This window comes from Dromiciops gliroides, chromosome 2 (assembly GCF_019393635.1).
Source record: "Dromiciops gliroides isolate mDroGli1 chromosome 2, mDroGli1.pri, whole genome shotgun sequence".
Lineage (NCBI taxonomy): Eukaryota > Metazoa > Chordata > Mammalia > Microbiotheria > Microbiotheriidae > Dromiciops > Dromiciops gliroides.
In genome coordinates this window covers 649,411,719-649,685,697 of record NC_057862.1, presented here as the reverse complement: position 1 = coordinate 649,685,697, position 273,979 = coordinate 649,411,719, and the positions used below count along the sequence as shown (strand labels likewise).

Below are 273,979 nucleotides of genomic sequence, written 5' to 3'. Positions count from 1 at the left end.
TTTAGTTTCTCAAGGAGAAGATTCCTTGATGCACCCTAGAGAACTTCTGGGGTACTCTGGGCCCCATGACAGTATAAAGAAAGCTGTGCTGTACTGATATACTTTGGGATGTAATGGCTTAGGAACAGAAGGAAAAATGTGGAATGCTTAGAGTGGATGGTTCTTGGGTGAATTGGTACTAGAATGAAATTGTCAGTTGAGTTCTATGGGATGTCCAGGGGTAGTTGAAATGTATTATTGCAATGCTTTATATATGTAGAAGAGAGCTGCCCAGTCTGGGAAAGACTGCTTGATGAATGGAGAGCATGGATCTGGGTGAACAGGTAGAATGGGGAGACCTGAAGAAGTTGGACCCAAAAGAGGGGGTGGATAGCCAGCGGCTCACAGGGAAGGAGAAGTAAATTTGGAGAGAGGCATGGTGAAATCAAGTGTAGTGCAAAAGCAATTTGTCGGGGGCAGCTAGGTGGCACAGTAGATAAAGCACCAGCCCTGGATTCAGGAGGATCTGACTTCAAATCTGGCCTCAGACACTTGACACTTACTAGCTGTGTGACCCTGGGCAAGTCACTTAACCCTCAATGCCCCACCAAAAAAAAAGCAATTTGTGTCTGGAGACTTAGAGTTAGCCTGAGGTGGATATATAAAGAGGTGAGGTCTGTGAAAATGTCATGACAGAATGGGACCATAGGCTGAGAGTCTTCAAGGAAGGCAGTTGAAGCAAAAAGCAGGAGTGATGGTAGAGAGAGGTGAATTGAGAAATCACCTTTTTTTTTTTTTTTGGTGAGGCAATTGGAGTTGAGTGACTTGCCCAGGGTCACACAGCTAGTAAGTGTTAAGTGTCTGGGGTCATATTTGAACTCAGGTTCTCCTGAATCCAGGGCTGGTGCTCTATCCACTGCCCACCTAGCTGCCCGAGAGAGGTGAATTGAGATGGAAATCAGAGACATAATCCAAACGGGTAGGGAGGTTTACCTCTCCAAAGGGTTAATGAGAAGGTAGAGATGAAGGCATTGAAAAGTTAGCCTGTGCATCAGTCTTGGCTAGTTGACTGGAGAGAGTGTAGATAGGTCTGAGGTAGGGAGAAGTAATTAACTGGAGTCTGCTGAGGAGCAGGAAGAGAAAATCCAGCTGTTTGCCATTTGGCGCTGTCAGTGGAAGAAGAGAGTGGGAGACATGTTGGAGCAGAGTGCCAGGAAAAGAGACAGGGCATGGAGTCAGAGATCTATGAATGGACAGAATGTCACAGTGGGAGAGATGTGGAGAGGCAGAGTACATTTGCTAGAGAGATAGAGATGGAAGATTGGAGAGATGGATGATAGAGAGTGAGACGCAGCTGTGTGGAGGGCAGTCGTCACTGAGGGAGGAAGTGCATGCTGGGGGGTGTGAGGTTCAGAACATCTCCTGAAGGTTGAACTGCCATACAGAAATTACCTGGATGGCTGAAACTGTTCACAACTGCTTGCTTCGTCCAGTTTTTCATGGAACTCTTAGATTTATTCTGTATTAGGGTCCCTGCTGCCCCTTGGTCTGTTTGTAAATAATTTCTATTTTGTGTTGTGGCCCCTGTATTTGTAATCTTATCACTTCATTTGTGACATCTCATATAACTGATATACAACCCCTAGGAAGGCCTTTTACTCAGGCCTCTAGATTTCTCTCCGTTCATGTACTCCTGTGGGCCCCTACTTCACCCCTGTTCAGCAAGAAGCAGATACAGAAGAAATGATCATCATCCCTTTTTCCTGGGGTACATGAAAAGGGGGGAATGATGTAGGAGGTGAAAAAAGGGTTAACAGAAAAACCTTAGCTCTAAGAGGGATTCAGACCCCAGTTAATGGATAACTTACAAGCCAGGATGCTAGGTTCTCTTACCCACAGAAATCAGTGCCCATAATGGGACCATAAAGGGTCAGGACATATAACAATAAGACCTTAAATAAAATGACAGGGTATAGAAATTCTAATGAAAAATGTGAAACTAGCCATGGGAATCAGAGACATGCATAGAAAAGGCCAAATTTGTCCCCAGATTCACCTTATGACATGTAAACCCCCAAAACACAGCTCCACAGAAAAAGGTACCCACCTCGGTGGTTGGTTTAGGACCCCAGGAACTCCAAATTAGGATAAGCCCTCCCCTATACCTCCCCAAGGTGGAGAATATTATAATGAGACTGATAATCAATTTATCCATACTATAAATAGAACTGTCTTTTCTTTCCTTATTTGAGAGTTACCTTTCCAGTTTTCTGGTTCTCTCCCTGTGGTCACTCACAGTATTGCAATAAAACTTGGGAAACTGAGTCACTGAGTCTTGTAATTCTTTTGGAACAACTCACAATCAATTTGACCCCAAATTCCATCCCACATCAGAGGGACCATCCCCGACTGGTGATGGGGGTTGGGTCAGGGGAGGCTCAGAATTGATGGGTGTTGTTTCAAGTTTTAAAAATACCTAATACTTTCTAGATTTCTTATTAGTACTCTGCTTCTAGTGATAAAAAGAGAAAATCAAGAAGAGAGATAAAGTTATGGAAGTTTCATGTGATTTCTTTGTGAAAAAGGGGAGAAGATCTATATGGGCCATTGTGATGAGCATTGTTTTTTTTTTTTTTTTAATCCTGTAAATTCCTCCCCATTGCAAACACATTTGAATGAGAGAGAGATGTGGCAAGGGTAAAGTTAACTTTCCTCAACCTAATCTTGGGGAATTCCAATCTTAAAGGTTCCTGTCTGGCTTTGAGGATTGAATAGGAGAGAAATATTTGTCATTTGAAAGTATCTCCTGAAGGGTTGGTCAATGTTCCTTTTTTTAACATAAGGACAAAATTTAAGGTGTTCCTTAGGGGAAAAGGGGGAAAAAAGCAAAGCAAAGCGTGTGCATATATATGTGTGTGTGTGTGTGTGTGTGTGTATATATATACACATATATATACATACACATATATATGTGTGTGTATGTATGTGTGTATATACACACATATACACATATACATACACATATATGTGTGTATATATACATATATGTGTGTATATGTATGTGTGCATATATACACATACATATACATACACACATATATGTGTGTATATACATATATATGCATACACATATATGTGTGTATGTATGTGTGTGTATATATATATATTTAAAGATATAATGTGTGCATATTAATATTTGTGGGATTTAGGAGGCCCATTTTATTTGAGAGTTAATTTGTTGCAAAGACAATTTGATATTGATAACAATTGTGTTCACGCTACCGTGATTTGTGAGACTTTATTAACTAATGGAAAAAGCTTTTCTGACTATCTGAAATAAGTTTCATTCATAGACCTGGTGTGTCCTTGTAACTCTTATGACAGAAAAGTAGACAAAGTGGAAATTTGTTATTGCAATATTGAATTAAATTAATACTAGAGTATCTAAATTGCTGCGCTAAGCTGAGAAAGGGATCTTGCTGTTTTAATCTGAACTTCTTGGAAATAATAGTCTACCTACTTATAATTCTTATTTGAAATTAGAACATGTGTAGAAACACATGCAGACTAGTTAAGATGTTCCCATTATTTAAAGAAATTATGCTTACATGGTTAATACCTGAGAAATTCTCCCTAGATATGGCTTTCCTGCTAAAATTGATTCAGATAATAGTTGTTATTTTAGTGATACAGTACCTTCTAGAGTCTAAGTAAATTTGGGAATTGCACCAAAATTTCATACTTCTTACCATTCTCAATCTTTTAGACAGGTAGAGTATATGTGTAAGAAAATTACAAAGTTGGTTAGAGTATTATTCCTATCTAATCCTATTGATTTTTCTTACATGACTTTGATTTAGTGATTTGGTATACATGAGAAATTTTTAAGTTCTAGTGCAATTCAACAGTCAAGGTTGTATGGAAAGATTCATGGATTCCTCATTCACACAGTAAACCTGTTCCTTTTACTTCTTAGACTAGTCTCCAATCTTTTTTAATTTGTTTCTCTTTTATTGCATCTGAACTTAATATACTTCTGTTTTAACGTTGGAATTGTTTATGTTTTACTTTACTTATGTCACAAGTTTTCAGAAGAATAAGATTTGCAATTTTTTTATGGGATTCCTTCTATATTTCTGTGTTGCTTGAGAATCTTTCATTGTTACACTTCCTGGAGAAATTGTCCCAATTCCAGATAATAATAATTAGGAATTTCTTTTTTTTTTTTTTAAGTGAGGCAATTGGGGTTAAGTGACTTGCCCAGGGTCACACAGCCAGTAAGTGTTAAGTGTCTGAGGTCAGATTTGAACTCAGGTACTCCTGCCTCCAGGGCCGGTGCTCTATCCACTGCACCATCTAGCTGCCCCATAATTAGGAATTTCTAATATGGTATTCATTGAGTTTGTAGGACTCATCACTTATGTAATAGTGAAAAGAAAGCTTTGGGAACATCAGATTATTGAACAGAAATCAGAAACCTATTGTGATTCCAGAAGATTTCTAAGTGTTATAACTCAGTGATTCTGAAAATATATTTAAAGGTTTATATGATTGTTCTGATGAGAACATATTCAATATATGACACATGAGAGAAAGGTAATAGAATTACTTTCAAGTATTCCTATACTCAAAAGATATTTTGTTGAATATGATGTCTGTTTTAATTGATAAATTGTTGATGAATAGAAATTATGCATTAATTAATATGCTACTAATTATTATTATCTAACATATCGGCTAATTATAATTATTTTTATGGTAATATTTAGAAATTGTTGCACATTATGTTCTGAGTTTACAAACCTAACTCATATATTTTTTTTTTGCTGTCATTATCCTTGGTAGTTAAATCCATATGAGACTCGGATTAGGGGAATTTACCATTTGAGACATTAATTGCCTTTATTCTGAGTTATCAGATCTGAACAGCCAAGATGGCAGACATTCATGAGGGGAATACATACAAGAGCAGGCACTGAACTGTCACAGAAAGGGAGAGATGCACAAAGTCCAGGTACTGCACTGCTTTGGGAAAGGCCAAGAGAGTGGCCATTGGGAAGAATTAAGGTTATATTCTCTTGGTTTAATTTCACACACACACACACACACACACACACACACACACACACACACACACACACACACAGAGCACCAGATGGCTGGGATATGGCAAGTGTCTGAGGCTGGATTTGAACTCAGGTACTCCTGACTCCAGGGCCAGTGCTCTATCCACTGCACCACCTAGCTGCCCCCTCCCCATTATATTTTTTGTTTGTTTGTTTGTTTGTTTTTTGTTTTTGAGAGGCAATTGGGGTTAAGTGAATTGCCCAAGGTCACACAGCTAGTGTCAAATGTCTGAGACTGAATTTGAACTCAGGTACTCCTGACTCCAGGGCCAGTGCTCCATCCACTGCACCATCTAGCTGCCCCCTCCCCATTAGATTTTAAGGTCCTTGAGGACAGAGATTGTTTTTTGCCACTTTTTCTATCCCTAACACTTAACCTGGCACATAGTAGGCCTTTAACAGATGTTTATTGATTGATTTATTGACCTCATTTGCTTACTATTTTACATGCAAGATTTTATATCAAATTTCCTTATTTTACAAATTTTATTGAATTATAACTTTTTTAGTGAAATAAGTTACAATTTGGAATGTTTTTAACATAATAATGATCATATATAGACAATTTCAATGTTGGAATTTTTTATTTGAACAAAGAATTATGTTCTTTATCTCACTTTTTTATTGTAACAAAGGATTATATTCTTTATCTCAATAGCAGACACTCTTAAATCTTCTTCCTCATCAATTTTGTCTCTGTATTTTGATTTAAAACATAAATAAAATGAGAATGCTTGCTTGCACAAATATGAAGTGCAATAAGTGGAATATGATAGGAGAATTTTATAAGTTCTCTCAGGGAGAGATATAAAAAAAATTTTTTTTTAATATAGCTACCTAACCAATTGATAAAAATGAACAGCTCATTAAAATATAAAATATTCACTTTTCTATTTGTAACAATTAGAGCAATGCCACCTGCTGGAGAGTTACTGTAGGAAAGGTCCGCCATGAGGAGAAGGCGTCTGAGGGCAAGCCATGTGACTTAGGTCAGTTCCTTGGTGTCAGGAAGTGACATTTGCTCGTGGGTACTGTCTATCAAATCTACCAGCCAATCAGCTTAGAGCTGGGGTGGGGTGGGGTGGGGAGACTGGCTGTTTCAGTTTTGACAAGAGGCTCCCGGGAGGAAGAAGGAAGCATTGGGGCCTTTTTGTTCCTGACCTTGCCATGGTAGGTCAGATGATGGGATCTCTTAGAAGAAGTTAGATTTTTACCTTTCTTAGGTAATCATTAGATCCTAATGCTCTTTAATAAATACTTAAAAGTCTGAACTCTTGGGCAGCTAGGTGGCGCAGTGGATAGAGCACCAGCCCTGGAGTCAGGAGTACCTGAGTTCAAATCCGGCCTCAGACACTTAACACTTACTAGCTGTGTGACCCTGGGCAAGTCACTTAACCCCAATTGCCTCACAAAAAAACCAATAAACAAAAACAAAAGTCTGAACTCTTGCTAAAGCTTCTAATTTATTGGTGACCACTCATTAGAATTTTGGACAGTATAGCTAGATAGCAACTTTACATACTGGCAAATGATGACTACCTAATTAAGTGATAAATATACTTAAAGTATAATTACATATATTACTTTGTTTTAAATAATATTTATCTATAAGTCAGACTTTGGAGGAAAAGAATATCTTTAGTTGTGATTTTCTTTGCTTATACTACTGGCACGCCAGCTACATTCAAACAGAAACTTCTGAATGACTGACCAACATTGCCAACCAGTTAATTTGAAAATCCTTCAGAGAGAAAAATAATAACATAAGCAGAGACTGTATTAATAAGAAAATAGCCTAAATACCATAGCACAAAGAGTGGCAATATAAGGTTTGTTTCTATAGAATATTTGCAATGGTTTGTGATGTTTTCACGATGGGGTGTAATGTACATGTCCGGCCATCTTGGTTTTCAAATAGCCTGATGTTTGTGCTGTAAGGGTGCCAATTTTGTAACATTTTTGTCACATGATTACAGCTGATGAGCTATGATTACAAGGACAGAGGGGGTGAACACAGGAGCTGATCTGGTGAGTATATGGAACACAAAAGAGGGTATGTGTTTGCATCTGACCATCTGTTGGGAATTGGTTTGCACTTGAATGTCAGCCTTTTATAGCTGTTTGCAATAATTCCATGACAGATTAAGAAATTGCAAGGACATGTTGCTTTTAGAAGCAGTTAGAGTTTGATGTAATCTCTGCCCAAACACCAAAATCACTGTGCACATTGTTATAGCAGTTTTATCACACACATGCTTGTTGACACAGAAGAAAAATATGTTTGTAACACAATCAGGCAATTCTTTATTGCTTAAGGTGCCATTAAGGAATTTTTCTTTAGCACAAACTCCTTGGATTATCATTGCAATTGTGAACCACTAAATGAGAACCATTGAATTAGAATAATAGAATAAATAATACTAGAATAGTATTGATTATATAATAATTATATAAAATTAGAATATTTGAATAAATAATAATAATAGAATAGAATAAATAGAATAAAGAAGTATCTTGCTTCAGTAAATGGAAGCATTTCTTCAGTTCACCTCATCAATCCTGAGCAGCCCACTCCTCAAAATGTAGAGAAGTCCAAGCTGAGTTGAAAGCAACAAAGTTTTATTAGGAAGAAAATCAGACACTTGTGCCAAGTGACCCCAGTACAAAGGAGCCCACAGCTCAGGAGAGATGGGAAAGATTTATGCTTGAAAACCACAAAGAAAATGTTGGGAGAAGGGTTAGGGTAAAGAATGCACAAAATTCCAGGAAGTGATGGGACACAGAAGCAGGATGTTTTGCAGGAACAGTTTATCTCAAGACCGATTTGGGCCAATTTGTGGGGGGACATAACTCAGCAAGGTCAGCCAGCAAACACCAGCAAAGGAATCTGGGAATGAGTGAGACTTTGGCTCACTGCAGGCTCCTGATTGGCTGCTTTTGGCAAACAGGCTTACTCTGTGTCTGGCGTACTTGCCTGGCAAGATTACTGATGGAAAACAGACATATTAATCTTGTGTGAGAAATGATTATTAATAATTGATATATTGGGGAGATCTAGAGCTCCCTCCTTCTTCCAAAGCCTTGACTCTTAGATGTCCATTTTCTCTTTGATAAAAAGATTACATTGAATCTTTTCATCTCGGTCAGACAGCATCCCAACCTTGCAAGGAATTTAAGGTGGGGGAAGCTCATTGTGTTCTACTTGAGCTTGGGTGGCGACAGATCCTTTTATCTAGATAGCTGAAGGCTTCTCCAGGGATGGAGGTGTCACTGGGCCCCACCCATCCACCCACTGAAGAGTAGGACATTTTTTCAATTGATAGCCCAAGGCTGGAGATAATCTCTCTGTGCAGGGATCAATTCTTGGCCCCATTGACCACCTACTCTTTATAAGCTCTGTGCCCCACCATCATGATTGTCTTTGGTCTGAGAGATGGCTGATTTTTGTTTGTTTGTTTGATTGTTTTATTTATTTTTTTTTTTGCAGGGCAATGAGGGTTAAGTGACTTGCCCAGGGTAACACAGCTAGTGTCAACTGTCTGAGGCTGCATTTGAACTCAGGTCCTCCTGAATCCAGGGCTGGTGCTTTATCCACTGTGCCACCTAGCTACCCCAAGATGGCTGTTTTTATTAATAACCTACTGGCCTTATTAATAAAATGATTAAATTACCCAGAAACTATGTCTCTCAAATGTTTACTCATCACCTTTGGGGTTACTCGATGACCTTTGATCATCTAGAGACGGGAATTCTTTTTTTTTCTTTTTTTTTTCTGATAAAAGTATTTTGTTTTTTTCCAGTTACATGTAAAGATAGTTCTCCACTTTTGTTTATACAAGCTTTCCAATTTCAGATTTTTCACCCTCCCTCCCCTCCTTCCCCCCTCCCCTAGACAGCAGGCAATCCAATATAGGTTATGTGTGTGTGTGTGTGTGTGTGTGTGTGTGTGTGTGTATAATAACATTAAACATATTTCTGCATTAGTCATGTTATAAGAGAAAAATCAGAGCAATGATGAAAAACCTCAAAATAGAAAAACAACAGCACCAAAAACAAAAGAAATAGTATGGTTCAATCAGCATCTATACTCCACAGTTCTTTCTTTCTTTTTTTTTTTTTCCTGGATTTGGAGATCCTCTTCCATCATGAGTCCCTTGGAACTCTTCTGTACCATTGCATTGGTGAGAAGAATCTAGTCCATCACAGTAGATCAACACACAATGTTGATGATACTGTGTACAATGTTCTTCAACCCATGCAAGACCCTCCAGGTTTCTCTGAACTCCTCCTGCTCATCGTTTCTTATAGCACAATAGTATTCCATTACATTTATATACCAGAACTTGTCCTGCCATTCCCCAATTGATGGGCATCCCCTCAACTTCCAATTCCTTGCCACCACATAAAGAGCAGCTATAAATATTTTTGTATATGTGGGTCCTTTTCCCTTTTCCATGATCTCTTTGGGAAAAAGACCCAAAAGTGCTATTGCTGGGTCAAAGGGTATGCACAGCTTTATAGCCTTTTGGGCATAATTCCAAATTGCTCTCCAGAATGGTTGGATCAGTTCACAGCTCCACCAACAATGCATTAGTGTTCCAATTTTTCCACAGCTTCTCCAAAATTTATTATTTTCCTTTTTTGTCATTTTAGCCAATCTGATAGGTGTCAGGTGGTACCTCAGAGTTTTTTTAATTTGCATCTCTCTAATCATTAGTGATTTAGAGCATTTTTTCATATGGGAATAGATAGCTTTGATTTCTTCATCAGAAAACTGCCTGTTCATATCCTTTGACTATTTCTCAATTGGGGAATGACTTGGATTCTTATAAATTTGATTCTGTTCCCCATATATTTTAGAAATGAGGCCTTTATCAGAAGTACTGGCCATAAAAATTGTTTCCCAGCTTTCTGCCTCCCGAGAAGGGAATTCTTAAAGTTTGGGTATATAACCTTTTTTGGGTCATGGACCCCTCTGGCAGACCCCTTCTCAGAAGTCTTTTTTTTTTTTTGACAGGGCAATGTGGGTTAAGTGACTTGCCCAGGGTCACACAGCTAGTAAGTGTCAAGTGTCTGAGGCCAGAGTTGAACTCAGGTCCTCCTGAATCCAGGGCTGGTTCTCTATCCACTGCGCCACCTATTTGCCCCCTCAGAAGTCTTTTTATTTTTTTTTAAGTGAGGCAATTGGAGTTGAGTGACTTGCCCAGGGTCACACAGCTAGTAAGTGTCAAGTGTCTGAGGCCGGATTTGAACTCAGGTACTCCTGACTCCAGGGCCAGTGCTCTATCCACTGCGCCATCTAGCTGCCCCAGAAGTCTTTTTAAATGCATAAAATAAAATACATAGGATTACAAAGGAAACTAATTAGGCCAAAATTTTTAGTGGGAGTGGTCAAAGAAGGCTTAAATGATTCTACAAGGGTACACCAAAAGTTAAGTGATCATTGTCCTTGAGAGAATCAAATGTGCTCTCCACATTGTTCAAGTCCCAGGGGCTTCTTCTCCTTCCCCCACCATTCCCTTCCTTTTCCTACTGAGTTAATAGTTAACCAGTAGAGGATGCTTCTCTCAGATAAGAACAGACTACAGTATTCAAGTTCCAGGGGCTTATTTCCTTCCCCAAATTTCCCTTCCTTTTGCCACTGAGTTAGCAGTAGTTTTCTAAAGTTAGATAACAAAAGAATTGTAAAATCTTGGTCCGGTTTTGGGAAGTGGGGGGGTGGGGGGGAAGAATACATGTTAAGAATGTTCATCTGGAGTAGCCAGATAGACAAAATGGGAGAGGGGATCTTTGCATTCAGGGAACCTATATAAACTCACTGAAAGAAGAATGCTTTGCACAACTTCTTTGAGGTGTGTGCCCTTTCTTGCAAAATTGTAATAAAGGCCTTCCTGCTTTGCACCAGATGAGAGGTCCTGCCTCAGTTTACCTGTTTCTTACAGTCTTGTTGATGAAACAAAATATTAACTGAATTTTACCCTGACCACTATAACTATGCTTTCATCTCATTATGGAATTGTGTGCGTTGTCTAGGAATTCTATCATTGTGACTCCTAAATGACTGGCGTTAGAGAGAGATCTTCAGAGTTATGGACTGGCTGTCTCTGGTTCTGCTCTCTAAAATTAGATAATCTAAATTAATGAAATAGATTAGATAATCTAAATCAGTTCAGGTTAGATTAGATTAGATTGGCTAAATTAATAATGGATTAGATAATACAAGTTAATAATAATAACTAACACTTATATAGTGCTTACTTGCTGAGAGGTTAAGTGGCTTGCCCAGGGTCACACATCTAGTAAGTCTTTAAGCCCAAATTTGAACTCAGGTCTCTAACTTCAAGCCCATCACTCTATCCAGTGAGCCACCTAGCTGTGCCTAGGTACCAATCAGTTAACTTTAACAAAAGGGTTATTTCCTGAAAAGCTATTGCAAGAAAAGCAGACTGATGAGCAGGTGAATGAAAAGTGGACAGAGATGCTACAATGATGACCCTCAGAGAGACACAGCACTAGCCCACCAAGATGCATGCTTTGGGTTTAGGGAGAAACATTTGGTGCTCCTTCTAGATGGTGGGACCCTTATAAGCTATTTGTGAAGCATTGATCAATTTGCTAATTTGGTGTTACACCAGACTGTGGAACGAATTCATTTGGGCAAAAAATATGGCGACATTCCTCCAGGGAGTCTTGTTGACCAAGGAGAAAATGTGGTCCTCCTTGGAGAAATAGACCTGGAGAAGGAAAGTGACACTCCCCTCCAGCAAGTATCTGTTAAGGAAATCCTGGAAGAAATGCCTCAAGTCCACCTATCCCACACACTTACAAGTGAAGAAGTTCCCCTATAAAGCCTAGTGGAAGTAATCGGTTGGCTCCACAGCCATGATGTCCCTTAGTGTCAGTTCAGATTCTGAGGATGGGGTCCGGAAAGTACCCAGCCTCCAGTCCCTGTTATTGTTAGATTATTCTGTTCATGTTTTATCACATTGCTAATAACAGAAATCATGTATTTTGCTTTGCTGACCCTGGTACCACCCCTCCCTGCCTACATTAAAAAAAAAACCTGATCAATGTATACATTTTTTTAAGTGAGGCAATTGGGGTCAAGTGACTTGCCCAGGGTCACACAGCTAGTAAGTGTTAAGTGTCTGCGGCCGAATTTGAACTCAGGTACTTCTGACTCCAGGGCCGGTGCTCTATCCACTGTGCCACCTAGCTGCCCCAAAAGTATACATTTTTAAAAAGCAACAACATATTTTTGCAGTTTTGATATTTGGGAGACAAAGACAGTTCTCTAGATTGAATTTAAACATAAACTACACACTTTAGCTAAACCTGAATGTGAGAAACCCCATTTAAAAATTTCTGGGACTCAGTGCTGGAGAAGTATCAAAGGTCTTTATTTATACATTCGTCCTTGAATGGGCCAGTTCCCTAATAGAAATGGCGGTGAGGTGAGCGCGGAACTTGGGAGCCCTGTTATCTCAACTGGGCTGGCCCCTCCCTTCTTCCTCAGTTACAATCCCCAAGACAGTGGTGCCAAATGCTAGCCAATTGGAATGCAGTATAGTCAAAGGGGCAGCCCTCTAAACTCCTCCTCCTTATGACCAGCCTTGGGTCTCTCTCATCATGTGATCCTGATTTCTGGGGAGGGGGGAGGAAAGGTGCCATTAGTAAGCACCCTTCTCCCAGCTGAAATTCACCTCTCAGACATTAATTATTCCCCGACAACTTCAATCAGCTTTTGAGGAGGTTCCATATTTTCCCACACTGAATTACTTTTTTTTTTTTTAGTGAGGCAATTGGGGTTAAGTGACTTGCCCAGGGTCACACAGCTAGTAAGTGTTAAGTGTCTGAGGTCGGATTTGAACTCAGGTACTCCTGACTCCAGGGCCGGTGCTCTATCCACTGCGCCACCTAGCTGCCCCACACTGAATTACTTTTGAGCAAGCCGACCCCACTTGAGATAATGAGCTTGTTCCTAAAATTTAGTCCTAGGCTAAAGCCTCTTAGAAAGTCTCACCAGGGGCAGCTAGATGGCGCAGTGGTTAAAGCACCAGCCCTGGATTCAGAAGTACCTGAGTTCAAATGCGGCCTCAAACACTTGACATTTACTAGCTATGTGAACCTGAGCAAGTCACTTAACCCCCATTGCCTGCAAAAAAAAAAAAAAAAAAAAAAGAAAGTCTCACCAGTGGATAGAGAAAGAAGAAGAATACTCTCATGGTCTAAAGTTCAGGACCCTATTAATTTTAGGGGCTCCCTCATGAACTCCTACAGGAAACTCTGGATCCTACTTGATCAATGAATCTGGAGTGACACAGAACTGCTCCACAAAGACCCAGAGATCTTAGGTACCTCTTCAAAATCAATTTTGTGCACGATGCTCTCTCCTCCCCTGAATTGAGTGGGGCTTCTCAGATTGTTATAATATATGGTTTTTTGGTTTGGTTTGGTTTGGTTTTGTGGGGCAATGGGGGTTAAGTGACTTGCCCAGGGTCACACAGCTAGTAAGTGTTAAGTGTTTGAGGGCGGATTTGAATTCAGGTCCTCCTGACTCCAGGGCCGGTGCTTTATCCACTGAGCCATCTAGCTGCCCCCTCAGATTGTTGAGAGTGAAATTCACCAAACACTTATAAACAGACATAAGAACATGTATTAAAACCCCACAGAACTAGACAAATGCCAAAAATAGGAACAGACATACAGACACATAACTGCTTACCCAGATAAAATTTACATCCTGGTAAGAAATAAAAGCAAACAAACAAGACAACAGAGAGTCAGATCATATCCAGAGTCCTAACAGGAAGTTCCACTGGTGGACCCAATTAAAGGGAGCTTCCTGTTAAGAATCTGGAATAAAAAGTCTCTGGTCCTTTCCCAGTCAGCCATAACTGTGATGATTTAAAATGAGACATAGTTTCTGGGTAATTTAATTGTTTTATTAATATGCCAGCAGGATATTAATAAATGGAGGTCCTTTGGCCATCTCTCTCAGACCAAAGACTCTTCCTGGTGATCAATCTCCATTCACATACCCCTCCAACTGTAAGAGGTCCATCACACAGTAATCAAATCTAATTGGTTAACATCATTCAAATCTAGGGGGTGGCTAGGTGGCTCAGTGGATAAAGCACCGGCCCTGGATTCAGGAGTTCCTGAGTTCAAATCCAGCCTCAGACACTTGACACTTACTGGCTGTGTGACCCTGGGCAAATCACTTAACCCCCATTGCCCCACACAAAAAAAAAATCATTCAAATCTAATTGTTTGACATGACTAGAGGTGGGATATATTAAAATAAAGTCCAAGGATGACATCAGAGAAAGAATGTAAGACACCCCTCCACACACAAACCTCAAGCTAGTTTCCACCTAGGTGTGGTTTAATCTCATCAGTCCTTCACCTATCTAGACAAAAGGGTCTGTCTCCACGAAAGATTCTTTTGTAAACTTTCTTGGGTTTGGCCCAGATTAAATTTGATGGAATTTCTCAAGGAGAACTTGCCTTTGAATGGGGGGGGAGGGGGGAGGGGGGAGAGAGAAAGGACTAGGAAAGAAAGGGAGATCACTGGGGCCCCTAAGATACTGAGTATTAATCATTATTTCTCAATGGACTTCATCACCACCAGGGCAAAGAGAAACCTCACTATGGCTCAACAACCAGAAACAATCAGAGAACAAATGAACGGGTTATTTCCATTCTGTGTCATCACACTGATCCAGAAGCAGGCTCCCCAAACCTAATCACTTATTTCGGTGTCAGGCAAAGGAAAAAAAAATGCTCCGAGGACTGGACTCCTCTTGTCTGATCCCTTTTATACATCCAGCCTCATCTAACACTTACAAATCCTACCCTTCAAGTATTTTCTTTTTAACTTTTCTCTTTTCTCCAACTTGAGACTTGAAGCTTATTCATTCTGTATGAGATGATTATGGATTTGAGTCAGATTAAACTCTGAGAATGGGGTCTAGAAGATACCCAGCCCTGCCCCAGTATAGTTAGTTTAAAAGTTTATTGCTTGTCAAATTCTCACTGTCTCCTTTGTTTTATTGCCAATTAACAGTATTTTTACTTCTGCTCAGTCTCCCCACTTGTCAGCTACACCTTAGTTTTATCTGGAATCCATCATGTGTCAGAACCCCAGTCCCTGTTGAGTGGGTCAAGGAGTTTGCCCACCAATTCAATACTCAGGACTCAAGAAGAAAGGACAGGGCTCGGCACAGGATGCAGCAATTAAGTTGAGACCAGATGTTAAGTGACATGTCTCTTTTTCTCAGAGCAGAATCCCCTTGGCCCTGGGGTCCCAACAATGGATTATTCTTTTCTTCCCAACATAGCCGAAGATAAATTTTAACCCTGTCGTCCTTCAAGAATTAACAGGACTACAGAAAATGCTGAAGCACCTGAGTGACTCTTCCTGTTATTCAGGTTGAATATCTTTAGAGACAGGGGCCGGGAGAGGGGAGTCAGTGGGAACTGTGAGATCTGAAACATCTGACTGTCACTCCCCTGTTTCCTCTTCCTTTGGTTTGACCTTGTTCCCCCTCCCCTTTTCCCCCTTGTTCCTGGAACACGTATGCATGTCTCCATACATTGATCACGAGCTAAACACGCACCCTAGGTGAGACAGGATTAGATGTTAGATTGTGAGCTCGCCCTAGTGTGCATGGGGACTTCCCCCCTAACATTCCTATAAAAGGTCAAGGCATGTATTAGCTAGCATGGCTCAGGCATTGAGTTTGCCCATTCCCATGGGAATGTAATAAATCTGTCTCTGCTTGACTTGGTGGTCTCCTCAAGTTATTTGAGTAAACTGAAGCAGTTTGCCCCATACAATTCTTTCTTTCTTTCTTTCTTTCTTTTTTTCTCTCTTTCTTTCCTTCTTTCTCTCTCTCTCTCTCTCTCTCTCTTTTTCTTTCTTTCTTTCGTTTATTTAAAGAAAAGAGTTAACTCCAAGGGAGAAGAAAGACAAGTAAAATATTTTTGAGAAAAAGTGAACTATCTCATTTTATAAGGAGAACTTAGTTGACCTGACCACAGTGGGCCTCTCTGAATAATTTGGCAGAGTTTAATTGCTAAACAAATTAGAAGCAAAGTCATCCAAAAGGAATTAAAATAGACTCCATACTTGCAAGTTCTTAAATTAGAAACCAAATGAGAAATGATTTACACAGCCAAAAGACAAAAGGCCAGGTAAAGCTGGAAGATTCACCTCTGACCACTTGGTAGCAAAGTTAGGCCACAGATGGGAGATGCAGAAAAAAAAAATGGTGCTAATTTACGAATGAGAGAGTTTCAATGGAAACCAGGGAACTAGATCTGAAAACACACTTTGAAACATGATTTGGAAGCAGATTAAGAAATTAACAGCATTAGAAGGAAATTGAAATGTTGAGTCAATATCAAAAAGAAATACAACTGTGCTTTGCAAGAATCATTCTGAGTTAATCAGAATCTGTAGCTGGAAAAAAAGAGAGAGAGAATCAATGAAGACTTGAAGCTCAATAGATAACAAGAAATGTAAAAAAAAATGCCCTGAAAAGTACATTTTTTAAATGCAGCCCTGCATTAACTCGGCAGGCAGGTAACACTGAGGAGACAGTATTGTACTTGGAATCAGGTCGGCCTGAACTAAAAACCCAAAATCAAATTTGTATTAACTGTCTGACCCTGGGCAAGTCATTTGATCTCAGTTTCCCCATCTCTAAAATAGGAATAATAACAGCACCCATCTCTCAGGGTTGTTGTGAGGCTCAAATGAGATGATATCCATAAAGCATTTGCAAACTTTGAAACACAAATGCTTTAAAGACAAATGCTAGCTATTCTTTTCCTTATTATTGTAGCACAGAGCCATCATTTAGATTACTGACTTTCCAACAACAGGTAAAATAGAATGAGCGATTTTCACTTAAATAGAGATCAGAGAAAGTCCTCATTTTTGTCAACTATCAGAATCTCAAAAAGAGATCAACTAAAGTATATATAAATTTTATATATACATTTATGGTATATATAATACATATATGTGTATATGTGTGTATATGTGTGTGTGTTAGAGGCAACTAGGTGACACAGTACAAACAGAATAGGACATAGAGTCTGGAATATTTGAGTTTGAATTCCTCCTCAGATACTTACTAGTTGTATGATCCCAGACAAGTCTCTTAACTTTTCTATGTCTCAGTTTCCTGATCTGTAAAATGGAGATATTTATAGCACCTATTTTCCAAGTGTGAAAATGGATACTTTGATTTGCTTGAGTCCCCCAATTATCCAGGGAATCAGAACAACCGTATGAGGGCTAGCTGCACTGGCTAACAGGCCAACAATCCTTTGCATGACCAAGAGTAAATCCAGATGGATATGCAGGGAATCAGTAACTCAGAAGCCAATCAAAGACTTATCTGACTGCAGGAAATGTGACTATGGACATTCCCCGTTTTTGATCTTTTTGGAGACAACCCTTAACTTTGGAATATTCTTTTTTTTTTGAGAGATCTTATCAAGACATCTAATAAGGCCTTGAACTGAAGCAAGGATGCCTCCCTATTTGTGTATCAAAGACCATATCCTGACCCCTGGAATTCCTTATTCCTCCTCCCCTTGGTAATGGGACCCACTGACTCATTCCTTTCCAAATCCACCTTTCTCTCCAAATTCCTTACCTGCCTTTGTTTAAACTGTATATGGGGGGCAGCTAGGTGGCACAGTGGATAGAGCACTGGCCCTGGAGTCAGGAGTACCTGAGTTCAAATCCGGCCTCAGAACATTGACACTTACTAGCTGTGTGACCCTGGGCAAGTCACTTAACCCCAATTGCCTCACCAAAAAAATAAAAAATAAATAAACTGTGTATGGGGGGGGGGACAGCTAGGTGGTGCAGTGGATAAAGCACTGGCCTTGGATTCAGGAGTACCTGAGTTCAAATCCAGCCTCAGACACTTGACACTTGACACTTGACACTTAACTAGCTGTGTGACCCTGGGCAAGTCACTTAACCCTCATTGCCCTGCAAAAATTAAAAAAAAAACAAAACAAACAAAAAAACTGTATATAGGGGACAGCTAGGTAGCATAGTGGATAAAGCACCAGTCCTGGATTCAGGAGTACCTGAGTTCAAATCTGACCTCAGACATTTGACACTTAACTAGCTGTGTGACCCTGAGCAAGTCACTTAACCTTCATTGATTTGCAAAAATAAATAAATAAAAATAAACTGTATATAAACCCCTTCAATCTGTTACCTAGTGTCCTTTTCAGCTTAGGCTGGATATGGCATGTTAAATTTTTCTTTTCTTCCCTGATTAATAAAACCTTTCTCCATTTTCTTTTTCTTTCTTTTCTTTTTTTTGCAGGGCAATGAGGGTTAAGTGACTGACCCAGGGTCACACAGCTAGTAAGTGTCAAGTATCTGAGGCCTGATTTGAACTCAGGTCCTCCTGAATCCAGGGCCAGTGCTTTATCCACTGCACCATCCACCTGCCCTTCCTTTCTCTATTTTCACAGGCATTGTTTTCCTCTGGTTTCCTTCCCTTTTAGGAAAAGGGGGATTTAAATCTCAAGAACTGACCTTTGTGTTTTCTGGTCCACCCCTTTAGGGAAAGAGATCTAAATTCCCTCAAGAGAGTATTTGCCTCAGTTTACACAAGGTTGTTGTGAGAATCAAATGAATTAGCACATATAAAGCGTTTTGTAAATCTTAAAGCATTATATAAATGCTATTATTTTTCTTTTTCTTTTTTTTTTGCAGGGCAATAAGGGTTAAGTGCCTTCCCAGGGTCACACAGCTAGTAAGTGTCAAGTGTCTGAGGTCGGATTTGAACTCAGGTCCTCCTGAATCCAGGGCTGGTGCTTTATCCACTGTGCCACCTAGCTGCCCAATGCTATTATTTTTCAAGGCAGAAAGAAAAATTCAGGATTATATAAAGCCTCAAATCAAGTTTATTTTAGATAGCACTGAGATAAGAGAGAGACAGAGAGAGGGGAAAGGAGTGAGAGACACACAGACTGACAGAGAAGAAGGGAAGGGGAGAGACAGACAGACAGACAGACAGACAGAAACAGAAATAAAGACAGAGAGAAATTATTGTTTTCCTCTCAAGGAATTAGAACCATTTAAAAAAAATTTTTTTTAACAATTTCTCAACTTAATTACACAGATGTTAGCATTATTGTGAATTTGGAAGAGGATTTTAATCCTGGAAGATCTTTTCAGCCCTGGAACTCACACTCAGAAGCACCTTCTGCCCCTAGAGATCTTCCATCTAATTGAAGAGTGAAGGACTCCTCTCAGAACCTCCATGTAAGGAGGGAGCCCAGGCCAGCCATCTCTTCATCCCCACCAGGCTATATTCCTCAGGACTTTTCCAATTTGTTTTGGCCAGAAACCCTGAGGGCCTTCCTATCCCAGACTTCCTTCCTTCTTCCTCCCTCCCTCCCTTCTTTCTTTCCTTTCTTCCTTCCTCCCTCTTCCCTTTCTTGCTCCCATACTCCCTCCCTTCTTCCTCCCTCCCTCCCTTCCCTCCTTTTGTAAAGGGGGAAAATGGGGTATGGCCAGTTGTAGAGCCAAGATGGAACTAGCTACTCAGAGAACCCTACAAAGTTCATAGGTGGCTTTAAGTGACACTGGAGTTTGACCTTTCCTGGACCGATTTGCAAATTATTCTTGCCAGTTGTTGTTGATGAGAAAAAACAGATTTGGGACCTGGTGGTACAAGTTGGGGATGAACACTCGCAGGTTGGAAATTGGGTTGGGGTCCCTAGATTTACAGCTGTCCAGGTCGTAGAAGTGAGATGGAACTATGATAACAGGGAAGACAGGGCTCATAGAAATCACATGGTCACCTGCCTAGTTGAAGGAATGAGAAGGGGGGTCAAGAAACAAGTCAATTATGGAAAGGTGAGGGAGATAACACAGGGGTCTGATGAAAATCCTGCTGTCTTTATGGGCCACTTAGTCGCTCTCTGAAGAAATATACCAACCTAGACCCCCAAAGAGATGTAGGAATAACTGTCCTCAATATTCATTTTATCAGCCAGTCTGCTCCTGACATTAGGAGAGGACTCCAGAATTTAGACTGGGGTCCCCAGATCCTGTCCTTACAACTCCTTGACATTGCTTTAAGATTTTTAATAACAGGGACTTTGCAGTAGCCAAAGAGAGAAAAGATGGCTCATGCCCACTCCATAGACCAAGGTTCTATAATAGCAGCAGCCATCACTACATCTGCTACCAGCAGAACTCCGGCTGACCGAGATTCTGGCAGCTGCAGTAAACCAGGACACAGAAGTGGGGGACACCGCACAAAGGTGAGGCCAGCTCTCCTACCACTTTGTCTCCAGGGCAGCACCCAAGAGATTGGTTTAGCGAAAATCCAACGCTCTGCAGCTTGTTCTCCTGACCAGTACCTTGTCAGGCCCATGGCCAAGCTGGACATAGGAGGCAAGCCTAGGAATGGTTTTGAGGCAACCTCTGCCTTACTCTCTGGTTCAGGTCCTAACATGCAGTGAAGGCACAAAGTGGGGATGGGATAAAAGGACCCTAAATATAGACAGACATTGCCCCTCACAGGCTTTGATCTGATTACTTAACTCCTGATCTGATAAAGTCCCTTTTCGTTTTTGCTCTGGTCAGTTTTAATTTTTTGTTTAAGTCTGTTCCATCTAGGCTCAAGGATTTATGGCAGATACCCATTGTGCCTATGTGTCACCTCCCACCCTCTGGATTCTCTGGGCCCCTCACAGCTCCGCACATTCCAGGCCTTCTCCACTTCTCTCCCCTCCCCCTCCCTTGCGCCGTGATTTCTTCGACCCCGGGTCAGCATGAAGCAGTTTCAGAAGAATCTTCCTCCCCTTTCCTTATATATAGAGAAGTGGGGAAATGTCATGGGGTTCAGGCTTCCACCTTATGGATAAGATTGTTACAGTTGAATCAGCTTGTATTTGTGATAAGGCCTAGCCTAACCCTAGTCAATTAATTTCCCTCAATGAACAGAAGATTTACCTATAAGAATAAAGTGCTAAATCAGACACTGAGACCATGAACAATCTTTGGCATCTTTGTTTTGTAAACTACATGAAGCTCCCATAAAAGGATTTTTCCAAAAGTATAATTACAACGTATGGTGCTTTGCTTAGCCATTGTACCCTTTCTTATGCTAACTAGTCAATGGAAGCATTCATTAGATGTAGACTTTTCACTGCATGCAATCAAATGTTGAAAATCACAATTTGAAAACCAACCCCTCCTCTAAGAACAAACCATTAACCTTAGTCTTAGAAGTGCAGATATACTGCTTATGACCAGGGAAGGGGAAAAGCATTTATGTAGCACCTACTATGCGCCAGGCATTGTGCTAAGTGCTTTTGACAAGTTTTATCTCATATGATAACAATCCAGAGATGTAGACGCTTTATTACCCTCATTGTATAGTTGAAACTATAGCGAGTAAAACTATATGTGGTGGCCCTATTACTGTCCCAAGTGTAGGGAAAATTAGCTGGGGTTTCTAATATATTTGTTGCTTAGAAATTAGAGGCTAGTGCACCAGTTTGGGGGCATTAAGCAATTATTAAAGTATATTAAGTATTAGTAAAGAGAGCATGCATGGCTCTGAAAGATAGGAAAGCCTAATTAGGAAATAGAAGAGAGAGAAGAGAGAAAATGGGGAACCCTAGAGGGCTACCTCTGCTCTCACCCAGTTCCTGAGCCATAAAGAACAAGGAATCCTGCAAGCTTGCTGAGGGCAGGAGCAGAGCCCACCCATAAACATTGTTCAAAGCTAATTGGTTAGCATCACTCAGATCTATTGGTTCACTGGATGTGCTGTCATGCTGAGGTCAGAGAACAGATCCTCTGGCAGGAACAAGCCTTTCAGGTAGGTGTGGTTTTGAGTGAGTTAACTTCCTGACTTTGGGCTGACCTTAAGAAAGGTCAGGCCCGGCTCTCCCTAGGGAGTCCCAAAATCCCATTATTTTCTCACAAAGTAAACAGAGGTTAAGTAACTCTGGGTGAGTAAGCACTCACCCTGGATTCAGGAGGATCTGAGTTCAAATCTGGCTTTAGACACTTGACACTAGCTGTGTGACCCTGGGCAAGTCATTTAACCCTCATTGTCCTGCAAAAAAAAAAAAAAGAATAGGCACATTGTTTGCTACATCATACCACACAAGGATTTATCTATTATTGAGAAAACAACTTATCAAAACACAACTTACTTGGGGCAGCTAGGTGGTGCAGTGGATAGAGCACCAGTCCTGGATTCAGGAGGACCTAAGTTCAAATCCAACCTCAGACACTTGACACTTACTAGCTCTGTGACCTTGGGCAAGTCACTTAACTCCAATTGCCTCACCAAAAAAAAAAAAGGTGAATGAAAAAACAACTTACTCAAATTAATTCAATTACAAAACGGATACATAACAAAATAGTTATGCTAAGTTAACAAACTTATTCCTGTTATCTTATTAAGGTAATAAAGTTTATTCTCAGCATATTCAGGCAAATTAGAAATAGAAGAATATCTCTGCAGAGTCTGTAGCTTTTTTTTTGCCCCATCAGACAAAATAATCACCCACTTCTTTATCTTATTTCTTCCTCAGTTTCTATTGTTGTTCAGTCATGTCCAACTCTTCATGACCCCATTTGGAGTTTTCTTGGCAAAGATGCTGGAGAGGTTTGCCATTTCCTTCTCTGACTCATTTTACAGATGAAACTGAAGCAAATAGGGTTGAGTGGCTTGCCCAGACTAGTAAGTATATGAGTGTGTCTGAGACAAATTTGAATTCAGATCCTTTTGACTACAGACCCTGTACTCAATTCACTGTACCACCTGGCTGGCTGTCCTCAGTTTAACCTGAGTAGAAGACTTGTCTTCTACAAGGTTATTTTTGGGTGAAATTTATTGTTATTGTTATTGTTATTAATATTAATTCTGTGGTTGGTATAACACAGGTGAGTAAAGAGAGGAATTGGGGGTGTTGTTGCACTCCCCTTCTCCTCTGTGTGGGACAATTATGGATTTGAGTCAGATTAAACTCTGAGGATGGAGTCTGAAAGATACCTAGCCGTCCCCAGAATAGCTAGCCTCTCGCTTTGCCTAAAAGTTAATTGCTTGTCAAATTCTCACTGTCTCCTTTAAGTTTTATTGTTGAGATAATGGACTTGGGACAGTTTTGTAAACTTTGGGGATGGGGTCTGGGAGATATCCAGTCCCCCACTAAGTTTTATTACTTGTCACAGTTCTACCAGTTAGCACTATTTACTTTACTTCTGTTTAGTTACCACATGCGAGCTACACCTTAGTTTATGGCTTGTAATAAACCAGTCAGCTTACTCCTCTCTCACATGTCAAAACCCCAGTCCCTGTCATGGATTAATTGCAGTCAGCTCATCCACCCTAGGTATAATTGGGGACAGTCCTTTTCAAGATTACTATAAAAACCTAGAGGATTGGGCCTATCTTTGCAAGACTTCGATGTGTAATTGGGTTTTGCCCGTCCTCATGAGGATGTAATAAACCTGTCTCTGCTTGACTTGGTGGTCTCCTCGAGTTATTTGGGTAAACTGAGGCAGTTTGTCCCAAACACCCTCCAAAAAAATTGTTGGTAAACTCAACCTCTTTCTTTAATAGCTCAGCAACATCACTATCCCTGTCTGATTTGCCAGGCATACAACTGTAGAAAACCAAACCAAGCTACCTATAATATATGACTTTTCTTTTTGTTATTATAAAAGTTGATTTTACTCAAACAGCTAAATGAAGTAATGATGACTGTGTTTTCATTATAATAAATGTGGTTTTGTTTGTTTGTTTGTTTTTTTAGTGAGGCAATCGGGGTGATTTGCCCAGGGTCACACAGCTAGTAAGTGTTAAGTGTCTGAGGCCAGATTTGAACTCAGGTCCTCCTGATTCCAGGGCCGGTGCTCTATCCACTGCGCCACCTAGCTGCCCTATCCACTGTGCCACCTAGCTGCCCCAATAAATGTGTTTTTAAGTTGAACTGGCAATTACCCAACAGTTAAAACAGACTCCGAAGTAGTTACAAAGGAAACTGTTGAAAACCTTTTTGTAACCAATTACTGTTTTCTTCTTCTTTTTTTTTTTTTTTTGTGGGGCAATGAGGGTTAAGTGACTTGCTCAGGGTCACACAGCTAGTACGTGGCATGTGTCTGAGGCCGGATTTGAATTTAGGTCCTCCTGAATCCAGGGCCAGTGCTTTATCCACTGCGCCACCTAGCTGCCCCCACCAATTACTGTTAATCACCAAAAGTGTAGCCAAAAAGCCAAGTTCTCCAGAGCTGAGTCCATTATGTAGACCAGCTTTGGTCCCTATGAAACTTAAGGCAAAAGGATGGGATATCTGTGCTAGAAACCTCCCCACTATCCAAAAAGGAAGACTGGCCCCTCCCTAGAGCAAAGAGACTGCCTTGGGGTAGCAAGCCTGTGTCTCCAGAATGAATGACTAGGAATTTCTACTGAGTGAATTTCTATTAGCTGAGCATGTGAAATATCAACTAAACTTTAAAACAACCAGCTACATGTACTGTTATGTTCCCTTGTCTGATGCTTCCTGCCTCCGTAGGAAAACTGCAATGAGCAATGTGTTCCTGCATTATAAAAAAGGGGGAAATGTAGGGGATAAATTAACAAAATAGAGCATGATTATTGTACCTAAGCAATGACCTCGGGGTCACCAGCTGGAAGACCGTGAGTGACTCCAAGGCTGTAGCCAGGATACTTATTAATGAACATATAAATCAAATAGAATGCACTGAACAATGTGTTTCAGTTAAAACCAGCCATTCCCCTCAAAGAATATTTTATTTCTGTATTCATCATCCTGAAAGTTCTAATGTTACATTTGTGAAAATCAGGGTGCCACCCCTCTGCTGAGAAAGACATTGTGAAAACCAGGACAACGCCCCCCTGAGGAGAAAGCATGTGACTAGTATCTGGAAGTTACATCTATTCATAGAACCGCCTGTAAGTCATGTCAATCAATGCTACCAGCCAATTAGCTTGGAGCTCTGTGTGGGGCCCACCCCCTCTTGTGATCCCACAGGGAGCTTCTGCTCAAGGAGAACAGGGATCCTTCTTTTGGTTGGAGGTCGGGGTAGCAGCAGCAGGCCCGGGGTAGCTAGGCTGCTGCTGCTTCTTCTTCTTCTTCTTCTTTTAAAATTTGTTGTTGTTGTTTGTTTTTTTGCAGGGCAATGAGAGTTAAGTGACTTCCCCAGGGTCACACAGCTAGTAATTGTCAAGTGTCTGAGGCTGGATTTGAATTCGGATCCTTCTGAATCCAGAGCCGATGCCTTATCCACTGTGCCACCTAGCTTCCCCCAGCTAGGCTTCTTTCTGAACTCCACGTGTTCTTTCTCTCTCTTTTGCTAACTTCTAAGTACTTTAATAAATGCTTAATGCACAAAGACTGGTGCTATAAGCTTCTAATTTAAGGCAACCACACATTAGATTTTTAGACATCACAGTTAGATTTTAAATATCACACATTGTTTAAGTTGGTTCTACTGAATAGATACACTGACCATCTGGATGAATCTGAGAGTCTATATAAATTCAGGATCCTGCGATTAAAGTTTGTCTCTTGTGCATGACTTGAGACCCTTGCTCTTCTCATTTGCAACTCCAGCAAATGTATTATTTAAGAGCCTACTCCCTGCTTTTCTTTTTTTTTTTTTTTTTGGTGAGGCAATTGGGGTTAAGTGACTTGCCTAGGGTCACACAGCTAATAATTGTTAAGTCTGAGGCCAGATTTGAACTCAGTCCCTCCTGAATCCAGGGCCAGTGCTCTATCCACTGTGCCACCTAGCTGCCCCTACTCCCTGCTTTTCGATCCGACTACCAACCACCCTGGAATATTCACTGCTTTTCATACCTCTCTCCCTCTGGCCTTTTGTTAGGCAGAACCAACCTAAGGAGACAATGTATGGTGCCAGCTACCTGCCCAACAATTCTACTGCTCTGACATATATAAATGGATATGACAGTGCCTAAGAAGTTTTGACCTGTTTTAGCAACAATTAATTAATTGAGCCTCATGAGTGACTAATAACCCAGAAAGCAGAGCCATTGATTTCAAGGCACGAAGATACCTCCTTCAACTTTTGATGGTTTAGATCAAGACTTCTTACCTTAGTGTCCATGAATTTATTTTTGGTTTTTGTTTTTTTTTTGCGGGGCAATGGGGGTTAAGTGACTTGCCCAGGGTCACACAGCTAGTAAATGTCAAGTGTCTGAGGCTGGATTTGAACTCAGGTACTCCTGAATCCAGGGCCTGTGCTTTATCCACTGTGCCACCTAGCCGCCCCCATGAATTTATTTTTAAAAATAATTTAATGACTGTATTTCAATAGTACTGGTTTTCCTTGTGATCCTGTATATTTTATTTCATACATTTAAAAGCATGATTCTGAGGAGAGGCTCATAAGTTTCATCAGATTGCCAAAAAAGACTGAGCCCCCGATGAGTTGAAAAAGCTATTTTTATGTCAGTCAATATACATTTCTTAAGCACCTACTATGTGCCAAGCACATAGTACTAGTCAAGTACTAGATGCAGACACAGTGTGCTAGGGAGTCTTCCAGGTCTCTGATCATATTTTTGTTTCGGTTTTTTTGTGGGACAGTGAGGGTTAAGTGACTTGCCCAGGGTCACAAAGCTAGTAAGTGTCAAGTGTTTGAGGCCGGATTTGAACTCAGGTCCTCCTGAATCCAGAGCCTGTGCTTTATCCACTGTGCCACCTAGCTGCCCTTCTGATCATATTTTATAAATATTCTATATGTCTCTTATTCAATCACACGATAACAAGCTTCCATTTTCTTTGCGGGAAATTGTTAATGTTATTGTAAGTGTATTTTTCTATGAAAAACTAGGAATGGGATCACATGTTAAAGGGATAAAAGATATCAGTAGCCACCTAGTTCAACCCTCTCATTTCACTGATGAGGAAACTCAAGGGCAGAGTAGTTAAATGATTTGCCCAAGGTCACACAAGGGTAAGAGTAGGACTCCAAACCCACCATTGTTTTCATTGCCCTACCTGACCCCTCCCATCACAGACCTGGGGAAAGGAAAATTTCCCCTCCTGCCTGGGGAGTGGCCCTGCTAGAGAGTCAAGAAAAAAGCAGCCTTGGGGAAGAAGATAGATTGGCTCTTTCCCAAAGGTTCAGACTTCAAACATGTCAGCCATATCTGTTTTTCAGATCAGAAACCATAAGAGGTGAAAACAGGCCAACCTTAATAAGGTCCCTGGAGTGTGGAAAGTTTCCCCACCTATTTTTTCAGCTTTGTTATACGTCTTGTATTGTATAACTTAAACAAATTGATCTTCTTGCTCTTCTAAATAGTCTTGTATCTCCATAACACCCATCTCTAGTTACTGCATGCATATGTGTTGTCTTCTCCTATTAAAATATAAGCTCCTGAGGACAAGGACTGTCTTGCTTGTATCCACAGGGCTTAGTGCAATGCCAGGCATATAGTCAAGGTTTAATCATTGCTTTCTAATTAATAAATTATTTCATTCCTTGTCTTTGTCTCGACTATTCCCAGTGCCTAAAATGTGCTTCTTTCTCTTTTCTGACTCCGAATCTCTTACTTCCTCAAGACATGAAACCTTCCCTGATTCCTATTCCAATTGCTAGTGTCCTTCCCCAAACTTTTGTTGTTGTTATTGTTGTTGTTTAGTCTTCTTTGTGACACCTTTGGGGTTTTCTTGGCAAAGATACTGGAGGGGTTTGCCATCTCATTCCCCAGTTCATTTTACAGATGAAGAAACTGAGGCAAACAGGATTAAGTAACTCATCCAGGGTCGAATAGCTGGTAAGCTTCTCAATCCAGATTTTAACTCAGATCTTCCTGACTCCAGACGACTCTTAACCACTGTACCACCTAGCACAACTACCTTGTATTTATCCTTGTACCGACCAACCTCCTTCTAGCGTCCCCCCTGAAAAGTCCCTTTGCGTTCCCTTAGTCCTCACCTCCTGTCTAACTTCCCCAGTCTATAAAAGGCCTCTCTTTCTCACCTGAAACTCAGGCTGACCACCAACACGCCAAGCTAATTCATTGGCCATGCTAGTGCTGAAGGGGGGACTTGAGTGAGCTGTGTGTACCACACCCAGGGCTCGAGGGGCCCATGCCCCCTGCTGCACGCCCAGGACCTCCTCTCGGGCCAAACCAGGGGCCAACAGGGCAAGCCTGGAATCTCAGGGGCAGATCCCCTCAGGGCGGTGGGAGCTGGGCTTTTCCCCAGGGCTGGCTGCCCCCCAAGGCCCACAGGGTTGGGCCGATGATGTGGAGGGGGAGGGGTTCCAGCTCAGAGAAAAAAACCTGAGAGCCTGGGGCTAATTTTTTTTGCCACCCACATCCAGTATATATTTATGTAAGAGGAGGGGGATGTTGTTTGAATCAACCAATCATCTCAGCTCTCTTAAAGTATCTAACAAGATGCTCAGTACCTCTGATGCCTTTATCCAGTGAGAACTCCTCTTGACTCAGTCAAGCATTAAACTCCTTGCAAAAAGACCCTTATCAATTCAACCTCAGGCTTTTGAACATGCTCAGTTTGCCTCCTATGGAGCCTGCTCTGTCCCCTACCAAGTAGGTGGGGGCAGCCTATTTAACTGGCTGTCCCTGTCTTTAAAACTGGTGAAACTGAACTGATCCCTTGTTTTTTTCTGCCATCTTTTTTGGCTGCCTCTTGTGACTCCTACATGCTCTGCCCAACTGGAGAGAGAAGAGAGACTTGCCTACCCCTGCCCTACCCCCTCTTATCTTGGCCCTGACGAATGGACCATGGGGTATTTGTTGCTGTTTTGAGGTTTTTGCCCTCAGTTTCAGGTGCCAGAGGTGATCCTCCCTGACTGGTAGTTTGAACTGTAGTGGGATGTTTTGGTCATCCAAGTTGGCATGGAAGCCCTGAGAGACCTGGGACTAGGGCATGAAGATGGTTTTGGACCTGTACCTGAGACTGCCCTGTATGGGAACCAAGCTTAATTAGAAACCTAATCCCCTTCCCCTCTGCAGAGACTGAAGTGGTACTAGGGGAGGGGAGGAGGATTATGCTTCCCATGTATTTGTTATTTGTGATTATACCTCCTGATGCATATATTCCTTTTAAACACTCCATACTGTTATAGTGAATTGGAAGTAGAAAAATGCTACCAGACAGTAGATGAAATGAGATGACATAATAAAAGAAGCATATTATTGATTACTTGAAAAGTTGCTCGTGCCCCTATGGGGCTTGGGATAAAAACAGCAAACTAGGTCAGAACAGGACATTCCAGTTATAGGTCAGTCCAGGACCAGTTAAATCCTGGAGGATTATTTGGTGGGAAGGAAAGAACCTCTGTCTACTCCTCCTCCCCAAATAAGCAGAGGAAGACCTTGTAAACTTCACAAGGTTAGAAGATTTGGGACTTCTCATCGGTAATATTGTCACAATGTACCTCAAGGACAGAAGTGGCTGATTGTAGTATCTGCACTAGTTAATTAGACTTTCTGCAAGGAGCCAAGTGGCAGCAGTTAGGTGTCAATGTAGATAGAGCACTGGCCCTGAAATTGGAAGGATCTGAGTTCAAATCTCACCTCAGACACTTACTAGCTGTGTGACCCTGGGCAAGTCACTTAGCCCCAATTAAATGCCTGGGGGCGTCTCTAGTCATCCTGATATACATCTTTTTTTTTTTTTTATAGTGAGGCAATTGGGGTTAAGTGACTTGCCCAGGGTCACACAGCTAGTAAGTGTTAAGTGTCTGAGGCCAAATTTGAACTCAGGTACTCCTGACTCCACGGCTGGTGCTCTATCCACTGCGCCACCTAGCTGCCCCCCACCCCCATATACATCTTACCACTAAACCCAGATGGCTCTGGAAGAGAGAGTGAGGTTGGTGACTTTGCACAGCCCTCCCTCACTTAAATCCAATTCACTGAAAGTTATAACATCACTTCCCCTATGTCATGGTCCTCTTCAAGAATGAGAACAAACAACAAAGAGCTGAGCAGAAATCTATACCATGCCTGTGGGGAAATTCACATGAACTCCATGAAGGAGAAAAAAGCACATCCAGAAACCAGGGGTGGTAAGTTGTCCCTTTTCCACATGTGCATGTGGGAGAATGCACTCCTATTCTGGGTAGATGTTTTATACCACTTGTTTTTTACACTTCTCTCTTAGAAACTACTTATTTTACAATGCTTCTTAGGTCTGGCTAGCTAACTGCTACCAACTGGTCATCACTGGGAAGTACCACCAGTGGGGACCTCTGAGTGATTAGACTAGTAAACTACCCCCAACACCTGAAACTTACTCCTAGAAGCCTGAGGGTCGAAGTAACCACATGCTCTCTGGGGATCCAACTTGCCAATATTAGGATATGGGGATTGGGAAATGGAGCCCAGAGGCCTGTGCTATACTTATATTTGTACATGGTACCTCCCCTGAGAGAACATAGCTCCTCAATTGTGTCTTCGTAGCATCTCCTCTAGCAGCTATTCCTAACGATTTGCACTCATAGACTACAGGCTGGGTTCTCCAAGGTGGTTCTGAGGCTATTCTGTGGGTCTGTACTTCTTTTTTTTATTTGTTTGTTTTTGGAGCCTGGGTCTCTCTATCTCATTGGGGGCCCAATCCTGCTCTTTATGAATAGGGTAGCTTTGATCTTCTGCATTTGTGATCTAAGCCAGTTCACCCTTCCTTAGGCAGCTTAAGCTAGCAATGGGGCAAACCCCACTGGTGGTGGACTCAACACAGAGACCCACTAGCTTTAGCCCTACTGCAGTTCAGCATTCCTGAGTTCAAGGCATCTGCCAGCCCCCACCCCTCAGAAGCAGAGATTATAGACGTGAGCCTGATGGGCCTTTACTTCTAAAATCATCACTCACAAGTCAATACTAGTGTGTTCATAACTTTAATAGTCAGCCACTAGATATAGGTAGCTAAAAACAAAGGCAGTTACCAAGATGGCAAAGTAAAAACAATAGCTACAAAACATCACTCTGTCCAAACCTGGGACCCATTGTCCCACAGGTATACACAGCATCAGTGGGTAGGGTGGGCACAAACCTTGAGTACACTCGTGGTAAAGGGGCTACATAGGGAACAAAGATGACCAAGGCAATTCATGGAACTCACCATAGGGCCCTAAAGGCCTTTCTCATCTTGTGGTGTCCTTACACTACTCTATTCTTGCTCTCGGTGTCTCTGCTAGGAAGTTTGCTCCCTGGATATGTTCTTCTTTGCAGCTCAGGTCCCACCTGCAAGGAACAATTCTCTTTTTAATCCCTTAACCCAAGGTTGGCTCTCTTCTATACTTCCAGGGGCTGCTGCTCTGCTGCTTTCCCAGAATCAATCTCTCTCTCTCTCTCTCTCTCTCTCTCTCTTTCTCTGTCCCTCTCCCTTCCTCCCTCCCCTTCCTCTGTCTGTCTCCCTCCCTCTCTTTCCATCTCTGTCTCTCTGTTTCTCTGTATATCTCTTTGTCCAAGCCTCCAGAGCTGGATGCTGTTTCTCATACTTGGCAAGTAATTTCTTTCTTTCTTTTCTTTTTCTTTTTGGTTGAGACAATTGGGGTTAAGCAACTTGCCCAGGGTCACACAGCTAGTAAGTGTCAAGTGTCTGAGGCCAGATTTGAACTCAGGTCCCCCTGAATCCAGGGCCAGTGCTTTATCCACTGCACCACCTAGCTGCCCCATTGGCAAGTAGTTTCAATGCAAGACACCATCAAGAATGGGGAAGGTGAGTCATGGAGAAGAAAAAAATCCTTTCTTCACTTTGTTGCTCTCTGGAAAAGGTTCGAAGGTCATTTACACAGCCTGGTTCCAGACTTGACCATCCACAAGCCTGGAAGGCTGAGTTTCTAATGACCCCCAGGGGTGTGGTGGTCAGTCTTCTGATAAGCAATAATAGCCTGCTCATCCCATTCCATCAGGCAAACATTTTCACACTTTGAAAAGGAGTATCAGAGTGTAGACATGTATTTTGGGGCAGCTAGGTGGCTCAGTGGATACAGCACCCACCCTGGAGTGAAGAATTAGAGAGTTCAAATTTGGCCTCAGGTGCTTACTAGCTGTGTGACTTTTTGCCTCAGTTTCCTCATCTGTAAAAGTAACTGGAACAGGAAATGGCAAACCACTCCAGTATCTTTGCCAAGAAAACCCCAGATGGGTTCACGAAGAGTCAGACAGAACTGAACAAGCTACGTCTCCTGTGATCTCATCCACTGGGCTAGGGGTGGAGTGGAAATTAATTGATGGAAAACCAATGATCCCCTTTGGGATTACTAGCATAGGACCTGACTCATGATGGCACTCAATAAATATTGTTGATTAATTGTGAACTCATTCATGACCATTTTATTCTCATTGTTGTAAAAAGAGCCCTGGATTTGAGAGAACTTTAGTTTCAAACTCAATTTTCCTACCTGTTTTACTTTAGGCAAATTACATTACTTCTCTGCACATCAGTTTATTCACTTATAAAAAAAGGGACTGGGAATTACAGTAAGGTTCCTAGAACACAGACAAATGAGTCCTTATAAGCTCTGGGGATTCTTAGCCTTACAGACAAGTTAGATGGTACAGTAGAGAGAGTGGCTGGGTCTGGAGTCAGCATAGACCTGAGTTCAAATCCAAATCCATACAAAATTCTGCTTCTAATTGGACTATATTTGAGAGTGCAATTCTTTTTTTTTTGTTTGTTTGTTTTGCAGGGCAATGGAGGTTAAGTGACTTGCCCGGGGTCACACAGCTAGTAAGGGTCAAGTGTCTGAGGCTGGATTTGAACTCAGGTCCTCATGAATCCAGGGCCAGCGCTTTATCCACTGTGCCACCTAGCTGCCCCCTCAGAGTGCAATTCTTTATTGAGGAATACCTAAGAACTACCACTGCTCCCCCACAACAATACTTATTAATTGTGTGACCCTGGACAAGTCACTTAACCTCTGTTTGCCTGAGTAGAATGGGGCTAATAATAGCACCTCTCTCCCAGGGTTGTTGTGAAGATCAAATGAGATAATAATTGTAAAGTGCCTGGCATGTAGTAAGAAATATATAAGTGTTAACTATTATTATTATGATCATCACAACTCCCACTCAAACTGATGAGTCAGGTCCCATAGAAGACTGGCTACATCTCTCCCTCAGCATCGTTATATTTTTCTAATGCTCCCAGCTTGGACCCCCTTTTCAGTATGTTATCCCCAATATATAATTGCCAGGTATAGTTCATATCTCCCTTATGCCATTGGCCCTAAATCATTTAAGCAATAAACATCAATTGAGCTTTTACGAAGGGCTACTTGCTGAGAAGTTACAGCAAGAGTATAAGTACAGATACATTTCCCTCAATATCAGGAGCCCATTTCCCAACTTTATCATTTCAGCCCTTGAGGGGAATGAGCTCAAACTTAAAGCAGTTGCTATAAGCACCATCCACACATACACACACACACACACAAAGTTCACTGCCAAATTTGGCAATGAATTGTCGCTGCCTTCCATCCACTGCTACTCCAGGTAAGGCAGGTTGCTCCCTAAAATCCATCATGGACCACTGCACTCAGACCTTGGGTGGTTCATTCTTCCCATCATTTGAAGCTCACAAGGTAACAGCCTAGACCTATACTCCTTTTCAGAACAGGAAAGAATGTGTATGTGTGTGGGGGGGAACAGAGACCCCTATTTAGGGACCACCTGTTGGCTCAAGTGGGGAGAGTAAGACCTGAGGCATCTCCCTACCCAGAGACTTAAGGCTTATCTTCTTCACCCAAAACAGCCAGGAAGGAAAGAGGTTCAAATCAGTTGCTAAGTGCTTTTTTACTTCTTTTTTGTTTGTTTGTTTTTTGTTTTTTCAGGGCAATGAGGGTCAAGTGACTTGCCCAGGGTCACACAGCTAGTAAGTGTCAAGTGTCTGAGGCTGAATTTGAACTCAGGTCCTCCTGAATCCAAGGCCAGTGCTTTATCCACTGTGTCACCTAGCTGCCCCTGCTAAGTGCTTTTTGTAAGCATTCTCTGTTCTGGGCCAGAAGTCAACCAAAAGGCTTCTCTGAGTATGCTCTGAAGTCAAGATGGGGAACAAGACTAGACTAGGTATCCTCTAAGGTCCCTCCCAGTTCTAAATCTATGGCCCCTTGAGTTTCCCACAGCCAGTCAAGAAGCATTTATTAAGCATTTTTTATGTGCCAGGCACTGGGCTAAGGGCAGTGAATACAAATATAAGCAAAAAGAAAGTCAGTCCTTGCCCCGAAGGAGTTTATATTCTAACAGGGAAAGATTATGCATGAAAGATGTTGAAGGTTTGGAGGAAAAGAGATGAAAATGGGGGGTGGAGAATGATGGCAGCAAAGTCCAGAGTGCAGCCTGGCAGGAAATGAAGACCATCCTGTGCTTGCTCCTAAGGACTTGGCTAGTCCCCATTCTTCCTCTAAAGAAGTATTCAGGGTGACTATGTCTTCAGAATGTTGCCTACTTTGTCAAATATGGTCCCTCTATAAGTCGTTTACAAGGAAGGGTTCAGTTGTGGGAGGTCGAGGGGGTGGGGTGGTACAGATTTTGGAGTGGAAATATAGATCCAGAAATGATAGAGATCAATAAAACTTATTTTTTGTTTTTTTTTGTTTTTGTTTTTGTTTTTTTTGGTGAGGCAATTGGGGTTAAGTGACTTGCCCAGGGTCACACAGCTAGTAAGTGTCAATTATCTGAGACCAGATTTGAACTCAGGTACTCCTGAATCCAGGGCCGGTCCCCTGATCCACTGAGCCACCTAGCTGCCCCAAAACTTATTTTTAAAAGATAAAATAAGGGGATTAGATCAAATGATCTCTAAGACAGCTTGAAAAAGCTATGACCCCTTTGTTTGGAAAAACCCATCTTGTTTCAGTCAAACCCAGGAGCAAAGAGAGATTTTTTTTCTGTACCTGGTCAAGGTGATTTAGGGCAGAGGCTCTTTACTCAGGGGTCCAGGGATAGATTTGGGGCTGGGGGGGTGGGGAGAGGAGGTGTCCTTGAACTTGGATGGGGGGAAAATCACTAAGTTCTAAATGAAATTTAACTCTCTTCAGTTATTGATTTAAAAAACAAAACATTGTTCTGAGAAGGAACCCTAGGATTCACTAGGCTGCAAAAGAATCTAAGCACACACAAAAATAGGTTGAGACCTCTGGCTTAGGAAAACCAGCGCACCCCCTTGAGGCTACACAGGGTTATAGCAGGGGCTGCTGCATTACCCAGACATGGCACAGAAATGAGGTAGAGTTGTCAGGTTATCAATGGGTTTTCAGTCATGTTCAACTCTTCGTGACCCCATTTGGGGTTTTCTTGGCAGAGATATTGGAGTGGTTTGTCATTTCCTTCTCCAACTCATTTTACAGGTGAGGAAACTGAGACAAACAGGGTGAAGTGACTTGCCCAGGGTCACACAGCTAGGAAGTGACAGAGGGAGGATTTGAACTCAAGAAGAGGAGTCTCTATGACTCCAGGTCCAGAGCTTTATGCACCACGGTGCCACCTAGCACCCATAGCTATCAGGACATAGCTATAATTGGTCATTTCTTCCCAGCAGGCATTTCTCCTTACATTGGTAGGACCTTTGAAGAGATGGTCTTTGTGAGCCCCTTAACCTGCTGGGTGAGGAAGGCAGGGTGGCTATCCTAGCCAGTTGTACTGGAAAGACAGATGAAGTCACAGCTGAGAAATGGGTCCAAGTGCTAGGTCTTCTACTTGCTACCTGTTTGACCCTGGGAAACTCAAGGGGCCAGAGATTTAGAGCTGGAAGGGACCTTAGAGGATACCTAGTCTAGTCTTGTTCCTCACTTTACAGATGAGCAAGCTGAGGGAGGCTCAGAGATGTTGTTGGCAACAAATCCAAGCTTTAACCCCATCCTCCATTTCCAGAGCCACCATTCTTTCCAATGCATCTGTCCACTCCGTTTCTTCATCTGTAAAATGGAGGTATTGGCTTAGATGGGGATCTCAAAGATTCTTTCCTGCTCTAAGCCTACTGATGTGGTTTTCTTTTCTTTTTCTTTTCTTTTCTTTTTTTTTTTTTTTGCAGGGCAATGAGGGTTAAGTGACTTGCCCAAGGTCACACAGCTAGTAAGTGTCTGAAGTCAAATTTGAACTCACGTCCTCCTGACTCCAGGGCCACTGCACCCTGACATGTGGTTTTCAAAGATGGCAGGCACATGGTGGGAAGAGCAAGGACTCTGGAGGCAAAGGACCTTAGGCAGCCTAAGCTAGCAATGGGGCAAACCCCACTGGTGGTAGACTCAACACAGAGACCCACTTACTACCTATGTGATCTTTGTAGTTGTTTAGTCGTTTTAGTCACATCTGATTTTTTGTGACCCCATTTGGGGTCTTCTTGGCAGAGATACTGGAGTGGTTTGCCATTTCCTTCTCCAACTCATTTTACAGGTGAAGAAACTGAGGCAAACAGGGTAAAGAAACTTAGCCAGGGTCACACAGCTAGTAAGTGTCTGAGGCTGGATTTGAACTCAGGACTTCCTGATTCTCGGCCAGAGCACTATCCACTGCACTGTCTAGCTGTCCTTAGGCCAATCGTTTAATCTCCCTCAGTCTCAGTTTCCTCTTCTATGACATGAGGGAGTTGGGACTAGATGCCCTCTCCAGCTCTAAATTGAGCCCTCTTTACAGGTTAGTTGCCTTCCTCCCCCTTGGCCTTGGACTAATGACCCCAGGGTCCCACCAATAGCACCACACAGGCCAGGAAGCCCACTACCCTCCAAACCTTGGCCCAGCTCCCAAGGGAAGCTGGGGAGGCAGCGGGGGCCAGGAAGCTCTGCCCAAAGAGTCCTTGTTATTGCCAAGATCAGCAGACTCCTGAACATGATTGAGTGAGTGAGTAATGTGGGGGTGGCGGGGAGGGAGGGGGAAGAGGAGCGAGCTGGTGAAAGGAGCACATCAGTCTGTGCCAATTTAGCTGGGATCTGTTGAGTGTAGTCCAGGCAGCAATTATGATCGGCTAAGAGTTCCCCGGGCTGTCTCCTTTCTTCTCTAGATACTGTGACAAAGCGAGATTAGAGCCATTATTTCGCTATCCATTTCAGAAACAGCTGCTCCCCTTAAAGACTTTCTTCAAAGTCCAGCCCTCAAAGAGAGCAGCATTGTTCACTGCTCAAAAGAAGGCTTAGGATGTACCTCTGGAAGGCATGTCTGCACAATTGGCCACTGGGTGCTGACGGCTCCTGGGGCGCCCCCCCCTCCCCCGATTCCGTCTGGGGTGCTTCGCTTTCCTGTCTTCTTGGGCTCTCGGAATGTCCTTGGGATGAATAAGGACAGATGCCCAAGTGGCCAGGCCCAGAGAGGAGGTGACAATCCTAGGTCAAGTTTAGAGCTGAAGAGTTGGAAGCCAGCATCCATAACCAGAGGAGGTCTGCGCTTTCCTAGCCCCTCTGTACCCAAGGAGCTCTGAGGGCATAGGAAGAAAAAAATCATTGGTCCCCAATTAGAGACACACACACCCCAAATGAGAGAGAAGGACAGGCAGGGGTGGTCAGGGATGTCACTAGGGTGGGGCAACTTGGGCTTTGCCCTCAAGGAGTTGATTTTGGAGGGTGCTGACAGTCTTTTGTCAGGCTGGGATGAACTCCTCCCCCATTATGCCTTACCCATCAGCTACTTCATGCCTATATCCTGGATCTCTGTCTCTGCCGACAGGGTGCTATCCTGTCCTACCCACACCTACTCCTCACTAACATGTGCACCATCTCAACTAAAGATGCCTTTCATGCTGTTTTCCCTGGACATGCTTTGTGGGGCTTGCCCCAGGAGCACAAATTCCAAGTTATAACTGAGGCTGGATAATGCTCACAAAACACCTTTCTAAGAGGTGGTGGTCATGGGGTTCCCCACTTCTAGAATTCTTTATTACAATAATAACAACTCACATTTTTACAGTGCTTTAAGGTGTACAAACTTGCTTTGTAAACATTCTCTTTTTTGAGTTTCACAAACACCCTGAGAGGTAAGTGGTATCATCATTATTCCAATAGAAGGTAAGCTCCTTTGGGACAGGGCCTGGTTTTACCTGCCTGCCTTTCTTCTTCCCTTCCTTTCTTTCTTTGCTTCTTCCTTCCCTCCTTCCCTCCCTCCCTCCTTCCTTCCCTCCCTCCCTCCTTCCTTCCTTCCTTCCTTCCTTCCTTCCTTCCTTCCTTCCTTCCTTCCTTCCTTCCTTCCTTCCTTCCTTCCTTCCTTCCTTCCTTCCTTCCTTCCTTCCTTCCCTCCCCCCTCCCTCCCTCCTTCCCTCCTTCCTCCCTCCCTCCTTTCCTCCTTCCTTCCTTCCTTTCTTCCTTCCTTCCTTCCTTCCTTCCTTCCTTCCTTCCTTCCTTCACTCCCTCCTCCCTCCCTCCCCCCTCCCTCCCCCCTCCCTCCCTCCTTCCCTCCTTCCTCCCTCCCTCCTTTCCTCCTTCCTTCCTTCCTTCCTTCCTTCCTTCCTTCCTTCCTTCCTTCCTCCCTCCCTCCTTCCCTCCTTCCTCCCTCCCTCCTTTCCTCCTTCCTTCCTTCCTTCCTTCCTTCCTTCCTTCCTTCCTTCCTTCCTTCCTTCCTTCCCTCCTTCCTCCCTCCCTCCTTTCCTCCTCCTTCCTTCCTTCCTTCCTTCCTTCCTTCCTTCCTCCCTCCCTCCTTTCCTCCTTCCTTCCTTCCTTCCTTCCTTCCTTCCTTCCTTCCTTCCTTCCTTCCTTCCTTCCTTCCTTCCTTCCTTCCTTCCTTCCTTCCTTCCCTCCTTCCTCCCTCCCTCCTTTCCTCCTTCCTTCCTTCCTTCCTTCCTTCCTTCCTTCCTTCCTTCCTTCCTTCCTTCCTTCCTTCCTTCCTCCCTCCCTCCTTTCCTCCTTCCTTCCTTCCTTCCTTTTCCCTCCACTTAGCACAGTGCCTACCAGATAGTATGCCCTTAATGAATACATTTTGAGTGGTTGATCTTCATTTTCAGGTAAGGAACCCGAAGCCCAGAGAGGTGAGGTGATCTTGCCCTTGCTCATCCAGCCAGGAAGCATCAGAGGTGGTATTTGAACCCAAGTCTTCCTATGTCCTGAACTCTAACCCTCTGCCCCAGGCCATTTCTTAAGCAGGAAAGAGCTGGACATGTGGCTGAATGGATTCTTGTTCAGGGTGGGCTAGATGGCTTCTGAGGCCCCTCACACGTCTGATATTCTGAGAACTCCAGCCAGAGTGGAGAAGGTAAATTACCTCCTAGCTGAGGCTCCCTATGGGACCAACTCCTGTCTCTGGCTGGAAGGAGAGACTTTCCAGAGGCCACAGCCAGAGGGAAGGACATCTGTGGCAAGAACAACAGTGGATACATAAGCCCAAATTGCATGGCCCAGACGCAGCTGATTTTATACCGCCCACCTTCTCTACCTGTCAGTCACCATCCTTGGCCTTCTCTCATCCAGTCACCCAGGCTCATGATCTCAGTGTCATCCTCAACTTCCCATTCACAGCCACCCCACATATCCCATCTGCTATCAAACCTTGTAGTTTCTACCTTTAGAGAATCTCTCTTCTATATCCCCCCTGTCCACATACACAGACACTACCTCCATTTGGGTTCCCATCCTCTCTCACCTGGACTATCACAATAGCCTCTTAGCAGGAATCCCCACCTCAAGTCTATTCAATCAATCAATAAACATTTAATAAGCACCTACTATGTGCCAGGCACTGTGCTAAGTGCCGGGGATACAAACAGAAGCAAAAGACAGTTCCTTCCCTCAAGGAGCTTACAATCTAACATGCAACTTGCAAACAAATTATGTAAAGCAAGCTAGATACAGGATAAATGGGAAATAACAAAGAGGGGGGCACTGGAATTAAGAGGGGGTGGGGAAGGCTTCCTGGAGGAGGTGGGATTTTAACTGGGACTTAAAGGAAGCCGGGGAGGTCAGGAGTTAGAGTGGAGGAGGGAAAGTGTTCCAGGCATGGAGGACAGCCAGAGAGAATTCCCAGAGCCAAGAGATGGAGCATCTGGTTTCTAGAACAGTCAGGAGGCCAGTGTTACTGAATGGAAGGCACATGTTGGGGAGTAAGATGTAAGAAGACTAGAAAGGCAGGAGGGGTTCTGAATGCCAAACAAAGCATTTTGGATTTGCTCCTAGAGGCAGTGAGGAGCCACTGGAGTTTGTTGGGTAGTTGGGTGACATGATGGAACCTGGGCTTTAGGAAAATCCCTTGTGGTAGCTGAATGGAGGATGGATTGGAGCAGGGAGAGCCTTGAGGCAAGCAGACCCCGCCCCCCCCCCCAACAACAGCTTTTGCAATAGTCTAGCTGTGAGGTGATGAGGGCCCGCACCCGCATGATGGCAATGTCAGAGAGAAGGGAGCACATTTGAGATGCTGCAGAAATGAAACCCAGCCTCTTCTCAGATGCCGAAGTGATTTCCCTAAACCCCAAGTCTAACTATGCTCTTAAACTTTGCTCAATAAACTCTCATTATCCCTTTTACCTCCAGAATCAAATGTGAAGTCCTTTGTTGTTCTTCTGAACCATTTATAACTTGTCCCTTCCTCTAATTTCTATCTTTACTCACTTCTCCCCTCTAGTCATTCTTCAATCCCACTACACTTGCCTTTCTCTTCCTCAGACATGACACTCCATTTCCCAATCCTAGGCCTTTTCCCTGGCGTTCCCCCATGCCTAGAATTCCCTTTCTCTGTTTCCTAGCTTACTTGACTTCCTTCAAGACTCAGCTCAGTTCTCACTTTCTACACCAGCTCTTTCCTGGTCCCTCCCTCTCCTCTTAGTGGCCTTCCTCTGAAATTATGTTCTTTACAGATGAGTGGTAAATTCTCCCCTCATTCCTTCCCTGGTTTCAAAAAGTCCTAGAGCCTCTTCAGGACTGCCCATGGTGGGAGGGGCCCCCAAAACCAGGAGGTGCTCTCCCCTTTTGCTTTTCACTCCAGCCCAGTTACTTGACCACTCATAGGGTTTAGATGCCATGGGAGTCAACAGCTCTATTTCTTCCAATGTCATTGGAAGACTACCAGGCCTTACCTTCCACTCCACCACTGTCTCTTTGGGTGGGTGGGGGGGCAATGAGGGATAAGTGACTTGCCCAGGGTCACACAGCTAGTAAGTGTCAAGTGTCTGAGGCTGGATTTGAACTCAGGTCCTCCTGAATCCAGGGCCGGTGCTCTATCCACTGTGCCACCTAGCTGCCCCTGTCCTGCCACTGTCTCTTAAATTATTCCGGATTTTATCATTTGACCTGCCTCTGTGTGCTGCAGTGACATGGCACCGTCTTCTCACCTAGTCATGTAATTTAAGGACCTCCAAGCATTTTCATCTACACCCACAATGCACCCTTCCAACTTGCAAGACTTTTCATCATCTTTGCAGCTCAACTTTCTTTAACATGTTGTCTCCCCTACTTAGAGCTCCTTAACATCAGGGATAATCCCACACTTTCCCTATTTGTACCCCAGCACTTGGTACATTGCTTAATAAGTGTTTTTTAATCATTCATTTTCTTTTTTTAATCATAAAAGTATTTTATTACTTTCCAGTTACATGTAAAGATAGTTTTCAACATTTGTTTTCATAAGATTTTTAGTTCCAAATTTTTCTCCCTCCCTCCCTTGCCTCCCCCCTCCCCAAAACAGAAAGCGATATGCTATAGGTTATATATGTACAATCACATTAAACATATTTCTGCATTAGTCATATTGTCATTCGTTTTCACTATACAGATTTCTGGGGCAGAACCAAGATGGTGGAGAAAAAGAAGTAAGCTCTCGGAACTCACGACACGACTGCTCCCAAAAAACTCCAAATAATGCCACAGGACAATTCCTAGAGCAGCAGAACCCACAAAAGAACAGGCTGAGATAATTTTCCAGCCAAAGATGGCTTAGAAGGTCAGCAGGAGGGGGCTGCTGTGCCAGGGTGGAAGTGAAACCCAACCCCACAGTCACACTAACACAGATCCAGTCCCAGGCAGTCCAAGCCAAAGAAAGAGACCCCCCCCCCCCAGAGCCTCTGAATCAGTGACATTGCCAGTGTTGTCTGGAACTAAGCTCATGGTCTGGTGAGAGGGCTGAGCAGTTGGCCAGGGGGAGATTACAGGGATCTCTACTGGCATTGAGGCAAAACTTGGGTGTTTCACTCCTGCTGGGAACCAGGAAGTAGGCTTGAGTAGAGGTGGCCTGGGTGGGAGGGAAAGGAGGGGGACCAGGCTCATTGGAGCTAACAACCATAGCACACAAAGTTTTGCTATCTGGTTAATTCACAAGTTGGCCTGGGGTTATCTACGGAGCAGAGAACAAGCCAGGTGAGTGAAGAACCTGCCCCTCCTTAAATCATACCACCTTAGACCCCCTGAATCTTGGGACAGTACATCCTAGAAGCAATGCCCCACTTTAAGGAGTTGAAAGTCAAGCAATAGACAGACACAATGAGCAGACAGAGAAAGATGCGGACCATAGAAAATTTCTTTAGTGACAAGGAAGATTGAGGTGCACCCTCAGAAGATGATAGCAACATCAGGGCTCCTATATCCAAAGCTTCCAAGAAAAATATGAATTGGTCTCAGGCCATAAAAGTGCTCAAAAAGGACTTTGAAGATTAAACTAAACTAAGAGAGGTAGAGGGAAAAGTAAGAGAGGTAGAGGAAAAAATGGAAAGAGAAATGAAAGTGATGAAGGAGGGTCATGAAAAAAAAGTCAACAGCTTGAAAATCCAAATTGGCCAAATGGAAAAGGATGTACAAAAGCTCTCTAAAGAAAATCATTTTCACTGTACCTCATTATTTGCATCTTGTCCTCTCCATTAGAATGTGAGCTCCTTGAGGCATCACATTTTTGCCTTTCTTCATATTCCTAGGACATTAACAGAATGCCTGCCACTTAATAAGCACTTAATAAATGATTAATAACTGACTGACTGACCTCCCCACTCTGGCATCCCTCTCCTTCAAGATAGGGTTGGCAGAGGCTCCAGTTCTGTTTATTCTCATCTTCAGCTGTAGAGTTGTGTTTCCCAATGGCCCTTTGGGTACAGAGACAGGTACGGGACAGCAGTTAAGAGATTCTTCTTAGGCATAGAGTCTAGTGGGCTTAATCCTAAAGTCAGTAAGACAGCACCAATCCTGTCTTTTAGATGGCAGCAGAAAGCCATGAGAAGTGTAAGGGGCTAAAATTCTAGCTAGTCTGTCTAAAATATCTAATGAGTGGTCGCCAATAAATTACAAGCTTTAGCAAGAGTTAGACTTTTAATCATTTATTAAGAAGAATAAGAATTTGGTGAAGAGAGAAAAAGAGGCCTAGATGCCTACATCTATCTATCTCAGGGAGCACTCTCCACGAGAGTCCTAACGAAAGAGCATGAGCCACACCTCCTTCATCCCACAAGCTTCCTGTGAAACTGGGAACATCCCATCCACTCCCACACACAGCTCCAAGCTAATTGACTGGTAGCCTTTACTGACAGTACCCACGAGCAAACGTCACTTCTTGACACCAAGGAAAGCCGTATGGCTTGCTCTCCGACGCCTTCTCCTCATGGAGAAGCTTTCGTACAGTAACTCTCCAGCAGGTGGTGTCATTCCAATCATTACAGAAGCATGTGTGCAAAAAAGAAAAAAAATGCATCAGTACTTTTTGTAATAGCAAAAGAATGGAAGCAAAACTGGCACTTACCAATTGGGGAATGGCTGAAAAAATTTTGGAATATGATGGTAATGGATTATTATTGGACCTTAAGAAATGATGACTCTAAAGAATTCAGAGAAACTTGGGAAGACTTTTATGAACTTATGCAGAAGGAACCAAGCAACAATCTGGTACTGGCAAAGAAATAGAATGGTGGATTAGTGGAATAGATTACCTAATACGATACATAGTAGTAAATTAACATAGTAATTTAGTGTTTCATAAGCCCAAAGATCCAACCTTTTTTTTTTTTTTGATGGGGCAATGAGGGTTAAATGACCTGCCCAGCATCACACAGCTAATAAGTGTCAAGTGCCTGAGGTCAAATTTGAACTCAGGTCCTCCTGAATCCAGGGCCACCTAGCTGCCCCCAGATCCAAACTTTTTTTTTTAATTAATAAAGTATTTTATTTTTTTCTGTTACATGTAAAGATAGTTCTCATCTTTTGTTTATACAAGCTTTACAATTTCAGATTTTTCTCCCTCCCTCCCCTCCCTTCCCCCTCCCCTAGACAGCAGGTAATCTGATATAGGTTTTATATATATATATATGTGTGTGTGTGTGTGTGTGTGTGTGTGTGTGTATACATATATACACATAATAACATTAATCCTATTTCTGCATTAGTCATGTTATAAGAGAAAAAATCAGAGCACTGATGAAAAACCTCAAAATAGAAAAAAAAACAACAGCACCAAAAACAAAAGAAATAGTATGGTTCATTCAGCATCTATACTCCGCAGTTCTTTTTTTTTTTTCTTGGATTTGGAGATCCTCTTCCATCATGAGTACCATTGCATTGGTGAGAAGAATATAGTCCATCACAGTAGATCAACACACAATGTTGATGATACTGTGTACAATGTTCTTCTGGTTCTGCTCATCTCACTCATCATCAGCTCACACAAGACCCTCCAGGTTTCTCTGAACTCCTCCTGCTCATCATTTCTTACAGCACAATAATATTCCATTGTATTCATATACCACAACTTGTCCAGCCATTCCCCAATTGATGGGCACCCCCTCAACTTCCAATTCCTTGCCATCACGTAAAGAGCAGCTATAAATATTTTTGTACATGTGGGTCCCTTTCCCCCTTCCATGCAGATCCAAACTTTTGAGACAAGAACTCACTATTTGACAAAAATTACTGAGAAAACTGGAAAATGATATGGTAAAAACTAGGCATAGACCAACATCTCACACTATATGCCAAGATAAAGTCAAAATAAGTACATGATTTAGACATAAAGGGTGATACCATAAGCAAATTAGGGGAGCATGGAATAGTTTATCTATCAGATCTATTGATAAGGGAAGAATTTATGACAAAACAAGAGATAGTGAGCATTGCAAGAAGTAAAATGGATCATTTTGATTATATTACAATAAAAAGTTTTTGCACAAACAAAACCAAAGCAGCCAAAATTAGAAGGAAAGAAGAAAGCTGTGGGAAATTTTTTACAGCAAGTATCTCTGATAAAGCCCTCATTTCTCAAATCTATAGAAAACTGAGTCAAATTTATAAAAAAATAAGACCTGTTCTCCAACTGATATACAAACAGGCAGTTTTCAGACAAAGAAATCAAAGCTAACTGTAGTCATATGAAAAAAATGCTCTAAATCACTATTGATTAGAAAAATGCAAATTAAAACAACTCTGAAGTACCACATTACATCAGATTGACTACTATGACAGAAAAGGAAAATTATAAATGTTGAAGAAGATGTGGGAAAATTGGGACACTAATGTATTGTTGGTGGAGTTGTGAATTGACTCAAGCATTCTGGAAAATAATTTGGAACTATGGCCAAAGGGAATTTTTATATTCCCTTTGTTTATACTGTTTATACCCTTGGACTCAGCAATACCACTATTAGGTCTGTATTCCAAAGAGATATTTTCAATGAGGGGAAAGGACCTGTTTGTACAAAAAGATTTATAGCAGCTCTATTTGTGGTGGCAAAGAGTTGGAAATTGAGGGGATGCCCATCATCTGGGGAATGACTGAACAAGTTGTGGTATATGATTGTTATGGGATACTATTGTGCTATGAGAAATTATGAGTAGGATGATTTCAGAAAAATCTAGAAAGACTTACATGAACTGATGCAAAGTAAAGTGAGCAGAATCAGGAAAGCATTATACACAGTAACATCAATATTGTAAGGATGATCAGCTGTGAATGAGTTAGCTTTTCTCAGCATTACAATCCCAAAGGACTCATGATGAAAAATGCTATCTGCCTCTAGAAGAAAAAAAACAGTTGGATTCTGAATGCAGATTGAAGCATTCTATTTTTCACTTTCTTTCATTTTGGGGGTTTTGGTTTTCTTCAACAAAATGATTAATATGGAAAAACGTTTTGCATAATTGCCCATGTATAACCTATGTCAGAGGGCTTACTGTTGTGATGAAATAATGGGATTTAGTAGATATTCAAAGACCCACCTGAAGATTAATCTATACTGATTGAATCAAGTGAGAGTGATTGACTGCTGATTAAGCTTACTTCAAGTTAATTGGATTGTAATCACACCTGGCTATCCCTTAAGCAAGTATTGTTTAGGGGCGGCTAGGTGGCGCAGTGGATAAAGCACCAGCCCTGGATTCAGGAGGACCTGAGTTCAAATCTGGCCTCAGACACTTAACACTAGCTGTGTGACCCTGGGCAAGTCACTTAACCCCGATTGCCTCACTAAAAAAAAAAAAAAAAAAAAGAAAGTATTGTTCTCAGAAGCTAGACTGTGAACTCAACTTGAGAACACCTTCAAAACCAATGGATTCAGACGACACCAACCAATCAGCTTGAATCAGTGTGTAAGGACTGCCTCTGTTCCACACCTATAAAAAGCTTCCACAATCAGCTTGCTGGGGAGTTCCTGATTAAAGCAGGCTCATGGAGGAGGACTTCAGGAAGAACCCAACCAGGCTGGAACTCTAGGCTAGGTAGGACTTCTTTTTCTTAACTTTCTGAACTTGTAAATACCTATATGCTTTAATAAATGTTTAATGCCCAAGGAATGGTGCTAAAGCTTCTAATTTAAGGCGACCACAATTTAGATTTTAAACATCACACTGTCTCAGGGAGGTGGGAGAGAAGGAAGAGAGGGATAGAATTTAGAACTCAAAATTTTAAAAAAGAATGTTAAAATTGCTTTTACATGTAATTGTGGGAAAAATAAAATATTATGTTTTTAAAAGAAGAAAGCAAGTACACCTACAAAAATTTATACAATGTACAAAATAATGTCGAGGAAAACAACAACTAAAGTCATCAGAGCTCAAGTCAATGAAATGATGAGTTCTGACTCCAAGAACTGATGGTGAAATATACTTTCTTCTGTGCAGAAGCTGTAGATCACAGGCATAGAATAAGGCATATGTTTGCAGGCATGACCAGTGTGCTGGTTTGTTTTGTTTAAATATACATCTTTTTTTTAGAAGGGAAGAATCTGCAGGTGGTTGGATTGGAGTTATTGGGATATAATGATGCAAAAACAACAACAACAATAAAACACTTTTTTTTTTTTGCAACAAACATTTATTTTATTTTTTCCAGTTACATGTAAGGGTAGTTTTCAACATTCATTTTCATAAGATTTAGAGTTCCAAATTTTTCTACCACCCACCACAAGACAGCAACAAATCTGGTATAGGTTATATATGTTCAATCCACAAGTGCTCTTTTTATCAGTTCTTTCTATGGTAGTGCGAGATTTAAAATTGGATATAAGAGCATTAAACTCCCCTTTAACCTTTCCCTTATATATCTCCCAGACCAGCAAGAGAAAGAAGCCTCTGAGCTTTAATTAGAGATGGATTACTTAGCTTTTATTGTTTGGGAATTAATTAGCCAACAAACAAGGTGATGCTGATTAGAGAAACAGGAAATAGGAAAGTAGAAATACAAATACAAATAAATAGTCTTAGATCTAAGCTTAGTCTATATTCCTTATAAAACTCACCAAATCTGACCATAAGCCCTTTCCTGTTTCTTTCATGTGGGATTTCACCCCATGCTACCTCTGCCCTTCTCCCTCCCCCAGTACATTCCCCTCACCCCTCAATTTAACCCTAAAGATGTCATCATGGGGCAGCTAGGTGACACAGTAGACAAAGCATCCACCCTGGAACCCCAGCCAAAACCTGCCCTCAGACACAAGACAATCACCCACTGCCCAGGTATGTCCCCCAACTCCAATTTTTTATGGTTCTCTAGGGTCTTGTATTTGAAAGCCAAATTTCCCATTCAGTTCAGGTCTTTTCATCACGAATACCTGAAAGTCCTCTTTTTTATTAAAGTCCCATTTTTTCCTCTGAAAGATTATAATCAGTTTTGCTGGATACATGATTCTTGGTTGTAGTCCCAATTCCTTTGCCCTCTGGAATATCATATTCCATGCCCTCTAGTCCTTTAATGTAGAAGCTGTTAGATCTTGTGCTATCCTGACTGGGGCTCCACAGTACTTGAATTCTTTATTTTGGGCAGCTTGCAATATTTTCTCCTTGACCTGGGAGCTCTGGAATTTGGCTATAATATTCCTAGGAGTTTTCCTTTTGTTATCTCTTTCAGGAGGTGATCAGTGGATTTTTTCAATTTCTATTTTACCCTCTGCTTCTAGAACATCAGGGCAGTTTTCCCTGACAATTTCTTGGAAGATGATGTCTAATCTCTTTTCTTTTTTTTTTTTTTTTTGGTGAGGCGATTGGGGTTAAATGACTTGCCCAGGGTCACATAGCTAGTAAGTGTCAAGCATCTGAGATCGGATTTGAACTCAGGTACTCCTGATTCCAGGGGCAGTACTCTATCCACTTCACCACCTAGCTGCCCCCTAAGCTCTTTTCTTGATCATGGTTTTCAGGTAGACCAATAATTTTCAAATTATCTCTCCTAGACCTATTTTCCAGGTCGGCAGTTTTTCCAAGAAGATATTTCACATTGCCCTCTATTTTTTTATTCATTTGGATTTGCTTTATTGTGTCTTGGTTTCTCATAAAGTCACTGACTTCCATTTGTTCAATCCTAATTCTTAAGCAATTATTTTCATCAGAGAGCTTTTCCATTTGGCTTTTCAAGCTGTTGACTTTCTTCTCATGTCTTTCCTGCATCACCCTTATTTCTCTTTCCATTTTTTCCTCTACCTCTCTAACTTTATCTTCAAAGTCCTTTTTGAGTGCCTCTATGGCCTGAGACCAATTCATATTTTTCTTGGAAGCTTTAGATATAGGGGCCCTGATGTTGACATCTTCCTCTGAGGGTGCCCCTTGGTCTTCCTTGTCACTAAAGAAACTTTCTATGGTCCTCACCTTTCTCTGTCTGCTCATCTTGCCTTTCTTTTACTTGACTTTTAGCTCCTTAAAGTGGGGCACTGTTTCCAGGCTTCACTATCCCAAGCTTCAGGAGGTCCCAGGTGTTATGATTTAAGGAGGAGAAGGTTCTTTACTCTCCTGGACTGTTTCCTGGTCTGTAGATGACCCCAAACCAACTTGTTAATTAACCAGCTTTGTGTGTTGTGGTTGTCAGCTCTGACAAGCCTGTGCCCCTCCCCCACCTGGGCCACTGCTACTCAAGCCTACCTCCTGGTTCCCAGCAGGAGTGAAAAACCCAAGTCCTGCCTCAGCACCAGCAGAGACCCCTATAATCTCCCTGCCAAGGGTTCAGCCCTCTCACCAGATTGTGAGCTTAATTCCAGCTGACACTGGCACTGCAACTGATTTAGAGGCTGGGGGGGGGGGTCTCTTCCTCTGGTGAAGCCTTCCTGGCACTGGATCTGTGTCAGGGTGACTGTGGGGTTGGGATCCACTTCTGTCTCAGCACAGCAGCTCCCTCCTTCTAACCTTCCAAGCTGTCCTTAGTTGGAAAATGATCTCTGCACATTCTTCTGTGGATTTTGCAGCTCCAGGAATTGTCCTATGGAATTATTTGGATGTTTTTTGGAGAAATTGTGTAGTGAGTTCAAGAGCTCACTGCCTTTCCTCCACCATCTTGTCTCTGCCCTGAAAGTCTCAATAAAACACTTTTAAAAAAAAGATAATAGGAAGGAAGTTGTTGTATATATGAAAAACTCACAGAAGGTGCAGGGGATGGGAATGGAAGGAATGTTCCAAAAGCTGAATTCTGGGTAGATACCAAAGAACCTCAAACCCTGGCAGAATTGCAGAGAAGCCTGCCATTTGGGAAGTAAATAAACAGTTGTTAGTATTGTTTGGGAGTTAAACTGCAAAGGAGAAAGTTTAACCTGTAACTGCAGGCTGTGGTCCCCGTGGCATATAGAGGGGCTGCAGGGTCTGTGGGGAGGAAGTCCTTGGGCAAAATGGCTCCCTGCTTCTAGGAAGGCTTGACACAGCTACCAGAATGCCATACAGCCAAAGGTCACTGTTACAGAAGTTGTCTTTGAGACCACTGTCATGGGGCGCAGAGCACCCCAGAATTTCTCTGGGGCACACCGAGGAATCTTCTCCTTGAGAAACTAAACCAGAGGACAGATAACGCCTAGAGGAACCAAATCGGACTGAGCTAGCTTGGGATTCCTACCCTTCATTCCGGTCTCCCTTACTCTGGAGAGATAAGTTTGGGTGTGGCTTCGGCCTTTGTGTTCTGAAGAGGGATCCGTAGCCACCCCTCACCCAATTCCCCCAGCTACCACCAGTGGGGGATGGGTCCTTTCTCACTAAAGGAACTTTTCACGGGCAGATGGTCCACCCCCATCAGTCATCTATAAAAGTACCTTCCGGTCTCCTGTTCGAGGAGATTTGGTACCTCTGAGCCATGTGCTTTATGCCAAATCTCCCCATGAAAAGTCTAAGGATTTCTTTCATGGTTTCCCTCCCCCCACCCTTCCCTTCCCTTGCTCCTAAATAAACTATCACCTTGTTCTAACTAAGTTTTGTGTGCAAGAGGGTGTAATTCTTTAAAGAGGAATTCCCAAGAACCCCAACCCCAACCCGTACCCCATTTTCCCACCATATCACCACCGATTCTTTTTAGTCTCCTTTTGGGGAAATAATACCAGAAGCCTCTTCTCCTCCTCCACTTGGAGTCTCTAAGCTTCAGTTAAGCTCCAGTCAAATGTCACCTTACCCACAGGCTTCTCCTGATGCCCCCCACAATTGTTAGTGCCTTTGACCTTGCCACATATATTGTTTCCCCACAACAGAACATAAACTCAAAAACATTAGTCTTTGTCTTTGTACTCCCATGCCCTGGTACAACACCTGGCATGTAAAAGATGTGCCCATAAGCACATGCTTATTGAATGAATAGATGAATGAATGAGATCTTCCTTGGCCTCCAAAAATATGAATTCTTTCAATCATTCCAGTGATGCTTAGGGCAAAAGGAAAAGGCTGGTCTTGGGAAAACTAGTACCAAAGGTAAAGCTTATTTGGGTGCTCTGCTACTGCCATTTATCCCCTTTCTTATCAGCCAGATTCCCAGGGTTCTGGTTTATACACCCATCATCCCAGGCCTTTGCCCTTTGTTAGTGCCTTCTCTGTGAGATTGCCAGTTACCTTCCACTTATTATATGTGTGTGTATACACACACACACACACACACACACACGCATATATGTACACATTTATATATGCACATATACATACAGATGGAGGGGGGAGGGAAAGGAAGGAGGGAGAGATATATGAATAGGCACAAGAGCTAGTATATCCACTTGTATAAGGAACTTCCAGATGAGGAAATTTCTTCTACAAATGCTGGTCCACACCTCTGCAGCTTATAGTCTCAAACTACCTAGAGTATTGAGAAATTAAGTCAGTTGATCAGTTTATCACAAGCACTTTTTTTTTGGTGGGGCAATGAAGGTTAAGTGACTTGCCCATGGTCACACAGCTAGTAAGTGTCAAGTGTCTGAGGCTGGATTTAAACTCAGGTCCTCTTGAATCCAGAGCCAGTGCTCTATCCACTGCGCCACCCAGCTGCCCCCTATTACAAGCACTTATTAAGCACCTAGTATGTGCCATCAGGGAGCTCACAATATACTGAGGGAGACAACAGATATGTTTAAAAACAAAGTTTATAGGGTGTGAGAAATGGGTAGTTGTCTCCTCTCAATGTGGCTATAACAGTCAGTCATACTCCCCCTGACCTGTTTGTAGGACAAAGGCCTCACATCCCCTCCTCCCCCTCAGGTTAGCAAGGTCACATGGTTCAAGGAGCCCTGGTCTCAATAAGTTCTGCTCCAGAGTTGTGTCCATATAAGGAAGTATAAGGTCCACTCCTGAGTCATGCCCATACAAGGAAGAGGGGTGGGAATACTGCATCGTGGAGGAGCAAAAAGGATTTGGTATATGGGCATCTGAAGGAGGAACTGATCCCGTAGGAAGAATAGGAATATCCTTTGAAAATCCCATGGATCTTACATCCCCATATCCTTTTTTGTTTTTTTGGTTTTTGGGGGGGGTGGTGAGGCAATTGGCGTTAAGTGACTTGCCCAGGGTCACATAGCTAGTAAGTGTCAAGTGTCTGAGGCTGGATTTGAACTCAGGTCCTCCTGAATCCAGGGCCAGTGCTCTATCCACTGTGCCACCTAGCTGCCCCCCATATCCTTTTAAGACTCCAGAAATAACCTCTCCAATTCCAGAAGGGAAATTAGGAAACCCTGAAACTCCTGAGTTACAGGCCAGTGAAGTTAAGGATGTGAGACAGACAGCGGAGACAGAGACTGGGTTTGGAGATTCAGATGCTCAGGTGGAATGGGTCAGTGCTTTGGGAAGACCAGCTGCCCATACTCTTAAGTCCACATTTTAACCTGGAGGGGTTCCAGTGTCTCCTTCAATTATACTAGAAAGGGCTGGCAAAGGGTGAGAGTTGAAGGGATTTGGAGCTACTCTTCCCTGTAATAAAAAGGACAGCAGAAAAGATCATACCCACTTTTGTTGGAGTCCCAGGCAACCATCCCACCTGTCTCTCCAGATGGGTGAGAGGCTTTCTGGTCTTGGGTAATATGAGTTGTGTCCAAACATGGGAAGTAACCGAGAAGAACTCAGTAGATTTTTCATCCCTGATCCTCCCCCCGAGCTGACCTTTGGTGGTATTGTGGTGGAAGATCAACCTTACCCCCTAACTGGGCTGGGACTTATGGGCTGGTTTGGCTGGCCACCCCCTTTACCATGGCATTTCTCCAATTCTGAGTCTAAATCAAGAAACAAAGCCCAGAGGAAAAAAGGGGTCATCTGATGCTCTAATCTGCCTAGATAGCATAGGATTCACAGATTTAGACCAAAAGACAGAGGAGATATTCAATAAATGGAATGAGAGGAGCCAAATAGTCAAAAATAAAGAGGAGGAATTGTGAGAAATGGGTAGTTGTCTCCTCTTCAATGTGGATATAACAGTCAGTCATACTCCCCCTGACCTGTTTGTAGGACAAAGGTCTCAGATCCCCTCCTCCCCCTCTGGCTAACAAAATCACATGGTTCAAGGAACCCTGGTCTCAATAAGTTCTGCTCCTGAGTTGTGCCCATATAAGGAAGAGGGATGGGAATACTGCATTCCGATTAGCTAGTTTTTGTGCGTAGATTATAACCCTTGAGTAATAGGACCAATGATGAAAAAGGGGAGGGTCCATTTGCATTAGGGACTAGGGTATAAAACAGGGCCTTCGAGCCCCCTTTCTGGGCACCCACTAGCTGCACACTAGGGTGCCTCCTTCCCATGAGAAGAAAATAAAACCTTTGTCACTTCGCTGCTGAGTTCCTGAGAATTATTGAGAAGAGGATGGATTTTTCCCTCACATAGGGGATAAATAGGAAATAATTAACAGAGGGAAGGCACTGGGGTCATACAGCCAATGTATGCCCAAGGCAGGGTGAATACAGGTCTTCCTGACTGAAAGGTTAGATCTCCATTCATTATTCCACACACATTTGGGCTTACCTCTCTTCTCAAATCATTCAGTATGGTTAAGGCCCTACTTCATCCACCCCTAGAAGATAATGACAAACTCCCCAACCCCATAGATACATCGGGACCAACGCATGCCACCACCAGCAACCCAAAGGTGAGCTGCTCATTTCCTCTCAGCTCCTCCTTGGCTCTGTTCTCCAGCCTTTTCCATCCTGTAATCACAAGTCATCAGACAGCATTCATGTGCAAAGCTGAATTCAGGGATGACTCATCTCCGGGGAGGTGTGGTTGCTGCATGGATGTGGGGGGAAGGTCTGTGGGTGACTCCGGACTCATGCCTGGGAACTAGAAGACCTGTTGCAAAAAGACCAGCCAGCCTGGCTTTCCCAGCCTTAGGAATGCTCCCAGCCCCTACCCCCCCACCCCCACCCCCGGGCCCTAATAAGCAGATTTTCCCCCTGACTCAGACCGAAAAGGAGAGGTTGTTCCCCTGGGGAGAGGAGTGATGAGGGAGTTGAGGGAGGTCAGAGACTCATCTCTCTTTGGTATCCCTCCTCTCAGCACCAAGGACAGGGTCATGCAGCCAGGAGATTCTCAGTAGGGGATTATAATTGATTGGCTGCAGTTAGGTTTCCCAAAGGTTTAAAATACATTGGCTGGCATCCATAAAACTCTCTCAAGCCCCTCATCTCTTCCCCTACTCTGGTATGCCCCACATCAGCTCCAAGTCCCCTTTGCCTGTTTTTCAAAGCCTGCCTGTGTTCTGTTAAATCACTTTCCCTTTCTGGGCCTCAGGGCTTTTAGCCTCCCACAGGGATAAAGCTGGATCCAGTGCCACCAGGTAAGTGAGGAAGATACTGAATGAGCATGGGGAAAGATGGGGGGGGGGGCAGCCAAAGACTGTAGCAAGAGAGCCTTCTGAGGTCAGAACCTTGGATGAAGGCTTCCGGTACCTCTGGAGCTCCTTGCCAGGGAGAAGGGGAAGTAAGCATTGAGAGGAGCAGAGCAATTTGTCCCACCACAGAAGGATAGTCAAGGCTGATGTCCCAAGAGGATGGCAACTTCCATCCCTCTTCCTGAGGTTCAGGAGCACAGCCTGAAGCCATTTCTTCATGGCACTAGATACCATTCTCCATCATGGAGGGCAAATGGAGGTCTCTGGTGCCCCCAAGACTTTCCCCCTGATCTTCTCCACCTCCTTGGCAAGGGATGGGATAGACTCTGGTACTTGAAGGGATTCTTGGGTATGGCCTGTTTCTAGGTATCAAAGCAAATGTAGCTCCACAGGACCAACTGTTATTTCTTTTTTTAATGTGACTTTCCCAGAGTCACACAGCTAGTAAGTGTCTGAGGCTGGATTTGAACTCAGGTCCTCCTGACTCTAGAGCCCATGTTCTATCTACTACACCACCTAGCTGACACATGGCCTGTTATGAGGATGAGCAGAAGTTTGGTGACCAGACAAAACTGGGTGAGGGGAACAGGAGAGGAGACAAAAGAGCAAGAAAAGCATAAACTATACATTCCCATAATCCCTTTCTGGAAGAAAGATTTTTGAACTGGAAGGGACCTTAGAAATTGTCTAGTTCAGTGGTATCGAACTCAGAAACATTTCCTTGGGAAAACCACAAATTAACATTATTTATGTGGTATTGTAATTTTATTTATTTTGAAACAGATCCCCAAGAAAACTAAAGATTAACATTATCTGTGTTGTATCTTTTATTTATTTTGTTAAACATTTCCCAGTTACATTGGGGGTGGGGCGGGGCAATGAGGGTTAAGTGACTTGCCCAGGGTCACACAGCTAGTAAGTGTCAAGTGTCTGAGGCCAGATTTGAACTAAGGTACTCCTGAATCCAGGGCTGGTGCTTTATCCACTGCACCACCTAGCTGCACCCCGCCACCACCACATTACATTTTAATCTGATTATCCTTGGAAGTATTGCCATTAGCCTGTGGCCAGCCCCTAAATCCAATACTCTTTCCTGTGCCAATTCATGGCTAAAAGTGAAGAATCTCCCCTCCATGGTCACCTGCCTAACAAGATTATTTTACCTTTCTAAGGGGAGTAGGCATTGACTCTTACTCTGCTGAGGAGATGCCTATTCAGAGACCATCTTTTCTCCCCAAATTTCTACTCATGTCTCTGTGAGATAGCAGCCTCCAACAACCTCCTTCCACTGCCAACTACCCCAGGGACTTCCACAGTTCCAACCTCCTTCTCTTTCTCCAAGGGCTCTTGTCCAAAGCCCCTGAATCCCACACATTTCCTTAACTTTGGAGGAACCCCAGATAAAATAATAGCCATAGCTGGAATTTATATAGTTCTGTAAAGTTTACAAAGCACTTTATGAATATTATCTCAAATCTACTTTGCTGAAGGCTATGGACCCAGGACTTTGTATTGTGGTCTAACAGAAAAGGCACTCAATTTGGAGCCTAGGGACCTGGGTTCAAATCTTGACCCCACCATTTGCTGTGCAACCTCTAGAAATTCACTTCTCTTTGAGGTTTGGTTTCCTCCTAGCTAGCCTCTAAGATCCCTTCACAGTCTAAATCCCATGAGTTCAGAATGGGGTCGGTAGGAGAGAGGGTTGCTTACTAAGTGACTAAGGTCTCTCAAGCCTGCCAGGCATGTGGATGTGAGCTCCCTCATATCTGTGGGGGACATGTGAATTTACTTTCATTTTTCATTGGCACATTCACATCCTGTTTATTTCCTATCCTCCCCTTCCTTCTTCCAGCTCTCCCACCTCTGCCAAAAGCACCGTCAGCTTCTTGGTAAATATGATGTAGATGGAAGGGCTGAGTGTCTTTGCCACCTGCTGCAGAGATGCAGCCCCCACTGAGAGCGGTTTTCAGGGATTCAGTTACAGCTTTTTTAACAGGACCAACCGCCTCCTAGTAAGTACCCCTTGTAAGAGGCATAACTAGGGTAAGGCAATTAGGGTTTTACCCCCAGGTGCTGGAATTTAGAGGGCACTGACAATGTTTGTACAGGTAGAAATAACTGAACTTAAGTACTTAGCAGGAATAGTCAAAATAGGAAGCTACCAGATGGTGTGCTTCCTTATCATAATTATCAAACCTCAGTTATACTGCTTCCCTCACTCCCTCTCTACCCCATGTCCCCCTCAGCAATTTCACCAAATCTTCTGCTTCTCTACCACAGGGAGGTGGCTTAAGGTCTCTCTCTCTTTTATACTACTTGCCTGGGGCAGGTATTTCAGTGCTCACCCTGAAAGCTGGAATTGCTAGTTATTTTTCTGACACATGAGAATATTGGTTATAACCATAGGCTCCAACTAAGATAGGGAAACTGAGGCTCTGCCTGCCTCAAGTCTCTCAATAAACTCCAGTGGCTCCCTGTGACCTCCAGAATTAAATATGAGATGCTCTGCTTAGCATTCAAAACCCTTCATAATCTAGCTCCCTGGGGAAGCCAGGTGGCCCAATGGATAGAGTACTGGCCCTGAAGTCAAGAGAACCTGAGTTCAAATCTCACCTCAGACATTTACTAGCTGTGTGACCCTGGGCAAGTCATTTAACATCAATTGCCTTAAATACCAGGGTCCATCTCCAGTCATCCTGATATATATCTTGCCAATAGACCAGATGGCTCTTGAGGAGAGAGTGAGGTTGATGACCTTGCACAGCCCTCTCTCACTTAAATCCAATTCACTACAAGTCATGACACCGCCCCAATGTCATGGTCCTCTTCTGGAATGAAGGAAAAACAACAGAAACAATAATCTAGCCCCCTCCTACCTTTCCATTTTTCTTACACCTCACTCCCCTCTGCATACTCTTTCATCCAGTGACACCAGCTTCATGGCTGTGGCACAAACCAGACATTCTATCTCTCAGCTCCAGGAATTTTCTCTGGCTGACCCCTATGTCTGGAATGTTCTCACTCCTCCTCCATTCCTTCCTGACCTTGCCTTCCTTTAAGCCCTAACTAAAATTCCACTTTCTTTCTTTTAAAAAGATTTTTTTGTTTGTTTTTTTGGGGGTTTTTTGCGGGGCAATGGGGGTTAAGTGACTTGCCCAGGGTCACACAGCTAGTAAGTGTCAAGTGTCTGAGGCCGGATTTGAACTCAGGTACTCCTGAATCCAGGGCTGGTGCTTTATCCACTGTGCTATCTAGCCGCCCCCTTAAAAAGATTTTTTTAAATGTGTTTTGTTAGATATATCCCAATTACATGTAAAAAAATTATTAACATTCTTTTTTTTTTGAGGCAATCAGGGTTAAGTGACTTGCCCAGGGTCACACAGCTAGCAATTGTCTGAGACTAAATTGGAACTCAGGTTCTCCTGACTCTAGGGCTGATGCTCTATCTACTATGCCACCTAGTTGCCCCTATTTTTAAAAATTTTGAGTTCCAAATTCTCTCTCCCTCCACCCCCTTCCCCTCTCCTTTTCCCTTGAGAAGGCTAACAATATGATATCATAAAATCCTATTTCCTACAGGAAGCCTTTCTCATCCCCTTTTAATTCTAGAGCCTTCTTTCTCTTAATCATTTCTTGTTTATCCTGTATATAGCTTATCCATGTATGTGTGTGTGTCTGTGTGTGTGTCTGTGTATTTCTTTGCTTGTTGTCTCTCTCATTATATTGTAAGCTCCTTGAAGACAGGGACTATCTTTTGCCTCTTTTTGTATCCTCAGAGTTTAGCACACAGTAGGTGCTTAATAAAGGTTTGTTGATTGACTGATTGATTGACTTTTAGCACTGTGCATTTAGGATCCACTGAGGGATAGTCTCAGGTCATTCCTCTGGCCCATGAGGAGACAAACAACAAAGGATAAGGCAGGGCTTTTGGCTGAACCCTGGGGTACATCATATATGTGTATATGGGAGAGAGGAAGAAATTTACTATTGTTCCTTTCTTTTTATTTAAAGCAGAAATTCTTAATCCAGGGCTCATGAACATTTTTTGTTTTGTTTTGTTTTTTGTTTTTTGCAAGGCAATGAGGGTTAAGTGACTTGCCCAGGGTCACATAGCTAGTAAGTGTCAACTGTCTGAGGCCGGATTTGAACTCAGGTCCTCCTGAATCCAGGGCCAGTGCTTTATCCACTGCTCCACCTAGCTGCCCATAAACTTTTTTTTAATTAATAACTTGATAATTGTATTTCAATATAATTGATTTTCTTTATAATCCAATGTATTTTATTTTATGCATTTAACATGCTGAGAAGGGGAACGTGGGCTTCACCAGACCGCCCAAGGGCTCCAATGCACACAAAATGGTCTTGAATTCCCCCTCTAACAGGATCCAGAAATGGGGGAAGGTCTGGGATCCCAGAGGGACTATGTTCCAGAGCAGCCCCTCCCTCTTGCCTGCTTCCAGCTCCTTCTGGGAGAAGGCAGGGCAGAGAAAGAACATGAAATTGGCTCTAAGGAGGCTTAGTCCCCAGCCTGACAACATCACGTTGTCTCGAGGCCCTGGCGTTGTTCTATAGTGGTTGAAATAGCACCAACTTGTGGTTTTGTGTAGCCTGTAAAAGAATGCTGCCTCTGGAGTCAGAAGACTTGGGTTCAAGTTGCCCTTTTGCTACATATAGCTAGGTCTCAATTGGTGCCTGCAACCAGTTACCATATTTTACATAATCCTAATTTCTAATTGTGCAAATGTGACTACATGTAACCCCTTCAAAGGGATTCATCTTTTCTAGGAATCACTTTCTCAGGTACAAATAAGTCCTTTTCCTTTTCCTTTGATCTATTTCAGATACAGATCTAGTAGTGGTATTGCCGGGTCAAAGGATATGCACAGTTTTGTTGGCCTTTGGGCATGGTTTTAAATTGTTCTCCAGAATGCTTGGATCAGTTTACAGATCCACCAACAATGTATTAGGGTCCCAATTTTTCACATCCCCTCTAATACTTGTCATTTTCCTTTTCTGTCATAGTAGCCAATTTGATAGGTGTAATGTGGTAACTCAGAGCTATTTTAATTTGCATTTCTCTAGTCAATAGTGATTTAGAGCATTTTTTTCATATGATTATAGATAGATTTGGTTTCTTCATAGTTTGACCACTTATCAATTGGGGAACAAGTCTTATTTTTATAAACTTGACTCAGTTCCCTATATATTTGAGAAATGAAGCCTTTATCAGAGAAACTTGCTGTAAAAATTCTTTCCCAGTTTCCTGCTTTCCTTCTAACTTTGGCTACATTGGTTTTGTTTGTGCAAAATCTTTTTAATTTCATATAATGAATATTATCTATTATACTTCCTGTGATCCTCTCTATCTCTTATATGGTCATAAACTCTTTCCTTATCCATAGATCTGACAGGTAAAATTTTTCATACTCTCCTAATTTGCTTATGATTTTCTTTATGTCTAAATCACACACACACACACACGCACACATGTTTTTTACACTATCTTGTTATATACAGTGAGATATTGGTCTATGCTTAGTTTCTGCCAAACTGCTTTCTAGTTTCCCCCGTAATTTTTGTCAGTGAATTCTCACCCCACCAAAGCTCCGATCTTTGGGTCTATCAAACACCAAATTACTATAGTCAATTACTATAGTCATAATACTGTGTATTCTGTACTAAATTTATTCTATTGATCCACCATCTATTTCTTAGCCAGTACCAGATTGTTTTGATGATCACCACTCCTAACATGTATATACTCTTTGATCCAGTGACACTGGCTGTTCCATGAACCAGACAGTTCATCTCCTAGCTCCAGGCATTCTCTCTGCCTGTCCACCCACATCTGAAATGAATGCTCTTCCTTCCTTACTCTGAAAACTGACCTCCCTGGCTTCCAGTGCCACCCCCCCCCCACAGGAAGTCTTCCCCAACCCCTCTTAATTCCAGAACCTTCCCTCTGTTGATTGCTTCATATTAATCCTGTATATAGCTTGCTTTGTATATATTTGTTTGCATGTTGCCTCCCCCATTATATTATAAGGGTAAGGACTGTCTTTTGCCTCTTTTTGTATTCCCAGCACTTAGCACAGTGCCTGACACATAGTAGGTGCTTAATAAATGTTTGTTGAATTGAAAATGTAACCTCTCAGCCCCAGTCTCCTCATCTGTAAAAACAAAACAATAAATAGTAGCACCGATTTGCCTGGGTTTTTGTGAGGATGATTCTTTTTACAGATGAGGAGACTGGGGCTGAGAGAGGTTACATTTTCAATTCAACAAACATTTATTAAGCACCTACTATGTGTACACACACACACACATATGCTTGTGTATACACACATAAATACACATATATACATATACAGATGCATAAAATGTTTTATAAATATTATATTTTAATGGAGATCTGTTTATCTGAATAGGGCAACAAGAGGATGGATTGTAGACTATAGAATTTCTTTTTTTAAACAAAAAGAGGTCTTTGAAATCATCTAATTCACCTATAGGAGAGAAAACTGGAGATGAGTGGAGACCCACCAAGCCTTGCTGCTTCTTACGCCAGAGAAATTTCATCTGAGAAGGACGGCAGAGAAATAGATTAAGGGATGAGGCAAGGACAAAACTGGGCTGGGGGGGGGGGTGAAGGATGGAGGATGGAGGTGAGAGCTCCGAGGGCGTGGGGGTCGAGGCACCGAAAGATGAAGCCAGGGTTGAGAACAACAAACTTCCCCTTCTCTCCGTTTTACCCACCCCCACGTCTGACAGCCCTGCCGCCCCCTCACCAATTACACACACTTAGTCACAATTTTCTCCCTGATTTGCTTCTCTGAAGCGCAAGCAATAAAAGCCTCGGGACTGGCTCCCACAAAGCTCCCTGCTCCGCTCTTCACACCCAGCCCCTCGGAAGAGGCTCCGTGATGGATTCCATGATGGGGTGTGGGCAGAAGGGGAGGGTCCCTTTGGAGGCTGCAGCAGCCACTGATGAGGATCCGAGACAGAATTGAAACGCGGTGCCTGTGCCCTTCAAACACCACCTCCAGCAGCCCATGTTCAAGGCCAAGGGTGTGTTACTGGAGACTTTCTGGGAGAGGCCCTAGCACCACGACGGGCACGCTGGGAGGAGTTTTAATGGGGGAAGGGGGTGTACATGGGCAGGGTGGATCCCAGAAGGGGACAGAGAAGAGGAGAGCTGGCCCAGTTCTGCAAACAACTCTTCAAATGCTAATTTGTTTAGCCAACTCACTTTACAGTAGTTGAAGTTTCTCTCTCCCTCCCTCCCTCCTTCTCTCTCTCCTCCCCTCTCTTGCTCTCTCTCAATCTCTCTCCCCTTCCCTCTCTCTCCTACCCCCTTTTCTCCCCTCTTTCTCCTCCTCCTCCTCCTCTCTCTCTGTCTCTGTCTCTTTCTCCCTCCCCCTCTTCCCTTTCTTTCTTCCCCCCACTCCCCTTTCTTCCTTCCCCTCTCTCATTCCTCCTTTCCCTGCACCCCCTCTTCCTCCCAGTCCCTCAGTTTCCCCCATCCACAGAGAGGCAGGAGAGGACAAACAAAATGAATCCATTCTTGACCCTTGACTCAAAGTGACAGCTGAACCTTCCACCATTTAGGCTACATACACATTGCATGAATGGTTTTTTCCCCCTTGCTAAACTGTGAGCTCCTTGAGAACAAGGGCTGGTTTTTGCCTTTCTTTTCCTCCTCAGCACCGAGCACAGAACTTGGCACATAGTAGGCATTTAACAAATGCTTCTTGACTTGACTTGCCCTCAGTACACTTTCCAAGAACTTTGGGTAAGGAAGACCTGAATTCAAATTCTTCCTCAGATGCTTACCAGCTGTGTGACCCTAGGCAAGTTACTTACCTCAACCATTCAACAAATCTCTTCTAAACACCCGATATATCCTACACTGCGCTAGGCCCTGACAGAGGCATGAGGGGAAAAGAAGCCTTGGTCCCTGCCTTCAGGGAGCTTATCATCTAGTCCGAGTGGCATATAATAAAGCAACAAAATAGAGTATAAAATCAAGCATTAATTTGTGTGTTATCCAACTCCTTTCCATTCCTACTATCAGTCCACCTCAAGACCAAGATTGCTGCCACTGAGGAAACTCAAAAGAATATTACACAAAAACAATTACCAACATAATCTGAGCAATTAGCAGAAACATTCCTGGAATAATGGTATAGCTTCCCAAGGGGACTATTTTTATATCTACCTGGATATGTAATTTGTTGTGCTTATTAAAATCTGTCTTGCTCTGTTACAATCTCATCTCATGACACTGTACAGAGCTTTTTACTCTAGGGAGAGTGAGGCAAAGAGAAGAGAGAAAGAAAAAGGGAGAGAGAAGAGAAAAATAAGAAAGAAATAAAAGAGAAAAATAAAAGGACAGGGGGGAAAAAAGAAAGAGGGAGAGATACACTGAAGAAATAGAAGCAGTCATTTCTTTCTAGGTGTTTCTAGTCTAGTCACTATGTCTGCCCTGCCATGATTGTTCCAAATTCACCTATTAAAGGAAATATCTATCTGTTCAATTCAATTCAATAAATATTTATTAAGCACCTACTATGTGCCAGGCACTGTGCTAAGCACTGGGGATACAAATAAGAAAAAAAAAAAGGCATTCACTGCCATCAAGGAGCTTACAATATAATGGGGTAAAACAATATACAAAAGGAAGCTGGAAAGAGAGCAGAGAGGACCAGACACCAAGGGGTGCCTACGGTGGAGGCATTGTGTTCCAAGGAGCTGAGACCAAACAGAGCATGATGTGTCTGACTCCAAAGCAAAAATCCTTATGACAGCAGGCAAGACTAGGACCACTTTGCTGAGTGTCACACAATACTGCTGGGAGTCATGAGTTCTGTCCCGGAGATCTTCATCACCTGGGAGAAGAGGAATTCAGCAAAGACACTAGTGAACTGTACATGAATGTAAAGTACTATGATTGTGCTTTAAGAAGTGACAAATATTGGGACAATAACAAGTAAAACATACACAGCAGAGAACAAAAGAAAACCAACTTGGAAGCAAAGAAAAGCTGGGCAGATTTGAAAACAATGGGTGGTTTTTATTATATAGGTTTTCTTGAAATGGAAATTTATTGTTTTATATCGAATCCTCTCTTATATTGTGGTGTGTACATGGCAACTTTTTCTTTTCCCATTTTGTAGTTAGGTTCAAAATTTTTAAAACAATTTTTTTAAAGTGAGGCAATTGGGATTAAGTGACTTGCCCAGGGTCACACAGCTAGTAAGTATTAAGTGTCTGAGGCCGGATTTGAACTCAGGTACTCCTGATTCCAGGGCCAGTGCTCAATCCACTGCACCACCTAGCTGCCCCTTAAAACAACTTTAAAAGAAAAAAATAATCATGGGGGGGATATAGAAATAACACATTTTAATTTGCAATATTAGCATTTTCTCATCACTTTCTTAAGTCTAGACAATCAATAAACTCAAGCAAAAAAAAAAAATAACAAATGGGGGCAGCTAGATGGCTCAGTAGATAGAGCACCTGTCCTGGAATCAAAAGTACTCAGTTAAGAAATTAGATCTCAGACACTTACAATGTGACCCTGGGCAAACCACCCTCACCCCCCCCCCCCGAAAAAGAAAAGAAAAAGAAATGATAAGTAGATGGAGATAAATGATTCAAGGAAGTTTGAGAAAACCTATGAACTGACACAAGGTAGAGTGAATAGAACAAGGAAAACAATCTAGGAAATGACAATGTCAATAGAAAGAACAATGGTAAAAATGAAACTGTGGGGGGCAGCTAGGTGGCGCAGTGGATAAAGCACCAGTCCTGGATTCAGGAGTACCTGAGTTCAAATCCGGCCTCAGACACTTGACACTTACTAGCTGTGTGACCCTAGGCAAGTCACTTAACCCCATTGCCCCGTAAAAAAAAAAAAAATGAAACTGTGTCATTGTAATGAGCAATCATGGCCCCAAAGAAAAGAAGAGAAAATGCACCTTCCTTCTTGGCAAAGTGGAGGACTATGGGTGTAGATAGAACACAACATTTAGTGTCAGCTCTATGGTTGATATGTTGGTTAATTTTGGTGAACTGATGTCCCCCCTCTCTTTTCTTCTTTGATAGAAGTGATGATAGGTAGATGATATCGGAAGAGACAATGTTTTGTTTTAGAACTAGTCATTCTCCATGTGCAGAGTAAGTCACAGAATCAGAATCCTAGAGTTGGAAGTGATTTCTGAGGTTATCGAATCCAACCTATACCAAAAGAAGAATCCTCTTTGAGGCACTTTTTTTTTTTTAGAGGGGAGTGAGGAAGGCATTCAGTGTCAAGGGACTTACCCAGGGTCATACAGCTAGTAAGTGTCTGAGGCCGGATCTGAACTCAGGAATGTGTCTTCCTAACTCCAGACCCAGTTCATTGAATGGGGACATGACTTGGTTAGATCTGTGCTCTAGGAAGATCATATTGGGTTGGGGTTGGTGGGGGGAGGGAGGCAAACAGAGTTAAGTGACTTGCCAGGGTCACACAGCTAGTAAGTGTCTGAGGTTGGATTTGAACTCAGGTCCTCCTGACTCCAGGGCCAATGCTCTTTCCACTGCTGCCCTGAAGTCTTGACAGTCACCCAACCCAGTTCTAGCAAGGAACCCACTCCCTCTAGAGCCAATGAATTCTACTTTGAGATGGTCCTAATTGTTAGGAAGTTTTTCTTTCTTTTTTTTTTTTTTTACCTCTTTGCAAGTCCTATTCACTGCTCCCATCCCTCTTCCACATGCAACCCTTCAAATGCTTCAAGATGTAGAGAATGTAAGTTCTACCCCAGAACCCTCCCCTACAGAATGGAAACTCCTTGAGGGCAAAATTTGGGGGCTTGGGGGGCATTGAATCCTTAGCACTTGGCATAGTGTATATAGTAAGAACATAATAAATACTTGTTGAATTTAATGAATTTCCACCCCTCCTTCCCTTTCCCCTGTCCCAGGTCTTCTTCCAGTTCTTCAATCATTTCAGATAGGGAATAATCCTGAGGTCCCTGATCATCTCAGTTGCCTTCGTTCATACACCCACCAGCTTGTCAAGGATGCTGGCCCTTATCTGAGCCTAGTATGACTGTCCACCTCAACTCACCCACTTCTTCCTCCCTTTCCCCTGACAATTCCAGTGCTCCAGAGTATGACCCACAGAGAAAAGACCAAAGAATAGCATGGCCTCCCTACACCCTCAAATGACCCTGCTTCTTGAAGCTGTGTCTTGGAATGATGCGATAGTAGGGCTAGACCCAGAAGGGACATCGGAGGCCAGTTAGTCAACCCTTTCATTTTACAAATGAGGAAACTGAGGCCCAAGGAATTAAAGGGATTGGCCAGGCTCTCATAGCCACTAGGCATCAGAGGAAAGATTTAAATATAGTTTCTCTGATTCTAAAGCTCTTCCCATTTATTTTTGCTTCTGAGAAGGGCCCAGGGATTGTCAGGCACATTTCACAGTTAGAACAAGAGGGGTCAAGTGAACTTCTCTGTGTTCATCTAGCAAATTAGCAATGAGGTCAGGAATTGAATCGAGCTCTCTCCAACTCCTGGCCCCAGAAACTTTGTCCCCTCCAGGCTCTGAGGCTTCCCAGAGGAAGTCCTAACCCCTGAGGGTGACCTTAAGAGAGGGGTTACTCATCCCTGAAGAGAGGGAATACTTCCATCAGGAATTCACCCAGCACCCATGTTGCCATAGTGATGTCTATTATCCCTGCTTAAAGGGAGATGAATAAGGCACTATAAATAATCTCTGAAGTTGATTGATGGAGAAGGTCCGGAGGCTGAGGTGGGGCTATTTATTTTTTCCAGTCAGGCTAATTAGGGGGGATTTCAGTCAGGAAGTCCCCAGCAGCTACCCAGCTTGGGGCTGGCGTACAAACAGCTGTGCTTGAAGATGCTGCTTCGGGTGACATCCAGATGTTAGCTCTTGTTCCCCCTCCCAGCAAAAGGGAGGGGTACCTCTACAAAGAAAGAGAGAGAAAGGGACAAAGCCACAGGCCATAGGGTCAGAGACACAGACCTGGAAGGTGATCCTTAGTGGTTCAACCACATCACTTTATAAATGAGGAAAACAGGGGCTAGAAAGATAAAATTACTTGTCCAAGGTCACACAGGTAGTGAGTGTTATGGTCCTCTGAGTTTATATCCAGTGTAACTCCAGTGTAGCATGCTTCTCAGAGGGAGTGGGGGACACCATGTAGTTATTTATTGAATGCCTATGTACCTGGCTCTGATTTATGATTATCATCTCATTTAATACCATAACCTTCTTTGGTCAATTAGCCATGTTAGACTCTTTGTGACTCCATTTGGGGTTTTCTTGGCAAGGATACTGGATTGGTTTGCCCTTTCCTTCTTCAGCTTATTTGGCAGATTAAAGAAACTAAGGCAAACAAGGTGAAGTGACTTGCCCAGGGTCATACAACTATTTAATGTCTAAAGCCAGAGCCCCCAGCCACCTCAGGCCTGAGCTAGTGGTTCTTTTATGGGTCTTCCCATGGTTCCAGGTCACTCTGACCTACCCTCCATTCCCACCCCTACCCTCTACTGCCAATGGACAGAGGTAAAAAAAAATGGGGGTAGGCAGCTAGTGGCACAGTGGATAAGTGGATAAAGCACCAGCCCTGGATTCAGGAGGACCTGAGTTCAAATCTGTCCTCAGACACTTGACACTTACTAGCTGTGTGACCCTGGGCAAGTCACTTAACCCTTATTGCCCTGCAAAAGAAAAAAATTTTTTAAATGGGGGTATAATCCTGTAACTCCCTGCCATTGAGACTGAGGCTGGTAGATCACTTGAACTCAAGAGCTCTGAGCTACAGTAAGGCTAAAGACCTTCAGGTGTCTGTACTAAATGTGGCACCAATATGGTGAGCCACAGGGATGGGGAGGGGCTACCAAACCACCTAACAAAGTAGGTCAAATCTCTCATGCCAATCAGCAGTGCTGAGGATTCGTCAGTGAGTAGCCACTGCTCTTCCAGCCTTGGCAAGATAGAGAGTTTTTTTAAAAAGTAAAATGTATCCCACCAGACACTTAGCCTGGGAATCCCAATGTCTGGGACTAGCTCTCCCTCATCAATACCATCAGGTTACCAATGTTATGGGCCAAGGGCACCCCAGAAGTTCTCTGGGGCACATCAAAAAACCTTCTCCTTGAGAAACTAATCCAAAGGACAGACACACCTAAAGAGATAAGTGGAACCAGATCAGGACTGAGCTAGCTCCAGGACCTCCACCCTTCACTCTAGTCTCCCTCAACCCTGGGGAGATAAATTTGGGTGTGCCTGCTGCCTTTGGGTCTTGAGGAGAGAGATGGCTTGAGAGATCTGCAGCCACCCCTCACCCAACTCCTCCAGCCACCACCAGGGGGGGATGGTCCTCCTTCACTAAGGGAACTTTCCAGTCAGATAGTCACCCCTATCAGTCCTCTATAAAAGTACCTGCCTGTCTCCTGCTCAAGGAGATTGGTATCTCAGAGCCACTCTTTCTGTGCCATGCCTTTCTCCCCATGAGAAGTCCAAGGACTGCTTTCATGGTTCCCCTTCCCCTCCCTTCCCTTGCCCCTAAATAAACTACCATCTTATTCTAACTGCTTTTGTGTGCAAGAGGGTATAATTCTTTAAAGAGGAATTCCTAAGGACCCCAAACCCTTATCCCCTTCCCAAACCCCTTACCCTATTTTCCCCATGACACCACCACCCCAATTTCCCCTACCCCACACCATCCTCAGCCACATAGGACTTTTTACCATTAGTATCCCCTCTTTAAAACATCCCTGATGGAGTTTCTTACACTGATCAACTCACAGTTGTAGACCCATCCAAAAAAAAAAAAAGTACCACCCTTCTTGTGTTGGAGAGGTGGGGAATTGGGGAATGATGGGTATAGAATTGAGAACATCTAGATGGTTTGTTGTTGTTACGAGGGAAGGTATAAAAAAAGAAAGAAAAAGCAGCAACGAAACTTTAAATGTAAGACATCCCTGACCTGTACCATATTTCTTTTTTTTTGTTTTTTTTGCTTTTTTGTTGTTTTTTTGTGAAGCAAAGTGACTTGCCCAGGGTCACACAGCTGAGGCTGGATTTGAACTCAGGTCCTCCTGAATCCAGGGCCCATGCTTTATCCACTGCGCCTCCTAGCTGCCCCCTGTACTGTATTTCCCAGCGTACAGAACTTAAGGGAGAAAGAAGGAAGGTTTTACCAACTTCATAATCCTGCCCTAGGCCTGTCACCAAGAACCGCAGCCCCCAAATAGAACAGTGTGGCAGAGAAAAGATGCAGAAGTAAAAGAACCAGGCAGCAGCAGGGAAAGAAAACAATTTATTGGGTTATTCTCTCCCTCTACATCTTCCCCCCCACCCCATTCCTCCCTCCTACGGCCCTAGAGAGGACACAGCTGAGAACAGATACAAGCAGATACCACAAGGAGGGGGCAGAGGGGATCTCCTAAGAATACGGAGATTTACTAGACTGAAAAGTAAACAGACAACAAGCCTGAGGGGATTTCGTGGTTTCTAGGAGTTTTTTTCATCATGCATATTGCTGAGAGAGGGATATGGAGCCTCATTTCCTATCTATTGGTCTGACAGCCCAAAGGGTCTAGGGAGTTGGAGGGGGTGGGAAGGGGGTTCTGCATGGATGAGGCCGCATGATGGAGCTGCACCTCTGGGTGAGGCGATAGCTTTGTCCCATTATATTCCACCCCACCTCACCTACAACTGGACAGGCCCTTGGGCCCAAGTTAATAGTGACAAGGGTCCTGATCTTGGTGGCCCCAGCCAAGAGAGAAAGTGGGTGACTGGATGGGGAAGAGCCAGTAGAGTCAGTTGTTGTTGTTGTTGTTGTTGTTTGTCCTTCATTCTCAATGAGGACCATGACATTGAGGAGATGATGTCATAACTTGCAAGTGAAATTGGATTTAAGTGAGGGAGGGCTGTGCAAGGTCACCAGCCTCACTCTCTCCTCTGGAGCCATTTGCGTCCACAGTAGGGAAGTTAATGAGAGAGTAAAGGTAGGCCCTGGAGTGATTTGCCCCCACGTGACCATTTTCACCTTAAGACCCTTGGGGTTTGGAAAGAAGCCACAGCTGGAGAAACAATTACAAGGGCAGAAAGCTTAAGGAAAGGAGAAAGAGCAGAAAACAGAGCCAGAATTAGGGAGTTGAGGCCACTGGGCTTTGCCCCAGGGTAGAAAATTTAGAAGGTGCCAACTGTGCCATTAGAGCGTAAACTTCCTCCCTATCCCCACCCCCATACCACCAGCACTAACCCAGAGTACCCTTCTTGTCCAGACTCCCCACCCCTAGCAGACAGGGGCTTTGCAAAGTGGAGAAGGGGCTGATGGAAAGAGCTGGAGGAAATTCTCCCCTGACTGGTCCATCCCTAGCAATGGTGTCCTCATCCCACGGAGTTCTTCCTCTCCCCAGCAGCCATAACCCAGGTGAGCATCCCCCTATTCCTCTCTGTGCCATCCATCCCAGGTGTAAAAAAAAATGCTAAATACAGATCTGAGAGAGAGAGAGAGAGGGAAGCTACCTGGGCATCCGAGAGTCCTGTCTTCTTGGAATGGAGGGAAGAGAAGATAAATTCCAAAGTCTTTCCCTATGCCCACCCTCCCTGGAAATTCTTTGGGGATAGGTGCAAGAAGGTAACTATCCACCAGGCCTGCAAATTAATTTCTCCCACTCTCCCTCCATTTCTGAGATCACTGAAGAGGGATGGGAAGAGCAAATCAGGTGAGCTAAGCTAAAGGAGACCAAGCAGGTCAGTCTGACCCAGAAGCTGTGAAGAGGGCGCTGGGTAAACACTGGGATTTGGTATCCACTCTCTCACCATGACCACAAAGGAAGTGGATTCAAAATATGAACCTGGGGCTAGGAGGTAGGAAAGGGGTGCTCCCTCAGACTATTCTGAAGGGAAGAGAGGCTCATTCTGACTGCTCTTTAAGGATCCAAAACCCCCTCTCCTCCCCACTCAGTATCTACTCCCACACTCCGTGCTTTTCTAAAGCAGAGGAGAAGGGATGCCAAGCATTTATTGCCTGGACGTTGGCTCTCACTGGGGCTGGATCAGAAGGAGCCAGGATTCTCCCATCCCTTGTTATCCTTTCGTCACACACAGGCCATGGTCCCTGGTCCAGACCTCTCTAGGATGAGTCACCATGGAAACACAAGATGTAGGGTGAGAGGAAGAGAAAGGGGGGAAGTCTACTGTGAGCACTGGGGGAAGGGGAGGACAATCTGAGAGGCCCTGGGAGGTAAAAAAACAGAGACAGAGGAGACAGATACCTTCTCCCTCTCTCACCTCCCTGACCCATTTTGTCCCCCTCCTTATCTCCAGACTCAGCATTGGAAGGGAAAGTGAAGGGTAGTGACTGGCTGGAGGCTGATGGCACCTCTTCACTGTGGAGGGCCAGGGCTGGCATCAGGGGAGTCCATATTGGGGCACCGAGGAGGAAGTTCCTTGTGGCTGTAGTATTCGACCACCTGCTTGGGCACCTCAGCCAGGACACACTTGGCCAGAGCTGTCGCAGAAGCCTGGGGAGGAAAAGGGAAAGAGAAGCATTTGATGCTTATGACAAAAATGCCCTCTTCAAGAACTGATAAATTGTGAACTCATGAGTAGATACCTAATCCAGGAACCAAAATGCTTCTGCATGAAAATGAAAATCTTCTGGATTTGTAAATACTTAACAAAAGAAATCAGGGACTTCTCAGAGCTGGTTCCCTTCATTTCTCTGTGCCTCATTTCTTCATCAGTGAAATGGGGATGATACTACTCGCCCTACTACCTACCTCAGGGCACTGTTGTGAGGATCAAGTGAGTTAATGTATAGGAAAGCACTTTGGAAAGTATATAGTATCGGGGCAGCTAGATGGTGCAGTGGATAGAGCACCAGCCCTGGAGTCAGGAGTACCTGAGTTCAAATCCGGCCTCAGACATTTAACACTTACTAGCTGTGTGACCCTGGGCAAGTCACTTAACCCCAATTGCCTCACTAAAAAAAAAAAAAAGTATATAGTATCATAAAAATGTAAGACATACAATCCCTGGGTACTAGAGATCTCTGAGGTCCATGAAGTCATATTGACTTATAACAGCATCCTCTGTGCACGTTAGTATCTAAATCTTCTTGGGTGGGATTTGAGATAGATCCACGGTAAACCAGCTTTCCTCTATAGATAGAAGTATCATGATATAGCTCCAGCACATTTACTTAGATCCCATGTACCCCACTCCAATGCCACCTGCCAACGTCCCCTCCCTCTCCACCCCCAGTAAGATCCAGTACTCATTATCCTGAAACAAACTGATTCTCCCCCCAAAGCACTCACTCACATTCTTGAATTCTCGGAAGGGGACAAACTGTACAATGTCTCGGAGGACAGGCTCTCCCTTGGGGGAACGCAGGACTCCATCATCCCCATCCAGAATCTGCATGTCTGTGAAGTCAGCATTGCCCACACCTACTATGATGATGGACATGGGCAGGTAGGAGGCACGTACAATGGCCTCCCTTGTGTCTGCCATGTCAGTCACCACACCATCGGTCAGGATCAGGAGAATGTAGTATTGCTGTGTAGAGAGAAAAGAGGCAGGACGCTGGAGAAAAGCCTGCTACCCTCCCGTGCCACCTCGCTTGGGATTAAAGGGAAAGATCCCGTAGGGAAGGGCAAGTCTATATTCTATAGGAAGGAAAAGTCTACAATCCACTGCTTTCCCTTCCTATGACCTCTAGGAAGAATCTCCAAAGCAGAGACCTTTGTCTTCTGTTCCTTCCAAAGCTTTTCCCTCTGTACTTCCCCACTCCCACCGCCCAATTGTGTCCTCATGTACCCTTTTGCCCCAAAGTGAACCAACTCATTGGAGTTGGCTGTTGGACCCCACATGCCCCAAGGTGCTTTTCCCCAAATGGAAACATTGGCCAAACTAAGAATCTCCCTTCACCCATGTATCTCCAGCTTGTCATTCCTTATTCTTCTATCTCAGAAGGATCTAAAAATGGAGAGAACCAATGGTCCTCCTAGCCTGGCATTTTGGTTCTGACAAGGAGACTAAGGGATATGTTATATGGGAAGGCAACAAGGCAGAGACTGTCCTGAGAACTTGGTCTTCAAAGAAAAAGCAAAAACAGTCCCTGTCCTCAAGGTGGGGACAAAAACACATGCTATGTAAAAAGTGTTATTATTGATAGTTCTCCAGGATTGAACCCAACCTATCTCTACTTGATTAACACTTGGCTTATACTTTCATAGTCTATCTTGACTAAAACTTTTTTGAATGTCTATTTTCAGCCTGTATCATCTCTGGAAAAAGGTCCCATAAATGTATTATCTTCTTTATAAAGTAGCATAATGATCCTTTTGTGGGGGAGGGGGAAGCATCTTAAATGCTCATATTTTCTAGCTTTGAAAGGACCCCCTTATCCTAATATGCAGGAGTTTGATGAGCAAGTCTGTTTCCCCATCCAAACCTTTCTGTGAGTTAGGAATTTTGATCCCAGAGTTCATCTACTCTCAGTCCTTCCACCTTCTGTACTAGGCTCAGGTGAAGTCCACAAAAGCCCAAAATATGGGCTCTCCTTTTCCTGTCTCCCCTAGACCCCTTTGAGCATCTCATTATGATCCTAATCATCACCACTCCTACAGGCCTGCTTGGAAAGTGGTATATCCCAGAATTCTCTTTTATTCATTGCCCCTTTATACAGGTGATAAATGGGGCTGGCCCTCATCTGGATGGTGGTATATTATCTTCAACTCGGACAAACCCGATTTCAGAGAAAAGAATCAACATATTCGCCTCAGCCCCATTTTCATTTATATATATAGCTTATGATATTCCATAATCCTCTACCTCTCTAAGAAACACAATTTTTCCCTGGGAGATTTTTTTAGTGCATCTTACTGATACTTTTTTCCATAAATAACAGTTGCTTCAACCCCTCCAAACTGAAATGTGCCTGGTGACGAAGAAAAACAAATAAACAAAAATATTCAACATAGTGACATCTGGCAATCTACACACTATTCTATCCTGGTAGTCCCCTGCCTCTCTGCCGTGATGAAGGAAACATGTTTCCTTGCCTGTTCTCCCTGGGAAATTTGGTTCATAAGCTTTGTGTCACATCCTGAATCCACAGTTTTCCCTGCTCCCTCTTGGATCACTAATTTGGAGAGAGTGGCTAGGACTTCTCTCTTCCCAGGAAAATTTTCAGATTCTAACCTCCACAGACTTGGGAAGTCTGACTATTCTTCCACCATTCTATCATCTTTTAAATAGAAACAGCTGATGAGCTCCAAGTAAGGAGAAGGGGTAGGTCGGGAAGTTAATGCCTATAATAAGCGACATGTCCTTCACTGATAGGGCTTCCTGATTTCAATTACACAGTTTGCTTCCTCTATATGTACACAGCAGTTAGCTAGGGGTAGCTAAGTAGTATAGTGGATAGTGCTGGGCCTAGAGTCAGGAAGACTCATTTTTATGAGTTCAAATCTGGCCTCAGACCCTTATTGACTCAGTTACCCTGGTCAAGTCACTTCACTTTTTTTTTTTTTGGCAAGGCAATGAGGGGTTAAGTGACTTGCCCAGGGTCACACAGCTAGTAAGTGTCAAGTGTCTGAGGACAGATTTGAACTCAGGTACTACTGAATCCACAACCGGTGCTTTATCCACTGCACCACCTAGCTGCCCCCATGTCACTTCACTTCTGTTTGCCTTTTTCCTCATCTACAAAATGCATCTACCTCAAAGGGCTATTGCAAGGGTCAACTTAGATAATAATTATAAAGCACTTAGCACAGTTCCTGGAATATAAGTAAGTGCTTTATAAATGTTGGCTATTTTATTTATTGTTCCCCCCATTAGCTCCTTGTGTACAGGGATGCTGTATCTCCAGCTCTTAGCAAGTTCCTGGCACACAGTAAGTGCTTAATTAATGTGCTTTACTGATTGATTGAGTACTTAACCAAGTCCTCTGTCAACACCCTGGAATCCAGCAGATGGTTGAGAGGAAAGCCTTTTAAATCAAAATACCTAACTATCTCTCTCAATCTCCAAGGAAGGTATTAGTCAGAAAAATGGGAAGCTTTAGGAAAAAAGGTCAGCCTTTGCCACTTTCCATCAGTCTGAGAGCATTGAACAGGAAATAGGGAGGTGGGAGTCAAGGAACCTGGCTGATTTTCCAATATTTCTTACATCAGCTCCTCCCCTTGGAATTTCATTATTTTGCTCCTAACTAAGCCTGAGAACATCAGGTCAGGAGCATTTTCAAGGAAAGGACCAAAATGCAAACCCCGGGGTGAGTTTCAGATTCTCTATTCCAAGACTGGTCACCAATGGTGCAGACCCTCCAGATGAGACCCTCCAAATCTTTCTTGCTAAAGAAGGCTCTACTACTCCTTTCTGGACAAGGGTGTCAATGAGGTTGGCAAGTCAATCCCTGATGCTGCACGTGAATCGCACAGATGCTTGCCAACCCCTGGGTAATTCCTGACCTTTCCTCTCCCCCCCCCCCTCCCCGGCCCCCATCACGTCTCACCAGCTGCTGTCTGTTGACTTGCCAGGAGTGATGTATGAACAGAAGAGGTTCCTAGTGGCAATTAGCAGTTGCTCAAATGTCGCTAAAGGACAGCCTAGAGACTGGGGAGCAGGCAGCAGGAAGCCCTCTGCACAAAGCCAGTGGGGGTGGGGAAGACTCTAAGTGCCTGCCCAAGGCTCTGGCTTACCACCAGCCTAGGTTCTGCCTTGGCCTTGACAGGTAAAGTTGGCCAAAGGGAGGATGCTCAGAGGAGGACAGAAGCATCCCATTGGCCATCCCGCTGTAGGCTAGGAGCAGGTAGGGGAAGACCTTCCCATAGAAGATGCTAATGACTTTCCTTCCCCAGCTTCCCCAGCCTAGGTTCAAACAGTTTGCATTTCCACGAGATAATGAATATAAAGTACTTTGTCACCTGATTCTAATTTCAAAGTATAAAAGCTAAGTGTAAGCCACCACAAAGAAAGCCCTCTTGTCCAGTTACTGCAACAGCCTTCTGACTGGCCTCTGCCTCAAAGTTCTCCCCACTCCAATCCATGCTCCGCTCAGCTGCCAAGGTGATTTCTAAAGCCTTTGCTTGACCATGATGACATCCCCCTACTCAATAAACCAAAGTGGCTCCCTATTATTCCCAGGATCAAACACAAAGCCTGATATTCAAAGTCTTCACAACCTAGCCCCTTCTGACCTTTTCAGTCTTCTTCAATCAATCAATACACATTTATTCTTCTACTTTACTCCCTTCCATACACTTGACACTCCAGAAACACGGACCTAGTTGTTATGCCTTGAAAATGACACGGCTGGGGTCAGCTAGGTGGCACAGTGGATAAAACACCAGTCCTGGATTCAGGAGGACCTGAGTTCAAATCCAGCCTCAGACACTTAACACTTATTAGCTGTGTGACCCTGGGCAAATCACTTAACCCTCATTGCCCCTCCAAAGGAAAAAAAAAGAAAAGAAAAGAAAATGACATGGCCAACTCCCATCTCCTTGCCTTTGTACTATCTGTCCCTGACATGTGAAATTTTCTCCTTTCTCACTTCCGCCTCCTAGTTTCTCAGGCTACCTCCAAGACTCAGCTCAAAATATCTCACCTTACAATATGTTTTGCATGATTGAACATGGATAACCTATAGCAAATTGCTTACTGTCTCAGGGAGGCTGGAGGTGAGGGTGGGAGAGAGAGAATTTGGAACTCAAATTTTTTTTTAAATGAATGTTAAAAATTGTCTTTAGGGGTGGCTAGGTGGCGCAGTGGATAGAGCACCGGCCCTGGAGTCAGGAGTACCTGGGTTCAAATCTGGCTTCAGACACTTAACACTTACTAGCTGTGTGACCCTGGGCAAGTCACTTAACCCCAATTGCCTCACTTAAAAAAAATTGTCTTTACATGTAATTGGGGAAAAATTAAATGTTATTAAATATATATCTCACCTTATGCAGAAGATTTTTCCCCTGTCTCCCAGCTTCTAGTGTCTTCCCTCCAGAGCTTACCTTTCATCTCTTCTGTCTCTATCTTGTACATATCTAGTTATTTACATAGTCTCTCCCATTAGACTGTGAGCCCCTTTAGAATAAGAACCCTGTTTCTGCCTTTCTTTGTATTCCTAGCTCTTAGCACATTATCTAAGGAGTAGGAGCTGTTAATAAGTGCTTGGGTAACTGCTTCTCACAACTAACTTCTGAGGGAGTTAAGACAGTTTGTAACTCCAACTTACAAATGAGAAAACTGAGGCTCAGATAACAACTTAACCAAGTCATACAACCAACAAGCTAGCAAAGAAGCAAAGCTAGCACGTGAATCCCAGCCTTTTGACTGCAAGACCAGTGATTTGTTTATCACACTTCAGATACTCTGATATGGCCTCACAACCCTCAAATATTCTAGGACCAGGACACTTGCTTGGTGTGAGAAAATGGGTAGTCTCCTCTCAATGTGGATATAACAGTCAGTCATACTCCTCCTGACCTGTTTGTAGGACAAAGGTCTCAGATCCCCTCCTCCCCCTCTGGCTAACAAAATCACATGGTTCGAGGAACCCTGGTCTCAATAAATTCTGCTCCTGAGTTGTGCCCATATAAGGAAGAGGGATGGGAATACTGCATTCCGATTAGCTAGTTTTTGTGTGTAGATTATAACCCTTGAGTAATAGGACCAATGATGAAAAAGGGGAGGGTCCATTTGCATTAGGGACTAGGGTATAAAACAGGGCCTGCAAGCCCCCTTTCTTTGCACCCACTAACTACACACTAGGGCACCTCCTTCTCATGAGAAGGAAATAAAAGAGCCTTTGTCACATGGCTGCTGAGTTCCTGAGAATTATTGAGAAGAGGATTGTTTTCCCTCACACTTGGGTTTCTAATAGCAAGTTCAGCAAAACCTATATCCCTTATCTCTCCCTTGGCCCTCAACATTGATGGTTGTTGCTGAAGTTATCCCAGTCAATAACCGTGCTTGCTTTCTGAGGTAGCCAGCCCTTGGAACTTCAGAATCTCAAGAACCCCTTCCACAGCATGATCATTTTTGCCATTATCTTTATATCCCCAATGTCTAGCATAATGGCATGCACATTATAGAGGCTTAATAACTGTTGGTTGAAATGAATTGGTCATCGAACCTTTGACTATAGACGGCCAGCAAAGGAGAACTCACTATCTCTCCAATACTGTCCATTCCACATCAGGACAGCTCTCAGTGTCTGGAATTTTTTCCTTATGTCAAGCCTAAGTGTCTACATGCCACTTCCAACCATCACTCATACTGGGACATCGCTGCCCACTGGAACCAAGCAAAACAAAAATTAGTCCTTCTTCCATGTAGAGCCCTTCGAATACTTGAAGATGGCTGTCGTGTCATTTCTGTGTCTTCTCTGTGGTCAGTATTTCCACTGTCTTTGGCTCTGTAGGGGAATCACACTAATCCCTTATCAAATCCAACTGTACCCTAACTAACTATTATTACATGGGTAGAAAAGGAGCAGGTGACAGAGAATCTGTTCTTTCACAGAAATTCAGAATTAGAGTAATAGCAAACATTTATAAAGTTTGCAAAGCACTTTACAAATCTTATCTCATTTGACCTTCACAAAAACTATTATTATCCCCATTTTTATAGATAAGGAAACTGAGGCAGACAGTGGTTAAGAGACTTTTTCAGAGTCACACAGCTACTAAGTATATGAGGCCCAATTTGAACTCAGGTCTTCCTGACTCCAGATGCAGGGCTCTATGTACTGTACTACCTAGCTGTCTCTAATTAGAAGAGGCATCAGAGGGTTTTTGGTGTGTTGTGGGGGTTTTTTTGTTGTTGGTGGGTTGCTGTTTTTTGGCAGGGCAATGAGAGTTAAGTGACTTGCCCAGGGTCACACAGCTAGTAAGTGTCAAGTGTCTGAGGTCGGATTTGAATTCAGGTCCTCCTGAATCCAGGGCCAGTGCTTTATTCACTGTTCTACTTAGCTGCCCCCCATCAGAGGTTTTTGAGTCTAACCTCTAACTAAAAGAGGCAGCAGGGCAAAGTAGATACCAACACTGGACTTGGAGTGAAAAAGATCCATGTTCAAATTCTGGCTCAGAAACTCACTAGCTGTGTGACCCTGGGTAGATCCCTTAACCTCTCTGTGCTTCTGTGTCAAGGTTGGACTCACTGATCTACTAAGGTTCCTTCCATCTCTAAGTCTATGCCCCTTTAAGCTGGAATTTCTCTCATCCCCATCGCCTGTCTCTGAGCCCCATAGGGGAAACGTCTCCCATCAAATAGGGAAGGTGCTATGGAATGACTTTATAGCTAAAATGACCTGGGTTCCAGTCCCATCTTTGACACATGCTATGTAACCACAGACAGGTCCTTTAACCTCTCTGAGCCTCAGTCTCCTCATTTGTAAAAGGAGAATACCTGTCACATCTATTTCTTTAGGTTATTCTGAGACTGAAGTAAAATAACATACAGAAAGTGTTTCATAAACTTTAAAGGCCAATATAAATGTCAGTTATCATTATTGTGCCTCCAAATAAATCCAGGCAGGAAATTGCCAACAATAGGCAGAAGCTTCACACCCTGCCAGTGCTGTTGGTCCTCCCTCTAGACCAATTTTATTCAGTTGCCTGAAATCACAAGAATTTGCCAAACCCCAAGGGCAGAACTGCTCCTATTCTCCATCCTAAGAGACAGCTTCAGGGCTGCCTTCTATTTCCTTTTCAGTCAACCATATTTTAATAATATATAATAAGAGGATAATATAATTCAGATTCAACTACATGATATTATCATTTTGCTGTTTTAATCACAATTCACATGCGTCTGATACTTTAAGGTTAATAAAGGACTGGCATAGTGAGTAGCCTTCTGGGAAAGCCTTGGCCAGCCAAGGAATTTTGTTTGGAGAACAGTCCAACAAACTATCTTACATGAGTATAATAGAATTGTCACGGTGCAGTAAGAAATGATGAATATGGGAAATGCAGAAAAGCATGGGGAGATTTATATGAATGGATGCAGAATGAAATCAGCAAAACCGAAAAGACAAGATGCATAGTGACTACAATAATTTAAATGAAAACATCAAAGTGTATAATTGAACAATTGATGATAGAGCCAGGGAACATAACGAAACAAGCCTCCCTCCATTAAGCAGAGAAGAGACTTTGAAGTTAGAGGGCTGGATACAGTGTCAGACAAGTAATGGTGTGGGATGTTTTGTTTAATTGTTTTTCTTTGTTACATGAAAGGGTTCAATTTGGAGGGAAAGGGAAGGGAAAGGAAAAAGGGAAGAAGGAAGAAAAGGGCCAATATTTTCAGAAACAACTATGATGTAGAAACCAAAGACATCCATAAAACATTTTTAAAGGAAAAAATGTCCCCGCCCCTCTTGAAATCAGCCAGATACTGCCCTATGGTTTCCCTTCTCTTGTACCACCAGGTACATTCTGGGTACATACAGAGGCCTCCCCAGTTCTCTCCTCAGCTGCTGCCATCCTGGCCACCTTGGCGATGATGGGCGCCACATTGGTGGGGCCATAAAGTTGGATCTTGGGTAGACAGTTCTGGTATGACTCCACCACTCCCTGGATTCCTGTTTGGGGAGGGGATGGGGTAGAGGGGAAAAAGCATCTATGCCTATGTGGCACTGTTCATCCTGCTTCCCACCTCCCATAACCCATACCACAGTAACTTGCTAATGCCACCTTCAGGAAGCATTCCTCCCTAACCTATACTCAAATACCCAAATGCAACAAAAGGCACATAATCTTCATCAGAGCTCAGACCACTGCAATTGCTGGAAAGTAAATATGATTGGTACCCCCAGAAACTAGGAAAGGTAGCTTCTCCTAGGTCCTTGGAAGCAGCTTAGCACAGTGGGATAAAATCTACATTTGGAATCTGAGGACCAGATTCATAGCCAGTATGGCCTGGGGCAAATCACTTAACCTCTCTGGGTCTCAGTTTCCTCACCTATAAAATGAAAGGACTGAACTAAATGACCTCTAAGATTCCTTCTACCTCCAAATTTATGATACAGTGACACTGCAGAGCAGTAGGGGCATTGGGAATAAACAACCTCTGATGGACCCAGCCTCTCTGAGGTGAGAGATGGAGCCCAGGCAGCCCAAGGCAATGTCCTAGTAAAAGCAATGTCTGGTCCTCTCCCCCCCAAGGACCCTGCCTCTTACCTTCACACTCATCATCATCTGGGTTGAAATTAATGGCAAAGTCATGGGAGACCTGAAAGGAAAAGCAAGAATGGGAGTGACTTGCCAATTAAATCTATTTTTCTAATAGGGGATGGGATTAAAGTATGTGCCACTTCATTTCCTTTCATCCCTGCTTCGCCTGCATAGTCATCCCACCCCTCACTACTCTGAGAAAGAATGCCCTTGCTCAGGAGGTTGGAAGACATCTAGTAAAGTCCCCTTAGAATCATGGGTATTTATGGATTTGCCAGAGAGTTGCCCACCTCACCTTGGAATGGTATTGAAACCATACCCTTGGTCTCTTTCTTTCTTTCTTTTTTGTGGGGCAATGAGGGTTAAGTGACTTGCCCAGGGTCACACAGCTAGTAAGTATCAAGTGTCCAGGGCCAGATTTGAACTCAGGTCCTCTGAATGCAGGGCCGGTGCTTTATCCACTGCGCCACCTAGCTGCCCCACCCTTGGTCTCAATAACATGCATGATGCTTGACACGTGGTTTCAGTCATGTCTGACTCTTTGTGACCCCATTTGGGGTCTTCTTAGAAGAGATACCAGAGTGGTTTGCCATTTCCTTCTCCAGCTCATTTTACAGATGAAGAAACTGAGGCAAACAGAGTTAAGTGACTTGCTCAGGATCACACAGCTAATAAATGTATACCACCCAACTACCTATCCTTAATAAATGCTGACTGAATGAATAGAATGAATAGATAAATATGGAATAGATGTTGAATGAATACTATTCTAACCATTAGATCAAGGGTTCTCAACCTACAGTCTGGGAACTTGGTTTGGGGGGATTTGGGCTTTTTAAAAACTGTTTTGATAACTGAATTCCAATAAAATTTTATTTCACACCTTTAAAAATGTTATTCTGAGAAGGGGTCCATAGGCTTCACTAGACTGTCGCAGAATACAAGGGGTTAAGAACCCTTGCATGAGATAAACCCTAGTCTAATGCTCTAAAACCAAGATCAGGGATCACAGCTTTATAGAGATGTGTTCAGAAGCTCTGACCTCATACTTGGGAGGAATCCGGGCACCAAATCCCAAAGCAGAAAATTTCTTGTCACTGGAAAAGAGTAAATGTCAGGTCCAACACTCCCATTCCACTTTTATGACTCCCATGCTCCCATCCTGCCTTGCTGACCCACATGCTCCCTTACCATCTTGCTGATACCCATGCTCCCATATTGCCTTATTGACTCCCCCTCCCACAGAGTCCCCAAGAGATAGGGACAAACAGTGAAGAGCCAGGACAGAGAGAAAGAGAGATGAGATGAACCAAGATGGGGCTAGGGGAAGACTGGTACAAAAGTAATAGTGAGGGTGAACATCTCACCTGTCATAGTCCTGGCAGATTTCTCCCACAGCAATGAGTGCCTTTAGATATTCATTGGGCTGGTAAGGGTTGATATAATGGAGAGAGCAACTGTTGCGGGGGTCTCCATTGGAAGCTGTGAAGTCAATGGCCACCTGGGGAGCAGGGAAGGAACACTGAGTCAGGATATCCCTGAATGATAATAAAAACCACCTGGCAAATCCACCATGAAAGGATTCATCCACTTTTTTTTTTTTTGGCAAGGCAGTGAGGGTTAAGTGACTTGCCCAAGGTCACACAGCTACTAAGTGTCAAGTGTCTAAGGCCAGATTTGAGCTCAGGTCCTCCTGAATCCAGGGCCAGTACTTTATCCACTGTGCCACCTAGCTGCCCGATTCATCCTCTTCTAAGAGCTTTCCTACCCATTATCTCCTCTGGTCCTCACAACAGTCTTGAGGGACAAGTATTATCCTATTATTATAATTTGACAGATAAGGGTGCTAAACTCAGAGCTGTGAAACAAATTGTCTGAGATCACACAATTCACTAATGACACAGCTTCGACGAGATTCTGGGGTCACAGTGAAGCAGGCAAGGGTTGGGTCAGGTTGCTCATGGCAGACGATGTTAGCTCTACAGCTCAATGGGCAGACCTGGGATGGTTGCTTTGCCTCTCCCGATTCACAGCGTGCCAGACTACTTTAGGGATCAGGGAGTTGGATCTGGAGAGTGGCTCAAAGGAACCCCTGGAATGAAGAGAAGAAGGTGGGGACTGCACTCCCTGCCAGATGCAAAATCACTTAAGGATGGGTAGAAGGTTGGGGATGTTCAGACTCAGAGGGAAGACAGAGGTTGTTTTCAAATTATGAGGCGGGGTACAGCTAGGTGGCAGGATTCAAATCCTGCCTCAGACACTTGATACTTACTAGCTTTGTGACCTTGGGCAAATCATGTAACCCTCATTGCCCCACCAAGAAAAAAACAATTCCCTCACATGATCTCAAAGACTCCTTCCCATGCTCAAATAATGAGAGGGTGGCAGGTAGGTGGTACAGTGGGCAAAGGGCTGAGCCTGGAGTCAGGAAGTTGTTGATCAATATTACAATAGAAATACAGATGTATACACATACACATAAACACAGATATACACATTTGCACATATATATTGTTGTATGTGTATATGTATACATGTTGTTCAGTCATTTCAATCATGTCCACCTATCTGTGACCCCGTTTGGGGGTTTTTTGGCAAAGTTGCTAGAGTGGTTTACCATTTCCTTCTCCAGCTCATTTTACAGATGAAGAAACTGAGACAAAAAGGGTTAAGTGACTTGCCCAGGATCACACAGCTAGTAAATATCTGAGTCCAGATTTGAACTTAAGAAGGTAAATCCTCCTGATTCAGGCCTGACACTCTATCCACTGCACCACCTAGCCGTCCCCAGAGTTAGGAAGACCTGAATTCAAATCTAGCCTCAGACACTTCCTAGCTGCATGACCCTAAGCAAGTCATTTAACCTTGGTTTGCCTCAGTTTCCTTAACTATAAAATGGGGATAATAATAGGAATTACCTCATAGAATTGGTATGAAGATCAAATGAATATTTGTAAAGCACTTAGCACCGTGCCTGGCACATAGTGGTTACTTAATAATTATTTATTTCCTTCCTCCAGATGAAAAGGAGATAAGATTCACTTTGCCATTAGAGGATGGAACTAGAAGCAAGAGGAGGAAATTGCAGAGGCAGATTTAAGTTGGAAGTAATTCAAGATTTCCTAAGGATTAAAACTATTGAAAAGGAGAATAGGTCCTTTTTTTTTCTTTTTTTGCCCGATTTGAACTCAGGTCTTCCTGAATCCAGGGCCAGTGCTTTATCCACTGTACCACCTAACTGCCCCTGCAGAATAGGTTCTTTCAGGAGATAGTGGGTTCCTCCTCCTGCACATCTTGGAGCAGAGGCCTGATGACTACCCTTAGGGGAATGTGGTAGATAAAGGGAATGCTCTTTGAACTCGGGTTGTGCTCTATGACCTTTCCAACTGCAGGATTCTTTGATCCATCCTTGAGGCTCAGATACAATCAGCACAGGAATTATTCTTCCCCCACATGCTACTGCCATCAAAGCAACCTGAAGGGGGTGAGAAGGGGGTAGGCTGACAGGCAAGAGGCTGCCATCAGAATGCACACTGGCCCTTGGAGAGTGTTTTTCCCCCTCTAGGATACCTTTAGTACATCTAGGTAGCTTGGTAGATTGAGCATTAGACTTGGAAAGAGGAAAAAGGCCTTGAGTTCAAATCTTGCCTCAGACACTTATTGACTATGTGAGCAGGGCAAGTTATTTCATTCCCATTAGCCTCAGTTTCCTCAGCTGTAAAATGGGGTAATAATCCACACATGGCATAATAATAAGTAAAGAGCTATTGTCAGACGGGATTTGAACTGTGGTCTCCCAAACTTGGAGCCAAGCGTACTATTCACTTTATCATGCTGCCTCAAGAAGGCAATTAACCAATACTAATAGTTGCCTCTATTATTCCAGGTAATGATGTGAAACTAGCTGCGGATAATCCAGTCTATCATTTTTGAACCCCACCCCCCCAGCTCAGTCTATGACTTGCCTTTCACCACACACTGATCTCCACATGATGTTTTGCTTGGGCTAATGTTAAAATCAGTTTACATTCCCTGAGTACCCACCCTCTGGGCAGAGGAGAGAAGAAGCCCGTGAATCTGCTGGGTGATGAAATTATCCTGGCCAGAGGTCATGTTTATTCCCCAAATGCAGAGCCGGGTAATAGTTAATTTAGCCTGGCTCAGAGGTTCTCACTGCCCCTGCTGACCACCAAGGTCCTGCCCAGGAAGTGACTGCCTCCCCCGGCCCAGGCCCGAGATTCCCTTTCAAGCTGTCTCCAGCACAGCATAGTGGGCGGCTCTGTTCTTGGCAGTGTTCCCAGCATCACCGAGGAGGTGACAGAGAAAGTGTTACTTACAGTGAAGTGAATCTGGCATCCACCCATAATGTAATCCAGGAAGGAGTAGACCCTGTGGATCTTCCAAACAAAAAGCATTAATGGGGCTCATTGATGGCTCCACTGGTCACTCCCCTTTGCACTAGCCTCCCAACCACCAGGCCTGGGACTCCACAGACCAGTGAGGGGACCTCCCGAGACACAGGGGTGAGGGGAACTATCCGGAAGGGAAGGGAGAGCATGGGTCAGAAATAAAAAGCAAAATGTTTTAAGCTGGCAAACAACTGGAGAAGGGGGCAAAATGTGTCCTCTTCTATTTGCCCTCACCTACCTATCAAGCAATCTAAACACCTGTCCATCTGCAGCCTCTACTCCCATATTCATTATAAATCTATAATTCTCTCTCCTGCATGATGTTCACCATCACCACTCCATGATCCACAAATAAGCCAGAGAGAAGAGCCAAGAGATTCAATGAGTCTAACACTGGGAAGACTCTCTGACATTCCATCTGCCCTAGCCCATTTCAGCAAAATTCAGGGTGAACCTGAGATCTGAGGATGGAGTAGGACATGCCTTTCTCTTCTCCCTTAAGCCTACCAAGACTCAAGAATAGGGAAAGAGGTAACCTGAGGGTAATTATCAGTTTTTCCACCCTATTCGGTGTTGAGCAGCTGATCCATATAAAAGAGAAGGTCACATATGGGGTGCCTCAGTTCCTGACCTTAAAAAAGCACAATTGTTAAAACAATTCTGAAGCACCCCCTCATACCTATCAGATTGGCTAACATGACAGAAAAGGAAAATTATATGCTGGAGGGGATTTTTGAAAACAGGGATAGTAATGCACTATTGGTGGAGTTGTGAGTTGGCCCAAGAATTCTGGAGAACAATTTGGAACTATGTCGAAAGGGCTATAAAACTGTGCATACCCTTTGACCCAACAATACCACTACCAAATCTGTATCCCAAAGAGATCAAAGGAAAAGGAAAAGGACTTATATATACAAAAATATTTATAGCAGCTTTTTTTTGTGGTGGCAAAGAATTGAAAATTGAGGGGATGCCATCCATTGGGGAATGGGTGAACAAAATATACATGATCATGATAGAATATTATTGTGCTGTAAGAAATGACGAGCAGGATAGTTTTAGAAAACTCTGAGAAGACCTATATGAATTGATACAGAGCAAAGTGAGTAGAATCAGATCATTGCACATAGTAACAGCAACATTGTAATGATCAACTGTGAAAGATTTAGCTACTCTGATCCATACAATGATTCGAGACAAATCCAAAGTATTCCTGATGTGCAATGCTATCCATCTCCAGAAAGAGAACTGATGAACTCTGAGTACAAATTAAAGCGTAATTTTTTCACTTTCTTAATTTTTCCTGCTTTTTTGTGACATGAATATTATAGAAATATGTTTTGCAAAACTTTGCATGTATAATTGATATTATATTGCTTACCTTTTAAGTGGGTGGGGGAGTAAATGGAGGTAGGGAGAGAATTTGGAACTCAATTTTCAAATAAATAAACAAACAAATAATAAATGGATGCATTAAAAAATAAATAAATACCTTTTTTAAAAAGAAAGGCAGAATTATAAACTCCTCCTAGCCTCACCTTCAGGTCTGACAGGATGACCACCCCTGAGTTCTTATAATTCCGTTTCTTAGTTTTGTACTTGGGGTTCACACAGTCCCATTGAACCTAAGGGAAGAGAACACAGGACAAAGACCTGGTGTCTATAAAACAGACCACACAAATATTCACCTGTGTGATAGATCTAGATTACCACAGGACAACACAATCATACACTTTCTGATTCACACATAGCTTGCAGTATTAAGGGTGCAGAATGCTATAGGCATTTTAGGTGAGAAACCAGTTCAGGTGGTTCGTTTTCTATCTTAGAATAGAAGTTCCTTGAGGGCAGAGAAGGTTTCATTTTTGTCTTTGTCTCCCCAGAGCCTGGCACATAGTAGGTGCTTAATAAATGCTTATTGAATGGATGAAAGGGCATAAGGAGGATGAATCTGTTTCTGCAGTATGCAAATATGCATGTGTCTCATTATACACAATATGACCTGAAAAAAGGTTGAAATCAAATTATTATAGGATAAATCACTCACATGTTCAGAAAAGTGAGTGTTATAAAAAACAACTCCCTTGTAAAAATTAAGGGTAATTTTGTAAAGTAAATATAGCCCCCTTATTTTTTTTGTATGTAAACCTGGTTTTTCACTTTCACTGGATTTATATAAAGTGGAAGCAACCTGTATTTAACTACCCCCATGCAGAGAATCTGAGCTTTCACTAACAAATACAGTGTATCCCTTGCACACAGTGTATCTATCCCGTGCATATGGCTTTCCTGGACTCTCTAAGATAAGATACACTTTCCCAGAGGGATAGCGCCCATGCATCTTGGAAGCTTTGCAATGGCCACCCACATATACCCAGAGTCCTAATTCTCATGTAAACCTCCTCCTTTAGATAACAGTACATTGAACTCTAATGTAGTCTGGTACCGAAAAAAACCTCAGCATAGTCTTGGATTTCTTTAGACCCCACCATCACCAATACCTCCCCCTTCCAGGGTCTCTCTTTTAGGTAAAGGATTAGCAAAGATAGAGACATCAAAACACCAGGGAAAAAACCCATGTCTTATAACCCCAACTGAGCTAGATGATGAGCTGGGAATAAGCATCCCACCTATTCTATCCACTATGCTATTATTTTTATAAACTAATTTAGGCTAGGAAAACACCTGGAGATGGGGTGGGGGGGCGGGTTGGAACATTCTACTTTTCCAATTGCCCATATCCTTCTTGTTATTTGTTTTGTTTTTGGTTGTTTTGTTTTGTTTTGTTTTGTTTTTTGTGGGGCAATGAGGGTTAAGTGACTTGCCCAGAGTCACACAGCTAGTAAGCGGCAAGTGTCTGAGGTGGGATTTGAATTCAGGTCCTCCTGGATCCAGGGCCAGTGCTTTATCCACTGTGCCACCCAGCTGCCCCCTGCCCATAGCCTTCTTTTAGTCATTCCTCAGTTATGTCTGATTCTTCATGACCCCTTTTGGGGATCCATCCATTAATCCACCATCAGCCCAAACACACTCCCTGGCTCCCAACCTCATTACAAGCCCGCACTTATAGTCTTCCCTTTTCTCTCAGCCATGGTCACTACTATTCTCACTCCCTGAGTATAAATTGATCAAGAGGAGGAATGAAGGATCCGGGGATATAGCAAAACACTTACTGCTTCACTCTGTCCCCAAGTACTCCAAGTTTGGGGGGAGGGGAGAACATCCTATTCCCCCATTTTCCTGGCATTACATATGTGGAGAAGAGCAAAGGGAAGAGGGGCTGGCCCTATTCCATCTGGTTCATCCCTGCTGCCAGTCGTCCCTCCCTCTGGCTACACTCAGCTCCTAACCACAGACCCCTATGCCCTAGGTCCACACCATCCCATGTACCTTGTCCTCCTCGAGCGCCTTCTGCATTTCCTCAAAAGTGGTGGAGAACTCACCGATGAAGTCATGTTTCCCTCTAGAATCATAGTCCCAAACCAGACACTGCCTCAAAACAAGAGCAAACATTAGCCCAGGCTACCCAAAGGCATTCTGGGAGAACTGGCTCAGCTCCTGGACCATGTAACCTGTCCATCCATTTCCCCACTTCTTCTTCTTGCTTCTCAACATCTATCTCCCCTGGAGTCCAACCTATCCCTTGACCAGAGCCAGAACTATCCTTTCTGTGCTACCTACCTCACAAGGCTTAAAGCCTATATAACTCCTGTTATCATTATTCTCTAGATCTACCTAGTACTAGCCAACATTCCACTGAACTCCACCCCTAACCCCCTCTTGGCTCCTAGATAAAGCTCTTCCCCCTTCTCCACCAATCAGGATTTTTCTTCCATCCTGTCTGTGGCTAAAGGCTAAATTGTGATCCCCTACCCAAGCAGAAGCTGGGGCAAAAGGAGAGATATTTCATGTTCCCAGATCACCTCTCAGGATGGAAGATCCTTAGATCCCAGGCCCCACTACCTTAAGAGGCCTCTTCTCCTCACAGCTACAAAGTGAATTCAGGGAAACTTTGAATGTCTCCCACACAGGATTCAGGTTATTCTTCACAACCTGTGGAAACCAGATGGAACCAATAGTCAGGGTTCATAGGGCCTGGTTCGTGGTACTGACACATTCACCTTCAGGTAAGACTGGTTATTGAATTATTTCCCCTTGAGAACCTTGGCAGGATCCCCACCCACAATGTGTGTCTCCAACTTAACAGAGGATTCTCTACTGGGAGCTACATTTTGGGATTTTCCTTAAGAGCAGAGTCCTAAGGCTTTAAGCCTCATCTTGTCAGAGGATTTTGGAACACTAAGGGACTTCAGAGAATATGTAGTCTAATCCCCTCATTTGGCAGAGGAAGTAATAGAGGCTAAGAGAAGGAAGTGATTTGTCCAAGGCCATATAGCTAGTAAGTGCCTGGCTTGACATAAGGGGGGGGGTTGTCATATTTTATTTATATCTTTTATTTTCACATTCCCTTCATTTCCAAATACATCCCTACCCTACACCCTGTAACAAAGCTTTTTTTAAAGACAGAGGTAAGAAAGCAAGTCGGTAAAAACCAATCAACACATCAAATGGGTACACTTCTGTGAAAAGGGAGAGGCAAATGAATTTTCTCAACAATAATAACAACAACAAAACCCTTTTTGACAATTACAGCTAACCCCAGATGCAATGAGCTACAGCAGGTCCCATATTACTGGAGGTTTTCAATGAGTGCTAGAAGAGAACTTTTCAGGTCTGGATTTCCAATCCAAAGACCTGGGTTAAAAATAGCGGCTCTTACTCCTCTCAATCTCTCTCTCTCTCTCTCTCTCTCTCTCTCTCTCTCTCTCTCTCTCTCTCTCTCTCCTTCCCCAGGGCAATGAGGGTTAAGTGACTTGCCCAAGGTCACACAGCTATTGTCAAGTGTCTGAGGCCGGATTTGAACTCAGGTCCTCCTGAATCCAGGGCGGGTGCTTTATCTACTCCTTACTCTCTTTTGAACACTGAATTCTCAGTACCCTGTACTGAGCCCAGCCCCTTCCACACCCCCCCATCCATACCCTTTCACCTTGACCTTGACCTTGCTCCCAGACCTACCTCTTCCTCCTTCTTCACTAATCAGAACTCTTCTTCCATCCCACCTGTGGCTAAAGCCTAGATTCTGTTTCCCCCACCCAAGCAGAAGCCAGAACAAGAAGGGAGGTGATTTTCTGTGAGTAATACTCTGTGTATTACCCAGGAGAAATCATTTAGCTTCATCTGGCACTAAATATATGATCTTATGAACTTAGCTCTTAGAGTTCAATAAATAGAATCAGGAGAACAATGTAAATACTAGAAATAACATAAACCAAAATAGCATAAAAAGGCAATTGGATCCAGACTAATTATAATCTAAGAGAATAGATGATGAAATATATGTCCCTCCTCTCAAGAGAAGCAAAGAACCACAGATGCAGAATATGGTATACACTGTCAGACACAGTGGCTGTGTTTAATGTTGCTTAAAAGTTTTTTCTTTGTTGCAAAGTTTAGTTCAATAGGGAGAGGGCATGTGAAAGGAAATGATGCTGTAAAGACAAAAGGCATTATGGAAACAAAAAAAAAACTCACACTGGTAAAAAAAATTTTTTTGGCCTCATTTTGCAATCTGGTAGGGTGATTATACCATCATTTCCTTTTGTGTGTGTAATAAATTCATAATAAAAAGTATGCTTATAAACAGATAGCAATTCCATCTTATTAATAATTAATACTGGAACCTCTTCTTGTACTATACTGTACCATCCTATGCCATAATTATTATAATCTGCAGGTTCAAATTGTGTGTATGTGTGTCAAGTCAAGAAGCATTTGTTAAACACCTACTATGTGCCAGGCAGTGTGCTAAATACTGTGTGTAAGCATACATATGTGTACATGTATTTGTTGAATTTTTTCAGTTGTGTTTGACTCTTCGTGACCCCATTTGGGGTCTTCTTGGCAGAGATACTGGAGGTTTGATATTTCCTTCTCCAGCTTATTTTAAAATGAGGAACTGAGGAAAACAGGATTAAGTGATTTGCCCAGGGTCACACAGCTAGTAAGTGTGTGAGGTCAGATTTGAACTCAGGAAGATCATGGGAAGAAGGCATGGCACAGAGCGTGGCTCTGAGATACCAATCTCTGACCACATAGTTTTAATCAGTGTGTATAAAGTATTCCTAGTTTGACTTTTTTTTGACCTTGCATTACTCTACATATATTCATATTCACCATTCTTTCTGATGAAATAGTATCATCTCAACCCCAGTTTCCTCTCATATAACATAAGAGGGTTAGACTGGATGGTCTTTCTGTTGCCTTCCAACCTTATGGTATCACACCACATCTGGGTACCATATTCTTCATTTCCATTCCTCAACTTTCTAGGTTATTTCCTATTTTCTGCTATTACATATAGCACAATTATAAGCATAGGGACTGGACCTGTAATTTCATTGATTCAAGGAATTCCTAGATCAGCAAACAATTTTTGCCAATACAGATCAGCCCTTTCTCATCAATGTATAGTCTTAAGAGATACCAAGAGCACTTAAAGGTTAAGCGACTTTCTAAAGTTACTATATACAATGTGTCAGAAGGAAGACTTGAGGGGCAGCTAGGTGGCGCAGTGGATAGAGCACCAGCCTTGGAGTCAGGAGGACCTGAGTTCAAATCTGGCCTCAGACACTTGACACTTACTAGCTGTGTGACCCTGGGCAAGTCACTTAGCCCCAAGTACCTCACAAAAAAAAAAAAAGAAGGAAGACTTGAACTCAGGTCTTCCTGGTATCATCTACTGCCTCTCCAGTATAATTATAAAGATAAGATTTAACATTGATGAAAGGAAAAACTTCCCAACAATTAGAACTAATGGGCTACCTCATGATTAAATAGTCTCAAAACAGAAGCAAGTTGGTCACTTATAAAGGGATATTTGTTTATGAAAAAATCCCTATGTGGATTGGATGTTGGAATGGATGACCACTGAAACTCCCTTCAACCCTGAGATTCTGGATGACAAATCACCTAGCCTCTCTGTAGCTCCTCTATAGATTAGAGAATAATACTATTAGCACTAAAGGTATCTCAACAAGATTGTGAGAAGGAAGGAATATCTTTGTGAGCCTTTAAGCTCTGTATATGCAATGAGAAATATATCTATGGGCTCTTATTTCTTCTGATAAGCTCAAGCTGTCTTCTTCTCATAAAAGAATGATTTACACTCAGCCCCCTTTACAATCCTCATTTCCCTGGGAGACAATTGGTGACCCAGCACTGGGCCTGGACACTAGCTGTATGACCTTGGGCAAGTCACTTAACCCTGTTTGCCTCAGTTTCCTCAAGTGTCAAATGGGGATAATAATAGTACCTACCTCAAAGGATTATTGTGATTAAACAAGATAATACTTGTTAAAAGGGCTTAGCACAATGCCTGACACATCTTGGGCAAAATATAAATGCTTATGCCTCTCTCCATTTTACAAATATCATTCCAATTTGCCTCCCTTGTCCATGACTTGGCATGTTCATTTCCCAGGGAAATAAAAATTACACCTACCTGTTTTCTATGGCCATTCTCTACCCCAAGTGTTCCCCAAATATTTCATCACCACTGTTCTAGACAATAAGTCCCCACAGCTCACCTCTGTTCTGTATACCAGTTGCTCACTCTGATCATCATTGATCCGGTAGATCTCCAGGAAAGGATCTGATTTGCTAAAAAGATCCTGGTAGTAGCAGAAGAGAAATACAGTTAATTCCCCAGTTGTGGTAGGAGATGTTTGGGCTGGGGGGAGAAAAATCCAGGAGGAAAGTCACTTAATCTTTATGGGTCTCCATTTGTCCTATCTGGAAAATCAGAAAGAATAATAGTAGATTGTCTGCTTTTAAAAGTAGTGTTTTAAAAGAGAATTAAATTAAAAAGTAGCAGTTTAGGGGAAAAATAAGATAAATTAAGAGCAGTAATTTTTGATAGGTACCTATCACTGAACTCCTAGTCCTTCTGGAATGACTCTGGGGCCAATCCCTGAAGGAATTTCTGTTCCTTTCCACTTACCTTGTCGTCCAACTTCTTGGCCCGGAAGGAGAGTTCCACATAACCGTTGTTCCCAGAGATCTCCTCTGCTATCACCTGGGGAGGATGAGAATGTCCTAAGACCATAAGACTCTGTACTAGAAGGAGCCTTCCAGGTCTTCTCATTAATTTCCCTTACATTATGGATGTGTCCCCAGATGACCACGTGGGTAGACATTCCCCAGAGCCCAGCCAAGCCAACTGGCTCCCACAATCATTGAAAGACAAGAAGAAGGTGCAGTCATTGGGAGAGGCCTCCAGACCATGGCTAGGGTCATAGAGAGAATACTCTTCATTGGAACTCAGGAGACCTCACTCCAGCCTTGTCAATAAGTGGCTGTGTGGCTATGGGGAAGCTTCTTCACCTCTCTGGAGTCAAATGAGAACATGTGTTTAAAAGTACATTGTAGATTGTAATTAGCATGCAAATAGGCATTAAGAACAAGTGGAGAGGGGCAGCTAGGTGGCGCAGTGGATAGAGCACTGGCCCTGGATTCAGGAGTACCTGAGTTCAAATCCGACCTCAGACACTTAACACTTACTAGCTGTGTGACCCTGGGCAAGTCACTTAACCCCAACTGCCTCACTAAAAAAAAAAAAAAATTAAAAAAAAAAAAAGAACAAGTGGAGAGAGCCTGGATTTAGAGACTCCCCTCTAACACTTATTAGCTTATGTGACCCTGGGCAAGTCACTCAACTCAGAGCTTCCATTTCCTTGCTGTAAGATGAAAATAACTAGAGTGCAAAGCTCACAGAGTTGTTGTGAAGATCAAATGAGATCGTGTATTTAAAGTGCTTTGTAATCCTTAAAGCTTTATATAAATGTGATTATTGATGTGAGGGATTGTCCTCATGATGGTTATTCATTATTAATAAATCACATTCCAGTGATGTTTAGGTCTTACTCAGATGCCTCATGGTGTAATGAAGATGATCTGCCCTCTCAAAGATCTTACCAAGCTGGATGTCTATTACCAGAGGACCAGTCCGGCTAAGTTCTAAAAGAAGAGCATCATTGCTACACTGGCCACAGGGTCATGAGAATTTGGGGGGGGGGGATGGTGGGGCAATGAGGGTTAAGTGACTTGCCCAGGGTCACACAGCTAGTAAGTGTCAATTGTCTGAGGCCGGGTTTGAACTCAGGTCCTCCTGAATCCAGTGCCAGTGCTCTATTCACTGTGCTATCCAGCTGCCCTGTGAGAATTTTTTGATCACAGAAACTCACACCCAAAGCCCATCAGCAAAGATTCAGAAGTGTCATGAGGGAAGGCATAGCTGTAGACTGAATGATGGCTTTGGAGTCAGGAAGGCAGCTTTATCTCCTGCCTCTGACATGACCTCTGTGGTCATAGGCAAGCCTCTCACTTTCTCTGATCCTCAGTTTCCTCATCTATAAAATTCAATTGAGCTCCTGGGTATAAAACATTTTGAAAAATGTAAAGTGATATATATATATATATATATATGTCGGTTGTTATAATCATAGTGATTGGCAGAGCAATCAACTACCCACCTCAGCACAATCATGGATTCTTGAAGTATTTTGGTGGGGAGTAATGGCAGAGGGAGGAGTCGGGGTCCTGTGATGTCACTGGTTTAGGGAATTTTTAGTTCCACAACTATTATGCAATTTAGATCCTCAGAGAAGTTAGATAATTTGCCCAGAGCCCCACAGCCAGTATGTATTGGAGGCTGGGTCTTCTTCAATCAATTGATAAACATTTATTAAGTACCTACTCTGTGCCAGGCACTGTGCTAAGCTCTAGGAATTCAGAAAAGAAACAAAAGATAGCCCATGCCCTCAGGGAGCTCACAATCCCCAGAGCCCAGCCAAGCCAACTGGCTCCCACAATCATTGAAAGACAAGAATATGGGGGTGGGATGGGGGTATATACACACACACTCTACATACAAGCTAAATAGGGAATAATGAACAGAGGGAAGGCAATGGAACTAAAAGAGGTTGGAAAAGGCTTCCAGTAAAAGATGGGATTTGAGTGGGGACTTTAAAGAAAGCTTGGGGGTGGGGGACAGGTGGTCCTTAGGTAGGGTGGAGAAGCGAAAGCTTTCCAGGCACGGGAGACAGCCAGAGAAAATACCCAGAGCTAAGAGATGGTGTATCTTGTTTGTGGAACAGCCAGGAGGCCAGTGTCACTGGATGGGAGACCACATGGAGAAGAGGAAAGTATAAGAAGGCTGAAAAGGTAAATGAGGGCTAGATGATGAAGGGCTTTGAAAGCCAAGCAGAGATTTTTGTATTTGATCCTGGAGATCATAGGGAGTTTGTTGGGGGAGGGGGCATGACATGGCTGGACCTACTCTTTACGTAGAGGCTGATGGGGGAGGGGTGAGAAATAGTGAGGAATTGAAGATGACATCTCGGTTGTGAGTCCGAGGGGTTGGGAAGATGGTATTGCCTTCTCCAGTAATAGGGAAGGTAGGAATGAGGAGGGAGGGGAAGGTTAAAGGGGAAAGATAATGAGTTTGGTTCTAGACATGTTGAGTTTAAGATGTCTACTGGACACCCAGTTCAAGATGTCTGAAAAGCAGCTGGAGATGTGAGACTGGAGGCCAGCAGAGAGGCTGAGGCAGGAGAGGTAGATTTGAGAATCGTCAGCATGGAGATAACAATTAAAATCCAAGGGACTTTATGAAATTATTAAGGGGAGTAGTATATAGAGAGAAGGGAAGAGAGACCAGGAAAGAGCTCTTTAGGACACCCACCATTAGTGGATATGACCTGGATGAGGATCTAGGAAAGGAAAAGGAGGAGAAGGAGAAGGAATGATCAGATAGTTAGAAGACAAAGAGAGAGTAGTGTCCTGAAAACCTAGAGAAAGGGGTCATTAATAATTAATGTGTTATTATTTATTATTAATAATAATTATTAATATAAAATAATAATTAAGACAGAAAGGATCCATGTTAAAGGCTACAGAGAGGTCAAGAAGAATGAGGACTGAGAAACGGCCATTGGGTTTGGCAACTGAGAGATGATTGGTAACTGGAGAGAATAGTTTCAATGGAATGATAACTTCAGGAACCAGATTATAAGGGGTTAAGAAGAGAGTGAGAAGAGAAAAGGGAGGCACCTATTATAGTTAGCCTTTTCAAGGAGTTTAGCCACAAAGGGCAAAAGAGATATAGAATACTAATTAGTTAGGATGGAAGGATCAAGAGAAGGTTTTTCCATGATAGGGGAGACAGTAGCATATTTGTAGTGGTAAATGAGCCAGGAGGGAGAGAGAGGGGGGGGGAGGGAAGGAGGGAGGGAGATTGAAAGTAAGTGATAGGGGCGGCTAGGTGGCGCAGTGGATAGAGCACCGGCCCTGGAGTCAGGAGTACCTGAGTTCAAATCTGGCCTCAGACACTTAACACTTACTAGCTGTGTGACCCTGGGCAAGTCACTTAACCCCAATTGCCTCACTAAAAAAAAAAAAAAAAAGTAAGAAAGTAAGTGATAGAGTGGGGATGACAGAGGAAGCAATGTGTTGTGTTAGAGAACATGGGATAGAATGAGATCACTTGAACAAGTAGTGGGATTAGCATTGGTAAGGAGTAAGAACACTCCAATATGTGAGACTGGGTTGAAGGAGGAGAGAGTAGCAGAAGTTACCTGAGATACATGAGATGAGGAAGAGGAGAGAAGAGGGAGTATGTAGTGAATGGCTTCAATTCTTTCTGAAAAATACGAGGCAAAGTTCTCAGCTGAGAAGAATGAGGGAGACAGAGCTATGGGAAACTATTATACCATGATGAATCTCTTGAAGTAACATAATTAATAATAATAATAAATAGGGAAAGAGGAGGGGCATGTTTCTATTAGGTACAGTCTCCTAGGCTTCCAGATAAAGGTCCCAGGGAAAGTTGGGTAATGGTTGGTGTTAGCAGCTCCCAGAGGTGACTTTCTTCAAGTTCAGGACCCTTGTGGGAAAGCACATGATGAGGAATGGAGGAAGCAAATGCTGAGAAGGGCAGGAGAGCATTGGGCATCCATACCGTAATGGTGGACTTGCCAGCATGCTTGCCATTTTTAAGGAACAGGGCTCTGGTCATCTTCTTTTGGGCCACGATCTACAAAGAGAAGATAAGGGGTCCCATTGGTGGAGGGAAACCAGTGTGTATCAAAGGTTACCTGCTCTACCCTCTAATTCTCCAAACTATAGTACTTAGAACTTTGTAATATCAGGATTTCACAGAATCTCACAGTTGGATGGAACTTTCTGGGTTATCTCATCCAATCCACACCTGACCCCCCCCCAGAACACCCCCCAAAGAAGCAATCAACCATCTGGCCCCGTCCTAAGAGTCTTACACTGGGGAACCCATCTCAGGCAGCACGGTTTGCTTTTTGGACAGCTCCGTTTGCTTTTTGGACAGCTCCAATTGCTAAGAAGCCAACCAACCCAGCTGAAATCTTCCTCTGCAACTTCCGCCCACCCATTGCTCTCCTCTGGGGCTAAACAGAACATATGAGAGCCCTTTAAATTCTTGGAAACAGCTATCATGTGAATCTAATGTTGTTGTCTCCAATTAGACTGTAAGTGCCTCATGGGTAGAGACCTTGTCTAAGACTGATTTCATCCACCACCCCCAGGAATGATCCATCAGCACTTGTTGCTTTACCCTCAAGGATGGGGGTGGAGAGGTGATAAGCACCTTAATGAGTTATCTCTCCAAAACAGGTATTTTACATTTCCACAGGCCTTACAACCCAAAAGAGGAAATCTCAAGCAGAGATTTCAGATGTTACCAAGGCATCATCCTTGGGGAAATTGCTTTCAAGCCAGGGAGGGGTAAGAAGTCCTTCAAATGTAGCCTACAATATCCTAGGCAGTACAAGATACAACTTTTGCATCTAGGGCAACACTAATGGGTCTTAGATCTTAGATTAGTCTTAAGCTCTCCACTGACTGGCGTATGGTTTATCTGCCCCTTGTCTGAAGAGGGGAATGTTCCCATCAGTCCCTTTTGTGACCTTCAGGGCAGCCCCTTCTCTCCCTCCCTTCAACCCTGCCACGCCCACCCCTAGTCCACCCTCAGTCTGAATCCATAGCCTAGGGACAGGAGGTGGCTACCTGCCCCAGAGTGCACTCTATGCCTCCTAGGAAGTCGTCATCCTGGGAGCCGATGCTGCAATGTCCATGAATGTCGTAGGCCTCAAATCGAAGCTTCTGTACTTCCTCAAAGTAGTAGTCCAGTGTGAAGACCTTGGAGAACACTGGGTGTAGGCTGCTCTTGATGACCTCAGTCCTGTCCACCTAGAAGCAGCAGGGGACATTGGAGCAGGGCCAGCCCCTTCCCTACAGTGCCTGAGACTTCCCTCCCATGGCAGGCAGAACCCCAAGAAACCTCCTGATGGCTAGACAAGTTTTTCTCCCCCTTGACCTTCATTTCTTTCCTGTAGGACCATGAACAGACTCAGAGTTCCATGTTAGGATGCATGGGAAGAGAAGTTATCAACTTAGGATCATAAGAATCGTCAGTTATAGGATTTGGAAAGGGAAGGACTGTTAGAGATTGTCCTACATTTTACAATGGGGAAACCAAGGCCCAAGAAAGGAAGAGACTCATCCAAGGTCTCAGGGGCACAGAACCCACATGAACCCAAGATATCTGACTCTAAATCACGGGCTTTTCCCCTTACAACATTCGCTTCTCACAGACCTAAGGTTCCAGCCCTAACTTTGATACTTAATTTACCAGCTGTTGAACTTTGGAATCTGAAATATCTGAGTTCAGATACTGCCTTAGACACTTTCTAGATGTATAAAACTGGGCAAAGAACTTACCCTCTTTCAGACTCAGGTTTTTTTTTAATCTTTAAAGTGGAAATAATAATACCACCTACCTCCCAGGGCCATGAAAACCAAATGAGATAACACATGTAAAGTGCCTTACAAACCTTAGAGTGTTATAGAAATGTTAGATATTGTTGTGGTTGTTAGTTGAACTTGGGGAACATATTTAAAGGACAAATAGATGCTACCATAGATACAGCAATGGACCAGAAGTCAAGAACACCTGAGTTCAAATCTAGTCTCAGACACTTACTAGATGGATGACCCTGGACAAGTCACTTAAACCTGTTTGCCTCAGTTTCCTCATTTATAAAATGAGCTGGAGGAGGAAATGGCCAACCACTCTAGTATCTGTACCAAGAAAACCCCAAATGGGGTCATTAAGAGTCAGATGCGACTGAACAACAAAAATACATTTAACATCCCTGACTTGTCCCAATATCAAAATGTTTTTGGTCTACTTCACAGCAATGTTAAGAGGATGAAATGAGGTAATTATATCTGAAAATGCTTTCTACAGGTGAGAAGTAAAGCAAAGCTTCACATGCCTCTTTCTTTTTTTTTTCTTTCTTTTTTTTTTTTTTGCGGGGCAATGGGGGCCAAGTGACTTCCCCAGGGTCACACAGCTAGTAAGTGTCAAGTGTCTGAGGCCGGATTTGAACTCAGGTACTCCTGAATCCAGGGCTGGTGCTCTATCCACTGTGCCACCTAGCTGGCCCCACATTCCTCTTTCTTTTGCTTGCTCCCTCCCTCCCCCTCTGAGCTCCCCAAGTCTGCACCTCCCATGCCCTAGCCTCTGGGGCCACTGGAAGACAGAATTAAGCTCTCCACCACACTCCCAGATGCAGCCTCCAACCCCAACCTCTTTCCTTCTCCTGCTCAGTCTGAGGAGATGAAAGACATCCCCAGTCCTGGTTCCTCACAGTTCAGACACTGACACTAGGAACTGAAATACCATATGGTGAACTAGGGACCTCCCACTTCTTCTGTCCCTGCCATGCCCTCCCCAGGCAGTGCCCTAGCACCAAGCTTGGAATAAAAGAGATTGAATGTAAACTACTTGAGGGCAGGAACTGTTTCAGGTTTTTTGTTTATTTGGGGGGTTTTGTTTCTTCTACTTTGTATCTTTAGAGGCTAGCACAATTACTGCCTGTCTCTTGGCCAGGGCTTAAGAAATGACAACTGATGGGGGAAGCTAGGTGGCCCAGTAAATGAAGCACTGACACTGGATTCAGGAGGACCTGAGTTCAAATGTGGCCTCAGACATTTTACCCTTAGTAGCTGTGTGACCCTGGGCAAGTCACTTAACTTTCATTGCCTCAAAAGAGAGAGAGAGAGAGAAAGAGAGAGAGAGAGAGAGAAAGAAATGCCAGCTGAATGATTGAATGAATGAATGAATGAATGCAGAGTAGTAGGCACAAGAAGGACTTAGCAAGGACTCCCACATTAATGTAGCCAATGCTTTTAAGATCCACAACCTGGGCCCAATGAAGCCTCTATAGCCCTGGAGGTGCTAACTTTGACCTTCAAGGCATCTTTCAGCTCCAGGGCCCTACAGCTGCAACTGCCTCGAATGGGTATCAACAGGGGCAGCAACCCCCCACCCACCCCCCAGAAGACACTGACACTGCAGCTCCTAGAGCCTGGCACTGAATATGCTCCCATCCCATCCATTTTCAGATGGCTACTTCAAGAGAACACAAGGTGGGTGGGCGGGGGGGGGGGCAGCTAGGTGGGGCAGTGGATAGAGCACCAGCCCTGGATTCAGGAGGACCTGAGTTCAAATCCGACCTCAGACACTTAACACTTGCTAGCTGTGTGACCCTAGGCAAGTCACTTAACCCCAATTGCCCAGCAAAAAGAGAGAGAGAGAGAGAGAGAGAGAGAGAGAGAGAGAAGAACACAGGGGGGGAAAGGCAGTTTGATGCAAATCTGTCTAAAGCTTCATTTTTTTTTCTTTTCTTTTTTTTTTGGGGGGGGTGAGGCAATTGGGGTTAAGTGACTTGCCCAGAGTCACACAGCTAGTAAGTGTTAAGTGTCTGAGGTCAGATTTGAACTCAGGTCCTCCTGAATCCAGGGTCGGTGCTCTATGCACTGCACCACCTAGCTGCCCCCAGCTTCATATTTTTTCAAGAAGGAGAAGCCACCTGAATTGCCAATAAACCCCAAGCCTGGGATCTCCACCCCTGGGCAGGTCCAAGAAAAGGCCATGGAGGGAGGATCCAATAGGCCTTCTCCTCAATGGAATCCAAGGATGAGAAAGAAAGGAAGGGGAAGAGGAGAATCCACACTGGGTATCCTGGAGAGGAAAAAGGAGAGAATGCCTCTCTCAACTGAATGGATCACTCTTAGGAACCTAAACTGAAGGGGAAGGGGAAGGTTGGGGACTGAGTTAGAGACACCCAACACACTCAAAGGAAAACTGACTTCCCCAGGTACCAACCTGGCTGAGACAGTCAAGACCAGAAAATCTGTCCTGGACTATTGGAATCGCCTCCCCAAAGGCCCCTCTGCCTCCTGTCACTCCCTTCTCCAGTACATCCTATTACAAAGCTGACAAATCCATCTCCTAATATGAAGATCTAATCATTTTGCTCCCTTGCTCAAAAGCCTTTACTAGCTCTCTATTGCCAGGATAGGATAAAACATAAACTCTTTATCCTGGATTTCAAGAGAAAGCTGGTTCAGAAACCTAGCTCCAATCACCTCTCCGGCTTTGTTTGACATTATCCCCTGTCCTGCATATTTTTGGTTCTGCCAAACAGATTGTTGGCTCTTCCCTATCTCTCAAACAGGGAGTCAGTCCCACGTGATGGGATCACACTCTTCTCTCCTCTCTGCCCTTGATTTCCTTCTCTTTCTTCAAGATCCAGCTCAGATCCTAGCTAGGTCTGGAACTGTGATTTCAAGAGTAAAAGACACTCCTAAATTAAGTCTTTCTACCAATGTAAAACGGCATCTTCTCTCTAACATACAGCTCTGAAGAGCTGCCTAGAGAGCATTGAGGAATTTAGTAACTTGACCAGGGTCACAGCCTGGGACTTGAACTCAGGTCTTCATGTCTTTGAGGCAGGGTATCACCACTAAGCTGTTTTGGTTTCTCCTCCTCCCCACCAAAAAGTATTCTTTAGTTTCTCCATCCTTCCTAGAATGTCTTGCCTAGATTTCTCCTTTTCTCCTCTTCATATCTGACCTTAAATCATGCATATTTGTGTGTATATATACCAATCAACTAACTTACCCTGTTATGACCCAAGATTTAATTAACTTGAGGTGAAAGTCTTCAACACCAAAGTAATGTTAAAACCCCCTTGTCAGTTCAATCCTACAAACATTTATTAAACGTTACTCTTAACAGAATGGAATAAACATTTATTAAGTTCCTATTATGTGCTAAACATTTCACAAATTATCTCATCTGATCTATTATCTCATTTGATAGCTCTTTTAGCTAGGCACTGGGAGTTCAAAGATAAGAACCAACAATTCTTGTCCTCAAGGAGTTTACAGTCTAATTGTGTGTGTGTCTGTGTGTGTCTGTGTGTCTGTGTGTGTGTGTGTCTGTGTGTGTGTGTAGGAGGATGGAAGATATGCATACATGTGTGTATATATATTCTCTCTCTCTCTCTCTCTCTATATATATATATATATATATATATATTTTACAAACACATGCACGCGCACACACACACACACACACACACACAGAATAGGATCGAAGACTCATCCTATTGGATCTCCTGGAGTAAATGTTTAGGCCTATTGTGCTACAGCTTGGAAATTAAAGGTGTAAAGGGGGCCATTTGTTACTTCCCCAGAGAGTAGAAATCAGCCTTCCTGTCCCATTTTCTAGCTGAACAGAAATAGAAAAAGAGAGAAGGGTAGGTGACCAGCCTTGTACTAAGGTAGACAGTTCAGAGTTAACGGCCATGGCAGATGTGGACTGCCTAGATACAGGCAGGGACTTCGTGGAACTAAAGCTGAGGCTCGGTTAATATGCAATAGATCCTGGTAGATTTCTTTAGTCCCATTTTTAATTACTGTAATCTCATGTATATTACTTCTGAAATTAAATTTTCCTCCTTGAAGATCATTATCTTTGCTTAAACTCAGGATATGTGGAATTGGGCAAGGGAAAGAGAAGTGGGATTTGCATCTCATGTTAGTGATAGTTTGTGTGTGGGGTTCCTGATCTCTAAAGAGTAAGATTGGGGGTTCAAGTATTAGGGATCAGTCCCAGCAAGAAAGTGAGTCTTGTGACTTTAAGGAGAATTTAGATTCCTCTGACGCTGGTTTGAGGTTAGTTATGTCATAATCACTGCAGTGGACTGAGCACTGGGCTAGGAATCAGGAAGACTCATGTTCATGAATTCAAATCCAGGCTCAGACACTTAGTATCTGTGTCACCCTGGGCAAGTCACTTTACCCTATTTGCCTCAGTTTCCTCATCTGTAAAGTGAACTGGAGAAGGAAGTCTTTGCCAGGAAAACCTCAAATGGGATCACAAAGAGTAGTATGTAACTGAAACGACTAAACTACAACAATGTCTTAATCCTCCCCACCACACAGAGTAGTAGATACAGTAATAGGCATGCTCTCCTCTGAGCAGTTAAAGGCTGGAGTCGGTAGGTAGGGATACCTGGAAAAGGGGTCTTAGATCTTTCTTTCCTCTGTATACCAGGTAGAAGCCGCGTTTTTCTTCAAGCAGAATGATGCTATGGAAAGACTAGTGCCCTAACAGTCAGGATAACCATATGCCTAATTCACCTGGGGTGACCTTGGGTAAATTATAGAATTTAGACCTATTTAGAACCTTAGAGATTATTTAATCCAGGGGTTCTTAATCTTTAATCTTTTTTTAGACTCCTCAAAATAAATGTGTGTGTGTGTGTGTGTGTGTGTGTGTGTGTGTGTAGAATTTTTTAAATAATTGAAGGAAATGATAAACCAGTTCAGGATTAGTGAAAATCAATATGTTGGGTTTTTTAGTCATCTAAATTCATGGATTCTCTGAAATCAATCTCATCCATTCCTCTCATTTCGTAGATGAGGAGACCAAGACTCAAAAAGGAAGAATAGTATGCCCAAACACCTTGCCTCCAAATCAAGTGCTCTTTCCCCCATACCTTCCTGGTTCTGAGCCTCACTTTCCTCATCTGTAAAATGAAGGAGTTGAACTTGATCATTTCTTTTTTTTTCTGGAATGGTTCTATTAATAAAGCCAGTAAGTTATTAATAAAAGGATGGTCATTTGGACATCTCTCTCAGACCAAAGACCCCTAATGGCAATGGAGTCACAACTTATATGTCCATAGAAGAGGAGGTGTACCTGAGGGATGCCTAAACACCTCTGATTGGTTAATCATATGAGGTGGACTATCTTGGGGTACATGACTTAAGTCACTCAAATCTTGGTCAAAGAGACAGAACTTGATCATTTCTTTTTCTTTTTTCTTTCTCTTTCTTTCTTTCTTTCTTTCTTTCTTTCTTTCTTTCTTTCTTTCTTTCTTTCTTTCTTTCTTTCTTTCTTTCTTTCTGTTTTTGGTGAGGCAATTGGGGTTAAGTGACTTGCCCAGGGTCACACAGCTAGTAAGTGTTAAGTGTCTGAGGCCGGATTTGAACTCAGGTCCTCCTGAATCCAGGGCTGGTGCTCTATCCACTGCACCACCTAGCTGCCCCTAGAACTTGATCATTTCTAAGGGCCCTTTCAGCTCTATATCTATGGTCCTAAATAAATCACTTCATTTGAGGATGCTGACTTTCAGTGGAAAAGGACAAAACTAGAACCTGCTGTCAAGGGCATTTGAAGGCACTGGTGCTCTAACTTGGAAAAACCCCATCTCAGGTTCCCTTTACTCAGGTCATGGGCTTTAACTCAACAATAGGCATTCTTTTTTGTATCATGGACCTTCTGACCTTCAGTAAAGTCTATTGAGCAGAAACTAAAATACATAGGATTACAAAGGAAAAATCATATTGAAATAAAGATGCCCTTTTTCCTATCCAAGTTCATAGACCCCCTTGAAAGCTATCCAAATAGATCCATTGGTGTTCTATAGACTCCAGGTTAAGAACCCCTGATCTAGTCTAACCTAGTCATTTTTCAGAGGAGTAAATTAAGGCCTAAAAAGGAAGGGACAGGTTGTACCAAAGATGAGAGTCTAAGATTCAAACCCAGGTCCTCTGATGCCAAATGGACAGAGTGAGTGAGCTTTCTATGCACCACCTCAGCCTATTTCTCCCACAATGGGCTCACAGCCAGGCAGAGAGTGGAGCAGCTGCCAACCCCCCCCCCAAGGTTCATCCTAGTCGGGTCCCTTTGTTCCCATCTCTCCCTTTCAGACCACAGCCGCCCCACTCAGGCTTGAAAGCTTTGCTTTTTCCAGCTCACTCAGAGCCAAGAGATCTGATGAACCCCATCACCCTCAGTTCTTCTAGACAGAAAGTAGCAACCTTTAGAGGAGGTTCACTTTTTTAAAGGGTAGAGTGACATTTAACCCAAAGCAACGAATCATAGAAAACAGAACTAACTGGAAAGAGCCTTCTCTATATCATCTAGTTCAAAGTTCCCATTTTACAGATGAAGAAAATGAGGTCCAGAGATTTGAACTGATTTACTAACCAAGGTCAATTAGTGGTGGAGCTGGGACCAGAAACCGGGTGCAGCACTCAGTAGTGAAAACACTGCACCAGAAATTTTAATGAAGGAAAACAAGGGTGAGTGTATGGGGGAGATATTGGGGCAAAGGGGTGGGAAAAGGCCTCTGGGGGCCAGTCACCCCACTCTGAAGAGGTGGGGCCTCAGGCTAGGCCTAGATTTACCCCCTTGCAAGCTCCTAAAGAGGAAGGAAAGGGAATGTGAATTCCCCAACTCCACAGGAAAGCTCTCCTTTAAATAGAGGTGACAGATCAATTAATGAATGAAGACTGTTTCTTGATGATGAGGCACAAGGGCACCAAAGCAGCTCACAGTCCTTGAGCCAAGAAGTGACTCCAAACATCAGGAGACATCCCTGCCCTACTTTCCCCAAAGGATCAGTGACTTCCCCAGCCTTGCCGCGATCCACTGGAATCTAGTCAGCCTTGGCATTTTCTTATTCCTGAGAGGCACAACCGCCCCCTAGGGCACTCTGGTCCAGCCCCGCCTGGAACTCCGGCTGGGCCTTTAAGAGTGGGGGTCCAGTTACATCTGCGCCCTTTCGGTTCCCATTCCCCAACCCTCCCCTTTGCCTCAAAAAACTGCTGCTGGTTTCTTTTTTTGCTCTTCTCTATGCCTGGACTGCCCCTGTCAAAGCTATACAGAGCAAACAGACCACACACAGTCTTGGGTGCCAAGACAGTGGCCTGGGAGAAATTGAGGCACCTTTCCTCATGACTACTGGGCCCAGGCCACCCCCAACCCTTCCAGGCTCATGCCCACGCCTGGCACCAATGCGGTGGGCTCTCAGTACCGCCCGTCTCTCCCAAGCAGCCTGCCTGCCCGAGCCTCCTTTCTTATGCTTGGAGGCGGGTGCTTCTAATCAGTCTTCTTTTTCTCCTGCTGCTTCTTCCCAACTCCGTCTCAGCCCTCGCAGTCCCGCCCCATCCAGTTAGAGGAGGGGATGAGGAAGGAGGTGGATGGATGGAGGGATGGATGGAGAGGAGCAAATAGACAAACCGCAGCCCATTAGTGTGGCTGAGCCATTAACAGACCTGACTAGGCGGCTCCAGGCTTTTGGCCCAGGTGCCCCAATGCTGGGGTCAGATCCCCAGGGTCCACAAGGGCCGTAGTGCAGCCCACAGCCCTGGGAGGGGCTCAGGAGAGAGAGTGAGATATCCCTGAGGCAATCTTTTTTCTTCTTGGACTGTGGCAGGATCTCCGCTGAACCCAGAGGTCAGGGTAATTGAGTACCAAGGACCTGAACAGACTAGGGAGTTCACGTCATACAACCTGGAGAAGAAAAAGGGCCCCAGCAGGTGGATCGCACCAGACTCTTCCTTGACAAAGAGTGGCTCTGGATTTCTCTCTCCCCATTTGTCCCTTCCTGATCCCACCCTGCCCACCACAACACCCTAGTCCTTAGCATCAGGGAAGCAGGAACTGGGCCTCCTAGACAATGCAGTTTAACAGGGCCAAACCCAGAGAAAACAGAGGAGCCTGGGTAATAATTAGACTTAAAATAAAATGTTAGAGCTGGAAGTTAATTTTAGAGGTCGTCAGGTAGATTTCCCTCCTTTTATTTACAAGGGAAACAGAGCCTAAAGAGGGAAAGCAACTTTGGACTTCCTCAGGATTACACGGAGACAAACAGATGAGAAGCCAGGTCATCTGACTCTCAGTTCAGTGGTCTTTCCACAAGACCACAGTGTCTTAAAACCACACAGCTTCCTGTTCTCCCCAGGAACAGAGAATAACCATAGGGCTGCAGGTTAATTCTCCTGTGGCTCAGTGGTTTGGGGTAATCAAGATATAATTAATTCAGGTAGTTTTGGAAACATCACTTGCCCTAAACTGGCTGGTTGTAAGAGATCTTAGACCCCCTTCACTTTCTCTTGCTTCCTCTCCTTCCAACTGCACCAAATACCCAGTGAAAAAGCCAATCCGATCTCTCCCCATCGTGAAAAAATGAGAATACAGATTCTTGGGCGATGGTCTCCTGAATGGGGAGGGGAGTGTGGAGACGAGGGTCGAAGGAAGAAGGCAAGACCATGTCTCCCGGAGGGTGCTGATTTCCAGACAAACTGGGCAACCCCATCAAGAATCTTCCATGCACAAAGTCAGCCTGCCCAAAACACATTACTCCTTGCCCCAGGCAGGTTTAACTCCCTAGTTTCTTGTTGTAATGGTCCCCAGAGTCTAGATTTCTGGGTGGCGGCTAGGTGGCGCAGTGGATAGAGCACTGGCCCTGGATTCAGAAGTACCTGAGTTCAAATCCGGCCTCAGACACTTGACACTTAACTAGCTGTGTGACCCTGGGCAAGTCACTTAACCCCCATTGCCCCACAAAAAACAAACAAACAGAGTCTAGATTTCTAAAGCAACAAACTGAAATTCCATCAAAAGATGCTCCCACCCACCCGCCCACCCATCGTGGCCCTCCTGGGATGGGATCGTCAAAGGACTAAAGACTCTGGGGTCTAATCTTCAATGCCACCCCTAGCCTCAGGGAGGTCCAGAGATGATCGGCCTGAGGTCAGTGAGGCACAGGGATCTCGATTGCTGGCTTCTGCCAAGGATCAGGTCTGTCCCAGGGATCTGACACTGAACCATCCTGGCAACCCTGGGATTAGCTTCATTGGCCACAAAACCAATTGCTGGCGCCATGGCTGTGGTTACACTCCTTAGAACCTGAGCCTGGAGACTTCTTGGGCCGTGTGGACACCGAGGGTAACCGTGAGGTTGGCCACACCCTGGATGGATCCAAGGGGCTCCCAACGACCAGCCCTGACCCTTGCCCACTGGAGCTGGTGGAAAACCCGGGGACTGGGAAATTAGAGAAGGTTGAGAAGGCTGGGGGGTTAAAGGGGGAAGGTCTCTATAAGCCCCTCTCCCCAATCGGGAAAGACTGACCACCACCACCCCCATCCCGGGGCAGACTCGGCCCCCTCCCACCTCATCCCCAGACCACCAGGCCAGCCTCCCTAAGACACAGAGTCCCGGGCACCTTTCCTCCCCACCACAGTGGCCCTCACCACCCCACATCAATAATCAGTTTAATGGAGCAGACCCAGGCCTCAGGCGGCAGTCTGCCACCTCCCAGCCGTAAACAAGGATGGAGGTGTGTCCCTTCATTCTCCTTCACCCCCAAAACACATACACACACACACACACTCTCCCGGATTTCAGTCCCTCCTCTAGCTTCTAGGGACCCAGCATCATTGGCAGGACGGGGAGGAGGGGAACAGCATTCCCACTAGGGTACCCAGAGGGAACCAAACAGTCCCCTCAAGCAACCTGTTACTGCTCCGGAACGAAGGGGTAGAGAAGCTTCCCGCCCCAAGCTGGGGCTCGCCCTCCCCTTCTGGGACTAGGGTGCACCTGACCCCTCCCGGGAAGGGCTTCTCAGTCGTCCCGCTAAGAGCCCTGACCTCGGCATTCCAGGGGAGCGCTGAGTGCCCCGCAATTACCATCCCCGCCCCTTCCTGTTCCCAGATTCGTCCTGAGCCGGACCACGTTCCCCACTCCCAGCCCTAGCCCACTCTGAGTCCTCCTCCTGGAGCACCGCTCCCTCGCCTTCTCCCACTACATCCCTCCCCGCCGCCGCCACTGCCGCCTCCTACCTCCACCCACTGGCCCTGGGACTGCATTAGCAACACCACGCTGGGGTCCGACTTGTTGAGCGGGTCGCGGTCCAGCAGATGCCGGCAGCTGAGTCGGAGCTCCACCTTGGAGACGCAGGTGGCGGTGACCACCCCGAGGGCGGCCGGGGCTCCCTGCTCGGAGCCCGGGTTCATCTTCGCTCCGGCCGGCACCTGGTTCTCCCCGGCAAGTAGACTGGCTTAAAAGAAACGAGGGGGCACGGAATGGGGGGGAGGGGAGGGGGCTCAAGCAAGGAGCGTTCGGAGAAAGTGGAGATTTCGACGGCTCTGCGGGGTCCTGCGGGTTCAGGCTGGGAATCACTCCCCTCCAAAGGTTTCCACCTCTTTGTTCTTTCCCTAGATGCCCCCGCTTTCCCGGGACCCTTCCTCCACCACGGCTGGGGGCTGGGATGGGGCCCGCTCTCTGAAGCCCCAGGCAGTGAGTGGGATGGTAGGCACTAGATTTCCCCTGGGGGGAAAGCCAGGGTCTAGGGGAGGTGGTTCATTGGGAAATGAGCAAAGCCCTGGGTGGTCCAGAGCCAGCTTCGCTGGCTGCCTCTCCTGTGAGTCGCCTGTCCCCTCCCTAGGGGCGCGGAGCTGCCTCCCGAGCTGCCGGAGGCTCAAGGCAGGGATAGTAGGAGAAGGACCCCCTGAGTGCGGTTCCTCAAAGTGGGAGAGAAAGCTGGCGGAGAAAGCGAGCCGCCTCGCCCGCTTCGGGCCCCGGCCGGGCGCGAAGTTGGCAGCGGGAGCAGCACCACGCAGTGCCCGGGCTGGCTCCGGGCAGGCGGGATGGAGGGCAAGCGGCTAGCCAGCCCGCTGTCGCTGTGCCCGCAGCTCCCCAGGCGTGCCCCTGAGGGAGGTGCCTGCTCCCAACCGCCGGGGCGCAGCTGGACGGAGGGGGTCAGAGGGGGCCCGGGCTGGCAGGAGGCAAGCGAGGCAGGGCGATGGGGTGGGAGGAAGGAGGGAGGGGGAGGGGAGGAAAATTCTCCTAAGGGACCAGGGAGGGAAGAGAGACTCAGAGCCCCTAGTCCAGCTGCTCCCCTTTCTCTCTCTGCCTCTGCGCCGGGGGAAATGGTGGCCAGTCCCTAGGCGCGGCCCCGGCTTCCCATTCATACCCACCCGGGGCGGCGGGCACACGTGGCTCGACGGGCAGCAGCGCCCGGCGCATTGGCTGGCGGGCAGGGCCCCTCCTCTCCCTCTTTCCCTCTCTCCGTCTCTCCCTCTTTCTGTCTCTTCCTTTTCTCCCTCCTCCTCCGCCTGTGCCGACGCTGCCTCCGGGATTGCGGGAAAGAGGTCGCTGCAGCCACCGCCTGGTTGGTCAGCCTTGCTCCGCTCAGGGAGCGGCCTGCGCCCCCCACTCCGAAGGCCATAAAAACAGCCCCACCCCACCTCCTGCCGCCCACAGTTTAGGTGGCTAGCACCCTTTTGGCCCAGGGCACAGACATCATGCCAGGCTGGGTTGCAGCAATATTGACATTCCCACAGGTAGCTGTGTACGCCTTTCTTGGTGCCTCTTGGTGCCTCCCGGGGCCAGGTTATACCTAGAAGCCCCAAAGTACAAATGGTGGGGGCTGGGGGTGGGGAGCGGGGAGGGGAAGGGAGGGATAGAAGAAAAGGCAGCCTCCTTGCCAGATGCGCCTGGTGGGAGCTCCTATTATCTGCACCTCTTCCCTGTAACTGTGCCTGTCTTCTGAACTAGGTCCACCAGGATCTGGTGCCAGCCCAGGGAAGGCCCAGCTTCCCCTCTCTGGGGCAGCTACCGAAGTGAACTGCTGACAGCTCCCTGTTCAGTCCTGCAAGGAAGACAGAGGGGCTAAAAAATTCCAGGACTCCTTTCCCCCACCATTTCTACTTCCGGGAAGAGGCACCTCACTACCTGCCTCTGATACAAGCAAAAAGCAAACCAGCTCTGTGCCTAACTTAGGCGCCTCAAAGCCAAGTGCTTCGGAATGGGCACCCTCGGTCCATCCCTCCACACATATTCCCTGGGCCCCTAGATCCTAGAGAAATGTGTGATGTTTCTAAAGTTCCTACAGGCTGGGGGGGGGAGGGAGTATGTGTGAAGAGGCTGAAGCTCTTTTCTCTGACCCATCTCCCTGCCTCCTCGTGTTCTGAGGACTTTCTGCTTGGCTCCAGGGCTCAGTCTCCCAGAGAGGCACAGGCTGAGAACTCCAGAAGCATTTGAGTTTGAAGACCACGAGCTTCTGACTAAGGTCTAGTTCATCCCCAGGGACTTGAATATTCTCACATCCCCTGGCAGCCAGGAAAGGGCCGGTCCTGATCCTGCAGGAGAGGTGGCAATCTTTCCCTAGGGAAGCTAACTCACCTAGCATTGGGACTCCTTAAAGAGTGGTTTCACACCACCCCCAACAAAGGCATCAAAAGGAGCAAGAAGGAGGAGGCGGGAAATCACCTCCCAGCCCATTCTCCTTGACTATTTCAGCCAAAAATAGGACATAGACCTGGGCAGGAAACAGTCACCTCAGTCAGGAAGGGAGGAAAATAAGGGAAAACCTGAAGCAGGAGGGAAAGGCCAACTAGGTTGAGTTTGAGGGCTGAGACAAGGAGAAGGGAGAAGGGGAAAGGGAAGGGCATCTTAATGGCTTAACAACAGTTTATGGAGCCCCTGGAAGAAGAGTCGGTGGGCAAAGTGGATCTGGGAGCTCAGGATGATTCCTATCCCTGTCTCAGAGAAGCAAAGGAGATAGTAAGCAAAGACTTACAGGGCTTTCCTATCTATTGTCCTGAGAAGGATTATGCCTCCAACAGAGAACACCATCTCTTAATTATCCTACCCTAGCTTTTTTTTAATTTTTTTTGTGAGGCAACTGGGGTTAAGTGACTTGCCTAGGGTCACACAGTTAGTAAGTGTTAAGTGTCTGAGGCCAGATTTGAACTCAGGTACTCCTGACTCCAGGGCCAGTGCTCTATCCACTGCACCACATAGCTGCCCCCTACCCTAGCTTTTGATACTCCCCAAACTTGACCCAAAGTAGGCTAGTCCTAAACCTCAGGGAGGAAGTAAGGGCAAGAGTCCTGGAGTGGTCACATGGTTTCATTACAGGGGCTAAGATGGAATCAGGAAATTCATATATTTTTTTAACTGGATCTGGAGATGGGAGGAAGAGGCAAAAAAGCCAGAACTGGAAGCTAAGAGCCAAATGAAATGAGGAATGGAACTAGGTCTGTATCCCAAAGAGATCATAAAAAAAAGAAAAGAACCCACATGTATAAAAATATAGCAGTTCTTTGTGGTAGCAAAGAATTGGAAATTAAGGTGATTTCCATCAATTGGGAATGGCTAAACAAGTTGTGGTATATGAGGGTACTATAAGAAATGATGAGCAGTAAGATTTCAGAAAAACCTGGAAAGACTTACATGAACTGATGCTGAGTGAAGTGAATAGAACCAGGAGAACATTGGACACAGTATCAACAACATTGTGATGATCAACTGTGATAGACTTAGCTCTTTTCAACAATACAGTGATCCAAGAAAATTCCAAAGGACTCATGATGGAAAATTTTCTCCACATCCATAAAAAAGAATTACTGTGTCTGAAGGTAGACCAAAGCATACTGTTTTTACTGTTTTTGTGAGTTTTTGTGTTTTTTTTTCTTTCTTGTGTTTTTTCTCTTTTGTTCTGATTCTTCTTTCACAACAGGGCAAATGTGGAAATATGTTTAACATGATTGTACGTATATAACCTATATCAAATTGGTTGCTGTCTTGGGGCGGGGGGAGAGAAGGGAGGGAAGGAGAAAAACTTTTAACTCAAAATCTTACAAAAATGAATGTTTATGGATGAAGCACCGGCCCTGCATTCAGGAGGACCTGAGTTCAAATCTAGCCTCAGACACTTGACACTTACTGGGCAAGTCACTTACCCCTCATTGCCCTGCAAAAAAAAAAAAAGTTGAAAACTATCTGTACATGTAATTGGAAAAAATACCATCAAGATTGAAAAATTATAACAGAGTACAGATAAGTGTTCTACAGAATAAAAATGTATAAATTAAAAAAAAAAAGAAATGAGGAGTGGAAATGACCAACAGCCACAGCTGGTCTCAAATTTTTCCCTTCTGTGTTCTCATTTCCTATTCCTGTCTGGATTAGATGCAAAAAAAAAGGGAACATTCTAGCCCAAGGCAGAGCTAGATTCAAATTTCCAGGGCTTGTGGGATCCTCCTTAGCTTCCTATTCTGAATAACTGCCCCCCCTGAACCCAGGCTGTGCTATTCATTTGTTTTACAGTCCCCTTGGCACTTTGGGATCCTGTCCTGGTGCATGGACCCCTGAGAGAGAAAGGCACCTATCTCCCAAAGGTTCTCAAACTTTTGGGTGTCTGGACCCTTTTAACACTATTTTTTTAACACAAAAGAGCTTCTATTTATATGAATTATATTATTAATATCTACCATAGTTGAAATTAAAATTGGGGAAAATTTTATAAATATTCATTTAAAATTGCTTTCGAAATTAGGGTTATTTCTAACTATCACATTTTTGTGAAAAATAACTCTATTTTCCGGAAAAAAAATTGGTGACAAGAGGGGCATTGTTTTACATGTTTCTGCAAATCTCTTCAATGTCTGGTTTAACAGTAGAAAGCTGGATTCTCCTTTCTGCTCAATCTGTTATGATATATTGTTTTGGTTAAAGAAATTCTAGCTTCTCTGTGACCCTGGGCAAGTCACTTAACCCTTATTGCCCCGCAAAAGAGAAATAAATAAATAAATAGATAGTAATTCCAGCCTGACACAGGTATGTAGTTGGATAAGTGAGAATTTTTTTTTTTTTTTGTGGGGCCATGGGGGTTAAGTGACTTGCCCGGGGTCACACAGCTCATAAGTGTCAAGTGTCTGAGGCCAGATTTGAACTCAGGTTCTCCTGAATCCAGGGCTGGTGCTTTATCCACTGAAACACCTAGCTGCCCCCAAGAAATATTTTAATAGGTAAATAACATCTTAGTATTATTATGAAAAGAGTCTTGATTCCTTAGACTCCCTGGACAGTTCTCAGGGTCCCCCCCTCCCCAGGAGTTCTCAGACCACACTAGGAGAACTGCTGCTGTGGACCCTCCTATATTCACCTCTTTCCTAGAGGCCTCAATAGCTCCAGGCCCCTTAAAGTTCCAAAGTCAGTCACGCTGACCCCAGCTCATTAGGCTGCTCTGAAGAAAACCCTTTTTATCCTTAAAGCACCACTATGAGTTTTATTCTGTTTGGATGGCTCCACCTTCCAGAGAAGCCGTAGCTCATTTAACTTCTGTTCTAAGGGGTTGGTGGCATGGCCCAGTAAGGAGAGTACCTGTATTCAACTCTGGGCTACTATGTGAGCCCTTGTACAAGTCACGTCCCACAATCTGGACTTTGGCTTCCTTGTCTGTAAAATGATGGGATTGGGCCCTTAACCTGGGGGCTATGGACTTGTTATATGTGTATGTGTATCTATACAGTTACAAATATATTTAAATATTCATAACTACATTTCACTATAACTGGCTTCCTTTGTGACTTTATATATTTTATTTTATGCACTTAAAAATATTATTCTGAGAAGGGATCTTTTAGACTTCAGCAAACTGTCAAAGGGGATCCTTGATCTCCAACTTTTCCTGTTCAAATATATTTATCTTGTTTGCACATAGTTGTTTGCATGCTGTCCCCGCCATTAGACTCCTTGAGAGCAGAATTGCCTTTTGCCTTTCTTTGTGTGCCCAGAACTTAGCACAGCTACTTAATAAATACTTTTTGATTTGACTTAAGAACCCCTAAACTAGATGATCTCTAAGGTTCTTTCCAGCTCTGACATCCTATGATTCTAAATTCCCACCTAAGACCTAGTCCGATTGGAAGCCATTTAGTTTTTTTGTTGTTTTTTTGGTTTTGGTTTTGGTTTTGTGGTGAGGCAAATGGAGTTAAGTGACTTGCCCAGGGTCACACAGCTACTAAGTCTCAAGTGTCTGAGGTCAGATTTGAACTCAGGTCCTCCTGAATCCAGGGCCAGTGCTCTATCCACTGTGCCACCTAGCTGCCCCAAGCCATTTAGTTTTGATGGTGGGCCCCATCTCTCTGCCCTAAAATTGCATGAGATCAGCTCCTTTCTACAAAAGCATGGGGAAAAAAATACATTCCTTTTTCTCTTTTGCTGAATCATCCTCCATCTTCTGCTCATAGAGTGTGGGCATCCTCTAAGGCTCCATCTTGTGATCTCTCCCTTTCTCTCTCTATATTCTCTCAGCTGGTGACCCCAGCAGCTCCCATGGTTATCATTCCTATGCAGATGATGCCCAGATCCTCATTTCTTACCTTCTGTCCTGAACTGCAGACCTCTTTCTGTACAGTTCCACCTGCATATGCCGTAGACATCTCAAACTCAGTATTTGGGGGGGTTTTTATTTTTTTTATTTTTTTAGTGAGGCAATTGGGGTTAAGTGATTTGCCCAGGGTCACACAGCTAGTAAGTATTAAGTGTCTGAGGTCGGATTTGAACTCAGGTCCTCCTGAATCCAGGGCCGGTGCTCTATCCACTGCACCATCTAGCTGCCCCTCAGTATTTGTTTTAAAGTAATAAACATTTTTATTGATAGTTTCAGGTTCCACTTTCTATCCCTCCTTCCCTCCCTTCCCTCTCTCCTCCCTGAGGTGGCAAGGGATCAGATATAGGCTATACATGTACAATTATGCAAAACATCATCATATTGGTCATTTTGCACAAGAAAACTTGAAAAAAAGAAAAAAATGAAAGAAAGTGAAAAATAGCAGGCTTCAATCTGTGTTCCATCAATATCAGTTCTTTCTTTGGAGGTGGATAATATGTTTCATCAATAGTCCTTTGGGATTGTCTTGGATCATTTGAGAATAGTTAAGTCTTTCACAACTCTTCATTAAACAATATTGCTGTCTCTGTGCACAATGTTCTCTTGGTTCTTCTCACTTCACTATATATCAGTTCATACAAGTCTTTCCAGGCCTTTCTGAAATCATCCTGCTTGTCATTTCTTATAACACATAATATTCCATCACCATCATATACCACAGCTTGTTTAGCCATTCTGCAATTGATGGGCATTCCTTTGATTTCCAATTCTTAGCCACCACAAAAAAAGAGCTGCTATAAACATTTTTGTACAAATAAGTCCTTTTCTCTTTTGGGGGATATTTGGGGGATATAAACGTGGCAGTGGTATTGTTGGATCAGTTCTATAGCTCTTTGGGCATAGTTCCAACTTGCTCTCCAGAACAGTTGGATCTGTTCACAACTCCATCAACGGTGAATTAGCATCCCAGCTTTCCCACATCCCCTTCAACATCCAACATTTTCTGTTTTTGTTATATTTGCCACTCTTATAGGTAGGCACTGATATCTCAGAGTCAAACTCAATATTTTTAAAATGGAATTCTTTGTATTCTTCCTCCATCCTATCTAGACCTCTCCCAAACTTCTTCATTTCTCTTAGTGGCACCACCATTTTAGCAGTCTGCAAATTAATAACTTCAGAGTCATCCTTGACTCTCTCTCCCTCCTACCACCCTCCCCACCCCATCAGTTAAGTCTTGTCTAGTCTGCCTCCACAACATCCTTTGAAAATGTCCTCTCCACTCACATAGCCTATCACACGAACAATTGCAACAGCCTCCTAATTGGTCTCCCTATGACTAGTCTCCTTTCCAATCCATCCTCCATATAACTATCAAATTGATTTTCCTAAAGCCCATATTATGCTATTCTACTCAAGAATCTTCCCTGGTTCCCTATTGTCTCTGGGAGAAGATATGAACTTCTCAGTCTGACTGCTGCCATCTGTCCTCACCTACCTTTCCTGTCTTATTTCCCATTATTTCCCTTCATGCATCCCCTATTTAAGTCAGCTAGTGGTCACTCATACAAGACCAGAATAGTGGATAAAGTGCTGGGCTTGGAGTCTGGAAAATCTGAATTAAAATCCAGCCTCAGACACTTACTAGCTGTGTGACCTTGGGCAAGTCACTTCACCTCTGTTTATCTCAGTTCCCTCACCTGTCAAAATGAAATAAGAGTAATCACCTCCCAGAGCTATTGTGAGGATCAAACGAGATAATATTATAAAGTGCTGGGGCAGCTAGGTGGTGCAGTGAATAGAGCACCAGCCCTGGAGCCAGGATTACCTGAGTTCAAATCTGGCCTCAGACACTTAACACTTACTAGCTGTGTGACCCTGGGCAAGTCACTTAACCTCAATTGCCTCACTAAAAAATAATAATAATAATAAATAATAAAGTGCTTAGCCCAGTGCCTACCACACAGAAAGCACTTAAAAATGTTTGTTTTTTTGTTTCTCTCCCCATCCCACCCCCATCTACTCCCTTCTTGTCTTTGCCTCCTACAATCCCTGACTTCCCTCAAAGTATAATTCAGGTGCCACATCTTACACAAGTTTTCTCCTAAGCTACCCCTCGAATATCACTTTCTCCATCTTGCAATGACTTTGTGTGACTTTGTTACACAGTACTTTTTGTCTGCTTACTTGGGGACATGTTGTATTCTCCCAGTGGATCATAAACTCTTGGAAGGCAGAAACTATTTTTATTTGTCTTTGTTTCTCCAGTCCCTTGCATGTAGCACCACAGGCCCTTAACACATGCTTGTAGAATTGGATCAGGTCACTCACCGAGTTCCTCTTTCCTAGCTAAGGGTATTATTTTAGTTCTCTGATCATTGGCCCAGAAGAGAGACTGATGGTGGGGTGCTGCAATGGATAGATTGCTGGACCTGGAGTCAGGAAGACCTAAGTTCAAATCCAGCCTCAGACACTTATTAGCTATGGAACTTTGGACAAGTCACTTAACCTCTGCCTCAGTTTCCTCATCTGTAAATTGGGCACCTACCTCCCAGAGTTGTTGTGAGGATCAAATGAGTTAATATTTATAAAGCACTTTGCCAACCTTTAAGTGCTATTTAAATCCTAGCTGTTGTTGCTCCTGCTGCTACTGCTTTGTTATTGTTATAGTCTAAGTACAACGATGGTGAGTTCAGCCCAGTTCCACCTGCACTTCCAACCCACTCTCTATTTTTTTTCAACCATTGAGAGGAAGAATGGAATGTTGGAAAGAACACTGGGCAAATGGCCTTGATTTGAGTCTCAGTCTAGCCGGTTACTACCTGTGTGATCTTCAGCAAGTCATTTTACTTCTGTGTGTTTCAGTTTCCTTACCTGTAAAAATGAGGAAATTAAACTACACCAGCATCACTTAATACTTTTTGTGTCCCAGATCCTTCAGGCAGTGCAGGGGAGCCCAGGCATCCCTTCTCAGAATCACATTTTTATAGGTATTAAATAAAATATATAAAATTATAGAGGAAAGTGACTTGCCCAGGGTCACACAGCTTGTAAGTGTCAAGAGTCTGAAGCCATATTTGAACTCAGGTCCTCCCGAAGCCAGGGCCAGTGTTCTATCCACTGTGCCACCTAGCTGTCCCTATCAATTAAAAAAATAATAATAAAAAACCCTTATAGATCCCAGGTTAAGAACCCCTATCTAGACAATCCATCTCTCTGGTCCTTTCCAATTTTCTACCTCTTATCTCATGCTCTTATTTTTTTAAATAATATTTTGTTTTTTCCCAATTACATGTAAAGACAATTTTTAACACTCAGGATTTTTTTTTGAGTTCCAAATTCTCCCTCCTTTGCCTCCCCTGTCCCTGAGACAGTAAGCAATTTGATATAGGTTACACATGCTCAATCATGCAAAACATATTAACATATTAGTCATGTTGTGAAAAAAGACACACACCAAAAAAAAAAAAACACCAAAAAAAATACAGAAAGTGAAAAACAGTATGCTTCGATCTGCATTCAGCCTCCATCAGTTCTTTCTCTGGAGGTGGAGAGCATTTTTCATCAATCTCTTTCCCTGATGAGGGAACACATGGGGGCCTACCAGAGCCTACCTTTCTTTGCAGATTGTAGCATCAGGAGGCAGCATCTGAAGCATGTAGAATTTTTTCTACACTTTATACCATGATTTAAAAAAAAAAAACAAACACATCATTTCCACCAGGGGATCAGGGGAAAGGGATTATTCCCTTCCATTGGGAAGAAAACCTTAAAATGAAGGTGGCTTTCCTTTCTTCCTCAGGTCCTATTTTAGAAGTATATGCTTTTGTTAATCAATCAAACATTTCCTGAGCCCCAACAGTATGCAAGGGCATTTAGGGAGCACACAAAGAAGGGACAGCTGTGGGCTCCTCCCTCAAGGACCTCACAAGGAGGTGCAACAGAGGATCCAGGCAAGGGATGCATATGAAAAGAGATCTAGCATTAACAAGCAGTGTGTGCCGTGCAACCCCAAAAGGGGGACATTCAGATAGTCAGTCCCCCAGCTATTCAGAGGAAACAGAGGTCCCAGTCCTTTACTAACTGGGGTGGCCACAGGAGGCTTTGGGGAGGAGGCAGAACCCAAACTTCACCCAGAGATGCCCTCTGGCATTGGGAGATGGACAGCTTGCTGGGGGTGGAACCAAGTTTTCTTTCTGGAGGCCAGATCGGAATCCTGGCACTCACTGATTGGGGAGATTCAAGGCAGGACTCAAGTGCCAGGGCACTGGTATTGGTAACTGGGGTCAAGAGGCATTTACATTTCCACCTTCAGGAAAGGGTATCATGGCCTAGAACAGGGTTTTGATCAGGCCTTCTGTTTGGAAGGTGGTGGTCAGCAGTTGTCCATCCCCCCCCCCCCAATGATAGAATTAAAACTGTCCCCCAGAGAATTTGAGTCAGATTCAGAAAAGGCTTATCATTTTTTTTTTTTGGCAGGGCAATGAGGGTCAAGTGACTTGCCCAAAGTCACACAGCTAGTGTCAAGTGTCTGAGGCAATATTTGAACTCAGGTCCCTCCTGAATCCAGGGCCGGTGCTTTATCCACTGCGCCACCTAGCTACCCCAGGATTATCATTTTTATATTCATTTTTTTAAATTTCAAATTCCAAATTCTCCCCTTCCCTCCAATTCCTCCCCTACACATTGAGAAGGCAAACAATATAATATCAATTATATGTATGAGGTCATACAAAACACGTGTCCACATTAGCCATATTACACAAAAAAAAAGCAAAAAAAATTTTTAAGAGGAAAAAACGTGCTTCAATCTGTACTCCAAATTCATCAGCAGAATAGGATTATAGATTCAGGACTGGAAGAGATCCCAGACATCCATGTTATCTCACCCCCTCATTTTTTCAAGTGAGGAAACTGAGGTATAGACAGGTTAAGTTCCCTACAATTAGAGATTTTTTTCATTCTTTGTATTTGTATTTCCAGTGCCTAGCACTGGCTTAATAAATACATATTAAGGAGCAGCTAGGTGGCACAGTGGATAGAGCATTGGCCCTGGATTCAGGAGGACCTGAGCTCAAATCTGGCCTTAAACATTTGACACGTTCTAGCTGTGTGACCCTGGGCAAGTAACTTTACCCTCATTGCCCACAATAAATAAAGAAACAAATGAATGAATGAATGAATAAATAAATAAACAAACAAATAGATAGATAAATAAATGAATGAATGAATGAATAAATAAATATTAGTTGTTTGGATTGGGCATTTTCACTGGCTGTTCCCCATACCTGGAACTCTCTTGTTCATCATCTCCTGGCTCCTGGCTTCCCTGGCTTCCTTCAAATCTCAGTCTGAGCCCCACCTTCTGCAAGAAGCCCTTTCTGGTCCTCTTTGATGTTAGTTCCTTCCCTCTGGGATTCTCTCCAATTTATCCTGTCTCTATCTTGCTTGTACTTAGTTGTTTGCTTGTGAGCTCCTCCATTAGATTGTGAGCTTCTTGGGGAAAGGGATTGCCTTTCTTTGTATCCCCAGAACTCAGCTCAGGGCACCTCACATAGTAGGCTCTTCATAACTGCTTCTCAACTTGACTTGCCCATGATCACCCTGGTACTTGACTTGAACCCAGGTACCCGGAATCCTAATGCAGCCCTCTTTCTACTGTACCATGCTGCTCTCCCCTCCCCTTCACATAAAGAAGAGATTCTGAGGTTATCAGATAGTGAGGACTAAGGATTACTGGGAAAGATGTGAAATCTTCATTCGAGATCACAAAATTATATATTTAGAGTTGGTAGGGATCAAATCTTTAAGGTCAGGGCAGCTACTGAATAATGATGCTGACATGGGGGCAGAGGGTTGGATCAGGTGAATCAGTCAATCAATATTGATTTATCTATCTATCTATTTATTTATTTTTAAATCAACATTTATTAAGGACCTACTATGTGCTGGTCACTGTGCTAAAGATGAAAAGAAGGGAGCTCACGATTTAACAGGGAAGACAACACACAAGAAGGACTGTGTACAAATAAAAAATATACAGTATAAATATATGGGTGACCGCAACATCTGCAAATAAGAGGGAATCTAGTCTTCAAGCAACCTTGGGAGGTAACTGCAGTTATCATCTCCACTTCACAGTTGAGGAAATGGAAATAGGTCTTTGCATGACTTCACACTTATAATGGGCATCATATTGCTTGCCTTCTCAATGGGTGAAGGAGGGGATGGAGAAAGGGGGAGATTTTGGAACTCAAAAATTTTTTAAATGATCTTATAAATACATACAGTTCTCAAAAAAAAAAGAAAGAAAGAAAAGAAAAAAAGAAAATATATGGTGCAGCTAGGTGGTGCAGTGGATAAAGCACCAGCCCTGGATTCAGGAGGACCTGAGTTCAAAGCCAGCCTCAGACACTTAACACTTACTAGCTGTGTGACCCTGAGCAAATCACTTAACCCCTATTGCCTCTCAAAAAAAAAAAAAAAAGAAAGAAAGAAAGAAAAAAAAAAAAAAAGAAATACATACAGTTGAGAAAACCTAAGGCAGACAGAGGTTAGACGACTTGCCCAGGGTCACACAGCTACTCACTGTCTGAGTTAAGATTCGAACTCAGGTCTTCCCATCTCTAGGTCCAGCACTCTGCCCATTATGATGTCTCTAAAAAGATGTGATGAATAGTAGTTTCATTCATGCATCACCTGCTAGATAAGTACGTGGTGATAATGGATGATCAGGGCCAGCCTACAGGACAGGAAGAATAGTAATTGACAAATTATAGGGTGCGTTCTGAGGGGCCTAGGAAGCCCCATGCCAGGGAAATAAGTAAGGACTTCTTCCCACAGGGCATTCAGGCCCCTTCAATCAGCTCCACATGGTTTCCTCTGAGGCCTACTAGAGCAAGTATCCTAGGAAGACCCTCCCCACCTTCAGTCAGCTGCTATCTCCCAAGCCAAGCCACCTCCACCATCTTCCACCTCCTAGTTTCCTTCCAGAGCAAAGAAAACACATAAGGCCTAAATGCAACTTATTATCCTCAACTTTACAAACAGTAAGATGTTATGTTATTTTTTTGTTGTTTCGTTTTGTTTTGTTTTTTCTTTGTTTTTGGTGAGGCAATTGGGGTTAAATGACTTGCCCAGGGTCACATAGCCAGTAAGCGTTAAGTGTCTGAGGCTGGATTTGAACTCAGGTCCTCCTGACTCCAGGGCCAGTGCTCTATCCACTGCGCCACCTAGCTGCCCCTATGTTATTTTTTCATGATCATTAATGACCACCCCTTAAATAATGCCAGCACTTCATTCCTTTTCAAAGCACTTTTAAGTCCATGTATCTTCATTATCTCACGTGATCCTCCCAACATGCCTGGGAAATAGGCATGGGCAGGTATTACGTTTCTCACTTGACAAATAAAGAAACTGAGGCACAGAGAGGTGACATGACTTGTGAGGGTCAGACACAGCAGCTAAATGGCTGAGTGGATTTGGCCGCTCTCTGACTTCCCGCTTCCTGAGGGAAATGAGCTAGGGGACATTGTGCCTCTGTACCCAGCTGGCTGTCTCTTCTGTGCCTGAAATGCTCCTTCTCCTCCTCTCTGCCTTGTGGAACTCCATCAGGAGACCTTCCTTGATCCCCCGGTTTTAATTCTTCCCTCAACCCCCACCACAAAATGTATTTGGCGTATATTTTGTATTTCCTTGTCAATGTCCTGGTTGTTTCCTCCCGTGAGAATACAGGCGCTGAAGAGAGGGATTGCTTCATTTCTGATTCTGTATCTCTAGAGTCTGGCAGCGTGCCCTGGCGTAGAGCAAGTGTTTGATATTTGGTGAATTTAATTGAATTGCCCAGGACTGAAGCACAAAATAGGCAATATTCTTCTGCCTTGATGAGAATATCAAAATTATAATGTTAGTAATGCTGGCATTGCTATGGTTCCTTAAGGTTTCCAAGGTGTTTTGCCTCCCTTGATCCTCACAATAATCCTGGGAGGTGAATGCTCTTATTTCCATTTTGCAAATGAGGAAACTGAAGCAAAGGGAAGTGTGCCAAGGTCACACAGAGAGTAAGTTTTTGAGCCTAGATTCGAACTCAAGTTTTCTTGGCTCCAGGTCTAGCTGTTATCCTCTCTTCTGTGCAAGAGAAGGAAAGCCTTGTGGAAGGCCTAGAACCTTCCCGCCAGGAGCTGAAGATCTGACAGAGACAAGCTTGTGACTCTCCTTTCCATTTACTCCATATTTGCCTTCCCAGAACTTGAGGTTTTCAAGGGCAAGACATAAAGAAATTCAGTCTTCACCTTAGCCTTCTAAGGCAAACTCCTTCCCTAGACTAGAAAGCAAGGGCCACATCACAAATGACCCAGTAGTGTTGTGGACAGGGTCGGAGGACCCGGATCCAAATTCCAGCTTTCTATTTGCAGGACTTTGGGTAAATTTCTTCCCAACTCAATTTTGTGGGGGGGACGGGGCAATGAGGATTAAGTGACTTGCCCAGGGTCACACAGCTAGTAAGTGTCAAGGTTGGATTTGAACTCAGGTCCTCCTGAATCCAGGGCTGGTACTTTATCCACTACACCACCTAGCTGCCCCCCCCAACTCAATTCTCTTATTAGTTCTAGCCCTTCACACAGTGCTTGGCATATAGGAAGCATTTAATAAATGCTTTTCTTCCTCCCTTTGTTCCTACTTTGCTTCTTTCACCTCTTTCTTTTTCCTTTCCTTTCTTTCTTCCTTTCCTTCTTCCTTCCTTTCTTCCTTCATAAAATGAAGGGGTTAAACTAGATTCTCTCTAAGGTCTCTTCTATTTGAAAATATCTCCTCCTCCCTCTGCCTCCCGCTCCCCCCTTCACCTAGTAAAGAAAATCATCCAAAGTCAGCAAAAAAGAAAATAGCTGTTTGGAGATGGGGAGGGCTCCCTTGGAGAAGAATAGTTACCAAGAATTCAGTGACAGTGGAGGGATGAGGGTGAGGAGGAGATGTCCAAAGGGGCTTTCTCTACCCAGAGTTCAAACCCTTGATTATGGAAAACAATCTCCTACCATTTTTGCAGTCACCCAGATAGGAAGTTGCACTCAAAGTAACTTCTAAGAACCCCTCCCCTTCCCTCAAACTACTTATTCCCCTGGCCTCTGTTCTCCCACTTGGCACAGAGACAAAACAATCCACTCACCTGGAGACTGCTAGTTGTATGTGGGAGGGGCAGAGAGGGAAGGCAGCTGTGTACCCTGATGATCTTCCTGAGAAGGTCTCTCTTCCCAAGTCACAGAGAGGAGACGTGACTGAAATTCAGACTCTAAACAACTTCCTTCACAGCCTCAAAAGGAAAAGACATTCAATCTGGAAAGGGGTCATAAATTTAGAGCTGGAAGGGACCTTAGAGGCATATAGTCCAATCCTTTCATTTCACAGATGAAGAAACTGAGGTCCAAAGTGATTTAACCAAGATGACACAGGTAATCACGGACAGATCTAGGATTTGACAGTCAAGATTGGAACCTCTGGCTCTTTCGATGTCTTTAATGTATGAGAGTCTTTGAAATTATTCTCTTTTAAATACCAATCCTTGAAGCACTTTCATGTTTTTCCAAAGTGCTTTCATACTTCTTACTCATCTCATTTGACACTCAGCAGCTCTTGGAGGATAGGATGGCAGGTACAATGAGCTCCATATGACCAATAAGGAAACTAAGACCAAGAGAGATTTTGATATTGGGATTAAAATATGGTGGTCACTGTTATTGACAGAGAAGTCAGTATAATAATAGCTAACATTTCTATAGTGCTTTGAGGTTTGCAGAGGACTTTACAAATAGTATCTCAACCCTGATAGGTGAGCATGAGGATCCTGTACAGTGTACCCCTAAACGATGTTTTCCAACATCAATGTTCTCTTCTACACTCACTTTACAATTAAATCACCAAGTTTTAAATTATGCATTGATTGAATTTGAATGACTGTATCTGAATATAGAATTCCCCTATCTTCTCCTCTGCAGCAGATGTTGGCAACTAGCTGCAATTATCTTCCCAGTAGCCTTTTTGCAAGGGTTTATCACAAGTATTACAATATGAGATGACCCCAGGGGCAGCTAGGTGGCACAGAGGATAAAGCATTGGCCCTAGATTCAAGAGGACCTGAGTTCAAATCTAGCCTCAGACACTTGACACTGACTAGCTATGTGACCTTGGGCAAGTCACTTAACCCTCATTGGCCTTCCCCCCCTCCAAAAAAAATATGAGATGACCCAATGTCTTGTGAAATAATGTTCCCATTGGGCAGCTAGGTGTCACAGTGGATAGAACACCAACCCTAGATTCAGGAGGACCTGAGTTCAAATCCGACCTCAGACACTTAACACTTACTATTTGTGTGACCCTGGGCAAGTCACTTAACCCTAATTGCCTCACCAAAAATAATAATAATAATAATAATCTTCCCATTGCCATTGGATGCATGATGTTTGCCTCTCCAAAAAGAACTTGTAAGCTAGGGTTTCTTTGCCTTTTTAGTATCATGGACCTGTTCTGGGGTAGCCTGTAGACCCTTTCTACCAAACGAGGTAATATTTATAAAAAGTACTAAATACAGTGCCTGGCACGTTGTTGTTCAGTCTTTTTTTTCCTGTCATGCCTCACTCTTCATGACCCCATTTGGAATTTTCTTGGCAAAGATACTGGAGTGGTTTGCCACTTCCTTCTTCTACAGATGAGGAAACTGAGGCAAACAGGGTTACATGACTTGCCCAGGGTCACACAGCTAGCAAGTATCTAAGGACAGATTTGAACTCAGAAAGATGAGTCTTCTTAACTCTAGGCCCAGCATTCTATCTACTGCTCCACCTGGTACATAGTAGGAGATTAATAAATATTTATTCCCTTTCCCCTCTTCTCAGAATCATATTTTTGAAGGCATAAAAATAAAATACATAGGATTTCAAAGAAAATTAATTATAGTGAAGTAGTTATCCAAATATTTTTAAAAACATATCTTGCAAGTTATCTTTCCATTAGAAGGTTATTTCCTGGGGGGGGGCAGCTAGGTGGCACAGTGAATAGAGCACCGGCCCTGGAGTCAGGAGGACCTGAGTTAAAATCCAACCTCAGACACTTGACACTTGCTAGCTGTGTGACCCTGGGCAAGTCACTTAACCCTTGTTGCCCCCTCCCCCAAAAAAGAATGTAATTTCTTGTTCTCTTCTGGTTTCATTTATAAGGAGAAATGTTCACATTGGTATGATATGGCTCTGCCAGTGGCATGCCTGCTCATTAGTCACTGGAGAGGGAGCTCACTTTTCGAGTACTAACAACTGATGTTTATAGATAGACTCGAAGCTGAGTGATCCCTAGTATACTCTGCCTCCACTTCTGCCACTTCCCCATCCCTGATTGAGGTAGGGAGGGTTGGGGGAGGGAAGAAGAGCTGTAAAGGACTGAAGCACATTGGATTGGTTTTCTTTGTTTCATGAGCTGTCATGGCCAGAGTTAATGGCCAAGTGGCTGGTGTCCTGACAATGAGTACCCCTCCAGCCTGATCCTAGGATCTCAGGTTCATAGTCCTAGAAGAGTCTGACATCTTTTCATTTTACAGATGAGGAAAGTGAGACACAGGGAAATTAAGTGACTTATCCAAGATCAGTAATAGAGGCAGAATTTCATCACCAGATCATCATAGCTCTATGGAAGGGAGCTCAGAGCCATCTGGCTCAACCCTCTCCTTTTCCAGATGAAGAATATAGAGACCTAGAAAAGATGATTGATTCACCCAAGGTCACACAGGTAATGTGTTAGAGGTATGATTTGAACTCTGGTCCTATGACTCTTGACCTACTATTCTTTCCACTATACCATGGGTTCCTAATATGGGGTCTGTCTTCCTACAGTCACACCAGTGTTGAACTTTGTTGTTTTTACTGGCTTTGTCTGTTTGATGAAGGTCAGAAGCAATCTCAGAGTTGTTTTAATTTATCATGAGTTAATCTATCATTTTATTTTATCCTGTTTCTAAAATGTTCTAATTATTAGGGAATAAGTGTGAAAAGTGAATCCATGATAGAACCAACTATTACCCAGATCAGTCAGCCTCTCAATCAGTCACCAGGTCCAGAAGTTCTTATTAACTGCTTACCATGTGCCAGGCAGAGGGCTCAACCAGGGAAGAGACAAAGAAAAGCAAAAACAATCCCTGCCTTTGAGTAACTTTGCTCCTAATTCATCACTCTATAATACTACACTGCCTTTTAAAAGAAAAAAAGAAAGAAAATGCAGATAATATAAAATATTAAAATAGATATTTTAAGGGGTAGCTAGGTGGTGCAGTGGATAAAGCACTCACCCTGGACTCAGGAGGACCTTAGTTCAAATCTGTCTTCAAACACTTGACACTGGGCAGCTAGGTGGTGCGGTGGATAAAGCATCGGCCCTGGATTAAGGAGGACCTGAGTTCATATCCAGCCTCAGACACTTGACACTTACTAGCTGTGTGACCCTGGGCAAGTCACTTAACCCCCATTGCCCCGCAAACAAAACAAAACAAAACAAAAACAAACACTTGACACTTACTACCTGTGTGACCCTGGGCAAGTCATTTAACCCTCGTTTGCCCTGAAATATATATATATATGGCTAATGTGTGGACTTATTTTGCTCGCACATTCATATTTATTACAAGGATTTTTTTCCCAAGGGGGAGCAAGGAGATGGGAGGAGAGAAAGAAGATTTTTGTTTATTGAAAAAAATTAAGTAAAAAAAAAAAAGATTTAAATGGTGTGCACTGTTGGTGGAGCTGTGAATGGATACCACCATCCTGGAAAGCAATACTGAATTATACACAAAAAAATAACTTAAACAGTTCATGCCCTTGACCCACCTATACCACTGCTATTCCTATTCCCAAAAGTGATCAAAGAAAGAAGAAAAGATCTTTTATGTACAAAAATATTTGTAGCTGCTCTTTTTTATGGTGGTAAAAAAACCTGAAAACTAAAAGGATTTCCAATAGTTGAGAAATGCCTGAATTTCAGGGTATATGAATGGGAGGGAATATTATTGTGCTGTAAGAAATGGATGATTTCAAAAAGACATAGAAAAACTTATTTGAACTGATCCATTCACAGGGGAAAGAGTACTGAACAGGAGTCAGAAGACCTTAGTTCAAGTCCAGCTTGACCTCTAACTAGATTGTGACTTTCAGGCAGCTAGGTCACCCAGTGGATAGAGTACCAGGCCTGGAATCAGGATGACCTGAGTTCAAATCCAACTTCAGATTCTTACAAGCTGCATGACCCTGGGAAAGTCACTTAACCTACATTTGCCTCAATTTCCTTAATTGGAAAGTGAGGAAAATAACAGCACCTTAACTCCCAGGGTTGTCCTGATAATCAAATGGTATAATATTTATAGAGGACTTAGCATAGTGTCTGGCACATAGAAGGTGCTATATAAATATTTATTCCCTTCCCTCACCCCTTGCCCTTGGGCAAATCGCTTAACTTCCCTGAGACTCAGTTTCCTCATTTGTAAAATAGAGAGAATCCTCCCTGCCCAGGCTTCCCTCCTAGGGGTGTTGTGATGATCCAAAGATCCATCATATGAGAAAATGCTACCTAAGCTGTAAAGAGAAGATTATAAACAGAATTTTTAAAATGGGAATAACACCACAAATAAATCTGGCTCGACACTTCTTTTTTTTACCCTGGTTGCAAACCTACACTTCTTTTTTTTCTTACCCCCAAAGAAATATTATTTTATCTGAGAACATCTGCAACCTGTCTGGAACATTTTTTTTTCTCCAGTTCTTGACGTTCAGTTTACTCTAGAAATCAAGCAAGCTCTCCCAGACTCTGTGATAAATCACAGTATTATTAAACAAACACCAGTTATGCCAATGTCTTGAGTTGTGTCAATCTGAAATGGAAATGTGCTCTCTTTGTCACTATCCCTAAGTGACTTCTTCATTAAACCACGGGAAAATACTGTCAATAACAAAGTCCCACCAGCTGTTTTGGGAGTCAAGACACCAAGCACACTCTTTAGTGTCCCTACCATAGTACCAACAGCTCCCTGGCCTATACCTTTCCAGTATCATTTCTCATTATTTTCCACCATTGACTCATCATCCCAGCCTTGCCCCGCCCCCACAATGGATCCATCTCCCTGACAATCCTCTGCACATGATTTACTTAATTTGAATAAGAATAGCTTTGGTTCCTTCTATTCCCCAACCTAAAACTTCCCCCATAATCCACATATCCCTATCCTGGGTTCAAAATCACCCCTACCCAATAAACTTCCTACTAAGCACTTTTGGGGGGCATATTATTTCATTTGATAACCTTGATATCTCCATTGACAGTGGAAGAAACTGAAACAAATAGATTAAATAATTTACCTAAGGTCACACAGTTGTTTGTCCTTTGATTTCAAAGAGGACCAGTGGCATCACAGGGTAATGTCTTGACTTGTAGTGAATTGAATTTGAGGTAGAGTTGCACAAAGTCATCAGCCACACTCTCTCTTCCAGAGTCATCAAAGTGCAAGACAAAAGTCAGGATGACTGGTGATGGCCCAGGATGCAGTGCATGATCTTGGCATCTTTCATGTCTAACCAAGTTCTTTTTTTTTTTTTTTTTATGGGGCAATGGGGTTAAGTGACTTGCCCAGGGTCACACAGCTAGTAAGTGTCAAGTGTCTGAGGCTGGATTTGAACTCAGGAACTCCTGAATCCAGGGCCGGTGCTTTATCCACTGCACCACCTAGCCGCCCCTCTAACCAAGTTCTAAACCCTTCACAGTGCCTGCTTCAGCCGCCTTCATGGTGGTTGGAACAAACTGTTCTCATCCACCCATTCTGCCAGGGGGAGTCTTCACATAAGGAAGAATTTTCAATAACACCCTTCCTTTAGTCAAAATTATTTTTTAGAAATTCTTTGATAAGAATTTCCTCCCTAGTACCTAAGCCCATCTTCCCTTCTAAATTTTTATTTTTTTTCAGTCACCCCAAGCCTGTATTTTGACTATTCAATTGTTCTCTGATCTTGTTAACTAAAGAGAGAGAGAGAGAGAGAGAGAGAGAGAGAGAGAGCATTTATCACCTTAGAATCATCATTAGGGGGCACCTAGGTGGCACAGTGGCACAGTGGATAAAGCACTGGTCTTGGATTCAGGAGGACCTGAGTTCAAATCCAACCTCAGACACTTGACACTTAACTAGCTGTGTGATCCTGAGCAAGTTACTTAACCCTCATTGCCCTGCAAAAAAAGAAAAAGGAAAAAGGAAAAAAAGAATCATCATTGGAATGTTCTTCTCCCTTCCCTCAGTCACCACAAGTAAATGTCCCCTAGTAAAGAAGGAAAAAAAAAAGTTTGTGGGAAACAATGTTTACTACCTTATGCCCTAGTACTTCCCTACCTGTCTACCAAGAGGAAGAAGGTGTGTTTCCTCCTGAATCCAGGGTCAGTGCTCTATCCACTGCACCACCTAGCTGCCCCCTTTATTGCTTTTTAGTCGTGCCAGTAAGTCACAGTGATTGAGGGTCAGGGAAAAAAGCAAATCACTTATGCTGTAGAGCTTAGGCAGGGAGGGGAGCAGCTAAAGCTGGAGGAGAAATAATACTAAAGGAATAGGAAAGAGTTCATCATCTTTTCATTAAAATTGTCACAGGGGGCAGCTATGTGGCACAGTGGATAAAGAACCAGCCCTGGATTCATAAGTACCTGAGTTCAAATCCAGCCTCAGACACTTGACACTAGCTGTGTGACCCTGGGCAAGTCACTTAATCCTCATTGCCCCACACACAAGAAAAAAGAAAGAACAGAATGAGAAAACATTGTTGCAGTCATTGTGTGCATTGTGCCAGTTCTACTTCTTTCCCTCTATCAGTTCATACAAATCTTCCAGATTTCTCTGGATTCCTTGCAATCAAAACTTTATATTATATAGGGAATATTCTATTCAAAATTCACATGCCAGTCTATTCCTTCATTCCCAAATCGATGTTTCAAGTTTGTTTCAAGTTCTTTGTTGCTATTTGGTTGTTTCAGTACTGTCTGACTCTTGCTGAACCTATTTGGGGTTTTCTTGGAAAAGATATTAGAATGATTTTGTATTTTCTTCTCCCACTCATTTTACAGATGAGGAAACTGAGGCAAACAGGGTGAAGTGACTTGCTCAGGTTCCCATAGCTAGTAAGTATCTGAAGCTAGATTTGAACTCAGGAAGATGGGTCTTCCTGACTCCAGAGCCAGTCCTCTATTCATTGTACTAGCTGCCCAGTTACTTCTTATCTCTGGTGAATTTCTCAGAAGTTTTGTAGCAAAGGGGAAATGAGAACTAGATTTGGAATTAGATGACCTAAGGACAAATCCTGACTCTGCCATTTGTTAACTGTGTGACCCCAGGCAAGGTCACTTCATACTACTCTTTGAACCAATTTCCTCCTGTAAATGGGAATAATCATACTGACACTGCCTCTCTCACATGATTGTTGTGAAGGTCCTACAAGAATATGTATAAAAAGCACTTTGTAAGCTAGGAAATGCTTCACATACGGAGGGTGGTCATTATGTGGACTCTTGACTGAAGTAAGAAGCTAATTATGCCACCTCTAAGCTAAAAGACACTTAGGGAAAATACTTGATACATGGGTCACATCAGACAATGTATACAACTTTCTACCCTACTATTCCCCTACCTCTTTTCTAAAAGGAAGAAGGTGTATTAGCACATAGTAGACACTTAATAAATGCCTCTTGAATTGACTTAATCAGTGGTGCAGGTAGGAGAAGGGGGGAAAGGGAATAGCATTTATTTTTAATGGAACATGTTTATTCATTAAATATACATTTTCATTTTCTTTTCCTATGTTTTTGCTTTCTTTTCCCCACAAAGTCAATCGATTACTAAGTACCAGGGAACATGCCTTCTGTGTTAAAAAAAAAAAAATTTCTTCCATCTGTTCCTATTTTTTTAAGGTAATTTATTTTTTGGCTACATTTTAAGTTCTGAAATGTCTCCCTCCCTTCCTCTCTACTTCCCCCAGAGAAGGCCACCATTCAACACAAACATACATACACACATATACATACACACATGTATGTATATGTGTGTATGTATATATAAAACCGTACTATCCATACTTCTATTCATCAGTTCTTTCTCTAGGAGTGGATAACATCTTTCTTCATGGGTCCTTTGTAATTGATTTGAGTATTTAGAATACTCAGAATAACTTGTTCATTCACAGTTGTTCTCCCAACAATACTGCTGTTACTATATACAATATTCTCTTGGTTCTGCTCATTTCACCTTTCATTATTTCATGCGAGTCTTTCTATGTTTTTCTAAAACCAACCAGCTCATCGTTTCTTATATCACGGTAGTATTTTTCCAATTATTTATAATTTTTCCCCAAATTATATGTAAAAACCATTTTTAACATTGATTTTTAAAACTTTGTGCTCCAAATTCTCTTCCTTCCTCCCTCCCTCCCCACCCCCTCTTAAGAATGCAAGCAATTCAATATACATTATACATGTGTAGTCATAGAAAACATTTCCACATTAGTCAGGCTGTATAGCACAGCAGTAGTCCATCATGGAATAAGCATTTATTAAATACCTTACAGTAACCCTGTGATTATCTGCTTTCTGGGGCCTTTATTTTTCTAACTTTTAGTAACTAGAAACTAAAATTTTGGTAAAAGTGGGAGCAGTGTTTCCAACATCCAGATTGTTCTGGCTCTCCTATTATATGTATGGTTCAAGCCTGTCACATTTGGGTTTGTTTGTTTGTTTGTTTTGCAGGGCAATGAGGGTTAAGTGACATGCCCAGGGTCACACAGCTAGTTAAGTGTCGAGTGTCTGAGGCTGGATTTGAACTCAGGTTCTCCTGAGTCCAAGGCCAGTGCTTTATCCACTTCACCACCTAGCTGCCCCCAAGCCTGTCATATTTTGAATGGACCTTTGAGTTCATTCTTGAGACTACCCAGTAGCTACCGGGAAGCTAGAAGGCACAATAGAAAGAACACTGGTCCTAGAATCAGGAAGACCTGAGTTCAAATCTGGTCTCAGACACTTCCTAACCATACAACCCTGGGCAAATCATTTAATCTTTGCCTCAGTTTCCTCAACTTTAAAATGAGGATCATAATAGCACCTACCCCACAGGGTTATTGTAAGGATCAAATGAGATAATATTTAATTGTAAAGCACTTAGCACAGTGCCTGGAACATAGTAGGCATTTCATAAATGTTTGTTCCCTTTCCCCTCTTCCCCTATCAGCACCACTGATCAAGTCAAGTCAATAAACATTTATTAAGCACCTACTATGTGCCAAAATCTGTGATAAAACACTGGTGCGCATTCTTGTCCTCCGTGTTTTCCCTTCAGTTCCCCATAGCTAATGTACCCAACAGGCTGAAGACCATCCCTTGGTGCTTCCAGCTGGTCACATCCATCTGTAATATGTTGCAGTTTATGCCTTCACTTCATGCTAAGCACAAAGTATCAAAAAGGAACCTTGCTTCCCTGGAGTCCATCCAAGAAGAGGATATTCTGTTCCTTCCTTGTGACAAAATGCACATTTCTCATTAAAGGGCAAATCCTTCAATTCAAAAGGTTGAATAAGATGCTATGCTACTTAAAAGAAAATTCTAGCCAGTTAAATTTAGGGCACTGAAAAAAGTTCTACACAAGTCTATTCTCTGAAAATCTTGAGTGCTTATAACATCCTGAAGTTGTTGGGGTCTGGGGGTATATCGGGGCTGGGGGAGAGAGTATATGACTGAGGGCAGCTAGATGGCACAGTGGATAAAGCGCCGGCCTTAGATTCAGGAGAACCTGAGTTCAAATCCAGTCTCAGACACTTGACATTTATTAGCTGTGTGACCCTGGGCAAGTCACTTAACCCTCATTGTCTTGCCAAAAAAAAAGAGAGAGTATATGACTATCAGATGACTATCAGGTTTGGAGGTATGGGGTGAGTCATTTTGAGCAAATAAATAAGTATCGATGGGCTCTGTGGTCCCAGCCATCATGCCTTGCTAAGCCAACCCATCCCAGTTATGTTATCTGGAAGGCTTAGGGGCTGTGCAGATTTTTTTTTAGTGATTGATGGTGCAAGCAGCATTGATATTTTCCTACATTGTTTGGCCTCTTTGATCAATACCTTAGCCTTTTCCCATTCTCCCCTGCAGCCTGCCCTTCATCTTCTCCAAAGCCATTTTTCAGAAGAAAGATGGAGCCTGAGGGGAGTGAAATGCTGTCTTCCCGACTACAGACAAAGCCAACCAATCTCAGGCTCCTATTCCCACCCAGCCGCCTTGTCTACTACTTGAAACCTTTCAAGATAACTACAGCCCACACATATTCCTCCCCCTCCCCCTCCTTCCCCCCTCCCCTCTCATCCCCTTCTCAGAACTCCTACAGTATTTATTATCTTAGTAGAACCATCAAACGCTGAATCATATGTTGTCTCTTACTGTTCTCTAATGATGTTATGGGTGTAGGAATTGTCTATCTGACTGGAAGGCAAGCTCAAAGGGTAAGGTACCACTTCCGAGATTTCTGCGTCTCCCATAGTGTCTAGGTACAGGGCTAGGAGGCAGCCTGGTGTGATGAATCATAGAAACATAGGAATTGGAGCTGAAAGGGACCTTAGATCAATCAATAAAAATCCATTTATTAAGCACTCACTATGTGCTTGACACTATGCTAGGCACTGGAGATACAAAGAAAGGCAAAAACACAGTCTTTGCCCTCAAGGATTCCATATTTTCAAGGAGGAATTAACATGGAAACAAAGGAGGTTTATACAAGAAATATACAGAGTAGATGGCAAATAACTTCAGAAGAAAGGCACTAGAAGAAAGGAGCTAGAAGCGGGGAAAGACAGGGAAAGGCCCCCTGCAGAAGGTAGGATTCAAGCTGAGTCTCAAAAGAAGCTAGGAGGGGCAGCTAGGTGGCACAGTGGATAGAGTACTGGCTCTGGAGTCAGGAGGACCTGAGTTCCAATCCAGCCTCAGACAGTTGACACTAGCTGTGTGACTCTGGGCAAGTCACTTAACCCCAATTGCCTCCCCCCCCCCAAAAAAAAAAGAAAGAAAATCTAGGGAAACCAGGAAGCAAAGGTGAAACATTCCAAGCAAAGGGAACAGGAACAGCCGGGGAAAACCTAGAAAGAGAAGATGGACACCCTTTACAAGAAATAGTAAGTTGTATATGGAAGCTGGATAGCGGGATGTGCTGTCGTTTTTTAGTCATTTGATCTCATCTGACTCTTTTGGGCTCCGTTTGGGGTTTGTCGGCAAAGATACTCAAGTGGCTTGCCATTTCCTTCTCCAGCTCATTTTACAAACGAGGAAAATTGGGCCGAGTGACTTACCCAGGATCACACAGCTGGTGAACTGTCTGAGACTGGATTTGAACTGAGCTCTTCGGTCCTCTAAATGTATCTAAATGTATCGCTCTATCCCACTGTGCCACCTAGCGGCCGTTTGTGAGAGTTGTAGTAAAGGTGGAAATGAAAAGATTCGGCAATTGATTGGCTGGAGAGACTTCTCAGAATAATTAGATGTGGGTGAATTAGACAAAGTGGTGGATTTGTGTCTTGGAAGGATAGGGCTCCAATCCACCTCAGACATTCCTTATCTGTTCGAGCCTGGGCAAATCATGTTACTACACTGAGCCTCCGGAAAGTAATGGGATTTTACTCCATGCCCTGTAAAGACCTTTCCAGTTCTAAACCTATCATCATGTGAACACAATGTGCCCTTTTATTTGGCATGTTTGAGGGAAAGGCCAGAAGGGAAGTCCACATGACTTAACTGGAGACCCTCAAGGTAGCAGAAGGAAATGAGAGGGTAAGGGCATCCCGCTGGCACATGCACACACACTTACACTTTATATCACATTGCTTGGAGCCAGTATGAGCAAACTAGCAGGCCACCACTTTCTCGAACTGGGGTTGAGATGAACGTCTTTGGATGTACTCAGGGATTGTAGCAAGGGGCTTAAAAAAGACTTCTTAGGGAAATAGAATAAGGTTGGCTGTTATTCAGACATGTCTGAGTCTTCAGGACCCCATTTCTGGTTTTCTTGGCAAAGATACTGGAGTGGTTTATTATTTTTTTTTCTAGCGCATTTTAAAGGTGAGGGAACTGAGGCAAAACAGGGTTAAATGACTTGCCCAGGGTCACACAGTAAGTCTCTGAGGCTGAATTTGAACTCAGGTATTCCTGACTCTAAGCCTAGTACTCTGAGCCCACTTTGCTATGGACTTAAGGGTGGTACCCAGCCTTAAGAGTAATTCCTGTGTTGTTTTTATTATTGCTTTCCCTACCCATGAAGTGATTGGGATATTTGGCCTACCTTACTCATCCCCTTTTGGGTCCCGCCCTTTACCACTGAGAAAGAATTAAAATATAGATAAAGGGAGGAGGTCTATTTGCTTATGCCAACAGTAGTGGGACCAGTCCAAGCAACTTGAATGCTCAATTTATCCTAGGGTACAGTCATGTCAGAGGACATGGGAGACCATGCTGGTTTGGACATCTCTCTTCCTATGCTAGAAATGTGTGAATAGAACGCTGGGTCTGGAGTCAGGAAGACTTGACTTCAAATCTAGCCTCAGACACTTACCAGCTGTGTGACCCTGGGCAAGTCACTTAACCTCTGCCTACCTCATTTTCCCCTTCTGTTAAAGGGAGACAATATCACCTACCTTCCACGGTTGTTGTGAGGACCACATAGGATAATACAGTTATCCCTTCCACATTGTGACTTTTCCCATTGTGGTTTCCATATTCCACAGGTCAGCATAAGATATTAAATGGGAATTTGGGGGGAGTTTTGTGGAAGCCACAGACAACACACAAAGGCCAGCAGATGACAAAGAGCCTATGACCAAATTTTATAATAAGGTCCTGTAAACACCCTATAGAAGAAAAAGAAAGAAAAAATTTAGACTTCTTTGGTATGAAAGGAAGGCCAAAAAATTTTATGTGGATTTTCCAGATCACAGGGGCACTGTGCCCCTAACCCCAGTGATGTGGAAGGATAACTGTAATTGGAAAGCACAGTGGCTAGCATAAAGTAAGTGCTATATAAAGGTTGTCTATTATTAGATTCATATTAAATTGAACAAAATTCTATCTGTCAGATGTGAACCAGAGACTGCAGACAAGAGTGTTAATATTTTTTCTTTGATGTTAGTGACAGAATCCAGATTGGAACCTAGGTCTTCTTGACTCCCAATATTCCCACTATACCACTCACAAGGTTTTCTTGGTGCATTTAAACCAAAGCATCAGCATCATTTTTTTTTCTAGGGCAATGAGGGTTAAGTCACTTGCCTAGGGTCACACAGCTAGTAAGTGTCAAGTGTCTGAGGCTGGATTTGAACTCAGGTCCTTCTGAATCCAGGGCCGGTGCTCTATCCAATGCAGTGCCACCTAGCTGCCCCATCAGCGTCATTTTTAAATCTATACCAGAACCAGATCCAAACACCCCTCAGAGAAGACTTCGTCACTTTTCCCTGAAGGATCTTTCCCTGTATCTCTTAAGTCCCAGGCCCTGTCAGGACCCTACAAATTATTGTTATTGTTCACTCATTATCAGTTGTGTCCAACCCTTCGTCACCCTATTTGGGATTTTCTTGGCAAAGATACTGGAGTTGCCATTTCCTTCTCCAGGTCATTTACAGATGAGGAAACTGAGAAAAAAAGAGTTAAGTGACTTGCCCAAGGTCACACAGCTGGTAAGTGTCTGAGGATAGATTTGAACTCAGGAATATGTCTTCCTGACTACAGGCCCTGTGCTCTGTGCAGTATGGTGCCACCTAGCTGCCCTCATTACAAATAGCAGATCTTCAATAAATGCTAATTTGAAAAAAACTAGGTTTGGAGCCTAGAAGATCTGAGTTCAAATTCTAGCTGTGCCACTTACTAGATCTGTGACCTTGGACAAGTCTAAACTTTGTGGTCTCCAGCTTCCTAATCTGCAGAATGAGGATGTGAACTGGAATTAGGGATTCTTAACCTGGGGTTTGTGAATTATTTTATTTTATTTTATTACGGTTAGTAATTGCATTTCAAAATAATTTGCTTCCTTTGTAACTCTATGTATTTTATTTCATGATTATGAGAAGAGGTGCACAGACTGCCAAAGGAATCTATCACACACACACACACACACACAAAGGTGAAGAAATCCTGAACTAAATGATCTCTGATGATCTTAATTATCTTCAGGATCAAATTTAACAATCCTCTGCTTGGATTTCTATGCCATTTCTTTTTTTTTCTTTTTTTTTTTTTGTTTTTGCAGGGCAATGAGGGTTAAGTGACTTGCCCAGAGTCAAACAGCTAGTAAGTGTCAAGTGTCTGAGGCCAGATTTGAACTGAGGTCCTCCTGAATCCAGGGCCGGTGCTTTATCCACTGCGCCACCTAGCTGCCCCCTTCTATGCTATTTCTAACCTGGGCCCTTCCCACCTTTACAGGCTTCTCATACCTTATTCCCCTCTGCCCTCATCTCTAATGCAATATCACGAGTGACCTCTTTACTTCTCCTCTCACATAATACTCCGTCTCTTGACATTGTCAGTCTCCCATCCCTAGAATTCCCTCCTTCTTCATCGCCGTCTCTTTGATTCCTTCAAGTCTCAGCTAAGATCTTGCCTTCTGCAAGAAGCCTTTGCCTCATCCTCCTTTTCTCTGTTGATTAACTCCAGTCTATCCTGTACATATCTTATTTGTACATGGTTGGGTTCTTTTGTGTTAGTTTTTTTTGCAAGTTGTCTCTCTTGTTAGACTGTGGGACTGTTTTTGTCTTCCTTTGTATCCCAACACTGGCACATAGTAGGTACATAATAAATGCTTATTGACTGTTGACTGACTGGTATCTCTTCTAGTTCTTTTGGGGGTTTTTTTTGGTTTGGGTTTTGGGTTTTTTTGATGAGGCAATTGGGGTTAAGTGACTTGCCCAGGGTCACACAGCTAGTAAGTGTTAAGTGTCTGAGGCTGGATTTGAACTCAGTTCCTCCTGAATGCAGGGCCGGTGCTCTATCCACTGTGCTACCTAGCTGCCCCATCCCTTCTAGTTCTAAATCTGATAGTCCTAAAAAATAAAAAAAATAAAAAAACCTAAATCTAGTAAAGTTCTATATTAACTCCTGCTATCCCCCTTCCCATTGTTTTGCCTAGTTTTGTTGTTAAGTCATTTTTCAATTGTGGCCACTCTCTGTTGACCCCATTCAGGGTTTCCTTAGCAGGGATACTGGAGTTAAGTATAAATGCAGTTAAATATAAATATTGTTCAGTCATTTTTTCATTTGTATACAACTCTTTGTTACCCCATTTGGGGTTTTCTTGGTAAAGATACTGGAGTGGTTTGCCATTTCCTTCTCCAGGTCATTTTACAGATGAGGAAATGGAGACAAACAGTGTGAAGTGACTTGGCCAGGGTCACACAACTAGTAAGTGTCTGAGGCTGGATTTGAACTCAGGAAGATGAGTCTTCCTGACTCCAGGCCTGGCATTCTATGCATTAAAGAACCCCCTTAACTAACCCTCTGCCCAGTTAAGTCAAGTCAAATGATTTCCATTTTCCTATCTTATTCCTAGTGATCCTGCCTCCCTTTCCCTTGATGATGCTACAACCTGGAATCCTAGGACACCCCCCTTCTCCTTCTCCTCCTTCTACATTGTGACCATGTGTTCCATCTCCCATTCACAGTGACCCTCTGGCTAGTAGCAAGCCTTCCTGACCTTTTTCTGCTTGGTAATCCTATGCCCCTAAAATCCCCCCACCCCAGCCAAGTGTGACATTGGACAGGTCACAGCTTCATCCTCTTTAAAATGAAGTGGCAGGACCCACTCAGGGCCATTTTAGCTCTGAGTCCATGATCACCTTTCCTTTACAGGAGAAGGAGGGGGCAGAATGGGGGACTGACCTGAACATAGATATCTGCTCCAAGAAGTGCCTCTTACTTGTTTCGGGGTGAGTCGACCAACGGAAATCTAGATTCCCACTGAGATAGCCCTGCCATGTTCCAGAGCAGGGCTGGCAATTTTAATGTTGCCTGGCAACAAGATGGATCACCGAGGAGATGGACTTCCAGAACAACCCACATACGAATTAAATCCACTTTCAAGCATTTACCCAGCTCAAGGGATTCTGTGAATTTCCCAGGTTAATGGACTTGGGTTTTAAAAGGCTGTCACCTCCCTCCCTCCCTGCCCCTTCTCCCCTTGCTTTTCCTATTTTCTTTGTACTTTTCCTCACCAACTTTCCACTGCTCTTGTCTGTGCCAAATCTCTACCTAACAAGCTATTTGCTCTTCCCTGACCCTAATTCATTTGTAGATGATTAAAATGAGAAAATACCATCTACCAATACATGCCATCTAGTGCCAAAAATACGCCTTTGATGATCTGTTAACCTGATACTGGTATTAGACGCAATTTGCCATCACAATTCAACCAAGAATAAGATGAAATGCAACCTTTCTCACATTACTCCTTTCTATGCATGCTACAACAGGCAGGCAGGCAGGCAGGCAGTCAACAAACATCTATTAAATATTTAGCCTGTGCCAGGCATTGTGTTTAACACTGGAGATACAAAAAAAGATAAAGATACATGGAATATTTATTACATGCTTCTTCTGTGCTAAGCATTGTGCTAAGAGCCGGGAACTGCAAGTACAAGCAAACCAGTTTGGAGCTATGCCCCAAAAGCTATTAAACCATGTATACCCTTTGACCCAGCAATACCGCTAGCAGGTCCATGCTCCAAATAGATCAAAGAAGGAGGGAAGGATCCATAAGGACAAAACTATTTATAGCAGCTCTTTTTGTGGTGGCAGAGAATTGGAAACTGAAAGCATGCCCATCAATTGGAGAATTATATGAACGTGAAGAAATACTGCAGTACTGTGAGAAATGATGAAGGGGGTGGTTTCAGAGAAACCAAGGTAGACTTGTATGAATTGATGCAGAGGGAAGTGAACAGAACCAGGAGAATAATTTATATACAATTTATTTAACAAGACAATCAACTTCAAAAGACTTAGGAACTCTGGGGGCAGCTAGGTGGCGCAGTGGATAGAGCACTGGCCCTGGATTCAGGAGTACCTGAGTTCAAATCTGGCCTCAGACACTTGACACTTACTAGCTGTGTGACCCTGGGCAAGTCACTTAACCCTCATTGCCCTGAAAAAAAAAAAAAGACTTAGGAACTCTGATCAGCAGAATGACTAAGCACAATTCCAGAAGATTCATGATGAAACAGAATACCTCTCCTAACAGAGGTGATGGGTTCAGAGGGCAGGATGAGCTATAATTTTTGGACATGGCCGTTGTGGGAACTTGTTTTGCTTAACTATACATATTTATAACAAGGGTTTTATTTTTTCTTGCTTTCTTAACAGAGTAGATAGGAAGATAAAAAGGACAGAAGAGAGATCTTCATTTGAAAATTAAATTAAAAAAACAAATATTATATAAGCAAGTAAGACAATTCCTACCCTTGAAAAGCTTACATTTTCATGGGGGAAAACAGCAAATAAATTAAATCTGGAAAGAAGAGGAAATCAATTGGGGAACTGCTGAACAAGTTGTAGTATACACTTGTGATAGAATACTTTTGTGCTATAAGAAATGATGTGGGGACAGCTAGGTGGCACAGTGGATAGAGCACTGTCCCTGGAGTCAGAAGGACCTGAGTTCAAATCCAGCCTCAGACACTTGGCAACTTACTAGCTGTGTGACCCTGGGCAAGTCACTTAACCCCAATTGCCTCATTAAAAAAAAAAAAGAAAGAAAGAAATTATGTAAGCAGGATAACATCAGAAAAACTTGGAAAGGCTATTTGAACTGATACAAAATGAATTGACCAGGGCAGCTTAGGTGGCACAGTACATAAAGCACCAGCCCTGGATTCAGGAGGGCCTGAGTTCAAATCCAGCCTCAGCCATTTGACACTTGCTAGCTGTGTGACCCTGGGCAAGTCACTTAACCATCATTACCCTGAAAAAATAATAATAATTGAGCAGAACCAGGAGAACATTGTACACAGAGCATTGTACATAATAACACAGAAATAATGTAAGGATGAGAGATTACAGGGGTCTCTGCTGGTGCTGAGGCAGAATTCAGTTGTTTTACCCCTGCTGGGAACCAGGAAGTGGCCTTCAGTGGTGGCAACCCAGGTGGGAGAGGGGCACAGGCTCACCAGAGCTATCAACCCAGTGAAACAAAATTTTTTTTTTCTGGTTGAAGAGCAAGTAGGCCTGGAGTTATTTTTAGACTGGAGCACAGGGCAGATGAGTGCAGAACATGCCTCTCCTTAAAGTGTACCACCTGGGACCCCCTGAAGCTTGGGACAGGGCAAATGAGTACAGAACATGCCTCTCCTTAAAGTGTACCACCTGGGACCCCCTGAAGCTTGGGACAGTGCAGCCTGGAAGCAGTACCCCACTTTAAGAAGGAGTTAAAAGTCAAGTAAAAGATGGGCAAGATGAGCAGACAAAAAAAGATGAGGACCATAGAAAGTTTCTTTAGTGACAAGGAAGATGGAGGTGCACCCTCTGAAGAGGATAGCAACATCAGGGCTCCTACATCCGAAGCTTCCAAGAAAAATATGAATTGGTCTCAGGTCACAGAGGGGCTCAAAAAGGACTTTGAAGATAAAGTAAGAGAGGTAGAGAAATAAATGAAAGTGATGCAGGAAAGTCATGAGAAAAAAGTCAACAGCTTGAAAAGCCAAATGGAAAAGCTCTCTGAAGAAAATAATTGCCTAAGAATTAGGATTGAACAAATGGAAGCTAGTGAATTTATGAGAAATCAAGACACAATAAAACAAATCCAAATGAATAAAAAAATAGAGGGCAATGTAAAATACCTTCTTGGAAAAACAGCTGACCTTGAAAATAGATCTAGGAGAGATAATTTCAAAATTATTGAACTACCTGAAAACCATGATCAAAACAAGAGTTTAGCCATCATCTTCCAAGAGATTGTCAGGGAAAATGGCCTTGATGTTTTGCCAGAAAGTAAAATAGAAATTGAAAGAATCCACCAATCACCTCCTGAAAGAGTTCCCAAAGTGAAAACTTCCAGGAATATTATAGCCAAATTCCAGAATTCCCAGGTCAAGGAGAAAATATTGCAAACAGCTAGAAAAAAGGAACTCGAATACTGTGGAGCCCCAGTCAGGATAGCACAAGATCTAGCAGCTTCTACATTAAAGGACTGGAGGGCATGAAATATGATATTCTGGAGGGCAAAGGAATTGGGATTACAACCAAGAATGACCTGCTAAGCAAAACTGCGTATAATCTTTCAGGGGGAAAAATAGGACTTCAATGAAAAAGAGGACTTTCAGGCATTTGTGATGAAAAGACCTGAACTGAATAGAAAATTTGACTTTCAAATAAAAGACACTAGAGAAGTATAAAAAGGTAAACAGGAAAAAGAAATCAAGAGAGATATTAAAAGGTTAAATTATTTACATTCCTACATAGGAAGATGATATGACTAACTCATAAGAACTTTCTCAGTACTAGGGCAGATGATAGGAATAAATTTAGACAGAGGCCACAGGTGGGAATTGATTATGAAGGGATGATATCTGTAATGCATTTATTTTTGTTTATGTTTTGTTTTGGTTTTTGGTGGGGCAGTTGGGGTTGGGTGGCATGTCTGGGGTTGAACAGTGGGTAAGGGTCTTTTGTCTGAGGCCATATTTGGGCTTGGGTCCTCCAGGGTGGTTGCTTTGTCCACTGTGTCACCTACCTTCCCCATGATTACATCTTTAGGGTAAAATTGAGGGGTGAGAGAATTGCACTGGGAGAGGGAAAAGAGAATGGGGTGATATCCCACGTGAAAGAAGCAGGAAAGGGGCAGCTAGGTGGCGCAGTGGATAGAGCACCGGCCCTGGAGTCAGGAGTACCTGAGTTCAAATCCGGCCTCAGACACTTAACACTTACTAGCTGTGTGACCCTGAGCAAGTCACTTAACCCCAATTGCCTCACTAAAAAAAAAAAAAAAAAAAAAAGAAAGAAGCAGGAAAGGGCTTATGGAGTGGGGGGAGAGATGGGGGAGGAGCAGGGCAGTGAACGAGCCTTACACTTATCAAAATTGGCTCAAAGGCCTTAATCTCATCAGAGTTGGCTCAAGGAGGGAATAACATACACACTCAATTGGGTGGAGTAATCTATCTAATCCTACAGGAGGGTAGGAGGGGAAGGGGATAAAGAGGGAGGAGTGAAAGAAGGGAGAGCAGATTGGGGGAGGGATCAGTAAAAAGCAAACACTTTTGAGGAGGGGATAGGGTGAAAGAAGATAGAAAATAGAGTAAATATCATAAGGGAGAGAATAGGATGGAGGGAAACAAAATAGTAACTGTGAAAAAATTTTGAAGCAGAGGCAAGAGTAATGTAAGATGATGATGAAGGTTGATCTATTGATGGACTGATGATGATTGGATGAAGATTAGAATTGATTGAAGAGGTGGATAGAGCACCGGCCCTGGATTTTTTTAATGGATGAATAAATGAATAAATTATTGGCCAAAATAATGCCTAAAAAAAGGAGATATTGTGGAGGGCCGTATGCCAGCAAGATAAAGCAAATTTGGGGGGCAGCTAGGTAGCGCAGTGGATAGAGCACCAGCCCTGGATTCAGGAGGACCTGAGTTCAAATCCGGCCTCAGACATTTAACACTTACTAGCTGTGTGACCCTGGGCAAGTCACTTAACCCCAATTACCTCACTTAAAAAAAAAATCACGTTTATAGACCCTAGATTAAGAACCCCTAAAATTAGCTCAACTCCAATTTTATACAGGTAAGGAAATAGGAAGATAACTAGGTCATATATGGGCATATGTAGAAAGATGTAAAGAGAATTAATACAAAGTTGTTAAATACAGGATAGTTTGGGAAGAAGGACATTAGCAGTTAGAGGAGATTGGGGAATAGAGGACATTGTCTCTTAAAGGAAAAGGATTCAGTGAATCAAGCATGAGGAAGGAGTGCATTTGTCTCAGAGTATAGCTGAATAAATGGATGGATGGATGGATGGATGGATGGATGGATGGATGGATGGATGGATGGATGGATGGATGGATGGATGGATGGATGGATGGATGGATGAATGGATGGATGGATGGATGGATGGATAGATGGATGGATGGATGAATAATGAAAGAAATAGCCAAAATAAAGCCTAAAAAAAGGAGAAATGGTATGGACATCTAGCGGAATGAAGAAAAGAGATGAGAGTGTTATGAGATGGGAGAAGATACATTTGACTAAATCGGAGTCCAGGAGAGGAAATAATATACAATGAGGCTGGAAAGATAGGAAGAATAATAACAATAATAATAGCTAGCATTTATAAAGCACTTACTATGTCAGGCACTGTACTAAGCCCTTTACAAATATTATCTCATTTGATCCTCACAACAACTCTGGGAGGAAAGTATTGTTATCATTCCTATTTTATAGATGAGGAAACTGAGGCAGGCAGAGGTGAAGTGACTCACCCAGAGTCTCACAGCTAGTAATAAAAATAGCTAATATTTATATAGCACTTACTATGTGCCAGGCACTTTATAATTATCTCATTTCACTCTCACAACAACCTTGGGAGGTAGGTACTATTCTTTTTTTTTTTTTTTTTAAGTGAGGCAATTGGGGTTAAGGTGACTTGCCCAGGGTCACACAGCTAGTAAGTGTTAAGTGTCTGAGGTCGGATTTGAACTCAGGTACTCCTGAATCCAGGGCCGGTGCTCTATCCACTGCGCCACCTAGCTGCCCCGAGGTAGGTACTATTCTTTTTTTTTTTTTTTTTTTTTTTTTTAGTGAGGCAATTGGGGTTAAGTGACTTGCCCAGGGTCACACAGCTAGTAAGTGTTAAGTGTCTGAGGCCGGATTTGAACTCAGGTACTCCTGACTCCAGGGCCTATGTTCTATCCACTGCGCCACCTAGCTGCCCCGGTAGGTACTATTCTTATTCCCATATTACAAATGAGGAAGCTAAAACAAATAGGGGTTGAGTTTAGGAACAACAAAGTCTGTAGGTGTTGCTCATGGATTATTCTGCGGTTGCTTCCTAATTTCTAGGACACCTAAGAAAGATAGTGTCAAAAATTAGTTCTCAAGTCATTTGGGAGTTTAGGGGTTTTGCAGTGGGTTGGGATGTTTGTGAATGTCCTTCACAATCCTACAGGATTTGTTAATCCCTAATCTCTCTTCTGACCTCCAGTCTCCCATTTCCAATTACCCTCTTAGTTATATAGACATATGTGCCATATAGACATGACCCTGGGGCGGCTAGGTGGTGCAGTGGATAAAACACCAGCCTTGGATTCAGAAGGACCTGAGTTTAAATCTGGCCTCAGACACTTGACACTTACTAGCTGTGTGACACTGGGCAAGTCACTTAACCCCCATTGCCCTGCAAAAAAAAAAAAAAGTCTTTATAAATGTGTGTCCCGTTTAGGCATGACCCATATAAACCCATATAGATATATGACCCATCCAGCCATATGTCCTGTATAGACGTGTGTCCCATATAGTCATAAAGACACAGTGAGGTCCTTGAGAGCAGACTGTTTGGGGCTTTCCTGACCTCTGGATTCATGTTCCTGGCCTTGTACCACACAACCCACCATTAGCCAACAAGACTGCTGGTAGAAAATCCCTCATCTCCAGGTCAAGAAGAGCTATCACTGTTGTCAGGGGAAAGTTCCCATCAGAACTCTTTGGTGTAATACTGTGATCAGATGACATGAGAATGTGGACTTAAAAAAAAGCCAAATCTGGACCATAGTTCATTTACACATTGATGACATTGATTTTCTCTGACAATTTTTAACATTGTTTCAATCTATTCAATAAGGAGGCAAATCTCGCCTTTAATATCAGCAATTTCCTTGGCCGTATGCAGAATTCCTACCTTGTAGGCATAATTTAAATAACTTGCCTTTATATATGGAAATGCCTCCTCTTCATCCTATCATCCCACCTTTTGATTGGTAGCATACTAAAAGCAACCTTTTTTTTTTTTTCTTTTTTGGCCTCTATCAGAATATAGTCATGGAATCATAAAAATTTAGGTCTAGGAGAGAATTTTTCCAGATGAGGATGCTTACCAAGCTGTGATTTATACAAAGTTGCAAAGATTTTAATTTAAAATATTTTTTTCTTTTTTTTTTTTTTAGTGAGGTAATTGGGGTTAAGGTGACTTGCCCAGGGTCACACAGCTAGTAAGTGTTAAGTGTCTGAGGTCGGATTTGAACTCAGGTACTCCTGAATCCAAGGCCGGTGCTCTATCCACTGCGCCATCTAGCTGCCCCAATTTTAAATTTTTTAAAAAGCTTTTTTGTTATTTTTTTGTCTTGACATCATATATCCTTCTTTCTTTCCCCTCCCCAGTAAGCTAGATAAGTGAACATTTTGTTTCTCCAACACCTAGCATAGTACCTGGCCCATAGATGTGCTTAATTGGCTAAGCTTTGAACAAAACAAAACAAAAACAAAAAATTTTTTTTAAAACCCAGCTCTGCAAAGCCAAGCCACAGGACTGTGTCTAACAGTATATGCAGGCATGGCAGCGTAGCTGCAGCCCCACATCTTCATTTATTTTTTTTTCCAGGGCATTGAGGGTTAATTGACTTGCCCAAGGTCACACAGCTAGTAGGTATCAAGTGTCTGAGGCTGTATTTGAACTCACGTCCTCCTGAATCCAGGGCTGGTGCTTTATATCCATTTTGCCATCTAGCTGCCCCCTAGCCCCACATCTTCAAAAGGAAGGCAGAATAGCTAGACATTAAATTGTTTTGTTTTGTTTTTAGTGAGGCAATTGGGGTTAAGTGACTTGCCCAGGGTCACACAGCTAGTAAGTGTTAAGTGTCTGAGGTCAGATTTGAACTCAGGTCCTCCTGACTGGCCCTGGAGGGCCAGTGCTCTATCCACTGCGCCATCTAGCTACCCCTAGACATACTATAAAGACAAGATTTGAGCTGAAGTCCGGTCACCAAGGCCAGGGTTCTGTCTAGTACACTTGTTAACACCAAGCCTAAAGCAAAGCATCGGCTTTACTTTTAGCCAAATATCTTTTGGACTTTGGGTTCTCAGCACTTAGCCCAATTGTACCCATTACACCCTAGCCACTCCATGAATGCTTGTTTAGGGTCAGGGCCTCCCCGCTTTACAAAAGGTTAATCCACTTTGGACTCTATCTTGACTTTGGTCTTTATCTGTAGGCCCTGAGGAAACAAGCACCTTGAGCGAGGATCCTGTAACCTTAGTGCTAATGTACCTTGCACTTAACAGGTACTCTTAACAAGAGTTTGAAGTGCTGATTTTAAAATAAGGCAGTAGGGGACCAAATAGATAAGTTCATAATTGCCTAAGTCGCTATGTCTCGTCAGCACCCTCTGCCCTAGGAGCCCTCTGAATGGAAGGGTGGAGAGCTTACCCCAAGCCTCTGAGGGACCCAAACCAGCCATCTCTTCATTTCCCACCCAGACGCAATGTCATCATAGCCAGCACCAGCTATCTTTCCTTGCCTCCCTCCCCCATCCCAAATCCCATTGCTTTTTTTCTCCAAACACTTTGCATAATCCCTAGCACACAGTAGGTACCTAATGTTTATTGAATGCCTGGGTAAAGTGGGGCTGGTTAACAGTTCCATTGCATCCCTTCTTCCAATAAAATCTTTACCAAGATCCTTCCAAAGACTTGCACCAGCTCCATCTAGTGGCGAGATGCATTTTTTCCATACTACCAAGGCCCTTTGAAATGAATTCCATTTCCACCATAAGGCAAATTACAAAATTGAAAACGTTGCATTCCTTTGTTGGAAACTGAGTCATTTGCACGAATCCCTCCATCAGTGCGGTTTTGTAAGCCTGTCACAAGTAAAGGTGCAGTGGGCACACAATCATTTTTAAGAAAAATATAAAGATCACCCATATCCTGCAAACTGGAGACCAGTAAAACTGATTTTGTGAAGCCCAACCTTTCTGAAGACCAATCTGCATTTAAAGAAAAATGATTGAGATAACATGGATATATGCAAAAGTCAAGTCAGAAATAAAGGTTCAGGAAATACAATTATATATTAATATTTCTTCAAAGAACTGGAGTTCTCATGAATTGGACAATGCCTGAAAAACTAGCATTATCAATATCACATACCAAACAATTATGGGAAACATGATTTGTGAGGAACAAAATAAGCCTCCCTCCCAAAATGTATGTCCACATCAATGTACAATAAAAATAAGTCCACTGAATTAGAGGCCCTGGAGAAAACAAGAATGATTGAAGTAGGATGCAGGTAGTTTTAGCTGGTTTTGTTACTTAATGAAGGTGGGGGAAGGAAAGCATACCTAGCAATGAGCGCTCTGCTGTCCAAAGTTCACTGTTAACCCTGTAAGGTTACTGGCATGGTAGTGAAAGGCGTAGGGCTAGGAAGGCTCCAAGGGGTCTTGTAACAGAGGCCACCCACCAACAGTAAGAGATTTGGAGAGTAAAGGAGGAATCACAAAATGCTCTTCCCCCTTCCCTTTCCTTTTAGGTGAGTGAAGCCTCACTGAGTGGGTAATGGACTTTTAAGATAAAATAATCTGTGGTATGATCAATGTATGCAACACCTGAAGAAACTAAAGAAAATCTTCAGGACAGCCTGTGATATGGGTCATCTCCATCAAGGCAGTTAAGGCACTCAATGGAAACAGAACAGCAATTTTAAAGACCACCAATAGGAAGAGAGCTGGACCAGGGCCTGGGTGTTCTGTGTCCAAGACCCACGCCTGTCTGCTGTCTTTTAATGGACCACAGTACTTAGGCAAATGGCCTCAAGAGTACAACCCGCAGGATTCAGGAACAAGGAGAGCAACTTGTTGCCAGTGTTGGGATTTGCTAGGATTCCTTGCCCCAGAAGATTGGCTTTTTAATCCCTGCCCAGCTCTTTACAGCTGATCCAAGACAAGCCACACAGATATTTTGTATTATTTTATTGAAAGTTCTCAGAGGCTGTTTACTTCTTCTTCTCCACATCCTGCTCTGCAGCCTCCTTGGCTCGTTTTGCCCGGATGCCAAAGAGACGGGCATTGGCCCGGGCCATTCGAAGACTAGCAAAGGCCTTGAAATTCTTCTCATCTTCAGTAATGACACGAGCTTTCTCTTTCTTGAAGACCTGAAGGGGCAGAAAGACCTCTTTATCTCACGGGACATGTTTGCATCTAGACAACCTGACAGTCTGCATGTCCCCAGAAGCAGGCCTCCCTGGGCACACTCTTGGGTTTTAACTGGTACCAACAATTTTAACAAGTCAACTCTGTCCAGAGATCAATGGATCAAATAACAGCAGAAGCCAGAACAAAGCTGAGGGAAGCCCCAAGGTACTAAAGTCAGACTAGTAAAATGCTTCTATGAGGCAGGCAAAAACAAAACAAAAAACCTCACAAACCAACCACAACCCAAACCTTTCCATTTGTCCTGTAGAAACACCTACCATCCTGATATAAATTCTTTCCAACAGAAATTCTACAATTGTAGCCTGTGTTTACCAAGTCTACCTCCCTCCAATCCACTAGATTAAAGTTGCATCAGAAAATGATGTAGGCCCAACTCCAGGGTTGGAAAAAGTAAATTACCTAAGAGAAGTAATTCAGAGCTTCCTGAGCATGCAAAGCTAAGCTTCCAAAGACCTTTCTCCAATATAAGGTGTCCTGCCCTGCCCCATCCCATCCCATCCCATCCCATCCCCAGAGATAAGAGGAGCCCAGTCCCCTTGTCATCCCCTCTTCCAAATAGTCACATGGGTGCTAACCAATGAGTTCATGAATAAGTTCACTTACATTTCTGATCGGCATAACTGGTCCTGTAAGCTGAGTTGCCAATTTGAGTTCTTCAGCCTGTGACAAGAGAACACATTTTTACTGTTTTGCCTACAATTAGTTACACTATCTCAAATATTTACAGACCAAGGAGTTTCTGTCACTACTGTCCTTGGTTAGATCTGGGAGGAAAGGGAAGAAAATTTGAGAGAACTTATCATATACAAATAGTACTTCGGAGCGGTCAAAGGGTTTTGTCTTGTTCAAGAAAAGGGGACACACACTACACCATTCACTCAGTTGGTGCTTATACAAGAGGCAGAGGAGAACATGCTGCTAGATTCAGATGTTTGTTAACATTGCAGGGACCCTCAAACATCTTACAAAGTTTTTGCAGAATACTCTGTACTTTTCAGACATTCAATGAATTTTTGTGCTTATATTCATGGGATAGTACTTTCCTATAAATGCTTTTTGAAGGGATTTTATCAGTGTTTAGTAAAATAGCACAACCACTTTAGTGAACTCGAGACAAGCTTGTTTTCCTGTTCATCAGAATGAACAATCTTATAAGACTAAATAAATTCCTATTTCTGTACAGGATATGACCATACTCCCAATTACTTAGGCTAGAAACTAGGGTGTCATTCTGACTCCTCATTCTCATCCCTCCATATCCAATCTCTTGCCAAGCCTTGTTGATTCTGTTGTTTTTTGTTGTTGGGCAATGAGGGTCAAGTGACTTGCCCAGGGTCACACAGCTAGTAAGTGTCTAAGACTGAATTTGAACTCAGGTATTCCTGAATCCAGGGCCGGTGCTCTATCCACTGTGCCACCTAGCTGCCCCCAAACCTTGCTGATTCTACCTTGTTTTACTACCATCTTGGCATGGCCATCACGCCCAGAGGCAAAGGCCTCCTGGCTGGTCACCCTTGCCTCAAGACTCTTCTCATTCCAGCCACCAAACTGATCTTTAGAAAATCTGACCATGTTAGCTCCCTCAGTCACACCCAGGAGCTCCTTATGACCCCCACCCCCAACTTTCCTGTCTTCTTACACACCACCATGAACTGTAAGAGTAACACTGGCCTCTGTTGTCCCTGCCCTTCCATCCCCCCACTCCCTACACATGGTCTCCCCCATGCCCGAAATTCTTACCACCACCCCCCCCCAAACGCCCCCAGCTCTCTACCTCTTTCCCGCCCTACTTAAAAGTCTCAGCTACCTTCTGCAAGAAGCCTTTGCTGGTCAGTTCTTCCTAATGCCAGTGCCTTTCCTCTGCTGATTATTTCCAATCTATCCTGCCTCTAAGCTTGTTTGCAGCTTTCATGTTGTCTACCCCATTAGAATATGAGCTCCTTGAAAGCAGGGACTATTTTACTTTCTTGTAACCCTGGTTAGGCATTTATTAAGTGACTACTGTGTGCTAACAAAATTAAGCGATTAAAGACCCGCTAACAAAAATGCCCCCTGCCAGCCATTACATGTCCTATACTCACAGAGCTATCTCCCTTCTTCGGTGCAGATGGTTTCCTTGGGAAGAGGATCAGTTTGGACTTATATTCTTTCAGCCGCTGTACGTTTGCCTGGAGAGACTCTGTAGACTTATTTCGGCGACGAGGGTCCACAGAGATACCAATGGTCCGTGCCACTTTTTTATGGATTCCAGCCACCTTCACCCAAGAAAGATAAATATTAAGTGCTGCCCACACCCCGTGCCTTCTATAAGCTACAGAAAGAGACCAAGCTATAGCAGTCATCAGATGGAAAAGGGTTCAAATGTACTTTCATCAGAGGCAGTACAGAGATTCCGGAGAATATGTCATCATTTGACTGCCACCAATGCAGACACAAGAACCTGTTGTGCCCAGCTAAAACCCAAGGTGTCTCCGTTTAACTCACCCGAAGCTCTTCCAAGCTGAATCCTCTACCAGCACGTACTTTGGTGTGGTATCGAATAGTAGGGCACCTCACAATGGGCCGGATAGGACCAGAGGCAGGGCGAGGAGCAATTCGACGGGCTTTTGCTTGACGGGCCTTTCGTCTGTTCAGAGAGATTCAGGAGTTATTTCCCTACATTTCCTTGAGGATCACCTTATGGAGAAGGTAACAACAATAAAGCTAAATCTTATAGACATTTTATTTTGGACTGGTATACACTGAACAGTAAATGCTATCAATAGCCTGTCAATTCTGTATCCTCATGAAAGAGGTCACAACAGTCATCAGATGGAAAAGGGTTCAAATGTACTTTCATCAGAGGCAGTACAGAGATTCCGGAGAATATGTCATCATTTGACTGTGAGGCCAAGTTTATTCTAAGATATCAAACCTCTGGTCCGGTCTAAAAGATGTTAACCCCATTCAAAACAAACAATAGTCCAACCAAAATATATGTATCACCATAAAAATGAAATATAACTACAAAAAGACCAAGAGGCATACTCCCCACTTTATATAAAAAAGCAATGGACTAACTTAATCTCTCATATCACTTACCTCCTGATCTTCCTGGCTGGCTGGTTAAACCATGTGGCAACTCGTCTTTGCCAGTCTTTGTGGAAATGGGGCTTCAGAATCATGCCATTTCGGCTGGGTGCCATGGCTACTTAGAGCCCTAAAGATAAAGAGTTAACAACACAGGTTATATATGTAGAAAAACAGACAGCCAGAAGATTCACTTCCCTTTGCAGTTTGTCTACTTTATGCTGCACTTATGCAAGTACATCACACCCCCTAGTACAACCTGCTCTAATAATTCCATAAACACTTCCTAAGCACCTTTGTACAAGTTGCTGTGCTGGATGCCAGGTGATGGTCCTTACACTGGGGGAGGAGTATACAAGGCTCAAGCACCTACCAAGTATAAGCATAAAGCAGAGCAAGGAAAAAAGACCTGGGCAACCTGAGAAGATCCTGGGGTGGGGGATATAGGAGCTTCATGGAGGCAGGAATAATTTTATCCTTTAAAGAATCGTAGAAATGGGGCAGCTAGGTGGCGCAGCGGATAAAGCACCAGCCCTGGATTTGGGAGGACCTGAGTTCAAATCCAGCCTCAGATGACCCTGAGCAAGTCAATTAACCCTCATCCCCCCCCCAAGTAGTGGAAATGAAAATTTATAGTTTACATTTATATAGCATTTCCAGGTTTACAGAGTAGTTTACATATATTCCAGCGGATCCTCACAAGCCTGTAACCTGTAAGGCAGGGGCTATTACTCCTTTTTAGGAAAATAGAGAATGGGGTCTGAAATAACATTTGGCATATTAGTGGAGAGGACAGATGCAAGAATTATGTTCCTTAGAAATAAGACTGTGAAACTGATTAGATATGAAGAATCAAGGACAGAACATGAATGAAGTTGCAAAAGTGAGTGATTAGAAATAACTGGGGTCCCAGATAGAAAGAGGAAAGCTAGGAAGAAGGGAGATTTTACTATCTGAGATGCTTTTGGGATGTCCAGCAAGGAGTTGGTAATAGACTGGAGCACACTTTGGGATTATCTGCATGAAGAGAACTGAAAACTAGGAGTCGCAAGAAAACCTGAGGAGGTGGTGCATACTGTTTCATCCAACTGTTCCCCATGCAATAAATCTCATCTCTTCTCCTTAGCCTAGAACCTCATCAACTTTTGCTACCCCCCCCCCCATATTTCTTGGAATTCTGCCACTATTCCTGAACCAGGTGTCAATTTACTCCCCTAATTCCCCACCAATTATCCCTCGTTATAGATGAGGAAATTAAAGCTGGGGCCTTTGGTGACTTGCTCAGGGTCACAGAGCCAATAAGTACATGTCTGAGGCAGGATTTGATCAATCCATGTCTTTCTCATACCAGCTTTGGCACTCTACCCTCTATTAAAAAAAGTGTTTTACAAAGGGTACCCTACTATACCCCTCCCTTCCAGAACTTATATGCTAACAGAGGAAGACCACAAACGTTGTGGAACTAGTCAGGGAAAGAAACCTGGATTCTTCCTCGGGACAGGAAGTTTCTTCTACATCCCATCCGCGACCGTAAAAACAAACGTTTCCAAAGCAAGGGTCTAACCGCCCCCCTGCTTTGAAATACAAATTCCCCAGGCTCCAACACCTCTCCACCCCTGGTCTGCGGTGCAATTTCACCTGCCCCCTTCAGGGCTCGGTTCAAATGCTGGGTCTTCTTCACTCAAATTACCGTGTTCTCCCCCCGGAATGTAAGCCCCTAGAACTGCGCCGCACCGAGTGGATACCACTTAATGTTTGTTCCACCAAACCCGGGAGGACACCATCCTTCAGCCCACACGCCTGACCCCCCCACCCTCCCCAGGGGTTCCCGGCACAGCCTGCTGCGGCTGGAGTAAGACACCCACCCCGACCCCGGCCCCGCGCGCTCTCCAGCCAGACTGACCCGCCACCTGGGCCCCCTTGCCGGCCTCCCCCGTGTCCAGGGGCCGTCCTACTGGCGTGCTCACAAGATCCGACCAAGGGCCGCCTCCCGCACAACGCCACGCCCGGGCCCGCCACAGGCCCGAGATCCCCCTGCCTCGTAGCTTAGGCGGCCCGTCTCCGGCTTCCCCAAGCAGCCGTGCTCCTCCGGCGCAGGCCCCGGCACTTCCAGTCTTCCCCTTCACCAGCGCCCGCAAGACGTCCAGGGAACCGAAATGCAGGGAGCCCGAGGAACTCGGCACCGCCTTCCGAGCCGCCGCAGAAGCCGCGGGCAGCTCGGAAAAGTCGCCGAGCCCGGGAGCCTCGAGCCACCCTCGCCGCGGAACAACGTACTAGAAGGCCCGCTGCCAGCCCGATTCCCTCCCTGGCGCCCGCCCGGGACCTGCGCGGGGAAGCCACGCTGCTGTCGGGCGCGGGCGGGCTGAGCCAGGCCAGGGCAGGCCTCGAGAGGCCCAGCGCCGTGCACACCACGGGAAGGCATGAGACCCATGGCGTGCCTCCGGAACCCGCCCGAAAGTCTCGCTGCCCAGGTCTAGGCCCAACGCCACCGTCCAGACCGAAAAGGAGGCCGGAGAGCCCAACCTGGGGCCGGATGGCAGCGGATGGAAGCGGATAGCTCGGGCCACGAAGCCTCCTTACCTCCTCACGGGCACGACAGCCGAACGGAAAGGGAAGCCCCGTCGGAAAGCACGCTGGGATAGCGATGATTTCAGCCTATCAGAGATCCCAGCGCTTCCCAGCCAATCAGAGCTACAAATGGAGGCGGAAACGTGAAGCAAGGGCAAGGGGTTCTGCAGCCTACTGGGTAGGCTTATTTTTCCCTTCACAAAGATGGCGCCAATTTTAAAGGGATATGACTTTGTTTTCTCCACTACTATAGCTGTCGTTTGTCCTTCATTTTAGAAGAGGACCATGACATCGGGGTTTTGAAACGATGTGCAATGAACTGGATTTAAGTGAGGGAGGGCTGTGCAAGGTCACCAACCTTACTCTCTCCTCCAGAGCCATCTGGGTCCAGTGCCAAGATATACATCAGGATGAGTGGAGATCGCCCCGCTGTTTGAGGCCAGGAAGCCAGGAAGGAACCAGAGATGAGGAGAGAGAGGATTCCAGGCCTGGGAGGGGACAGCTAGTGAAAATGCCTGGAAACAAAGTGTCTTGTGTGGTGCACAAAAAGGAGGCTAGTGTCACTGGATCAAAGTATACTTGGAGAAGAGCAAAAGAGTGGGATATGGTGGACTTGAGTCAGTTCAGACTCTGAGGATGGGAAAGTACCAAGCCCCCAGTCCCTGTTATTGTTATACCATTCTGTCCACATTCCATCCCGTAGCTGAAACACACCTCTTACCACCCCCCCCACCCCCCCACCCCTTGTTCTGTGGCCAAGCAGGAGAGCTGTCTCCTGTTAGCCCAGATCCACCCTGATACCACCTCTCCCTTCCTGCATTGCTAAGCCCTAGCTCCTGGTACCATCTCTCCCTTCTTCCACCTTGCCCCCTCATTACAAGGGTGGAGTGGTTTCACCCTTTCCCTCTCCCCTTCCCCCCAGCTCTCAGACATAACTGAGCACGCATCCATACCATGATCACACACTGAACACACATACTGGGTGAGACGGGATTGGATGTTAGATTCTGAGCTCGAGGTGATTGCCCCCTCAAAACTTCCATAAAAACACAACTCATGAGCTCATCACCATGCTCCTCATCTATTGTATGGGGTGTCACCCATTCTCATGAGAATGAAATAAATCTGTCTCTGCTTGACTTGGGGGTCTCCTCGAATTATTTGAATAAACTGAGGCATACAGATTTGAAGATTAGAAAGTAAGAGGGGGGGGGCAGCTAGGTGGTGCAGTGGATAGAGCACCGGCCCTGGAGTCAGGAGTACCTGAGTTCAAATCCGGCCTCAGACACTTAACACTTACTAGTTGTGTGACCCTGGGCAAGTCACTTAACCCCAATTGCCACACTTAAAAAAAAAAAAGGAAAGTAAGGGAGGGGCCACCAATGATTTCCTTACTATAAAATTCAATGGCTTTTTGGAGTCATCTCCCTTGACCTCTCTGAATTCGACTTTGTTCAAATCCTCCCCCACCCTGTTTCTTGTGTTGGTTGGGTTTTTTTGGTGGTGTTGTTTTGCCCCACCCTGTTTCTTAATACTCTCTCCTCCTTTGGTTTCCAGAACACTGTACTCTTGTGATTCTCTGCTTAGCCCTTCAATGACTCTACAGAAGTTGCCTCATTCTCCTTTCTTTTTCTCAAATGTGGACACCCTCCAAGATATCCTTCTTTTACTTCACCTTAGCCAATGAAATGAGTAGATACCTTCTCTCATGTTTCAGTTAGCCCCTCCTATGCCGATAACCCCATATCTATATTCCACTCCAGAAAGTGTCCTACTTTGGTTCAACAGTTTTATATTCCCACCTAGATATTCCAGTGGTACTTGAAACTCATTCTCACTACAGCTGAACAGATGGTCATTTTTATAAACCCTACCCTTCCCCTTCCCTTCCCCATTTCCATCAGGGATTGAAATCTCAGAATTATTTTGGCCTTTCCTCTCTCCATTACTTTCTCTCTCTAATCAGCTGCCAATTCTTGCCAATTGTGTCTCTGCAATACCTTTAATATACTAGCCTTACTGGGATTTGGGGGCATTTACCTTCTCTTTACCTTCAAAACTTAATGTTGTATTATGTGTTGATCAACTGTGATAGACTTGATTCTTCTCAGCAATACAACGGTACAAGAAAGTTCCAAAGGACTCATGATGGAAAAGGCTCTCCAATCCAGAAAAAAAAGAACTGCAGAATATGGATGCAGATTGAATCGTACTATTTCTGTTGTTTTTCTTTTAGGAGGTTTTTCCTTTTTGCTCTGATTCTCCTCTTATAACATGACTAATGCAGAAATATGTTTAATGTGACTGTACATATGTAACCTATATCAGATTACTTGCTGTCTTGGGGAGGGGGGGAAGGGAGGTAAAAAATTTGAAACTAGAAATCTTATAAAAACAAATGTTGAACACTATCTCTACATGTAACTGGAAAATAAGAAAACACTTTTATAATTAAAAAAATAAAAATTAAATTAAAAAAATAAGTAACATATAATAACAAAAAATTTGTCTAATGATAAGTATATACTTATCCTGACTCTTAAGGCCTTCCATAATCAGGCTTTCCCAAGATTATGTCAACATTCCTGTTTTCATATTTGCTACATTCTAGCCAAACCAAACTGCTTATGTACCCTTATTCTTGTCCACTCTTTGCCCTCAGTTGTGTGACCCTGGGGAAGTCACTTAACCTCAAATCATTACCCAAACCTAGTATGGATTTTCCTGTCCTCTCCTCTCCCACTCCCAACCTCAATTCTCTTCCCTTCGAGGTTCAATTCAGAAGCTACCTCTTTTAAACCTTCCCTTCCCTCTCTGGGTAAAGTGATTGATCTCCCCCTCAATAATCTTGTAGCACTCTGCTTGAATCTCTTCTTCACGCTGCCTCCACTCTGGCCCATATTCATCTCAGTCCTATAAGATTATACTCAAGTAATGCATACGTAGCACTCCTTCCACCCCAACCTGACCCAAGACATCTGGAAGTCCTTGTAGGTGGAGTGGGATATTCGGAGCATGCTCGACTTGGAGCTGTTTACCTATTTTTAAAAAGATTGAGTTGGTTCTAGAGGTTCTTCAGAAACACCTGAAGAACTTGGCTGACTACAACCACAAAAATGATGAGGCTGGCTCCCAGACACACCCAGCAGTGTCCTCTGGGAAACCACCCTAAACCCACCTGAGGAGGGGGTGGAGCATTCCCAGGAAAAAAAGTCGTTTCCCTGGGCAGAAGCTTTCATTTTTGCTCCCACTGAGCTGTCAAATGGATGTTCAGGAAATGCAAATCTGACCCTGTCACTCTCCTATTCAACAGACTCCAGGGCTCACCAGGATGAGATATTAAATCCCGTTTGGCTTTGAAAGCCCTTCCTCATCTGCCTCCCCCCACCACCCTCCACACCTTTCCAGTCTTCTTACACCTGACTCTCCTCCAAGGACTCTGCCATCCAATGAGAAAGGTCTCCATCACCGAGCTCAGCATTTTTCCTGCCAGTCCTCCATACCTGGAATGCTATCCAGCCACATCTCTATCTCTTGGCTTCCTGCCTTTCTTTCTGTTCCCAGTGCTTACCACAGTCCCTGGCAAAGTGGAGCGGACTTGACCGCAGAGGCAGCTAGGTGGCGTGGTTGATTGAGTATTGGCTCAAGCTTCCCTCAGACACCGAATATAGCTGTGTATCTCTGGGCAAGCCATCCTTCATGGTGCTCAGCCCACTTTCCTTTCCGTAAAATATAGTACCCATCTCACAGGGATGCTATGAAGAGCAAGTGAGATAACATATGGGGATGTCTTCTAAGTAAATATAGTCTGCCAATGCAGAAAGGGACTGAGAGAGAACATATGGAAAAGGCTTTGCCAACCTTAAAGGTCTTATATAAGGATGAGCTATCATTCTGGTACACAACACATAGCAAAGTCTCAATACAGGTTGGATGGAATTGTTTTCAATTGAGGGCAGGGATGGTTTTATTTCGTTTCCTTATCTGCACTGTTTTGTGCATGCACCAAGCACTTGGCCCTTCACCAATTTAAGGCCTAAAAGAAAGGAAGCTGGGGGTATAAAATGATTTAATTTTGTGATCACCTTCCCTGTAAATTTGGTATAGTGAGGGGATATCAAACTGGCATCCAAATCAGAAAGACCATCTCTGACACCCACTGTCTACGTGCCCTCTAACAAGTCACAATCTCTTACTCCCTTTTTGCAATGGCAAAGTATGTTTATTCAGAAGACATTCCCTATGCCACTGAAATCACAGAATTGCTACCCCAAAAAAATGTTTGTCCCCACTGGATGTTTCTGGCTACGGGCTTAGGTTTGCTGCAAATAATTTGGTGAATTATCACTAGATAAAATTTAGGAATCCTTCCCTTAAATTTAGTAACCACTTCTAAACACTTGCCTGTAATCCTTTACCCTCTTGGTCCTTCATTTCTTTTTTTTTTTAGTGAGGCAATTGGGGTTAAGTGACTTGCCCAGGGTCACACAGCTAGTAAGTGTTAAGTGTCTGAGGCCAGATTTGTTTTGTTTTGTTTTGTTTTGTGGGGCAATGAGGGTTAGGTGACTTGCCCAGGGTCACACAGCTAGTGTCAAGTGTCTGGGGCAGGATTTGAATTCAGGTCCTCCTGAATCCAGGGCTGGTGCTTTATCCACTGCACCACCTAGCCTGCCCTCTGAGGCCAGATTTGATCTCAGGTACTCCTGACTCCAGGGCCAGTGCTCTATCCACTGCGCCACCTAGCTGCCCCCATTGGTCCTTCATTTCCAATGCTCACACTAACTCTTGGGAACAATCGGCCCTTTCCTGACACTTAACATTCTCTAAAGGAAAAGGTTTTAAAGTTAAGATGTCTCACGTTCATGACACCTGCCACTGTGGCCCTGATAAAGCCCACCAGGACCCCTAACATCTTAACTCCTACTGAGCCAATTGGTGCATGTACAGTCAGTCATCTTGATACCACTTCCAAAGAACAATTTGCTTGAGTCAAAAATAACGTTTAGTTTTGAAAATGTCCAGCCACTCAGCAGTACAACCGATACACAGCTGCCTTCAGTTAAGGGAAAGGGGGCGGGGTCCTCTGACTGACAGTGAATCTTTGAAGAACTGAGGGGATCAGTTTGTTTATGGGATTTTCAAGAAATTTAGTCTTCTAAGTCCATTTAGTCTTTTAAGCAAGAGTAAGCACGTCAGGTTGAACAAAGGACTATTCACACATACTTTTCTGTACATAGTTTTTGTTGTTGTTTTGTTTTTTGTTGAGGCAATTGGGGTTAAATGACTTGCCCAGGGTCACACAGCTAGTAAGTGTCAAGTGTCTGAGGTTGGATTTGAACTCAGGTCCTCCTGAATCCAGGGCTAGTGCTTTATCCACTGCGCCACCTTGCTGCCCCTTTTATTTTTATTTTGTGGGGCAATGAATGTTAAGTGACTTTCCCAGGGTCACACAGCTAGTAATTGTCAAATGTCTGAGGCCAGATTTGAACTCAGATCCTCCTGAATTCAAGGTCGATGCCTTATCCACTGAGCTGCCCCTTGCCTTTCTTTAAGTGCCAAGCATCTACTGAAAACAGTAAATGTTTGTGGATTTGCCGATTTGTTATTTTGCTTAACTGGATTACATTTTTTGATCTGCTTTGCTAAAATTTATCATTAAAAAAAGAAAATCCAGGGGCAGCTAGATGGTGCAGTGGATAGAGCACCGGCCCTAGAGTCAGGAGGACCTGAGTTCAAATCCGGCCTCAGACACTTAACGCTTACTGGCTGTGTGACCCTGGGCAAGTCACTTAACCCCAATTGCCTCACCAAAAAGAAAAAGAAAATCCAGTAAGGGCCTTACTTCTTTAGAAAAAAAGCACAAAGACATGATCATGATCATTTGAGGACAGAGAAAACCCAACTATAACTTTTTTTTTTTAGTGAGGCAATTGGGGTTAAGTGACTTGCCCAGGGTCACACAGCTAGTAAGTGTTAAGTGTCTGAGGCCGGATTTGAACTCAGGTCCTCCTGACTCCAGGGCCGGTGCTCTATCCACTTCGCCACCTAGCCGCCCCCCAACTATAACTTACCAGTGCTAAGCACATTGACACAAGATGACTATCTAATCCCATGTTCCTGGTCCCAAACCTTTTATTAGAGCTGCTAGCTCTTTGGGGCATTTTCCCATACTATCATGTGCTGGCTACTGCTTATTGTACTTTTATACACAGCATATTTTAGTTTTAAGTAACCACAGCCTCTGGCCTTTCAACAGACAGGCAAATCAATTCTATTCCATTCAACAAACACAGTCAAAGCATTTACTATGTGTGCAAGACGTTGGAATACAAAGGTTAAGGAAAGAGTCCCTTCCTTTAGGCCAATTACAATCTCTACTTTGGATAAGCATCTAGTCTAAGATTAAGTATCATACAAGACAGCGGTCCATAATGGCAAAGAGATTCAGACCGAACTTGAGGAGAGAGAGAGTATTTTGAGCTGGGGACACAGTAAACATTGTCTCAAGGCGGCACCTGAACTGAGCCTGGAAGGAAGAGTAAACTGGTATGTTTGTCCTCGTTCTCAAAGAAGACCATGACATCCGGGTGATGTCATGACTGGCACTGAATTGGATTTAGGTGAAAGGTTACTAACCTCACTCTCTCCTCCAGAGACATCTGGATCCAGTGACAAGATCTTTATCAGGACTACAGGAAATAGCCCAGGATGGTTTTTTTAGGCAATTGGGGTTAAGTGACTTGTCTAGGGTCACATAGCTGGTGTCTGAGGTCACATGTGAACTCAGGTCCTCCTGACTCTAGGGCCAATGCTCTATACACTGCACCACCCAGCTGCCCCAGTAAACTGGTAGAGATGAAGGGAGAAGGATTGAGAGAGCAGGGGAGAATGTACAGGAAATGGTCTCTAAGAATGCAGGGAGGCAGCTGAGGTCCTGACCAGGTAATCCAGCTGGACTAGAATGTGGAATTTGTAAAGGGTGACTGCAAAATAAAAAGGAAACATTAAGCTAAGGAGTTGGTATTTATTTCATCATAGGGGAAGCCAGAAGCCATTGAAACCTTCAGACTCTGGGGCAGCTAAGTGGCGTAGTAGATAGAGCACTGGCCTTGGATTGAGGAGGACCTGAGTTCAAATTCGACCTCAGACACTTAGCACTTACTAGCTGTGTGACCCTGGGCAAGTCACTTAACCCCAATTGCCTCACCAAAAAAAAAAAAAACCTTCAGATTTTGTTATGCAGGAATTGGGTTGTTTCTACTGAAAAACAATCAAGTTCTCCTAGGGTTCAAGAATGAATCCCTGTCCTGAACTATGCTAACGCTATCCATTCTCCACAGGGCCACCCCATGCCTTAGACCGAGGTCATTCATTACACTTGGGAACTTTCTGCGGTTCTTCCTTCCACTAGGATAAGTGACGAAGGCCTTGTTTGGCTTGTCAAGTCATTCCACAGCTGGCTCCAGGAGAATTTTCCAGGCTTGTTTCATATTCAACTGCTGGACACTGGCCAAACTGAATGACTGGATGTTCTCTAAGCTTGGCAACCATCTCCTGCCTCTACACCCTTTGCACAGGCAGTCCCTCAGGTGTGGGTCATGGGAGGCCTCCTGATCCTTGTTTCTGCTTCACAGAATCTCTCTTATTTATCAAGACTAATTCGTGGCCGACCTCCTACATGATTTTCCGGGTCCTCTAGCTTGTTCTTTCTTCAGATTATCATGCTTGGCTATTTATAGGCTGTACTGTTTCCAGTAGAAGTTAAACTGCTGCTGCTTTTTTTTTTTTTAAAGAAAGAAATGTATTAGGTCATTTGGTAGACAGCACGCCAGAAAAGAGGTGTGGATCCCTCTCATCTAGCTTCCGGAAAGTTTACATTATGTGGACTTGAGACAAGGGTACCAACACACAAACCACACAGAAGGCGAGTTCTTGGAGGCAGGGACCATTTTCTGTCTGTATCCTCAGGACCTAGCACAATTCCTTCCATGAATTGGAAAAATGCTTGTTGGGCTCCTTTTGTCGATTGAGAAAACTGGAAAGAGGACATCCTTCAGGTGTGAATGGCACATGAATGTTAAGGAGGCCATCCAGCGAGCTCCCTCTTCTCTCCTCTTCCTCATCCTGTCACTCCCAATGCCTTCCGCCACTCTCCACCTTCACCCATCTCACACGAGAAAATGGCCTTACTCCTTATCAAGTGACCCCATTCTAGCCTCCAGTGGCTCCCTATCATCTCCAGCATCCAATACCTAAGGCTCTGTTTGGCATTCAAAGCACCTTGTAACCAAGCCCCCTCCTTCCTTTCCAATCCTTTTACACCTGATTCCTGCAAAGCATACTCTTTAAGCCTGTACACTAGCCTCCAGGCTGGTCCATGAGCAAGACAGCCCATCACTCTGGGCATTTTCTTTGGCGGTCCCCCATTCTTGGAACTTTCTCCCTCCTCTGCTCCAGATCCCTGGCTTCCTTTAAGTCCCAACTAAAATCCCACCTTTTCCTCTTTTCCTATTCCTTTGTCCTTGACTTTTTGTTTGTTTTTTTGGTGAGGCAATTGGGGTTAAGTGACTTGCCCAAGGTCACACAGCTAGTTAAGTGTCAAGTGTCTGAGGCCAGATGTCCTTGACTTTTAATAAAACCTGATTTGGGGGCAGCTAGATGGCAAAGTGGATAGAGCACCGCCCTGGAGTCAGGAGGACCTGAGTTCAAATCCGGCCTCTGACACTTAACGCTTACTAGCAGTGTGACCCTGGGCAAGTCACTTAACCCCTATTGCCTGCCCAAAAATAAAATAAATAAATAAATAACCTGATTTGTTTGTGGAAAAGAGGTTGTTAAGCTAATTTCTTATTGACCTGGGAGAAATAACCAAAAAAGGCAGTTCAGAGGGGAAGAAGCTTTGGACCTAGAGGTCCCTCATTATTTTTTTTTCTTTCTTTTTTATTTATTTTGGTGGGGCAATGGGGGTCAAGTGACTTGCCCAAGGTCACACAGCTAGCAAGTGTAAGTGTCTGAGGCCGGACCCGAACTCAGGTCCTCCTGAATCCAGGGTCAGTGCTTTATCCACTGCGCCACCTAGCTGCCCCCCCTCATTATTTTCTGAACCCCAATATTACAGCGAGCCACCCAATTATCTCTCCCCATATTAAATTTGGCCCCTACACTGTAGAAGGTGGGATTTTAGTTGGGACTTAAAGGAAGTCTTCCCTAACTCCTCCTGCCTTTCCTCTATTATTTCTCATCCTGTATATAGCTTGCATTTTATATATTTATTTGCATGTTGTCTTCCCCATTAGATTGTGAACTCCTTCAGGGTGGAGGCTGTCTTTTGCTTCTTTTTTGTATCCTCAGGGCTTATCATAATGCCTGGCACATAGTAGGGGCATAATAAATGTTTACTGATTAATTGATGAAAGGGATCTGTTCAGTAAAACCTTGGAACACTCATAAGAACTGATGAAGAGGGGCAGCTAGGTGGCGCAGTGGATAGAGCACTGGCCCTGGATTCAGGAGTACCTGAGTTCAAATCTGGCCTCAGACACTTGACACTTACTAGCTGTGTGACCCTGGGCAAGTCACTTAACCCCCATAGCCCCGCAAAAAAAAAAAAATGATGAAGAGTGAAATGAGCAGAACAATTTATACAAAAACATCATCCAAAGAAACGAACTCTGAAAGCCTTAAAGAACTGATCAAAAGGCAGCTAGGTGGCGCAGTGGATAAATCACTGGCCTTGGATTCAGGAGAACCTAAGTTCAAATGCAGCCTCAGACACTTGACATTTACTAGCTGTGTGACCCTGGGCAAGTCACTTAACCCTCATTGCCCAGTGGGGGAGGGAGAAACTGATCAAAGCAATGAAATGGTTCCAAAGGATCAATGATGAAGCATACAACCTATCTCCCGAAAGTAAAGTAATGGATTCAGGGTGAAAAGTGAGACATATTTTTCTGGACACGAACAATGGAGGAATCTATTTTACTTATGTATATTTGTTAGTATAAACATTTTGTTTTTGTTTTTGTTTTTTTTTCCCAGTATGTGGTGGGGAAGAGAATTGGGGGCAACAGAAAACCAATTTTTCTTAATTTAAAAAAGAAAAATTATTGTGGGCCTGGATTAGTACCAGAGAAGTCAGTATGACATCCAGTACATACATGTGCTTAAAATACTCCACTCCACATCTTTGGAAGGTGCCATCAGGAATTGCCCACTACCATGGAAATCTTTACCACCCTCTCCATGAAAGGCATATCTGTGTACATGTTATAATCCAGGTTTCCTCCCTCCAAAAGAATTAAACTCTTTCGGGGTAGGGAATTTTTCATTTTGCCTTTAAATACTTCCCTAGTACCTTGCAGAGTAAACAACTAATAAATGTTGTTGAACTGGATTTGATGACACTCTCCATTTTTCTATTCAATATTTAACAAGATAATATATTGAAGTAACTGGCAACGAGTTTCTTGTCCTATGTAGTATTTTGCAAAGATTAGGATCTTCAAAAGAGTTCCAAAATAGTTACTTTTTTAAAAATCACATAACTATAAAATTACAAGTTGGCAATGGCAGAAGAAAATTGTCAGCTACCTAAGTCCAACTGTGCAACTCTTGGGCTTGAATACAAACCATCCTTTTTTGAACAGTCAAATAAAATGTATACTTGTATATAAGGGTAGAGAGAGCAGCTATCTGGTACCAAGTAGGTCTCTCTTAGTTGTTAAAGAGATACTTTTGTCCACACAATTAACTGGTTCCTGAAATCATATGTGAATTAAATTTTTGTCATGAAAGACGAGAGAAATTTACTATACATTTTACCTTGAGTGCCTTTTTGCAGATCCTCAATCATTTTCCTAATCCCAGGATAGATGTGTGTCTGTCTGCCTACCTCACTGATGCCACTCTACGAAGTTTCTTCATTTTATTTATTTTTTTTTTTTGTGGAGCAATGAGGTTTAAGTGACTTGCCCAGGGTCACACAGCTAGTAAGTATCAAGTGTCTGAAGCCGGATTTGAACTCAGGTCCTCCTGAATCCAGGGCCAGTGCTTTATCCACTGTGCCACCTAGCTGCCCCTCTAGGAAGTTTCTATAGATCCTCTGACAACCCCCTCCCTGGAATTTCATCCAGTTCAGAACACCTTCCCTCAAAACTTGCCTAACAGTCTTACTAGATTTCCCTCTTGAACACCAGTGGGTTATGGTCTAGCAATGAATAAAACACTCCTAGGCACTGTCCTGTAACACTTGAAGAACATGGGGGGAAAAAAAAAGATTCTAAGATATATCTGAGCCTGGCAGGAAATAACAGAGTGGGTTAGTATATGCCAAGAATTAGATGAGTCAGAGGCTTCACTGTATAGCCCGGGCATGGCCCCCAACAGTTAGCTTTGTTTCAGCTGTGTAGCTCCCCTAGACTCTGGACAGATTCCAAAGTTAAACCAGGAAACTGTTTCCAACATGGTGCTACCTTAGGAAGTCTGCTATGGACCAGCAGTCTGGAGGATTCCCAAGAGGGAGGATCAATTCTAGAGCTTTTGGAATTCTGTCTGTACCCTCTCCACGATGCACAACTGTCATCCTACAATTTGCTCCTTACAGGTGTTTGCAATTAATACAAAACTGTTGTTTCTTCTTGAAAACTGATTCCTAACCCAACATATGTTACTATTTAGATAGCACTTTAAGGTTTACAAAGACATATATATATATATATACATATATATATATATACGTATATATATATATGGTTTTTTCTTCATTATCTCATTTAGTCCTCACCACTATCCTATGAAATATTATCCGTGTATTCAGATGAGAAAACCAAGGTCCCAAGAAGTGCTATGTACGAGGTCACCCCACTCATAGATGGTCTCTTGGATTACAAGGGTACCCCTATTCCCACCGCACCAGGCTGCCTCCCTTAGAATACTTAAACAACTTCCTGTACTCCTACAGACTCATTTAACAGATGATTTGTTAAGGCTCAGTAGGAGAATAATTCACTTGGGGATTTGGTCATAGGGTGGGTAGGAACTAAACTGGGACCCCTTTGTAAGCTTTTCTGGATGGTAACCTGAATGAAGAACTGGATTCCAAAATCAATTGTGAGCCTAAGCTATCCTGAGCTTGCATCCTATTAGCTGAAGGCTCTGCTGGGCTATGGAAATCTACCACAAAGTCCTGGGGGCTAGCAGAGTGCTCTGTGCATAAGCTTTTGCTATATACCAATTTGACTTAATGCGGGCTTATGCCAAAAAGCAATAAGGCAAATCTCGTTTAGTGCCTTCTCGGGATAACAAACAAAACTGCCATCCTGTATTTCACTCCCTACAGCTGCCTGGGTTCAGATAGCTAACACAAACAGGACATTTCTTCTTGTACACTGATTCTGAGAATAGCAATTTAATATATCAAATTTTATTCCTTCATGACAGTACCCCTAAATTCATGCCTCCAAAAAGTTTTCGGGAAAGAAAACTGAGGAATGGGTTGGACACATCAGGGCTATATTCTTATACAGTTGTTTCCTTTCATGTACCAGGAAAGAAGTAAACCAAAATGTATCTCTTACGCATCAGTGATGAAAATGGGCTCTTCCAGAGAGTGAATGATGAATGCACTGAATAAGAGATGAAAAATGATTTTTATCCATGGCGCCTATGAAATGGGCTTTTCCCTTGTGCTATTCTAACACTACAATCTTCAAACTCTGATCAAAAAAATTAAAGATACATAAACCCAACAACTCCCTTCAATGAGGCCTGATTAAGTTGTGCAGAGGTCAATGTCGTCCTATAAAATTTATTAATCAAACATTCCAACAGTTCTCCCAGGTAGGAAAAAGCAAGTTGTCATAAATACTTTGAAAATAAAGCATTAAGAACTTCTGTAAACATGATATCCAGTTAAATAGCATCAGGTGAAGATACTTTAATCCCATAAATTTGCTTTCTTTCATTTCTTATAATATTATAGGCTCATTTACCAGATGATATAATGAGAGGGCTCACACTTAAGAGATGTAATAATAAGGGGCAGCTAGGTGGTGCAGTGGATAGAGCACTGGCCCTGGAGTCAGGAGGACCCAAGTTCGAATCCGGCCTCAGACACTTAACACTTGCTAGCTGTGTGACCCTGGGCAAGTCACTTAACCCCAAATGCCTCACTAAAAACAAAAAGAGAGAGAGAGAGATGTAATAATTATCAGATCAATGTAGCTGTCAAGTCCTTTCTTGAGCATTTAATTATTTATTCTGATAAAGTCAAGGAACCAGGGAAAAGGTCAAACTATGAGGCAGACATGGGATTCTTGAGAAATGTGACTATTGTTCATGGACAACAGGTCAGCACTGCTACATGTTCTCACTAAAAGTGTTTTATAAACCTCTGTATACTAGGTAGTATGCAACACCTGTCATCTATGATAGAGAGTGTCCCCGTAGGGGAAAAGATATAAAAATCCCAAATCCTCTGCAAAGGGATTTACTAATGGTTGACAAATGAATGTAGCTCAGACCTGCACCTGGGAAGGCTGCCTAGTGTAATATGTGCAATGTTGTGGGCTTCAGGGTTTGGGCACAAAAACTGCAGATCCTAATTTAAATGAAACCTAGTAGGTCAACTGAATGGGATGCTTGTTTGCTGGCTTCTGGAGGAAGCGCTGACTCTGAGAAATGAGTTCAGACTATTTTTGTTGGGAGGGTTCTTCCTCATCCAAGTCGTCCTCTCGGGGGTGCCGTGGTTGGGGTGCCTCTTCCTCCTCGGTGCCTTGTCTCTCTCTCTCTGCATCAATCCATTTCTGCGGAGTGATCATTTTTTTAGGCCCATGGGGAGGTGGACCAATCAAGGCCTCAATGTCCTCATAGTTTATCACTTCCTTCTCCAACAAGGCATTAGCCAACTAGAAAGAACAAACATACCAGTGTATAAGCAATGAGAGGAGGCTCAAAGATATAGACAAGAGCCTTTTGAGATCAGAATATCAATGAATGAAAGAGAAAACCATTCAGCAGAATATCCATGCAGGCTAACAAACTTCAGAGTAAAACCTCAGCCTTCCCAGGATCCAGGAAATGAAGCTCAAAAGGGTATTTCTATGAGTAGCAAAAATCAAGCTCTAGGACAAATCATTTTCCCATGGAAGCAGTGACAAGAATACAGGCTGGGGGACAGAAGAAGGATACATCTTGAGAATGATATTCTACCTCCCTAACTTAACTATTGCTTCTCTTCTGACAGCAAACACTTTTTATTGGCAGGTGGACAGACACACACACACACACACACACACACACACACACACACACACACACACACACACACACACAAATCCTCAATGGAGCTGGGGAAGGGTATTGACATCAAGGGATGACTGTTATATCCTATAATAAGTGCAAGAGGAAGGGAAAAAACCATCCCTGAAACTTGATGTGATATAAATTGCAAGTGTGTATTGGTTTAAAATAAGACATGGAGGCAAATACAAAGCAAAGTTAAGAGGACCAGCTCTATTACTCCTGATATCAAGTGGAAAGAACGCCACCAGAATAGCACATTCTTAAATCTGACAAATATCTACTGAGGACTTATTACCTACCAAACACCGACCTAGGCACCAAGCGGTATTCAACAATGAACAAGACATGGTCCTTGCCATCAAGAACCATCAAAGGGGAAATAAAAAACAAATAACTATAAGTAAGGGTAACATATAATAACTGTCATAGGAAGAGTATAAGCAAAGTGCTATAGGAACATAGAAGAGAGAGAATATTTCCATATGGGGAAGGAGGCATTTGTGATGGGAATGAATGGCAGGATCTGAACAGATGGAGATAAGGGTAAATGGAGCAGCATGAGCAAGGAACAGAGGTGGGAAAACTCAGGCTTCCGTAACTTCATGTGATGAAGTTTGGCTGAAATATATCATACATGAAGACAAACAGTGGAAGCTAAGGCTAGAAAGCAGGGGTTAGGGCCAGACCTTGGAGTAAGAGCTTCACTATCCACCAGGACTCTCTGATGATGAGATTTCCAACATCTACCCAACCAATCTCTGCTCTGCAGTCCCCTTATTTAGGGAACTATCGAGTGGGGAAAACTGGTTAAACTGTGGCTTGTCTGTGTGTTGCCAAGCTCAAAGACTGGGCCACAGTTCAAGCGATAGATAAACTATAAATACTCTGGGGTGGTTCTGAAAAACAGATTAAAGGCGTTAGGTGGTCTTTCAAACTTTAATCTTCTTGTTCCACGGCTTTCCTGGCTCCTGCTGTAGTGCTAATTTGTGTCTATTTTCAATCCATCCTCAGAAAGCATCCTATTCCTTATACCTTCACTCTCAGTGATGGGAGAAAGCGAAGGAGCTGAGGAGTCTCCACTGAAGATTCTCCAAGGAGGAAAATGAGGAGATGCAATTGTCTCATTTCACTTTTGATCCTGCTGCAATCCTCAGAACAAGAATCAATAGCTGTGACCTGGCAGACCTACTTGAAGAGTTTCTCATAGGAATAAATATAAAAATCACCAAAAAGTAAACAACAGTCCAAAAGAAGAGGTGCCATTTGGACTGCTTCTCCAGCTAGGAGCTTCATCACAGAGAAAAAACTCACAGACAGAATTTAAGATTATAGATTTAGAGCTGAAAGGGATTTTAGCCAATCAATAAACATTGTTAGGCGCTATTTGCCAGGCATTGTGCTAAGCACCGATGATGCAAAGAAAGGCAAAAGGCAACTAATCCAATCCCCTCATTTTATATTTTATACGTGAGTAACCTGAGGCCACCTGAGGTAACTTGCCAAAAATCACAAATCATCTTAGCATAGACAGGATCTGAACCCAGTTCTCTCATCCTCTAATCTTTCTATTGGCCACCCCTCCACCCACCTTCCACCTGTTACTTCTAGCTCTGGGTACAGTCATAAAATCAACATGACAATTACTGGAAAGGACATGTCAGCCAATTTCCCTATGACTCCATTCAACACTCCCTCTTGACTTCCTAGATCAAAATCCTCTTCCCTGGCCCAAACTGACCAGTATGTATTGATTTCTATTAGGAGGGAAGCTCCCTAAGGATAGGGACAGCTTTGCTTTTTTATTGTTGTATACCTAGACTCAGCACAGTGCATGGCACATAGTCAAGTACTTAATAAATGCTTTTTCATTTGTTCATTCAGCACTGCCTCCCCTGGAAGATGCAGTGAGAGTCTTGGAACAATTGAGAGATGCCAACACGGAGAATTTCTGAAATTCAGAGATGGCTTCTGGGAAACTGTCCATATTTCCTATAGCCTCCTAGCTACCCTGGAACTGAAGCCCGTGTACCCTCACTGCCAAGGGAGTAGAGAATGGAAAAACCTTGCTACTGTCTTGGGAGGAAAGCTGTGGAGACCTCAGGATTCTGCAAAGTCTTTCTCCTTTTCGCAGGAAGAATCAAAGAGGGATGGGAACTAGGAGCTAGGCTGCAGGCTGCAGCTTGAGGCCAAGAGCAGGGTCAGAGAGGCAGTCCTCTAGCCGCACACTCAAACCCAGTCCCTCTCCCCAGATGACTGCCAACTCTATACTTTTATCTAAACTTCTCCACTGCTGACCAATCATATCCACACAGATGTCACACAGGCACTTCAAACTCAGCATGTCCAGAACTGCATTCTCTTTTTGGCAAGGATACCTACCTACCCAGTCAACCCATGATTCCAATCTCTGACTCTTCCTCCCTCCCTGACCTCTTACATACAAGCAGCAGCTCAACCCTATCCATTCTGCCACAACACAATCTATGGAATCTGGCCTCTCCTTTTTATTTTCACTACCACCCTGCAGCACAGGTGGTGATGACCACCTCCCTTCATGGAGTATCGTAATAACTTCCCAATGGGTCTTTCCACATATCTGATCTCTGCTCTTTCAACTTCATTGTTACACTACTACCAAACTTCCCCCAAATTTTCTGTGACTCCCCCCTTGCCATACCAGTCAATTCAAAGTCCTTTGTAATGTGTAACATCGAGGGCTTCCTCAATCTGACGCCATCCTGACTTTCCAGCATGAGCTCCTTGGGGCTCTGCTTGAATTCTGTCCTTCAGTCCACCAAACTCACTCCTGTCCCCTGAACACCTTGCACTTGCCTGCTTTGTATCCGTGCACAATTCAATGCCTGGAATGGCCTTCACTTGCTGGTTTCCTCGTCATCCATTACAGACCATTTCCTATGCATCTCTTTTGTGAAGCTGTGTGAATGCCCCCATCAGGAACACTATTTTCTTTTTTTTTTTTTAAGTGAGGCAATTGGGGTTAAGTGACTCGCCCAGGGTCACACAGCTAGTAAGTGTTAAGTGTCTGAGGCCGGATTTGAACTCAGGTCCTCCTGAATCCAGGGCTAGTGCTTTATCCACTGCGCCACCTTGCTGCCCCTTTTATTTTTATTTTGTGGGGCAATGAATGTTAAGTGACTTTCCCAGGGTCACACAGCTAGTAAGTGTCAAGTGTCTGAGGTTGGATTTGAACTCAGGTACTCCTGACTCCAGGGCCGGTGCTCTATCCACTGCATCACCTAGCTGCCCCTAGGAACACTATTTTCTAATAGTCCTGTTCTAGTCTGGAGACACCTTTGGTTTTTCAGGCTTTCTCTTTCTACATCTGACAGGTTTTCTGTGACCAACCAACAACTTCCTCTTTCTGTGCTATCCCTTCTCTGCAACCTCAGCCCCACATGATTGTTAACTACAAACACCTGAAGAGCCCTGACCACTGTGCACCCCTTAAGCATGGACTCAGCAGAGCTTTGTACAGTCACACATCAAAACCTGAGAGTAACCTCTTCCAAATCTACTGAGGAATAACAACTTCTCCTGTGCCTAAAAGCTCTTGGGTGAAAGCAAGGCTTGTATCTCTTCCTTCCCCATTTCCAGGAGGTATCGGACATGGGCTGCCCTGAGCTCCTTCCTTTATTAGTGGCCTTGCCTCTACTATGGACTCACTTACACAGGACTGATAGGAGAGCCTTTCTCTCTAGCTCTCATTCTTGAGCAAAGCCCCAGGAGTCCCAACAGGGGATCCTGACCAGGCCTCCTTTACAGGGTCCTCTTCTCTGTGCTACTCTGACTGACTTACCATAGAATCAAAGCAATACTGTGATTCCTAGATCACAGGTCACAGACCTTGAGTCAGAAGAGTGCAAACTGCCCTGAGGACAGTCACTGATCATGTTCCTCCTCCATGCTCGGCACTGTGCTAAGCAACTGGACACAAAGACAGAAGAAAACAGTCCTTGCGCTCTAGGGGCCTCCATCCAAACAGGAAAGGCAGCACATGCATATATCTATATGAACAAATCAACCACGCTTAGCGGTGCCAAGAACTGTGCTGAGACAAGAGCTGGGAAGGCCAAGAGAAGCAAACTCAGTCTAATGGAGGCGACAATGCACAAACCACACATACAAACAAGACTTACAGGATGCCGAGTACAAGACAGTTTAGGGAAGGAGGGTGCTAGTAGCTGGGTCAACCAGGAAAAGCTCCCTGTAGAAAGTGATGCTTGAGCTAAGTTTTTTTTTTGTTTTGTTTTTGGCAGGGCAATAGGGGCTAAGTGACTTGCCCAAGGTCACACAGCTAGTAAGTGTCAAGTGTCTGAGGCCGGATTTGAACTCAGGTCCTCCTGACTCCAGGGCCAGTGCTTTATCCACTGCGCCACCTAGCTGCCCCCTTGAGCTAAGTTTTTTAGGGAACCAGGGTTTCTGAGAGGGAGAAGTGAGGGGGAAAGCACTGCAGGTATCAAGGGACAGCCAGGGCAAAAGCACAGGAATTGGAGTTGGACTATCTTGTGTAAGGGACCAAATGGCAAGGAGGACAGTATGGCTGGACCCCAGAGTGTGTTACAGGAAGTCATGTGTATGAAGACAAGAAAGGGCGGAAGCAGCAACTGGTTCAAGGTCACACGGGTTGTACCTAGCAGAAGTGGCATTTGAACCCAAGTCTGACACCCAATTCACTGCCTTTGCTATTGTGCCTTACTGCCCATGTCATGGAGGTGTCCTCTCCCCTACGAAGGCAGGGCCTATGTTTTAGGTAGCCCCTAGCACAGTGCTTTACCAAACATCTGCCAACTCTGAACTACCTAACAATCAGTGGCTCCCAAAGTGCCCCAGTGAAGCAGGGAGAGCCTAGGCTTGTGATCACAGAATTTCAGAGGTGGAAAGGACTTCCGTGTCCAGCTGGTACCACCCACACCTAAGAAGAATCACCACTATGTCAAAGCAGAGAGGGTTGTCCAGCATTTTCCTGAAGAACTTCAAGAAGGAGGACCCATGACCTCCCCAAATAGTGCATCCTACTTCTGGGGAGCTCTGAAGGCAGAGGACTTGTGTCTGAATCCTGCCTTTGAGCCAGTCACCCGATGCTCCCAGGCCCGTTTCCTCACCTGGAGGGGCTGCACCAGATGGCCAGTTTGTGCTCTACTAGATTCTACTACACACCCATCCAAGATATTCTAGACACTCAAGTGTTCCCTTTTTTTTTTTTTTGTAAGGCAATGAGGGTGAAGTGATTTGCACAGGGTCACACAGCTAGTAAGTGTCAAGTGTCTGAGGCCGGATTTGAACTCAGGTCCTCCTGAATCCAGGGCCGGTGCTTTATCCACTGCACCATCTAGCTGTCCCTCTCAAGTGTTCTCTTGAGAAGCCTATTCCAGTGACAGGAAGTAAGGAGAAAAAGTCAGAGATCACTTCTCTTCGTGGACATCTCACTGCTCAGCAGGGCTTCAGCAAGTGCTGATTCTAATTTGGCTTGGCTTCTATCCCTCCCATGCAGGCCCATCAGCCCAGATGGGTGTGTCAATGTCTGTTTATTTAGTTACCTAGCAGCACCAGCTCTGGGCAGACCAAGTTATATAATTCTACATGTGATGACCGGAGAGATGGGAGGGGTCACCAGGAGGCCTCAGAGACAAACAAATGCACTAGCTAAATATCAACAACCCCCTAGTTTGTTTTGTTGTTTTCTGGTTTTTTGCTTGTTTTTTGTTTTTTTTTCATCAAAATCCAATTGCTGCCTTCTCTCTAATCCTTTGGAGAAAATGGTGTTTCTGACACTTCCGACCCTACACAATCAGCCAGCCACACACAGGCTGAGAATTAGGGTGTTAGGTGTGCACTGAACCCTATATTCTCCTACCACATTTTTGGCATCTTTATGTGGGTTAGGATTAGGGGTGTAGCTTGAGATTGAATAGTTGTTCCCCTCTATAAAGATAACAGGAACAGAAGCAGAGAAAATGGATTCCTTATTAATAGGCTCTGACCCAGTAACAAGCAATTTTCTTAGCTCTAAGTGTTACCCAGGACAACCAAAGGGTGCTTGTGGCTACTACTTGGACATGAGAAGGAGAAAAGAAGAGCAAGGTGGATGAAAGAGGAAGATGGATGGAGAAAAGCAGTAGAAAGTACACTTAGTAGAAAGGGAAAACTTAAGCCCAATGGGCCCATCCTTACCCACGGCTCTAACTGGCCCAGACCCCAGACAGAGAGAAAGAGAGAGAGCACAAAATACCAGCGTGATGCTTACCAAATTCAGCTTGGCTTGGTTTTCCTGCAGTACCTTCTCTGTGTGCCTGTACGCTTGAGCCACCAGCAGTTTTGCTTCCTGTGAGAAAAGGAGGGAAAATTCCTATAAGGAGAAGCTACAATGCTGAATTCTAGATTATTTAATTAAAAAAAAATAGTTTGGGCAATTCACTTTAATTTTCTGGGCTATGGTTTCCTCATCAGTAGAACAATAACATTAGATGAAGTGAATTCTTTTTTTTTTGCAGGGCAATGAGGGTTACGTGACTCGCCCAGGATCACACAGCTAGTTAAGTGTCAAGTGTCTGAGGCTGGATTTGAACTCAGGTCCTCCTGAATCCAGGGCCGGTGCTTTATCCACTGTGCCACCTAGCTGCCCCAATGAGGTGAATTCTTAAGATCCCACACCAAGCTCTAAATCCTATGAGCAAAACATTTCATATGAAGTCCAAAATCAACAAGCAGTTCCTTCCGTCTCTCCCATGGTGGTACCTTGATATAGGCCCCTTATTTACAGCTACCTAAGGCGCACACACATCCTCCTTTCATAAACAGAGTTAAGCTAGAAGAGGCTCAGTCCTCTCTACTTTGTGCACATTAACTTTAAAGGCTGCTCAGCTCCCTATCAGGACTCTGGGTCCCCTTTGGTTCCCCACTATTTCCCTAGATCACGGTGTTCCATCTTCCCAGCTCCCTGACACAAAGGTCTTTAAACTTTAAACCTGATAACACATTAAAAAATAATAAGGCCCAGGTAAAACGGGCAGCAGCATAAACTGGTTCCTAATGCTGAAGAACTCTTAAAAACATAAATTTTGGGCAGCTAGGTGGCACAGTGGATAGAGTACCGGCCCTGGAGTCAGGAGTACCTGAGTTCAAATCCGGTCTCAGACACTTAACACTTACTAGTTGTGTGACCCTGGGCAAGTCACTTAACCCCAATTGCCTCACTAAAAAAACAAAACAAAACAAAACAAAAAAACATAAATTTTGTACTTCCCAATACTGCCTAGGGAGGAGAGGGAACTACTTTTTGTAGTCTCCCAGAAACGTATCAGCTTGGACAGCACCAAGAGAAGGCTATATTTTAGGAGGACAGGTAGTACTCCATTTTGTGGAATTGATGTTGGTTAGGCCTCAGTCTCAAAAAGAGTAAGGTAAAAAGCAAACAACAAAAAGGTAGATGACACTGAGTTAATGTTATCTTCTTGTCAAGTGTTGAGGGAGATATTTTCATTATTAACGGTATTTGGAGTGAATTCATGGTCCTGACTGCTAATTTTATTGGGGGGGAGGTGTGAAGGTTTGGATGATTTACAACATTTTTCTTTAAGGTTACAAAGGGGTTCTAGGCAAATTTTTATGCTATAGACAACCTCCCTCTACTACCACAAAGAAAAAATCATCAAGGATTATTTATTCTGTGGGATACTCTTTGAAGGAAGGGCTGAAGAATGTGAGGAGCCAGGCTTGTATATTTCTGAGGAGATGACTTTGGCTAAGAGACTGTTCAGCAGATGCTTGATGTAAAGAGGTATTTTCGTCAAAGTGTCATTGCCTGGTGCATTTCATATCACAAGGAGCTCAGATATCTTAAAATTCAATATACTGCATTTATCAAACCTTTCTCATATAGAAAAGAAACACAAGATGAGTAAAGGAATAATCAGCCATCTTAGCATTTCTCACATATGATTCATTTAATTTTATCCTGAGAGAAAGACAGTCTTGCTAAGACCTAGATTATCTCAATGGTTACCAGTTCTATGAAGTGGTTATTTTTCTGTTACCTTTGTAACGATTGGAATGAGGCCACCTGCTGGAGACTTACTGTAGAAGAGTTCCACCCATGAAGCAAGGTCTTTGAGGGCAAGACCAGGAGTCTTTTCTTTGGCGTCAGGAAGTGACGCGGGCGAGTGGGAGGAGGAAGGAAGAGACTGGCGCTTGGGCTCACGCTCTTTCCTTTGGACTCTGGTGGAGAGCGGAGCTAGAAATGTGCTCTCGCTTTAATAGATAGGAATCTAGGCCTTTTTCTCTCTCTTAACCAAATTCTTATTCTCCTTAATAAATGCTTAAAAGTCTAACTCTTGCTAAAGCTTATAATTTATTGGCGACCACTCATTAAATAGTTTAGACAGTTTAGCTAGAATTTTAGCCCTAAACACCTTGATGTTCAAATTTTCTATCTATGGCATAGGCTAGTCTGGCTGTATAAACCCTAGGGCCTCTTTCCATAAACAATTCTTTGGTGTCCTGAGTTTAAGCCTATGGGTAGCTAAAAGGAGGCATAGTGCTGATGTGTTTTATGCTAAATATTCATCTGCCCACTTAAATGACGAGAAAGTAAACTGATTATTTTCACATATCTTAGAGTAAAACAAAATCAACTCTAAAACAAAAAGCAAATACTAAAAGGAAATCGTCCATGGGTTGGACAGTCTTACCAGGCTGAGGGTTAGAATTTATTGTACTAAACTCTTAAGCAATGCCAATTGACTTGTTCAGAGACCAATAAAACATTAAGACGTGAAAAGCTAGAGTCAACTAAGAATGGTAGATAACAGTAAATGGTACAAATCCCTGAAAACAAAGAGAAGTAGTAAGCCTTTACTTCCCTCTCTGCTCTGCAGGACAATAAGCTTTAGATCTTTGGAGATGTGGAAATCAGAGCTGCTCATATTGATAAGGACACCAGCATTTGGGGCTTGCGCCCAGTAAACTTGGACTGCCCTGCAAGGAAATGTGTACATTCAACTTTAGGAATTAAATATCTGTGATCTTGGCAGTTAGTTGCCTTTGTAGACTTACATGATCCATCATTTGTTGAAGCCCTTGGCTAAAGGGTCGTCGTCCTATGCCTGCTGTGCTCTCCTGCTGCTCAGGGAAGGAAACAGGACCAATGCTGGGGACCATCCCAAACTGCTTCACCATGGAATAGGCTATTTTAGTGACTTTCCTAAGATCATCCTGTGCCCCTAAACAATCAGGATCAAAAGAAATAAAGGTTTTTATGTTGACCAATTTAACAGATTTCTTGTTAAGACTTGATTTTGAGACCAAACATGAATCTGACAACAAAATTTAAGACATTCTCGGGGCAGCTAGGTGGCGCAGTGGATAAAGCACTGGCCCTGGATTCAGGAGGACCTGAGTTCAAATCCAGCCTCAGACACTAGACACTAGTTGTGTGACCCTGGGCAAGTCACTTAACCCCAATTGCCTCACCAAAATAAAAACAAAAACAAAAAAAATTAAGACACTCTCCACATGATCAAAGATTATAGTGCATGATGGGACAGACATAAGTCAATAGTCAAATGGCACTTTTTCCTGGTCATCTTATTTCCCCATTAAAAACAAAGAAGCCAGGGGGCAACTAGGTGGCACAGTGGATAAAGCACTGGCCCTGGATTCAGGAGAACCTGAGTTCAGATCTGGCCTCAGACACTTGACACTTAGTAGCTACGTGACCCTGGGCAAGTCACTTAACCCCCATTGCCCCTCACCCAAAAAAAAAAAAAAAAGCCAAAACAAAAACAAAGAAGCCAACTATTTCTAGACAAACTATTTCTAGTCTGTAATCAGTGGGAAAAATGTAACTCTTAATATCCTAGTGGTTATTAAAATCAAGCATCAGATAAAAGAACAATGATTATGAATATGCATATGAATATGGCAATGCAGAGAATTTCTTTCATCCCTCATTAGATTCACAACATTTCTTCAAAAGGCTGAGGTTAACAGCGCAAATTTCCACACCCTGGCAATAAGTCACCATGAATTTTAAATCAGGTGAATATTTCACAGCTGAACCCCTAACCATTCTCCTTGGAGCTTGTGTTCTAAGGCCCAAATAGGATTCATCACCATCTGGAGGCTCTTAACTAATATTTATAAGAGGATCTGTACTCAGTCCTAAACCAGTCTGGATTTTTTGAGTACTTAAGTGTTCATTTTAACTGGACTAAAAATATCTACCTAAGATTGTCACTGAGGTTCTCTTCACGTGCTCTACTTCAAACAAGGTCCTAATGTTGAGGTTCATGCAGGTGCCAAAATAAAGGCTGCAGCCCAACCAAGTGGTCATGAGTAAGTTGTTGTGGCCTCTTTCTTACTTTCGGGAATAGATGCCATCTCCACAGCAGATACTGACTTGGTTATGTGACCGCTTTTACTGAAATACATGAATCCAGAACTCTCAAATACCAAAATTAACTATAGACACAAAACATGTGTACAACAAAAATACACACTCTTTAAACTTAGGGAATGTGTAAAATGATCTTCCTCGTTCCACATCTCTTTTGGCTGTATATCCTCGAGCACCTGAACAGGATAGTCCAGGAAACAGTCTAATTTATTCCAAATTTTGTGACCCTATTCATGGCCAATGAGTCTGAAAGAAGACAATCTGGCTTTGAAGTTGCTTCTGTAAAAGGATATGATTGTAGTGTACCCAATGTTAAGAAACTTCACTGACTGAGCTAAAAGTTGGCTTCTCACCTGAAGTAACCTTATTAAAAGAAATGGCTTCAGACACTCGGCCTCCCAAAGCCATGCACATCCGCTCAAATAGCTGCTCCTTAGTAAAGAGATATTGGTCTTTGGGGAGAATCTGAGAAAATCCCAGAGCAGCATTTGTCCGTGGAGCTATGGAGACCTGCAAAATGTCAAAATGCACCTCAAATTTCACAAACAGAATGGAGATTTAAAAAAAGAAGAAGAATCAATGTGAAAGGAAGCAATACATCACTGACGTTAGTTTAAACATACACAACCAAACTAATCTGAATTCTAATACCAAAGCAGCACAGTCACAGACTTTCGGGTTATCGTCATTGTAACAGTTTTGGGGCCAAGGATCTTTTGAAGAATGCAGTGCCAAAGAAAAATATCGCACAACAATGTCAATTACTAACCAATCAGGAGACATACTATGCAAGTGGGGCAACATTTATAACATAGATCCTGTATTAATCCATTGCTTCCTTAATTCCAGGATAATTTACTAAAGATAAACATGGAGGACAGAGCCTGTGCAATTACAGCAAGAAGCCCTGATTAGGTCAGTTTTGGTTTCTAAATCATCCTACAAACTGAAACTTCTCTGAAAAGCCAGAGGAAATGAGTGAGCCTGTACCTATCAGGACACAATGCACATATGTCCCTAACAAAAGATTAGACTCTGAGCCAATTGGAAATCATGTAAGATGATTATAAATGGTAGTTCTGTACACTCCTCCCAACTATAGTTGTAATACTTCAGAATTTGATGGCCAAGTATGAGATCCTCCTATCCATACCTGTCATCAGTTCACAGACTTCCATCATCACCTTTCTTAGTTTTTCCAGACGTAGGAATCTCAACAGTTGCAGTTTTCTCTTGTACATCATCCCCTGACCCCCTCTTTGGTAATATGTAGTTTTCTTGGAATATATAGACACACAATGTCCTAGTCGCTAGCCATGTAATAATACTTTTGGGTTTGTGTGTGTGTGTGTGTTTGAGGTAATTGGGGTTAAATGACTTGCGTGGGGTCGCACAGCTAGTAAGTGTCAAGCATCTGAGGCCGGATTTGAACTCAGGTACTCCTGACTCCAGGGCTGATGCTCTATCCACTGTGCCACCTAGCTGCCCCTGGCCATGTAATAATGACAATCATTATAAACATTTATTTTGGACTACACCTGTGATTTCAATGGTATAGGGAATTCCTGATGAGGAAACTCCCCCTACCACAGCTGTCCGGCAGCTGTTCTGCAACTGGTAAGCTCATAGCATTGCCAGGAGCATCGGTGGGTTTGATGACTTGCCCAGAGCTTGTACATGTGAAAGGCAGGACTTTAAGCCAAGGCTTCTTTGCTTCTGAGACTGTGTCCCTACCATATATATGGGATAAATATTTCTACAATCCTGAAAATTTTGCAAAGTACTTTCTACATATTCTCATGTTTGACCCTCACAATTGGGCTGGGAGGTTAAGTACTATAGGAAGTCCCACCCCAAGTTTAGAAATGAATAAACTGAGGATGAGGGAGGGTGAGTGATCACACAGCTCCTAAGGGCCAGAGATGGTTTGGAATCCAGGTCTTCTTGATTCTAAGTCTAGCTCTCCACCATGATATACTTTCTTTCAAACAATCAACAATTAATTAAGCACTTACTACATTCTGAGTACTGTGCTAGGCACTGGGGATACAAATATTAAAAAGTGAGTCTTCAACCTTAAAGAGCTTATTGAGAGTTTACAACACATTCAGTAAGTAAAAAGTGATTTTTAATTGGGGGGTGGTTGGGAAGAGTAGAATAAAAACTGGTGGAATCGGCTAAATCCTTTAAAATTTGAGCAGAGCCTTTAAGTGATCTGGGGGTTCCAAAAGGGAGATGAGGAGGAAAGCAACTGAAGCTTGAGGCAGCCTGTCCAAAGGCCAGGCAGGAGCTTGGATGTGGAATGCTGGGCTCAGGGCACAGAGCAAATAGGTCAATTTGGCAAGCATGCATGCACACAAGACCATACGAGAGACAGAGACAGAGACAGAGATAGAGAGACAGAGACAAAGAGAGCCAGAGAGATGGAGATGTGTGTGAGATGTGTAACCAGCCTGGAAATATAGGTTGGAGCTAGACTGTGAAGAGCTGAAAATGCCAAACGGGCATTTGTATTTTATCCCAAGGGGGTAGGAGAGCTGCTGAAGCTTGCTCAACAGGGGATGACATGGTCAGAAATAGGCTTTAGAAGTCTCCACTGGGAAGCTGTATGGAAAATGGTTTGGAGAGGGGCAAGGGCAGATGTAGGAAGACTAGGAGAAGATGAAGGCATAGACTCAATATGGTGTGGAGAGATACAAGAGAAGTTGGTGCCGATCAGCCGAGAGAGGAAAATGAACTAGCGCCCAAGGATCAAAGATGGCATGTGTTTCAAACCCAAGAGATGACAAATTTTAAGCCATCAGCTGCTTTACCTTCATCACTGCCTCGGTGTGCTCCAGCAACCAGCCAACCAAAGCATGGCCTGATTCATGAAATGCCACAATCTTTAGCTCGTCCTTGGACAGAATCTTGCTTTTTTTGGCAGTACCTAAAGAAGCACCAAAGATTTTAGATCTGTCATGCAGAAGTAAAAGTCCTGGAAATACCTGGATGAAATCTGCCAGGCACCATCCCTGCTCACAGGCCCTACTATTTCTGCCTTGTATAATCTAAGAAGTAAGGTACCAACTATTTAATTTCTCCTGTCTTGTCTTGTCCTTCCAGACCGATCACCTATGACTTCTGCCCACTAGAAAAAAGGACAAAACAGGGGAAGAGGTAGTTGGTGAAAAACATTTTCTTATTCCTACCTTTATATTATTTAACATGTCATCAAAACAGTTCCTGGGCCAATGATAACATTTTGGGGAACAGATCTAGAACTTACAATATGGCAAGGACTTTAGGGATCATTAAATCCAAATCCTTCCTTTTACCTATAAGGAGTCTCTGTTGACAGACAAGAAATGATTTGTCCCAGGTCCCCAGGTTGCCCACAGGTGGAGACCTGGACCAAGAACCTGACACCCTGGGCTACAGGCCCAGCTTTTTCCATTCATTACATCATTCTGCCTAAGAGGCTCAAAAGAACATTCTATTTTCCAAATACATTTTAAAATCTCCTTTAAGATATCTAGAGTGAAAGCAAATGAGATTTAAGTTCAGAATAGTTGGTTATCACACTGCTAGATGTCTCTATTGGATATTTTAAGAAGTGCCCATTAGGGTCGGGTTTGAAAGAATTTATAGCATTATAATATAACTTGGCATTTGGATGTAACAGATGGAAAGCACACTTCTCTTCAAATATGGGTCACAGTTGCAGATTAGATTTAATTATACGTAGCACATAAGTATGTGATGATTTATGAACTTCCATCATAAAAAAGTTTGTTCTAGGTCACAGAGTCTATAGCACAAAAACAATGTTTGTGGAAAAAAGTCACTATAAAAGTTTTTAAAATAGAGGGAAAAATGTCTAAGAAGCTCCCTCAATTTAAGTGGCAATAATGGGAGCTTCAAATCCAGGATATAGGAGAAAAGAACACTGGGCAAAGAATCAGAAAATGTGGATGCTGCTTCTGGACCCTGTGTATGACTTTGAGCAGATAATCGCACTTGGCCTTAAATTCTTCATGCAAAAAAAATGAAATACCACTCCTCACTCTGCTTACCTTACAAAACTAGCATGCCACATATGATAACAAATGCAAAAGCATTTTGAAAACTGTGACGTATAATGCAGATCTGAGGTAGCATTAATATTATTGTGGGGGTTTTTTGGTTTTTTGTTTTTTGCGGGGCAATGAGGGTTAAGTGACTTCCCCAGGATCACACAGCTAGTAAGTGTCAAGTGTCTGAGGCCAAATTTTAACTCAGTTCCTCCTGAATCCAGGGCCAGTGCTTTATCCACTGCGCCACCTAGCTGCCCCCAATATTATTGTTTTGAACTAGTATGGTAAACCTAGTCCTCAACCTTGAAGCACTGGAAAAAACAAAACTGTCTTCTAAACAAAACAGTCATCACCATCTTCTGCTGTCCCCCTTCCTCCTTTTGGTGCCAAACATCAGTCCTGAACTTATGAGGCCTCAGAAAGTCTTTGCTATAAAGCACCAGAGGTTCATCTTTGTTAGTTTGGTTTAGTTTTTGTTTGGAATTAGTGATTTCACTAGCAAAAAAAGGGAGAAAATGTTTCACTAACCAATGCAGGTCAGTAACTGTTATGGTAAGGACTAGTCTTGGACACTGAGAGGTTAAGAGAAGGTCCCTAGGTCATAAAGTTCATATCTGTGAGAAGGGGAATAGGAAAGCAGGTCATCCAGATTGAGGTAGAACCTCCTTCAACTATAGGGGCAGCTAGGTGGCTCAGTGGATAAAGTACCGGTCCTGGATTCAGGAGGACCTGAGTTCAAATCCAGCCTCACAAACTTGACACTTACTAGCTGTGTGACCCTGGGCAAGTCACTTAATCCTCATTGCCCCCTGCTCCCCAACTGATCTCAGGTCAACCAAAAGAAAATGGAACTTCTTGCTGTTGGCAAGAACTTTTCCATTTCCCCCCCATAAACTTCTGTTTGATTCCCCAGTCAAATTGTGCTTACTGATGTGTCCTTTATTAAAATTTAAAGTGAAGTCAAATAGGAGTTTCCAAAAGATATGTTTCTTTTTTTTTTTTTTTTTTTGGTTTTTTGCAGGCAATGAGGGTTAAGTGACTTGCCCAGGGTCACACAGCCAGCAAGTGTCAAGTGTCTGAGGCCGGATCCGAACTCAGGTACTCCTGAATTCAGGGCCGGTGCCCTAACCACTGCGCCATCTAGCTGCCCCCAAGATATGTTTCTTAATGTGGATTTCTACAATATGAAGGTTCTACAGAGTTATTTACCATGAGCTTTGGCTAAATTTCCCTTATTTGACTGACAGCAACTCCCCAGAGGAAAAAAAGCCCCAAATTTAATAACAACAAAAGTAAATTGGCATTCTATAGTTATTATAGTTCTATAGTTAGAAGATTACAAGCTAATAATGAGAGGGCAAGGGTTTAAAAATTCTATCTTCACAATCTGTATGGATTTTTAAAAAAGGAGATACAATATTAGAGGTATTTACTTAAAAGTACAAACCTCAAATCCATACTGCTGTTCTTATTTGAATTTACTTGGTTAAAAAAAATGGAGTACTTCTAATGACATAATTATCTTGTGTTTTAGTCTATAGACTTCTATCAATTCTTTGAATTAATGGCTAGCTAGACCAAAAACAAGCAAACATTAAGTGCCTACTATGTATAAATCACTGAGGATACAAAGAAAAAGATGAAAGTCTCCGCCTTCAAGGGGCTTAGGGATATAAATTCATACACAGGGGCGGCTAGGTGGCGCAGTGGATAGAGCACCAGCCCTGGAGTCAGGAGTACCTGAGTTCAAATCCGGCCTCAGACACTTAACACTTACTAGCTGTGTGACCCTGGGCAAGTCACTTAACCCCAATTGCTTCACTGAAAAAAAATAATAATTCATACACAAAAAAGTATAATAAAAGGTCGTTTCAGCAAGGAGAGAATCCTAGGAAGCAGGGCAGGCTACAAAGAAAAGGGGTGCTTTGTCTAAACCTTGAAGAACACTAATGATTTTGAGAGGCAGAGGTAGGAAGAGAGTTCATTTCAAGGTTCACAAACTATGACCACAGGGCCAAATCCATTCCTTCTGTTTAAATACAAAAAAATGTTATTTAAAAATGTAAAACCCATTCTTTTTTTAATCATAAAAGTATTTTATTATTTTCTAGTTAAATGTAGAGATAGTTTTCCACATTTGGTTTTTTGGTTTTGTTTTTTTTTTTGGCGGGGCAATGAGGGTTAAGTGACTTGCCCAGGGTCACCCAGGTCCACATTTGCTTTTATAAGATTTCTAGTTTCAAATTTTTCTCCCTCCTCAAGACAGCAAGTAATCTTATATAGGAAAAAACATTCTTTTTTTTTTTTTTAACGGGGCAATGGGGTTAAGTGACTTGCCCAGGGTCACACAGCTAGTAAGTGTCAAGTGTCTGAGGCCGGATTTGAACTCAGGAACTCCTGAATCCAGGGCCGGTGCTTTATCCACTGCACCACCTAGACGCCCAGGAAAAACCATTCTTAAGTGGGAGGAGGAGAGGGCAATTTGGCCCTTAGTTTGCCAACTCCTGTTCTAATCTCAAATTGCTTGCTGTTTTTTGTTCTATTGCTGTTCACGTCTTTTTAAAAATAGATTATTTCCACCATTCACCTTCTCTGCTCCTACTCATGTGTTGCTCAGCTAGGTACTAAGTTGTACAACCATAACCGGGTTCCAACAAACTTATGCTATTTCATCTTTTTTTTGTTTTTGTTTTTGTTTTTGTTTTTGGTGAGGCAATTGGGGTTAAGTGACTTGCCCAGGGTCATGCAGCTGGTAAGTGTCAAGTTTGTGAGGCTGGATTTGAACTCAGGTCCTCCTGAATCCAGGACCGGTACTTTATCCACTGAGCCACCTAGCTGCTGGATTTGAACTCAGGTTCTCCTGACTCCGGGGGCGCTCTATCCACTGCGCCACCCTGCTGCCCCTTGCTATTTCATCTTGACCTCCTACATATTCTCTCTGTGACCTTATTAGCTTCCATGAGTTTCATGATCATCTCTATACTTTGTCTTGTTAATATATGTTTGACTGTATACACATGATTTCCACATCACCAACTCCCTACTGGACATTTTAAGTTGGATGTTCTATAGGCATCTCAAAATCAATATGTCCAAAAGAAAACTCATTTTATTTCCCCAAAACCTACTCCTATTCTGATCTTCCCTGTTATTCAGAGTACCACCATCCTTCTCACAACTCCAGAGTTTTTCTCTCTCTCTCTCTCTTTTTTTTTAGTGAGGCAACTGGGGTTAAGTGACTTGCCCAGAGTCACACAGCTAGTAAGTGTCAAGCATCTGAGGCCAGGTTTGAACTCAGGTACTCCTGACTCCAGGGCTGGTGCTCTATTCACTGCGCCACCTAGCTGCTCCCAGAGTTATTCTCAACTCCTCACTCACCCCTTTTATCCAACAGTTGCAAAATCTTGTCATTTCTATCACTACAACATCTCTCACATACACTGTGTTCTCACAACCACCATCCTGGTGCAGGCCTTCCATATTTCTCACATGTGATGTTATAAAAACCATCTAGCCAGTACTCTGATCTTTCTTTATTCCAATCTTTCCTTCACAGAGAATCACAGTGATTTTCCTAAAGTCTAAGTCTTACTGCGTCGCCTCCTCTTACTCAATAAACTTCAGAAGTTTCCTATTTACCTCGGAAAAAAAAATTCAACTCCTCTGTTTGGGCATCTTATGTTACACAACAGCCAGTCTTGCCCTATCTTTCACATGCTTCAGGTATTCAGTTATTAAGCATTTATTAGGCACATGCTCTGCTCTTAGTTCTGGGAATGCAAAGAAAGGCAAAAAGGGCCCGCCCTTGTGCTCCCCAAGTCACTGCCATTCTCTACACACTCCAGGACCCGGCCAGCCCAGCCACCTTCTTGTTCCTCACAACATCACTCCATTTCCTTTCTCCATCTTTTGCACTGACTGTCCCCATGCTCTTTCCTCACCTCATACAAGCGCGATCCCTGGTTTCTTTTGAGACTTCACTAAAGCACTGCCTTCTGAATGACATCTTTCCTGATCCCTTTTCCACCAGTAAGCTTCTCTGTACTTTGTGTGTTTTCTACGTAGCAGGGCTGACTTGGGACACAGTCCATGAGGCTTCTCTGGAGACAGACCACCAGTGGGCCATCCCACTCTCACCATGTGCATGGTGCTTTCCTGGCAACTTCCAGGCAAACATCTACTTCAGAGCTGAAGCCCGTTCCCTTGCCTCCCCAAGCCCTATGACAGTAGAACCAGGGTGGTGCATTGTGCCAACTACACAGAGAAACAGCTTCCTTTTTGTCTTTCCTTTATTGCTTCTAGAACACATAGTGAACTGTTTTCACGTAGAAGCCGGCAGATGTACTGGCTTAGAGGAAATGAGGGCCTGAACTAGGGCAGAGACCATGTGGATGGAAAGAAGGGGGCCAATGTCAAATATATTACAGAGATAGAATCAATGAGACCAGAAAACAACTACATGTGGGGGTTATAGAAAGGGAAGATTCAAGGATGACTACAAGCTTACTAACCTGGGTGAGAGGAAGATGGTGGTACCCTCAACAAATAGGGAATTTGGAAAGCGATAGGCTAGGATAAGAGAAGGGAAGAAAAGGGAAATAAAAATAATCAGTTTTATATATCAGATATATTGTATTTGAGATGCCAATAGGCCAGCTCAGAGAGGAGTAATAGGAAACTGATGACAGAAAATAATCCAAATGGCAAATGATTAAAAAATAATATTTTTTAAAATGTATCTTACTTTTTCATTTATAACATGTGAATTCACAATACTTTAAATGAGATAATAAAGATACATTGTGAGGAATTCATAAACTGATGAAATCTTAAGTGTTAGAAGGTTCCTTAGAAGTCATTAGTCAAATCCTGATGCATGAGTCCTAAGTTAAGTGGTACCTTTTGAGATATATCTAGTGATAAAGTCACCTATTATATCACAAAACATCCATTTTCAAGCAACTCAAGACTTTTTCCTTTACAATGTTTGCAATCTCATCCACCAGTCTTTATTAAGTCTTTGGAAATCCCATGTGATAAGAATAATTCCTCAGATATTTGACATGTGTGAACAAAATCTCTCCCAGACCTACTATACTTCCTTCAAGCAATCTTCATACAGCATGGTTCTGAATTCCCTCCCCTCCTGGTTGCTCTAGTCTGTATGCATTCTAGATGAACAATGACCATCAGAAAACGTGACAATCGGGGGCAGCTAGATGGCACAGTGGATAGAGCACCGGCCCTGGATTCAGGAGTACCTAAGTTCAAATCCGACCTCAGACACTTACTAGCTGTGTGACCCTGGGCAAAGTCACTTAAGCCCAATTGCCTCACCAAAAAAAAAAACAAAACAAAAAAAAAACCCCAGAAAACGTGACAATCATAACTAAATGTCTTATTCCAAGTGTAGTTTAACCACCAGAGAACAGAGTGGAATTACTGCCTCCCTTACTCAGGACACTCAATTTCTATTAATGTAGCTTGGTTTCCCCAGGCTAATCACCACAGCCTGAGTTCCCTCTCTATCCTGGTTGTTCTGTTCTGCACATACTCCTCCCAGCAGAAGACTTCATCTCATATTCTACTAAGAAAAGAGAGGCCAGTCACTGTGAGCTCCCTCATCTTCCCCGCTACTCTAAATCTCAGCCATTTGACATCACAGACCACACCCTATTCCCCCATCCCCTCCTTTAATTCAGTCCCTGATAAAGAATGAATGAGGGGACAGCTAGGTGGTACTGGCCCTGGATTCAGGAGGACCTGAACTGAAATCTGACCTCAGACACTTGACACTTACTAGCTGTGTGAGCCTGGGCAAGTCACTTAACCCTCACTGCCCCACAAAAAAACCCCCCCAAAAAAAAAAAAACACCTCACTTGACATCAAATCCCCTAAAGCTATCATACCCTATGGCTTGTTCTTTCTCAGACAAACTCCTACAAAAGCTATTAATACCTTTTGCCTCCATTTACTCTACCCTCACATCTGGTCAATGAAATTGCTCTCTCCCAAGTCACCAACAGTCTTTGAACTGATAGATCTTACGGCCTTTCCTCAGCCCTCCTCACTGGTGACCACCCCACAGCACCAGGCACTGTGGACCACTCTCTCCTCCTAGTTACTCTCTACATTCTTGGTTCTGATGACACTAACTCGCTTCTCCTCCTACAGTCTAGCCAGTTCTTCTCAGTCTCGCTTGCTGGGTTTTCATTCACATCTAGCCCCCTAGCTCTTTCCTGGGTCCCATCTCTCTTCCAACAATTTTTCATCAGCTCCCATGGGTTCAATTCATGCCCCAATGTATATAACCATTACTAGCCTCTCTCCTGAACTCTAGTTCCAGACATCACCAACAGCCTAGTGGATTTTTCAAACTGGTTGTCCTCTAGGAACTTCAAATTCAGCCTAGATCAGAACTCTTCATCTATTCCTCATACCCCATACCTTCTGAATGTCCCCATTTCTGTCAAGGGTACCACCACCATTCTTCCAATCACCCATATTTATACAACTGCAGTCAACTTTGACTCTTCATTCTCCTGTCACCCCATATATTCCAGCAGTTATCTTTCTGCATCCCTACACTTCTCTACACGCACATGGCCACCTAACTCAATCTGGCTTTCATCACTTGTCCCATGAGCTACTGGAATAGGCTCCTAACTCCTCTCTCTCTCTCTCAAGCCTCTCCTTTCGCCAATCCATTCCCCACATAGCTACCAAAATGATATTCCTAAATCACATGTAAGATCATGTCACTCTCCTACTCAATCTACTCATTTCCATTAAGGATAATATAGCAATGCCTTTGTTAGACCTTTCAAGCCCTCCGTCACAGGGCGTTGGCCTCCCTTTCCAACCCTTTCATACCAGACATTTCATCTACTCTGCCATCTGGGCAAACTGGCCGCCTTGCTGCTCCTTATATGCAAAAATGTTTCTTCACCTTTGCAGGGCCTTTGTACAAGGAATGGACTCCCTTCTCACCTCTGCCTTTTAGAATGTATCCTTTCTTTTCAAGTGCAGCTCAAATGGCACCTTCTAGTTCAGGCCTTTTCCCACTGGCCCAGGCACCAGGGCCTCTCCCCCAACAATGTTACCTTGTATTTCTTTTGTATATATTTACATGTGAATGTCCTCCTGATAGAACAGAAGTTCCTTGATACCAGGGACTGTCATTTTTGGCTTTGGTTACCTAGGGCCTAGCCTGGTTCTTGGCACTAAGAAACGTGCTTAATAAATGTTTGTTAATTGACTGCAAAGAAGTTAAGGTGCTTGTATTTATCTTTACCTCTTTCTTAACTTCCCTTTTCTTCCCAAACCATAAAAGCCCAACCCAAAAATGAGGTAATAAAATATTTTTATTTAATTGACTTCCTCACATTTTAAATGTTTATCTAATCAATTAAAATTTCAATAAATATCATATAATATTTATTTTTTATTATGTAATAAGAAAAAAATATGATCACTATTAAGAGTGGAAGAGAAGGGGCAGCTAGGTGGCGCAGTGGATAGAGCACTGGCCCTGGATTCAGTCAGGAGGACCTGAGTTCAAATCCGGCCTCAGACACTTAACACTTACTAGCTGTGTTACCCTGGGCAAGTCACTTAACTTCCATTGCCCCGCCCCCCCCCCCAAAAAGTGGAAGAGAAACAATTTTACAGAAGAACAGAGTCTCTGTACCTGCAATGACTCGCTCCACAGCATATTCAAAATTAAATGTATCAATGGATTTGTATCCTTCTCTTGCAGCATGTAGAGCAGCTTCATTACATATATTTGCAATGTCAGCTCCTATTGGTAAAAAGGTTGACAACATTTAATATGTTTAAGTAATAAACGAATAAATGTAGAATTCTGTTATTGTATTTATATGGCAAAACACAGGGATCAGTGAATAACAAATCCCGAGACTTTCCCAACAGAAGTGCGAGTCAGAAAAGATGTAGCGTTGTGTTTAGTTTGTACAATGCTTGTATGTAACATCAGTTCATACAGGTACGCTGGTAGAGCTCTAGGCTAGGATCAAAAAGACCTGAGTTCAAATCCAAACTCAGACCTTACTAGTTGTGTGTCCCTGAGGAAGTCTTTTAATCACTCCTGCTTCAGTTTATACATCTATAAAATGGGGATAATAAGAGTATCCCCCTTGTGGTTGTGAGGAGATGTAAAGTACTTTTTAAGTGCTAGCTATTCTAAAAATGAGTGGTTAAGAAATACAAGGCATTGATGGATCAGACTCTATAAAAGGTCATTCAAAATAAGATCTTTTCCTCCTCTGAAACTCTCAGACAGCACTTCATCTGCATCTCCTTATGTCACTTACCAATGATATCATACTTTATACTGTCATTGTTTATGGACCTAATATCTTAAGTTCATTTTATTTACATCAAGCTCCTTTTGGGTAAAGACTATGTTGTCTTTACCCTTCTATAATATTTACTTAAAAAAAAAAACTGTTAACTGATGAAGAACCAAAGAGACAGGGTATATATGCAGATAAACTGAATGCTATGAGGCTGTTAATATTAACCTATAAAATCTATAGCCTTTAGATTCCTAGAAAATAAACTGAGAGAAAAAATCCTTCATTGACAATGTGTTTCTGCCAAAACTAGTACAAAAGGGGGCAGCTAGGTGGCGCAGTGGATAGAGCACCGGCCCTGGAGTCAGGAGTACCTGAGTTCAAATCCAGCCTCAGACACTTAACACTTACTAGCTGTGTGACCCTGGGCAAGTCACTTAACACCAATTGCCTCACTTAAAAAAAAAAAACAACCTAGTACAAAAGGAAACTCTCAGTGAAAACACAGGGATAAGATACAAAAGAATGAATAAATTTTAATGAATCACTAGGACAAAAGATGAAATCTGGATTGAGAATGAGAAAGATGGAGTGGTCACTTCTGTGATTGGCAGAATGAGCCGGGATATTCCTAGAATTACCAAACCAACCTCTCTCCACAGAGCACCATGAACATATGGTTTGAATCTGTGGGTAAAGGGGGTAAAATTCCAAAATAAAAAGCAGAGTCAGTGCACTATAAGGCCTAATAGGACAAGAAACCAAGGAAGGAAATTCCAAGCCTTGTATGTGCAAACAGACCCTGAAAAGCCCTAGTAAGAACACCACAGCAGAAGGGCTTAGGGATAGGAATACTGCTGCAGACACTAAACTCCTTATTTAGGGTCTGACCTACCATAAGTGGGCGTCTATATCCACGGAGAAATACTCTTTGCTTATTTTTCCCCTGGGCGGGGAGATGGCTGTTATTTATTCTTTTTTTTTTTTTTTTTTTTTTTTTAGTGAGGCAATTGGGATTAAGTGACTTGCCCATGGTCACACAGCTAGTAAGTGTTAAGTGTCTGAGGCCGGATTTGAACTCAGGTACTCCTGACTTCAGGGCCGGTGCTCTATCCACTGTGCCACCTAGCTGCCCCGGCTGTTATTTATTTATAGCTTATTGACTTATCTTTCACCTGCCCTGCAGTGTAAAACTTATTCTCAACTCAGACCTTCTTTGAATTGTTTTCCTCATAACGAGACTGGAAGGTCTATGTGCAGAAACACAAAAACATACACCATTCCATACTTGCTACAGAGTAGTAGATACCTACAAATAAGAACCTCAAACAACCCTAACACTTGCATGGGATAAAACTGAATTGTCTATCTACACTGGCATTAAAAGAGATGACAAACACATCCAATACACACTTGAGGAGAATTCTTTGATAAAAGTCATTAAACTTCATGCTGTTAATTTAGCGATCCCATTATGGGCAAATGCCGAAAGTAAGTCAATGACAGCGAGTGTGGTCCTCTGTATAACTCAAGATTCATAATGACATTATCTGGTGACGGATAATTGTAAACTAAGAGGGTGCTCAGCCACTGAAGAATAGCTAAACAAAGTGATATAGGAATGCAATGGAATATGACTATGCTGTAAGGAAGGAATATGAATAATTTAAAGAAATATGGGAAGACTTTAATAAGTGATACAGAGTGATACAAGCAGAACCAAAACAGAAACAATGGCTGCAATAACATAAATGATAACACAAGGAAAGGCACTCAAACTCTGATATATTACAGTGAACACTCCCAGTCCTCAACAGCTAATAAGAAAACACACAGAGGTAAGGATTACAGATGTGGGACAGGCTGCTGCTAGGATGGCTGACTTTGTTAAATGGAAAGGGTTAGTGGTGGGGGTAAGGGTGGTGAAAGGCAACAACAGAACAAAAAGAGAGGCCTGGAAGCACAAACTCTAGGGACATATAAAGTAGCATCAGAAGAGATCCGTGTATAGCACTAGAAACACAAAACATTCTAAAAGAGAAATGAATTCCCATACCACTAAACCCAGGTGTGAGCTCTGCCAGGCGTTGGGAATAAAAACTACCAGTCTGGGTCAGCTTCAGACTCTTCAGATGCTGCTCAAATATTTCCCTTCTTTCCTGTCATAACACAAAAGGACAGACAAATATTTTGGTGGGGCACAACAGACCAGGGAGTTGGTTCGAGGGAGGTGCCTGTGGGATATGCAACTAGCAGCCAACGTGGAAGCCACGTGTCTATGGAACAGCTGTGGCCCTGGCCACCCCAGGAAGGGCCACAAGAGGGAAGCGCACCTCTACTCTCAGGAGATTCACCCACCTTCCCCGCCAAGCAGAGGCTTGGTCACGGCTCTGCTTCCAAATACAACCCTGAGGTGCGGGGGTTTACCATGAGTCACTAGCTTGCTTTCCCAAGCTCCTCTCAAAGGTTGACATTAAGCACCTCTGATTTTGATTCTGCTAAAGGAGCCCTCCCTCCCTCTGTCCCTGCCACCCCTCGAACCCTTCCTTTTGCTCCCACAGGGTTGAAGCGCCACACCAGGCTTGAGTTCCTGTTCCTGGAGGTGCTGCCACAAAGACCCTCTTCTATCAGCTGAGACTGTGTCCAACCCTAAGCTGGGAGTGGAGGAGGGGTGGCAGGCAGCCAAGGAGTGAATGACTCAGCTGGTCCAGGAGGTCCTGATTCAAACACTCAGAGCTCAGTTGCCAGGGCTTTTTTCCTTTCCTCCTTCAGGGGCAGCTGCACAGTTCAGGCTTTCAGTGCCAGATCGTATCAGGCATTTAAGGTATTTAAAATGAAAACTCTGAGGATGTCTACAAAGCTGCAGATGGAAGGAAGAGATGCCATACAAGAAGAATGGGATTCTTTTACTTTTCCTCTCTGGATTTGGTTTCAGAGAATTTGCTATAAAACTCAATCCAGGCAAGCAAATTCAACCCCAGATGCTCAGAGAGAAAGAGGAAAAACAACAGCGGACGAACAAAAACAAGTTGCAAAACCAAAGAGAAAGCAGTGAGCCAAATAAAGTCTGGACAGATAAGAGTAAAGGAAATTCACTGGCTCCATCTGCACTGGAGGAATGTTACAAACAAGGGCCATCCCTGTGGGGGCAGCGCTCAGCACAGAGCAAGTTTAGACAGCTCAGCATCTCATGGGAGAGAAGGCCAAAAAGCTTCACTCAACAACTATTTCCATGACAAAAGGATAACCCTATAACCTCAGCCCTGGGAACCAGGAACCAGCCAAGCCACTACTCAATGCCAGCTACTTAATTTTTCTCATCACCCCCTTCCATTAATTGATAAGGGCCTTTGGTCTGCAGAACACAGGAGAGCTTTAATTTTCACAAACTTAAGAATATCACTATTTCCTGGGAAAGGACTGTACAAAGCCTTACAAATTAGCTTAATGAAAGTCAAACTTGTGTTTCTTACCTGTAGTGTAGGGAGATCAATAAAAATGTGTCGGTCAAGTCTCCCTGGTCTCATCAATGCATTATCCAAAATATCAGCTCGATTGGTAGAAGCCAACACTATGACATGATCTGTAGTTCCCATTCCTGATGAAAGATAAGAGCATGAAAGAAGTTTGTGTTTTTTTTTAAAGTGATGCAATTGGAGTTAAGTGACTTGCCCAGGGTCACACAGCTAGTGTTAAGTGTCTGAGGCTGGATTTGAACTCAGGTACTCCTGAATCCAGGGCCGGTGATTTATCCACTGCACCACCTAGCTGTCCCAAAAGAAGATTTTTTAAAAAAATTATTATTGTCACCTTTTATTTTTATAGCATCTTTATTTACAAACATATACCTCTTTCCTCTTCTATCTAGAGAGCCATCCCTGGTAACAAAAAATAAAAAAGAAGAGAGAGCTGTATTTTCTTAAAACGATGGTTTTAAAGCAATGTATAAAGTTTTGTTTTTGTTTTCTACTGAAGTTCCAGGGTACAGAGCTAGACAGGAATGTTCTAGTGAGGTCTAACATAGAGAGAATGAGCACACTGAGCTAGCTTCCTAAAGAGTTCCAGAAACACTGCTAGTACATGATCCCTAATGCCCTTCATCCAGAAAAATTCTGACAAATGAATATTCACCCATTTTTACCCCACAGAAAGTAGGGGAGCATCACCTAAGGCAAGACTGTGTCAGAGGCATAACCACAAATCCAAGCCAGGAGTATGCTTCACAGTACCCTGCTCTAAGTTCTAGATGGTACTGCTTGAAGGAATTTAGATTGCTTGTAAATGTTCAACAAGAGCGATAGTTTTACTGCACTGTTAAACCTAAGGATCTATGGAGTATTTTCCTCTATCAGTATTCAATAGTTTTCTGTTGCCTAAAGTGACTTTTTATTTGCAACATCTGCAGTATTTTATTACATTTGGTCTGATAGCAGTGGTTTTTCAGGCACAGGGTTTCTTAGAAAAGAATTGTAAAAGGTAGTTCATGGAAAAATCACTAATGAATTCTATTAAAATGTGGTGACCCCTGTCTTTTTAAACCTTAAGCTCAGCAGATACTTAAAAAAAAAATCAACCTTTAAAATTACCTATCAGGCCACTTCACCAGAGAGAAAGAAGCTCACATTACCGAGATAATTAAACAAACAAACCCTGTATCTTTAAGCATATTTCTGCCTCTCAACAGATGGATGTCAACAAAACTCAATTCTGCTTTCTCACTGGCAGCCAAACTGGAAGCTGTGAGGTCTGCATCTGCCTTCCAAGATGAGAGCTCTATCTGGTCCACGTGCTCATGTCGGATGAGTCACAGGCCTGCAGATTCTGAGCACTAGCATTGCAGAAACATGAGATTCTCACCAAGAGAGCTGATCATCCTTGGAGGTGGTTTAACCTCTCTACATAAGCAATAGGATAGGGCAGCTTATTCCCAAATGTGCTTCCATCTTGGAGCACAATGCCTTCTGAATTCTAAGTAACCTATTCTAAGAGATGAAGCCTCAGTATTGTTAAGTCTGGCACTGAGTAGGAGAAACTAGAAGGATGTCAGTCACATGAGACTTAATAAGCCTTATTTATACTGCAAGACAACAAAGTGCACAGTACATTATCGTCTTAAAGATGCAAAAATAAATGCTTGTAGCTTTGATCAAAAAACTGTATCTTAAAATAAGAATGACTTCAATAAACAAAAACAGAAATCACAGACAGTACATGTTTCTTACTTCAGCCACTGTGTTCCACTTGTAAGGCAGATTATCAATTCAAGTGAAACACTAATCCAGGAAATCAAAGGATAACAAGGATGGGAGAATCCCTGAGAGATAATCAGTTCATTTCCCTGCACTCTAGGTGGGGTCTCTAACTATCAGACAGATAGGAATCTAGTCTACTTTAACATACCTCTGGGAATGAAGATTCTATCATTCTCCCTCAGGAATCTAGGCCAGTATTTATCTTGGGCTTCAGAAATACTTCTCCTCTAAAGAGGTCAAGCCAGTGAGCACAGAATTTTAAAAATATATCATTTCCACAAGTAACCAAGACTTTGAAAAAAAAAAAAAGCCACAGTTGGTATGAAAGAAAATGCAGTCAGAGTAGAAAGAACAGTGACAGGGAAGCTAAGTGGTGCAGTGGATAAAGCACTGGCCCTGGATTCAGGAGGACCTGAGTTCAAATCTAGCCTCAGACACCTGACACTTACTAGCTGTGTGGCCTTGGGCAAGGTACTTAACCCTCACTGTCCTGCAATCAATCAATAAATAAATAAAACCAAAAAAGGAAAAACACTGACCTCACAGCAGCCCTCAATGATAGTTCTATCTCACCCAATTACTAGTGTGTGATTCTTGGGCAAATCATATAACTTCAGTGAGCCTTGGTTTTATTATCTGTAATATGGGGATAATGATACATGTTCTACATGTCTCACTGGATAATTATGAGGATCAAATGAGAATGTATGGGAAGGTGCTTTGGGAACAATAAACCCATGCAATTATATGATATCATGATTAAGGCAGAACAGTAAAGACATATTCAAAACTTCAAAAGTTATATGTGTGGTTAAAGCACCGGCCCTGGATTCAGGAGTACCTGAGTTCAAATCCGGCCTCAGACACTTGACACTTACTAGCTGTGTGACTCTGGGCAAGTCACTTAACCCCCATTGCCTAAAAAAAAAAAAAAAAAAAAAAAAAAGTTATATGTGGGGGGGCGGCTAGGTGGCGCAGTGGATAAAGCACCGGCCTTGGATTCAGGAGTACCTGAGTTCAACTTCGGCCTCAGACACTTGACTTACTAGCTGTGTGACCCTGGGCAAGTCACTTAACCCCCACTGCCCAGCAAAAAAAAAAAAAAAGTTATATGTGGAATGAGGAATAAATATCAAGTTCAAAAAAGACCAATGAAATCCCTGAAGCCTTGCTTCATTGCAGGCCCTTTCTCCCAACAGTGAATTCTTCTGGGAAGGGTCCAGACGATAGGGACTGTCTTTTGGTTTGTTTATATATCTTCAAACATCAGCATTGTGTTTTGAGATATTAAAGCAAATCAGATTCAAGCTGAGTACAATACCTGGCCCATAGTCAGCGAATGATACTGTGGGTTTGAGTAAGAAGCCCATCGAACAATTTCTTAAACAAAACACAACTGACAGAGGATATTAGGTAGATGAACCTACTCTGAGTCCCTCTGAAAAAACAAAGTTATCTTAGTCTGCTACCTAATGAATGCCAAGGGTAGCTCTTCAGATTAATACCTAGCCTAGGCCTACTTCCAGTGACCTAAGCTCAAGGGTTCGAGTTGGAAATGGACTTAGCATTGAGCTTTATGTCAATCAGAGAGATTCTAAACTCTGCTACCAAGGCACCTCAAACCTGGCCAGAAACAGATTCTTTCCTCATCCAACTCAGACCCTGGCATGCTGCACACCTCTAGGGTCAAGCCAAAGAAGTCAGGAGTAACCCTCACACAGGGAAGCCATTCTGACACACTCATTTAAATAATTAACAATCTGTCATTTGAAGGAATATGGAGAAAAACACCTGAGACTATTTCAAACAGTTGTAGTAAAATTATAAATCTTCAGAAAAAACTATAGAGGATACAATGCAGCCTGCTTTACATTAGTGAAGTGCAAAAAACAAGCAGTTAAGGTAGTAGTTACGGAAATGCCTACAGAGAAGGCATAGGAAAATAGTGACTAATGTAAAAATCACTAATAAAAACCAGGTATATGTAAATAAGCACCACAGCTAGGAAACCAGTTTCAGTTAAAACAACAAAAACCCCAAACTTTAATTATACAGGTAAGAAGGGGCAGAAAGGGATTTTTTCAAATACAAAATTGCCTAGCTGAGTAACAAAAAATGAAACAGTTTTTCATTCCCCATTGTAATGTAAAAGACAAAAGCAAGCTTGATTTGTACACACAAGGATTTTCTCATCTTAAGAACCTGGCATGCTACTGAAGATTGCAAACAGACCAAGGTCATCTGGTGCAACTGTTCTTTCCCAAATCTGCAAGCATCCTTGTTTATGTCCATATCCAGGAGATCTGTCCATGGAGGAAAGAGACTTGCTGACAGATCTTTAAAAACAGTCAAGCTGCTTCCAAATATTCCATAGCACTTTCACCAGTTCTGCCAAGAATCCCTGTATCAAAGACATGATGCACTTGACTCAAGCTTACCAAAATACTATGGTACCATTGCTGTGGGTCACATTTCCAATTTGTATTAACTTTTACAACATAAATGATTCCTTTAAGCCTGACCTTTCTGACACTCAGGATGAAGAGCTAGTGGTAATTTGCAAGGCTGCCCTAAACTCATTCATTACTCTGTTGTTTTGTTTTGTTTTGGTTTTTAGTGAGGCAATTGGGCTTATAGTGACTTGCCCAGGGTCACACAGCTAGTAAGTGTTAAGTGTATGAGGCCGGATTTGAACTCAGGTACTCCTGACTCCACAGCCGGTGATCTATCCACTGCGCCACCTAGCTGCATTTGAAGTAAATTAGAATGGGTAAAACTAGAATTGTCCGGGGCTGACAATGACACCAAAGAAGCCAATAAAATCTAGCCTATATCTTAGTCCTAGGAGCTAATTTGGTCAATTTACCTATCTGAGGCTGTCAATAAGAAGGTAAGTCAAAGAAAGTAAAGATAAAAGAGTAAAATGAATACTTTCTGTTTGTTCAGTCAGTTCAATATTAAAAGGCAATAGGCTTTGGTATATGAATACAATGGAATACTATTGTGCTGTAAGAAATGATGAGCAGGAAGAGTTCAGAGAAACCTGGAGGGTCTTACGTGAGCTGATGATGAGTGAGATGAGCAGAACCAGAAGAACATTGTACACAGTATCATCAACATTGAGTGTTGACCTACTGTGATGGACTATATTCTTCTCACCAATGCAATGGTGCAGAAGAGTTCCAGGGAACTCATGATGGAAGAAGATCCCCAAATCCAAGAAAAAAAAAGAAAGAAAGAACTGTGGAGTATAGATGCTGATTGAATCATATTATTTCTTTTGTTTTGGGTGCTATTGGTTTTTTTTTTCTTTCTATTTTGAGGTTTTGCATCACTGCTCTGATTCTTTCTCTTGTAGCAGGATTAATGCAGAAATAGGATTAATGTTATTATGTGTATATATATGTGTGTGTGTATATATATATATATATGTATATGTATAGAGATATATAGATATAACCTATATCAGATTACCTGCTGTCTAGGGGAGGGGGGAGGGAGGGGTGGGAGGGAGAAAAATCTGAAATTGTAAAGCATGTATAAACAAAAGTTGAGAACTATCTTTACATGTAATGGAAAAAATAAAATACCTCATACATTAAAAAAAAAAAAAGGCAATAGGCTTGTGAGTGGACAGCCAGGTCTGTGAAAACTTACAAACATTAGAGAATCCCAGACTCTCAGCACTGGAAGAGACCTCAAATGTCTAGTCTAACCTCTGATGAGCTAGGTCAATTATGCTACTGGTGCCAAATAGTTTTAGTACAACTCCTAGGTTTCAAATATTTACTCTTTCAGGTAAAGAAGAGGAAGATATGCCTGAGAAATGAAAATTTCCTGAAAGCAAAGATGAATATACTTGTTCCTACTTCCTTATTAGCATCTAATTCTTCTTTATCATTAAATGTCTCAAGTTTGCTATTAGCAGTTGTTTATGTTCTAAATTCACCCTCTGAGGTCTATTATGACTTTATCATTCCAGGATTCCTTTCAAGTCTTCACTGAGCTTTTCTTAGGAGCTTAACAAGTGGGACCTCCTTGACCTCTTTCCCCCTGCTCACTCTGTCCCATCCCCCCAGGGAAGAAGAGCCAAGTGTCTCTTCAGTACGTATTTGTGTGTATAAGAAAGGAAACAACTGTGTCAGAAGATCTGTGTTCAAATCATAGATGTACAATTTGCTTGTCTCAGGAGCTTAGTCAAATCTCTTAATCTCACTGAGCCTCAACATCCTAATCTGTAAAATGAGGATAACAATATCTGCACTGTTGCATCAAAGGGTTGCTGTGAGGGTCAAAAAAAACCCTCAGAAATGCAGTGTTTTGTAAATCTAAAGACATTTTGATGAATGAGTCCTTATTAACAAGTTACAGAAAGTACAACTGACATTGGTATTTCAGTTATAATACCTAAGAGGTTATTTGGTATTTTAAAAATATCAATAATTACACTTAAATTTAATAGAGGGAGGAAAAAGAGACATAAAAGGAGTCTGGGAGTGTGAGATTATTATTAATACTACAGGGGCCCCCTGCTGTGTGAGCATGAGCCCACCCTCAACCAATCAGCTTGAAGCAGGGTGTGAGGCAGTTGGTTTTGTCAGTTGGTTTTGGGAGTTGGTGGGGGAAGCCTCATGGGGTTGGCAGTTCTGATTTCTCCTTGAGGGTAGGTTAGGTTTTCCTACTCTTTCAGAGACACTTATTGTCTTTTTGTTAACCACTAATATATATTAATAAATGTTTAATTCCTAAACTGTGAAACTGTTGTCCTAGTTAGCTTTCCCCACAAGGGGGCAGGTAGGGTGACCACACACATTTAGTTTTACCCGTCACAGTTCTGGCGAGCCAGCAAAGAGCCGAACCTGCCATCTTCTGATCTTCACGTTTGAGTAAGAAATTTTCTCCTATTTCCACGTGCCCATCCCTTTCAGTTTTCAAATGGATCTCTTCAACCTCCTGAGTACTTTAGTCTGGTTAATCAGACAAGCTGAGGTTAAGATCATGTTTCAACTTGGTTGGTTTGAATTTGAATATTCTATTCCTATTTTTATTTTTACCTTTTTTTGTTTGGTGGTAAGGAAAGTTTTGAATATCAAGGAGAGGATCAGAAATAGCATACCCCAGGACTCCCCATTAGGAAAGCTACTCATGGATTGGGATTAGGGAAAATTTACAGCTAAATCAACCATGAACCAAGGGAAATCTTATCAGACTGTTTTATATGGCAAAGACTGAAGCATTTACAAGGAATCCTCTGCCACTGGCCACCTAAACATTTACTTTATTAGAAAATCTGGAGTAAAGCAAGCAGAAAACTGATACAGGGGGATATAAGAGAAGGGGGATCCATGCCCAAGTTTGAAACTGAGCCTGTTTCTCAGGCTGGAAGGCCAAATAGCCCAACTTCTATTTCCTCTACAGAAAATTCGGCTTTAGAGGAGACAGAAAAACCCAAAATTCTTCCCCTTCAAGAGATCCTCACCCATGACCGAAAGGGTACTGTAGTAAAGCTCAGCCAATATACACCTTTTGGGCCAAAAGATATGAGTTCATGGAAACAAAATATTCCTAAATTTTATGAGGATCCCACAACAGTTATCAGCCAGTTTAGAGCAATTTTCAGAGGATATCAGCCCACTTGGGGTGATGTTACTGATCTCATGGAAATGATATTATCCACAGGGGAGAGAGCTGATATATTAGCTGCAGTGAACTCCTTAGAAACATCAGGAAAAGTTACTATTTGAGGCCTTTATAAGACCCTGACTGGGACCCCAATATCCCTGAGCATTTTGATGAGTTGCAGGAGGCAAGGGAAACATTGTTGAAGGCAATGGAATCCTGTGCTAGCAAGACTGATAACTGGCAAAAATTTATAGATATAGTTCAGGAACCTAATGAAAGACCTAAGAGATTCTATGATAGATTGTGTAAGAGTGCCAAACAATATACTAGATTGGACCCATTAGATTCTAGAGATGCCCACTTTATCTCTAATCATATTGTGCATCCATCCTTGCCAGAAATATGGAAATATTTTGAAAGGCAGTGTTCAGGTTGGAATGCCCTGAGTACTGACAGAATTAAAGAAATAGCAACATATATTTAAGAACAGACATGGCATTTTAGCTCCAGTACAGGAAAGCACGGGACAGCGAGTGCAGGCAGCTGAGAATCACTATCAACCCCTGAATTGCTATCAACCCCCCAAATTTTGCTATTACTGCAACAGATGGGGGAACATAATACGGTATGTAGGACAATGCAAAGGGATTGGAATCAGAATAATTATAGATCTTTTCAGAGGGGTACAGAGAGGCAGAATGAAAACAGTTATAGGCCCCCTTAAAGGGGTACAGAGAAGCAGAACCAAACTACTTATAAATCCTTTCAGAGAGAAACAGAGGACTGATGGTATAGGGAAGGGGAAAGGACATTGGAATCTGAAGACTTTACTTTTCCAGACCCCAAGATCTTTAGCCCACTTGTACCAGTCCATTCACCTCCCCAAAGTAATGAACCCCATGTAACCCTTAGGGTTGGGGACACTTATTATGATTATTTATTAGATACTGGAGCCTCAAGATCAGTCCTAGTGAGCAAACCTGACCCTAAATGAACATCTATTAGAACTCTAAATGTAGTTGGAATTTCAGAGAAAACCCTTAACAGCCGCAAAATTAACCCCTTGCAAGGTGTCTATGGGCCCATTAACAGTTAGAACATTCATTTCTACTTATGCCTGACTCTCCTGCAAATCTATTAGGTCGTGACCTCCTTTGTAAACTTAGAGCAACCATAGCTTGGTCTCCAGATAGTGGCATCTCCCTGGAATTGCCAGAGGATACTGTCTACTTGCTACCAATTTTGATCTTAGACACTCAGGAAACAGTGAGGGATACATTTGAAATTCCTTCTGATATTCCTGAGTCCCTGTGGGCTTCTTCCTCTTCTGATGTAGGCCTCCTTAAATCTTCTGTGCCAGTTACCATTAAGACCAAAGGGGACTGGGGCAGCTAGGTGGCGCAGTGGATAGAGCACCGGCCCTGGATTCAGGAAGACCTGAGTTCAAATCCAGCCTCAGACACTTGACACTAGCTGTGTGACCCTGGGCAAGTCACTTAACCCCAATTGCCTCACCAAAAAAAACAAAAAAGACCAAAGGGAACCCCTGTGATATTAATAATATTCTCACACTTTTAGTTTTACCTGTCACAGGAGAAAGATGTGGAACAGAAATTCTAAGATAACTACCTTGTCAAAGTGGGGAATGTGGGGAATTCCTAACAGCTGGAAGAAAAAGACAAAGGATGTTTGATGTACTTCTGCATGGAGGACACTTCTTAGTTCTTTAGAAACATATGAATTTTCCTTTTTATCATTTATCATCTTCTATTTATCATCTTTTATCATCTATGTATCATGCTATGTTCAGCTCTCTGAAATCTGGCTATTCATGAAGCAAGACACAGAGCTTGATGATTGAGCTGTTGACCATTCAAGGCATAAAGAGAAGATCCTCAATAAATATTTATGGATTAACTGGCAGGCCAAAGTAATGAGAGATGGTCAAGAGAGGTGGTTTTCGAGAGCAATGGCAGAAATTATCCTGCTAATATTTGATAATATTAACATTTGGTTTACTGTCTACAATAACAATGCACGAGATGCATCTTTCCAAAGAAACCAAGAGCAGGCATGGACTGTGGCACACACATTTTCAATTGTCCATGGTATGATCTATTCCATGAGCCTTGGATGATAAAAACTCTATGTAAAAGATGACAACAAAAATATTTTTTAAAAAAATCAGAGGCTCACAGAATTTAGAGCTGAAAGGAACATAGGAAAATAGGTAGTCTGATGATCCCGTTTTATTAAGTAGGAAACTGAGGCTCAGGAAGGGTAAAAGAGCCTTGCCAAAGCCAAGGAAAAAGAAAAAACCATTAAGTGTCAGCTATCTCAGAGGAATAAAGGACCCTGGAAGAAGAAACTTTCCTCTCCCATTTGCTATCTTAGGTGAGCTCATTACACTTTCCTTCAGAAAAATAGTTAAGGTTAGAAATGGATATGGCCAAATGGAAAACCTATATGAGTGTTGTTTGATAAGCAGAAAATCGGCAAAACTGGAAGGACAGAGGCCATTCCGGGCCAACGTTCCTGTTGGCAGAGGCCTTCTGAGGCACAATCCACCTCCTACCAAGGCAGCCCACTTCGATTCTGGTATGACGATTAGCAAGTTTGCCATGGTAAACCTAAATCTGCTTCGTACTCCCACTCATTAACTTCCCCTCCTTCAGAGGCCAAACAAAGAACTCTTGCCAAAAGACAGCTATCATTTCCCTAAACTTTTTTTTTTTCTTCTGCAAGCTAAATCGTGCCATTTCCTTGCAAGCACATCCCAGCCCTTCACTGTCCATGCTGACATCCTCCAGATGTTCTCCAGCTTGTCAATGACCTTGCTAACTGGAGGCGCCCAGAACGGAACAAAGACTGCAGATGTAGTCTGACAAAACAAAAACACAGGGGTGCTATCACCTTCCTCATTCTGAACACAAGGTACCTTGTGGGTCACTGTTAACATACTAAAGAACCAGGCTTGGGATGCACTAAAGCTCCCAGACCTTTTGGAGATGAACTGCTATCAACACCTGCAACACCTTGTAAAGGTGGTTTTAAAAAAAAAAAACAAAAAAACCAAGTAAAATGATTTTTATATAAATCCCACAAATTTCCAAGAAACCTAGGGAAGAGTTGTGTGAACTGATGCAGAGCAAAGAGAGTAGAACCAAGAGAACAACTCACACAATGACAACAATATGATCAAGTCAAATAATTCTGAAAGACTAATTCCAATCATGGATGAGGATGAGGAAGCGTGCTACCCAACTCCTGAAAGAGGTGATGGACTCAGTGCAGAATGAGACATCGATTTTTTTGGTCAAAGCCAATATGGGAATCTGTTTGCTTGACTATGAATATGTTTCAAACATTTTGGTTTTCTTTTCTTTCTTCTTTTTTCCACTAGGGAGGGAAACATAGAGTTTTAATTGAAAAAAAAATTTAAATTTCATTAAATTTCATCCTATTAGATTCAACCCAGTAGAAGCAGCATGATATAGCAAGTAGAGTGCCAGGTTTGGCCTCAGGAAGATATGGGTTCAAATCCTACCTCTGATACTTCCCCTCTATGAACCTGAGGTAAATTTCCCAGGACTCAGCTGCTATATAGAGACAGATTATGATCTTGACCAGTATAGATAGTTGCCCAACTGGGACTGATGAAATCACAAATCTTTGAAAAGATTAAACACATCATCCTAGCCTGTTTCAATGTTTTGAATTCTAACTCTGTCATCTGATGTGTTAGTTATCTCTCCTAGCTTTGTGTCACATGAAAATGTAACCAAACATGTCACCTAAAACTTCATCATGCTCACTGACGATATATTTAGAACAGAAGCAATCACAGATTCTCTGGGGTATTCCACCAAAAAAGCCCCTCCAAATTGACATTAACCAAGCACTAACAGTCATTCTTTGGACTGAGCTGTGCATCCACTTAATCGTACTACTATCAAATCCACACATCTTTGTCTTGTTCAAAAGGAGGGTGTGAGAGTCTGTCCAACATTGGTGATATTTAAGCAATCTACACTGCATCTCAATAAACAAGAAAACAGCATTAAATCTACAGTCACTTCAGAAATCCTTTTCAACCTTTAAATAGATCACCTCTAAAAAGAAGACAACCCTGCGATCCTCTACTAAATGCTACATGAATCATGCAGTAAAAACTTCTATTTACTCTATAACTGTCTACTTGGTGCCATTAAACATGTCTGGAATCCACGAAGCAGCTGTTTATTAAAAATGAATAAATTTGGAGATGATGTTTGTGCAGACATTTTGATCATGGTTGGTTTATTTAACTAATGGCTGTGGTCAGCAAATCAAAAATGCTATTTGCTGAGTCTGGCAAAGTGGCAGATAATACTAATATTTCTAGCTATTGTGAAAGCTGTATCCCCTTCCGAGGGGCTAAGAGTCCCAAAGGAAGACAAAACCATTAGATTATAAAAAAGAGTTATTATTCACTTGCTCATCTTAGCAACCACGGAGAGATCTTGGTTTATACAGGCACACACTCTCTAGTATATCTAAGAAAGGAAGTAATCTAGTGGCCTGAGGGGGAATATAATTCCATTTATCTAATACCAAATGAAATTTAAGGAAATGTAAGTTCTATCAATGCTCATTTTTATCACTATATGCTAATGAATAAAGAGGAAATTATTAGGAAGCTTAATTTGCTGGTCAACTCATTTAAAGGGAAGTCTTTTAGATGTTATATGATGAGAGCTGACTCCTGTCTAATACTGACAGCAACAATGATGTATATGAGGGGCAGTATTTTTTAAAAGTTTCTACTGAGGGGCAGCTAGGTGGCGCAGTGGATAGAGCACTGGCCCTGGATTCAGGAGGACCTGAGTTCAAATCCGGCAGGCCTCAGACACTTGACACTTACTAGCTGTGTGACCCTGGACAAGTCACTTAACCCTCATTGCCCCACCAAAACAAACAAACAAACAAACAAAAAGTTTCTACTCAATGAGGACCTACCTGTAGAACAGATATACAAACTTTTTTGATCATGAATACCATAAGTAAAAAAATGTTTGAACAGGCACTACCAATATATATATGATTTGTAAATTATATGTGTTATATATACTATATTAACGTGTGTGTGTGTGTGTGTGTGTGTGTGTATATATATATATATATATATATACACACACACACACACACACATACACATACATATATAAAACATCCACAAAAGAAACTAAAAAGAACAGAGTAAAAATAAAATAAATATTTTAAAACAATGGAACAAAACCCTTTTTGGTCCTTTTTTTGTCCAAATCATTTTCATGAGGGCAATATGATTAAATATGCCTCATTATTTTTTATAATTTTGCTATTATACTTTGTGATACAGCTATTGTTTCTAAACATGGTTTATTTCAGTACTTGATATTCTCTCCAAAGAACAGGGAAATAATAGTGCCAGTGTATTCTGTCCTTCTCAGACCTGGACTGTGTTCACTTCTGGGCAGCAGGCTCTATGAAGACTATTGACGAACTAGAGCGTGTGCTGAGAAGAGGAACAGGAAGTGCATTTCTTATCAGAATCACTTCAAGGAACTGGGCATATTGAGTTAGGTTAGGAAAGAGAAAATGGGGGGGGGGCTGCCAATAGCTGTCTGATGTACTTGAAAGGCTATGATAAGGAGGGGTGATTAAATTGTTCTGTTTGGCTACAGCAGGCAGAACAAGGAATAACAAGTGAAATCTTCAAAGAGGCAAATCTAGCCTTGAAATAAGGGGGAAATCCCTAGCAAACAGACCTATCCAAAAGTGGAATGATGTGCCTAGAGAGATGATGGCTTTCACCTCCTTGGAGGTCTTTAAGCATAAGCTAAATGGCTAGCTATTGGGTATGTTAATAGTGGGTATCCTTTTTTTTTCCCCCCTCAGGGCAGTAAGGGTTAAGTGACTTGCCCAGGGTCACACAGCTAGTAAGTGTCAAGTGTCTGCGGCAGGGTCGGTGCTTTATCCACTGCACCACCTAGCTGCCCCATGGGTATCCTTTTAATGTATAGGCCACACTTGATGGCTGCTAAAGTACCTTACAAAGCTCAAATTTATGATTGTGTAAAAGCTAACAAAGATATCCCATAAGGCAGGGAAACCAAAATGGAAGAAGCGCATTATTGGCTGAACTTTCTAAATCGTGATACTCCTTTTTAATTTCATCCAACAATTATAGTTATGCAAAGGTTTTCATTAAAATGTGGACAGTAGATTTCTATCTTACCTGATGCTGTTGGGGGGTAGGAAGGGAAAAGGTCTCTGGACGGCAGGTCTCAGTTCTGGAGAGTAGCTGTTCCAGATGGGGAGATAGGGACAGTAGCAGGTCAGATACCATACTGCTTGGGGAAACTTTGGTGTCCTGGTGATTGATAGCCAGCTTCATTTGCTTCCAGCCTATATCTCCAATGTGTTTCTTTTGGGGGGCTGAGAGAATGTGGTAGGGTTGGGCAGGAATCTTGGTGGAGCTGAGAATGTAAGGTCCTTGCAAGTAGTGATTATTTCATTTATGCTTCTTGTATTTCTAGACCCTAGCACCATACTTGATCTAAGAGGGCTCTGTACTTGCTTACACGTTCCTCTAGCATCCTAGCTGTAGCCAACTCCACTGCCTCTTGCTATATACTGCTCACTCCCACCACAGTTAGACCTGCTCCAGTCCCTCAAAGACTTTTTGGTTTTCCTTCTCCTGGGGCCAAGGAGGAGGGAGGGAGGAAAGAAGAACCTTGCTTCATGTACACTGCTCCTGCTAAACTGGGGGTAAGGGAAGAAGCCAGAGAGAAAATTATCATTCAGCCCCATTGACACTGGGTATAGATGGAAATGGTTCTAGGGCTGGGTGGGAAATGACTTGTGGCCCACCCATTCACCTGCTTACTAGCCCATCTGCCTGGGGAGGATTGCTGCAAAGGTGGCTGACACATGGAGCGCAGCTTGAGGAAGGACAAGAGCAAAGGCAGATGGCGACTGGAAGTACAGTAAACAGCTGGGCTAGTCTCCTCAGCTCTGGTACTTTCTTCCCACACCACAATGGAGCATGTGGGCATCCCACCCTTGAAAAGGGTGGTGGCAGATACTGTTGGATTCAAAACTAAAGAACTTGGGGCAGCTAGGTGGCACAGTGGATAAAGCGCCAGCCCGGGATTCAGGGGTACCTGAGTTCAAATCCGGCCTCAGACACTTGACACTTACTAGCTGTGTGACCCTGGGCAAGTCACTTAACCCCCATTGCCCTGCCCAAAAAAGAAAAACAAAAGAAAAAAAATCTAAAGAACTTTATCCATACAGAAAACTGTTTTCTGCCAGAGGGCAGACTAGGTCAGCAGGATACTAACCATCCATTTCAACCAAAAGTTGGTTTAAAGTCTGCTCTTCCTCAGTGTTGGAGAAGCCAGACATAGTAGTAGATCGTTTCTTGCCCACAGCATCAATTTCATCAATGTACACAATACATGGGGCCCGGTTCTGGGCTTCTCTAAACAAGCTTCGAACTCGAGCAGCTCCAAGACCTGAGAAGAAAGCAGCAAATGGGAAATAATACCAACTAGTTGGTGACCACATTCTCCTACCAGAGGTCAGATAATACAATACAATTACAATAAAAATTGTCAAACCCTAATAGGATGCTATCATATACAGCTATAGCTACAGACAGATATTCACAGTGGTAGCAACTCCAAACTAAACTACAGAGCTCACTAGCTGGAGGCCCCTTGGATTTAAGTGAAAACGGTTCATTTTAGTGATGATTATCTAAATGACTAACATCTCAATTTTCTTTATTTCTTCCCCAACTCTCCATTAATTTTGCATGTGAAGAAATAAGAAGTACAAAGCAGAAGGAATTCTAAAACAGGTTCAGTTTTCCTTTCACCTTGTGGGGTCCTCAAAAGCTATTATACCCCCCCCTCCAAAAAATGATGGATACTTTGCAGATGACTCACCTCCTATCACTTCCACAAACTCTGAGCCAGCCATTGCCAGGAATGGCACTTGGGCTTCTGTAGCTACTGCCTTAGCCAACAAAGTCTTTCCACAGCCTGGAGGTCCAAGCAATAAAGCTCCCTTTGGGACTTTAGCCCCAAGCTGGAGGAAGCGCTCCGGACTCTAGAGGTAGAGCAAATGTCACATAAGCACAATCATTTGGGTTTTCAAACTTTTTTGGTTTTTGCTTTTTGCAGGGCAGTGAGGGTTAAGTGACTTGTCCAGGGTCACACAGCTAGTAAGTGTCAAGTGTCTGAAGCTGCATTTGAACCCAGGTCCTCCTGAATCTAGGGCCAGTGCTTTGTTTACTGCACCACCTAAGTGTTCCCCCGAAACAGTTTTTTAGAGGAAAAAGCTCTAAGAGGTTCCACCAATTTATTTTTTTTTCTTCTTTTTTTAACCAACCCTTTCTGTTTTTACATCACATTCATTTCTAAATATATGCCTTCTCTTTCCCCCACCCAGAAAGTTATCCCTTGTAACAAGGAAAAAAAGGGAGGAAAAACAATAGGTCAGCAAAACAAGCCATGGACCAGGCCTGACAATGTATTCAATGTTTCACAACTACTGTCTCCCACCTCTGCAAAGAAGGGAAAGAGGGACATCATCTCATTTTCTTCAGGAAAAACCGTGATCATAAGGACAGTGTTCATATATACCCTATATCAGATTGCTTTCTGTCTTGAGAGGGGGGAGGGAAAGAGAAATATTTGGAACTAAAAATCTTATAAGAACAAATGTTGAAAACTATCTTTACATGTAACTGGAAAATAATAAAATACTTTTATGATTTAAAAAAAAAAGTACAGTGTTCATCAACTAATTTGTTTCCTCACATATAACCTGATGGCTATAAACTTAAACTGGCAAAAATGTTCAACCATTCCAAGGAATCAACTTTGCAGTTAGGTTAACTGCCGGTATAAGCCATCAAGGGCCTAAAATGTTTCAGGCAGATTTCATTTGCTTTCCTAGCTGGTTAGTAGGTATGTCTGGCATATTCAGCTAGTACCCACTGTGTCTGAATGAAAACAGGAAAGAGACAGACAATATCAAATTAACTGAACGCTATGTAGGTTACCAATCAATATGCAATACAGATGGGTTGGGGTGGTTTTTGCTGTTGTTGTTTTTTGTGGGGCAATGAGGGTTAAGTGACTTGCCCAGGGTCGCACAGCTAGTAAGTGAAGTGTCTGAGGCCGGATTTGAACTCAGGTCCTCCTGAATCCAGGCCCGATGCTTTATCCACTGCATCACCTAGCTGCCCCCTGAGTTGGGGGGTTTTAAAGTGGAATTCCAGTCTTGAAAACGATTCCTATTCTACACAAAAATAACCCTAACATAATGTTTTCTTCTAGGAAAACTAGAATGCCTTATTTGCTTACCTAGGATATAAAAAACTAAGAAGTGATCGAAATGGTTAACCAAGAGACCTCTCCAGGCTTCCTCTACACTTTCAGCTATCTTTCTGCCCAAGGACTTTTGGTTCTCACCTTTAAATAATCCACAAATTCTTTGACTTCTAATTTAGCTTCATGCATTCCTGCTACATCTTTGAAGCTGATCCCCTTCCCAAGCTTTCCATCCACAATAGTGAAGCGAGCCATTTTCAGTTGGTTCTGTTAGAAAATTTACAAAACAAGCAATTTTGAAAGAATAAGCCTTGAAGAAAAGAGAAAGGAATCAATATGTCATCCCACTAATTTGGCTTATCCACCCTTCTGTTCACCTCTTACATGGACATAGACTGATTTCTTTCCCACACCAGTACTGCCTCTGTCCACAGTGCCCTTATACAAAGGGCAGAATTCATTAAAGGCATAGACATTATGAAAAGAAAGTAAGTTTCCTTCAATGATGAATGGAAAAACGTATTTAATATAACTGACTATTAAGAAATGTAGCTGCTGGTAGCATTTAACAGCAATTTTTAGGCTCTTCCTACATGCTCTGAATAGTTGTTACTTATGACTGCCAGTGTGAATAAATGACTTGTGAATTATCTCACATGCTCAGCTTATACGGCCTCCTCCACCCTTACTCCCGAGCCAAACTACACTTCAATCTATATGAATGCATTTCACTTAATCATTTGATAAGGATTTAGATTCTGTTCACATAGCATCTATCTAATCTAAAAGCCCCATTTAGCCTGTCCACAAGAAGACTGTGGAATCTTGACAGTTTTAAGCCTCATCAGTAACATTAAGAACTTACAGACTGAGGAAGGGGACTGGAAGAGCTATAAGAGGATGGCTAAGTTACAATCAAGATCAGCAGAGACAAATGTATTCTAAAATCTATAGATGTTGCTTTTAAGAAATAGACATTTGTGGCTGAAATATTTCTCAGGTTCTAAGCTCACAGAAGAAACAAATAAATATGTAATTCACAACTGCTAGTGATTAGCAAGTTTTGAAAATAGCAGAATATACTATATAGTGAATTTACTTAGCTCAGCCAATCAAGGGGGGGAAACAGGGACCTGAGTTAAAACTAGTTATTGTTTAACCTCTAGTCACCCTATCAGAATTAAAGATTATTCAAGATATAACAGAGCATGATCTTTGCCACCAAAGCATTTTCAATTTTTTATTTATACCATAACATCTCAGAAAAAACAGAGACAAGTTCTGAGGTTATAAATACAACTGAAGATGATTTATGCAACTTACAAAAGCACTGAAACCCCCTTCCCTTCCAGTCATCCCAGCAAGGCGGAAAATGCACCATAATATGGCCACACCCACAGCTGTCATTCCCAGGGCATAAAGTGCACTAAAAAGAAAAAAAAAAAGGAAGTTAAAGGCTTTAAACCATTAAAGGAAACAAAGTAATAAATCTACAAATAGTGAACAGCCCTCTGAAACTCTCAAAGGTGAGAAAATTATCTGAGGCTTTAGAGGAAAAACATGCCATGAATGTAAGGCTTTCCTGTCCAATTCATATTCATTAGTCTCTTAGATAAGGTATTTTTTCACTCGTGTTTTCATATAGAAGCAAAATTTCAAAATGTACCACACAAGGCTTCAACTTAGTGAATGCATCCTCTAAAGCAATTTGAGCTACAAACGAAATTCTATCTATCCACATTCCATAAATTCATCAAACCATTTAAACTGAACATGAGTTCATATAAGGTACCCCAGACATTGTAGATCCAAGACCCAGGATCGAATGTTCACCTAGAAAAAGGACAATGACAGTAACAAGAATCTCATCCATCTTGCTAACATTTGTCAGAGTCAGAAATCCTTAAGCTTCTTAAAGAAGGAAATTCATGGTTTACAGGATCTCATATGGGACCAAAAGACCTCGAATAAAATAACTGAAGAACACAGAGAATCTTGCTGCCACTCTTTCATATCATGGGAGGCCACGGATTTTTTGTGCCACTAAGGAAAGAAGTCAGATACTGACTGTGTCACATAAAGCCCTCAAGTGAAGAACCACTACTAATTACCCACAGAATTTTTAAATAGGAGGTGACATAAATCCTTCCGAAGTGGTGTTGGGGGGGGGGTGTTTGTTTTTTTTCCCATGGCTCAGGGCATGCTGCCAAAGCATTACTCAATAAAAAGCATTTTTGCTTGTCTGATTCAGAAAGGTTTGGTACATTTCTAATGAGGCAATCCCATTTTTATTTCTTCTGACTGAGTGATGAAGGTAGTAAACTAAAATTATAGAAATTTCTACTTTTCAAAGTCTACATGTTGAAAAACAGGAAAGAAAATGATTGTGTGGATCTGACAGTGGAAACATTTATTGTACACACAAGGTGGAAAGGGGCTTTAACAGAAAAACTCTTCCCTCAAGGATTTAACAGTTAATGGAATTGTGGAGATCACCAATGATTAGTATATTAGTTAGTTAATAGTTAGATAAATTTTATCTAAATAAACAGGCTGTCCATTTAAGAAGAAATGTAAGTAAAAGAATGCAAAAAAAACCCAGCCCAACTATGCCAAAATAACTTGGATATCAGCATATGGGGAGGGGGGGAATTGCCTAAATCTTTTGGGTATCAATTAACCAAGGGATGCTCTTCATCCCCTAAGAGCCCCAACCCAAACCTGCTGACCCAGTTCCCATAAAGATCTCCCTTTCCCCACAGTGTACACTAAGGACCCTTTAGCCTTGCCACTAGTTCTGCTGCTACCTAAGTGTCTTTCCATCAGCCCCACAGCGGAACTCCATTTATTTCATCGCTTCCTAACCCTATTCCTAACTTTCTGGACCACAAAATTAGGTCTAACAGTGGAACTTCCTACAGTACCTGGGGCCTCCTAGTCGGAGACATCCTACCGCCCTGTGTATGTTTTAGCTCCATGGAATACCCTCCACGAGGCCTACCTCCTTGCTCCTGTCACTGAGCTCCTCTTCAAGCATCCGTTTTGTTGAGAGGCCCAAGATGAGTCTGCCTTCACTCCCCTTCTGATCCCGCTCCTGTCTTCAAAAACATACTCCCTATACCTCCCTGCTCAGTGGCTTCTTATGTGTTTTCTTCCCCCATTAAAGGGTACCCTCCTTGAGGGCAGGGACTGTCTTTTTACTTGCATTTGTATCCTCAGTGCTTAACATATTGCCTGGCACATGGTAAGCAAATAAGAAATTCATCCTTCCTTCCTCTCTCTTTCCCTCTTTCCCTCCCTCCCTCCCTTCCAGAGGAAAGCCTCTGACTCTTCTACTTCTGTTCCTAGTGCAGGGCCCATAACAAGCACCTATCCATTCTGTACCCTACAAGCTCATTTTCTCCTTGTTCTTTCTTTGTGCATGGAGTATTCCTATGGTAAAACCAAAACTTTTATCCCCTCAGTATTCTGTCTTCAATAAAAGACGACTGAATTTCCTTTTTTTTGGTGGGGGGAAGGGGGCAATGAGGGTTAAGTGACTTGCCCAGGGTCACACAGCTAGTAAGTGTCAAGTGTCTGAAGCCAGCTTTGAACTCAGGTCCTCCTGAATGCAGGGCCAGCGCTTTATCCACTGCGCCACCCAGCTGCCCCCAAGATGACTGACTTTCAAGTTAACAGCTATATAAATGTGACAAGAACACTTGATTCCCACTTGTGTCCTACCATTAAAATGACCTTACAGGGGGGCAGCTAGGTGGCGCAGTGCATAAAGCACTGGACCTGGATTCAGGACTCCCTGAGTTGAAATCCAGTCTCAGACACTTGACACTTAACTAGCTGTGTGACCCTGGGCAAGTCACTTAACCCCCATTGCCCTGCAAAAAAAAAAAAAAAAAGAAAGAAAAAAAAGAAATGACCTTACAGGACTCTAAATCAACCTCAAATCTATTCTATGTCTGAGCTTCATGTCAGAGAACTTGAATTTAAATCCCAAATCTGTTATTACATAAGCCCATGTGATTCTGGGCAAGCCATCTGATCTATCTAAGCCCCAGTTTCTTCATCTGTACAATAAAAGAGTTAGATGATACATCCCTTCTGGTTCTCGATCTACTACCCTAAAATCCAAATGACTAGCAAAGTTGAAAATCACTTGACTAAATTTTACTTCCTCTGATTCTATATACCTTGATGACTGAAATCATCAGGTTGAAAGATGAACAATTCCACTCAACTCACCCTATATAACCTTTTGCTGACAACACAACAAAGTTTTCATTTTGACCTTCATTTACATACCTTTCATTCTAGTTTTTGTGGGAAACTTGGCAACTTCACAAATTTAATGAATTAATAAATAAGTCACAAAAACTGTAAAATACTAAAATACTTCAAGCCAAGTTACAGCTTTCCTACATTCTAAATTTTAAGTATTTCTTGAGTACATTTAATTACTGTTCCCACAAGGAACTACATGGCTAAATAAATGCCTTTGAGATCACTACTTCCAGTTAGTTTCAAAGCTCTTTGGGGATTTCTTGCTCCCTCACGTTATCATGACTTAGCGGAAATGAACCTGACCTACTTAGAGCAGTCATAAGAGATGCTAAGACAACAATCATACTTTCCAAAGAAGCCTGTCCGTTTGTAGGATACTGGAATCCTATCCTTGCTTTCAATGTTCAGTTCATCTTCAGCCGCTCGCAGCTTCTCTTCAAACTTGTCAATATTTGCAACCTGCATCCGATACATCAAGGTAAATCGCTGTGGACACAAAGCAGAGGAGGTTAGTGAGGTGAACAAATCCCAACCCAACAGACTTGATAACAAAACAGCAGACTATCAAAATCATATAAACCTATTGGCACTGTTTATTCTATCACCTAGATTGTCAAGGAACAATTTTTCAATACCATTAAGCTTATCTGGTATATCACAGATCCTTTTATTATTTCAGTTTGAAAAGATTCCACTGATTCCTTGAATCAACTATAGCAAAAATCCAATTGACCAAAATACTCTATCAGATGGATATCTTCCTTCCCTCTCCCTAACCCAGCAGAGGGATTTCACTGTCAGGAGAAAGGCAGATTAAAGGAAAACAAGCTGATGTTAAGGATAAGCTTTTTTTTTAACCTCATATCCTGAGATTAATACAAACACTGCCCAATTTCATCCACAACTTTATACAGCAAAATGAAGTCTCAAACTTGAATAAAAAGATTATGTTACACATACTCTAATAACTGAGGTATTAAGAAAATAAACTAACATTTCAGAAAAAATCGCAACATTAAAAGCAGCAGCATGGCAAAGCAGAGTGAGCACTGGACTTGGAGTCAGACCTAAGTTCCCATATTGATTCTATCATTTGCCGTCTATGTGACTTTGGGGGACTTCATCTAACTGGGCCTCGATTTCCAGAGGGTTTCAAGGTTCCTTCCAGTTCTATCAACTTGTGACTGAAAAATTAATTTCTGCTTAGCCTTCAAAATCTAATTAACCAAAATATTTCCATTCCCCTCAGGCTTCCCATTGATGGAGGTTCTATTGTATTATTCCATCATTCTAAATTCTATTCCTTTATGCTCGTCCTAAAGTTTTTTCCTCTTTGAAATTTTCACTATTCAATTATTTGTAGGCAGCTGCATCTTCTCTCCCCAAGAAATTTTACCTAGGATGCTTTGCCCCTGTTGTATCCAATCTTATATTGTACTTCACTCAGTCAATCAAAAAGAATTTATTAAATGTTTACTATGTACCAGGCACTGTGCTGTGCATTAGGAATACAAAGGAAGAGCAAAAATAGTCCCTACCTTCAAGGAGCTAACATTTTAATGGGAGGGCAATATATATACAAATCATAAAATACAAGAAAAATATAAAAACCTCAGAGAAAATGGCACTAGCAAATGGAGGGGACCAGCAAAGTCCCCAGAGAGCAGTCGGCACTTGAGGTGAGTCTTAAAGCAAATCAGGGATTCTAAGGGTTAGAGGGTAAGAGGAAAAGCCTTCCAGGAATAGTGAATAGACAAGTATTGAGATGGGAGATAGAACATGTTCAAAGAACAGCAAGTAGGTCACTGTGGCTAGATCCCAGGGTGCCTGGGCAGAATGTAAGAAGCTTAGAAAGGTAGAAGGGGGCAGGCTTATGAAATGCCAGACAAAGAACTTCTTATTTTATTACGAAGGCATTAGGGAGCTACTGGAGGTTAGGGTGACACAGCTGCATCTATGTTTTAGCAAAGTCACTGGCAACAGGGTGGATAAGAAACTGGGGGTTGGACAGGACTTCCAAAGCTAGTTTAACAATCCAGAAGAAAAGGGATGAGAAGTCTGACACAGAATGGTAGCTGTATGAGCAGAAAGGAGGGGAGGCTCATGAGAGATGCTATGAAGGTAGAAATGACAATATGGAACCTAATGATACATATAACATATTGAAAAGAACAAGAGAAAGGAGTCAAGGATGATACCAAGAATGTGAATCTGTGTGACTAAAAGGATAGTGATGTACGAGACAATAATGCAGATGTTCAGGAGAGGGGATGGCTTGAGAATGAATTCATTTTGAATATCCTGAATTTGAGAAGCCTACAGGTTATTCAATTTGAAATGTCTAATATGTAACTGGAGATGCTAGAATGGAGCTCAGGAAAAAACTGAATTTGTAAATCTAGGAGATAAGAGCTGGATAAATAGATCTAGAACTGAAACCATGGAAGATGAGAGAGAAGTAGTGAAGAGATACAGAGAAGAAAAGGAAGAGGACCCAAGAAAGAACTGTGAAGGATCGCCGCAATTAGGAGGCACCATACAGATACAGATGTAGCACATTCACCTGCAAAACTGTTCACCAACTTTCCTTACTTTTGAACTATCTATTTATAAAACCAAGACAAGTCATTACAAACATGTAGGAATCCAGTACAAACCACTTGAGTTCTGAATTCTCTGCACATTTTCAACTCTAGAAAACCTTAAGCTGATTTCTGTGCCTAAGAAATATGATGTAATCATGCATTCACTAATTCAACAAGCATTTATTGAATTCCAATATGCCAAGAAGTATAGAACTTCCTACATGCCAATTAGATGCTCAAAGATAAAAAAGTCAGAGACAGTTAGGTGGCACAATGGATAGAGCACCATCCAGCCTCAGACACTTGACACTTACTAGCTGTGTGACCCTGGGCAAGTCACTTAACCCCAATTGCCTCACCAACAAATTAAATTTAATTTTTTTTAAAGTCTCTGCAAAACACAAGTACACTGATCAATAAATACAAAATAAATACAAGACAATGTTGTAGAGGGAGAACTAACGACTGGGTTTTTTTTTAAGTTTTGATTTCCAAATACTATCCCTTCCTCTCTTCCCTCCCCCCTTCCTGAGACTGTAAACAATATGATATAGGTTATACATATGCAATCATGTAAAATATATTTCCATTATTAGCCATTTTGTGGAAGAAAACTAGAATACCCCCCCCCAAAAAAGGAAAGAAAGTAAAAAATAGTATGCTTTAGTCTCTATTCAGATGCCATCAATTCTTTCTCTGGAGGAAAACAGCATGTTTCATCATGAGTCCTTTGGGACTGTCTTGGATCACCATATTGCTGACAATAGCTAAGTCACAGCTATTCATCATACAATGTTAATGTTACCATATACAATGTTTTCCTGGTTCTACTCACTTCACTCTGTGTCAGTTCATTTAAGTCTTTTCAGATTTTTCTGAAATCATCCTGTTCATCATTTCTTACAACACAGTAATATTCCATCACAATCCTATATCACAACTTGTTTAGTCATTCCCCAGTTAACAGACATCACCTCAGTTTCCAATTCCTGCCCACCACATGAAAAGGATGGAAATGGGAGAAAGAATGTAATGTACAGGGAATAGCAAGTATGTAGGACAGTTAGGGAGGGATCAGAAGGTACCTGAGAGGAGTAATTAATGAGGGGGAATAATAACCAGTCTGGAAAGGATGATTGAAGCCAGATTATAAATGACTTTAAATGTCAGGCAGGAATTTTTATTTTATCCTATAGCCAAGAGGGAGCCATTGAAGTTCCTTGAACACCTACCTAAGTGACCTGGTCACCCCTGTGCTTCAGAAATATCTATAGTGCAATAGTGTGAAAGGGGGACTGGAAAAGAAAAAGATGGGAGACAGAGTGAACAATCAGGTTACTCCAGTAGTCTAAGTGAGTGTTAACAAGGGCTCGAATGAAAGTCAATTAAGGAAATTTTCAATTACATCATTACAACATTACTTGCCACATATTCCTTAATTGTGGATATGCATATCCACATTTAGGGGATATATGTATATATGAAATTTTAAGTTGTATTTTATTTATATCATGTCAAAATGAGCAACTATATATAGTGCACCCCCCCCCATCTCCTAATAATCCCTAGCCAACAAGGGAGGCTAAGGCTGGTGGGTCTCTCTAGTTGAGGCGCTCTGAGCTGCAGGAAGACTAAAGCTCATTAGCTGTCTACACTAAGTCCAGCACAAATGGGAGAAGAGGACCACTAGGTTGCCTAAAGACATCCAGGTCAGAAAAATGGAGTAAGTTAAAGCTTCCATGTTGATCAATGTTGGGACTGGACAAGTTAGTGGCTACTGTACTTGCAGCCTGAATGAGATAGGAAACTCTAGTCTAAAACAAACAAAAGGCAACCACCCTACTGGAGTGTGGGCTGTTACTATAATGTCTTTGGTGATAACATAACTAACCAATAAATGCCTACCAGTCACTGGGAAGGGAAAAAAAGACAGGCATTTAAGGTTAAAAATTACTTTATCTAGATCTCAAAATATAAACATAGAAGTTACCTTCTTGTTCGATTTTGGGGACGTACAAAAAGATGAGCAGGAAGATAATAAAGGTCCATAAACCCTGGGAACTGCATAACAAAATATAGCTTGACTTCCATAGAATGCTATTAACAATACTATAAGGAGGGGGCAGCTAGGTGGCACAGTGGGTAGAGCACCAGCCCTGTATTGAGGACCTGAGTTCAAATCCGACCTCAGACATTTAATACTTACTAGCTGTGTGACCCCGGGCAAGTCACTTAACCCCAAATGCCTCACCAAAAAAAAAGGGGAAAAAAAACACACACACAATACTATAAGGAAATAGCATTCTAGAATTTTTCCACCCAGAGGTCACTGAAAGTTGATGAATCCAGTGTGTGTTCTTTATACAGATTCATATCACAACCTGATTTTCATAAAAACTCAGTGAACTCTGCTGGGAGAAAGACAAAGGGGAGATTTCCCATTGCAAAATTATCTGGGCCAATTAGAGGTTTCCCCAAAGCATCCAGCAGTGATTAATTCTCCACCACTATTACCCCCATTTTCAGAAAGTGGATACCTTAATTAACATATAATTTGAAATAAATAAGTTATTTGAGGGTGGGTCAATACCTGGCCAAGAATTCCCAGATGAGCACCCAAAGTCATCTGTTTGATCAAAATCAAAGGAAATCATTCATTTTCATTTGCATGCATCAGAATGGCAGTGAGACTGGGATACAAACAACAAGTATTACCATGAAAAAAAAAACCTACAACTTTAATAGCTCAAGGTATGTGAAACTTTAAGAGGGAGGGATAAATCACTTTCAAAATACTTCAGTGATACCAGTAACAGTTCTCTAATGGACCAAGCACTCTGCTGAATCAAACTGCAATGTCATGATTCTGTACACACATTAAGAAACTTCATCTTCTTTGGGGCAGCTAGGTGGCGCAGCAGATAGAGCACCTGCCCTGGAGTCAGGAGGACCTGAGTTCAAATCCGGCATCAGACACTTAACACTTACTAGCTGTGTGACCCTGGGCAAGTCACTTAGCCCCAATTGCCTCACCAAAAAAAAAAAAAGGAATGGCTGACCCCCTTGGGTGTAGCTGCTACAAACTGAAGAAACTTCATCTTCTGTGGGAAAATTAGGAACCTAATGCATTGTTGGTGAAGCTGTAAACTGATCCAACCATTTAAGAGAACAATTTGGAACCATGCCCAAAGGGCTATAAAACTGTGCATACCCTTTGACCCAGCAATACCACTACTCAGTCTGTATGCCAAAGAGATCACAAAAAAGGGAAAAGGACCCACAGGTAGAAAAATATTTACAGCAGTTGGTGGCAAAGAATTGGCTGAACAAATTGTGGTATATGAATGTAATGGAATACTACTGTGATATAAGAAATGATGAGGAGGCTGATTTCAGAAAAATCTGGAAAGACTTACATTGACTGATGCTGAGTGAAAAGAGCAGAACCAGGAGAACATAGTACACAGTAATAACAGCATTGTTCGATGATCAACTAGGACTGATTTAGTTCTTCTCAGAAATACAATGATCTATGGGGCAGCTAGGTGGCGCATTGGATAAAGCACTGGCCTTGGATTCAGGAGGACCTGAGTTCAAATCCAGCCTCAGACACCTGACACTTACTAGCTGTGTGACCCTGGGCAAGTCACTTAACCCTCACTGCCCCACCAAAAAAAAAAAAATACAATGATCTGAGACAATTCCAAAAGATTCATGATGGAAAATGCTCTCCACATCAAGAGAAAGAACTATGGAGTCTGAATGATGACTGAAGCATACTATTTTCACTATCTTTTTTGTGTGTGTTTTTTTTCCTTTTGTTCTGATTCTTCTTTCACAATATGACTAATGTGGAAATATGTTTTACGTGATTAAAGATATATAACCTGTATCAGATTGCTTGCCATCTTGGGGAGGTGGGATGGGATGGAGGAAAATTTGGACCACAAAATCTTATAAAAAAGAATGTTGGGGGCAGCTAGGTGGCGCAGTGGATAGAGCACTGGCCCTGGATTCAGAAGGACCTGAGTTCAAATCCAGCCTCAGACACTTGACACTAGCTGTGTGGCCCTGGGCAAGTCACTTAACCCCTACTGCCCTGAAAAAAACAAAACAAAAACAAAAAGAATGTTGAAAATTATCTTTACATGTAATTGGAAAAAATAAAATACTATTTACATTTTTAAAAAAAGAATCTTCATCTTCACTGTGCAATGAGATTTCTTTTTTGTTTTTGGAAAATATTGTAGCCAATAGTTATCGTTCTAGCAACAATGCCTCTTCATTTAGTCACCATCCAGTATAGATAAACAGACAGACAGATTTTGCAATCAGACAAATCAACGTATCGTTACATAGTTGATTACACATATAACTAGCATTGTGCTACATACTGTACCCAATGAATATTACTTCTGTATAACTTTAGTGAAACCAAAGAGTGATCCAAGACACTGAGATAAACAGACATTCCTTCTGTCATGGCAATATTCTAGCTTCTTGGTATAAAATAGCTCATCACTGATTTATCTTGAAAGAATTTTCCTGTGCTATACTTCTGTCAAGAACCCAAAGCAAAGATTGTCACCCAAACAATCCCATTCACATCCTATCGCCTCCACAAGGCAAGAATTCCCTCACCACTCAAGTCATCTCTCCTTCTAAATTCCTATGACACTTATCATTGACTTAATTCTTATGGACTGAAAGTCCAATGAGCATTAGTAGAGTGATGTGGCAGCCAAAAAAAACAAATAGAATCCTCAGCAATATCTTAGGAGGCAAAGATTCCAAAACCAGGGCGAGTAATGCAAGTCCTTGCATTGGTCAGACGACATCTGCTGTACTGTATTCAATTCTGAGAGTCACAATTTAGGAAGAACAATAACAAGCTAGAAATGAACCAGAGTAAGGCAGCTGGGGTAGTGAAGAATCAAGTTCAGCTGAAGGAATTTAGGATGTTCAGCACAGAGAAGAAAAGATGCAGAGAGACATAATGGCTATCTTCAAGGATATGGAAATGAGATTAGACTTGTTTTTTATCTCCAGCAAGAAGAACCAGAGTAAATGGTGGGAGCTACAAGGAAATATAGGCTTGATGTCAAGAAAAATTTCCTAACAATTAAAGTCCAAAAGCCCAATGGACTACCTTGAGAAGTAGAAAGCTTCTCATTAGAGCATCTTCAGGAAGACTCTGGATAACCATTTTCTGGGGCCATTATGGTGGAGATTCCTTTTTCAGTCGCATTTGACCTAACTCTAAAATTCTGTTATCCTGTGATATATATGTATTGTCTTATGAATTGTTATTTAAGTATCTTATTGTTTTTTTCATAGTTCACCAAGAATATACCTTTATTTAACTTCAAATATGTTTATATCATCTCTCTACCTAAAGGGTAAGGTTCTCAGAGAAAGGGATTGCATATTTTAGTCCTCTATATTCTTACACAGCATTTAACACAATGTCATGTGTACCTCAGGCACTCAATATCTATTTATATGGAACAAAAACCTTAAAAGTCTATAGCCTGGGGCGGCTAGGTGGCGCAGTGGATAAAGCACCGGCCCTGGATTCAGGAGTACCTGAGTTCAAATTCGGCCTGAGACACTTAACACTTACTAGCTGTATGACCCTGGGCAAGTCACTTAACCCCAATTGCCTCACTAAAAAAAAAAAAAAGTCTATAGCCAAAAACATTCAAAGAAAAAAGACACTTTTTTTAATTTTGAAAATTCAAGCTTTGCAAAGAAAGAGTTAGGAAATAGACAAAAAAAATAGTGGCATCTCTATTTTTGTCTAATGCTAAAAAATTTAGCAAATTCCTTGGGGAATGGGGGTGAAAGTGGGTGTTAATTCTGCAGAGGCATGCTATGAAGAGACAATTCTTAAATACTCAGATCTACCTGTCATCTCATTGATCTGATGTTTCCCCCAACAACGACTCATTAGTGCTTGGAGGTGACCCTGGGTTCTCAAGGACTACACTAGTAAAACACAAGTTCTAGCAGGTGTTGTTATGATGGAAATGTTTTAAGTCTGGTTCCTGTAACAGACCAAGCCTGTTTTCTAAGGACAGGATTAAGTAATAACGGAAAGACTCATTGTCAGAAGACTGAGGATGAATTCTCTGTCCACAGCAACTCTTAAAATCCAGTAAGTCAACTAAGTAAAATCCTTTTGCTGGGATGCAGTATGGCAGCCAGATCACTCTGGATGTATTGTATGTAGGCTTAGGCAGGAAAGGGAGGGAATAGTGTAGCAGAAGGCCCATGCTCTTCAAAGACGATTCACAAAACAACATCAATTTACAACTAGAAAGTCCTTCAGAAGTAACCCAGCCCAGCCACCTCATTTTGCATAAGAGGAAAATTGAAGGAAATGACAGAAAGAACACTAGATTTGGAGACTGTGGACCTTGGTTTGAATCCTGGATATGACACCTAACACTTAATCTGACCATCAGCCAGTAGTCACTTAACCTCTCTAGGATTCAGTATCTTCATGCCTAAAACAAGAGGAGCTGGAATGTATGACTTGTAAGGTCCCCTGCAGCTATAAGTCTATGTTCCTAAATAACTACTCTAAAGACAAACAGGCAGTAAGGGGCAGAGCAGGATTTAAATCCAATCTAATATGTTTTAGAGTATCCAAACTTAAGCACAAGTAGAAAATGGAAAAGGAAGAAACAAGGGGGAGATGACTCAGAAAATTCACCCCCATTCAGTGGCATACCTGAAAACCCAGGGGCTGCCAATCTTTATCATGTGTATCTTGGAAGCTTTGATCTATCTGATGATAACACAATGTGCTTGGCAATGACAGAATAACAACAATGGTGAGCTACTATTTTGTAACTTATGATTTAGATGTCTTCAGGTATCTCTTGCTCTCTAAAGCTAACCTACCTGAATCACATTCCTGACTCCTACAGTTCTACCATCTTCTTTATGTTCAGTCTGTCTCTGAACTAGTTCTTGCTTCTAGTCAAATACACAAAGGTCTCCCATAGCTCACTTGACCCTGCTGCCTTCTCTAGCTACCATCTTAATTCTCTTCCCAATGATCAAGTTCCTTTACCCTTCCGTCTTCTCACTTTATATTTTTTCATATCTGATACACAATAGGTACTTAATAAATGTTTATTGATTCTCCTTGCTTCAATGCTCATCACTATGTTAAAAATTCCCTGATTTGTACTCACCAGTCCTGGTCTCTCAAATGAACTAGTTCTGAGTCTCTGTCTACACCATATATTTCCATTTGGATGTCTTATCACCACCTCAACCTAAAAGTGTCTTAAAATGAATCATCCCCTCCACTCTTTTTACCTATCCTCACCCCAAACGATGGCATCAACATGCATCTAGTCACTCAAGCTTGGCTATCTTTAACTCACCCTTCACCTCTAATAGTCAATGAATCACCAAGACTGGCTCATTTATTTTATGAAACATCTTGTATTTACCTTTTCCTCCATACTTACAAGTAAGTACTCAGTATCTCATGTTTGGATTAACTGGCCTCCCAAGTGCTTGACTCTCCAATTCATTCTGCCAATTTCTGACTAATTCATTTCCCTTAAATACTGTTTTCATCATGTCACTTTCCTGCTTAAAAACCTTCCATGGCCCCTTATATTGACATATGAAATGTAAACTTGGTTTGGCCTTCAAAGTCCTGAAAAGGCTATGTCTAATCTACCTATCCAGTTTTATTGCCTATCTCTTGCCAACAGACACTCTCCATGTATTCATAGTGGTCTCTTCTCTGTCCCAAAAATAAGTCTTCATGGCTTTATTCACACTCTTGCTTGGAACGTACTTTCTTTTAGTTAACTATATAAAACCTACTCATCTTTCAAGGCCCAACTCACGGTCTTTCTCCTTAAGGAAGCCTTCCCTGACAATTCAATTTTTCAGTGATCTCCTACAGCACTCAGGGTCTGCATAATATAAATTAAGACTTAACTAGATCACTTGTATTATTCCATATGTGTCACTTAATTTTATCTTTTATTTGACTTTAGGGTCCTTGAGAGTCATATCCTCTTTACCTCTTGTATCCTAGCACAATGCTGAGCACCTGTCTCAGGAATGAGTGTGGAAAACCTCCTTCACCAATACAGATCTACAACTCCTCAGTAACTCACAAACTTCAAACAAACAAAAACACAACAAAAAACAAAAAACTTACAATCTTGAGACCCCAGGATACTACGATGCTAACTGACTTGCCTACAGTCACAAAGCTATTACACCATGTCAAAAGTAGTATATGTCAAATTCTAAGTCAAGTTTCCCTGATTCTCTAACTGAATACGTAATAGGTACTAAACATTTCTCAAATGATTAGGATTCGGGAATTATTTTAAAACAGTCATGTCTCTTTAAAGAAACTCCCAAATTGCATTTTATAAAACAAACCAATTAGGGCACTGTGATCTACTTTATAAAAGGATGCACCTCAAAGTTTCTTTAACTACCAGCTCTCCTAGACCATGCAAAATTACATGCTGAAACAAAAATCAGATTCACACTAAAGTCCTGAACAAGGAGAGATTCACCTATAACTCATTTGTAAGTTGGTGGATTTACTTACTGGTCGGCCAAATACAACAGCTCCTGGGTGCAGATAGATTTCCACTACATCGCTCTCTGGCACCACCTGGACCCGCTGCACTTCCCCCTTTGCCAGCATCTCATTCACAAAGTCGCTCCAGGAAATGCTAGCCACACTAATGTTTAGAGAGTTCAGCAGGCTCATGACAACAGCAATGACAAATAAGGTCCGTAACCGTTCACGATACATCTGATCTTCCCGTTCTTTCCGTTTCTTTTCCTCTTAATGAATAGGAAAACCAATAGAAAAGATTTAAAACAAATACATAAGAAACACAAGATAAGATCATGTTAATATTTAAAGAGTAGGCAATTAAAAGAAATTTCATTTTATATATTCTTTTATATATTCATCTTATATATTCTTAAGAAAGTCCAATCCAAGAAAGGCACCGTATGCTGACTGAGATTTTTGCTTTTTTGTCATTTTCCCAACCAATTTCATTAAGGCAAATAACAATCATATGCCTTATTCATCCTGCTGAGCAGTTTATAGAAGAATCCCTGTCCATTGCCACAAATGCTGCCTTCACTAATCAGGCAGCTGTGACAGAGTATTAAGAGCACTAGATTTGTAGTCAGAAGTTCTGCTTTCTGTTGCCAGATGTGGTACTTGCTAATGGAAGGTGTGACCTTGGGGGAGGCAATTCCTTTCTCTCGGCTTTATTTCCTCATCTGTAAAATGAGAGGGCTGGACTAGCCTAAAACTTCTTAAACTATAGGTCTCAATCCCATAAAGAGTGGTGTAACTGAACATGGGGGTTGTGAAAAATCTGGCAACAGTAAAAAGGTATATATGCCTATTTTATATACTTATATACCCATGGTCACATAAAAATTTCTCAGGTGAAAAAGGGTCACGAACAGAAAAAGTTTAAGAAGCACTGGACTAGGGGCAGCTAGGTGGCACAGTGGATGGGGCTCCGGCCCTGGATTCAGGTCTGGCCTCAGACACTTGACACTTACTAGCTGTGTGACCCTGGGCAAGTCACTAGATTAAAAAAAAAAGGACCACTAGACTAGAAAACCCCTCAATTTTGAGCCTATAAATTATGGTAAATTATTCCTTTTATTAGTCATTAATGCTAATTACATCTTCAGCACTGTGCTAGGTGCTATGAGGAACACAAAAGCATTTAAGAGAGAATCACGGAATAATAGAGCTGAAAAGATTTCTGCAAATAATCTATATTATTAAGATTTATTAAAAGCTTACAATGTTACAAGGCACCGAGCTAAGTAAGCCTTAGAGGCACACACACACAAAAAAAGCAAAAGTAGTTCTTGCCATCAAGGAACTCGTATTCTAATGGGAGAGACAACCTATACATACATAAATAAATAATATATACATGATACCTTCAGAGTAGATAAAAGGTGACCTTAGAAGGGAAAGCTCTAGTGCCTAGAAGACCCAGAAAGGTTTCATGCAGTGAGTGGCATTTGAGCTGAGTCTTGAAGGAAGTCGGATTTCTAAGAGGGAAGAAGGGAAGAAGGGAGAGTATTCGAAGCAAGGGAGACAGCCAGTGTCATGGCACAGAAACAGGAGACAGAATGTCAGTGTAAGGAGCACCAAGAAGCCAGTGAAACTGGACCACAGAGTGCATGAAGAGCAGTTGTGTGTTAAAATACTAGAGAGAAGGGGGCAGCTAGATGGCACAGTGGATAGAGCACTGACCCTGAAGTCAGGAGGACCTGAGTTCATATCTGGCCTCAGACACTTAACACTTACTAGCTGTGTGACCCTGGGCAAGTCACTTAACCCCAATTGCCTTACTAAAAAAATAAATAAAATAAAATAAAATAAAATAAAATACTAGAAAGAGACCAAATTGTGAAGGGCTTTAAATACCAAAAAGATGACTTTGTATTTGTTCCTAAAGCTATGAGGGAACCACTGGTTGGGGGTAGGAAGTAGGGGGAGAAGGGCATGGATGGGAGAACAGGTCTAGATTCAGGAAAATGACTTTGGCAGCCCCATGAAGAATAAATTGAAAAAGAGAGACTGGAGGCAGAGAGACCCATTAAATTATGAGCTCTTTGGGGCAGCTAGGTGGCGCAGTGGATAGAGCACCGGCCCTGGATTCAGGAGGACCTGAGTTCAAATCCAACCTCAGACACTTGACACTTATTAGCTGTGTGACCCTGGGCAAGTCACTTAACCCCAACTGCCTCATACACACCCCCCCAAAAAAAAAAAAGAAAAAAAAAAATTATGAGCTCTTTGAGAACAGGAACTGTGTTTTGCCTCCTTTTTGCATTAGCATAGTGCCTGGCACATAATAGACACTTAATAAATGCTAACTCACTGACTGACAGAACAATTAGGAAATTATAGGAAGGGTCCAGGACAGTGGTAACAAAAGCCTGAATTAAGATAGTGCCAGTGAGTAGAGAGAAGGAGACGTATATGAGAAGTGTTGTGGAGGTAAAAGTGATAAAATTTGCCAACTGAATGAATGTATAGGGCGGGTACTTGAAGATGAGATTGTCACATGGGTGACAGGAAGGCTGGCAACACCCTTTGACAGTAATAAGAAAAATAGAAGAGAGAAAGGTTTGGGGAAAAGATGAATTCTGTTTGAGTTTGAGATACCTATGGGACATCCAGTTTTAAAGGTCAAAAAGGCAGTGGGGGATATGAGGTTGCTCTGAAGAAAGATACATGGAAAGAAATCATGAATGAGCATTTAGAGTAAGAGCTTATTAGTTGAACAGCACTGTGCTAAGTGCCGGGCAGACCAAAATAAACACAAGACAGTCCCTGATCTCTGGGAGCTCACATCCTAGCAGAGGCAGGTTTCAGAGACAGGACAGACTGAAAAGCCCCTTGGTCCTCAGAGTGCAGTGGCAAAGCAATAATAATGAATTTTCCTTAATGTAATTTCCATTAATAAAAATGCATTGGTTTCTGATGTTAAACCATCTAAGAGTGCCAAGAACTTTGGAGGCAAAAACCCTGGTTTCCAGGTCTTCAGGAACTGTTGTTGCTCAGAATATAGAAGCTGCAGTACCAGTAGAAGCAGCTGCCAGATCCTATCTCCACAAGGGTTGAGTCCCTGTGTTTTGGACATGGGAGTCATGCTGAAAGCAGGGCCAGTGATTTGAGGGGTGCTGCTATTCCCAGAGCTCATGGGCTTATTTGCCAGGGAGCCACAGTTGGTCAGTGGCTGGTGGTGGTAGCAGGCAATTGCTCCACAAAGATTGGTCCCCTCAATGATAGGTTCAAGAGCCAACCTGGAATCAGGCAAAGTGGGAGCAAGTGGGAGGTGGGAGAGTTGAAGGATCCTGGGAGTGCTGTACTGATATTCCACAGGTTTGGGTGCTCAAAAGTTTAAGCTACTTCTAGATCTCTACCAGGGTATGAAGGGAGGTAGTGGCCTAGGTAGAAGAACCCATCTGGCACAAGCTGCCTCCTGTCTCTTTACTTCAGCTAGGCTGCTTGCCTGCCCCATCGGTGGTACTTGGTTTTGGGGATGGAGGGGCTCCCTCCACCTACACAAGAGTCAGTCCTTGAAGCAGGGCCAGTGGGGGGGGGTATTAAGATGATAACTAAATCCATGGTATCTGATGAGATCACCAACCTACAGAATGAAGAAAGAAAAGAGAGCTCCTAAAAGTGTTCTGGGACACACCCACAGTTAGTGACCAGGACTCAAAGATCAAGCAAAGCAGTTTGAGGAGTAGTCAGAGAAGTGCTCTAAGAACGGTGTCACAAGAAACAGAAGGAGGTTATCTAAGGGAGGATGGTCAATAGTGTTAAGTGCAGCTAGCCAGCTGATTTGGCAATTAAAAGTTAACTTTGGAGAAAGTAATTTCAGTTGATTAATGAGATTAGAAATCAGAATGAAAGTTTAGAGCAGTAGTGTGAAACAAATAAAAAATACCCCTACTGGCCATTATTGATTTAGAAAGTCACAAATCAGCATTAACTATATTGTATTGCATTTTTATTTATTTTGCTAAACACTTCCCAATCACATTTTTTTTTTTGGCAGAGCAATGAGGATTAAGTGACTTGTCCAGGGTCACACAGACAGTAAGTGTCAAGTGTCTGAGGCCGGCTTTGAACTCATGTTCTCCTGAATCCAGGGCCAGTGCTTTAACTACTGCACCACCTAGCTGCCCCCCCAGTTACAGTTTTTTGGGTCTTTTTGGTGGGGCAATGAGGGTTAAGTGACTTGCTCAGGGTCACATAGCTAGTAAGTATCAAGTGTCTGAAACCAGATTTGAACTCAGGTTCTCCTGAATCCAGGGCCAGTGCTCTATCCACTGCACCACCTAGCTGCCCCCCCCCCATTAAATTTTAATGAGGTTCCTACAACCCCTCTGGGCATGAGGCCTCCAGTTTGACACCTCTGGTTTGGAGAAAAGTGAGAGAAGAGGAAATGAGGTACTGACAATTTAGTTGGGAATCTAGAGAAGATACTAAGTACAGATGACTTTCAATAAGTTTAGTGTAAGAAGAGAGATATGATGATAAATAACAGGGATAGAATATGATAAATAACAGGGATAGTAGGCTCTACTGTGTAAGAAATATTTTTGAATTGACTAGGCCTAATTTGGAGGGACTAATTTGATTGGGGTACTAATTCTGGGACTTGTGACTAACTGGCTATCTGACTGCTATTAACTTAGCACGGGCCGTTTATAAAGTTCCACCACACTACTCCCAAATTGATAAACTAAAGATTAAGAAGGCTCTTAACTAAATAACCAAAGCAGAGTTTATTTATGAGATACTATTTCAAATTAAGAATACAGGGAAATAAAATGTACAACCTGACTGCATTGCAGTGCATCTCTTTCCCACCTGCTGTGCCTCGAACTTTTTTAATACAATAAGGGCCTTAGCTGTGCCTCACCTCAGGGCACTCAGGTCCTTTATTTAACTCCGAGCCTCTTTCACTTTGTAAATCCCCCTGCTTCTAACTTTCCTCTCCTTACTGCCACCACTGAACCCCTGTGTTTCTCTCTCACCGACCTTCTGTCTGTCTGTCTGCTCTGTCAGTCTGCCCTCTGCCACCTTTGCCACCCCTCTAATCTTGTCCGCCTCTCTTAATCTTGTCTGCTGGCCTTTCCTCCTTGCTCCTAGTCCTGTGTTACTGTTAGTCTCGTTCCCCCGTCTCCTTGTCTGAACCTCTTCTCAGCCTCTCTCATCTGTCCTTGTCGTCCGAACCCTTGCTGTTGTGGTAAAATATGAAAGTTTTTAACAGTCGGTTAGGATAACTGAAGGACGCCAGTTTTTCAAGGACCACCCTTTTGGGGAGGAGATGAACAGTCCGCCTGCTGCGCATGTCAGACTGCCTGCCGGGTGCAGTCCGCCTGCTGCGCATGTCAGACTGCCTGCCGGGTTTTTTTTTTGACTTCCGGGGTGGAGAGAAGGGAAGAGGCCTTTTTTTTTGCCTGCTTGGCGGGACTCCTGGCGGCGCAGGACAGACGGTCTCCCTCACTCCAAAGGTGGCCTTTTTTGGTTTGGTGAGTTTTTATAAGAAATATAGACTAAGCCTAGATTTAAGACGATTTCTACTGTATTTCTACTTTCCTATCCTTCTAATCAACAACACCTTATATACAATAAAGGCTCTATCTAAAAAACCAGAAGCTTCCATTTACTAGTCTGGGAGATAAATTAAGGGAAAAGTTAAGTAGGGGAGATTTATGATCTAATATCCAATTTTAAATTTCACAGTTTGGCGACCCCGAAGGGACCTTAAGGACCCTCCCACCCTCCCTAGTTTGGCCATAAGCCGGCTAATTCGGTGGATTTTCCGAATACCCCCCCCCCCCCCGCCACGGACTTTCCCTTTGTCTAATCTCCCTTAAAGACTTTAAGCCTCTAAAAGTCTTGCTTTAAACAGAAAAGCCAGCCCAGTTTAAAGGGCAAGATGCTCGAATATTCTACTATCCCTTTGATTTTTCTCATCGGAATGTATTGGGACAGCATAACGTCCCGACTTAGAGGAATAGTTTACTCAATGGTCCTTCAAAACATTATTGGTTTTTTCCTCATTCAGGCAGCAAAAAGTTTTTTGTATAATAGTATAAGTGAGAATCTTTGGGAAAATACGTTTAATATAAGTAGAAATTTTATGCCTGCAATTGAAATACCTTTTAATACCACATCCATAGTTCATACGACTAAGGATTTTATTTTTTTTGGGTTTTTTTTGTCTTGTTTTGTTTTTGTTATTATCATTGTTATGATATGGGGGAAATTCTCACATATGGAGAGAGTCCTCAAAATGAAATACTCACATATGGAGAGAGACCTCAAAATGAAATTCTCACATATGGAGAGAGACCTCGAAATGAAATTCTCACATATGGAGAGAGACCTCAAAATGGCTGTTTCTACTAGAGATGATCCAAGTTTAGAATCAGATCAACAGAAACTACTCCCTCTGCAGGAAGCTATAGAACATAGTAAAAAGGGAGTGCCAATTCAAGTCAGAAAATATAGCCCCTTTAGACCAAGTGACTTGAGCGCATGGAAATCTTTCATCCCTAGTTTTGAGAAAAATCCAAACACTGTAATTTCACAGTTAAGGACTATATTTAATGCATATCAACCCAGTTGGGCTGATGTTACTTGCCTTTTGGAAACTTTACTGTCCCCAACTGAGATTACAGATATTATCTCAGCAGGAAATGCCCTTGTTGCGAAAGGTAAGGCCAATGTGGAATGGCCTCTAAAGGATCCAGAGTGGAATTATAATGATGATAGGGATTTCCAAAGATTAAAAGATGCTAGAGAAACACTTCTGAAGGGAATGGAATCTTGCTCTAGAAAACCGGAAAACTGGCAGAAATTTTTAAGCCTACCTCAGGAGGCTAATGAAAGACCAAACAGATTTTATGATAGACTTTGTGAGGCCGCTAGACAGTACACCAGATTGGATCCAGTAGATTTAAGAGATTCCTATATCGTTCTCAACACATTTGTTTATAATTCACTGCCAGAAATACGCAGATACTTTCTGAAACAATGTCCAGACTGGAGAAATCTCACAGTAGATAGAATTAAGGAACTTGCAAATTATGTCTTTGACTCACGTGAGGAAGATCCAGATCACCCTAAACAGAGCATTCTGGCACCAGCGATTCCTAGTCAGCCATGTGAACACCGGAGCAAGGACACTAAGGTGTGTTGTTACTGTCGTAAGGAGGGGCATGAATTGAGAGAATGTAGGACTTGGAGAAGAAATTCTAATTCTAATTACAGGCGAAATCAAAATAGAAATAGATCTTTTCGGAGGAATACAGAAAGGCAGTACCAGAATAATGGTAACCAAGGTCCCCCTCAGAAGAGGACACAGGAATGACGGTGTCTTGGGGAGGAATGGAACATAGATAATGAAAGCCATATATTCCCAGATCCGGATTTTTTGAATGCACTTGTGCCAGTCCATTCACCTCCCCAGAGTAATGAACCACATGTCACCTTAAAAGTGGGGGAGACTTATTATGATTGTCTGCTAGACACAGGAGCCTCTAAATCAGTATTAGTAAGCAAACCAGATGCTGGGTGTAGACCTGTAGGATATTTAAATGTAGTGGGAGTCTCAGGAAAGAGCCAGAGAGTGGCAAAATTGAATCCTCGCATGGTATCTATGGGGCCCTTAACAGTAGAACATTCATTTTTACTCATGCCTGATGCCCCTGTAAATTTATTAGGTCGTGATCTCCTTTGCAAGCTTAGAGCAACCATATCTTGTGCTCCAGATGGGGCTGTCTCCTTACAATTGCCAGAGGATACTGTTCATTTATTACCAATTTTACTTACAGAAGCTCAAGGAACAGCAGGGGAGGTATCCAAAATCCCCTCTGACATTCCTGAGTCTTTATGGGCCTCATCCCCTAATGAGGTGGGGCTCCTTAAGTCTGCCATGCCTGTTACCTTTAAAGTTAAGGGGGGACCACCCCCCTCCATTCCACAGTATCCATTGTCTAGGGAAGCAATAGAAGGGATCACCCCTATAATTGAGGCTTTGAAAAGCCAGGGTATTATTATTCCATGTCATCACTCTCCATGCAATACTCCCATTTTGCCAGTTAAAAAACCCAAGCCTGGGCCAGATGGTAAACCTGTTTATCGCTTTGTGCAAGATCTTAGAGCGATTAATAATTATGTTATTCCTAGACATTCGATAGTCGCAAATCCGGCTATGATAATTTCCTCAATTCCCTATGAATCTACATGTTTCACAGTGGTAGACCTTTGCTCTGCCTTTTTCTCCATACCAGTACATGAGGACTTCCAATATTTATTTGCTTTTACCTGGAAAAATAGACAGTGGACCTGGACTAGACTCCCACAGGGATTTGTAGACAGTCCCACATTATTTTCCCAAATTTTACAGCAGGATCTGGCCTCTATTACCTTTAAAGCCTCCACACTAGTACAATATGTTGATGACTTACTTTTGGCCTCTCCTAATGCTGAAATTTGTCAGGAAGATAGCCGTCACTTACTGCTGGAGCTGCACAAGAGAGGACACAAGGTTTCCAAGACAAAGGTACAATGGTGTTTGCCCCAGGTAGAATATTTAGGATTTATTTTGGCTGCTGGAACTCGCTCTGTCTCTTCTAAGCGAGTCCAGGCCATTCAACAACTCTCTGCCCCCACTACTAAGAGGCAGTTGAGAGCCATTCTAGGAGCAGCCGGGTACTGTAGACAATGGATACCCTCTTTTGGTGAAATTACTAAACCCCTCATAGCTCTTACAAAAAGTTCTGTTCCAGACAGTTTACAGTTGGATCCCCAGCATCTCTCAGCCATAAAAGAATTAAAACGGGCCTTGTTATCAGCACCTGCCCTAGGACTGCCAGATTATAGTAAGCCTTTCACTCTCTTTGTGCATGAACAAAGGGGGGTGGCTTCTGGAGTCCTGACTCAGTCACTGGGGCCTAACCAGCGTCCTATAGCCTACTATTCAATTCAGCTGGACCCTGTAGCGGCTGGAGTGCCACCTTGCCTTAGAGCAGTGGCGGCCACAGCGCTTTTGGTAGAAAAAGCCTCTGATTTGGTCCTAGGTAACCCTCTAACTGTGCAATGCCCTCATGAAGTGGAGGCTCTCTTACTACGTCACAGGACACAAGCCTTTTCAGATCAAAGGCTGGCTAAGTATGAAATAACCCTGTTAGGTAATGAGAATATCACTTTAAAACGCTGCACAGTTCTTAATCCAGCAACACTACTCCCTAATTTACCATTCTCGGGGGAACCGTTGCATGACTGTGCTTCTTTAGTTGATATGGCTGAAAAACCCCGTGATGATCTTTTTGATACACCTTTAGAAAATCCTGATCTTGTCCTCTATACAGATGGTTCCTCATTTATGAGAGAGGGAACCCGTTTTACTGGAGCTGCTGTAGTTTCTGATTATGACACCCTCTGGGCAGCTTCTCTGCCTTGCCATTTTAGTGCACAGGCTGCTGAACTTGTGGCTCTTACACAGGCCTGTAATATAGCCAAAGGTAAGAGTGCCACTATTTTTACTGACTCGAAATATGGCTTTGGCATATGCCACTTTATTGGTATGATTTGGCGTCAACGAGGCTTTCTAACATCCTCGGGCAAGGCTATTGCCAATGGGGACCTTATCAAGGACCTCTTAGATGCCCTGAAACTGCCTTCTTCCCTAGCTGTTGTACATTGCCCTGCCCACACAGGGAATAGTGATCCTGTTTCAAAGGGAAATGCACGAGCCGATTCTGCAGCCAAGCTTGCTGCATTAGAAGCTCCTGAACATGTATTTAACCTTTCACCTTCTGAGGATATTCCTTCCAACCTAACCTATGACGATTCTGAAGTAGAAAAGTGGAAAAAGAAATTTAAGGCGAAGCAGATCAATGGCATCTGGGTGTCTCCGGAAGGTAAGCCATTTCTTCCCCGGAAATTCTACCACCAGGTATGCCTCTCTGTTCACAGAAAAGGCCATTTTGGTACACAAGGCATTGTAGACTCTATTAAGAGAACCTGGATAGCACCAGGTGTGACTAATACAGCATCTCGAATCTGCTCGGGCTGCTCCACATGTCAGTCTTATAATCAGTATGCTTTTAAGGCCAAAGCTTATGGAGGGCGTCCTCTAGCATATACACCTTTTGAGCACTTACAAATTGATTATATTACTATGCCAAAAGCAGGACATTATAAATTTTGCCTTGTTATAGTTGATCAGCTCACTCGGTGGGTGGAGGCCTTTCCCAGCCCCCGAGCCACAGCTGCCTTTGTTGCCAAAATTCTTCTTAAAGAGATAGTACCTCGTTTTGGCCCACCAGCCCGCATCGATTCTGACAAAGGCACACATTTCACTGATTCGATTTTATCCCAAATCTACTCTTTCTTGGGAGTGACTCCAAAATTCCACACGCCCTACCATCCACAAAGTTCAGGCCAAGTCGAACGTATGAATAAAGAGCTTAAGAGTATGATTGGCAAATTATGTACTGAAACCCATTTGAAATGGCCTGATGTTCTACCATTGGCATTATTCTATCTACGAAGTAGACCAAGAGGAGAACTTCATATATCTCCTTATGAAATGCTTTTTGGTCACCCTCCTATCCAAGCTAAAACTTTTTCCCCAGTTTATACATCACTGGTGGGAGGTGATACTTCTGTTGCTTCCTATATACAGGAATTACAGACCAGGCTACGTGAACTCCATGAGGCAGGAGCTGTGGTCCAGGCAGGACCATTAGACTTTTCATTGCATAACTTCAACCCAGGAGATAAAATATATGTAAAGAATTTTCAGAGAACCAGTGGAACTCAACCTGCCTGGGAAGGACCTTTTCAGGTATTATTGACAACTCCTACCGCCATTAAAATTGGTGAAAAAGACTCATGGATTCATTGCTCTCATATAAAGCCTGCACCATTCATAGGTGAAGAGATTTCAGATAGACCTGAGGTAGACACTAAAGAGGTAAAAACCCTAACGATAGCAACTGTTAAAGAGCAAAGAAAGTTCAGAGGAAACAGGAAGTTCCCATTTAAGAATCCCACTGATCAGTTAAATGCTTTGGGACTCAGTCTTCGTAAAGTATCAGGAGACGGAAATTGCCTTTTTAGGGCTTTAGCAGACCAGCTAGAAGGTCACTGTAGAAATCATCTCAGACACAGACAAGAAGCTGCTTCTTATATGATTAACCATAGACAAGAGTTTGAGTCTTTTATAGTAAATGACTCCCCTTTTGAAGAATATGTTGATGAATTAAAGAAATTTGGAAAGTGGGGAGGAAATGATACAATTGTAGCATTTGCTAAGCAGCATCAGCTGAATGTTGTGGTTCATCAATTAAATCAGCCTTTATTGAAAATCAGTGGCACAGACAAAACTGATGCTAGAGAACTCCACATTTTCTACCATAAAGAACATTATGACAGCATTAGAAAGATCAATGACAATTCAGAAACCCCTGCCACTTTGGCATGCAGAGAATTGGGGAACCAGTTAAAACAATGTGGCATACCCCAAACTCTAGCAGCTTAAATACCTTAAAATTTAACAAGCATTTCCTTCCACAGGCAAAAGCACTGAAGCACATGGCCTAGTTTTCTGGCCCACCTCAATTTCTCCCACCCTTTTCCCTACCCTATACCTATTTTTTTTTTAATCCTTTTTGCTTTTTGTTTTGTTTTGACTTTTGAAAGGCACTGAAAAGACCTGGAATTCACCACACCTTTAAATTCTTTAAGAGCACAAAAGGGTGCTTAGCGAATCTTTTGCCTTTTATTTTTGGTTTTTGGTTTTGCTTTTTTTTTTTTTTTACTTTTGTTTCTTTTGCTTTTCTTTAAAAACCCGATTTTGTAAACTAAGTGACTTTTCAAAGACATTTTAAGTATATGCTATTGAATATCGAATCTTGCTAATTGAAGTCTTATTTCTTTTTGATGAATTAATCACCACTTTAAGTATCTGCTACTGTTATACTAGAGAATTCATGTATAAGATGATGTGGTCTACTTGCTAAAAGAAGATTATGTAATAATGTCTAAAAGAAGATTATGTAACAATGTCTAATATAATCAGCTATTTACATTCATTTATTATTTATATGTCATTATACTCTGGGTATGGTTTGGAATTATTGTATATATCACTAATATATTCTCAGTTATGCAGCATAGCACACATTTTTACCATCATATTGTCTTTGGTGAAATTAATGAGATTTCAGAAATATGGAAACTTATCATTTCAGAGACTAACTTGCTGTGAACTCTGATGCAGGCCCTGGAGAGAATATAAGGAGAGACAGGTATACATAAGTCCATGGTTTGCTTATGATGGTGACTATGTAGAGCACAATTACTAGGCACAGTCCAGTATTCATCCTCTCTCCCTCCTAATTTAACCTAATTTAACTGAACTTATTTATCTTTTTATCTCACTCAGTTGAACTCACCTGTGGCCTAGCACAATCACTGGCTGTCTCGGAACCATGAGATATGGTATGATAACCTTTCCATAACATTTTCAGGTGTCATGAACACATACTAAATTTGCTTTGATCCAGACACATGGTGGTAAAAAGTGTTACTGATTGCAAAATGCTATGCTAAGGTTTAGTTAAAAAAAAAAAAAATACAGCAATTCAAACAGTTAAAGAAGAAATCCAGCTTTCCAGACCAGAGTCCAGAGTCCAGAATCCAGACCAGAGTCCAGAATCCAGTTTTCCAGACCAGAATCCAGTTTCCTCCTGATGACATCTTACCACTTCAAGAAGACAAGAGAACTCAGAGACTTTATATGAACTGTTTTGCTTTATTAGCTTTTACTATCTCCTTTCTGTTATATACTATCTGTAACATGTACTCTCTGCAGAGGCTCTCCCTTTGCAAGACTAATGTCAAAGCGTCGGTTCATGAGGAAAAAAAAAAAATCGCCCCTCTGAACAAAACTTTCCTCTCTTCCTTTTCTGTATTGTTGTTCGCATATTATTAGTCAGCAAAAGTTATTATATTCTTTTTACTGTTCCATCAAGGAAACATTCCGTTTCTTGAGGAAGCAAAGGGGGGAAATGTGGTAAAATATGAAAGTTTTTAACAGTCGGTTAGGATAACTGAAGGACGCCAGTTTTTCAAGGACCACCCTTTTGGGGAGGAGATGAACAGTCCGCCTGCTGCGCATGTCAGACTGCCTGCCGGGTGCAGTCCGCCTGCTGCGCATGTCAGACTGCCTGCCGGGTTTTTTTTTTGACTTCCGGGGTGGAGAGAAGGGAAGAGGCCTTTTTTTTTTGCCTGCTTGGCGGGACTCCTGGCGGCGCAGGACAGACGGTCTCCCTCACTCCAAAGGTGGCCTTTTTTGGTTTGGTGAGTTTTTATAAGAAATATAGACTAAGCCTAGATTTAAGACGATTTCTACTGTATTTCTACTTTCCTATCCTTCTAATCAACAACACCTTATATACAATAAAGGCTCTATCTAAAAAACCAGAAGCTTCCATTTACTAGTCTGGGAGATAAATTAAGGGAAAAGTTAAGTAGGGGAGATTTATGATCTAATATCCAATTTTAAATTTCACACTGTCTAACTCCCAGGTCTATATATACCTTTTTTATCTCCACTCAAATCTCAGGGCTTTCTGAGCCCCCACAGACCAAGCTAATCTGCCAGTCAGGGCTGCGGCTGGGGCTGGGGGGATGCTCCGGCATCACGTGCCTCACCAGAGCCCAGCCTGGACAAGCCTGGTATCTCTTGGATCCCTCCGCTCAGGTTGGAGGGAGCTGGGGCTTTTCCCCCCCAGCTGTCTGACCTGGCGTCTTGTACAGCCCACAGGGCTTTTTGGTTCAGCTGAAGCTGAGGAGGAGGGGAAGAGACCCTGAGAGCCTAAGGCTTTCTAATCTCAGCCTAAAGGTAGAGTCCCCAAATCAAAATAAATTTCCACAACTGAAAGATTTTTTTAAATGGGGTAAACAAGAATGTTTGTAGACAGAATGAAAGGAAGCCGCAGACAGGGCGAGACTGAAGACAGAGGTAGGGTATGATATAGGGGGCAATCCAAGAGAAGAGAATGGGATCAAGGGTGCATGCATTGGGGCTGGCCATGAAAAGAAGATTCATCAGGGGCAGCTAGGTGTCAAAGTGGATAGAGCACTGGCCCTGGAGTCAGGAGGATCCGAGTTCAAATCCAGGCTCAGATACTTAACACTTACTAGCTGTGTGACCCTGGGCAAGTCACTTAACCCCAACTGCCTCACCCCAAAAAAAAAAAAAAAGGGTCATCTCCATCAAAGATGGAGATCAAAGAAGGAATACTGAGGGATGATTTCTAGTGATTAAGAGGTATAAAAGGGAAAAGAAGTTTAAGGCGAATGGTCTCAATTTTTTCAGTCAAGTTTAAGGTAGCTGAGGACTGGGTGGGAGAATGGATGCTATGGGTGGCCTGAGGAGAGAAAAAATGTTGAGAACAGTTTCTGTGGTGGAAAGGATAGAGAAGAGATTAACGAGGAGCAGAGCTTTTCTATAGTAAGGGTCCAGGCAAGACTAGGTAACATAGTAGCAAACCCAGAGAGAATAGTTTTGTGACATCTTCCAATTCTATTTAGCAGAAGTTAGGTAGGATAAGAGGTTAGATAATGAAAGTAATCCAGGCAGGGGCAGCTAGGTAGCACAGTGGATAAAGCACGAGCCCTAGATTCAGGAGGACCCGAGTTCAAAGCCGGCCTCAGACACTTGACACTTACTAGCTGTGTGACCCTGGGCAAGTCACGTAACCCTCACTGCCCAGCCAAAAAAAAAAAAAGTTATAGAGTCAGATTTAGGTTCCATGTAAGGAAAAATTGGGGCAGCTAAGTGGCACAGTGGATAGGACCCAAGCCTGGAGTCAGGAAGACTCCTCTTCACGAGTTCAAATCCAGCCTCAGACACTTACTAGCTGCATAACCCTGGGCAAGTCACTTAACCCTATTTGCCTTTGATTTCCTCACCTATAAAATGAGCTGGAGAAGGAAACAGCAAATCATTTCAGTATCTTTGCCAAGAAAACCCCAACTGGGGTCATGAAGAGTCGAACACAACTGAAACGATGGACCAACAACAAAAAAGGAAAAAAATTCCTTATGATGAGTTGTACCAAAGTGAAATAGTCTACACTAGGGCAGCTAGGTGGCGCAGTGGATAGAGCACCGGCCCTGGAGTCAGGAGTACCTGAGTTCAAATCTGGCCTCAGACACTTGACATTTACTAGCTGTGTGACCCTGGACAAGTCACTTAACCCCAATTGCCTCACTTAAAAAAAAAAAAAGAAATAGGCTACACTAAAAAGTAATAGAAAAATTCCTTGTTATATGAGATGGCTCTCTGGGAAATGGGGGGTGGGGTAGGAGTAAGAGAGATAAAGAGGGGAATTTTGGTGGTATAAGAACAAAAAAAATCAATCTAAAAAAATTGTAAGTAATACATTCTTTATCACTAGATATTCACTTGAGATACAGATTCAGATTCAACTCTATGACCTCTGAAGTACTCTGCAGCACAGTCTAGCTTGGATTAAGCTTGGCCTCAAAGAAAGGTATGATTTGGACAGGTGCATTAGAGGGGTTGGAGAGTGTCAGACCTCTGATAGGTAGGCTCCACAGCAAGAACCACCCCACAGACTAAAGATGAACGCAGCACTCACCAGGTAAAAGGCTAGGAAGATGAAGAGAGATCTATATGCAGAATAAGATCTGGGAGGGGGATAAAGCAGGTCCACAAAGGACTCTAAGTTAAACAATGAGAGACAAAGGAAAGGATGCTGGCAGCTATCCCAAGAATGCTGGATTAGGGAAGGCTTCACAGAACAAGCAGCACTGGAGGGAAGAAGGCCAACGAAAAGAACGAAATAAGAGGAAGGTGACATGGTGCCTAACAAAGGGGAAAAAAAAACATCTGCTCCCTGAGGCGAGGCCACAGGCAGTATCTTCTCCAAAAGGTTAAAAGACAAAGTCTAGCTGGAGAGCCTGCTGCAGAAATGGGAAACACTTTTAATATCCTGAGTCTGAGTTCTGAGGATCACATCCAGGAACCTTGCTGAGGCTTGGTTGGAACAAACCCCACCTCTCTTCATAATGGGAGGCCTTCTAACACTTCATAGGTCAAGACAGTCCTTGTCTTTCTTCCCTTTCCTTGTTCATATCTCCTTGTACTTCTCTTAACATACCAACTTACACTCGTACATGCAACAACTTCTCCACACAGAATCAAGTACTTCAGTGGGCAAAAAAAGACAAACACACAAAATAAAAAGAACTTAGGCCCAGAGCAGGGAGGATGTTCCCATCCGGATGAACCGTACCTGAAAGCCACAGGCAGGGGATGGGCAAAGAGGTCCTCCTTCACTGGTCAGTAGAGGTGGTGCCTAAAAGTGGCAGACTAGGCAAGAGGCAGAAAGGAGGAGCCTACAACAGGAGGGACAAAATGATCTTCTATCTACTACATGAGCAGGATAAAGTAATGTCACTTAGAACAGTGGTTATAATTTTTGGTTCAGCTTATGAGAGAAAACCAAATGAGCACAACTGCAGTTGGAAAATAGAATAGTATTTCTGAACTTCATTTTAAACTCTATTTTTCCACAAAGAATAAACTAAACCCAGGTCATCACTCATTTTAGAACACAGAATTCTCTAAATTATAACATCAGGCAAATAGTTTACTATAGCCACGGCCTTAGAAATCATCTCTGATACAGGATTTCAATCTAGGGACTCTGTAGAGCAACAGTTCTTAACCTGGTGTCCATGAACTTGTAAATAAAAATATAGCCAGAGATATCAATGTACTTGATGTCCTTTGTTATCCTACATATTCTCTATATTTTAAAATAGAGCCTTATTATAAGGAGGGTTCCATATGATTCACCAGACAGACAAAGGCGACACAAAAAAAAGACAAAGAACCTTTGGTGTACTGGGAAAAGGAGGCAAATTCCAGGCAAAGGAAGTAACAGAAGTGAAGGCACAGGGGTGGAAACAAGCACTGGGCAATGAAAAGCCCTGCCTAAAATCTGCCCAAACAATACAGATGAATAGGTGTGGTAAGCACTGTTTAGAAAAGCACTTTGTAAAGTGCTCTGCAAACATGAAGTGGGTGGAGAGGGGAAGGAAGACAGAAAAGCTTGGAACTCAAAATCTTATAAAAACAAATGTTGGAAACTATCTTTACATGTAGCTGAAAAAAGCAAAATAAAATACTATTAAGATTTTTTTAAAAACCACAAATGGGAAATTATTACACTGGGGGCCAGAATGTGGAAAGCCTTCAATGTGGATGAGGATGAGAGAAGTTAAGCTTCACCTTGGTGAGAGATGGAGAAAGCTCACAGCAGTGGATGGAGAGCAGAAGCTGAGCCCAGCACTTGCTGAAGTTCTGTCTCCCACACCCTGGCTGGGTGGTCCCTTATCTTCCAAGTACTGCAGGCAACCTGCAGAGTAGGTACTGGCCAGCAGAGGAAGAGGAAGATTCCTCATTGGGAGTTCGATAAAACAATGAAATTAGAAGTCTGATCCTCAGAAATAACAGGAAGCAATGAAGATAAAATGAATTTCAAAGGAAAAACAGAAGGTTTAGAAACCAAACAAATGTAGGGAATGAAAGAGCTTAAATCAAGAACGATCTCGAATTTAGAAGAGGTGATCTTTTTTTTTTTTGCCCTACATTTGGAAAGTTTTTTAACTAGAAGATATAGGTTTTCAAGCTCAGTCCTAGCAAGTGCTCACTCTCCCCACTCCATACTCTCCAGTGGTGAGGTGCTGCATTCATGTTCAGTCCATATCCAGGTGCCATCTCTTTGGAGTTTCATTACTCAACCGCTGAACATCCCAACCTGAATGACCCACAGACACCTCAAACTCACTACTTCCAAAACAGAACTCATTACCTTATCCCCAAATGTACTGCCCAATTTCCAAGGACATCCCCATCCTTCCAGTCACCAAGACTGGCAACCTTGGAATGATCCAGCTCTATCCAGCCTTACATTCCCCCTCTTCCTGAGTCTGCCTCCACAGTACCTCTTGAATGCTTTTGTTCTCTCCCCACCCATGGCCACAACTCCCTTCCACCCACATACACCTACACATGGAAAGAGTCTGGTCAGGGAAATGTTTGGTAACACATACTTGGGACATCTGTCAGATGTGAAGGGCTCCAACTCCACATGGGTGGGCCTTTTTATGCCTTTGGGTGACCATGAAGCCACAACAATATGGCAAAGCTAAAGTCCTGGGCTCCTGCAGCAATCAATTCCAGGTGACAGCTTTGTCACCCTTTAAAGGAAAAAAGTAATCTGATTTATTTGGAAGGGGGAGAGGGACCCTGGTAAATAGTGGTCTGATTCAGTCCTTTTTGTTTTTGTCTTCTTTTGCTCCAACAGAGCTATAATTTCACAGCTCAAATGTGATGGCAGCAGTCATTGATGGAGAAAATTCTGTTATGGAAATTTTCACAAATCTTTTCCATTTTTTCATCTGTTTGTTATTCTTCTTATAGTTTTAGCCTGAACTGCTTTCATAACAATCTAGTTTAATTGGTCCTATGTTAATTTTTTTTGCAAAAGGTTCAATTTTCTCTTCACTGTTTTTCATTGTTTTAAAAATCGATACCATTCTATACCAGGAATGCAGGGCTGGTTCAACATTAGGAAAACTATTAATATAATCAACCACATCAACAAGAAAACTAACCCAAATCCTATGATTATCTCAATAGATGCAGAGAAAGCTTTTGACAAAATACAGCACCCATTCCTCATAAAAACACTAGAGAGCTTAGGAATAGGGGGAATTTTCCTTAAAAAAATAAACAGTATCTACCTAAAACGATCAGCAAGCATTATATGCGATGGAGATAAATTAGAGGCCTTCCCAATAAGATCAGGGGTGAAACAGGGATGTCCATTGTCACCCCTATTATTTAATATTGTCCTAGAAATGTTAGCTTTAGCAATCAGAGAAGAGAAAGGAATTAAAAGAATTAGAATAGCACCAGCCCTGGAGTCAGGAGGACCTCAGTTCAAATCTGGCCTCAGAAGCTTGACACTAGCTGTGTGACCCTGGGCAAGTCACTTAACCCCAATTGCCTCACCAAAAAAAAAAAAATTAATACAAAAAATTAATACAAAAAAAAAAAGAATTAGAATAGGCAAAGAAGAAACAAAACTATCACTCTTTGCAGATATGATGGTATACTTAAAGAATCCTAGAGAATCAACTCGAAATTACTTGAAACAATTAACAACTTTAGCAAAGTAGCAGGATATAAAATAAATCCACATAAATCATTAACATGACCAACAAAGTCCAGCAGCAAGAGACAGAAAGAGAAATTCCATTTAAAGTAACCGTAGATAATGTAAAATACTTGGGAGTTCATTTGCCAAGACAAACCCAGGAACTCTATGAACACAGTTACCAAACACTCTTCACACAAATCAAATCAGATCTAAATAATTGGAAAGATATCAATTGCTCATGGAAAGGCAGAGCTAATATAGTAAAAATGACAATTCTACCTAAATTAATTTACCTATTCAGTGCCATACCAATCAGACTACCTAAAAATTATTTTATAGAGCTAGAAAAAATAATACCAAAATTCATATGGAAAAACAAAAAATCAAGAATATCAAGGGAAATAATGAAAAAAAAAAATGCACAGGAAGGTGGGGTAGCAGTACCAAACCTGGAGCTTTACTATAAAGTGGCAGTCATCAAAACTATCTGGTACTGGCTAAGAAATAGAGCGGAGGATCAATGGAATAGACTAAGCACAGGAGACACAGTAGTAAATGACACTAGTAATGTAGTTTTTCTCTTATAACATGACTAATGCAGAAATATGTTTAATGATATTATATATATAAAACCTATATCAGATTACCTGCTGTCTAGGGCAGGGGGGAGGGAGGGAGAAAAATCTGAAATTGGAAAGCTTGTATAAACAAAAGTGGAAAACTATCTTTACATGTAACGGGGAAAATAAATAAATAAATAAAATACTTTATTTTTTAAAAAAATAAATAATTTTTTTAAAAAATCTATACCATTCATAAATAGTCCAACCTTTAATTCTGCGATATTTTACAAATACCGAACTAATATTACTTTTTCTAACACGTTTTCTGTTTGGCAAGAAGATCAAATGTTTTTGGCTCATGCAGTTTCTAGGTTCTTTTATAATTGAAGCAACTGCTTACATCAATTAAAATTCAAGAGGAAATGGTGATCCTCTTTATCAAAGCTTCTTAAACTGTAGGTCTCAACTCCATGTGGGGTTGTATAATTCAATGTGGGGTTATGTAACTGAATGTGGGGTTCCTGAAAAATCTGGCAGTAGTAAAAGGTTATGTATTCTACATACCTATATACCCAGGGTCGCATAAAAATTTCTTGGGCAAAAAGAGGTCAGGAGTGGAAGAAGTTTAAGAAGCCTTGCTCTATATCAACATCTGTTCTTTATTATCAAATTTTTGCATGAAAATAAATAGGTACTATTGGACCTGTTTTAAATGCATCCAATCAATCAAAAAACAAACATTAAGCACCTACTATGTACCAGGTACTATGATACACTGGGGATACAAAAAAAATTTAAGATACTTACTGGACATCCAGAACTTTTGAAAGGCAGTTAGAGATACAAGACTGGACAGATGAAAATCATCAGCACAGAGATGGTAATTAAATCCATGGCAACTGATGAGTTGCTGAAGTGAAATAGCATAGAGGGAGGAGAGAAGAGGACCCAGGACAAAATTCTAAGGGACACTTACAGTTAGAGGATGTGATCTGTCAGAGGATCCAGCAAAGGAAACAGAGAAGGAGCAGTCACATAGGCAGGAAAAGAACCAGGAGAGAGGGGGTGTCCTGAAAACCTAGAGAAGAGAAAGACTATCAAGGAGAAAAGAATGGAGAGTAATTAATAGTGCCAAAGACTGAAGAGAGATCAAGAAGAATGAGGATTGTCAAAAGGCTATTGGATTTGGCAACTAAGAGATTGTTAGTATCTTTGGAGAGAGAAGTTTTGGTGGAATGATAAGGTCAGAAGGCAGATTATAAAGGGTTAAGAAGAGAGTGGGAAGAGAAAACTTGGAGGCTCCTATTGTACACTGCCGTTTTGAGGAGCTTAGTTACGAAGGGCAAAGGAGATAGAGGGTGGAAAGATCAAGTGAGGATTTTTTTCAAGATGGGGAGACAAAGGCATGTTTGTAGGCAGTGGAAAATGAGTCAGGAGGGAAAGATTGAAAACAAATGAAAGAGTGGGGATGACAAGGGAAATCTGTTGGAGGAGATAGGATGGAAATCCCATGGAATGGGATTGCTTAAACAAGTAGACGGATTAGCCTTGGTAAAGAATAAGGCCATCTCATCATGTGAGGCAGAGGTGGAGGAGGAGTAACAAAAGGCATCCAAGTGATAGACAAGGAAGAGGGGTCATCCTTTAGTGACAATTTTTATCTTTTTTTTCTAATAAACACAATCTGTCCATACACTGACCATAGGTTTAAAAATAATTCCAGGGGACAACTAGATGGCACAGTGGATAAAGCACCGGCCCTGGATTCAGGAGGACCTGAGTTCAAATCCAGCCTCAGACCCATGACACTTACTAGCTATGTGACCCTGGGCAAATCACTTAACCCTCATTGCCCTGCCAAAAAATAAAAATAAACTTTTTTTTTAATTTAAAAAATAGAAATAACTCCATAAACAACAAATTATTTGCCATTTATTAAGATGTAACAGTTTTGGGGGCAGCTAGGTGGCGCAGTGGATAGAGCACCGGCCCTGGAGTCAGGAGTACCTGAGTTCAAATCCGGCCTCAGACACTTAACACTTACTAGCTGTGTGACCCTGGGCAAGTCACTTAACCCCAATTGCCTCACTTAAAAAAAAAAAAGATATAACAGTTTCATCTCTTGTGGTGTTATATGATGATTTCCATTTCCAAACCTTTTCCCCTTACTGAATAAAATGCTTATGATATATTATATATATAAATGTATACATATTTATGTATGCATTACAGGAGGCTTCTGCATAATTGTGTAATGCTATATGAAGGCATGAGGCCTCTTCTTTTTTACCCTTTTCCCAATGATACACTAAAGTTACTGAACATTAAAATCCCTGGCAATTAGTAGGCAATTAATAGGCGGGCAGCTAGGTGGCACAGTGAATAAAGCACCTGCCTGGATTCAGGAGGACCTGAGTTTAAATCCAACCTCAGACCCTTGACAATTAACTAGCTGCATGACCTTGAGCAAGTCATTTAACCCTTATTGCCCCATCAAAAAAAAAAAAAACAACCAACAAAAAAAATTTTTTTAAGTAGGTGATTAATAAATGTTTGTTGAATTGAATGGACTATGAGTCAATATGCATTTATTAAGCACCTACTATGTGCCAAGCACAATGCTAAGCACTAGGGAAACAAAAAAGGGCAAAAACTAGTTCCTGTTCTCATAGAGCTCCCACTCTAATGGGGAAGACAACATGAAAAACAACAATGTTCAAACTAGACACACATACACACACATACACATACATATACATGTATGCATATATAACATATATGTATATGATACATTGGAGATAATAAAAAGAATCTAGAATTAAAGGGGGGGGCGTTAAAGGCTTCTTACTGGATTTTAGTTGTGGCTTGAAGGAAGTCAAGAGATGAAGATGAGCAGGGAAAGAATTCCAGGCAGGAGGGATTGAGTCTGGAGACAGAGTACCATATGGAAAGAGCAGCCTGGAGGCCAGAGTCACCAGATGACAGAGTCTGTGGAAGAGGTGGACAATAAGAGACAACTGGGAAAAAGGAAGGGACCAAGTTGTGAGGGCTCTGAATAACAGAGGGTTTCATATTGGATCCTGGAGGAGGAAGAAAGTCCCTTGAGTTACTGAATAGAGGAATGACATGGTCAGATCTGTACTTCAGGAAGGTTAATTTGACAGCTGACTGGAGGATGGAGTGAAGTTGGGAAAGACTTTAGGCAAAGAAAGAAATAGCAAGCTAATACAATAGATTAGGCATGAGTTAATGAGGGCCTGTACTCAATTCTTCTCTTGTAGAATGTCTTTGCAAGTACACAAACTGAATCTTGAAGGTGATTTTTTAAAAACGAATACTTATGTGCAATGAAAAGCAAGCACCTATAATTAAAGGCAAGGACCTATAATTAGAGAAATATTAATTGCTCATGGATAGGCTGAGAGAATGTAATAAAAATGACAATCAATACTACTTAAATTAACTTAGTTATTTAGTGCCCTACCATTCAAACTACCAAGGGATCACTTTAGAAGTAGAAAAATAAATTCTAAGAAACAAAAGGTAAAGGATCTCAAGTGAAATAGTGGAGAAAAAAGTTGGAAGGAAGAAAAGTTACCAGTACTATATCTCAAACAAAGCAGTAAATATCAACAATATTTGGTACTGGTCAAAAGGGAAGTTTATCAGAGGAACAGATTAGGTAAACAAGATACAGAAGGAAATAAACATAGGTATAGTGTTCCATAAACCCAAAGACCCCAACTACTATGGTAAATATTCACTACCTGACAAAATCTGCTAGGTAAAGTCAGACACTAACAAAGTTCATCAGGAAGGGGAAAAAAGGTTAAGAATATCAAGGGAATTAATGAAAAAATGCAAAGGTAGGTAGCCTAGCTGTACCAGATCTAAAACTATATTACAACCATCAAAACTATTTGGTACTGGCTAAGAAATAGAGTGGTGGGTCAGTGGAATAAGGTTAGGCACACAAGACACAGTACTAAATGAATATAGCAATCTCCTGTTTCATAAACCCAAAGACTCTAGCCTCAAGGATAAGACCTCACTATCTGACAAAAACTGCTGAAAAAACTGGAAAATAGTATGGCAGAAACTAGGCATAGTTTCTAACACTGTATACCAAAGTAAAGTAAAAATGGGTACATGATCGAGACATAAAGGATGAAACCATAGGCAAATTAGAAAAGGAAGGAATAATTTACTTGTCAGATATATGGAGAGGGGAAGAATTTATGACCAAAGATGAGGTGGAGAACATTATGAAATGCAAAATGGATCATTTTGATTTACATTAAATTAAAAAGGGTTTGCCCAAACAAAACCAATGCAACCAAGATTAGAAGGAAAGCAGAAAGCCAGGAAACAATTTTTACAGCTAGTGTTTCTGATAAAGGCCTCATTTCTGTTTTTGGTTTTTGGGGGGTTTTTTGCGGGGCAATGGGGGTTAAGTGACTTGCCCAGGGTCACACAGCTAGTAAGTGTCAAGTGCTCATTTCTAAAATATATAGGGAACAGAATCAAATTTATAAGAATCCAAGTCATTCCCCAATTGAGAAATGGTCAAAGGGTATGAACAGGCAGTTTTCTGATGAAGAAGTCAAAGCTATCTATTGTCATGTGAAAAAATGCTCTAAATCACCATTGATTAGAGAAATGCAAATTGAAACAACTCTGAGGTACCACCTGACACCTATCAGATTGGCTAATATGACAAAAAAGGAAAGTAATAAATGTTGGAGAATCTGTGTGTAACAATTGGAGTGACACCACCTACTGGAGAGTAATGTAGGAAAGCTCCACCATGAGGAGAAAGCGTCTGAGGGCAAGCCATGTGGCTTAGAAGGTCAGTTCCTTGGCATCAGGAAGTGACCTTTGCTCATGGGTACTGTCTATCAAAGCTACCAGTCAATTAGCTTGGAGCTGTGTGTGCCTGTGGATGGGAAGTTCCGGGTTTCACAGGAGGCTTGTGGGACTAAGAAGGGGTGAGGCGTGCTCTCTCTCTCTCTTTCGCCAGGACCTCAAAGGGGAGCAGAGCAGGAGATGTTGGCTCCCTAAGATAGATAGCTGAATCTAGGTCTTTCTCTCTCTTCACCAAATTCTTATTCTCCTTAATAAATGCTTAAAAGTCTAAACTCTTGCTAAAGCTTATAATTTATTGGCACCACTCATTAGATAATTTTAGACAGTATAGTGTGGAAAAAAAAATGAAAGTTTTTTAACAGTCGGTTAGGATAACTGAAAGACGCCAGTTTTTTTTTAGGACCACCCTTTTGGGGAGGAGACCAACGGGATGAGCTACGCACACCAGTCCGCCTGCGACGCACGCCAGATTGCCTGCTGAGCACTCGACTTCCGGGGTGCGAGCTTAAAAGGCAAGGAGAGAACGGAAGTGGGTGCTTTTTCCTGCTCCGCTGGTCTCCTGGCTGCGCTGCACAGATAGATGCTGACTGGAGTTCGACTCGGCCCGGCTCTCGGTTAGCAGCACGCACTTGACTCGGTCTCTCGCTCTCTCCCCAAAGGTGGCCTTGGGTTTTTAGTAAGTTTTATACGGAATATAGACCAAGCTTAGACTTAAGATGATTTGCTTTGTATTTCTACTTTCCTATCCCTCTAATCAACATCACCTTGTAACTACCATACAATAAAAGCTCTAACTAGAAAACCAGAAGCTTCTTCCATTTACTAGTCTGGGAGATAAATTCAGGGAAAAGTTAAGTAGGGGAGATTTATGATCTAATATCTAATTTTAAATCTCACAATAGCTAGATAGCAACTTTACATATGGAAAAATTGGAACACTAATGCATTGTTGGTGGAGCTGTGAACTGATCAAACCATTCTGGAGAACAGTTTGGAATTAAGCCCAAAGGGCTATAAAGCTGCACATACCCTTTGACCCAGCAATACCACTATTAGGTCTTTTTCCAAAAGAGATCATAAGGGAGCAGCTAGGTGGCACAGTGGATAAAGCACCAGCCCTGGATTCAGGAGTACCTGAGTTCAAATCCGGCCTCAGACACTTGACACTTACTAGCTGTGTGACCCTGGGCAAGTCACTTAACCCCCATTGCCCCGTACAAAAAAAACAAAAACACATCTAGTCCAAAAGAGATCATAAAAAAGGGAAAAGGACCTATGTGTACAAAAATATTTATAGCAGCTCTTTTTGTGGTGGCAAAGATTTTGAAATTGAGGGGATGCCCATCATCTGGGGAATGGCTAAAGAAGTTGTAGTACATGAATGTAAAAGAACACTACTGGGGCGGCTAGGTGGCGCAGTGGATAAAGCACTGACCCTGGAGTCAGGAGTACCTGAGTTCAAATCCAGCCTCAGACACTTAACACTTACTAGCTGTGTGACCCTGGGTGGGTCACTTAACCCCAATTGCCTCAATAAAAAAAAAAAAAGAATACTACTGTGTTATAAGAAATGATGAGCAAGCACATTTCAGAAAAACCTGCAAAGACTTACATGAATTGATGCTGAGTGAAATGAACAGAACCAAGAGAACATTGTGCACAGTAACAACACTGTGTGATAATGAACTGTGATAGATTTAGCTCTTCTCAGCAATACAATAATCTAAGACAATGCCAAAAGACTCATAATAGAAAATACTCTCCACATCCAGAAAAAGAACTATGGAATCTGAATGCAGAATGAAGAATATTATTTTCACTTTAGTTGTTGCTGCATTGTTTCTTCTTTCTTATGGTTTTTTCCTTTTGTTCTGATTTTTCTCTCACAATATGACTAATGTGTTAACATGTTTAATATGATAGTAATGTATAACTTATATAAGATTGCTGGCTTCAGTAGGGAGGAGAGAAGGGAGGAAGGGACAAAAATTTAGAACTCAAAATTTTAGAAAAGTGAATGTTGAAAATTGTCTTTACATTTAATTGGAAAAAATAAAATAAAAACAAAAAGGGGAAAAAAGGAAAAGAGAGAAATTAGGTATATAACAGCATCTCACACCATCTAATGCACGAAAAGCTCAAAATGGATATGTAATTTTGTTTGTTTTTTTGTGTGTGTGTTTGGGGTTTTTTTTGGCGTGGGGCAATGAGGGTTAAGTGACTTGCCCAGGGTTACACACATAGCTAGTAAGTGTCAAGTATCTGAGGCCGGATTTGAACTCAGGTCCTCCTGAATCCAGGGCCAGTGCTTTATCCTCTGCTCCACCTAGCTGCACCCTTTTTTTTGTTTGATTTTTTGTGTTTTTTATGAATATATAATTTTGATATTAAAGGTCATATCATAAACAAATTAGAGAGCAAGAAAGGAAATATCTTTAAACAACTTAAATATCTTAAGGATAGGAAATTTGTTTGATGACCAAAAAAGGGATAAAATAGATAAAATGGACAATTGTGATTGCCTAAAATTGAAAAAGTTTTATACAAATAAAATCAATGCAGCTTAAATTAGTGGGAAATGGTTACCTGGAGAAAAAAACAAATTTTTTTAGCAACTTTCTATGATAAAGGTCTCATATCTAAGATAATTAAGGAACTGATTAAAACTTAGAAGAACAAGAGTCATTCCCCAATAGTTATGGTTACAGTTAAAGAATATGAACAGGCAGAAGAAATTCAAATTCCAACAATCAGTATTTTTAAATGGTCCAAATTAGTTTATAATTATAGAAATGCAAATTAAAAGAACATTGGCAGGGGCAGCTAGGTGGCGCAGTGGATAGAGCACTGGCCCTGGATTCAGGAGGACCTGAGTTCAAATCTGTCCTCAGACACTTAACACTTACTAGCTGTGTGACCCTGGGCAAGTCACTTAACCCCAACTGCCTCACCAAAAAAAAAAGAACATTGGCAAAGATGACAAAAAAGGAAAATGTTAAATGTGGTAGGGATGTGAGGAAAACAGGGACACTAATGTACTTTTGGTAGATAACAATTTAGAACTGTGCCTAGAAAAGTTACTAAACTGTCTATACCCTTTGACTCAGTGATATTACTTACAAGGGCCTATATCCCAAAGAGATCAAAGAAAGAAGAAAAGGATCTAAATGTACAAAATACTTAAAAGTAAAAATAGTAAAACTATTCTGCCAAAAGAAATGACACAGGAACAGTTTCAGAGAAACTTGGAATAACTTCTTGTTTTAAATGATGCAGAGTAGAAAGACTTCCATAAATTGATGATGAGTGAGATGAGCAGAACCAGGAGAACGTTGTACACAGTATCATCAACATTATGTGTTGATCAATTGTGAAAGACTTGATTCTTCTCAGCAACCCAAGATAGTTCCAAAGGACTCATGATGGAAAATGCTCTCCAAATCCAGGAAAAAAAAAAAAGAACTGTGGAACATGGATGCAGATTGAACTATACTATTTCTTTTGTTTTTGATGCTGTTATCCTTTTTGAGGTTTTTCCTTTTTGCTCTGATTCTTCTCTTATAACATGACTAATGCAGAATTATGTTTCATGTTATTGTACATATATAACCTATATCAGATTAACTGCTGTCTTGGGGAGGGAGGAGAAAAAATATGAAAATAGAAATCTCATAAAAACAAATGTTGAAAACTATCTCTACATGTAACTGGAAAATAATAAAACACTTTTATAATTTAAAAATTTTTTTTCAAATGATGCAGAGTAAAGTGAACAAAATTAGGAGAAAGTGGGAAAGAAGGAAGAAAAGGAGAGAGAGGGAGGGAAGAAGGGAGAGAGGGAGAGAGAAGAAAAGAGAATCACTGAAGCTTTTCTAAAATGTGCACAAGAAAACAGAAGGAAGGCCAGAAAACCCATAATCAGGACAGTTTTGAAAGTTACATGTTGAATTTATTATACAATCTGTAAAAGAAAAAGCAAGCAGTATATACACAATAGAGCTCTCTATTTTCATACACAATCTTTTTATATTCTATGTATATGGAAAAGTCCATTTTATTATGTGTTTGTTAAATTCAGAATAAAAATTCAGAATATTTTAAAAAAGCATTTATGGGATTTTCCAGCTGGCAATAGGGGCTTAGAAGTCAAAATTAAAACCTGGAATTTCCAATTCTGCCCCAGGAAAGTAAAACTCACAAAATCAAATTACACAGAAAAGCCAATTAGCTGAAACACCTGTAAGTATTGCCAAACCCACCAAGGTCAGAAAGATAGTAAAGAGAAATATTTAGGTCAAACTCCACTCCAGATCAAATAGAAAAAGCTCCTGAAACCTGTTCACATAAGTATGATTCGGTAGCTTTTAACGAGAACAATGAACTACCTTTTGGAAATATTTTTCTAATAGTAGTTAGTGCTTATGATATAGAGAAAACTAAGCCACTGTCATCCCCACATCATGCCGCCAGGGAAATGCTCCTGTCCCTGGCCTGCCCTACCTGGACCATGAAAATGTAAACTCATTGAGAGGAGGAACTTGCTTGTTTAGTATCCCCAGTTCTTAGCACAGAATAAGTAGTATCTCAATAGCTTCTCAAACTTAAAGTGAAGGCATTACTGAAGAAAACGACAAGCCTCAGCAAGCTATGCTTTACCTAGAGACAAGCAGCACTGGGAGTATGTTTCTACAATTTAAATTCCACATTTAAGATGGAAGCAATATATTAAATTAACCAATGAAACTAGGCCTTGCTTTTGTTTCTCTCATTGTGTCTAAGTTCTAAAGACTTTTGTTAGGCTATGGAATGAAATATTTCAATCAAATAAATTAACCTTTCTTTCCTGGGTGTTGGGAGGGAGGGGTGCAGAATGAAAATTTCAATGAACTCAAGGTCTGCCACTGATGTCTCAAGGTGATATGGGTGAGACAGAAAGAAGCTGGTGAGAAGGGGTTGCTAAACTGTAGCACAAGAACAATATAAGCTCCAACGAAGAACTTCTGAGCTTTGGGAAGTGGTCCCAGATGTAGAGACAACTGTATCCTCTAGTGTCCTTGAGATCCAAAATAGTTCTGATCTTCACTGGAGCCTTTTACTTTTGGCATAGCAGAACATCTACTCTAAACAGGTTCAAACGTCTGAGCCATTTTGACTCAAATGTGTACGACAAGGAATGTTTCAAGCTGGCTTTCCCCCTTATCTGGAAACCTCAGAAACAATTAAAGCAGTGCTATTTGACATGACCATTCCCAAAAGGTACCAAGTTGAAAGAGGTCGTGGGTCTTTCTCTGAGGTGCTCTTGCAGCTGTAAAATGCAGGTAGTGCTTGAATTTTTTTCAATTTGATTCAAAAAGCTGCGAGGCATTGTGCAAATTATATACTAGGATTAAACATATATGAACAAAAAATAAACAATTCCTGACCTCAAGGTGCATGGTGGGGGAAGAGGGGAAGTGCACTGAGGGGAACAGGGATAGAGAGAAAAGGAAAACCATGTGACACAGATGAGAAAATAGAAAGTAATTTGAAAAGGGAGAGAGAGCAATAACCACTGGAAAGTGGGTCAAGGAAGGCTCCACAAAAGAAGGGGCAACTGAAATGAGCCTTGAATGAAATCCATCCCACTGTTTTGAGTGGTCTAAAGAGAGAGTACCTTCACCAAAGAAGAGAGTAACTACCAGGGTGAAGGCAGCAGGAGTCACCAAACCAATGCTGGTTGGTAGTTGGGCACTTGTGGCTAAATCATCTTCATTCTTTCCTCCCTACCACTCCAAACACTGGGAGAAGGATGGAGACAGACTTCAAATGTGGGTCTAGGTGTACATAGAGCCCAAAGTTTTATTACACCCAATACCTAAATTTGTATGTGTCCGTTGAGAAAACAAAAGGGGTCTGAAAAATAGATAAATGAAGTAACTTACAAGAAGGACGGAATCGGAGATGGAACTACTTTTTTAATATTAAAAAAGAAACTAAATAAAATTTATAAACATAGTTCATTAAAATGTGGTATTCCATAAATTAAAGATTTATATAAAGTTGAAAAAGATGAATGGATTGAAATGCCAATCAAAGCCTAACCAACAAACAGAACTGGGACATCTCATGAAGTCCATTCTTTGTATGGCTGGCTTTGCACACCACTACTGTGTCTGGACTAAGAAAAGCCAGGGGCTTTCTGAACACCAGGTGTAACAACTATTTCAAAATTTCAAACCTACCTTCATCATCTTCTGGTGTTTTGCCTTTGGATTTTTCTTTCTCCTTATTCTTCTGCTTCATCCTGGAGGTACTAAAATAAGAAGTACCACCTACAAGGAATATATGCAGTATTTAGTGTCAAAGTATGAAACCACAAAGAACAAAAGCTCACAACATGATGAAATGAATAAAAAAGACAGAGCATCTGAAAAAATTTACTCATTCGCTGGATAAAATGAATGAGTGTGATTTATGAAATATAAAGTGATAAATTATTTAAACATAATTTTCCCCATGATGCTGTTTAAAACAACTAAGGTGGAACAATCTATATTCAGTGGTTATGGAAATGTGCTGGAAAAATGTTGCAGGAGACAATTAAAGCTCTTCAAATGGATCATTAATATGGAATTAATTTTTTTGTCCAGACCTGCTACGTAAAGTGGGAAGTCTTTCCACTAATATATATTGGCAACTCATTTGTAACTTTTAATCCTAGAGTTGCAAAGGACCCTGACTGAGAGGTTAATAGATTCAGCAATGGATATATAACTAATATGTTTCAGAGGAAGGACTTAAACTCAGCTCTTTCTGACTCCAAGGTTGCTGCTCCTCTATCCACCCTGACATTCTATCTCTTCAGAATTCATAAACAAGTAGCTTTCTTGAATGAGGTAATATCAGTAACCTTCCTGTCATTATCATTAGGATGTGCCAGAAAGACAGCCCCTTCTACACTAATCCCTTAGCAAAATGTTATTTTTATAAATACACACACACACACACACACACACACACACACACACACACACACACACACCTCTCAGAGCAGTGTCCCAAACTGTAACTTGCTTTATAGGAATGCTTACACAACTATAAATGAGCCTTGTTTAAGGCACTATCACATACCAAATGGATTATTTTGAAGTCATAAAGATATATGCCACCTTCTCTGTTTCTCACTCATCAGTATATTTTAAAAGGAAAAAACCACACAGAATTCACATGTGCAAGCTACTGACTCAAAACCAATGGGCACACATACACACTCTTCATTATCACATATGGAGAGCAGGCTGCTTACTGGTAATGAGGGTTCTACATTTTTCAATCTGTTTTTTCCTTTTTCTCCACAATAAAAACAAGCTAAACAAGAGGGAGGTATACCGTATCTATGCTAAAGGTTCTTAACCAAGGACTCAAAGAAAGCATTAGGTAGGAGGTCAGCCAAGTAGTAGAGTGACTCACTAAAGGGCAATACCTCTCTATTTTAAGCACTAAATTCTTTGTAGTTTATTTTCAGTTCCATTCTGAATTTAAAACATTCACAGCAACACTGCAGATCTGCAACAGAGCTACTTCCTTCAACAGCTGACAAAAGGCCAACGACAACATGGAAAAACAGATTCATACAGTTTGGGGAACAATCTTTTTTATTCTTGTTTACATATCTGAAGGTTTATTTTAGTTGAAATTTACAATAAAAAGTTTTAAAACTCAGATTTCTTTGTTTTTCAAGTAGTACAATGTCACTTCTTGCTACATGAGAAATATTATATAAAAATCAAAACAATTCCATAGCAAGCAAAAAAACCCACAACCATTCAGACCTGAAATATATTGTCTTTTCTTAAATTCTTTCTAGCATATCCTAATGACACATTAATTTTACTGATGGAAGATATTCAACAAACATTTCTGAAGTACCAACTATATGCTAGGCACTATGCTAAGCACCAGGAATACAAAGAATAAAACAATCCTAGAGCAGAAGTGAACATTTCTTCTTGATAGCTAAATGACTAGGGATAGGACAGAAGGAAAGGAAAGAAAAAAAAACATTTATTAAGCACTGACTATGTGCCAGATACAGTGTTAAGAACACTACAAATATTACCTCACTTAATCCTCACTACAGCCCTGGAAGATAAGTATTGTCCCCATTTTACAGTTGAGGAAACTGAGGCTGAGAGAGAGAGAGGTTAAATGACTTGCCCAAGATCATATAGCAAGTACGTGTCTGAGACTGGATTTGAATTCAGGTCCTCCTGACTCCAGGTGCAGAGCTCTATCCACTGTACTATCCAGCTGCCTTCAAGTAACAGACTTATGATTTCACTGGCATAGGCAACTTCCAGGCAAGGAATCCCTATCATTGGAGGTTGACATTTGCCTAGCCACATGTCAGAGGACGGACTTGAAGTCAGGTCTTCCTGACTTGGAGGCCAACTCTGTGTCCACTATGACATAATGCCTCGTCACCACCAAACGAAGAGAAGGTTAGACACTTTGGCAATACCAAACTGGAAGCATTATTAGCTATTTCTAATTTAGAACAGCATTTTAGAGCTGGAAGAGTTCTAACAGCCTTTCATGTTATAGCTGTGGAAACTGAGACCCAAGGTCAAATGAACTACACAAGGCTACATGGCTATTTAGGAAAAGAGCTAGGGCCAGTATGCCTTGATTTTCCTCCTTCATGCATATCTTGAAAGGCAAACACTGTGCAGGCCAGAAAGGACCTGGAGTCAGGAAAACTTGATTTTGAAACAGCTCAGACGCTTCAACTGGCTGTGTGACCCTGAGTAAGAAAGTGACCCTCTTAAAGCTTCAGTTTAACCTCTCCCTCATAGGGTTGTTATGAGACTCAACATAGAACGTGTGGAAAATACTCTGCAAACCTTAAAACACTAACATGCCATCTATCATCATCATCATTGTTGCTCCTCCTGCTACAATGGCAGCTGAATTTCAAAAGGTTCACACAAAAGGTTCATACCGAAAAGTTTCCAGAGTCTGACTGGATTCTGAATTAGATGTTGTTTTAATAACAATCCTCTGATTCCTTGAAAGGTAGGGGACAATGTCCTCAAAAGTAAACTCTGAAAGAAAATAAAACAATATCAAGGATCAAAGTAATGTAGTTGTTGTCCAGTCATTTCAGTCATGTCCAACTCTTCATGACCCCATTTGGAGTTTTCTTGGCAAAGGTACTGGAGTGTTTTGCCATTTCCTTCTCCAGCTCATTTTACAGATAAAGAAACTGTGGCAAACAGGGTGAAGGAACTTGCCCAGAGTCACACAACTAGTGTCTGAGGCCTGGAGTCAGGAAGATAAGTCTTCCTGACTCCAGGCCTAATACTCTCATTTACTGCATCAACTTGCTGCACTTATAGCTGGGCAACAGAAATGTTTCTCCAGGGACGGCTAGGTGGCGCAGTGGAGAAAGTACCGGCCCTGGATTCAGGAGTACCTGAGTTCAAATCCAGTCTCAGACACTTGAAACTTACTCGCTGTGTGACCCTGGGCAAGTCACTTAACCCCCATTGTCCCACAAAAAAAAAAAAAAAGAAATGTTTCTCCATATTAATTTGTTCTCTTGGTTAGCAGTGTCTGTTAAATTAAATACAAGTTGGGGCAGCTAGGTGGCGCAGTGGATAGAGCACCAGCCCTGGAATCAGGAGGACCCGAGTTCAAATCCGGCCTCAGATGCTTAACACTTACTAGCTGTGTGACCCTAGGCAAGTCACTTAACCCCAATTGCCTCACCAAAAAAAAAAATTAAATACAAGTTGATACACTAACTACTCCTTAACGCTTAAACCTTCCCCAGTGAAATGATCAAGGGCATAAAAACTAGCTTCTGGATGCGACAAGCTTTATTAGCTATATTGCAAATAAGAAATAATTAGTTACATAATGCTTTAAGTTTACAAAGTACTTTAAACATTAATTCATGTAATATCACAATGATGTTATAAGGTAGTAGTAGACAGGCAAGAATCATTACTTACATTTTTCAGATGAGGAAACTGATGCAACAGGGTTACTTGACTTGCCCAGGGTCACAGAGCTAGTAAGTGTGTGAGCCCACATTTGAACCCAGCTTTTCCTGAGACCTGGCACTCTATACACTTCAATATCTAGCTGCCCATTTCTTCCTACCACCTAATAAATTCTATTTCCTGCCTACAGAAAGTCTACCTATTTTAAAAGAGCTGTAGATCCCAAAGATATGAGGTAAACTATAGAAAATTGAATGAAAAAACCCCTCTAATAATGAAAAAACCCCAAGGGTGAGCCCTATGTGAAACTAAGCAGCATAAAAGTGATTTGAGCAAGTTTGGAAAAAATTTTAAGTACCGAAACACACAGAATTGATCAGTGACCACATATTAAGTGCTTACTATGTTACCTAGTAGGATGCCAGGAAAGAAAAATAGAAAAATGAAAAAGTGCCTCTCCGCAAGGAGTTTACATTCTATTGGGGGAAACAACACACATACACATACACACACACATACACACACACACACACACACACACACGCACGACATATATAAAACTTCTGCTAACCATAAAGTGCTATACAGTTTGCTTGAAGTTTTTTTACATATATGTGTGCATATACACATAAATACATATATATGTAAATGTATATATATATATATATATACATAAATAATACGCAAATGTATTTGTATATATACAGACATACAACAAATGAATGAAAAAAGATAATTTCAATTAAATAAAATTGAAAAGCTTCTGCAGAAACACAATTAATGTATCTAAGAAAAGGAAGAAAGCTGCTAACTGGGAAAAAATTGTCAGGTTTTTTGAATGAGCATTTCTTAACTAACAGAAATGTACAGAACATAGACAAGAACAAAAGCCATTACTCCATAGATAAGTGTTCAAAAGATAGAGTTTTCTTTTTTCTTTTTTTTTTTAGTGTGGCAATTGGGGTTAAGTGACTTGCCCAGGGTCACACAGCTAGTAAACGTTAAGTGTCTGAGGCCGGATTTGAACTCAGGTACTCCTGACTCCAGGGCTGGTGCTCTATCCACTGTGCCACCTAGCTGCCCCGAATGACAGAGTTTTCAAAGGGAGAATTTGACATTTTTAACTTTATGAAAGAATGTTCTCAATCACTAATAAGAGAAATGCAAATTAAAACAATCCTACAGCTTCACGGAACACCCTGCCAATTAACCAAGATGAGAGAAGATGGGAATAGTCAAGAGTGAGAAGAGTTGTGAGATGGGCATTCTACTGCACTGCTGAGAGCAATTTCTAATTATGCAAATAGCGGCTAAAACGTCCATATATGCTGACCAGAGATTCTATGACTAGGTATTCATCCCAAGTGAGTCACAGACAAAAAAAAGGGAGGCTCTATATATTCCAAGATATTTATAGCAGCACTTTTTTTGTGATAGCAAAGAACTGGAAACAAAAATAGTTACCATTCAATAGTGAATATCTAGACAAATTGTGGTACATAAATGTAAGAGAACATTCCTATGCTGTAAAAAACAATGAAAAAGGAAGCTAGATGGTCCAGTGGATAGGGTACTGGATCTGGAGTCAAGAAAACCTGAGTTCAAATATGACCTCAGACACTCACTAACTGTGTAACCCTGGGCAAGTCACTTAACCTGTTTGCCTAATCCACTGGAAAAGGAAATAGCAAACCCTCCAGTATCTTTGCCAAGAATACCCCACAGACAGTATGGTCCACAAGGCATTAAGAGTAGGACACAAGGGGCAGCTAGATGGCACAGTGGATGGAGCACTGGCCCTGGAGTCAGAAGGACCTGAGTTCAAATCTGGCCTCAGACATTTGACAATTACTAGCTGTGTGACCCTGGGCAAGTTACTTAACCCCAAGTGCCTCACCAAAAAAAAAAAAAAAAAAGCGTAGGACACAACTAAACAAGAAGAAACAATGACTATGATAAAGAGAAGCATAAAAAGATCTACAAGAACTAACTAAAAGAGGAGAGCCAGAAAAATAATAATCACAACATCCACAACAATGTCAACGGCAAGACCAACCACCACAAAACCATCAAAAATGAATGTTGGGGGCAGCTAGGTGGCGCAGTGGATGGAGCACTGGCCCTGGATTCAGGAGTTCCTGAGTTAGGATCCGGCCTCAGACACTTGACACTTGCTAGCTGTGTGACCTTGGGCAAGTCACTTAACCCCCACTGCCCCGCAAAAAAAAAAAAAAAAGAATGTTATGGGGCAGCTAGGTGGCACAGTGGATAAAGCACCAACCCTGGATTCAGGAGGACCTGAGTTCAAATCCAGCCTCAGACACTTGACACTTACTAGCTGTGTGACCCTGGGCAAGTCAATTAACCCTAACTGCCTGGGAAAGAAAAAGACTGGTTGAGCCAATTCTGCACTGAAGAATTAGCACAGTCATTATCAAAAATGAATGTTGAAAAATAAAAAAAAAAAACAAGGTTGGTCCCAAAGAAAAGATAAAATAAGAAACCTTCCCTTCTCCTTTGGTAAGGTAGAAAAGTCTACAGGTGTGGAATACTGCACTTACTGTCAGGTTTTTTAAAATATACTGATCATTTTTATTGAATTTTTAAAAATGTATTGACAGGGGGAGGATATGCAGTTAACAATAGCAACTTTGAAAAAAATTCTGAAGCAAGTTTCTCTGATAAAGGCCTTATTTCTCAAACATATAGAGAACTGAGCAAAATTTATAAAAATAAGATCCATTCCCCAATGGATAAATAATTAAAAGACATGAAGTTTTCAGATAAAGTAATCAAAGCTATCTATAGCCATATGAAAAAATGCTCTAACTCACTATTTTTTGTTTTTGTTTTTGTTTTTTGTTTTTGCAGGGCAATGAGGGTTAAGTGACTTGCCCAGGGTCACCCAGCTAGTAAGTGTCAAGTGTCTGAGACCGAATTTGAACTCAGGTCCTCCTGAATCCAGGGCTGGTGCTCCATCCACTGCACTACCTAGCAGCCCCCAATTGAAGCATACTTTTAAAATTTTTTCATTTTCCTTGAGATTTTTGTCTATGTTTCTTTCACAACATGACTAATATGAGAATATTTTGCATGACTACACATGTACAACCTATATCTAATTGCTTGCCTTCTCAGTGCGGGTGGGGAGGGGGTAGGGAGGGAGGAAGGGAAAAAATTTGGAACTTAAGGTTTTAAAAACAAATGTTGTGGGGCAGCTAGATGGCACAGTGGATAGAGCACCAGCCCTGGAGTCAGGAGGACCTGAGTTCAAATCCGGCCTCAGACACTTAACACTTACTAGCTGTGTGACCCTAGGCAAGTCACTTAACCCCAATTGCCTCGCAAAAAAAAAAAAAGGTTAATTGTTTTTGATTAGAACACTAATGCATTGTTGGTGGAGCTATGAACTGATCCAACCATTCTGGAGAACAGTTTGGAAGTATGACCAAAGGGCTAAAAAGCTGTGCATACCCTTTGACACAGCAATACCACTATTAGGTCTTTTTCCCAAAGAGATCATAAAAAAGGGAAAAGGACCCACATGTACAAAAATATTTATAGCTGCTCTTTCTGTGGTGGCAAGGAATTGGAAATTGAAGGGATGCCCATTAATTGGGGAAAGGCTGAACAAGTTGTGGTATATGAATGTAATGCAATACTATTGTGCTGTAAGAAACAATGAGCAGGCAGATTTCAGAGAAACCTGGAAGGACTTACATGAACTGATGCTGAGTGAGATGAGCAGAACCAGGAGAACAGTGTACACAGTATCAATAACATTGTGTTTTGATCAACTGTGACAGAGTTAACTCTTCTCAGTAATACAATGGTCCAAGATAATTCCAAAGGACTCATGATGGAAAACGCTCTCCAAATCCAGAAAAAAAGAACTGTGGAATCTAGGTGCAGGTTGAACCATACTATTTCTACTCTTTTTGTTTTTCTTTTTTGAGGTTTTTCCCTTTTGCTCTGATTCTTCTTTCACAGCATGACTAATGCAGAAATATGTTTAATGTGATTGTACATATATAACCTATATCAGATCACTTGCTGTCTTGGGGAGGGGGGGGAAGGAGAAAAATTTGAAACTAGAAATCTTAGGAAAATAAATGTTGAAAACTATCTCTAGGACCCTTGGCAAGTCACTTAACCCCAAATGCCTCACCAAAAAACATTTTAAAACTTAAAAAAAAAACTATCTCTACATGTAACTAGAAAATAATAAAATACTTTTATGATATTAAAAAATTTTTTGCATGTGATTAGGGAAAAATAAAATACTAAATAAAAAAGAAAATGTATTGATCAGTTTTGCTAAATTGTTTTTCTTTTTTGTTTGTTTTTTGTGAGACTATGGGGGTTAAGTGACTTGCCTAGGGTCACACAGCTAGTAAGCGTCAAGTGTCTGAGGCCAGATTTGAACTCAGGTCCTCCTGAATCCAGGGCCAGTGCTTTATCCATTGTGCCACCTAGCTGCCCCCTAAATTATTTTGTTTTTTTTTAAGTGAGGCAATTGGGGTTAAGTGACTTGCCCAGGGTCACACAGCTAGCAAGTGTTAAGTGTCTGAGGCTAAATTGTTTTTCTTAATACAAAAAATCTTTGTTATATTGGATGGCTCTCTGGGAGGAGAGAGATGGCCATATGTGAAAATTTAGGCAACATAAAAACAAAAGGTATCAAGAAAATTTAAAAAAACAAAACTATGAATAAAAACATTTATTAAGTATTCTGTGTCAAAAACTGTACCAAGAAAGGGCAACTAGGTGGCGCAGTGGATAGAGCACCGGTGCTGGAGTCTGGAGGACCTAAATTCAAATCTGGCCTCAAGACACTTAACACTAGCTGTATGACCCTGGGCAATTCACTTAACCCCAATAGCCTCACCAAAAAACAAACAAACAAAACTGTACCAAGGACCAGAAATACAAATACAAAGTTAGACAGTCCCTCCTCAGCCTAATTTTAAAAAAAAAAAAAAAGAAAGAAAAGATCAAGGTCTCTGGCCTCTAATTAAGAGACAAGTTTCAGCCATTCTACAAAGGATAAATGGTCAAAGTATACAAACAGTTCTCAAAGGAATTGCAAACTATTCACAATCACAAGAATGCTCCAGTCACTAATAAGATGCAAATTTAAAAAAAAATAACCTTAGAGATTGCACCTCACATCCTCCAAATATAGAAGGGGTTGTGACAAGGAAAGCACACTATTGTGCTGTTGATACAGATATTACTCAGGATAACTATTCTGGAAAGTGGTGGAAATGCCCATGTGCTTTGACCCAAAGATTCCATTACTGGGCTAATACCCTCGAGAGATCTCTGATAAGAAGAAAATCCCCCAATACACCAAAATACTTCTAGCAGTATTTGTGGTAGCAAAGAACCGGAAACCACATCACTGTCCATCAACACGGGGAATGGCTAAACAAATTATAGCTCATGAATATAATGGAATATGGCTGTGCTGTAAGAAATGATGTGTGTGATGACTACAAAGAAGCCTTGTTGTTATTGTTGAGTCATTTTTCAGTCAAGTCCAACTTTTTGTGACCCTACTTGGGGCTTTCTTGACAAAGATACCAGAGCGGTTTGCCATTTCCTTCTCCAGATCCTTTTACAAATTAGGAAACTGAGATAAACAGGGTTAAGGGACTTGTCTAGGGTCACACAGGTAGTGAGTGTCTGAGGTCAGATTTGAACTCAGGTACTCCTGACTCCAGGCCTGGTGCTCAATCCACTGGGCCACCTAGATGCCCCCACAGAGAAGCCTGAAAAGATCTATATAAACTGATACAGAATGAAATAAGCAGAGCCAAGAAAACAACATACACCTCACCTACAGCAATGAAAATGGAAAGAACTAGGGGGAAAAAAAGCAACTGAATGTTGCAAAAAATTAAAGAACAAGTATGAATTGAAAGAATAAAAAACTTTAAAAATATTATCTCCTTTAATCTTCAATACAACCCTGGGAAGTAGGTGCTATTATTACCCTCATTTTACAATTGAAGAAACTAAGGCAGACAGAACTTAAATGATTTGCCCATAATCACAAAGGAGTTAAGTGTCTGAGGCCACATTTGAACTCAAATCTTTCTAACTCCAGACCCAGCACTCTGCCCTGAACCATCTAGGCGCCAGGAAAGGGAGTTGTAAGTCACCCTTTCAATGGCAAATGTAGGAGTTATCTGATTCCTGTCCTAAGAAAAGCATGAAAGTAGGGAAAGAGATAGGATAAGAGAAAAGTGGCAGATTAAAAACTTTATGGAGGGGTCAGCTAGGTGGCGTAGTGGATAAAGCACTGGCTCTGGATTCAGGAGGACCTGAGTTCAAATCCAACCTCAGACACTTGACACTTACTAGTGGTGTGACCCTGGGCAAGTCACAAAAACCCCCTTTGCCTCGCCAAAAAAAAAAAAAAAAAAGCTTCGTGAAGAGATGGGGGCAAATGGTCCCTGAGAGTGTTCAGTGGCTTTAGCTCCTCCCAGACACAGCCTCTAGTTAGTCCAGTTAGTCAAGGAGCATTTATTAAACACTTACTGTGTGCCAGGCACTGTGTAAGCTCTGAGAATATAAATAAAAGCAGAAAGACAGTCCATGACCATGGGGCTTACAATTCTAATGGTAGAAGACAACACACCAAAAGGAGCTGAAAAGGAGTGGAGGAAATACTGCTGGCTTAAAAGTGAGGTCCTGGGAGTAATATACCAATCAGAGAAAGGGGATGCAGCTGATCGAACACAGGTGATATATACAGAATGAAAATTCAGTGACAATTTCCTATCATCACATCCATAAACAAAACATGTTTCACACAATTTGAGTGAGACCAGACCTTAGAAGATCTTTAGGTCATTTAGAGAAGCAGCTAGGTGGTGTAGTGGATAGAGTGCTGGGCCTAGAATCAGGAAGACTCATCTTACTGGCTGAATGACCCTAGGCAAGTCACTTAACCATGTCTACCTTGCTTTCTACATCTGCAAAATGAGCTGGAGAAGAAAATGACAAACCACTGCAGCATCTTTGGTAAGAAAACCCCAAAGAAAGTCATCAAGAGTCATACATGACTGACAGGACTGAACAACAACAACAAAAAGTTATTTAGTCCAACCCCCTCACTTTATGGAATGAGAAACTGAAGACCATAGGGAGGGTTACATGGCTTTCTAGAGACCCAAATCAAACCTGTTACCTCAACTGGAATTCTCTTTACAGCATTGTCAAAGTCATTATCCAGCCTCCAAGTTAAGACCTCTGATGTTTGTTAGAATATTCACTATCTCTCTCATAGGACCATGAAAAAGCTCAAATGAAATCATTTATATAAAGTATTTCACAAACTTTAAAGCACTAAGTCAGGAATTCTTAACCTGAGACCCATGAATTTTTTAAAATATTTTGATAACTGTATTTCCATAAAATTGGGGAAAGGCAACTAGGCAGTGCAATGGATAGAGACGTGACCCTGGAGTCAGGGAGACCTGAGTTCAAATCCTGCCTGCCTTACTAGCTGTGTGACCCTGAGCAAGTCACTTAACTGCTGCCTGCCTCCTTTTCCTCCAATGTAAAGCAGAGATAATAAAAACAGCTACCTCTTAGGGTTGTTGTGAAGATTAAACGAAATATCTGTAAAGTGCTCAACAGTCATTAATAAATAGTAGGCACCTAACAAACGCTTGTTCCCTTCCACTCTGCAATCCTACATGTTTTATTTTATACATTTAAAACCATTATTCTGAAAAGGAGTCACAGGCTTTGCCAGACTGTTAAAAAGAGCCCTGGCTGGGAAGCTAGAGCACGTGTTCAAAAGCTCTCCCTGTTAGTCTCCGGGCCTTGGTTTCCCCATGGGTAAAAGGGGTGCGCTGGGCTCACAAAGTTTTAAGGTGCTTTCCAGCTTTGACTCATCTGACTTTCTCCGCCGGCTGCTGCCCATCCTTGGCACGCTCTGCCCTCCTCGCTTGTCTCCCGGGTCTTCAAGATTCAGCTCCAACTTCGTCTCCCGAAGGAGGTCCTCTCCCTCGGGGATCGCCTTCATCTACTCTGCACACACTGGCTATGGCGCCTAGCTGTTGGCACGCTGTCTCTCCCACCAGAATGGGAGCTCCCCGGGGGCAGGGGCCGCTGCCCCAGCACTGAGCACGGTGCCTGGCACATTGATAAGGGCTTGTCTGTGGAGCCTAGGGCCAGGGCCCAAAGTCAGGGAGGACGGGCGCTAGTTTGGGAGGCGGCAGGAGTCCCCACCTCGGGAGAAGCAGGAAGCCTCAGGGCAGGGGGTCCACGAGCCGGGAGGGGGGCGGGGCCTGTTTCTCCACCTCCACCACCCCTCCCCCCGCGGGCGGAGCAGGCCCAGGAAGTTACCTGTAGGACTCGGCCTCCAGCCCCAGCAGGACCCCGAGGGGCGCAAGAGAACTGCCTCCCCCCGAGCCCGGCGGCAGCAGCGGCGACTGGCCTGAGGCTCCAGCTGGATCCCGCGGCCTGGAGTCGCCATCGGCCCGGCCGGCGGCGGAACGAGAAAAGCAGCAGCAGCGCCGCCGCCATGATCCCTCTGAGAGCGGCGCCTGCGCACAGGACGCCTCCTTGACCAGAACGAGGCAGGCGCGAAGGGGTCTGGGCGAGGTCTGTGGAGGATCCGGGGAGCGGACGCACAGGTTGCGCCTGCGCGTACGTCACCTTCACCTTCTCCCTCCCCCTCCCCCTTTCTCCTCCCCAGTCCCTCCGCACCTCTTTCTGTCCGGACCCTCTTCAAGGTCGAGGCCGGGCCAAGCCACTCTTCTCTCCTCCTGGTCTCGCCCCCATAAATCCAATCCTGACCCGGACTAACAATTCTCGAGGGCTGTCTGCACTTCAAAGTATAGCACGCATTTTCCCCCAGAATAACACCCCATTCTGTTCTGCTTGTTCCTGCAGAAAAATCAAGTCGAATCAACCAGTATTTATAACGCACCTACTATGTGCTAGGCACTGAGCTAACTGCTGCTCTTCCAGAGAAAGGGAAAAACCCAGTTCCTGCCCGCAAGGATTAGGAAAACGACATCCAAACAACCACATAAAAACGTAGCATAGACAGGCTAAATTGGAGATAATTACAGAGGGAGAACATTAAGGGGGATCAGGAAAGACTTCCTATGAAAGATGGGACTTGAAGGAAACCAAGAGATAGGGAGAAGAGGTCAGTGCCAACCGGGATCCTATATTCTGGAGATAATAAGGACCAACTGAGGAGGGGGTGTGTGTGTGTGGGTGTGTGGGTGTGGGTGTGTGTGTGGGTGTGTGTGTGTGTGGGTGTGTGTGGGTGTGTGTGTGTGTGTGTGTGTGAGATGAGAAAACATGCCACCTACCTCCTGATAAAGATGTGATGGCCAATATGAGAATTTGTTTTTCTTGACCATACATATTTGTTACAAGGTTGGTTTTTCTTTCCTTTTTTTTTCTAAATTGGGGAGGAAAAATTATAAGGGGACAAATCAATATTTGTTAATAAAATAAGAGTTATTTTTTAATTAAAGAATGAGTTCTATTTCTATATTCAATCAAATAGATTTTTTTTTCTGTTAAAAGGCAATCCCAGGGGCAGTTAGGTGGCACAGTGGATAGAGCACCGGCCCTGGAGTCAGGAGGACCTGAGTTCAAATCCAGCCTCAGACACTTAACACTAGCTGTGTGACCCTGAGCAAGTCACTTAACCCCAATTGCCTCACTAAAAAAAAATTTTTTTAATTAAAAAAAAAGGCAATCCCAAAGTAGAAACTCACTTAGTATTTTCAGTCCTGTTTTGGGCCCTGTGTTTCTAGTATCAGACAGCCCCCTCCCTTGGGACCCACCTAGTCTATGTTTGGAGGAACCCATTGCCAAAACTGAAATGGATATAGGAAGAAGAATCTCCAAATCATAGAATTTGTGATTTGGAAGCAACTTCAGCAGCCATCTAGCCCAAATTATATCCTAACAGAACTTTACTATAA

The 273,979-nt window shown here is 42.4% G+C and overlaps 3 protein-coding genes and 2 non-coding genes across 6 annotated transcripts; all 5 read right to left on the bottom strand.

Moving 5' to 3' along the window:
* Positions 1-68,898: 68,898 nt before the first annotated feature.
* On the bottom strand, positions 68,899-110,137 carry CPNE7 (copine 7). Its single transcript, XM_043987469.1, has 15 exons — positions 109,313-110,137; positions 98,330-98,512; positions 97,251-97,325; positions 93,234-93,308; positions 92,821-92,904; positions 89,138-89,227; positions 88,565-88,663; positions 86,713-86,799; positions 85,103-85,162; positions 82,133-82,266; positions 81,808-81,862; positions 80,772-80,823; positions 80,040-80,173; positions 71,905-72,141; positions 68,899-71,102 (listed from the first exon to the last, which is right to left on the bottom strand). The coding sequence occupies exons 1-15, from the start codon at positions 109,484-109,486 to the stop codon at positions 70,965-70,967; spliced, it is 1,677 nt and encodes a 558-aa protein (XP_043843404.1). The 5' UTR covers positions 109,487-110,137; the 3' UTR covers positions 68,899-70,964.
* Positions 110,138-150,655: 40,518 nt separating this feature from the next.
* RPL13 (ribosomal protein L13) lies at positions 150,656-156,685 on the bottom strand. Of its 2 annotated transcripts, none has more exons than XM_043988198.1 (6): positions 156,563-156,685; positions 153,995-154,112; positions 153,398-153,539; positions 152,995-153,168; positions 151,517-151,573; positions 150,656-150,852 (listed from the first exon to the last, which is right to left on the bottom strand). In XM_043988198.1, exons 2-6 carry the CDS (start codon positions 154,096-154,098, stop codon positions 150,694-150,696), a joined length of 636 nt encoding a protein of 211 aa, XP_043844133.1. In that variant the 5' UTR covers positions 154,099-154,112; positions 156,563-156,685; the 3' UTR covers positions 150,656-150,693. The 2 variants fall into 2 exon arrangements, with proteins under 2 accessions (XP_043844133.1, XP_043844134.1); XM_043988199.1 differs by lacking the exon at positions 156,563-156,685 and adding an exon at positions 156,506-156,529.
* On the bottom strand, positions 153,236-153,323 carry LOC122745071. Its single transcript, XR_006355363.1, has one exon. It is a non-coding gene; the product is annotated as a small nucleolar RNA MBII-202 (small nucleolar RNA).
* Positions 153,702-153,789, bottom strand: LOC122745070. The gene has a single exon (XR_006355362.1). It is a non-coding gene; the product is annotated as a small nucleolar RNA MBII-202 (small nucleolar RNA).
* A 12,779-nt stretch (positions 156,686-169,464) lies between the features above and the next one.
* Positions 169,465-272,572, bottom strand: SPG7 (SPG7 matrix AAA peptidase subunit, paraplegin). The gene is made up of 17 exons (XM_043985721.1): positions 272,376-272,572; positions 263,006-263,108; positions 260,247-260,336; positions 229,344-229,585; positions 218,503-218,642; positions 215,202-215,304; positions 214,020-214,145; positions 212,487-212,649; positions 211,878-212,051; positions 197,110-197,234; positions 195,693-195,795; positions 193,012-193,122; positions 184,079-184,194; positions 181,619-181,775; positions 179,924-180,090; positions 177,117-177,194; positions 169,465-170,454 (listed from the first exon to the last, which is right to left on the bottom strand). Exons 1-17 carry the CDS (start codon positions 272,553-272,555, stop codon positions 170,239-170,241), a joined length of 2,394 nt encoding a protein of 797 aa, XP_043841656.1. The 5' UTR covers positions 272,556-272,572; the 3' UTR covers positions 169,465-170,238.
* Positions 272,573-273,979: the final 1,407 nt, after the last annotated feature.

Excerpts from the sequence above, each read along its gene's own strand:
- CPNE7 (XM_043987469.1), bottom strand. The coding sequence starts at position 109,486 with ATGAACCCGGGCTCCGAGCAGGGAGCCCCGGCCGCCCTCGGGGTGGTC. Across the intron at positions 97,326-98,329 it reads TAGAGTGCACTCTGGGGCAG|ATCGTGGCCCAAAAGAAGAT; the intron begins GTAGCCACCTCC and ends TTCTCTTTGTAG. Across the intron at positions 71,103-71,904 it reads CCTTCCGAGAATTCAAGAAT|GCTTCTGCGACAGCTCTGGC; the intron begins GTGAGTGAGTGC and ends TTTCCTCCCCAG.
- RPL13 (XM_043988198.1), bottom strand. The coding sequence starts at position 154,098 with ATGGCACCCAGCCGAAATGGCATGATTCTGAAGCCCCATTTCCACAAA. Across the intron at positions 153,169-153,397 it reads TCAGCTTGGAAGAGCTTCGG|GTGGCTGGAATCCATAAAAA; the intron begins GTGAGTTAAACG and ends TCTTGGGTGAAG. Across the intron at positions 150,853-151,516 it reads CAGTTATGCCGATCAGAAAT|GTCTTCAAGAAAGAGAAAGC; the intron begins GTAAGTGAACTT and ends CTGCCCCTTCAG.
- SPG7 (XM_043985721.1), bottom strand. The coding sequence starts at position 272,555 with ATGGCGGCGGCGCTGCTGCTGCTTTTCTCGTTCCGCCGCCGGCCGGGC. Across the intron at positions 260,337-263,005 it reads CAGACTCTGGAAACTTTTCG|GTGGTACTTCTTATTTTAGT; the intron begins GTATGAACCTTT and ends TATTCCTTGTAG. Across the intron at positions 184,195-193,011 it reads TGTGGAGCGAGTCATTGCAG|GTACTGCCAAAAAAAGCAAG; the intron begins GTACAGAGACTC and ends GTGCTTCTTTAG.